The 265,865-nt window shown below is 40.7% G+C and overlaps 6 protein-coding genes across 25 annotated transcripts; 4 read left to right on the top strand and 2 right to left on the bottom strand.

Annotated features, from left to right (window-relative positions):
- The first annotated feature begins 26,276 nt into the window (after window positions 1–26,276).
- DLK2 (delta like non-canonical Notch ligand 2) lies at window positions 26,277–44,391 on the top strand. The gene is made up of 6 exons (XM_083349635.1): window positions 26,277–26,343; window positions 33,347–33,448; window positions 38,536–38,599; window positions 39,621–39,751; window positions 42,483–42,627; window positions 42,903–44,391. The coding sequence occupies exons 2-6, from the start codon at window positions 33,376–33,378 to the stop codon at window positions 43,666–43,668; spliced, it is 1,179 nt and encodes a 392-aa protein (XP_083205761.1). The 5' UTR covers window positions 26,277–26,343; window positions 33,347–33,375; the 3' UTR covers window positions 43,669–44,391.
- Window positions 44,392–52,316: 7,925 nt separating this feature from the next.
- On the top strand, window positions 52,317–115,480 carry LOC310632140 (zinc finger protein 318-like). Of its 7 annotated transcripts, XR_014490787.1 has the most exons (11): window positions 52,317–52,560; window positions 56,020–56,168; window positions 61,374–61,929; window positions 65,887–66,933; window positions 67,319–67,369; window positions 79,687–79,786; window positions 80,455–80,726; window positions 83,245–83,349; window positions 102,286–102,431; window positions 114,206–114,340; window positions 115,314–115,480. XR_014490787.1 is itself a non-coding variant. In XM_083349129.1 (8 exons), exons 1-8 carry the CDS (start codon window positions 52,369–52,371, stop codon window positions 83,248–83,250), a joined length of 2,373 nt encoding a protein of 790 aa, XP_083205255.1. In that variant the 5' UTR covers window positions 52,317–52,368; the 3' UTR covers window positions 83,251–83,560. The 7 variants fall into 7 exon arrangements, 2 of the variants coding, with proteins under 2 accessions (XP_083205255.1, XP_083205256.1); XR_014490788.1 differs by lacking the exon at window positions 115,314–115,480 and having other exon boundaries at window positions 114,206–114,743; XR_014490789.1 differs by lacking the exons at window positions 102,286–102,431; window positions 114,206–114,340; window positions 115,314–115,480 and adding an exon at window positions 90,807–91,722.
- ABCC10 (ATP binding cassette subfamily C member 10) lies at window positions 92,095–125,843 on the bottom strand. Of its 4 annotated transcripts, none has more exons than XM_083349124.1 (22): window positions 125,758–125,843; window positions 123,343–123,547; window positions 121,284–122,652; window positions 119,124–119,351; window positions 115,077–115,233; window positions 114,191–114,327; window positions 113,720–113,799; window positions 111,649–111,820; window positions 111,168–111,266; window positions 108,347–108,536; window positions 106,759–106,830; window positions 105,324–105,515; window positions 104,013–104,145; window positions 102,303–102,486; window positions 100,692–101,035; window positions 100,397–100,566; window positions 98,975–99,135; window positions 98,027–98,280; window positions 97,629–97,774; window positions 96,294–96,391; window positions 95,586–95,698; window positions 92,095–93,846 (listed from the first exon to the last, which is right to left on the bottom strand). In XM_083349124.1, the coding sequence occupies exons 1-22, from the start codon at window positions 125,792–125,794 to the stop codon at window positions 93,711–93,713; spliced, it is 4,677 nt and encodes a 1,558-aa protein (XP_083205250.1). In that variant the 5' UTR covers window positions 125,795–125,843; the 3' UTR covers window positions 92,095–93,710. The 4 variants fall into 4 exon arrangements, 3 of the variants coding, with proteins under 3 accessions (XP_083205250.1, XP_083205251.1, XP_083205252.1); XM_083349125.1 differs by having other exon boundaries at window positions 105,324–105,512; XM_083349126.1 differs by lacking the exon at window positions 125,758–125,843 and adding an exon at window positions 124,131–124,309.
- Window positions 125,844–131,222: 5,379 nt separating this feature from the next.
- LOC310643150 (zinc finger protein 318-like) lies at window positions 131,223–171,264 on the top strand. Of its 5 annotated transcripts, XM_083367244.1 has the most exons (12): window positions 131,223–131,517; window positions 136,839–137,068; window positions 142,626–143,229; window positions 153,936–155,366; window positions 157,685–157,784; window positions 158,050–158,318; window positions 159,084–159,275; window positions 160,375–160,471; window positions 160,921–161,039; window positions 161,483–164,752; window positions 164,940–165,430; window positions 165,547–171,263. In XM_083367244.1, exons 1-11 carry the CDS (start codon window positions 131,278–131,280, stop codon window positions 164,958–164,960), a joined length of 6,573 nt encoding a protein of 2,190 aa, XP_083223370.1. In that variant the 5' UTR covers window positions 131,223–131,277; the 3' UTR covers window positions 164,961–165,430; window positions 165,547–171,263. The 5 variants fall into 5 exon arrangements, with proteins under 5 accessions (XP_083223370.1, XP_083223371.1, XP_083223369.1 ...); XM_083367245.1 differs by having other exon boundaries at window positions 159,150–159,275; window positions 161,483–165,430; window positions 165,547–171,264; XM_083367243.1 differs by having other exon boundaries at window positions 161,483–165,430; window positions 165,550–171,264.
- A 3,158-nt stretch (window positions 171,265–174,422) lies between these two features.
- On the top strand, window positions 174,423–197,918 carry FAM98A (family with sequence similarity 98 member A). Of its 6 annotated transcripts, none has more exons than XM_083362262.1 (9): window positions 174,423–174,533; window positions 175,033–175,137; window positions 179,895–180,043; window positions 180,424–180,558; window positions 181,568–181,752; window positions 183,018–183,098; window positions 189,550–189,666; window positions 194,703–194,870; window positions 196,149–197,918. In XM_083362262.1, exons 2-9 carry the CDS (start codon window positions 175,085–175,087, stop codon window positions 196,929–196,931), a joined length of 1,671 nt encoding a protein of 556 aa, XP_083218388.1. In that variant the 5' UTR covers window positions 174,423–174,533; window positions 175,033–175,084; the 3' UTR covers window positions 196,932–197,918. The 6 variants fall into 6 exon arrangements, with proteins under 6 accessions (XP_083218388.1, XP_083218387.1, XP_083218390.1 ...); XM_083362261.1 differs by lacking the exon at window positions 174,423–174,533 and adding an exon at window positions 174,588–174,640; XM_083362263.1 differs by lacking the exon at window positions 174,423–174,533 and adding an exon at window positions 174,741–174,759.
- Window positions 197,919–201,915: 3,997 nt separating this feature from the next.
- RASGRP3 (RAS guanyl releasing protein 3) lies at window positions 201,916–243,864 on the bottom strand. 2 transcript variants are annotated; one of them, XM_083350130.1, is made up of 17 exons: window positions 243,451–243,864; window positions 234,520–234,700; window positions 233,295–233,397; window positions 232,175–232,237; window positions 231,177–231,308; window positions 225,282–225,429; window positions 223,953–224,126; window positions 222,050–222,166; window positions 221,299–221,574; window positions 215,698–215,775; window positions 212,061–212,174; window positions 209,884–209,999; window positions 208,227–208,374; window positions 207,915–207,951; window positions 206,470–206,595; window positions 204,199–204,551; window positions 201,916–202,775 (listed from the first exon to the last, which is right to left on the bottom strand). In XM_083350130.1, exons 2-17 carry the CDS (start codon window positions 234,587–234,589, stop codon window positions 202,767–202,769), a joined length of 2,064 nt encoding a protein of 687 aa, XP_083206256.1. In that variant the 5' UTR covers window positions 234,590–234,700; window positions 243,451–243,864; the 3' UTR covers window positions 201,916–202,766. The 2 variants fall into 2 exon arrangements, with proteins under 2 accessions (XP_083206256.1, XP_083206257.1); XM_083350131.1 differs by lacking the exon at window positions 234,520–234,700 and having other exon boundaries at window positions 243,451–243,491.
- Between the last annotated feature and the right edge of the window lie 22,001 nt (window positions 243,865–265,865).

The following is a 265,865-nucleotide window of genomic DNA, read 5'->3' as shown; positions in this document are numbered from 1 at the left end:
CTAGGGTGACATGATAGCAGTATCCCGGTATTTGAGGAGGTGCCACAAAGAAGAGGGAGTCAACTTATTTTCCAAAGCACCAGAAGGCAAGACAAAAAATAATGGATGGAAACTAATCAAGGAGAGAAGCAACCTGCAATTAAGGAAAAACTTCCTAACAGTGAGAACAATTAACCAGTGGAACACCTTGCTTTCAAGAGTTGTGAGTGCTTCATCACTGGAGGTTTTTAAGAAGAGACTGGATAGCCATTTGTCTGGAATCCTGTAGAGTGTCTTGCTTGAGCAGGGGGTTGGGCTAGAAGACCTCCAAGGTCCCTTCCAGCTCTATTCTGATTGATTGAAAACCCTGGCATCAGCATTAGACCTGCAGTTTGTCATGAATGGTGCAAATGTTCACACTGTAATGGGCCCAAACACTCGGGGTGCTTGTTCTTAGCTTCAAGAAGCTACGATGTCTGCGATTATTTAAAAATAATTCTGTAATTCCTTTACAATAAAAAGTAAATATAAGATAACAGCTTGTAGTACACAGACAGCAAGGAACAAGTGGATTCATTTGTCATGCTAAGCTATAATTTGGCTACACATGGCTTATTGAATAAACCACAGTTGATGCAATTAAAATAACATTAGGGTAGCAAATGTGTTTTGTTTAATTTTGACTTAGTGTACTGTACAGACATGGCTATTATTGGAAAAGTAACAACAGAAGGGGAGTTAAATTTTACAATGACAAATGCTTGTGTAGCAGACAATTATCTTCTGTTTTTGAATTGGTTGCTGTTACAACTTAACACCTCTTTAATGAGTTACAGGAAGGGAGGGCAAATTACCTCAACAACAGTCTTTTGAAATCTCTATTATGTTTTGTGCTATTCTGAGCATAATGGTGAATGTACAAAATGTTTTCAGGAACCCTGTCATGTTTTGTCTCTTCTGTAATTCTTCTAGTGAACAAATAAAAAAAGATGTAAATGTGGTAAACATGTACTGAATTTTGAGGCTAACATAGATATGCATTTCCATGGCTGAGAGAAAACTACAGCACTTATAGCAATAGAAGTGTCCTTTTTCTGTTATGCAACCAATTGCCCAGAATATCACCTCTGAGTGATATAAGTAATAAAAGACAGTGATCAACCTGTCTTATATCAACTTAGGCACTTGTAACCCAGTACTTTCAAAAGACTTAGTAGAGCAACAAACTGCAGGACATCAGGCTTTATGTTCTGGAGGCAATGCATAGCTAGTTACTATGGTAACAGGTATATTACAAAGGACTGTTCTAATTTATGATGGTGCAAAAGCAGAAAAGAAAACTATTGGTAAAACACAAAGAAATGCAGTAGAAAAAAACTGAAAGAAGGTTGTGTTTATAAAATAAGAGAACACAGACCAACGCATGATTGGCATCAAGGTTTGTTGAAGGTTTTTTTTGGCAGTTCTGTGGATTATTCTCAATATAATGCTCTCTACTGTTTGAATCTAGATCACATTACAGAACATACTCTTCATTATTAACTATTGCAGTTATGTTCAAATCTTTCTATTTTGAACAACATACAGTTATTTCATCAATCCCCCTATTATAATACTGAATGGTTTTGCATTACACTAATCATGGTTTGAACCATGTTTTATTTAACCTGCCATAGCACACAACATAGCCCAAGGAAAGTATACTATAGTTTATTGCAGCATATAAACCCAGGCAATGCTAGCCAAGTTAGGCTGAAATATAATTGGCTTTATGTCAATCAGTAAGCTTCACGAAGCAGGCAGGATTTGAACCAGCAAGGCTGACACTAAACAGCCATTGGCTTTCCAGGTATTACCAGTACAACTATGTTTGTAACATATTAATTGTATAAAGTTAAAATAATATAATGTACCGTATATATAAATTAGTACGGGGAAGGTGGTCTACATTGTAATACAAAACTAGAGAAGCATAAAATTGTTTGGATAGCACATAAAGTTAACCTTCTTCAATACATGCTCCTGAAGATTCAAAACCCAGTAACAAATTGTGATGCGATGTACAATGAAAAGAAAAAACAACAACAACTTGTCAACAGGATCCTATTTGTATGGCCTTGGAATTGTGCAATGGAAGAAACACTAGGGAATTTATACTCTTGCTGGAAAGCCAGTGCTGCATTGGATCATACATCAGCAGCAGATATTTCAAGAAAGGCCCTCAATACTTTGCCCTCCATAAATTCTCTGAATCTTCTCTCTGTGCTGGAGTCAGATAACAAACAGAAAGACAATGACTCCAAGAATCCAGGCTGTCCATCTGCTCTGCACTTCCAGATTCTTGCTTCTCTAGCGCCAGCTGATGAAATTTTCATAGCTGTAGTGAGGTTTCTCATTTCCAGCAGGCTGTGTTGCCTTGAAGCTTTCACAGTTGTGCCCTGTTCAGGTTTCCATGGGTGTCTGTCCTAGGTGACAATGATAGGAGCCATTTGCTCTCTTAACAGTCCTCTTAAAGCTCAGGATTTCAAAGCGAATGACACATTAACACGTTATAAGAGATTAAGAACCTCTTTTACAGACTTTCTGAATTGTGCTTCATGTAGTTAGGGGTCACACCTTTTAAATTCAACCTTATTATGTCCAAGGACAAACAGAAAATCTCCTTTCCACAGAAACTTTGGGCATACCACATCTGTTGTTTCTCTTTGTTGGTGACACGTTGTCATGTACTTGGATTTTGTAAACTATATGAAGATAAATATGGCCTAGCTAGGGATGGACAATTATTTGGTAATCAAAATTCCCACATATTTTGGAGGGGGCAGTCAAAATTATGATATATTGGACAATGATATTATGATGTCACCAAAGGTGGTATGGCAAGATTTTTATAGTGGACTTTTTAAAAAATAGGTTACAATTTTTTGTGATTTCAACCCAAAAGAAAACTTATTGAACTTTAAAAAAAACTATTTAAAATTGAAATCTCTTTCTTGAAATTTGTCATTAAAATTTAGTTGCCCCATTTCAGATTATTCATCTTCAATCTAAGATATGGAATATTCAGTTTTCTCCAGGCTTATGCCCTTCTAGATGTATTGGGTCTGTACCTCCCAGAATTCCCATTGGTGTGATCCTATTATAAGAATATTATGAGTTATAGTGCACCCTGATTTCAGTACTGCTTGGCTATACTATAGTTCATGTGCAATCCAGAGATTTAGACTAGGTGGCATTGCTATACTACTTAAGTCAAACAATATCATAGCAAAGGAGTGTAAATAGCTGACAATAGAATTCTCGAAGAATTTCAGTTCTTACCTCTGAGACAATTACCAGATAAACCCTCCTTTCTATTTTCAAATGAAAATCCAAGGCTATAATTCACTAGACTAGACTATGAATTTCTTGTCCTTGACTTTCTTTAAATGAAACAGATATAGTAAAAAGATGATGTACTGGATGCTGATGTTCATTATGCAACATTATATTTAGTAATATAAGCAATATTAATATAGTGTTGCTTCTTCCTAATATCAGTTGCTTATTAAATCCTCTCAGAATAACAGAATAGCAGAGTTGAAAGGGACCTTGGAGGTCTTCTAGTCCAAACCCTTACTCAAGAGGAAACCCTATACCATTTCAGACAAATGGTTGTCCAATCTCTTCTTAAAAACCTCCAGTACTGGAGCACCCACAACATCTGGAGGCAGGTTGTTCCACTGATTATTGTTCTCACTGTCAGGAAATTTCTCCTTAGTTCTATGTTGCTTCTCTTCTTGATTAGTTTCCATCCATTGCTTCTTGTCCTGCCTTCAGGTGCTTTGGAGAATAGCTTGACTCCCTCTTCCTTGTGGCAGCCCCTTAGATATTGGAATACTGCTATTATGTCAGCTCTAGACCTTCTTTTCATTAAATTAGACACGCCCAATTCTTGCAACCATTTTCCATATGGTTTAGCCTCCAGCCCCCTAATCATCTTTGTTGTTCTTCTCTGCACTCTTTCTAGAGTCTCAACATCTTTTTTATGTCATGGCAACTAAAACTGGATGCAGTATTCCAAGTGTGGTCTTACTAAGGCTTTATAAAATGCTATTAACACTTCATGTGCTCTTGATTCTATCTCTCTGGTGGTGCAACCTAGGACTGTGTTGGCTTTTTTGCCAGCTGCAGCACACTGCTGGCTCATATTTAAATAATTGTTCACTAGGATTCCAAGATCCTTCCTGCAATTACTACTATTGAGCAGGTGCTACCAATTCTCTACCTGTGCATTTGGTTTTTCTTGCCTAAATGTAGAACTTTACTTTCCTCACCACTGTGTTTCATTTTGTTAAAGAGGACCCAGTGTTCAAGTCTGCCAAGATCACGTTTAATGAACAAGCATAAAGTAAGTTAACAGTTTTTCATAAACTACTTTAAAAGGACTCTGGTAGATATTGAAATCTATGCTGAAGAACTCTGTAAATATATGATAGATGCTGTTAAATAGCTGAATTTACAATCCTTAAACCAGGGGTGTCAAACTGCCGGCCAGTGGGATGCCCACCCCATTGCCAACAATGGCAAAACTTCTCCCTATACGTTGTGTGATGTCACATGATATCGCGAGTTTGACATGTCTGCCTTAAAGAGTAGAATATTTTAAAAATAATTTTCACGAAGCACCATTTTCTATAGAAGGGTCCACTGAAAGGCCATGTACAAAAACATTAATCTTTCTGTTTCCACAGTCCTGATTACTGATTGACTGGCTTCCCTTGACCCAGTGTTAATTGACGGGAAGAAACTTGGGACAGGTTGCCTTTTGATCAGGAAGCGTTATCAGAACCCTTGTCAAAGTCACAACCATGCCATTCCTAATTGGAAACTGGATCTACATACAAAGGCCCAGGAAGATCAAACTGTTACCAGAGCAAGACAATCTATGTCAAAGGTTGCAGACTTTGGCCTTTACAGTATTATATTGCAACAAGTTGTTATTTATTTAATTGTTATAAGTTTCCATTAAAGAGTGGAATGCTGCTTATGTCGTTATGCCTTAGGCATAAAAAGTCTTGATGCGTTCCCAAGACAATTATAGAGAACTGATATATACAGTAAACTGAGAGTTAAGTCAAATTTCCAGTTTGAGACAGCATTGCCAGAAAATGAGACTTGAGACATATTTTGGTCTCAGGAAGAGCAGGAAACGTTTTAAAAATGTTCAGGAAAATATAAATGGAATTGTATCTCTTGGTGCAATGCTTCCAAGGCTGTACTGAGAAGCGAGATTGAAATGGCTAGTAAATGCAAAACCAAAATATTCACCATATGTTTTCCTGTCTCAGGAAGTGATATTGCATTCCAAAATATGAAATCCTATGCTAAAAACACCCCCTGCCCTGCAATTTGAAATCTTTCATAATCTAAATCAGGAATAGTCAATCTTTGATCTGATGTAGGCCAGTGTGATTTCTATGTAGCCTTCTAGCTTCTAACAATTTTGCCATTGAATTTGGCAGCAAAGTTAAAAATCTTCTCAAAATCAAGATTGGAGATCAGTGTGGGAGGCCTCTGGGGGGCAAATCATTTCAGCTAAGCAGCTTCTTCATTAAACTGGCCCAAAATCATACCCATGAATCTCAGCTAATTTACTACCTAATTTCAAAATGGCTTGATTTTGATGGGGGAAACGGGTTAAAATCCTTTAAAGAATAGAATCTTAGAAGTTTGCCTCACAGGTCCAGCTTGCTTCTGTTTCCATTTCTCGATTCCCCTAAAAAGTACAGGGTGGGTGTGTGTTTTTATCTTGTAGTGTTCAACTGGTCAGTGGAATCAGTTCAGGCTCCAGACTTTGGGAAAGTGTCTCACTTCTGATTTAAATTATTGTGCTAGAAAATGATAAAATTGTCACCTCTTGGAACATTATCTGGTCTGATTTTTTCCCCAAAAAATCTTTTATAGAAGACATAAAGTCACAGAGACAGATGCAATTGAGTGGCCATACCCTGTGTTTCTACCTTGACAATGACACCCTCAGTGCAACAGGTAGTAAATAAAAGTGAATTCCTTGAAAGGAAAGCACCCTCACATTGTGACTCCTGCTATACCGCTAGTTCAACATGTTGCATAAAGGGGGAGGGAAGGAATTTGTGAAAGGAATTGATTAAATCCCTCTACCTTAAATAAACCTTAAGTAAAGATTGGTTAAAACAAAGAAACAGGACCTATAAAGGTAGAATTTTACAAACCTAAGGTAGATCTGAAAGAGATATTTTTAAATTTTCCCCAAATATAACAGTGAATCCAGTCAACTTTCCATGGTTTTGCAGCAATGGATCCCTTTAGGAATGTCGCTATTTTTTGCACCATCTAGCCAGAAAACAAAATGATCTGAACAGCCAAGCTTTGATCCAAGCTGGTTTACAGTTTTAAAAGTAATGAACAATAACAACCTTTCCAGTTGGGAAAGAAACATTTGTATTATTGTGCCCCTGTTGTTTACTTCCTTTTTCCTATCTGTATACAGACCACTGTATTCTCTGCTAGCTGAAGCTTCCAATACCTCCTTGCCAGGGAATTGACTATACAGTATATTTGTGGAGAAAATGTAGTAACTCCATGTATATGCAAGTAGTTGCACAAACTGTTATCTCTGGTTCTCTGGCCAAATGTGAGATGAATGTCCCTCTATCTTGGATATATTGGGGAAATGACTTATCTGCATAAGGTAAAGCGAGAGCCAATACCTCCATAAAAGAATGGGAGAAAATTTGTCACTGTGTATGTTTACCTAGTCAATTTCAATAACTATGCTAAATAGTAATCCTGTGCCAGCTATCACTGTTGTACTACTCATCCATTTAAGTCTTTGCCTGTCAGAGAAAGAATTCTGCTGCATAGATTTCTCTAGAGCAATGAGCTTTTGGAGGATTATTGCTTCAGCTGAAGATATTCCTGCAGCATTAAGGGGAAATCTTGTGAAATCTGTAGTATTGTTTTCCCCATGGAAGCTTAGCTGTTTATAGGACAGGTTTGGGCAGGCAGAGAAAGAATTATTTTACCTTAGGACACCGTTGGTGCTTAGGTGAGTAGCTGAGTGTATTACTGCTGGCTCACAAAATAACACCATGGCCAAGGAGCCTGATAGTCTGAAAACAGTTTCTTTGAATCAGGCAGGCCATTAACCTCTGGCTAGGAAGATTCTACTCAGATAGGACCACTCAGAGTTCCTCAGCAACAAAACAATTGGTGCCTTGTGTTATCGAGACTTATTTTTATCTGCTTTATGATCATTAAGGTCCTTTTTATAGTTATTTACTTTAACTAAAATGTGCTGCCTCCATGGGTCCTTTTCACACTCCATGTGAAGTGCTTTAAACATCTGTAAATACATAACATTCCTTCTTTCTTTCTTTCTTTCTTTCTTTCTTTCTTTCTTTCTTTCTTTCTTTCTTTCTTTCTTTCTTTCTTTCTGGCAGTCAAAAAATAAACAAAAGTCCCAGGAAGACTTAAATTAGCTTAACTTAAGCTCCCACAAGAGAAGAACAAAGGATTCTGTGTTATTACCAAGTTAAATATATTACAGTAATGTGTAACATCACAGGTTTGCTTAGATTTGGTATTTCGGGGTACTGAAATTTTTAGGAAGTTCAGTTCCACAGTATATTCCAAAATGGATGAATATATAACATCTTACACCACTTTAAAAGAAAGAGTAAAAAGAAAAAAATGACAGCAGGCAAATGAATCGCCACTTTCTGTTTTATTTTGTTCCTTTGGACAACCTGTTATGTGAAATTAAAGCAATCATGTGTAACAAAAATGATAGTGTAACATAATTTAGAGATTCAAATGTACCTCTATAAAAACAGGGTTTATGGCTAACATAGACTTCTCTTTATTGCTATAGACCTCAATACTTCATTAGAGAAAATACTTTGCCTCAACTTTTCATTTGATTTCTTGCAGCCTGTTCAATCCATTTAAAGGGGGCAGGGCATGCTTCCAAGGGCAGTAGGGAGGGGCACTGGAGGAGCAAGCTGTATTTCACATTACATTCAAGCTATCCCACAGGTGCTTTTTCACTAGACAATTGGACTTCGTTTTTCTTTGAAGACATTTCGCTTCTCATCCAAGAAGCATCTTCAGCTCTGACTAGATGGTGGGTAATGGAAGAATGCAGCTGGTCATTTGCATTCTTTTAGAGAGTCGTTGAGGCCACCTGGAGATTTATCTGTGTCTTCAGGGTCACCTGAGTAGTGCAAATGGGTGTGGAGCCATCTTGGAACTATTGAAAAGACTGTGTTGTAGACTAGAGATAGAAGATGTCCTATCCCTCTCCCTCTGCTGAGAGAGGGCTGTTCAGTTTTGACACAGATGGCCTCTTTGACCCTTCTTTCAAACCAGTTCAAATTTGTCTTTTTAATACTGATGGATGGCTGAATCTTGTCCTGATGGGTTTGTTTGTCTATGCTGTACCATGTGTTTCTGAAGTGGTTTTGTTTCCCCAAAACAAAGTCTGAGCCATGTGCAGATCTGTACATTGGGGTGACAAAACAGCCACTTCTTAAACACATGGCACAACACAGAACAAACCAATCAGGACAAGATTCTACGAGGAGTATAAATCCTTCCATTCCCACACCATCTAGTCAGAGCTGAAGAAGCTTCTTGGACGAGAAGTGGAATGTCTTCAAAGAAAAGTCTAGTTGCCTCCTGAAAAAGCACCTTTGGGATAACTAGCACCTGGATGACTGAACCTCCATAGACATTACATTCAGGTCCCCTTTGTAAAAAGGGAAGGATGGTAGACTCCTGATAGGGTTGCTCTGGAACTACCCTCTCCACCCCACCCCAAGGTTAGGTTATAAAACAGACCTGCAAACCCTTCTTTGAGCTGATGATTACAGAAAAATCATATAAAGGCATTGCCTTTATTGGCATGGCCAATAAAATTGAATGCTGAAAGAATCAGGATGGACAAAAGATTTGTTGTTGTTGTTGCAGAACAAATATTTAAACTTTGGAATTTGTTATTAAAAGACATTGTGCTAGCATGTTGGACCAATTCGTAGAAGTCCTGGAGATCAAGGGCTATTAACCTTGATGAGAGTGTGACTGCCTTTGAAAGCCATCTGCAATGTTATCTTTTCTCTTCCATATTCCTTCCCCTTTAATTTATGTAAATTATTAATGCATTCAGGAAGGTTATTCCACCATATGTGCTTTGTAGTCCTTAACAATTATAAAGTTAAGGGGGAGGAGGAGATTCATACCTTTTGGTAGCTAATGGTTAAATACCCCTGGTGCATTTTTAAATTATGACTTGAGGTTGATCCACTAAAAGAGCTGGGTCATTAATTTTAACCTGCTAGTAAATGATTCCACGGACTTGTCCTGATTTGATAGTTTTATCATTTACCTTCATCTACTGTAGTTTTAAGGGTTGGTTTAAAAGTGGGAATAGAAGCTTCTTAGAATTATTACCCATGACATGCACTTAATTCACTAATAAAAGCAAGGCTGGGTACTGTGGAAGCAGGACATTTATCAAAAGCAAAGGTCAGAGGAGATGGCCAACTCTTTCCTTTGCTGGATTACTGATACAAATGGTTATTTCCTAGAGAGAACATGCTATTGGAATGTTTCTGCCAGAATTGCTGCTTAAACGAAGCATTTTCCATTTTCAAAGTCACTGAAGATTTCATTATGCAAGCTTTTCTATCCAAGTGTTATCCCTGAATTAATTCCTTTGTTTGCATGGCTGTGAAAATAGCAATATATATTACTGATTAGATGTATACCCCACCTTTCTTTTAGGAACTTAAACCAAGCATCCTTAGTGTACACTATTATTTTCCTCACAACAGTCATCCTATGAAGGTGGACTGGGAGAGACTTTTGGCCCAAAGTCACTAATTAAGTTCTGTGGCTGAGGGTGGTCTCTCTACTTCTAATCCAAAATCTTAACCACTACTCTCCCCCTCCACTCCACTGACTGTCTATTTTAAATTAAGCAAATTCCTGCTTAATCAATTAATTAGGTCTTGCTGGCAAGTTAGTCTGCTTAGGGATTCAGCATAAATACACTTTTGTGGAAAAGTTTATGAAGAGGCAATCCAGATCAATGACACATTCTGACACAATATAGTTTGCTTCAGGGTTATCCAGGTTCGTTTACAGAAGCAATTCAATGCTTCTGGACTTCCATTGGACATCACCAAGCCAGGTATATTTGTTTTGCCTTAAGGGTTGTTATAAGCATAACCACTAACTTAAGGGAATTCTGGGAACTGAAGTCCATACATATTAAAGTTGCCAAGGTTGAGAAATGCTATTATAAATTGTGGTTTCAGAGTTAGCATTGCGTGTGAACACAGCCATTGTGACTTATTAACAAACAAGAATTATAAGACATGTCTTGGCATTATCAATGAACCCAGCCATTGACTGTGTAGTTGTATGATTTGGTGCTTTGTTCTGGCACTGTAATTCTGACCAATGTATGTTCTGCACTCTGAATGGGATGGGTCTAAATTTTACCATTTAATTTGCAGCTAAGGGCTGAGTCTATTCTAACCTTCTGAGTCAGCACACTAATTGCAATATTTCTCTTCATTTGTAATAAAAGCACTATGAAATCCAACCAGCAACAAGCCTCTAAATCACTGTAGCCTCAGGATACATTTCTTTTAAGTAAGCTGGCATAACTCCCTTGCTGCTTCCTGGAAACAGTTCAGAAATCAGGAGCTGCTACTACTGATATTGCATAGGCAATTTTTCCCCTTGATTTACAATTTTCCTTTCTGCCAGCAAGTTCCATGTTATACTGTAGCAGCTGTTCCCAGCCTGATGCCCTCCAGTTGGAAAGAGATGATTGAGAATCCTGGAAATTGCAAGCCAAAGAGATCAGGCAGTACCAGGCTGGGAAAACTGACAATTAATTGAAGGATCATCAATACAATGAACAGAACTTTGGGGTCTTGGCCATGTATTTTGAGAGCATCAGCCTTCAGGACATATATGTTTTTCATTTGGATCAACATCACTAGAAAGCTCACAATATGGAAAATATTTATCTGGAATGCTGTTAATTCAGGAACACTTATTCAGGCGCTCAGTCATGCTTATGTCCACATACAGCAGCACAGATATGTACTTTTTAAATAGTTTTAAAAGTTAACAGGGGTGTCTGCAAAGCATACTCAAAAAAGTCAAGATGTGATGCACATAAAAACCAGAATTTTAACCACACCTTTGCAGTTGCCATCTTGACTTTTTTTTAAAACCAAACCCTGCATACACTCCTACATGGGAGATGATGTAAGGCTCAGGAAAAATTGAAAAGTGAGCTTGACTGTGGTTAAGTATATGGACACATCTGCACAGGTTTCTTGTTAGCAATATGGAAGCTGGTTTATTTCCTAGTCTATTATTTCCACCCTCAGCTTTCCTTGTGGTCTCCCATCCATGTCTTTGGTGTGTGTGGGGGGGTGGGGGGTTGTTTTTTGTTTGGAATCTGCCAAGATCAGCTCAATAGTGCCACCTGCTGTGACATTTTTAGGAAATTGAATTTATAGTATATTTGGAATGTAAATATATTATTTCCTTTTTAAATAGCCATTCTGTAAATCCTGAGTTTGCAATAGTGCAAAATTCTCTACCACTCAGTTATTTGTTCTGCTATTTTTCTTCCCTCTTTGCTGTTCCTATTTCCAAATCAGTTATTAGCTTCCCTATCACACTATGTGGTACTAGCTTCTTTGATTTTGGCTTCACAAGATGTGGCTCTGTGATTTATAAACCATAGCTTATAGTATATATTTAGTTACAAGCCAGCCCAATATAGATCTTTCAATAAACCTCTTCTTAGGACAGTATGTAATCCTAGTCAAAAATATATGTCATCAGGAATCAGGCTAATCGATCTAATCATAGTGGCTAATCCAGATTTGGAGTCTTCTTATTCTCTTCTGCAAAATTTCTGGAGATCAAAGAAGGCATGAACTCAGCATATATAAAAGCAGTAGATACTGTTATGTCGCGGGTTCTTCACGCAGGAAAGAAGACAAGGCAAGTGAGTTCAGGAAAGCTAATGGTTTACTGCTTGCAGAATCTGAACTGAGAATGGGGCTGCAACTAGCAGCAATTTATAGCCTAGCCCCTAGGCAGCAGCCAATAGGTTTAAAGCAACCATTGCCGCCTAGGGACAGCCAATAACAGCACTGGAGACTTGGAGTCTGGGCTGCTGGAGAGCCATTAGCTGCTCCAGCTAACCTTGTGGTATTACCATTGAGCCCAATACATAACACCCCTCCCCTCTTAGATCAGACAACATCATAGCAATAGTTGGCTTTAATACAATTAACAAGATTAAACATCATAGCAACCTTAAATAAAAACAATACAAGTTACAAGGGTTAACATTATAGCAACTGAATGAATAAGCTTTCATTGACAGCACACTAGACAGTTAAACATCATAGCATCTGAATGAATAGGCTTTCATTGACAGTACACTAGTCAGTTAACATCATAGCTTCAGTTTTTTCAGTACAGTGACACGTTACAGTACATACAACATTATAGTTCTTTATTTTACAACGTAATCAGCAAGATAAGAAGGAGGCTTGCATGTCCTTGTGGAACGCCTTGGAGTTCCAGTCACTTTGTGGTCTACCACCTTACCCAGCGAGCCAGGTAGACCATTGTCCTTTGATGCACCTGAGTCAAAGGAATTAGATGCTCTTTGGCTGGCCTCTCCAGGTTGACCCACCCCAGAGTCAGACTGATCAGCAGAGTAGGCACAGCAGCTGTTGAAGTCTAGTTGGCTTGTTCCTTCAGGGGATCCATGTTGCATTTCTGGACTCCCCTCTTCTACGCCCAGTTCCTCATTGGTTATGAAGGAAGAGTCTTGAGAGCCCATGTATGGGCTATCTTGACTGCAAGTTTGGGGACCTTGGAAGGGACTTATGATGCAGTCCTCGCTTAGTGGCCGTTCTGGAAACCGTTTTCTGAGTTGATCAATGTGGCGTCTGACAACTCGCCCTCCCTCCAGCCCCACTTCATAAGATAGGGGCCCAGATGACTTGGTAATTTTACCAGGAACCCACAGATTCCCATGTCCATAGTTCCTGGCCCATACCCAATCACCCATTTGCAGCCCCCTAGGGGGTTTTGGTTGAGAGGCTTCTGCTGCCACTCTATCTGGATGCAACCTGTCCAGTTTAGTGATTAGTCACCTCCCCCAACATAGTTCTGCAGGACTTTTGCCTGTAGCAGTGCAGGGCGTAGAATGCTGGCAAAGTAGAAAAATCTGCCAATCTGTGATGCCAGTCACCTGTTACAATGCGCTTGAGTGATTCCTTCGTTGTCCTCACCATACGTTCAGCTTGACCATTAGTGGATGGGTGAAAAGGGGCAGATGTTGCATGTCTGATAAGATTTGCTCTGAGAGAGGCCTGAAATTCAGCAGCAGTGAATTGGGCCCCATTGTCTGAAACTAAGACATCTGGCAACCTGTGTGTGGCAAAGAGTTTTCTCAGCACCTGGATGGTCCTAGCAGTAGTCATGTTAGGTACTGGAATTACTTCCAGCCATTTGGAGTGGCTGTCTACCACTATGAGGAAGAGCTGTCCCTGAAAGGGCCCAGCGTAGTCTATGTGAATTCTAGACCAGGGAGTGTACATCTCCTCCTACCTGTGAACTGGAGCCTGTGGCATTGGGCCTAGATTGCTGGCATGTATAACAACCATGGACTTGTGCCTCAATGTCCATGTCAAGGCCAGGCCACCAAAGGTAGCTTCTTGCTAAAGCTTTCATTCTGACAATGCCTGGATGACCTTCATGTAATGACTGTAAAACCTTGTCTCTCAGGGAAGAGGGAATTATGACTCTGTTTCCCCATAATATGCACCCTTTGCGGGCTGATAGCTCATGCCTTCTGACAAAGTAATTCTGAAACTCAGAACCTGGGCTTTTATCCAACCACCCTGTGTGTACCCATGAAAGCACTCTACTAAGTGTTCTATCTGTAGCTGTTTCTGCAGCAATGTCCCCAGCATGGAGGGGGAATTCAGGTAGGTCCTATATGGACAGAATTCTGGCTGTAGGGGCCAGGTCTGGTTCCATTAGTGGCAGTGGGAGTCTGCTGAGGCCATCAGCATGGCCCATTTCTTTACCAGGTTTGTGAACCAATTTAAAAGTGCATGCAGATAAGAAAATAGACCATCTCAGCATTCTTGGGGACAGTATGTTGGGGGTTTGTTTGTCTGTTGTGAAAAGTCCCAGTAGAGGTTTGTGGTCTGTAAAGACTGTGAAGTCCCTGCCATATAAATAGTCATGGAATTTTTTTATTCCAGCAACAATGACTAGGGCCTCTTTGTCAATTTGAGCATAGTTATGCTCAGCAGAGGACAGTGTCCTTGAATAAAATGCTATAGGGACCTGTGTTCCATTCTTTTCTAAATGACTTAAAACTGCCCCCACCCCGTAAGGAGATGCATCACATGCTAAACAGACTGGTTTAGACTCTCTGAAATGAGTTACAGTGGATTTTTCTGACAAAAATGCCTTTAAGTCCTGGAAGCTTTTTTCATGAATGCCGGTCCATTTCCATGGAGCTTTCTTATCTAAGAGCCTGTGAAGAGGCTCTGCCAATGCGGCCTTGTTAGGCAGAAAGGCATGGTAGAAATTGAGGAGGCCCAGGAATGCTTGTAGCTCTCCTTTGGATTTAGGACTAGGAGCCATTTTAATAGCCTTCACTTTGGATTCAGCAGGGTGAATACCGTTAGCATCAATTCGAAATCCCAGAAATTCTGTTGAAGGGACCCCAATACTACATTTGCTCTTTTTTAATTTGAGGCCTGCTTCGCAAAGCCTCTGTAAGACAGCCCTGGGCCTGCTGGCTAACACTTCTGTAGATTCCCCAGCAATAAGAACATCATCAAAATAAGGGCAGACGCCCTGAATGCCTTTAAGTGTGCGTTCCATGATCCCCTGGAAAATGCCTGGGGCAACGCTGAATCCAAACTGTAAACACTTTACTTTGAAGGCCCCTCTGTGAGTTATTATCGTCTGAGCTGCGGCAATTGCTGATAGGCCTGTGTTAAATCTAATTTAGCAAAAATAGTACCCCCTTGCAAGGAAGCTAAAATGTGGTTGACCACTGGGACAGGGTAAGCGTGTTGCTTAAGGGCCTTATTGATTGTACATTTATAGTCTGCACAAATGCGAATTTCCCAGTTGGCTTTAAGTGAGGTGACTATAGGAGTTTCCCACTCCCCACCATCAACTGGTTGTAAAACGCTCTGTTCTACAAGCTTTATGTTTGAGGGCAAAAGGGACCCTTCGTGGCTTAACCCTAATGGGAACTACGTTGGGGTCTAGCTTGAATGAGATGGGCAGGCCTGTGTATGTTCCTAGGGCTGAATCAAAAACGTCTGCAAAGTCCTCGCAAACTGATGAAAGGTTTGCAGCTTGTGTCCGGTTGATACCAGTAATCTGAATGCCTAAGGCATCAAACTAATTGAGTCCAATGAGACTTGTTCTCTGGCCCCCTACTACTATGACATCCAGGTGCCCATAAAACCCCTTAAATTTTACAGTCATGGTGGCTTCTCTCTTAACTTTAACTTGAGCATTTTGAAAGTCAGTTAAAATTGTCTGAGGGCCTCAGCTTGGCCCATTTGTTACTGCGCCTGCACACGAAATTGAAGTGTCCTGGGAAATAATAAAGACAGCAGAGCCAGAGTCCAACTCCACTTTACATGGGACTCCTTGCAGCTCTACCAGCAGTTTAAGTTTAGATTTGAGGGGGCGTCGGGCCCCAGTGCGGCACATGCTTCTACGGCTTCTGCAAAACCCCACACTAAATGGAACCTGGGCCCCAGTACCTTTCCTGGTCAGATCTTCTGACTGGTGTTTGGGTGGCCGGTCCCTCTGGTGGGCTCTGCAGACCGCTGCGATGTGGCCTGTCTTGCACGTGGCTGACCAGAATCTGCAATTGGCGTGAAAATGGTTGCCGCCGCACCCTTTACATCTCGGTAAGAGAACTGCCTTGTAAGTGTTCTCTTGCTGTTTGCTGCTGCGTTGCTGCGCCTCGGTTTGCTTGTGAAGCTTGTTGACTTCAGGATCTTCTTCCTCCGAAGATTTCTCTGAGCGTTTGGCGTCCTCATGGTGGACTGTTTCTTCATGCTTTGTCATTTTGGCGGGCTGGACTGTTTGAACTGCACCCCCGGCGGCTTCATCTGCCATTACTTCATCTTGAGCTTCTGAGAATGTTAAATTCAGCCTGGCAAAAAGTCTTTGTTGAAGTGTTCGGTTCCGCAGGCCACAGACGAGCCAGTCTCGCAGTTGCTCTTCTAGGTTTGAAAATTTACAAAGGCGTGTGGCCTGCATCAAGACCGCGATGAATTCCGATGCTGATTCACCGGGTTGCTGCACTCGCTGATCAAACGTGAAGCGCCAGGCTATTTCTGACATCTTGGGCTGAAAATGTTCAGCCAGCTTTTTCTTGAGATCTGCGTAGGAAATCGATTCTAGTGGTGTCGGAGCGAAGAGGTTTTCGGCCAAGTCGAAGGTGGCTGGGCCACACGTGCAGAGCAGCATTACAGCCTTCAGCCCATCTTCAGCAATTTGGTTTGCCCAGAGGTAGTTTTCTACCTGGGACAAGTAGGAAGGCCATCTCTCTGAGTGTTTGATGTCGAATTCACGAAGTCTTCCGACTTTCGCCATTCTGTCTTTGGCTGGTTCCTGTGGTTTTCGATCCTGCTTCCCAAGGCCCAGGAAGTGAATCCGCTGAGCATGAGGTCACTAGCGTGGCTTGCTAGCCGACCGTGTGTGGGGGGGAAATGCCTTTTCCCTCCAGGCATGAGCTGCCTCTCCCCTAGTGGACTTCAGCTCTTTTTGGGAAGCAGGATCCCACCTTCGTCACCAGTGTTATGTCGTGGGTTCTTCGCACAGGAAAGAAGACGAGGCAAGTGAGTTCAGGAAAGCTCATGGTTTATTGCTTGCAGAATGTGAACTGAGAATGGGGCTGTAACTAGCAGTAATTTATAGCCTAGCCCCTAGGTGGCAGCCAATAGGTTTAAAGCAACCATTGCCGCCTAGGGACAGCCAATAACAGCACTGGAGACCTGGAGTCTGGGCTGCTGGAGAGCCATTAGCTGCTCCAGCTAACCTCGTGGTATTACCATTGAGCCCAATACATAACAGATACCACACTACATATATTGAAGTAGCAGTGAGAAGTTTTCTGCAGCTTGATGAAGAAATATCAAATGCCCTAAATATTCCAGGGTCAACTTGATGAACAAGATGAATAAATTGATCTCAAAAATTTCAAGGCTGGATAATAGGGCTATAGGCTACAGACTTTTCTGTATAGATTCTTTTATACAGAAGGCCCCCGTGCCATGCTTCAGATAGCCCCGGTCAATGTATGTGAGAGCTGGCATGGGCAGTCTTGCCTTTGGGCAAGGAATTGGGCACAGTTACTCTTACACCTCAATTCACCTTGGATTATAACACAATCATCCATGCCCCAATCTAATGAAAGGTTATACAAACCCCAACCTCTTCCTCCTGCCTCGCCTCAATAATTAGCCTCAATAACCCTCGCCCACCCCATTGCACAGAGGACAAGTGCTTTTATACAATAGCAATCCCCTCTTCCTGTTTCAGAGGAAGCAGGTGGAAGCTTTTAGCAAGCAACCTTTATGTCCAGGGGTATGTGCTGATGAGCAGCAATTGGAGAGGGTGGCTACCTCTCCGTGCCACAACTTGCACAGATCTACATTTCAACAAAGCCAGCTTCCATGGGGAGATGAATAGGCTAAATAATAAATGATGAGCCACAGACTCTTTTACTCTTGCCCCATCAGCTCTTCCTCTCCTTCTTCTGTCTTTCTAACATACAGATATACGTGTGTGTGTGCATGCACGTGCACACACACACACACACACACACACACACACACACACAGAGAGAGAGAGAGAGAGAGAGAGAGAGAGAGAGAGAGAGAGAGAGAGAGAGAGAGAGAGACAGCTCCCATGGAAGCTATTTGTAAGCAATCCTGGGCATTTAGGGAATGAGGTGCTGAATACCAAGGCATATGCCTGCACACGCATACATGCACAAAGACACACACACACACACACACACATACACACTGCACACATTGTGGCTGCAGAGTCAAATATAGATGTTGGGGACGGGGAAACAATGGTAAGGCATTGGGTTACACTATTGCAGAGTGAACAGGCTGCTAATGGTGAGCCTGGCTGGGATGGGAAAAGAAAGAGGAAGGGCGCAGTATAGGAGAATGTTCGGCTCATAAAGTCTGATTTAGCCCTGACTTCTGCAGAGACATTTGTTTGCAATGGACCTGGCGTGAGCGCCCATTTATGAGATATTAATTTATTCTGGCATTGTAGTGGGGTCTACTGTTCTTCTGCAGCTGGTTTTCATAGCCCATGACTGCCTGCATCTCCTTTCAGCAACTAGAGGAGGTGGGGAGAACTGAGCCAGGTTCTTGAATGCCACTTTATTTCATTTTTCATTTTTTTGCATTGACTGTGTCAGTGTGTCTTAATGTTACAGCCTAAGGAGGTGCTTCTCTCCACACTGCACCTTTCTTGTGCTCAGCATGGCCTCCAAGAAGCAGGCTGCAAGCTACAAAAAAAATAGCAACACTGGTTGATTTTAGCACGTGAACTTTGTGTGTGATGGCAGGGAGGGCAGTTTGGGAGGGTAGCCTGCCAAGGATCCTTCTGATGCAAAGATGCCCAAACACTTTGCCATCTCAAGGCTTCACACTTATAAGGTTGTGTGAATGTGTGTATGCACATACACGTTCTTTGGTCTAGCCGGGCCAGCGGGGGGGGGGGGGGGAGATCTTCCTAACTCTGATCCAGCAGCTGATTAATTCAAGCCTCTGGGACTGTATGATAACAAGCAATACAAGATATGAAATGCCAGAGGATTTTATGCAAGCTCTCCTAAGGTTTCCTTTCCCCAAAGGAAAAATTAATAATTGGCCTAATAACATTGCACTGAACAAGGCCAGGCATTAGCATAGCAAAGCCGTCTGGTAAAAGTCTTCTTAAGCAAGGTATAGTATTTTGGTTGCTATGCCCATCCTTTTATTGTTTTCGGGGCTTCATTTAAGCTAGGATGTCTCTTTTCAATGTTGCTTCTGCAGCTGGCTTTCACTGAACTAAATTTCTCTAATCCTTCTGTTTGCATCCAATGAAAGATGAATTTTAGGCCCTGAACTTGGGAAGATGTATAATGATTGGGGGAAAAAACTTTATAAAGCTTAATAAAAGGTAAAGGTACAGGTTCCCTCGCACATGTGTGCTAGTCGTTTCCAGCTCTAGGGGCCGGTGCTCATCTCTGTTTCAAAGCCGAAGAGCCGGCGCTTGTCCGAGGACGTCTCCGTGGTCATGTGGCTGGCATGACTAGACGCCAAAGGCGCACGGAACGCTGTTACCATCCCACCGTAGTGGTCCCTATTTTTCTACTTGCATATTTCTTACGTGCTTTCGAACTGCTAGGTTGGCAGAAGCTGGGACGAGTAACAGGCGCTCACTCTGTTACGCGGCACTCGGGATTGGACCCGCCAAACTGCCGACCTTCTGATCGACAAGCTCAGCGTCCTAACCCACTGAGCCACCGCGTCCCTCAAAGCTTAATAAGTAGTAGAAATATTATTATTCCTGCAATTTCTGAGCAACTCTTTGAGGGAGATGGCAGCTACATATATTTGATAAATAAATAAATAAATAAAGTGCTGAAAATTTATCCCTATAATGGCAAACAAAATTACTATTATAAACAAAATGTGTGAACATATTCTGAAAGATCGGAGGGCCACGGTGAGCTTTTATTAACCAGGAGACAGTTGTGGGCCTCCCATAGGCATGAAAATCAGCTGAGTGTCTTTAGGCCAATAAGTCTCTCTTAGCCCAACCCACCTTACAGGGTTGTTACTGTGGGGGAAATGGGGCAGGCATACTAGGTATGCTCACTGCCTTGAATTTTAATAAATAAATTCCCTTCTTATCCCTGCGGATGGTGTACGTGTTTTCCTCAATCTCAGGTCCTCTAATAGAGGCCTGGGAGTTTGAGGGTTCTCTGCAGTATCTTAGCTGTTCCTACTGGTAGCACTGCATTCTTCCAGACAGAAAGCTCTGATGTTCCTGAGATCTGTTGGAGCCACTCCTCTGGCTTAGGAGTCACTGCCCCAAGTGTTCCTATCACCATTGAGACCACTTTAGTGTTTACTTTCCCATATTTAAAAATTCCCCTTTCAAGTATTTCTCCAGCTTCTCGTACTCCTTCTTCCTTATGTTTCTCTCACTTGGCACTGCTATGGTATCACCACCGCTGTCTTCTGGTCCTTGTCGAGTACCACAATGCTTGGTTGATTGGCTAGTACCTGCCTGTCTGCCAGAAGCAGGAAGTCTCACAGCATCTTAGCCATTATTATCCATGACCTTCTGACTTCTCCCACCTGGACAGGGAGACTCTAGCCCAGGGGTAGGCAACCTTGGCTCTTTTATGACTTGTGAACTTCAACTCCCAGAATTCCTGAGCCAGCCATGCTGGCTCAGGAATTCTGGGAGTTGAAGTCCACGAGTCATAAAAGAGCCAAGGTTGCCTACCCCTGGGCTAGCCCATACATTGTGTCTTTGTACACAATGCCAGCTTATTGGTTGTGTTGTTCAGCATATGCTGTTCCTGCTTGCATCTTACACTCTGCCACTATGTGTTGGACTTTCTCTGAGGCCTCTCTACATAATCTGCACCTTGGGTCCTATCTAGTATGGTGGACAATTCCTTCTATGGAACTGGTGTCTAAAGCCTGTTCTTGTGCTGCTGTGGACAGCTAATCATCTGTCTATTGGTTCAGCCTTTTCCAACAACTGGTAGGACTTCCCAATGTCTGTCACTTCAGATATCTATCCCATGCAGGATCTTATCTTGCCATGGCACCTCCTCTTTTTGATCTTGTTCCCAGGAATTATCTCAGCAGCTCATCTTTGGGAACTGTTGTATTGATGTACTCCTAGATGCTCTGGGTTTCGGCCAAGATAGTGTTGATACTCAATAGACCCTGCCTGCCCTCCTTCTAGCTGGTGTAGTCTCTGGGTGTCAGATTTGGGGTGAAAATCTCCATACATTGTGAGGAGCTTCTGGTCTTCACATTGGCAGCTTCCATGTTCTCCTTTAGCCAAGTCACTGTACCGGCATGGTATCTGATGACTGGCAGGTCATACATATTGATGGCATGGATTTTATTCTTTCCATTGAACTGGGTCTTCAAGACCTGACTTATCCTTTGGTGGAATTGGATGTTGCTGTCTTCCTTGCTACCTCATTGTAATTCATGGGTGACTGTGGGATACCACTGTGTCTGTATATCTGTATATCTGTATATCTGTTATGTGGCCCACTGGTAGTTCCACCCCATCAGTCATAACTACCTTCCTCTCTTGATTACCATCCAATCCCACTTCTCTAGTTCAAAGGACATTCCAGTGTTTACACTGCAAATCCATGTCAGGTGGATCAGCAAGTTGAAGTCTTGTTCAATCTTAGCATACAACTTGATGTCAAGCATGGAGAGGGGATGGCTGATGGTAATTCCACACTTAACTCATATCCATATTTGGTTTTTCTGATTATCTGGCTGAGGGACTGTAAACCTATGAAGAACAGCAGCAAGCACAGTGCATCACCTTGGTATGTGCCACATTCAATGGCCACTTGTGTGAGCTTTTTGAGTTGATTTCCAGTGTTGTCTTCCACAGTCCCATCGAGTTCTTAAGAAAGGAATGTCCTGTTGACTCTGTATGGTGCCAGGCCTTCACAGTTCCATGTGTGCAGCATTGAGCATAGGCTTTCCTGTAGTCAATTCAGGCTGTGCTCAGATTGGTCTGTCTAGATCCTGAATTTTGGGTGACTGCTCTGTCTATGAGCAACTGGTGCTTTGAGCCTCTGACGTTGTTCCCAATGCCTTATGTACTAGCCATATGGTCCTATAGCTTGGTGGCTATGATGCCTGATAGGAGTTTCCATATTACAGGGGGGCAGATTATTCCTTGATATTTCCTTGTGAAGGTCTTTCATGATTAGCACTGTCCTTCCTTGTGTTGACCAGTCTGGGTGAGAAGCTGTTGCTCGCAGCTGAGTCATCTGTGCTGCTAAGCATTCATGCATTGTTGTTAGTTTGTTTAGCCAGTAGGTGTGAATCATGTCCAGGCCAGGTGCTATCCAGCTCTTCATGTTCTTGACCCACTGTTGGTTGTGATGGTGATTGGTTTCTGTTCTGGGAGATTCCTGTGGTCTTCTACCAGGTCCTGCAACCACCTTGCACTGGTTTTACATGTATTTTCTCTCCCATATGTTCTTTCAAAACTGTTCAGTTTCTGCTGTTGGTGGCTTTGGTGTTACTGTATTGTTACACTGCAGTGTGGCATTGGGAAGGGCATTAGGAACAACTTCAGAGGCTCAAAGCACCAGTTGCTCATAGACGAGCAGTCACCCAAGATTCAGGATCTAAACCAGGGGTGTCAAATTTGCAACGTCAACATGATGCGTTGTGACGTATCGCGACTTTTTTCCCATTGCCGGAAATGGGGTGGGTGTGGTTTTGCCATGATGCACCTGGCCTGCAGGCCGGCAGTTGACACCCCAGATCTAAATAGACCAATCTGAGCCCAACCTGAATTGACTACAGTATAGCTTTGATGGTTTGTTTTTGTTCTTTTCAGAACAGATCATTTATTTTCTGGGCCACTGCTTCTCTAGTGGCCAGTGCTGTAAGCTTCTGTTTAGCAGTCTGTGGGCTTCAGATGGTGTGAGGCCCTTGTATTTTTTTCAGTAGCTGAGCATTATCCTTAATCTTCTCACCTATTTTAGTACTGCCAGCTGACTTTCTGAGTTGCCTTGATCTTAGCATACAACCTCACTTTTCTTTTCCTTTTTTTTGAGGGGGGGGGGGAACGGGCGGTATATTCTGCTGTTCTTCTTGACTGTGTAGCCAAGCATCTCCAGGATTATAAACCACTTCACTGATTTGAGTTATAGTGGTAGTAGAGATTGTGTGTGTGTTTCTGCATAAATAAATGTGAGATATAATAATTTTATTTACTAAAGTTTGTCTATTCGGGTCTTCGATTTTTTCCCCTCTTTTTGGATCTGTATGGTAAGGGCAATAGCATAGCTTTTATATATTCCCTGCTCCAAAATGATAGAAAGGTGTGACTTTAACAATTAGTAATTATGATTCAGAGGGAGGGCCACTCATCACCCAAGATAATAATAATAATAATAATAATAATAATAATAATAATAATAATAATAATAATAATAATAATAATTTAATTTCTATACCGCCCTTCTCCCGAAGGACTCAGGGCGGTGTACAGGGCAATAAATACAATAAAATACAATGTACAAACATTAAAAAAGAATTAAATAAGTAGCCCAATTACAATAAAAATTAATAAAATTAATATTAAAATACCTAATGAAGCTACCTGCAGTCTTGAGAATGAGGGCAGTCCACCTGTTTCTAGCTGGAAAAAATTAGCAATATATTTTTCGATTGATCACTGCTCCCTGTTTTAATGCAATAGCTTATCCCGCTGGTGCTGATCAGAATGTGTTTTTCTCTTTGGTACTTCTTCAATTAGGGTATTGTTTACTGCTTCATAGTTGTCTGGAGTTCATCCTTGGAGCATACCCCACATTCATTATTATTGATATTATCTAATCAGATAATGAAACATTTGAAAGCAAACAACCAAGCTCAAAGAATACCAAGGACTCCACAGTTCAGTTCTGAGCTACATACAGAATATATTCTCTTTTATAGGAGTATTGGATTCAGAAGGGGCTTCTGACATACATACATACATACATACATACATACATACATACGACCAAGAATTAGAATTAGGATTTAGAGCTTTGAGCTCTTTTTAATACTATCTGGAAGAATTTGCAACATAACTAGAGCAAATGATGTACCTAATCCCAATTCATACAAAGAAGTACAAAGATTGCTGGCAGGTGAGACGCAAAAATGGAGCAGGATGGCAAGTAATAAGCAGGGTAAGATAGCTGTGGAATAGCTATTACTATATACAAGGCAACTGTGAGTAGGCTTGACATAGCCCAATACAGTTGGGCTGCTAGATAGAAGAGGACTGGACAGATGTAAAAAGATCAGGCAGATGGTTAACAGGGACTGTGGACTTTAATTTTAAACTGCCTGTAACTAATCATCCAAAACATTTTCGATACACTATATGATGGAAAATCAGCTGCAAAATATTGTACAATTATTTTTATTGAGTTCCATGCATTGCCTAGTATAGTAAGAAACAAAGCATAGCAGTGTCATCTACAAAGGCTAAATATTGCTTGGCAGAACCAGCATGCAGAAAGCTAGATTTTAAATATTCTAAATAAAAGACCCAATCCAAACATTACTGAAGGACAACATGGCATATTTAAGAACTGCAGATACAAAGCAGTCCAGACACGATATGAAGCCTTCAGATGTTTATCTGCGCTATGAGGACATACATAAAATGGGCAAGATTGCTCAGTTGACAATATGGTGAAGATGCGCTTACCAAGCTACTGCCCAGAGATCACTTTCTCAGGTTCAGATACCCGTCACCATTATCATCAGTTCCTGAAACTATGGTGGATGGTGCTCAATTTGGGCACAGAGCCAATGAGAAGGGGAACATTGGATACATTATCCCAGTCTCACCAGATTCATGGTGCAGAACAGAGGCAGGATCACCTAGGATCTTCCTTTCTATGTCTGATCTGCTCCACTAGGTACATAAGATGGAATAAGCAAAGGACTTTAGGACTGTCCATAGTAATGACCCACAATGTTTTCCATACGTAGCTCTGGGCCTTTTGATATTATACCTATCAATAACGTAGATTCTTGATATTAAGCTTTCTATCCTTTTATCTCTGTTCATGCCTCTTACTTCCTAGAGTTTGCCTCCTTTTGACCCTTTCTGCCAGCTTTTGATGTTTGCTGAAGTTTAATAAATATCAAGCTATAATTTTTTTTTGCTAGCAAAACTGAATGGCATGTAACTTGCTCTGGAGTGGATCTATGGACTGACTGGGAGCGTGCTGGGTGCAATCCACAAATTACCCTCGAAAAAGTTTCCAATGAACATAGCAACAGCTTCGGTACATCCCAATCTACCTTCCTTAGGACTGTACCTTGCACATGTGCTGAGATGGGCCGCCAGCCACAAGCGCTTAAGCAAAAAAACGCAACCCAAAATACAGGAAGGCTTTGGAAAGGCCCAAGATTGTTGACCGGGGCGGAGTCTCGGGTCAATCCTGGAAGCCCTGAATTGGAATCGCAGGAGGAGGAACCCCCTCAGCGGGCTAGCTAGAGCAGCGTTTCCCAACCTTAGGAACTTGAAGATGCGTGGACTTCAACTCCCAGAATTCCCCAGCCAGCATAGCTGGCTGGGGAATTCTGGGAGTTGAAGTCCACGCATCTTCAAGTTCCTAAGGTTGGGAAACGCTGAGCTAGAGCGATGGGGCAATTTGCACGCTGGGAGGAGAACGCGGGAGAAGAGCTCCTGGTCTGGCCGGGAGGGGGGGAGGAGGAGGAGGAGGAGGAGGAGGAGCAGGCGCCAATCCTACTCCGGTTTGGAGAAAGGCGTCTCTCCTCCGCTCCCTCTTCCCCCCCTCCCTCCCTCCCTCCCCCAGCATAGGCTAAAGGAGTCGCAGGTGAGAGGTGATCGGGCTGGGCGGGAGAGGAAGGTCCGCCTGCACTTCGGGGGCTCCGGGTTTCCTGGCTCCCTCCTCTCGCAGCCGTCGAGCTGCGGGAGGCGGCATGTCCCAGGGAGGGAGCAGGGATGTGTAGCCACACGCAGCCCCTGGCAGCCGGCCTGAGCGCGCACGGCGACGGCGGCGGCGGCGGCAGCAACAGCAGCAACCGCAGCAGGAGCAACCGGAGGAGCCGGGAGGCTCGCAGGCAGCTTCGCCTCGCCTCCCGAACCCTCCGTGCCCGGGCAGGGCAGGGCATGGCGGCCCGCCTTCGCCGATCCCCGCGCTAGTCCCGAAGCAGGGAGGGAGGCCAAGCAGGCACGCCCCCGGCCCGGACGGGGTGGTGGTGGTGGTGGTGGTGGTGGTGGAAGAAAGCGAGGAGGAGCCGCCGCGATCGCCGAGGTGAGGAAAAGGGGAAGTTGTTTGTCTGCTTTGGGGCGGGGTTGGGGCATCCGAGAGAGGGGAGGGATGCGCGCCGAGAAAAGGGGAGCCAGGCTGGCCTGGAAGGGATCCGGGGCCAATTGGGGAAGAGCTGCCGGGAAAGCAAGGTAGGTCTTGCAATGGGAAGGGAGGATCTCTCGGCGCACGAGGAGGCTGGCACCGCGGGCTCTGCCCTTGCAAATGGAAGCTGGCGCGGTGGGAGAGGGCTCTTCGGGCCGAGGGAGGAGACGGGCGGATGGCGGCGGATGGCGGGCGAGCGTCCTCCGGCATGTGCGCTGCGGCGGCCGGGCAGGCGCGCTCTCCTCCCCTCCGCGCCTGGAAAGGAGCAGAGAAGCGGCTGTGGCTTTGGGGAAGGGTCCGCCGCCCTCCCTCGGGGTGGGGCTCTCGGGAAGAGGCTGTCAAAAGAGGCTCGTCTGCCAGGCAGCGGCGGGAGGAGCACGTGGGCCGGCTGGCCTGGGAAGGGCTGCGCAGCCGAGGCTCCCTTGCTGGGCCGGCGGGAATCCGCAGGCGAGCCGGGCGGAGGAAAAAAAAAAAAAAAGACGAGGCGATGCGGAGCCGCAGGATGATCGCGGAGGCATCAGGCAGAGGATGCGGCCAGCCTAGGCAGAGGGCCTTTTTTTGGGGGGGGGGGGAAGGACTCTCCGCCGTCTCTGAACGAGGTTATTTATTCATTTCTCTGGCGGCACTCAGAGGTCGAGGCAGAAGGGCGGTATGTTGCAGCCCGCCCTCCGAGAAACGGCAGGTTTGAAGAGAAGTCCCTCCGAGCTAACCAACTCTGCATATGCCGTGGGGATGGGGAGACCTAGAGCAGCGTTTCCCAACCTTAGGAACTTGAAGATGCGTGGACTTCAACTCCCAGAATTCCCCAGCCAGCATAGCTGGCTGGGGAATTCTAGGAGTTGAAGTCCACGCATCTTCAAGTTCCTAAAGTTGGGAAACGCTGACCTAGAGGCAGTTGGGGACCGGGATCCTGGTCAAGTTGCCTTTTTCTCCAGTTAAGTTGTAAGCTGCCCAGAGTTGCCTTATGGGCGTGGGCAGCCTAAAAAAAATAATAAATTAAGCCATGTTGCATTTTAGCAGTAGGCTTTAAACAGCAGAACTGGGCATAGGCATGCAGTGTGTAGAAGGACCACCAATTCTACCTAACACGGTGTGAAGGACACTCAGCTTTCCACGTAGGTTTTGTTACTTGGCCAATCTTGCCTTTGTAAAATTTGAATAATGCTTGTTCCTTTCCTGGGGCATGGAATTAGAAACTCAAGATCTAAAGCAGGAGAAATTTGCTTCCATATTTTAGGATAACATATAGATCTGTTTTTTTAAATACACTGGGTGCTAATTTCTTTGATCTATCCTCTTTAGGTTTGTCAGTGCATCAACTCTCAAGGATCAGTTGAAAATATTGGAAGCAGAGAAATCAGCATCTTATCTAGTTTCTTGATGAATTCTTGATTCAGTAACTCTGCTGTACATAGTGATGAGTGACCCCCACCATATGATTTCAAATGCTATTGCATAACCTAAAACTCAGAAATGTACATGAGTCTATTTTTCTTTTCGTCCTCCTAGGGGCCTCCAATTCAGCTAATTCGGGAAAGCCATCTAGTTAAATGAAAAGATTTGTTTGGAATCTTATTTGCTGCCTGTGGAAGGAATAGCTTCTTCCCAAATCATTAAACAGAGAGGGTGAAGAGGCAATATCTAGAACACGATATAATATTGAGAAAACTTTAACAATATTTTATTACTTAGAAAAGATGCTACCAGATTCCTTATGATTTTTGATGACCGTGGACTAACACAGCTCTCCTGCAATGAAAGTTGTGAAGATCCTTCAAAGTGGTTCAGGGTACTGAGCTTCTAATACATTTATGGGAGAAAACAATTAGAAAAAATAATAACTGATTTATGATTGCTGGTGACTTAGATCATATCTCTGCTTTGAAGACTTTATTGGGAGTGGAGGGGAGAAATGACCTTTTCAATGACATGTGGCATTCAGCTGGGGTCCTAATAGCTCAAGAGGAATTGGTTACCAACTGTTCATCCTTAATCCATAAATTATTTTATAAGATTCACAGGAATCATTTTGCCCTTCCCTGATATGCAGCAGCTGTTCAGCAGCACAAAACACTACACCACGGCATAATACTTCAGGATAAGAAATGAAAGCCAATCTGCTAGCCAATTGGAACAACAATAGAATTTTAGGGAAATGGTAGAGTTCGGTTACCCACAGCAGAACGTGACCAGAATTCTATGTAGGCTCATAAAAATAACATCCTTTAATAATCAAACATGCATGGAATCTTTATTGTAAACTCACCCCGAATATCTTTTCCACAAGAATACATACAGCTTCATGAGATCAACAATTCTGAGATGGGCGCAATACACTTGTAATTATATTCTTGTCTTTTCATATTTCCTTAAGCTCTATCACCACTACAAAGCAACAATAGTTTTACTTTGTTTCTGCACTATGGTGACTTGGGGATTGTAGTTTGGGGAAAGTGCTGAGAGAATGTGGCTGGGGGGGAAACTTTGTTTTCTACCCAAAACAAAGGCGCAGCTGGTACTTCCTCTGTTCTGTACACAAAAATTGGACTTGCTGTTGCATTTAATTAATAGCAGCAGTGGTTCAGCATCTTTAATCCCAATGACTGGTGGTTATTTTAAGGGTCACACTTCGGCACATTCTACTCTCTCCACTTCTCTTCCTAGTCCTCAGCATCTATTTCACATCCTTAATGAATAAAGCTATCCCTGCAGCCAGGGCGAATGACATGGCTGCAGGACCCCAGCTCCCCCTACTTCTTTGTGTCCTAAAAACTTATATATTTTTTCTTATATCTTTTTCATGAAATAAGGAGTAAAATTAGTTCACTAAATTACCAGGCTTAAAACACTCTTGACCTTGGTTCCCCCAATGCAAAAAATAAAAATCTACTTCTGCAACTCTATACTAATATATAATAATAATAATAAGTTGGAAGGGACCTTGGAGGTCATCTAGTCCAACCCCCTGCTCAGGCAGGAAACCCTATACCATTTGAGACAAATGGCTGGCCAGTCTCTTCTTAAAAACTTCCAGTGTTGGAGCATTCACCACCTCTGGAGGCAGGTTGTTCCACTGGTTAGTTGTTCTAACTGTCAGGAAGTTTCTCCTTAGTTCTAGGTTGCTTCTCTCCTTGACTAGTTTCCATTCGTTGCTTCTTGTCCTGCTTTCAGGTGCTTTGGAGAATAGCTTGACTCCCTCTTCTTTGTGGTAGCCCCTGAGATATTGGAACACTGCTATCATGTCACCCCTCACCCTTCTCTTCATTAAACTACACATACCCAATTCCAGCAACCGTTCCCTATATGTTTTAGCCTCCAGTCCCCCAATCATCTTTGTTGCTCTTCTCTGTACTCTTTCTAGAGTCTCAACATCTTTTTTACATCGTGGTGACCAAAACTGGATGTAGTATTCCAGGTGTGGCCTTACCAAGGCATTGTAAAGTGTTATTAGTACTTCACGTGATCTTTATTCTATCCCTCTGTTAATGCAGCCTAGCACTGTGTTGGCTTTTTTGGCAGCTGCAGCACACTTCTGGCTCATATTTAAGTGATTGTCCACTAGGACTCCGAGATCTCTCTCACAGTTGCTACTATTGAGCAAGGTACCACCTATACTATACCTGTGCATTTGATTTTTCCTGCCTAAATGTAGAACCTTACTTTTTTCACAATTTTATTTTGTTAGATAGTGCCCAGTGTTCGAGTCTGTCCAGATCTTCCTGTATCTTAAGCCTATCTTCTGGAGTATTGGCTATTCCTGCCAGCTTGGTGTCGTCTGCAAATTTGATGAGTTCCCCATCTATCCCCTCATCCAAATCGTTGATGAAGATGTTGAAGAGCACTGGGCCCAGAACAGAGCCCTGGGGCACCCCACTACACACTTCCTTCCATGTAGATGCAGTTCCATTGAGGACCACACGCTGAATACGGCCTGTCAGCCAGCTACGAATCCATGTGGTGGTGATGCTATCTAACCCGCATTTTTCTATCTTATCAAGTAGTAGGTTGTGATCTACTTTATCAAATGCCTTACTGAAGTCCAAGTAAATTATATCTACAGCATTCCTCTGGTCCACTAGTTTTGTCACTTGGTCAAAGAATGCAATAAGATTTGTCTGGCATGATCTGTTTTTGACAAACCCATGTTGGCTTTTAGTGATAACTTTGTTCGCATCAAGGTGTTCGCTGATTTGTTGTTTGATTATCTTTTCCCGAATCTTCCCAAGTATTGAGGTCAGGCTGATAGGTCTGTAGTTTCCTGGATCTATTTTTTTCCCTTTTTTGAATATGGGAACTACATCAGCTTTCTTCCAGTCCTCTGGTAGTTCCCCAGTGCTCCAGGATCTTTGAAAAATATAGTTCAGCGGTTCTGAGATCACGTCTGCCAGTTCCTTGAGAACTTTGGGGTGTAATCCATCTAGTCCTGGTGATTTGAACTCATCTAGGCTGGACAGGTGCTCACTTACCATTTTTTTGCCTATCTTAACTTGCGTTTCTATTCTGTTTTTTATGGCACTGGTTTTGGTAGGTTGGACTGTTTTTTCCCTTTGTGTAAAGACAGATGCAAAAAATGAGTTAAATAGTTCTGCTTTCTCCCTGTTGCTTGTCACCTTCTTGCCATTTCCCCCCACTAATGGACCAATCATTTCCTTAACTTTTTTCTTGTTTCTTATATGTTGAAAGAAGCTTTTTTTTTGTTATTTTTGACTTTGGTCGCAAGCCTTAGTTCATTTTGAGCCTTAGCTTGCCTCACTTCATCTTTGCAGGCACGGGCTGTTTGCTGATATTCTGCCTTAGTTATGTGCCCCTCTTTCCATTCCTTATACTTGTCCTTTTTATCTTTCAGTTTATGAGAGAGTTCTTTATGCAGCCATGCTGGTTTCTTGCTATTCTATCTGTAATTCTTAGCCACCAGACCTTTTATTTTTTAAAAAATTCAGCCTCTGGCTGCAAAAGCTTTGTCTGGCCAAATCTTCTGCCAAAAGGGGGAATAAATGTTAAACCAATAAGTGTATGTGCGTACGTGTGCACAGACGTGCATTATGCATGTGTAAGTGGGTGTGTGTACACATGCAATCTATGAGGTTAGCCTAGAATTTGAAGAAAGGTTAAAATGTTACAACGGGTTATATTGTATTCACTTGTGACCATTCTTTCAGTGATATAGTCTATACTTACTGTATATTGGGGGTGATGGGGGAGAAGAAGAAGGGGCAGGCCATGATGCAAAAAAGGTGTGTCTGTCATATGTAGGATGAGTTGTGATCTTGGTGGGAAGGGAGCGGAGGAAGTTGCCCACAGTCACCTTTGCTTTGTAAAAAAAATCCAAACCTAGGCTGAAGTATTTGGGGAGTTATTTGTACAGCTTTGGAGTTTTCCTTGACCCAAAGCAATGATGCAATGTGATCAGTGAGGACCCAGATTGTTGGGGGTCATATAGGGACACTGTAAACCGCTTAGAGAGAGGGCTGTAAATCACTATGAAGCGATATATAAGTCTAAGTGCTATTGCTATTCACACTGTCAAAGAGTAGCTCAGGTCATCTGTATTGCTGGCTCTTCAAGTTTCCCACTCTTGCTGGCATGAATAATGCTATAAAATAGTCACAAGTATGTTGATTGGAGATATTTGGAAGCAAGGGAAAGGCTGGCAGTTAGTAGGAACTTACAGGCATTCTAGAGGGAAGATCTTGGATTCAATTCCTGCCTCTCCAGATAGTGTATCAAAAGATTTATGCTTAATACCCTGGATGTTTGCAAGTTGGAACAGGCTAACATTGTTCATATTGACCAATGTCCCCTAATAAGAGGGATTTCCAATTTTTCACAATAAAAGGGATGCACGTGTAATAAGCAAATCTAATCTTTTTTTTTTTTTAAAAAAACACCATAATATTCCTTCAGATGGGTACACAGCAGTTGAAAACAACCATTGGTGGTTCTGCTGGAGACATGAAGCAGTGGGAATAGCCATGACTAAACAGCAACATGGTTAAATTCATTCTCCAATTTTAAACCATCCTCCCATTAACTGCCCTTGTGCTGCCGGAGATGGAGCATTGTCAGAATTGCTCAGCAAACAGTTGGAATTATTTCTGAGCAGGGACCAGAAGATTGCACTTTTAATCAGCCAAGTAACCCCATGACCTTTTTTGGGCTTCAGCTTTCCTTCAGCTCTAAATAGGGTAATCTGTTCAGGTAGAGTTTCACTTTGGAACACATGTATAGTGAACAACACCTTCAGAAAAATTGCCGTCTGATCTATACCCTTGATTTTAAAGAAGGGCTTAGTTTTTCATAGGTCTAGGGCAGTGGTAGGCAACCTCAGCTCTTTTATGACTATGCTGGCTCGGAAATTCTGGGAGTTGAAGTCCATGAGTCATAAAAGAGCCAGGGTTGCCTACCCCTGGTCTAGGGCAATGATGGCGAATCTTTTAGATACCGAGTGTCCAAAAACCGGCCCCCACCCCTCTGCCCCTGCCACCCCCTGCCCTGCCTGCCTGCCTGCAGGGCCACCCACCGTCACCACAGCCCGCCACAGCCGATTGCCCAAGGGGCCCTGCAGCGCCGTGGTGGCCACGCCCTCCGCCCGCACCCCGCAGTATCATCTGCACATGATGGTGTGTGAGGGCGGAGTCTTGTCCCTGCTGCCTGGCTGCAATGTCCTTGGCTGTGCTGCTCCATGCAGGCCATGCCTGGGGTCGACTCTCCTCCGGGGGGGGACTGCTGGTGAGGAGGGGGCTGCGGGAGAGGCGGGGCTGGGGCGACTGAGCGTGCCCACAGAGAGGGCTCTGCGTGCTGCCTCTGGCACACGTGCCATAGCTTCGCCACCACTGGTCTAGGGGAGTTAATCCCTTCCCAAGTAAATGGGGAGAAAAGCTTGAATGGGTAGTGGGAGGGGATGTGTTCTATTGCTTATGGAGCACAATATGCCAGCTGATTCTGAAGGTTTATCATTTTAACACGTTTAACTTTGTATCCATTCAAGTGTTTGGAATATAAGATAGCCTGATAGTGCTGCAAGGAAGATTTTGTCTTTTTTTCTTGTAGGTGACTATCTCGGTGGGGCCACCCTGATCATGCTCAGGAGTTTCTGTCTTCAGCTCATGTCCTTGCTTTGGATTCTTGCGGCCCATCACCACTTTACCCAAGGTGAGGATTAACTAAACATTCTCTTGAACTCTCTAAAGTGCCACCAAACAGGGAGAACATTTTATTTTGTCACTGCACATATGATCTTCCTTTATATACTGTAATTCTCTGTGAGTGGTGAGTCTCATTTGAAGAGGGTTCTTTAGGTGCCAAATAAGCACCTTTTCAGGATTTGATTGAGGTTGGGATTCCTTCCCAGCCTCAGAGAAGGCAGCCAAAGAAAAGAGTTTGGACCAGGAGGCAAAGAAGTTTTGAGGACAAGGCGATGGCAAAGAAAACATTATGTCTGTGGAGCTATTCAGATTTGCTTCCCAAATGATGGTATAATACAAAGCTATGCAGTGCATGAAGGTAGCAGGGCAAGTGATCCTCAATCTGATATTGGGCACTAGTGGCGTTTATGCGCACAGAGACCCCAGTATGAGTTAAGGAAGGAGACTATAATCCATCATAAAAATAATATAAATACAAATTAATCCCATCAGAGAAATCATTGAAAGATTTTAGAGTGGTAGATGGGCTGCAAGTGAAAATTGCCTTGTTGTTTCTCACGTAAGTCATAGTAATATTAATAACACATTGATGTGACACTTTTCCAATGGTAAGAAATGTTCACTGCAGAAAAATTACAATGGCGTTGGAAAACAAAAAGTTATTCCTGGGAGATTTTCCTAGGTCTCACAGGAGATGTTGTCTTCCCTTTGAATAAATCCATTACAGCCCTAATACACCGCAGGAAACTCTTTCTTCCCTCCAAAATTCTCCACCTGAATCTTTTCACATAAAGGGAGAAGATAGCTGGAGGGTGTTTTAGAGTGGAAATTCTTACTTACTTTAGCCTTGCACTGTGATGTATCCCTGCTTGCATCTGGAATGAGTTTGGATTGAAAATATGGAAGTAATGTTTAAATCGAATTGGCTGACATTCAGGATGTCTGTTCTGTACTGTGCCGGCTGTCCTGCATCTGAACTTTACCTCACTGCATTTTAAGTTTTTATGTAAGCAGTGACACCTACTGGACATTCGGTGGATGGCCTTACAATATTCCTGAGGACCAGAAATAATAATGAATGGAAAAACAGAGGCTACATTATTATTTAGTAAATATTCAGGCTGCTCATCTCATATACATGAACTCTGGATGTCATGTATTAAATTAACATAAAATAAAAGTTAAAAAGCCAACATAGTTAAAAACAACAAAAAATAACATGAAATACTTGAACTTTGCTATAAGAACAGGAAAAAAATCCTACCTGGACTGTGGTATTCTCATCTGAAAGTTTTGTTGTTCTTGTTTACCTTGTCCCCTGCAACATTTTCATACCTTAACTTATTCTTGTTAAAATTACATTTTGGTCTAGCAAGGAAGTTGCTATTTGCAACTGATATACCATCTTCAACCGGGAGAAAACCTCAGTTTTAATGCAGGAAATGACAATCAGAGGAAGGATTAATTAACTCTTTTCCTCCATCTCAATCTACTACTTCCCTGAACAGAATCAGATTTCCATATTAAAGTATCCTATTGTTATCATTACATCACACCTGATTTAGTTTTCCTTACATTGTCTTAGCTTCCTCCTTATGGAAACCATAGTATATCCAAGAGATACTGTCAGGACCCACCCCAAACCACGTCTTAGGAAGACAAAACTCTTGGAGCCAATTCTAGTCCAAAAAGAAATCTTTACTATGACATGCTTGCCTGTGGGAATACAAGACAGGATCTAATATTGTTCTACAAATTGAAACCTTATAAAGAGTTCCCTGTTCAAACCCCACCTCCCTAACCCCATTTGGTCAGCCCCCCCATCATTTACCTCGTGTCATCCCTTTCGTGGGAAAAGGAACTTTGGATTTTATGGTTATTGCTCTTTTCCTTCAAAAGGAGACACAAGCCAGATGCCTCCTATCCTAGCCCTCCCTTTTGTTCCCCCAGTTCAAAAGGCTTCTCTGAATCTTTGAAATGCCTAAGGCAGGCTGAATCCACATTCGTTCCTTCCTCCTCGGGAGATGGCAGAATCCATGGAATAATGTTTTAAGCATACATTTATGAATATGATATAAATGGATTCTGACAGATACATAACAATAAATGACCCCCCACACACACTGAAAGAGAAGCCAGAGTAGCTTTGTGCACAAGAAGCTAGGATGGGAAGAAGTAATGGTAGGAGATTGAAAGGTGGCACCAGTGGGTGGCTCAATTACAACCTTGGAGATACTTAGATAATTAAAAAGAAATCCAGACCTTAGAACACTTCTAATTCTCAAATGATGGGGCACAGAACTGGTAATATTAGTGGCCTCAGCATGAAGATGGAAGAATCCATTCCAGTTTCTAGTCTAGACTATTCCTCAGTTTTAGTCGATGTAGTTATACTGAGCAATAGCCATTCGTGCTAGATAGTGCTTCTTTTCTTTCTCTATTAGCACCTATTAGTGCTGAGGCCTCTAATAGGTTTTGAATCCTGGGTGCACACTTTACATTGAACCATAATGTGGTTTTCTTGTTTGATATGGGAACCCAACTGTTTGAAGTTATTCTGCAAATCATGATTAAACAAAGAGTGTGGGAACTTAGGTAAAGTCTCATAATCACTTTATTTTAAATATAGTAATAAGTCTTGTGTCATCTCTTGTACGTTGCAACTCCTAGACAGGTATCACCTCCACCACCAGCAGCTGCTATTGTGGACCCCAATCTTACTGGCTGCCTTTGGGTGACTGTTCTTATATTGGTACAGTCGTTCTGATTTTAACCAGAAATTGGTTGGATAAAATTATGGGACCTTGGAAGTCTTCTGATCCAACCACCTGCTCAGGCAGGAAACCCTATACCATTTTAGACACATGGTTGTCCAATATTTTCTTAAAAACTTCCATTGTTGGAGCACCTGCAACTTTTGGAGGCAGGTTGTTCAGAAAATTTCTCCTTGGTTCTAGATTGGTTCTCTCCTTGCTTCGTTTCCATCCCTTGCTTCTTGTCCTGCCTTCAGGTGCTTTGGAGAATAGGTTGAGCCTTTCTGTGTGAAGAGGGTATCCTGTCTCCGAAATGTGCCCTCCCAGGTTTCAGGTGTGTCACCCACTCTGGAATAGGAATGGGGATGGCTGTTGTTATCAGATAGTCTTTGGGGGCCTTTTATGGCTATGTCCTTTACATAATTGGATGCAACACCTTCTCTGTGAAATTACTTATGGGGAACAGCTGAAATTGCTCATTAACTATCTTCCTCTCTATACTGTAACAACATTCTTTCCTAAACCCCTGGATTCTGTTACGAAGTTGGCAATGGAGTTCCCCAGAATTATGGTTCTGGGAAACTTCATCTTGCCTTCATTGGGCCTGGAGTCTTAGGTAGTTCTAGAGTCATGCCCACCATGACAACCATGAGCCTGGTCCAACCTATTCAGGGCCTGACTCACATGGAGAATCACACATTGGATTTGTTTTTTTGTTTTAAGGCAGTGTAATTGTGATTTGGGGTTTGCAGGATGATAACACAAATCCCTTACGATGGCCCTAGAGTTATTCGCAGCAACCTTTCCATGCAGAGAGCTAGAGCCTCTTGATCAGCCCACCTTAATAACTGAGGGACCCAATACAATTTCAGAAGGAGTTTGCCGTTTTCCCCAAAGCACTGGCACACAATCCAGTGGAGGTCTTTGCTGCAGTTTGCAATGAGCACATGGCAGGGGCCTAGATTGGATTATTCTAATGAGGATTCTATAGTCACAGGGCTTGTAGAGTTTGTGGTTTTAGGGTTGTGAGTGAGGGAGTGGAACAAGCGTTGCCTTGTGCACTTTGGTGAAGGATGAAGAGCAAAGTCGACTGAATTCAGGGAAACCCCACTATGGAAGTTCTCTAGAGGGCTTGAGATAAAAATGGCAGAACCATGTTGGCCCACTTGGATCTTTTGGTAACACTGACTATGGTATCTTTCTAGACCAGCTTTGGGGAATGGGAGATGTTGTTCTGTAGTGGTTCTTCTTCCTATGCAGCTGGTTCCAGTCAGTATTGGTGATGGGGGAACAGAAGCTCAGTTCTAGGTTTCTGAAATGTGAAACTTGATCTTCTTTGTCATCTGCATTACACCAGTGAGTGAGGTCATTTGAAAGCATGAGATAAGGCATTATTGGTGTTGATGATACCCAGTTATATATTTCCACTTTGGCCCCAAAAGATGATGCTGTTGGAGTGCGGCCCCAGTCCTTGGAGACTGTGAATGTCTGGATGGGGGAAAAAGTTCAGATCTGTTCTCTATGAGCCAGAATGCAGGACAGAGAATAAGGAACAGAACAAGGAAAGTTACAGAAAGGCAGCCAAACAGTAAGAAAATACTTTATACTGTAAGAACAGTTCAATGGTGGAAGCAATTATCAAAGTGATAGTGGGCTCCGCCTCATTAGTTGAACAGCTGGACAAGCTGAATAATTTTTATTTGAATACCTAAATGTCCTTTCATGTATATGATTCTGCAGACTTAAACTTTCAGGGAAAATGTTTAGACTGATATGATAAATGCACAAGACCTACATAGTAAAAGAATAAATGAAGATGTTCTGATACAGTGGAAGATACAGAGAGAGATACACAGAATTTGAAAAGAATATACATGCCTGAGATGAAAATGAATTTTCACTATCTTAGTTCCAACTTAGTATTTCTAGGGAGAATAGGACTTTGTCAAAGCTTCGGTCTTTAAGTGAGAAAGAAAAAGAGAAGACCATATGTAAAAGAATAAATGTGTAGTTATTCCACAGAAGTGAGTGGAGAATCTCAAGTAAACTGGTGCTACTTTTATGGATTGTAATATTTTATTTATATTTTATTCATTTTATTTTTTTTACTATTAACTTCTATGCCACCCATCTCGCCGAGGTGACTCTAGGTGGCATAGAAGTTTAACATTCATGAAGAATCTAGGACTGGGATCCCAGGTTTTTTTTTCTGATTTGACCAATCTGTATTAAGAAGGATCCTTACTATTATGCCAGTCTTACACTTTCATCATAATGTAGTTAGCCATTGCATTCTTGGCTTTGTTGTACATAAAGTTCTATGCTCTTTTCTAAGTTGCAGGTGATGACTGCAGTGACCACTGTAATTTGGCCCACGGGAGCTGTGAAAAGGATGGCAAATGCAGGTAAACAATTATTTGATGCAAGTATAGCCTTTCGATACACAGCCTTCCATTCTGTCTGACGCTGCTTCTTTTATCAATATGATATATTGTAACAATGCATATGACAGTCACAAGAAGGCTTGTCTTTCTGTGATTCTGTCACAGAAGCCAAAGAGGCTCAGACACCCAAAGAAATGCTTTATTTCAGTAAAATGAGAAAGGTTTAGCTTAATTACTTATAGCAAGATATTCTTATATAAAGAAGGGCCTATGGAGCTGACATCCGCTGTGGGTTCTTGAAAAGGAGAACTCTGGACATAAGAAATATTTGCATTATATTTAATGTTGTACTATTTTGAAAGATGGTTTTTATGTGTTTTATGACATGCACTGTCAAGGGTCACTTGTTGAGATGGGTAGCTATAGAAATTAGATAGATGATAGATAGATAGATAGATAGATAGATAGATAGATAGATAGATAGATAGATAGATAGATAGATCTTTGATGAAAGTGTAATGATAAGCAACTATAACTGAATTAGACAGCAGTGGTTTTGAAGAGGTATGGTAAAAAGCATCAGTGGCTGGGTGATCCTGAGATGTACCAGACAATTTGATATACTATTGGGATATTGGTTTGATAACTCTTCAAATGGAATTGGGCATATTCTTGAGAAATAGGTTGAAGACAAATAGGAAGAGGCACTGGGAAAACGTTTTTGAATGAAAAGAGATTGCTTCTCTGAGACAGAAGTTAGATGGAAGATAAGAAGTTCTACTAACCAAAGCTAGAGAAAAAATCTGTGTCAGAGACAGAATGCCAGTTCAGTATCTTTAATCTTTATTTATCTCAAAGTAGATAGTAAGGTGAAGAAATAGCCGTTGTGCACACATATCAAATATACATTATGGATTACACACAGAATTGTGAAAGTTTTAGGTTGCAATGCTTAGTATGGAGGGGGGGGGAGAAATTCTTTGACTAATATAAGTTATACTGGAATTTTGTCTGCTCATCCAGACCTTGCATTCTTTTGCAGATGTGATCCCGGTTGGGAGGGAAAATATTGTGAACACTGTGTGAGAATGCCTGGCTGTGGCCATGGGACATGCCACCAGCCCTGGCAATGCATTTGCCAAAGTGGCTGGGCTGGCAAGTTCTGTGACAAAGGTAGGTTGCTCCAATTGAAGCAGGATGGAAAAATCTTAAATAAAATCTGGACAATGGAGATACACAGTATTAGAAGTAGATATTCTTACATAATGCTGCTTTACACTGAAATATACGTATACTTGTGATTTCCCTGGGTTCCTTATGGGATATTCTCAAATGTACTTGGAGATTCTAGAGATTAATTTGAAGAGTTCTGTGTGCAAAGCATGCTAGACTATGGAGTTACTTCTTCCAAGTTGCCAGGCTTCACATGAGATCTGGGAATAAATTTCTTTCCAGAAGCTTGACCCCACACTTGGTAGGCAAACTCCAAAAATTTCAAGGACATGGCACAGCAAGATATGTAGCTTTTACTGTGGTACAAAAGAAGTCGTATATACTGTAGGTAGTCCTCGACATACAAGAGTTCATTTAGTGACCATTTGAAGTTACAACAGCACTGGAAAAAGTGACTTATAAACTTTTTTTACACTTATGACTGTTGCAGCATCCACATGGTCATGTGATTTACATTTGGATGCCTGACAACTGGTTCATATTTATGACAATTGCTGTGTCCCGAGGTCATGAGATTGTCTTTTGCAACCTTCTGACAAGCAAAGTCAATGGGGAAGCCAGACTCACTTAACAACCGTGTTACTAACTTAACAGCTGCAGTGATTCACTTAACAAATGTGGCAAGAAAAGTTGTAAAATGGGGCAAAACTCACTTAACAAATTTCTTAGCAATATAAATTCTGGACTCAGTTGTGGTTGTAAATTGAGGACTACCTATACATGTGAGCCAATCCCAAGGCAAGCTGGCTGAGGAATTCTGGGAGTTGAAGTCCACAAGTCGTAAAAGGGCCAAGTTTGAAGACCCCTGGTGTAAGCCCTAGGCATTTTCTCCTGTATTTTAAACTTCAGGTTAGGATTTTTAGGCCATTTATTTCCCAGCCTTTTGTCTGGCTTTAGCTTTAAAACAACAATAGCAGTTCAGCCTAATCTCAGTAATCATATAGCCTGGTTGGCTGTGTTTTCTTGTCTTTGGAAGGGTGTTTTTAAAGAAGACAACAGTTGCTAGAGTTCTTGATCCTCTTCCTTTCAAACTGGACTTATCTATACAAGCCTCAGTAGGAGTAAGTGCCTCCTTGTCAGGCTGGGTAAAGACAATGATAATGTACTTCTGAAAAAAAGCCATTTTTAATTTTAGCAGTTTCAGTATAAGTGGGGTCATTCAACAAAAGTGGCTTTTGTTGAATATTGCTGCCACTTCATTCCATTCCTTGCAAGGTTTCCCTTTGACACACTGTTGGGTCAACAATCTTCACCCTTTGAACATTTCACCCTGTTTGGGAGGGACATTCTCACATTCTGAGAATGTGTAAAGCATGAATAAAGCATGTATCTAAACTCAGCTATATTAACATGTTACGTTAGTTTGTTGTTTTGTGAGTGGGTTTCAGGTATTTTAAGAGGAAAATCAAAAAGTAGCTTCTTGGTATGAAGAAGGAAGCGACAAATCCAAACAAATTATTTTAGAAAAATACGTTCTATGTTTTCCCTTTTGATTGGTCTAACTGCTCAGTTCTATACTTTCCTCCTCCTGGATTGTCACTTTGTTTCAAGTTTCAAGTTTCAAGTTTTATTTAATTTGTATACCGCCCTTCTCCTTGGTAGGGACTCAGGGCGGTTCACAGGGCATATATAAAAAAGACAATACAAAAATTAAAAAAGATTAAACCCATGCCCAGTTAAAAACAGTAATACAAATCTAAAACGACAAATTAAAACCCATAATCCCCCGTCAGGCCAGACCAGCCATTTCAAATAGGTGGGTCTTCAGGCCACGACGGAAAGTTCGGAGGTCTGATGCCGTCCGGAGCTCCACCGGCAGTTGGTTCCATAATGCCGGAGCGCCCACAGAGAAGGCCCTCCCCCTGGGGGCCACCAGTCGGCATTCCTTGACTGGCGGCACCCTGAGGAGGCCCTCACTGTGGGAACGCACAGATACTAAGTCTATGCTACTGAGTTATGGTGAGCTTGCTTTTTATCACTACTTAATGGCTGAGTTTACCATCTTTTTCTTGAGATCAAGTTGATTAAAAGGAAGCTTCCACCCATAGGTCAAGTCAAATTACAAGTAGTCCTCGACTTATCGACAACCGTTTGTTTAGTGACCATTCAAAGTTACAACAGCATTGAAAAATGTGACATGACTTTATAACCATTGCAGTATCCCCATGGTCACGTGATCAAAATTTGGATGCTTGGCTATTGGCTTACATTTATGAAAGTTGCAATGGCCTGGGATCATGTGAGTCCCTTTCATGATCTTCTGACAAGGAAAGTCAACAGGGAAGCCAGATTCATTTAACAACTGTATTACTAACTTAATAACTGCAGTAATTCACTTAACAGCTGTGGCAAGAAAGGTCATAAAATGGGGCAAAACTCACTTAACAACTGTCTCATTTAGCAACAGAAATTTTGGACTCAAGTATGGTCAAGGACTATCTGTAGACACCTCCTGGTCAAACAACTGTAACTGTTACGAAGTGCCTCCCTATAGACATCTATGGGATCTGCATCCTTTTTTTTGTATTTTTAAAAATTCTATTTCATGATTGTAACATAAAAAGTATATTAATGGGTTGTCGTTTTTTTAAGGTGGGACTTAAAACTGGCACGAGGAAATCAAGGCCAGAAATCTTTTAACCCGCCTTTTATTTTTATTTGATTATTTCAGATGTTCACGTCTGCGAGCATCAGTCGCCATGCAAAAATGGAGCTGAATGTGTTTATGATCGTGACGGAGAATATTCCTGTCAGTGCCTTGAAGGATTCCATGGAAAGGACTGCGAGCTGAAGTCAGGGCCATGTGAGAAAGCAGGGTGAGGAGTCCTTGTAAAAACAGATGGTAATAGCAGAAGGATAATATAAGGCCAGAACTCCTCTGCTTTGGTCACAATGAATTTTACATCTTAAGGAAAATCCCACGTAAATGAAAACAAGTGCATTGTAACCTTTGGGCAAAGATTGACTGAAGTTTTGGTTTTACAAAAACTTCAGTCAATCTTCCAGCTTTTGTAATGGACCTTATGGGGTTGTGGTTCTCTAATAAAAACAGCATGATGGGTCTTAATTTTCCCCTGGTTTGTCTTTTCAGATTTCCATGCAAAAATGGTGCATCGTGCCACGATAATAATGGCTTTGCTTCCAATTACACCTGCAAGTGCCTGGCTGGATTCACTGGTACACATTGCGAGACTGATGTCGATGACTGCCTCATGCGTCCCTGTGCCAATGGCGCCACCTGCCTCGATGGCATTAATCGCTTCTCCTGTCAGTGCCAGGATGGCTTTGAAGGACGTTTCTGCACTGTCAACATTGATGATTGTGTCAGCCAACCATGCAAGAATGGGGCTAAGTGTTATGATCGTATCAACGATTTTGATTGCTTGTGTCCTGAGGGCTTTGCTGGGAAAACATGTGAGCTCCTAGCTCCCGAGGCAACCTGGATCACTATATCCCAGCCTGATGCCAAGGACCACAACAGGGCTCTGGGAAGCACAACCAGCAGTTACTCTTGGATGACCCAGTCTGAGCCAGCCAAGGTTATAGTTACTGGAAAGCGGATCACTAACTACAGCGAGAAATCAAATGATGGCGGGCTGTTAATCTCTGTGAAAGAGGTGGTGACTCAGCAAGACTCAGGACTGAGTCAGTCACAGCTCATTTTAGTGCTTGTATTTGGGGGAATTACTATTGTGTTGGTCTTAGTGACCGTGTTGTTGCTGCTGAAGAATTGGCAGAGGGGGCGCCAGAGAAGTCAGAGCCCCTCCCAAACTGCAAGGAAACTTCAGGACCAAGAATGTCAAGTGGGGATGTTAAGTACAATCTTGATAGAACCCAGGAAAACAACAGAGCTGTAAGGAGCCAGAATCAGAGCCTGGTTGATCTAGAAACGCCCATCCTTCCAGCCATGTCTTGGGTCAGTTCTGGCTGCTTATCTTCAGAGTGCTGAGGGCTCTGATGGAACTGAAGGCTGTGAATTGGCATGAAGGAAAGTGTCCACAAGGCAGTAAATCCTGCTTTTAGAAAAGAATTCTTGAATGTGTGCAGTAAATCCATTGGCATGTTGACTTCAACTCATCAAGGCAGCCAAGGAAACACTGGGCTAGAATAACCCTCCTTTTGAAAACAGCAAGTGGATCAGAAGGTTGTTCTCCGACATGCTTTCTGCGTTGTATAATGGCGCCATAGGTGCCAAGAAAGTTTATAGGAGCTGTAACTTTGTTAGGCCTTCAGGCATCTGATAACTCTTGGTTAGAGTCTTTGCAGGTTTCATATGGCCTACTCTTGAGAGTTTAGAAACTGCTGTGGATATGCCCTGGCTCTAGAATGCTGGTACAAACAATATTGAATTTTTCTACCAGAGGCCATTCTGTGTTTCCAATGACAATATTTTCCCAAGGGCCTCATAATGCCATGAGACAATTTGCTGATCATTTTTATTACGTCTCCCTTCTCTTCTATCTCATTTTCTTTTTTGTTTGTTTGTTTGTTTAGTTGCAAATGAAAGACAGATTCTGTATTACACCAAATCATCTCAGGAGCTTTGTTAATGCTTAATTTTATATTACGTCATTCACCAATCCAGCAACACATTTCCTCACCTGTGGTGTCAAACGGGAGCAAAAACAGAAACCAGTGTCCATTCTTTGCCTTGGACATCTGGTTTGAGCCTTCACACTTGCCAGAAAGAAGATAGACATCTGTGAAATTGGAAGTAGAGCTCTATTCTAGTTCCAATTCCAAGGAACACGTTCTTGAGAGAAAGAACATAGGAGTGATATCAAAATAATTATATTGTTGGAGGATTCCACATAGTGTGCATGTATGTGGGTGAGAGGAAAAGAGATACATGCTGTAAATTTGGAGAAAAGAGTGCCTCAAGATTCATGTTGGATTATTTGGGGAAAAAAGGCAGTAGAACTGTCGAAATTTTAAAGCAAAAGTTTTAGGGTTGCAGATACAAACCCCAGTTTTCAGAACAGTTGTTTTTGTTGCTAAGTTTTGCGTGTTTTCAGGAACAGGTGTTCCTCTCCCATCTGCTGTCCCTTTTCTAAAGGAACATTGGAAGTTGTTTTACAGCAGGTCACTTCACTGATACATTCAGCTCAGAAGCTGCCATATTGATTGGCCATACTTCCCCAGGAATTTAGGTAGGAGAGTATCCAATCCTTACCTAGCAATGGCAGGATTTAAAAAGTGTACAATCAATTACTTTACCTTCTCTGTATGCTAGTGAAGGTAATGATGCAGTTAAATAGACAATATTGCATAATGTTCTTTGGGCAGAGTGGTAAAATCTGTTCCATTCAGTAGGACTTTCTGTATTCCATCATGATAAATGCTGAGTGTATAGAGTGTTCGTGTTGGCCTTGACCGCTCAACTCCCCTCATCTCACATCATAAATATGTCAACACTTTAGGATTGTGGCTAAGTTCCTAGGTTGTGTACATAGAAACACCTAAGCAAAAAAAACCTGAAGGAAAGATTATTTTTGTAATACACAATTGACAAATGTGTATTACTGCTCAGCTATCCTCATCTCACACCAGAAATATGTTAACACTTTAGGATTGTGGCTAAGTTGCTAGTTGTGTACATGGAAATACCTAAGTTAAACAAAAAAAAACTGAAGGAAAGATTATTTTTGTAATACACAATTGATAAATGTGTAACTTTATAAAATAAATACAATAATTAAAATACTAGCAACCAGTGCCTTCCTGCCCTCTCCACAGACTATCAGATTGTATCATCACAGCTCAGTCACATTTAACACAACATCTTTTTTTCTTACTGAGGAGTACCTGGAAAGGATGAAGTAGTAATAATGTTTCCCCAAGTATTGATACTCTTAGTAATTACTTTTCATCTTTTTAGGGATGGTAATTTTGATGTAGGCAGTGATCCCTATGGCTAGTAATCAGTGGTGTATGGAACAAGCTGTAGGCAAACATGTCATGTATAGTGGCATCACAAAAATGCTGCTATTAGGTACTTGTATTCTAAAGCCTGACACAAATAGACAAATGACATTTGTGTGATGACATGTATTTGTCTTCCTTTGCACCCAATAGGGGGGAAATGATGTGTGGGTCAACATAATTGCATAAATGCTGAAATTTATGTAGTTAGGACACAAGTACACAAAGGCATTATGTGATATTGCTGCACATGTCATTTTCATATTATCATGGCTTACTGGTAAAATCAGTAATAGCATGTGTTTGTGGGGGAAATGGAGATGATATTCTGAAATAAGAATTAACAAATACAAGTGATGCAATATTTTTATTAGGACCAACCAAAATTAACAAAACAATAGCTTTTGGCTTGATTTATTCCATGCACTATGATATATTCATTTTTTTCAGATCTGCATTTTGTATTAAATTTCTGAATCTAGATAACATGACTTATAAACCACAATTTACATTGTACAGTTTTGAGCCTCTATGAAAGCAGCAATTACATTGTTGGAGCAATATATCAATCAAGTCTTTGAGTGATCCAGAAGTATATTGGATTAGATGGTACAAAAATCAGGAAAACATGCTGCAATTGCCCAAAAAACCAACACAGTCCTAGGCTGCATTAACAGAGGGATAGAACCATGTGAAGTGTTAGTATCATGTGAAGTGTTTGTGCCTTGGTGATTTGGAAATTGCATCCAGTTGTGGTCGCCATATTATAAAAAAAGATTTAGACTAGAAAATGTGCAGAAAAGATCAACAAAGATAATTAGGGAACTGGAGGCTAAAACATAAGAGGAACAGTTGCAGGAATTGAGTATTTTTTTAATTTAATTTTATTTGTTGCTTTAATGCAAAAAAGGACTAGGGGTGACATGATAGCAGTATTCCAAAATCTAAGAGGATGACACAAAGAGGGGATCAACCTATTTTCCAAGAAGCAGAAGGCAGGACAAGAAGCAATGGGTGGAAACTAATCAAGGATAGAAGCAACCTAGAACTAAGGAGAAATTTCCTGACAGAATGATTTGCCTCCAGAAGCTGTGAATGCTCCAACATTGGAGGTTTTTAAGAAGAGACTGGACAACCATTTGTCTGAAATGGTATAGGATTTCCTGCCTGAGCAGGGGTTTGGACTAGAAGACCTCCAAGGTCCCTTCCATTTTTTTTATTATTAGTAGTAGTAGTATTACAATGTTAATACATACCGTGTTTCCCCAAAAGTAAGAACCGGTCTTACTTTGGCGCTCTAAAATAAGCACTAGGGCTTACTTTTGGGGTAGTGTTTATGATTTTCACGTACAGGAGGCGGAGAGTGCGGAGGTCGATGGGAGTAGGAGCGCTGCTAACGGCCCTTCCCTCTCCATCCCACCATCTGCCTGCCTGCAGCTGCAACAAACCAAACACGGTGAGCCCCGGCCTCTGCCTGCCCTGCCTGCTGTCCCTACTGCTGCTGGCACATTTCTTGGCCGCATCAGGTGCCGAGTGGCTGCCCGTGCTGCTTCTGGCCTCACGGGGGCTTTTTGCCCTCCTGGCCACGCTGCTTTGGGTTGCTCCTGCCTGGTGCGGGGCGAGTTGGCCCAGATCTTTCGTTTGACCACCGGAGTGCCCCCCCCCGCTGCCAGCAGCCTGCCAGGGCCCTTCGCTAGCAGCCAATGGTGGAACTGCGCTACCTACACCTCCGCCTTTGGGCTGCTGAATGCCAGCCTGCATGCGTACTTGGTGCTGCAGGTGCCGGGCTATGGGATGAACTTGGCGCTCTTCTGGCCTTGGCTGCAGCTCTCATGCCAACTGTGTGGTTTTGGCTTCTACCAGCTGCTGCCACCAGCTCGCCTTCCGCCTAGCTGGCTGCTGCTGCCGCCATGAGGTGAGGCAAGGCAGGTGGTGGGGGGTAAAGCTGCTTCCCTTCACCTGCCAGACACCTGCCAAAGCCACGCAGGTAAGATTGCCTCACCCACTGCCGAGATGCCCTCACCTCCCCCAAGTTTTTTTCACTAACTTGCCTTTCAGCTGCATTGAGTTTTTCCATTTCTCAGTCTTCACCGCATGTTTGTGGGACTATAAAAAAACAGCTCAATCAGACTTTCCAACTTCTCGCAAAAAAAAAAGATCTCGCGGAGTTGGAAGATCTGATTGAACTTACTTTCGGGGTAGGGCTTATATTAGTCCCACCCCCGAAAAAGCAAGCTAGAACTTACTTTGGGGGGAGGGCTTACTTTGGAGAAACACGGTAGGAGTAATTTGCCTGCTGAATAGCGCTAGTCCATTTAGTTTGCACTCATGCAATTATCCAAAGTGCACCACAGGGAGCAAACTAGCTTTGCACCAGAAATATGAGTGGCATCTTGCTGCATCATCTGGGTCTTTCCCTCATCACCAATGTTGCCTCATAGTCGGGCATCGCATCTGAGTAGGTCCAGCACTGGCAGGAGTCTGACTGTCCACACAAAATGCTACCATGTTTTCCAGCAAAGTGGAACCTATTTATCTATTCCCATGTATAGCAGCTTTCAAATTGCTAGGTGGGCAGAAGCTGAGGCAAGTGAAAGGTGTTCACTCTGCCACATGGTGCTAGGACTCAGATCACCTGAAGAAAGACCACATCCAGCATCTCTGCAGTTTTGACACAAAGCATACATAAAGAGAGATGAAAAGGTGTTTCATATGTAACAAGTGGCTTCACAAAACTGAGAAGAGAAAGCAGCCATATGTTTATTGCTTCTATATTATAAGCCTTGCCATTTAAGACATGTATGTCAGCTTGGTACTATATATACTGTGTTTCCCAGAAAATAAGACCCAGTATTTTTTTTTTTGCCTCCAAAAGAGGTACCAGGTATTTTTTGGGGTGTGTCTGTATGTGTGTGTGTTTTCCACTCACCTCCGGCACTGACAGCCGGCCCACTTCTGCAGCTGAAACAGCAGCTTCATTTTGCAGCTGAGAATGGAGCTCAGGCCTGAATTTCCAGTCAGGCCTTTCTGGAAGGCCTCTGCAGCCGAGAACCAAGCTATGGATTCAATCCATAGCTCAGTTCTCGACTGCAGAGGCCTTCCAGAGAGGTCTGACTGTGAAAGGCCTGACTAAGGTTCCGCAGAAGAAGTGGGCCGGCAAAGTGGGTGCGGGGTGCGTGGGGCAGCTCCACCCTCCCACCCCTGCCCTAGCTTGATTTTTAGGTGTGGGCCTCGCCCCAAAACTAGGGCTTCCATTAGGCCCACCCCCCAAAATCAAGCTGGGGCTTAGTTTGGGGGTAGGTCTTACTTTTCGGGGAAACACAGTAGTGCTATCAGTATTTTTAAAAAGTACGGTGGTTTGTGTGGTTAGGACACTGGGTTGGAGGTTAGCAAGCCCACGTTTGAGACCCAAGTGCTGCTGTTTGGTGAGGTGAGCTCCTGTCCTTCACTCCCACTCTAGTTCCAGCAGGGGATATGAAAAGAACCCCCAACTGGGCAACAGTGATGTCACTGGCTAATCCTTTCAACCTGGAATCATCTCAGTGCTTTTGACACTAGTACAATGCGATGGTATTTTTAGAATCAAATGCTTTAAGGTGATACCTTTCATTAATGCTGATACAAAAAATTTCATTGTAGAGAACAAGGCAATTTGATTGTTCTTAGGGAAAAATTCCTTTCTTAGGGAATCAAAGTTTGTAAAGCAAAACTATTCAAAAGAGGAGCTCAATGTCTATGGAGATTCTCAGTCATCCAGGTCACAGTTACCCCATAGTCAAAGTTCAAGAAACTTCTTGGATTAGAAGTGAAACATCTTCAAAGAAAAACAAGAAAGTCCAGTTGCCCTTGGGATAAAGGAGCTCCAAAAAGTTCTTAGAGAAGATATAAAAGGAAAAATGTGAAATAGGGGTAGGGCAGGGCAACTTTAAATGTAATTTTGTATTGTGTATTTATATACTACCCAAAATATAAATGTGTTTATCGTCTGTTTATACCCTCATATTAGTCCAAATAGTGCATTGTATCACAATTTTTGAATCAGGGTACCTGAAAATTTTAAATTTAAAAAATGCATAAAAATTCAGGACCCATTACTCCTGTGGAATTTACATTTCCATGATATTCAGATCAGTTTTATTCACAAAACTGGGGACAGGATCCTTGCCATGTGATTGCAATTTTTGACACGCCCTGCCGGCTTCCCATAAACAAAATCAATGGAGGGGGGAAATCAATGGGGAAGCCAGCAGGAAGTTGGAAGACATTCCTACTCCCGTGCTTTTTGGTTCATGAAATATATGGTAAACCTAAAATTTAATGTTCATTTTGGTCACATCAGATTGCACTACCTTTCTCAAAGGATGATCCAATGAATCACAAGTTGCCTAGTATTTTCTCTAAATTGTGAAACGTACAAAAGGAAGACAAAACTGGAATCTAGCATTTGCAATGATTCACTGAGAAGATGAGTAAAAAGAAGAGAATCTGGGAGCAAGTAATGATGGGCAATTATACTATTTACTGGTCTTGACAGCTGTTTTTTCCCTCCAAAATAATGGCACAACTCAACCTTAGAATGCCTCTTTTCATGTCCCTGAATTTTTTTAACATTGGCATGGCATTTGTCTCCTCCTACCTCCCCTCAGAGTCTGCTGGAAAATGTATTATTGTTCTGAAAATGGATATTCAGGCTGATAAAGAGATTTCATTCTGGTGCATAGAAAGAAGAACGCTAGGCAATTGCAAGGCCTTTCCTCACTTCACTTAATAACTGTGTTTTATTACTCCATCCTACAGCTGGCAGGAAAGTATGTCAGTATAACATTTGCTCTCCTCATTATCAATCCTTATTCTGCTACTACTGCCTATGTTTCAAATCATAGCAAGTGCCTGATTTAACTGCAAGTAGTGGTATAACAATAGAGATTGTATAGTGCCTGTCCTTGAAAGCTATCAGAAAAAGGAGGCAAATACTGCTCTAACATGGATACAGCTAAAAATAACTCAAATCTCCCTCGTGAACAAGGGGCAAGATGAAGGCAACATGCAGAAAAAATAGTTGGACTGAGGATTAGATACAAGTATACTAGCAACCAAGCTCAGAGAGCACCAAACACGCCACAACTAAACTATAAATTTTATTGGCATTTAAGTATACACTGGATGATGAACAAGACATAATTTTCCCTGATGATAGTTTCATTATGAGATAGGTTTAAAAAGATGTCTACATCTGGTGTAACCTTCCAGTCACTTAGGTGACATGGGTATTGTAGAAATTTAATAAATAAAATAAACATAATTGGTCAGAACATATCAGATCACGAACGCCCAGCGTTCCTGTGTTGAAGGAAAAGTCTTCATCATGCTTCAGTCCAAGCCGGGGATAAACAACACGGCGACTGCTTTAGGAAGGTTACAGTTTATTGCAAAGAACTGGACAGAAAGATGGTTCTAGCAGAAAAAAGACTAAGCACATGTAGGGAGTAGGTTTTTATACCCTCTGGAGCCTTTTGTTTGGAGTTATTTCCTGTTTCAGGCTTTGTATTACCTGTATCACGTATTCTGGGCTGAGTCTGCCTTTCTGGTATTCTTGATGGTGGTGCGTCAATCCTATTATGTCCAAAGGTCATATCCTGCTTCCCTGGGGCTGGGGTATGTAGATTTTAGGTCTTTGTCTACCTAAGCTTCTAGCTCCAACCTTCCTGATGGTTTACATTTGCATTTCTATAGAACTGGTTTCTGCTTGGGGGAAGGATTCCTGTGCTTTTTTTTGTAAAAGAAAAAGGTGCAGGAACTCACAGTCATACAACCTGCCTTGCCTACCCTACAAGGTTTCATCCAAAAAAGGTGCCAGAACTCTGTTCTGGGCATTCTATGACAAAAAAAGCCCTGCCTGGGACTATTAAGAAAACTGGGCATGCTTTTCTGGTTCTTCAATATCTTTTTAGGAAATATATTTTTCTGCCCTTTTAATATTTCCTTTTCTGGGGAGCTGACTTCCCACATCTGGGACAACAGTTTCATGAGACCAAATTAGGACAGACCTTTTCTCCTACTAGTGGTATGCGCAAGCCAGGTTTTATGTATTTGTCATACACCCCCCCCCCATATTCCTTGCACTAAAATGAACAGGTAGGCGTTTTGATTCGTTTCTCCTCTTCTGGCTATAACTATAGCAAGCGATCATTTGGAATCCTCCTTTTTGTAGCGCTACGATGCGGGGCAGAATCACTTACACAACCTGCCTCTCCTCCTTTTAGGTTTTGATTGGGATTCTTAACATGGACGATCCGTATAAAAGCAGAGGATTGATAATTGCTGGATTAATAACTAAAAGATAACTATAGAATAACTGACAACTACGCTTCACATCCTCCGGCGCTCTTTTTTCTACCGCTTTTAACCACGCCCCTTCCTGCCACGTGACTCTGATTCTGTCACCGCCATTTTGTAAAGGCCGAAAGCTCTGGCTAGCTAGCTAGCAGCTTCAACCGCACATCCGGCGTTTGTGTTCGGTGCGCATGCGTCTCGGCGAAGGGGACGATCATAAGCCACTTAAAACAGGAGCGAGGAGCGGCGAGCGAGGGTTGGGGACGGCTCCGTGGACGCTTAAAGCTGTTGAGGCCGTCGTCATGTATCGTCCCGGGAGCAGCCCCCCGGCCACGAGAATTCAACGGTCCTGGCTCGGCCCCATCGACTCCTCTCGCGGGTTTGGCTCCCGCTCCCGCTCCCCCTCTCCGTGGGGTCGCCACCACCGCTCCCCGCCTAGCCGTCGCTCTTCCCATCGTTCTCATCGCTCGCCTTCCCCGCGCCGTTTCAGTAGGGTACGCTCGGTTGGAGCTTCCTCCTTTTAATCTACCCTCCGTTTCCGGTCCCGTGTGTCTGGGCTTTCGCTGTTAGCAAAGGGGGAGCCTTCTTCCCACCCCTACCCCGGTTCCTGTGCCTTTCTGAAAATCGTCCGCCGCCGCCTTCCCCCATTTTGTGCAAGGGCCGAACGGTCTCTTGACCTTCCCCCAGCTACATAGTAACATTTGGAAATAGTTTTCTCCCCCTGACGGTAACAGAGAACCTGTTTGTTTAATACAGGGGTCTTCAAACTTGGCCCTTTTATGACTTGTGGACTTCAACTCCCAGAATTCCTCAGCCAGCAAAGCTGGCTGAGGAATTCTGGGAGTTGAAGTCCACAAGTCATAAAAGGGCCAAGTTTGAAGACCCCTGTGTCTAATAAGTGGAAGGTTCTGACTTGATGGCAGTGGGGCAAGGAAAGGAAAAGTTGCAAAGTAAACTCTTGATATGACTTCTACCCCAGGCATACTTGGCCACGGCAAAGTAAGCTCTGGTTGAATTAAGTAGGAGCTGCTTCTGAGTAAGCATTGATGTATGGAAAAATTCCTATTTACATAAAGGGATCGATTTTTATTTTTATTTTTTTTTATTTTTTTGCTTTCGGTTCTACCCAGACATTGGAAAGGCTCGCTACTTTGCAGAACTTGTGAACGAGTTTGCTTCTTTTGCAGCAGATTAGTAAGCAGTTGAATGAGTTAGATTGGATTTGTAATAAGATTGAAATGTGAACCATATAATACGGTTGTTTCAATAATATTCTGAAATCAAAAGATCTAAGCATTTTTAAAAGATCATGCTGAGCATGCTACTTTAAAGCCAATTCCATGAACATGTATTCCTCTGTAATGATAATGTTTTTGTTTACGTGTTTGGCATTATGCACTTAGTTGGGTTTATTTTGTAGAAATGATTTTCATAAATTCATCTCTTCTGAAGCCTCAGAACTAGGGTTATATATTTTCAAGTAACTGACCTACATTACTTTGATTTCCTGTTTCTTTAGTAGAGCTATTTTTTTTTCTTCATGTATCCCTACAAAGAATTGTACATTTTGTCATTTTTTCCATTTTGGAAGCGAAAGATATTTTGAAAATAGAATAATTATTCTATCATTGTTTGTTAATAAGATTCTTAGTATATGAAAGGAAGAAAGATATATTTGTCAGATGATAAAAGATACAATTACTGTATCATACATCAACAGAATAGCAGTTTATGAATATAGGTTGGATTAATGTTTAATTAGGACACTTAGTTTACATTCAATTACATCTATAAATTTTAAATTTCCCCTTTCTGTTCTATTAAATATTACCATTTGATGAAAATTGTATGACAAATACTAATGCCCCCACTTAGGTTTTCTGGAGACACCAGCTGTTTTAGGTCTTGGATTGTGTACCCCTGCCTTAAGTGAAAGAAATACAGCTAATCTAAGCAATCTGACCACTAGATTGCACAATTGTCTTTTTATTATACAATTAAAGGGTATTTTTTAAATACATGTTGGTATACTATAGTAATTGTGTTAATATTTTTTATTTTTATTTAGAGAATTTATATGGCCACCCACTCACTCTCAGTGATTCTTGGTGGCTTATAAAAAAATAGAAAACAATACCCCCTACCCCCTGTCACCCTCCTGGTGTCAACAATCAATCACACAAGCCACTTGATGGACTCCATCCCACTCCCCAGGCCTGTTGGCAAAACCAGGCCTTCAGGGCCTTGCGAATGAGTGTCAAAGTGGGGGCCATAGGCACATACAACTAAAGACTCAGTAAAAATCCCTAGTCCCCAATGTTTATTATAATAAAGTACATTAAAGGAAAGGGTATAGAAAGAAAAAGAAAAGAATCCCTGCAGGTTTACTCCGCTGGTCATAAGGGCTATTCAGGCAGTGCAGTTCGAAGATATTTCTCTGGTAATGTGGCCAGCATGATGTTGCTGAGCACTGTTTCCTCCCCATCAAAGTGGTACCTATTTATTTATATTTGTATGCGTTCAAACTGCTAGATGGACAGGAGCTAGGCGAAGACGGGAGCCCACCCCATCACATGACGCTCAGTCTCGAACCTGTGCTGTTGGCTTTCCAGCTGACAAGCCCAGCATCTTAACGGCTGAGCCATTGCGCCATCCCTATAATTGATACTCTTTTCATCTGTTACATCAGAGTGAGAAATCTGTGTTCCCCAATAAACCATTTTCTTCCAGGAAGAATTGGGGACTGATCACTATCTCAGTACTTCATAACAGTATATTAATGTAAAAGATAAAATATTCTTCCATTCTGTACTATGATAGATACTATTTTTTCAGTGCAAAGGAAGAAAAAAAAATCATTTTTATGCACCATAACTAAGACAGAAGAATCTCAATTGCTTCTTCTTTATCTCATTAGAAAATATATATAGCCCTATCCCTCAAATTCATGTAATTGTAACTATAATTCCAAACATTAAATAAACTCCAAAACAATATTAGAAACACCATGCAATATAAAGTTGGGAATCTCAATCATGCATCCATTCCCCAAAAGATAAGTTCATCTATCATTCTGGTCCAATGCTTTAGAGAAATTCCAAGTTTTTAAAAACTTAGTTGAAGTCTGACAAGATCAGAGCCATCTGAACATTGGGAGGAAGTTTGTTCCAAAGGGCAGCCACCACAGAACAAAAAGTATGCCTCTTAAGATCCCATCAAGCGACATTGTCTTGAAGACAAAATTGGGAGTGTACCTATCCTATGAGAGTAGGTGAATTGGGCAAAAACAGTCTTGCAAATAATATGATTCTGTGCCATGTAGGCCATTGTAAGTGACAACTAACATTTTGGATTGTGCCCGGAAGCCTATGGGGAGCCAATGTAATTTGCGAAATAGTGATGTTACGTGTGCATACCACAATGCACCCATAGTCATTCATGTGGCATTCTGGGTCAATTGCACATTTTATGTATATTGTGTTGCAATAATCCGAATGGGAGGTGACTAAGGCATGAGTGATTGATTGTAAGCAGGGCCTACTGTTTTAGGTATAGGTTAATTTGGCACACCAGATGGAGTTGTATAAAGATTTTCTTGGCCACAGTTGAGATTTGAGCAGGAGCTATGAGGTCAGAAGGATCCCAAATTTGCACACATGTTCTGAATGGAGGAGTAAACTGCCCCTGAGGAAGGTAGAAATCCCAGCAATGCTGTGTCTGTCACTCCCAACTCCCTGAGCTGGTCCAGAAGGATTCGTGTGTCATGCTACAAAAAACCACTGACAGATCAAGGAGTTTCAGGATTCATCCTGTCATAAACTTACTATAAGCTATCAGCAACTGCAGGTGTTCCCTAAAAAGGAAATATTGGAGATGGGATAGAACTTCTCTAACTCTGTTTTACCAAATGGATAGCATATTGTAACTGTTCCCTGTCCCTTCCCCCATTGCAGACATATTCGCTGGATCAGCCCTCATATTCTCCAAGGCAGCGCTCATGTTCTCCAGCCCAACGTTCAGAATCTTCAGTGGAAAAATACTTGCGGGCCTTAATTGAAAATGGCAGAAGCTCACCAGCTGATAATCTAAGCAATGTGAACAGGTATGGTTCTTTGAAAGCTAGCCTCAAAAATTGTGATTTTTTTTGTTGTTGTTCATATCCTATAGTATCCAATAAAACGATGTCTTGCTAGGAGACAGTTTGGGAAATATATTACATTTATTTATTTATTTATTGATTGATGGGATTTATATCCCGCCCTATCTCCCGAAGGACTCAGGGCGGCTAACAACAAAACATATAATAAGTACAGAAATTAAGATAAAAATGAAATTAAGATCATCATGGATTACATTAGACGTCCCTCATCTTAGGACACATTCAAATTTGTTTGTTTATGAGATTTATAGGCCACTCAATCTGTTGCAACCCACAGTAACTTAAAAATACAATAAAACACTCTAAAAATAAAGAATTGTCTCATTAAAGGAGAAAGGGGGGATTGTTAAAGATAAAATGTATTTTAAAACTTTTCAATAAAAAAAATTATTCACTTTTTTGCATGAGGCATATGATATAATCAGGTGTGCTCTGGATCATTTTGAAGAACCAAATAAGCTATTCCAGTCCCACTATATTGGGTAAGAACCCACATAGTGAGTGAGTAAAAATAGTAGTACATCTTTATGAGAAATTAAATTACAATTGCTTCTTGAGGGAATCTATTTCTGATTTTTTTTAAAAAAAGTGGAACCTAAAGCAGAATGTGAAGTGGAATCTTTCTGATGGCTAGCATGCATTAGGATATCACAGTCCATTCTCACACCATTTGCCAATTTTACCATGTCTGTCTTCAGTCACTCAATGTTTATATCCTCTGGTCACACTCAATCTTCATTGAGTTGTTCCAGTTTTCTGGAAAAAAAATTTGAATTTTGCAAACTTTGAGATTTTCTACTGCTTACTAACACTTTACTTTTGTGCAGTATATTTTCAGAATACTGCAGTTGTTAACTAGGATGCTTAAAGTGTTGATTCTTTATAGTTATGTCTATAGTAATAATGTGGTTTTGTTAATGAAAAAGGATTAAAACTAGAATTGATTTTATTGATTAGCTGATGCTTAAATAACTTAAGCGCTAGAAGGTATACTGGTGGTTTGAATATCTAGAGCTAAATTAACAACACTGGACGGCGCGCGGCACACAAAACTAAACAACCTCCCACCCCAAAGAATCAGAATAAAAATCTATAAATTTGTATAGCAGCTTATGGCACCTCTAGCAATATCCATATATACATTTACCATCTCACCAGCTCCGGCCTTGTCGTGCCTCAATATTTTAAGACCTTCTAGAAGGGAAGGAGCGTGGGGGCCTGCTGAATCTCTGGGAAAAGGTTGTTACGCTGGGCGGGGCCAACTATAGAGAAGGTGCAGTTCCTTGGTTCTGTTAGATGACAACGTTTAAAAGAAAACATGGAGTGCTCCCACTGTATCTGATCTAGTGGAATGGCCAAATCTTCAGGGAGAAGCAGTCCTGTAAGCAGCCTGGTCCTATGCCATTTAACATTTTAAAAGTAATAAGCAGCACTTTGAATTGCAATGGGAAGAAATTGGAAACCATTCCACCTCACTATCAGTCCGTCAAGGAAGACCAGACGAGGAACCAAGTTTGTGTATGTTAATGCTGCCTTAATTATAAGGTTATGGTACAGAACTGGTCTGAATGCACTTCCCCCTTCCCTTCCTTTATCTTTGACCCTAGGGAGGGTCAAGCCTGAGATCCTTTTCAAATTACATTTCAGCCTCAGGATAAAACTTTTTTTTCCCTGATCAATATCTTGGTTGTGTCTCTTCCTCCTATTCCTCAAAGAGGACAAACTGTGGGGCAGTCAGAATGGTGCATGCTGTCACATTTTGAATCAATCGTAATTTCCAGTTAGTCTTCAAGGGCAGCCTCATGTAGAATGTGTTGCAGTAATCCAACCAGGAAATGACAAGATTAATCAATGTGACAAGACCTCCCAGTCCAGGAATGGCTGCATTTGGCAAAAAAGATGTCTATGTGAGGTTGCTGCAAAGTACAAGATCCCTGAAGTTCCCATGTGAGGCTCCTTGCGAGAAAAAGCAGCAGGAACAACTTATGTGAGCAACTTGCAACCATCCCTGCCAACTTCCCTATTGACTTTGGTTCCAGCAGGGAAGATCACAAATGGTGATCATATGGCTGCAGCTTGCTGCAATATCTTAATAATGAGGTGGGCACCCAGGTACCCAGATTGCTATAATGTGATGTTGCGATTACCACAACTTTGTGGACAGGTCGTATGTTGCCCTTATTCAGGGTTATTGTAATCGTAAATGGACCCTGAAAGAGTAGTCATAACTTGAGGATTACCTCTATCCTAATGCAGGTGGCCCCCAAATTTTTGAGCACCAGGGACCAGTTCTGTGGAGAGAGATTTTTTTCACGGATCTGAGGGGGTGTGATTTTGCATGCTGCCTGCATCCCACCCGTGCATGGATGGGGCTTCACTCACTTGGGCGGCCCAATTTCTGGCATGTTGTAAACCGGTGCCGGTCCACGGCCCAGGGTTTGGGGACCACCATCCTAATGTAATTACTTTACTGCTCAAGGCTACGCATATGTGTTGCCATTGAGATTCTCCTATCTGAGGTGTAAGAAATTTCTTTGATGCATATTGTGTTTTTATTGGACCAGAATAAAGCACTATGATTTGTAATTGTGAATTGTATACTTTCAAAATTAGGAACATCTTTGAAATGAAAACATACCGGTAACAGTTTTTATGTGGATATACAGTGGGGAAAAATGATTTGATTCCCTGCTGATTTTGTACGTTTGCCCACTGACAAAGAAATGATCAGTCTATAATTTTAATGGTAGGTTTATTTTAACAGTGAGAGACAGAATAACAGCAATAAAAAAAATCCAGAGAAACATATTTAAAAAAAGTTATAAATTGATTTTGATTTTAATGAGTGGAATAAGTATCAGTCAGCCAAATTTCTGGCTCCCAGGTTTCTTTTATACAGGTAACGAGTTGAGATTAGGAGCACTCTCTTAAAGGGAGTGCTCCTAATCTCAGCTTGTTATCTGAATAAAAGAGTCCTGTCCATAGAAGCAATCAGATTCCAAACTCTCCACCATGGTCAAGACCAAAGAGCTGTCCAAGGATGTCAGGAACAGATTGTAGATGTACACAAGGCTGGAACGGACTACAAGACTATCGCCAAGCAGCTTGGAGAAAAGGTGGCAACAGTTGGTGCGATTATTTGCACAAAATAACTGTCAATCTCCCTTAGTTTGGGGCTCCATGCAAGATCTCATCTTGTGGAGTTTCAGTGATCATGAAAACGGTGAGGAATCAGCCCAGAACTACACGGGAGGATCTTGTCAATGATCTCAAGGCAGTTGGGACCATAGTCACCAAGAAAACAATTGGTAACACACTACACCATGAAAGACTGCAATCCTGTAGCACCCTCATGGTCCGCCTACTCAAGAGAGCATATGTACAGGCCCATCTGAAGTTTGCCAATAAACATCTGAATGATTCAGAGAAGTGGGTGAAAGAGTTGTGGTCGGATGAGATCAAAATTGAGCTCTTTGGCATCAATTCAACTCGCCGTGTTAGGAGGAGGAGGAATGCTGCCTGTGACCCCAAGAACACCATCCCCACTGTCAAACATGGAGGTGGAAATATTATCCTTTGGGGGTGCTTTTCTGCTAAGGGGACAGGACAACTTCACTGCATCAAAGGGACGAAGGATGGGGCCATGTACTGTCAAATCTTGGGTAAGAACCTTCTTCCCTCAGCCAGGGCATTGAAAATGGGTCATGGATAGGTATTCCAGCCTGACAACCCAAAACACACGGCCACAGCAACAAAGGAGTGGCTCAAGAAGAAGCACAGTAAGGTCCTGGAGTGGCCTAGCCAGTCTCCAGACCTTAATCCCATAGAAAATCTATGAAGGAATCTGAAGGTTCCAACTGCCAAACATCCGTCTCGAAACCTTAATGACGTGGAGAGAATCTGCAAAGAGGAGAGGGACAAAATCCCTCCTGAGATGTGTGCAAACCTGGTGACCAACTACAAGAAACGTCTGACCTCTGTGATTGCCAACAAGGGTTTTGCCATCAAGTCATGTTTTGCGAAGGGGTCAAATACTTCACTCATTAAAATGCAAGTCAATTTATAAAATGCAAGTCAGTTTTTTGAAATGCGTTTCTCTGGATTTTTTTGTTGTTATTCTGTCTCTGACTGTTAAAATAAACCTACCATTAAAATTATAGACTGATCATTTCTTTGTCACTAGACAAATGTACAAAATCAGCAGAGGATCAAATAATTTTTCCCCTCACTATATTGCTTACTGCTGTCAAAAATGAACTGTATCAAAGTACCACAGAAATTAGTTTTAAAAAAACCCAAGTATGGCCAGGGCAGCCAATAAGCACAAGCCGGTCTTTCTTCACCTGTAGCAGCACCAGAATCTTTGGTCTTCCCCTATTTTCTTATGAGATTATTATTTTTTTAAAGATTCAGTAGGATAAACAAGTATTCATCTTCATCAGGCCTTATTAGAAAAACGTTTGTGATAGATTTTAGTAGCAAGTTGCACATGTTTCTCCATTGATTTAATATAGGAAAATAGAAACATTTTAAAGATGTATAGGATAAGTACTGTTGCTGTTAATTGATTTAAATGTTAGAATATTGCTTTAAAAATGGACTAAAATGCTTTATTGTCCAAATTGGTTAGTCATGTTGTTGAGGTTGTGTTTACACGTCACACAAAACTAGCAATCAAATTTTATAACTGCTGTCTCACAAAAACAATACTCTGTGCAGTTTACAATGATAAATTAAACATTAAATACATGAAAACTGTCATTATTAAACATTTAAACACAAACATTTTAAAAAATAAAAACTATGGTTTATATGCATAGTTGAGACAACTTTGTCACATGAAAATGATTTAGTACAGGATAAATTATACATATTTTGTTGATATCTGGAGCTGGAGCACATTTCCATCTCTGTGACACTGCACTCTTGCCTGTTTTTGTTTCATGTCGCTTATGCTCACAAATAACAAATTTAAAAAATGTCATTTCTGGAAATGGAAGGTGAAGCTGTTGATGAAAGACGCAGAACTAGCCATATTGGGATCAGTGTAAACCGGTATTGGCTATTCAAAGTCAGGCAACTATGCTAACCTGAGTTCCAGAGATATATATGATGTTGATGTTGTAATTTATGTGCCTCTCTCATCAGGGATGACTCGTCTGATGGTCCAATATTTAGCAGAGCCCTTTCACATCCTTGGAATTTTGAGAGAGGTTTCTTTCATGAGGAGAATTCTTCAAGACCGTTCAGCATGGGACATGATAAGGACTATTACAATAGAGATATTTTCAGAGCTCAACTGGACCGAAGCATAAACAGTGAACTTCTACAGGATCAATCAAGAGAAAATAATAGGGGTGGGGGGCAAGAATCAAAATACTTTCAATATGACAGAAAAGATAGACTCTTTGATGAAAGCATAAAATCTCAAGCTTTATTGGCAGAAACAGAGAAGTATCGTAAACAAAGCCTTAATAGAAGCCCAAGCCTGATGTATGTGGATGAAGATTTTCATAAACTTGAAAGAATTAGGAGAAAAAGAGAAGATTTCCAAAGGAGAAACATTATTACTGACTACCCAATTCCTGATTCAGCTAATCAAGAACAGTCTTCTGAATCTCGACACCATTATAGATATGAGAAAACACCTGCAGTCCCCTTAAAATCTATACTGAAGAAACGTTCAGATGATTCTTCTACACAGGTTTGAACTGAATTCTTCACTCTCTTTGTTAATCTGTCATGTTTTACTAGTTTTTTTTCTTATTTTAAATATAAATATTTAACTTTTTTATGAAGTTCTTTAGAATAAATGCTTTGAACAATGTCTTACTCTTTCTTCCCGGTCATGGAGTTGATTTAGTATGCCAGCATCTTGGGCCTCATTTGGATCAGAAAGTTTGCACTTTATTGGTTTTAAATTTGAAACCAGTAACTTTCTGTTAAGATGTGCTGTCCTTAAGCAAGTATTTTAACATCTGTTTGAGGATAACATGAAGAAGCTGCATTTGATATAGTAATTTTAGGTCACTCATGGGGATTTCTGTTTTCCAACTTTGAAGCCTCATCAGTAATACTTTTCCTCATGCAAGATGAAGTAAGGAGCAATTGCTCCTTATTTTGCTTTGCAAGGAGTCTGAGATGGCTTGTCATGCAGAGAGGAGTCTGTTCTGAAAGGTGAGATTATGGGGGAAATGGAAGGGTGCTGAAGATTTTATGGTTTAGATCATGGGTCGGCAACCCACGGCTCTGGAGCTGCATGTGGCTCTTTCAGCCTTCTCCTGCGGCTCCCAGTTTGCAGAGACAGAGACAGGCACTTGCGCTTCCCTCCCCTTCCCTCCCCTCCCCTCCCCTCCCCTCCCCTTCCCTTCCCTTCCCTCTCTCTCTCTCTGTCTCTCTCTCTCTCTCTCTCTCTCTCACACACACACACACACACACACACACACCACAAACACACTGAGTGGGGGAACAGGACTGGCAGACCAAGGGCAGAAAAAGGGAGGGAGAGAGAGAAAGAGAGGAAGCGCAAGTGCCTCTCTCTCTCTCTCTCTCTCTCTCTCTCTCTCTCTCTCTCTCTCTCTCTCTCTCACACACACACACACACACACACACACACACACACAACACAGACACAAAAACACACTGAGTGGGGGAACAGGACTGGCAGACCAAGGGCAGAAAAAGGGAGGGAGAGAGAGAAAGAGAGGAAGCGCAAGTGGTTCTCTCTCTCTCTCTCTCTCTCTCTCTCTCACACACACACACACACACACACACACACACACACACACACAAAAACCCTGAGTGGGGGAAGAGGACGGGCAGAAAGAGGGAGAGGGAGGGAGGGAGGGAGAGGGACAGAGAGAGGGAGGGAGGGAGGGAGGGAGGGAGGGAGGGAGAGAGAGAGAAAAAAATGAATATATGTGATTGTCCTTACTGGACTTTTAGTAAAGAACGTTTAATGAAATATTTTGATGTTTTTTTTTTAATTAAGAGGTGAGGTATGGGGATAATTATGCTATATTTAAAGATGGTAGATAAGCTACTAAAATTGTTTTTACCTGTTGAGATGAAGGAGAAAGGTTTTTTCTCCCTCTTTCTCCTGTCCTTTTCTTCCCCCCCCACATTTTTTTTTCTTTTCTGTTTTTCTGTTTGTACTTTTTATAGTTTGCACTGGCTTTTTATTTCATAAATACGAGGAGGGCTCAAATAAACATTTGAGTATTTTATTTGAAAGTAACCTTCGCCCCAACATCTTTTTTGGGGGGAGTTCAAAATGCTTTTGTTGCGTGCAGAAATAAAAATTTGTTTTCTTTGTAGCGGTTCATTGATTTCATAAATGCAGCACACTATAGTGTTTTTATACATAGCATAAAGGTAAAAAACAATATATGCAGTGTTATCTTCATTTTAGATGCCAAAAGGGTTTTGCGGCTCCCAGTGTTTTCTTTTCGGTGGGAAACGGGTCCAAGTGGCTCTTTGAGTGTTTTAGGTTGCCTACCCCTGGTTTAGATGAAAACTTTTACCATTAGGCATGTAAGTTGGAGGTTTCCTAAATTGTTTTTAGAAAACTTAGTGCAGAATTGTTCAGTGTTTGTAATTGAAGAAATCTCTATAAATATAAATATTAATTTTTAAAAACTTATTTGAAACTGATTTATCAAGTCACCTCACTTTCCTAACATAGTTTCAAAACAGAGATTAACTGTTCATTTCTGAAAGAAGAAGCGCTATGCTTCTGTGAATTTGCATCATGCAGCTGTTATAAATAATGTTGCCTATTGACCTAGGAGCATTTGGCTACTTTTTTGGATTTGTGAGATGCTCCCTTCAGAAAAGTACCTTTCAAATTCTGTTACTGTTCATACCCATTTTGTGCTTCCTCTGCTGCTCATTTGACGTGCTGTTTTTCTTTCTCCTTCACGCTTGCTGAATGATTCAAAGTAATCAAGGATCATGGCATGATTATGTTGATGACGCATAGCAAATTATAACTCGACTTTACAAGCATATCATGGAGGGAGAACAAAGTCATTTCATGGCTAACACTGAACAAGGCTGGGTAGTGACATGGTATGTGCAGCTTATACCGTGTTACTGTATTGGCAATTTTATTGCTGATTAGTACAATATAGTGACATCATCTTGTATCAGTGTGGCCTGCTTAGCAAGGGAAGCATGTTATTTGTCTTCCTCTGATAACTTTTGTAGCACCTTTGCAACCTGCCTCAGCCCTAATGAAATACCCTCAATGTGTCAAATTAAATGATATTTTAGAACTTATGTCTCTGCCTCAGTTTCATTTTTATTCTGTTACAGTTCTCCAATACAGTTGCAAGAAAAAGTATGTGAACCCTTTGGTATTACGTGGTTTTTTGCATGAATTGGCCATAAAATGCGCTCTAAACGTCATGTAAGTCACAACAATAGAAAAACACAGTCTGCTTAAAATAATACTATACAAACATTAGCTGTTGTCATGTTTGAATTGAACATAAATTGAACACATTTGAAGTTTGCAAAAGAGCACCTGGATGTTCCACAGCACTACTGGCAAAATATACTGTGGACAGATGAAACCAAAATTGAGTTGTTTGGGAAAAACACACAACACTATGTGTGGAGAAAAAAAGGCATAACACACCAACATCAAAACCTCATCCCCACTGTAAAACACGGCAGAGGGAGCATCATGGTTTGGGGCTGCTTTGCTGCCTCAGGGCCTGGACGGATTGTTGTCATTGATGGGAAAATGAATTCCAGAGTTCATCAGGACATTTTGCAGGAAAACATACGACCATCTGTCCGCCAACTGAAGCTCCGCAGAGGATGGGTGATGCAACAGGACAATGACCCAAAGCATACAAGTAATTCAACACAACAATGGCTTCAACAGAACAGAATACGCCTTCTGGAGTGGCCCAGTCTGAGTCCTGACCTCAACCCGATTGAAATGCTGTGGCATGACCTTAAGAGAGCGATTCACACCAGACATCCCAAGAATATTGCTACACTGAAACAGTTTTGTGAAGAGGAGTGGTCAAAATTACTCCAGATCGTTGTGCAGGTCTGATCTGCAACTACAGGAAACGTTTGGTTGAGGTTATTGCTGCCAAAGGAGGGTCAACCAGTTATTAAGTCCAAAGGTTCACATACTTTTTCCACCCTGCACTGTGAATGTTTCCATCTTATGTTCAATTCAAACATGACAACAGCTAATGTTTGTGTAGTATAATTTTAAGCAGACTGTGTTTTTCTATTGTTGTGACTTACATGACGTTTAGAGCGCATTTTATGGCCAATTCATGCAAAAAACCACGTAATCCCAAAGGGTTCACATACTTTTTCTTGCAACTGTATATTAGCTGTAGTCTGTTTATATAAAAGAAGGATCTGTTTTATAGATTGAAATACTGATTAATTTTATAAACTAACATCACAATATCTTTTTTAAAGTCTGGATTCTTTTCTAACTTCTTTATCAATGAACTCCTTTCTTTCAGATACTTTTTATTTGTACCAGTCTAACCCAATTGGCTTCTTTTCATCAGTTTTTCTTCTTCAGAATTTCTTCAGTTCAGCAATAGTTTGTCTGTAGGCTCTGCTGGTAAGTTATCTCAGTGCAAAATATTCTACCCACAAAAATGCTTTTCCTTTTGAACAGGATTCTGGGAATTTTTCAAAGGAAAAGAAGCCTCCTGAGTCAACATTAGAGTCTGTCAACCAACATGGTGACTTCCTGCTGCCTCATGAAAAAGCCAGTCAAGATGGGAGTGGTTTTTTGGTGATTGATTCTACTTATCCTCCAGATAAAAGACTGGATCCCTTCCCTGATAATATAGAAGATGAAGAGAAATTTCTTTATGGTGATGATGATGGTGATTCAAACAACTGTCTCCACTCTCAAAAGCTAACGCTGAGTGAAAAGAAAGAACCTGTAAGAGAGAAAGTAAATTCTCCACCTCCTACAAGTCTATCTGTAAAACCAGAGACTTTGGAACAGTCCAGCCCGGAATATGACAAGATCCGTGACTTGCTTAAAACTATTGGTTTGGACATTGGAGTGGCTGAAATAGGTAAGCTTGCTGCTCGCACGGAAGAAAGACTCTATGGGAAAAAAACAACCTGTTCTCCACATCATCATACAGTGGCAAATCATAAAGAAGAGTTGTGGAAGAGGCAGAAACCTTCTCTATCGCCATTTGATTCTTTTCCATCAGCTAAACCTGTGTACAATAACACTGCTAAATTAGGGCAAAATAATCCTACTGGCATATGTAAGCAATCTGGTGTTCCAGGATTTTTAATCCCATCAGCTCCACCTTCTTTTCTTGATATTCCTCCTGGGCCCCCCTCTGGTTCCTGTCAGAATGTTCCATATGTCTCTACGTTTACTCCAAATCGGTTCTTCCCAAACTGTGCTTCTCTCCCAGTAGTCTTACCTAACTATGATGTATACCAGCGCCACATGGGTTATGCAACTCCTGGCTGGTGTGCTCAGCAAGTGAACTCTGTACATCCAAATAAACCTGAGGTTGCCAAACTAAAAGGCAAATGTACAAATCCCAATCTAAGAATTATTAATACAATTGCCATTGGCAAAAAGCCATCTCAAGCTGCTTCTACCATGGTTCACTCGCAAACCAAGAGTAAAAAAAAGGCCAAGCGAAGAAAATGTGATGAAAAAAATCAAACTACTCCGATGCAAAAGGTGAGTATCTTTTCTTCTTGATTTCATAATTACCATAGAATCATAAAAATTAAGATTTAGAATGGACTTTAGAAATCAACTGATCCAAATACTTGCCCAGTGCAGGTCTCTGTTTATCATTTATAACAGGGGTCCCCAACCCCCGGTCCGTGGACCAGTACTGGTCCGCAGCATGCCAGCAACTGGTCCACACAAACAAGCAAAGTCCCATCTGCAGGATGCAGGCAGTATACAAAACCAGGCCCTCTTTGGTCCACAGAAAAACCTCTCTCAATGGAATTGGTCCTGGTGCCCAAAAGGTTGGGGATTTCTGATTTATAATTTAAAAACATAAAAACACTGTTATTTTTTTCTGGTTAACGAGCTTTAACTTCCTTCTTTTCAGCACAGAAATGTCTACTTACAATATATAAGCAGTCCTCCGCAAAATTCTAAGGTAGATGGATAGATACATAAACGTCTGTATCTACATAGTTTATTTTAATTTCATATATACAATTCCTAAACTGCCTAACTCCAAAAATGACTCTGGTCAGCTTCACAATACTAAAAAGCAAGAAAAACGCAACAAAATCTACAAAAAAACAAACAAACCCACCCACGCAGTAGTCCTGGAGAAACAGAAAAATCTACATTCCATCGCCCCAAAAGTGGAGGGGTCAGCCAACTATGCTAAACAAAGACCTGGGGGAAGAACTGAATTTTAGGGCTCTTTTGAAGAGAGAGAGAGTAGCTGTGAACGAATCTCCAAGCAGATGCTGGGAGGGCAGGTGCTACAACAAAGAAATCCTGCTTTCTGGTTTCTGCTAAGTGATACTGCTTCCTCAATTGGAACCCTAAGGAAATTGACCCTAGTTACTTGGGATGGGCAGATATTACAAGAAATAGTCCTTCAGACAGCTAGGTGCTATGCTGAATAGGACTTCGTAGATAATAAACAGCACTTCGAATTGGAGTCAGAAGCATATTAGTAACTAATACAGCTCATGAGGCAGAGGTGTTACACGGATGTTGTTAGACCTGCCTATTGCAGCTTATGCTGCTACATTCTGAACTGGCTGTAGCTTTTAAGTGGTCTTCAAGGGCAGCCTCATGGAGACTATGCTGCCATAGTTCATCTCCCAAGATATAAGTGAGTGTAAACAGGGCTTGGTCTAGAGATGAGTGCAATTGGCATGTTGGATCTTTGAGAAGGAGTTGAGAATCTAGGAAGACTTCCCCTTGTGCCCCCCCCCATTTAGGACTAAGTTTGGGGATCTCTAGACCCAGGTGGCCCAAGCCATTTGACTTGGTAGAATTGAACTTAAACCTGTTTCTCCCCATCCAGACTCCAGCTGCTTCCAAGCATTGGGAGGAAACCTTGACAACATTGCTTTTTTATTCATGGATTGAGATTCAGAGTTGAGTGACATCCATATGTTCATGATACCTAACACTGAACTGAGGTCAACTGATTGATGACCTCTCCCTTATGCAACTTCATATTAAGCAGGAGGAGCAAGAGCATCAAATTTGTGGTACTCCACAAATCAGAGGATTTGAATTTGCATTTACTCTCCCCCTGAAATACTGCCTTGAACTGGCTGAGGAGAGTTCTCCAGTTATATTCTCCTCAACTGGTCCACAAGGATGTGAAAATCAATCATATCAAAAATTGCTGAGAAATAAAGAAGGGCCAGGTTGGTTGCAACTACCTGCATCCTGGCATCACCAGAGATCATCAACAGGCATGATCAGTGCCATCTCCATACTGAGTGTAGGCCGGAAACCCAACTAACATGGGACCCAGACAATCCATTTCTTTCACTCTGAAAATGCAGCTGGCCTCTTCTTAATAATTTTTACCAGAAAGGGGATGCTGGAGACTGGATAAAATGTCCAGGACATTTAGCTCCAATGACAGCTCTTTACATTTCTTAAAATTTTATTTCCAAAGTTAAAATACAAAATAAAGAAAAGGAGAAGAAACTAACAACCATTAAATGCTAATAATAAAAATCAATGTGTACAAAAATAAAGGACATACGAAATTTTCTACATCATTAGTGTCTGCTCAGTAGTAAGCTGACAGAGATGTGACTATTATAACTCTTTAAGGTTTGGTGATACTGCAACTTAATGGATGGACAGTTTATCTCTACCAACAGTGAGGGGAAAAATTATTTGATCCCCTGTTGATTCTGTCCATTTGTCCACTGACAAACACATGATCAATCTATAATTGTAATGGTAGGTTTGTTTTAACAGGGAGAGACAGAACAACAACAACAAAAATCCAGAAAAACATTTCAAAAAAGTTATAAATTGATTTGCATTTTAATGAGTGAAGTAAGTATTTGACCCCTTTGCAAAAGATGACTTAGTACTTGATGACTTAGTACTTGATGGCAAAATCCTTGTTGGCAATCACAGAGGTCAGATGTTTCTTGTAGTTGGTCACCAGGTTTGCACACATCTCAGGAGGGATTTTGTCCCTCTCCTCTTTGCAGATTCTCTCCAAGTCATTAAGGTTTCAAGGCTGATGTTTGGCAGTTGGAACCTTCAGGTCATTCCACAGATTTTTCTATGGGATTAAGGTCTGGAGACTAGCTAGGCCACTCCAGGACCTTACTGTGCTTTTTCTTGAGCCACTTCTTTGTTGCCTTGGCTGTGTGTTTTGGGTCATTGTCATGTTGGAATACCTATCCATGACCCATTTTCAATGCCCTGGCTGAGGGAAGGAGGTTCTTACCCAAGATTTGATGGTACATGGCCCCGTCCATCGTCCCTTTGATGCGGTGAAGTTGTTCTGTCCCCTTAGCAGAAAAACACCCCTAAAGCATAATATTTCCACCTCCATGTTTGACAGTGGGGATGGTGTTCTTGGGGTCACAGGCAGCAATCCTCCTCCTAACACTGCAAGTTGAGTTGATGCCCAAGAGCTCGATTTTGGTCCCATCTGACCATAACCCTTTCACCCAGTTCTCTGAATCATTCAGATGTTCATTGGCAAACTTCAGATGGGCCTGTACATGTGCTTTCTTGAGGAGGAGGGCCTTGCATGTGCTGCAGGATTTCAGTCCTTCATGGCATAATGCCCCCACCTGCCTCCATTGCTCACAACTCGGCAGATGCCTTAGTGGAAGCCTGGGAAAGGGCAGCCACTGAGGCACTTGACCGGGTTGTACCCTTGCGGCCCCTGACCCGGTGCAGATCCCAGCGAGCTCCATGGTTCTCCGCGGAGCTCCGGGAGATGAAGCGTCGGAAATGGGGCCTAGAGAGCTGCTGGAGGTCCAGCTGATCCGAATCCGACCGATTGCGGTTAAGAACCTATATTAGGTCTTATCTCACAGCGATGAGGGCGGCGAGGTGTAATTACTTCTCTACCCTCATCGCGTCCACAGATAATCGCCCGGCCGCCCTGTTTAGGGTGACTTGCTCCCTTAATCAGGAGGTGAGGGAGGATCCCTTGCAGGGTCGTGCCGAGGAATTTAGTCAACATCTGTCGGATAAAATCGCTCGGATCCGGACCGGTTTGGACTCCAGCTGGGCAGAGTCTGACGACCAGGACACGGGCGGTCTTGTCAATGTTTTCTGGGAGGAGTTTGATTCTGTGACCCCTGATGAAGTGGACAGGATTATGGGGAGGCTGAGCTCCACCACATGTTTATTGGATCCGTGCCCTTCTTGGCTGGTTTATGCAGCTAGGGAGAGGACACGAGGCTGGCTCCAGGCGGTTATATCAGCTTCCTTGAGTGAGGGTAATTTCCCCACCGTCTTGAAGGAGGCGGTGGTGAGACCTCTCCTCAAGAAGCCTGCCTTGGACCCAGCTGTATTGAACAACTTTCGTCCAGTCTCCAACCTTCGCTTTCTTGCGAAGGTTGTTGAGAGTGTGGTGGCGCATCAGCTCCCTCTGGTCCTGGATGAAGCGGATTATTTGGACCCGTACCAATCGGGTTTCAGGCCCGGGTACAGCACGGAGACGGCATTGGTCGCTCTGGTGAATGATCTCTGGAGGGCTCGGGATAGGGGATATTCCTCTGTCCTAGTCCTATTAGACCTCTTGGCGGCTTTCGATACCATCGACCATGGTATCTTGCTGCGGCGTCTCAGGGGATTGGGAGTGGGAGGCACAGTTCTTCAGTGGTTCTCCTCCTATCTCCTGGGATGCTCGCAGTCGGTGTTGGCAGGGGGGCAGAGATCGGCCCCTAGGTCTCTCGTTTGTGGAGTTCCTCAGGGGTCGGTTCTCTCGCCTCTCCTGTTCAACATCTATATGAAACCGCTGGGTGAGATCATTCGTGGTTTTGGAGTTGGGTATCATCAATACGCCGATGATACCCAACTTTTCATTTTGACCCCAAACCACCCCAGTGATGCCCTCGCTGTGATGTCCCGTTGCCTGGAGGCGGTTCGGGTCTGGATGGGGAGGAACAGACTTCAACTCAACCCTGACAAGACTGAGTGGCTGTACATTCCGGCATCCCGGGACATTCAAAATGTTCCATCGCTGTCTATGGGGGGGTGAGCTCTTACCCCCCGTGGATAGGGCTCACAACTTGGGAGTCCTCCTAGATTCACGGCTTACCTTGGAAGATCATATAGTGGCCGTGACTAGGGGGGCTTTCGCCCAGGTTCGCCTGGTGCGCCAGTTGCGGCCCTATCTGGACCGGGATGCCCTGTGTACGGTCACTCATGCGCTCGTGACCTCTTGCCTTGACTACTGTAATGCTCTCTACATGGGGCTTCCCTTGAAGACCACTCGGAGGCTCCAACTGGTACAGAATGCGGCCGCGAGAGTTGTCTTGGGAGTTTCCCGGTACTCCCATGTTACACCTTTGCTCCGCGAGCTGCATTGGCTACCAGTTGACTTCCGGGTGAGGTTCAAGGTCCTGGTCATGATCTTTAAGTCCTTACATGGCATGGGTCCGGGTTACCTCGAGGACCACCTGCTGCCGGCGTCAACCTCCCTCCGCCCAGTGCGTGCCCACAGAGGGCCTCCTCAGGGTGCCTCCGGTCAGGGAATGTCGACTGGTGGCCCCCAGGGGGAGGGCCTCTGTGGGTGCTCTGGCATTATGGAACCAACTGCCGGTTGAGCTCCGGATGGCATCAGACCTCCGATCCTTCCGTCGCGGGCTGAAGACCCACTTGTTTGAATTGGCTGGTCTGGCCTGATGGGGGGAATATGGGTTTTTAATTGGTTTTTTAGTATTTTATTATTGTTGTATTTTAATTGGGCATTGGTTTAATTTCCTTTTAACTTTTGTATCGTTATTTATATATGCCCTGTGAACCGCCCTGAGTCCCTTGGGAGAAGGGCGGTATAGAAATCGAATAAAATATAAATATAAATATATATATAATATGTTACCAATTGTTTTCTTGGTGACTATGGTCCCAACTGCCTTGAGATCATTGACAAGATCCTCCTGTGTAGTTCTGGGCTGATTCCTCACCGTTCTCATGGTCATTGAAATTCCACAAGATGAGATCTTGCATGGAGCCCCAGACTAAGGGAGATTGACAGTTACTTTGTGTTTCTTCCATTTGTGAATAATCGCACCAACTGTTGTCACTTTTCACCAAGCTGCTTGGCGATAGTCTTGTAGCCCATTCCAGCCTTGTGTAGGTCTACAATCTTGTCCCTGACATCCTTGGACAGCTCTTTGGTCTTGGCCATTGTGGAGAGTTTGGAATCTTATTGCTTCTTTGGACAGGACTCTTTTATACAGATAACAAGCTGAGATTAGGAGCACTCCCTTTAAGAGAGTGCTCCTAATTTCAGCTTGTTATCTGTATAAAAGACAGCTGGGAGCCAGAAATCTGGCTGACTGATAGGAGATCAAATACTCATTAAAATACAAATCAATTTATACCTTTTTTGAAATGTGTTTTAAAGACTGATCCTTTTTTGGAAATATTTTATTAATTTCAAGTTTTACAATCATAAGTACTTAACAAACAGTGTGGTGTCCGGGTGCATTTGTCATTCAGTGGTATATATTAACTTTCACTCAAAACATCCAATACTGCGCTATCCAGTGTTTCCCTGGTCCTCTCTACTTCTAGTAACAATCATTTTTCCACATTAGGCAAATACAATTCTTACTGCTATTAATACCTATACAATTAAATATAAGCAACTTCATCACATTTTTCTAGTGTTAATGTTGTTGTTGTTGTTAGCTGCGAAGTCGTGTCCGACCCATCGCGACCCTATGGACAACATTCCTCCAGGCCTTCCTGTCCTCTACCATCTTCTGGAGTCCATTTAAGCTCACGCCTACTGCTTCAGTGACTCCATCCAGCCACCTCATTCTCTGTTGTCCCCTTCTTCTATTGCCCTCGATCTTCCCCAGCATTAGGCTCTTCTCCAGGGAGTCCTTCCTTCTCATTAGGTGGCCAAAGTACTTGAGTTTTAGCTTCAGGATCTGGCCTTCTAAAGAGCAGTCAGGATTGATCTCCTCTAGGACTGACCGGTTTGATCGCCTTGCAGTCCAAGGGACTCGCAGGAGTCTTCTCCAGCACCACAGTTCAAAGGCCTCAATTCTTTGGCGCTCAGCCTTTCTTATGGTCCAACTTTCACTACCATACATTGCAACTGGAAAGACCATAGCCTTGACTATACGCACTTTTGTTGACAGGGTGATGTCTCTGCTTTTTAGTGTGCTGTCTAGATTTGCCATGGCTTTCCTCCCCAGGAGCAAGCGTCTTTTAATTTCTTGGCTACAGTCCCCATCTGCAGTGATCTTGGAGCCCAGGAAAATAAAATCTGTCACTACCTCCATTTCTTCCCCATCTATTTGCCAGGAATTGAGAGGGCCAGATGCCATGATCTTGGTTTTCTTAATGTTAAGTTTCAACCCAAGTTTTGCACTCTCCTTCTTCACCTGCAACAAGAGGCTCTTTAGTTCTTCTTCACTTTCTGCCATTAGAGTGGTATCATCTGCGTATCTTAGGTTGTTGATATTTCTTCCGGCAATCTTAATTCCAACTTTTGATTCATCTAGCCCTGCCTTTCTCATGATGTGCTCTGCATATAAGTTAAATAGGCAGGGCGACAGTATACAGCCTTGCCGGACTCCTTTCCCAATTTTGAACCAATCAGTGGTTCCGTGTCCAGTTCTCACTGTTGCTTCTTGACCCGCATATAGGTTTCTCAAGAGACCAATAAGATGGTCTGGTACTCCCATCTCTTTAAGAACTTGCCACAGTTTGTTATGATCCACACAATCAAAGGCTTTAGCATAGTCAATGAAGCAGAAGTAGATGTTTTTCTGGAACTCCCTAGCTTTCTCCATGATCCAGCGTATGTTGGCAATTTGATCTCTAGTTCCTCTGCCTCTTCGAAATCCTGCCTGCACTTCTGGTAGTTCTCGATCCACATACTGCTGAAGTCTAGCTTGTAGGATTTTAAGCATGACTTTACTAGCATGAGAAATGAGTGCAATGGTGCGATAGTTTGAACATTCTTTGGCACTGCCTTTCTTAGGAATTGGAATGTAAACTGATCTTTTCCAATCCTGTGGCCACTGTTGAGTTTTCCAAATTTGCTGGCAAATTGAGTGTAGCACTTTTACTGCATTGTCTTTTAAGATTTTGAATAGCTCAGCTGGAATACTGTCACCTCCACTAGCTTTGTTGTTGCTCAGCTTTTCTAAGGCCCACTTCACTTCACATTCTAGGATGTCTGGCTCGAGGTCAGTGACCACCTCATTGTGATTATCAGGGACGTTAAGCTCATTCTTGTATAGTTCTTCTGTGTAATTTTGCCACCTCTTCTTAATCTCTTCTGCCTCTGTTAGGTCCCTGCCATTTTGGTCCTTTATCATGCCCATTTTTGCATTAAACGTTCCCTTCATTTCTCCAATTTTCTTGAAAAGATCTCTGGTCCTCCCTATTCTATTGTTTTCTTCTATTTCTTTGCACTGTTCATTTAAGAAGGCATTCTTATCTCTTCTAGCTATTCTCTGGAATTCTGCATTCAATTGGGTGTATCTTTCTTTTTCTCCCTTGCCTTTCGCTTCCCTCCTTTCCTCAGCTATTTGCAAAGCTTCCTCAGACAGCCATTTTGCTTTCTTGCATTTCTTTTTCTTTGGGATGGTTTTGGTTGCTACCTGTTGTACAATGTCACGAACCTCTGTCCATAGTTCTTCAGGCACTCTGTCTATCAGATCTAATTCCTTAAATCTATTTGTCACCTCTACTGTATATTCAACAGGGATATGATTTAATTCATACCTGACTGGCCTAGTGCTTTTCCCTACTTTCTTCAGTTTAAGCCTAAACTTTGCAAGGAGAAGCTCATGGTCTGAGCCACAGTCAGCTCCTGGTCTTGTTTTTACTGACTGTATAGAGCTTCTGCATCTTTGGCTGCAGAGCATATAGTCAATCTGATTTCTGTGTTGACCATCTGGTGATGTCCATGTGTAGAGCCGTCTCTTGGGTTGTTGGAAAAGAGTGTTTGCTATGACCATCGTATTCTCTTGACAGAATTCTATCAGCCTGTGCCCTGCTTCATTTTGCACTCCAAGGCCAAACTTGCCTGTTATTCCAGTTATCTTTTGGCTTCCTACTTTAGCATTCCAATCCCCCATGATGATAAGAACATCATTTTTTGGTGTTAGTTCTATAAGGTGCTGTAGTGCTTCATAGAACTGGTCAATTTCATCCTCTTCAGCACTGGTGGTTGGGGCATAGACTTGGACTACTGTGATATTGAATGGTTGGCCTTGGATTCGAACTGAGATCATTCTGTCATTTTGAGGATTGTATCCCAGTATTGCTTTTCCTACTCTTTTATTGACTATGAAGGCTACTCCATTTCTTCTGAAGGATTCTTGCCCACAGTAGTATACCTGATGGTCATCTGAATTAAATTCACCCATTCCTGTCCATTTTAGTTCGCTGATACCTAAGATGTCAATGTTCAGTCTTGTCATCTCTTGTTTGACCACGTCCAGTTTTCCTTGATTCATGGATCTTACATTCCAGGTTCCTATGGAGAAAAAATCTTTACAGCATCGGACTTTCCTTTCACCACCAGACACATCCACAGCTGAGCGTCCTTTCGGCTTTGGCCCAGTCGCTTCATTCTTTCTGGCGCTACTAGTACTAGCCCTCTGCTCTTCCCCAGTAGCATATTGGACGCCTTCCGACCTGAGGGGCTCATCTTCCAGCGTCATATCGTTTTGCCTTTTGGTACTGTCCATAGGGTTTTCATGGCAAAGATACTGGAGTGGGTTGCCATTTCCTTCTCCAGTGGATCACGTTTTGTCAGAACTCTCTGCTATGACCTGTCCGTCTTGGGTGGCCCTGCACGGCATAGCTCATAGCTTCATTGAATTACGCAAGCCCCTTCGCCACGACAAGGCAGTAATCCATGAAGGGGAGTGTTAATACATAATATCAATAATATCAGTTTATAATATCTTCTCTAACCAAAATGTATCTCAGATGTATTTGCAATCAAAGTTCCCTTATTCAATCCGTATCCTGTTTTTTCTTTTTTTTCAATTTTAATTTTCCATCAATATTCAAAATAACTATCAATTATCATTTTTCTCATAGTTACATTTGGGTAACTAACAGCTTCCCTTATACCGACCCTCTTAGTATTTTCATATTTCTATCTTATGGAAAATTATGTTATCCTAGTTACAAATCATATCCTTCTAATTTATAATGGTCTTTTTATTTCTAACAATTGTCTATTCTTTTATTCATATTCAAACATCAATTAGATAGTATAATACCTCATCTAATTAGTCAGGACCTCTATTTTCTTCAGTCTTACTTGAACTTTCTTCCTTTGGCAAATAACTTTCCAAGTCAGTGCATTTAGATCACCAAGTGTTTCTTCCTCTGTTTCTGTATATATAGTTTGGAATAAAAAAGACAATTTAATTAAGGTATTTTTGTAAAAAAACTGCTTAATCCATTTATATTCATTAAACAGCCTCCATTTTCTTTCTCTTTCAGTTTCTCTCTTAATTTCTTGTTCCCCAGTTTTCAGCATTTCTCTTAACAGCTCTATCATCCATTCTATCAATTCTTCTTCCTTGTCCTCAAGTATGTTTTGAAATCTTGAAAAGTAAAATGTCTCTTCCATTTCCGGTATTATATCTGAGTCTTCCAAATTTTTGTTTATCTGTACCTGTTGGTTTTTTCTTTCAAATCCTCCGTTTTTGTATCAGTTTCCTCTATTTTTTTTTCTGTTTTCTGAATTGCTAGTTCATTCTTTGTAGTCATTTTCTGAATGTTTTCTGCTTGTAAGTTTAAGTTAGAAAGTTGTTCATTTATGTTATTTAAATTATTTTAGTCTCGTCCCATAATTTAAAACAATTGTCTCTTGAATTGATTTCAACGTGGAGAGGATTTCTTTCTGAAGTTCATTTACATTTTCTTGTTGATTATCCATGTTTCTTCCAAAGAGAAATAGCCCAGAAGCAACTGTTCCACTGTTTCTTAATATTTCTTGATAATTCTTGAAACTAAGAGTGAGTCAATATTTGTAATCCAGGCAGGCCAATTCAAAATGGTTTGTTGTCTCCTTCATACAGATAAACAGCCTAAGGATTTTTTTTTCCTTTTTCCCAGCTGCAGTCTGCAAAAGTGAAAGTTTCCAGGAACAACAAAGAACCTTATCTATGTCCGGGCTTCATGCCAAATTTCCTTTAAGAATAATAAATTGTAATGCCAAAGCTCACCACTAGATGTTGATAATATCCATTTTCCAGCTTTTAAGTCCAAACGTATTTCACCAACTTTCCAAATATCTTTTCAAAAAGAAAGTCTTAAAAGTACTTTTACTTCCCAAATTTGTCAAAGCTATATCTCTGTATTAATTCCAAATTAATCTTATAGTTTTCTCTATTTCCCCCTCAAGGAAAGTTATTTGCCACTTCTCTTTTCCTGAGGGAACAGGGCAGAAACTCCCCTTCTCTCTATCATCTGGAGGCATTCTTTGCTTTGGGAATTCTTTTTTCCAGGAAGAGGTTTAAAATTGTAAAGAGAGGATTAAGTTGTCATCCAGTTCCATCCACGTTGTTCAGAAGTTGCTAATTAGTTGCTAATTAACTAATCTTTGGTTGTCAGTAGCTTCTGACTGGCTGCATAAATGCTACCAGTTTTTCCCCTGCCGGTTTGGAGGGCTTCCTCGGCTCAAACAGAAGGGCCACAGCTCCTCCGCGATTGACAAGGTCCCCTCCTTCGTCGCCTCTCTGTGGCGACTTTAGACCCTTTTTAGGGTCCCTAGTAGGGCGAAATCGGACATGGAAAATGGAGCCCCATTTTCCTGCGCCCATGACACCATGATGTCTAACCTGAAATCTAGACTGATCCATTTCTTTGTCAGTGGGCAAACATACAAAATCAGCAGGAGATCAAATAATTTTTCCCTCACTGAACCATTTGATCTAACACTTATTTCTGCCTGCATTGATTTCCTCATCCAAGTAATTAAGTCTTTTAATATATACCAAATAAAATAATATTCTGCAGGAGCCTTTGGCAACAGAAGTCAGGGGCTTATGCAAAATTTATAGATAGATTTGGAATGTTGCTATTGTTCTCCAGTTCAAATTTTTTAATGAGTTTACTGATCTTTGGACTTGATATTTTATAGTCTGTTTAAATCTCATTATAGCCTTAGTTCCATTTCAGTTCATTTCATTTCAGTTCCATTTTAGGATTCTGGACCTGAAATCTATCAATCTTGTGAAATAAACTAAATGAATAAGCTTGAAGTGAAAATCTGTACATTTGCTCTGAATTTGTTCTGCTTTTTTTGGCATGAATGTTCATTTGCAAATGAAGACAGACATTTGAGACAGAAATATTACTAGAAGAAACAGGGAAAGAATTATCGAATTTAGAAGAAAATATTAGGAAGGATATTCTTGCCAATCCACTATAGCAGGAGTAGGCAACCTTGGCTCTTTTACGACTTGTGGACTGGCTCAGGAATTCTGGGAGTTGAAGTCCACATGTCGTAAAAGAGTGGTTGTCTACCCCTGCACTATAGTGTACTGATAATCCCATTTGTGAGCAGAAGTATTTGGTACTCTGTCTGGAATATTTTTGACAATGTGAAATAATAAATTTAGATCTCCTCCTTAGTCAGCCTAAATGTTGCAAGTACTTGAAGGATGGCAAAAATTTATGTCATTGTTTACTGATTTGAGAAGAGTTGGATTCTTCAAATGCCTATCTCCTTTCATCATCTTTCTGTACAACCTCTGCCCTGCCCCTTTGTTGATGTCAAGGATTTACAGCACAAATTCAACACCACAGATTTGTCATCTAGCGGTAGATTTCAGACTCTAGCTTCCAAAGGAAAATTCACTGTCCTGAGTGTCTAAAATTGTGTCCTAAAGAAATTGCAAATTAAGAATATAGTCCAGGCTTGTGACATGTGCTTCAGTATAATGACTCCAGTACAATTACGTACACTTCCATTTTGTAAGCTTGTTTGTCTCCTCTTTCCTTGTTATGTATTAAAGAATTTCGGGAAATTTCCAAAGTTAATAATCCTTTCAGGTGAATTTAATAAAGTAAGAAGACAAGATATTTTAATGGAAAAATGAACATACCATATAAGAATTACATAAGAATAAATTGCATTAAATATCAATTGGCATATATAAAATAATGTAAAAATACTGTGGATTCAGGGACGCATTGGAAATTTACCATAACGATCCTTATAGAGTTGCTTTTACTTTGGTCAATTAAATGGCATGCTTTAACGTGCTTATTCCTTTTCAATTTTTCCAGGTAATAAACGAAAGAGAAGCGTTGACAAGTGCAAAACTATCACAACAGAAGAAACTCTTTTATCAGAGGATTGAATTAGATAGGCTTTCCGAACAGCAAGGTATCACTTCCTCTTATTTTGTATTTTTTTTTTTGTCCTGAAGTACTCAGTAGTGGTGCTGAATATTACATAATCCCTTGGAAAGTGTAATTATATTTATATCATTCTGAAGACATCTCATAGTACTACAGAAAGTCTTCAGATTAGAATAGCAATTAGGACCAGGAACTCTATTGCCACAAGACTGTCGTAGAACACAAAGTTACATGACTGCATCACTTAGCAATGGCAATTTCAGTAGTTTGGGCTGCCATCATACAAGGACTATGTGTGTCATCATGTGATTGCAATTTTCTCATTGGCTTCACTTGCGGGAAGCTGGCAGGGAATGGGGGAAATCACAGTCACATGACTGTGACTTGCTGTGATGTTGTAATTGTGAGCTGGGTGCTGAGCACCCAGATTGCAGTCAAGTGGCCATTGGAATGCTGTGACAGCCACAACTCTGAGGAGCTATCGTAGCTTTGAACAGTTGCTGAGCAACAGTCATAAACTTAGGACTTTCTGTATCCTAAAGAGTGGATTATATATGCCTGCATCACTGTAGACAACATTACTGTTAATACGTACCCAGCATCTTGGACCTAAGAAAATTAAAACTTAATTACCTTAATAATGCATGTATTAAAATGATTTTCTTTTGCAACTTGCTCCACACTTCAATTTAGTGATGATGCTGTTAAAGAAACGAGAAAAGGAAGACCCTTTGCTTGTGGAACTGAGCAGATTGAAAGAAAACATTGAAACAGAGGTTGCTCAACTGGAAATGAATATTAAAGCTATAAAGGAGAAACAGGACGAACTTAATACAGTAGCTGATATCCGGGAGACAGATGCTTCTGAAAAATCCCAGAAATTATCTTCAGAAAATGAAGATTCATCAGAAAACAACCTACAAAATAATCCCCAAAGTGAAGAGAAAACTTTTGACTCAATCAAGGTATGTTTCTCGATGTTGATACAGTTAACAATCTCAGAGGAAAAGCTTTGGTGTCATAAACTGAATAAGCTTGAAGTGAAAATCTGTACATTTGCTCTGAATTTGTTCTGCTTTTTTTGGCATGAATGTTCATTTGCAAATGATTTGAGACAGAAATATTACTAGAAGAAACAGGGAAAGAATTATCGAATTTAAAAGAAAATAGTAGGAAGGATATTCTTGTCAATCCACTATAGCAGGGGTAGGCAACCTTGGCTCTTTTACGACTTGTGGACTTCAACTCCCAGAATTCCTGAGCCAGCCACCGGACCTTCGCTCCTTCCGACGCGGTCTGAAGACCCACTTATTCGAACAAGCTGGCCTGGCCTGATGGGGGGATTTTAGGGTTTTTAATGGGTTTTTATACTGTATTGTTTTATTGGGCGATTATTTAATTCTCTTTTTAATTTTTGTATTTGTTATTTATATGTGCCCTGTTCACCGCCCTGAGTCCCTTGGGAGAAGGGCGGTATATAAATTTAATAAATAATAATAATAATAATAATAATTATGGCTTAGTAAGTTGAAATACGAAAAAGAGATTTCCTTTCACTTGTGATCTTTTATTCTCCCTTCACACATTTCTGCAAATAAATTAGCATGCCTGCAATTCCCTTGATAGCTTTCCTTATGTCTCAAATGTGTGAAAGCCCTAATAAGCAGGCATATACATAGAACGAAGGCTACTGCTAAGCTTGTAAGCCGCCCTGAGTCTTCGGAGAAGGGCGGGATATAAATGGAATTAAAAAAAAACTAGCTCACAACTTCAAAATAAACAAAAACCTGAAACTGTAAGTTTCAGATTCATTTGATACCTGTGCTTATTTCGAAGGGGGTGAAATTGAATTTTACTTGGGAATGAAGATCACAATGGAAATGATGAACCCTTGCACACTTGCCAAAATTTGCTTCATTTGGCAGGAGGAATTCAGTGAACTACAGAAGAAGGAGGTAGACAGGGCAAAATCTCTAATACAAATAGATGATGGAGGTTGCCCATAGTTTCCCATTTTGGATTAAATGTCCATCTAAGGTAAAGGTTCCCCCGCACATGCGTGCTAGTCGTTTCCAACTCTAGGGGCCGGTGCTCATCTCCATTTCAAAGCCGAAGAGCCAGTGCTTGTCCGAGGACGTCTCTGTGGTCATGTGGCCGGCATGACTAGACGCCAAAGGCACACATTTTGTGTTATGAGTTTGCTTACATGAAGAACGTGCATACCAAAGACTTGTTCATATCTGAGCTTATTAATCAAAAATACAATTATCCAGAGAGCAATTATATATATAGGTTTTGGTTTTCCTTGTCCTAATTTTATTATATATATAAAATCCCATAGCAAGCAGATGAACCATGCAGCCTGCGGGCCAGATCTGGCCCCGTCTGTCCACGCCCACACGGCCCCCTAAGGGCAAAGCAAATCCCTATATGTCACAATATGGCCTACAATGCAATTGGGTTTGACACCCTTGTCCCATAGGTAATCACTCAAGAGATAAGCACCAAATAGAATTATTAGATAGCAGTGCTAGCCTATTTCTCTTTTCTCCTAGCTTTGTTAAAAGTGGTCTCGTCAGTTTTCATCAGAACTTCACTGATATCGAAAGAAAGAACAGTTCTTTAGATAAGATGAAACTTTTTAATAATGTCCTTTCTCTAGAACACGAGTGTCAAACTCGCAACGTCACGTGACGTGGCGTGATGTATCGTGACTTTTTTTCCATTGCCGGCAATGGGGTGGGCACAGTTTCACCATGGCGCATCCGGCCCGCGGGCCAGCAGTTTAACACCCCTGCTCTAGAAGAAAACAAACAGTGTGTCAGGACCCACCCCAATCCACGTCTTAGGAAAACAAAAACTCTTGGAGTCAGTTCTAGTTCAAAAGGAATTTTTACTAGGACATTTTTGGTTGTGGAAATACAAGACAGGACCTGGTATTGTTTTACAGATTGAAACTTTATAATGAGTTCGCAGTTCAACCCCCCTTCCCTCAACCCCATTTGGTCAGCCCCCCATCATTACTTCATGTCATCCCTTTGTGGGAAAAAGGGAACTTCGGATCTTTTACAGTTATTGCCTTCTTCCTTTACAGATTCAAATGGAGACACAGGCCAGATGCCTTCTTCCCTAAAGCTCCCTTTTGTTTCCCCCAGTTCAAAAGGTTTCCCTTGGTCTTTGAAATAACCTAAGGCAGGCTGAATCCACATCCGCTCCTCCTTCCTCAGGAGATGGCAGAATGGGGGGGGGGAGATAATGTTTTAAACATACATTTATGAATGTGATATAAATGGATTCTGACACAGTGATGCTTGAAAAGGATTCTGTTGGAACAAATAGGGATAAACAAAACTTTAGAAAATTATTGATGAAAACAAAAACATTTATTTTTGTGGTCATTAATTTGTGATACATAATTGTTAAGATATTTTGTAATAAAATTTTATAGAGGATTTTCTCTTACATAAATATCTTTTTGTTTAGTCATAAGGAAGTGATTGTTTACCTGGAGTAAGGACAGAATACAGCAGAAGGAAAAACCTAAAGACTGTTCCATACCTGACCTGACTCTAGCTTTTAGAAGCTGTGGTAAGATTTTGAGATGAAGACTACAATTCTTGAGAATTTTTTTATTCTGTCATGATTTCAAGCACTATATTTTATTCAGATTTGTTTTGTTTCAAGAAAAGTAAAAAAAAAAGTTAAGAAATTTTGTCTCTTGGCTCATTAAATATCAGTATAATATATATTATCAATGGCATTTCCTCAAAGGAGGTAATAAAGTTCTATGTTTTCTGAATAGCTGAAAGTTTCCTTAAATTGGAGATAATTGAAAGGTTATTGCAATCTAATTTTCAGGTTGCAGTTTTGAGGACACTTGATTAATTTTTGTTAATGGGTTGCCACAGCCCTCAAAACTTCAGGAGAGGGTTTATGTGCATACAAAATGATAACAGTACACTTAATGTGTTTGTTATGAGAAAGTAACAGCATCACTCAGATTTTTTCCCCTAGATAATGTCACCCTATGATGCTTCCTATTATCTATGTTATTTCACTTTAAAAGAATGGATTTTTAAAGAATATTTTAAAAGAATATTCTGATGTCACATGCTTCTGTGAGTACATTATATGGCTTGATAGCCTAAGAAAGAAGTCATGGCGCCATATTTATTCCTTCCTGGTCAGAAAAAAGTTTTTTTTTAAAAAAGTTTTTCCTCCTGACATTTACAAACATAGGTCTCCACCACTGGATGCCTTCAGAAAAGTTTAGTAAATGAAACAGATCTTCTCTGTATTTTAGCATTTTATTAGTTATGGCTTTGCTGAAATGTACCTCACAATTTTAAGTTCAACTAAATATTTAATCTTCCTGTAGACATTTGGGTATTTGGGCATTTGGAAAACAAAACGTCACAGAGCTTATGTTTTCCTTGAATGTAATGTAAAGACTACAGTGAACATTTTAAGAAATAAAAAGGATTTTAAAAAGGAAGATAGGAAAATAGCCACATACATAATCTGAACAGAGGAGTGATAAGGTGGGTTAAGATCTACTATTAAGTATGGTAAACACATATTGAAAATAATTACTGCTTGTTAGCAAATGCCTCAAACGTATCAGTTTCTTTTGACGAATATAATGTACTTTTACATTCCTATGTACCGTCTGTTATTGACCATTCCGATACTGACTTGGCAAAGTATAGTAGTGGAATGTTTCTTTGTCAGAAAAAACAGGCCATCATCTGAACTGAACATAAAAGTGAAGCTATCCTTATTCACTTTAGAAACAATTTAAAATGAGAAATAAAAAATAATGATATGGGAGAAGAAAATAACATTAAAATAAAACTAAAGAATATCTTAAGGATTCAGATGGGAACAAGTGAGCACTATGATCTTCATTGAAGAATCAAGAAACTCAACAGAACTAATCTCTTTTCATTTTTTTAAAGATTATGTGGTTCCTGCATTCCATGGATTAGAATGTACTTGAGAAGTACTTACAATATAGGAACTGCAGTAGGGGGATATAGTTCTAATTAAATAGCTTTTCATGTTTGTTCATCTCAACTAAACTGAAAATGTCCAAGCAAGGGGTAAAAAAAATCCCTGCTGGCAAAATTATATAAGTGCAGCAAACTTTCATTTCAAAAAAATAAAAATAAAAATCCTGATTATTTTAGTGAGATTTCCTGGCAATAACTTATAACACTGTGGTGAGATTGGAGGCCGGATTGTGAATTCTAGTCAGTGAAGTCTCTCTGGAAAAAAATAATTGTGAAATCACTCATTTGCACTTTGGACAGCTGTTCTTTTTAAGTAAACTGCAGGAACTGGGATTTCTTTAGTTGGTTTATGAGCTGAGCAGCAGAGGGTTGAGGGATTTCCATCAAGCTTACAACCATCAATATTTCCTTTATGGACACACATTCTGCTGAACCTCATGTCTTAATTATTTTTGGTTTCAGTAAACTTAGAGCTAAAGACAAATTTTCTAGGTGACGGGATAAGATTTCACTTAGTGAGTTACTACTTTTTCTGGATTATAACAAAATAAAATGGTTCTTAAAAACTCAAAAACCTGACAGAAAGCTTAACAAGTCAATGTAAGAAGTTTTAAAAGTGATAAAGGGAATGGTTATTTTGAAAGATCATTTTTTTGGCAAAAGTGCTTTTAAATAAACTAGAATTAAATTAGCCAAAACAACTAGTGGGAATATTTTTTTTTATTATTAAAGAATGCATACAACTTGTGGACTAAACAAAACAAAAGATAAGATAATAAGCCAGACTATGACACTGACTGTAAATATGGAGATGTTGACTGTGATGTTGAATATAATTAGTGCTATTAGGGACAAAAGCACAGAAAGACAAAAAATAGGGAAGCTTGCCTTTAATTTTCCCTTGTTTTGAGACACTTTCATTTTTGGATTGTAATATAATGACAACCACAAGAAAAAGCAACAAGAATGGAGGAGAAGAGATGAGATCACTAGAACAACCTGCAGAAAAAGGAATTTCATCAGGTTTGCTTCAGAAATAGTGTCAGCAAATGGGCAAATAAGATACAATCATTTGATACTAAATTGAAAGCTCTTAAGAAAAAAATGGATGAAAAACTTGTAAAGAGGAAAGAGGAGATGAAAGAAGAAGCCAAGATGATGGAAAGTGCTGTAACAAGCCTCTGGAGAGATAAAAACAAATTGATGACAAAGTAGAAATTTTAGAGAGAGGGAGAGAAGTTCCTGACAGTTAGAAAGAGTTGGAAAGAGAATTAGATAATCTGGCTATATTTGATTGAGAGGATAAGAATTTTTTTATGACTTGGAGTAGACATGTCAAACTTGCGATGTAACGTGACGTTGCACAACTTATCGGGATGGTTTTGCCATTGCCGGCAATGTGGGCGCGGCTTCCGGATGATGCGTCCAGCCCGCAGGCTGGCAGTTTGACACCCCTGACTTAGAGCAAGGTCATATGATTCTAGTGAGGATATCAGAGAAAAGATTATTAAAGTCCTGGCAATTTTTTTGTATTGGGCAGAGGCGTATACAGAGGCATAAATTGATAAAAGTGTATAGAATAAATTCTATATTTGCAAGAACAAATGTTAGCAGGGGTGTCAAACTGCCAGCCCACAGGCCGGATGAATCATAGCGAAACCGCACTCACCCCATTGCTGGCAATGGAAGAAAAGTCACGCTACATCACGACACATCAGGTGATGTTGCAAATTTGACACCCCTGTTGTACGGGATGCTTTCATGCACTTTGTCAGGAAGAAAAAAATGATTAGGTTTTGCATTAAGTATTGGCAATATAGATATAATTGCTCTTAAATTACTATCATAAGAGAAAGGAGTATTTTTTTTGACGGAGATTAAAGCAGGATCCCATTTTGATGGAACAAATTGGAAGATATGCTTTTTTTTACTTTTAAAAAGCAGTTTTCAGTTGAATTCTGTTCTGGTGGTGTGGAAATTTATAGAAAAATTCAGAGAAGAATTGGAAGATTCACATGAAAGTGTCAGAGGAGACCACACTCTTGAAAGAAACATCTCTTGCTGTTTGGTTTGGATCAAAGAGTAGATGTTCTTGAGAAATAGAAGGCTTTTGAGTTAAAAGGATATGGCATGAGATCAAGGTGGCAGGGATATTTGTGGTACAATGAAGTTGAAGATAATTAATTTTTTAAAATAACTGTTATTTGTGCTATATTGAGCATGGAAGAGATATAAATTCAGGTTGTGCTTGAAAACATCTTTCTGGCTCTTATAACAAGCATTTTATAGACAAGAAATAATAGGCGAACAAATTTGGCTAACTTATTGTGAGATGTTAGTATTGTGTTAGGAAGAATGTAAAATAAAAAAAACTAGTGGCAGAGGGACAGTGGTTTTCTTATTTACAATTACCAGAAAGTTTTAAAGTAGATAAAAGAAATTGTAGTTTTGAACATCGTAAGGCTGAATTTGAAATAGAATTATGCACAAATGATGAACATGTTAATTGCTAAAATGAATAAACATTTATTGAAATGTGAATTTAAAAACAATTTCTGAAATGTTTGATAAAGTGGACTAAAATTTTGGTTACAATAAACAGATGAAACAATGGGTAAATGTGTGGTTGAAAGGACTGAAATTTACACTATGTTATAATCTTAAAGACAATTTTTATACAATCATGTTTCGTAAGTATATGTCACTGGAGAAATTGTCTGGAATGTATGAAAGCACTTCCAATTCAAATACTGGACATGTGAACAAGAAGAATTGTATCATGCTTGGTGGATATGTAAAAGCTAGAAAATTAAGACTTTTCTTTTGGAATTGCAAAAAAGTCTCAGAAATTTGTTTTTGTACTTGATAACTGCAGCAAGGTTATTGCACGCACAAAAATAGAAAGATTCTGCATTACCCACACTGGAGGAATATTTGATAAAGATGATGGAACTTTCTGAGAGGGCAGAAATCAACTGGGAAGGTCGGAAACCACAATCATGTGATCATAGGATGCTGCCCTTGGTCATAAAGGTGAGCCAGTTGCTAAGCGTCTGAATTGTGGTCACATGATTGTGTGGGTGGTACAAAGCTTGCAAGTGTAAGGACTGGTAGTAAATCATTCTTTTTTCAAGGCTGTCATAACTAAATTGTTAAAGGAATGTGATAAGTCATGGACATCAATGTCATCTGTAACTGCTGTAAAAAAGATCAGAAGCTACTTTGTATCTTTTTCCTTTCTATTTTTCCTTTCCCCGCCTTTCTTGCACTTTCACTTTTCTCTTTGATTTCTTTCTCTTCTTTTTTACATTTACATTACTTTTATTTTCCTTCTTAAAATTTTTAATAAAATTACTCCAAAATCTTGATTAAATTATTTTTTTCAAACTCCAGATGTAACTCATTTATTAAAAATGTTTAAAGTGTTCAGACTCTGAATCAGTTGGAAACAGAAAAAAGTTAATTTTCCGACTAAGCGAAATATGTTTTATAGCTGGATAAGCCTACCACATCCTCTACCATCTTGTGAAAACACAAAGTTGGAGCTCTGTATTTGAAATTGGTAGTATTTTTTCTTGCCAACTGAATGACACTGCGATTTCACACTGAAATGTCATGTAATACAGTTTGCAGATCAAGACAAAAATATGTACATTTACATGTGGATAAAAAGTATTAGTAACTAATTCCTATCTGTTCATTAATCCAATGTATGTTCTTGGATTTTTTAATGGAAGTTAATAAATGGAAGTGTATTTTGTTGAAAGAAACCAGACTGAACCTTTGTAGTATACAAATACAGAAATTATGTTTTTAACTAATATTTGGACATCTCACTGCATTCCTAAAAATAATCTTTGATCTTTTTTAACATGAAGTAAACACCACCACTAAGTCATGCTGTAAACCAATCTGAAAGCATCAAGCAACATCTGATCATCAAGTGTCACCATTCTCCACTGAGAAGGATCTTTGGACGGAAATGCAAGTCATACAGCATTGTTATGAAACAGGTTGCCTAGGCAGAGACATGCTTCAATAGAGTTAACTGCCACAACAAATGGCCCTACAACAACCCATAAGGCTCCACCTCACATTTCCCTGAAGGACACCATCCTCAGTCCCATAAATACAAGCCAGTAAACATCCTAAACCATTTTGCAAAGGCAGAGAGGAAGTCCAAAGAGAAGACACAAGCTCACGAGGCAAGATCAAGAGTCAAGGCCCAAATGGCAAGGCAGTTCCACAGGGTCAGACAAGTCCATGAGGCCAAAGGCAAGTCCACGAGGCCAAAGGCAAGGCAAGGCACAGGCAGAAACAAGAGTCAAGGCTGAGTTTTTCCAAAACAGGGAGTGTAAGACAAAGCAAACAATTGTTCCTGACAAAGATAGATTCCCCGAGCTGTTCCTTAAGTCAACCCATGCCAGGTGTTCCTTGGGAGGAGGGCAGGGTGACATTCTCCTGAGCAGCCTCTCATGCTCTACTTGCCTCTCCTCTACTCTGTGCCTTTGGATTGAGTGGTGGAGGCAGCTGTTCCTCATCAAAGGGGATCTGCTGTCTGTAGCTGATCCTCCCCCATGTCTGTGAGGACAGGCAGCCCTCTGGTCAATCACTTCCCCCAATGCCTGAGGGGGCTGGGACAGCATCGTTCTCAGCCCTTGGCCTCTCCAAACATTTCAAGGGAGACATGCCATCCCTGTCAGACAGTCCTGATTCCAACTCCTCCTCCTGTGAACTGGAATCCGATAGGGCCATGACACATTATCCAGGAAAGCTATATGACATCAAAGGAAATCAATGGCAGGGAAAGAGATGCAGGAGTGAAGTCATGAGCAAACAAGCAGCTGATTGGTGATGAAGATTGGAAGATGGCTGAGATAGTAAGGAGGCTCCTGAAGGCTAAGGTAGTAATTGGGCTGTGGTCAGCCAAAGCTATAGAATACCTGGTGGATCTCTATGGACCATAGTTTGAGAATCATGGCCTTTAGTAACCTCTGCAGGAGCGAGTGCTGCCGGAAAATGAATTACGAAAAGAATTATTTACAGATTTTGGATTTCATGTATCTTTGTATTCTTGAAATTAGTCAGCTGATTCAGATGGCTGTACATCTAAGCCTTAAATATATAAATGAACTACTTCAACTAGTTGTCAAATTATATTCCTTTGTACTTTAAAGATAAAGGATCTGATGGGAAATAATGTCTGATGATGAATATGAGCACACCTAAAATGATCAAAGCTAGGATATGGTTTCTTGATGTCCCTGAAATTTACATAGATTCAATTCACATTCAGTTGAGAAGAAGCAGAAATTATTTTAACAAATATAATTCTGTTTGCTAATATAAAAGGTAAAGGTAAAGGTTCCCCCGCACATGCGTGCTAGTCGTTTCCAACTCTAGGGGGTGGTGCTCATCTCCGTTTCAAAGCCAAAGAGCCAGCGCTTGTCCGAGGATGTCTCCATGGTCATGTTGGCGGCATGACTAGACGCCAAAGGCGCACGGAACGCTGTTACCTTCCCACCATAGTGGTCCCTATTTTTCTACTTGCGTTTTTACGTGCTTTCGAACTGCTAGGTTGGCAGAAGCTGGGACGAGTAACAGGCACTCACTCTGTTACACGGCACTCGGGATTCGACCCGCCGAACTGCTGACCTTCTGATCAACAAGTTCAGCGTCCTAACCCACTAAGCCACTGCGTCCCATTTGCTACTATAGATATTACCAAATAGGTTCCTGTAATATATTTTGTAGCATTACCAATTCTCTTATGAAAGGCAGCAGTTCAAATTCTTTTTTTTTTACTTCTATTAGATCAGGGGTCCCCAACTCCCGGTCCGTGGACCAGTACTGGTCTGTGGCATGCCAATAACCGGTCCACACAAACAAGCAAAGCCCCGTCCGTGGGATGCAGGCATCACACAAAACCATGAACTCTCCGGTCCATGGAAAAACCTTTCTCCACGGAACCAGTCCATGGTATCCAAAGGTTTGGGGACCTCTGTGTTAAATCAATTGTACTTTTAACCCTAGCTGCTACTTCAACTGAAGAAGCTTCTTGGATGAGAAATGAAACATCTTCAAGGAAGAAACCAAGAAAGTCCGGCTGCTCTTTTGAAAAGCACGTTTGGGACAACGGTGACCTGGATGATTGAGAATTTCCACAGACATTCTTCAACTGAATGCTTCATTGGGCCTGAGAAGAAGTTTTACATAGCAATTTTTGTAGATTACTGCATCTTGTAAAAAACAAATAGATTAGAGCTATGTTTGGGTTTGCATGTTAACATGAGCCAGATTGTTAGGGTGCCTATAATCTTTTTCTGAGGCAAGTATGCATAGAATAGTAACTTTGGGCATTAGTCCAATCTTAATGTAATAGTGTTTAATATCTCTAGAGATCTCTGCAGAATTGTTAAGAATTGAACATGAGTTATATGCTCTAAAGCTCTCATAAATTTGTCTAGAAACAACCATTTCCAAACTTCAGTTTGCAAGTGTAAATATTTCAGTGAATTACACATTAATATTGATTTTTTTTTAAGCTTTACACTAAATAATTTGGTTAAAACAGGAATTCTTTTGGATTGAGACAGGCAATTAAAACTACAATAAAATCTTAGATTTATCTATCAGTTTCTTATAATCCTGGGAATATGTAAAATCGATTCTTAACCTACAAGTGACATGTCAAAATGAGAGATTATATTTCATCTGCCTGTTTTGTCTCATTTTAATCTCCTTCAGTAGCAATAAATCAGCATTTGGTGACTCACAGCAACCTCAGTCTATACTGGGCTGTATTTAAATATTTCTCCTTATTTTACTTATAAATAAAAAAATTGTATTTATAACAATGTTGACAAAAACAGGAATGTATCTTCTACAGAAGTTGTGAACTAGTGATTTAACTGCAGTGTAAACAAATGTCTCTTGAGCTTGACATGATACGAACCCCCTAGAACAGACACGTCAAACACAAGGCCCGGGGGCCAGATCCGGCCCGCGAAGTGGTTTCATGCGGCCCGTGAAGCCATCCTGGAAACAGTGAGGGAACGGCCCCCACTACCTTGGCCCTGGCCCAGAGACCCTCCTCCTGCCACAGACCCTCAGATCTGTCCCACTCCTGCCCAGGCCCCCATAGGCACCCTTGATGCGAACGATGTAGAGCTGGCCATGCCCACCCAGTAGGCCATACACACTTTAGCCATGCCCACCCAATAGGCCACACCCACCCAGGCCACACCCACCTGGCCCCCTGAGGGTAACGGCAATGCTGATGCAGCCCTCAATGAAATTGAGTTTGACACCCCTGCCCTAGAACATAAGCAATTTATTGCAGAAATAGTGTACGTTAGGGCTATATGGCACTTTGGATTTGAAAGCAAAAATGTACTTAAAGCACATTATGATAGAAAGCATATATTGCACCTATAGAATAATCCTCATTTACTGACTGCCTCCCTTAGCCACTATTTGATATAACGACCGTGCTGAAAAAAATAAGTTTACAATCAGTCCTTGAATCTGTGGCCATTGCTGCATCGCTATTGTCATGTGAACAATACTCAGACCCTTCATAACTGGCATGCATTTACAATGGTCACAACATCTCATGGTCAAGTGATCGCCATTTGTGAACGCATGGCTGGCTTCCAACAAGCAAAGTCAATGGGGAAGTAGGCAAGAAGTCACAAGTTGCAATCATATGACATTTCATCAATCTGCAGCAATTCACTTAATGATTGCACTGGAACTGATATAAGTCCAGGACAGCCACATAACATTTCACTTCATGATCACGATGCTTAGCGATGGAGTTAGTCCCAACTATACTTGGCAAATGAAGACTACCTGCAGTTACTAGGTGCTGTACCTGACCTTAAATTTTTGTTATTCTGCCAACAAACTCACAACAGATAATTTTTAAATTGGTCAATCTACAGGTTAAAGAAGCCAATCATGAAAAATTTTGTTCAGATCACAATCAAAAGCTATCAAACCACTTTACTTAAAATGATATATGGACCATCAGATTGCTTGTAAGTTTGTCATAAGTCAAGCATGAATGCCATTTCTGTTTTGTGCAAGAATGACCATCTTTGATCATCCAGATTAGTTTAATCTTTCTCCAGAAATAACTAAATGTAGTACACAGGAAGTTAGCTTTAATTTTGTAGTTTAGGTTACCTATAATTTTCTTCTGTTTTTATCAGACTGTAACAGTGGCATGCTTGATTCTAATTACTCTTTCTTATCTGCATCTTAATGTGTATTTCCAGAGACCAAAGTCCCTTTTTCCTAAAAGACAAATATATAGGATTAACAGTGCACATCCCAATATTATCTTCTGGATGACCCCACTGGATTCCTAGAAAAGACAGTCGGTCTTCTAGAGATTGAATCACAGCATATCTATTATGTGAATGTCTTGAGAATCTTGTCAGTACAAACACGTCATGTGCTATTAGTGAAATTTAAAAATAAAAGCAAGCTTTACTAGTAAAAAAAATGAGAATTGTTTATTTTTTTAATTATAAGAAAAGGTTATCTGTATGTGTGTGTGTGTGTGTATGTATATGTATTTATATGTGTGTGTGTGTGTATTCCCAGAGGTGAAATGCAGGATAGCAGAAGAAAAGTTGTAAAAGTTGTGCATCTGACCTAATTTGAGTATGAAGCAGCATACAGTACCTGGGATAGGAAAACTTAAATTGCTTAGAATCATTTTTGCTGATTGCATTAGGGTAGTTGGACAATACCCAACTTTCAAAGAAAAATCTTGCTGAGTGGGACTTACTGTCATGACAACTGAGTGGAAATGAAATGAGCAAAAAGGAAGTGAGATTGACCTGTGGATGAGGCCCATATTGCAGATGAGATAGCTTGCATTCATGAGATGCAATCAATTCAAGTCTGAGAATGTCCACAGGAAGGTTATTGGTATCCACAGTGTAGAAGGTGCTGGAACAAAGAGTCCTGTTTCTGACTGAGTACAGCAGGCGAATCGAGCTCTGCCACCCGCCCAGCATGCATCACCAACACTCGATCTGAGTCCAAGATAGTGTTCAACCTAGTGGAAATAAACACAATAGCATAGGCATAGCGTAAGAATACCTTAGATAAGCATTTGGTGCTCGCTTAATAGATTTTCCAGACACTGGATGAGGTGACCACATTTTTTTAAAAAAATAAGGTCATTATAAGGCTCAAATGATATATTCTGGAAATAGGCTTAACCAGTGGGTTGTTTTTTTTGTTTTTTTTTGCTGTTCATGTGAAATACAGTTTTTGCCTATGTTTTTATTTGTTAAAGATGACATTATTGAAAAGATTTTAAAGACAAAGAAGAGCCCTCCTATATTAAAGCAATGGCTTCTACAGGCCAGTTCTATTCCCATGTAGCCACCAAATCTGCATAAAAGCATTACATTATTGGCAGTAACTGGAGCGCGTGACTCCGGGGCATGTCACTAGAAGGCGAAATCATGAAACTGCGTCTCACTTAACTTTGGCTATGTCATGGGGAATTCATTGGAGAAAGCAATTCTGTTTGGAAGAGTTGGTGGCAAAAGGAAACCCAGCCGTCAAAGAACGTGGTGACTGGACACCATCAAAGCTGACATCAGCCAGAGCTTAGAAAAAAAACTCAAAATAGTACAAGATTGGAGAGACCTGGCCCATAGAATCGCCAAGAGTCGGATTTGACTGAATGGAAAACATCATCATCATCATTGGCAGTAAAATGATCCTCAGTGTGAAATCTTTTTCACATGTGTACTCTGGAGCAGGATCTGCACTAGTACCGTTTTCAGGTATGAAGCAGGAGGTAGTATTTATTTAAAACACAACTGCTGCTCATTGGGCATATGCTGAGCCTTGGTGGAGCAGTGGGCTAATGCCTCCTTAATTAACATCAGCTGCCTGCAATTAGTGCAGGTTCGAGTCCCACCAGGCTCAAGGTTGACTCAGCCTTCCATCCTTCCGAGGTAGGTAAAATGAGGACCCAGATTGTTGGGGGCAATTAAGCTGATTTTGTAATAATGCCGCTTGGGGTGTGTGTGAAAGCCCTAACAAGCAGGCATATACATAGAATGAAGGCTACTGCTAAGCTTGTAAGCCGCCCTGAGTCTTCGGAGAAGGGCGGGATATAAATGGAATTAAAATAAATAAATAAATAAATAAATAAATAAATAAATCGCACTGTTCGTGTTTTTCAAATGTGAGCACTTATTCAATAGAATGTGAGGGGAAAAAATGAGGTGGTTTTAGGGAGATTACTCGTGTTTTAAGAAAACATAATAGCGCTGTAACCGATGGTTATAAACTATTGCTGTGTGTATTGCTTTGAGTCTTATCTGCAGATGCAGATATGTGAAGACCCAGTTTAAAACGTTTGAAAAATGTGAAAATGTTCACATGTGCCAATTTCAAACAGCTTTAAAAACAGAAAACTAAATTTCCTCTTAGTATCTGTGGCTGCCCAAATCCATCCTAAGACAAGCTTTAGTGCAGCTTGATTTGGAAATCACTTTCCCCAATCAAGAGATATTAGGATCGGGTAGAAGCACTCAAAAGAAATGCTGGCAAGGAAAAACTTGAATGTTGAGGGAAAGCAGCATCAAGCAGTTGGCCTGGGTGTGTCAATGTCATGGTGAATAGTTGAAATATTTGTGTAGAAACATCTTTCAAGATACTCGGCATAACCCATGATTTTTGGTCCGTCGCTAGCAGCAATGTATAAGAAGTTAGATTTTTTTTTTCAGTCATAGAAACTGAAGAGCAGAGGCTAAACAAGAAACACAACATTACCTGTGGGCAATAGTTAAAACAGTTTTATCTGCAAATCGCTGGTGAATGGTCTGCTGGATGAGTCTGTCTGTTTTCTGATCAATACTTGCTGTGGCTTCATCAATGCACAGAATCTATTATTGAGACAAAGTAGAAAGCATCCTTCCAAAACAAGAAAAAACAGTTATGCCATTTCTGGGGAATAAAAACCTTTTGGCATACAAAGCAAAGATCCACAAAGTCCAAATGTGGACAGTAAGGTGCTTCTGGAAAATCTCAAACCATGAAGACTAATAGTCCTCTTGGTTTTGCTCTTGATTTCAACCCAGGCCACTTCTCTCTGTGGAAATTCCATTTAGGTATCATGGATTTGCTACCCGTGAAGAGGATTTACATTTTGTAGCAACAAATTACATTAATTACAGAGTAAAGAAAGTTATGTTCTGTATCTTGAATCTTGTAGGTAGCTAATCTTGAGTTACAAGAAAACAATACATTCTTTTCTACCCAGTTCTCTCTCTATATATATAGTTTTGTAAGCCTACATAATGCCCTTAATTATGATTTTTCCTAATTAAAAGCCCAGAACAACCTAGCCTTTCTCCTCTGTAGGACAGATGCTCCAAACTTGCTTTAGCTTTTCCAGCTCCTAGATAATGGTTCTGACATCTTCCAAGTATGGCAGGATGTATAAAAAAAACAAAGAATAAAAACCCAACCACGACTCACCTTGGCCTTAGTCAAGAGGGCCCTTGCTAAACAAACCAGCTGTCTCTGTCCTACTGAGAGGCTTTTTCCTCTCTCGCTCAGCTCACAATTCAGCCCACCTGCATGAAGAAACAAATGTGAGATTAATTTTTTTTGTACTAGTTCATTTGCACCAGACGTTCGAGAGAGAGAGAAAACTTGATTTGCAGCAACTAGTGCTGACAATGTGTGCTCAGTGAAAAGATTCTTTTACTACAACCTCCCTTTTAGAACATCTCTTCTGAATTGGAGTTGTGATGCAGGCCACTCTTCTATCTACCTATCTGGTTACCCCCCCCCCCCATAGCTCTCTAACGTAAATGAAGCTCAATTATTTCATGGGGGAGGGGAGTTGGATTCTCCCCCCAGTTGATAAGGAAAATTGTTCACCCCTTCAGGCACGAAATAGGGAGAAAGGAAAACCATGCCCTACAGTACAGAGAAAATACCTAAAAATAGGAAAAAATACAGTAACCAGAGAGTCTGCATGCATTTTCACTAAGCAAACACAAGCTTACAGAGAACACACATACACAAATGCAAATAAATCATATATACAAAGGGAAAAAATACTAAAGAGTATTAGGTACACACACAGAAAGCATCCAAACATTTTGCAGTCAGCCATATCGTATTGCAGTCATGTTGGGTTTTTATCTATTGCTTTTTAAACATTTCAAAAATACCCACCCCCACCCCCACCCCCAAAGTAGGAGTCTCCTGTCAAGATTCTTGGCATCTTTTGTTAAATCTTTTACCAGCAGACTGTAGTACCAAGTCTTTTATGCAAAGGTGAGAGAGATCCGGAGAGAAAAAAAATGATAAAACAAAAGTGGAGATAGTTGAACAAGTAGCTCTTCCCGAATGATCAGTTTTCTGGACATGAGGGGCAAAAGAAAATAGTCCCCATTTGTGACACGATAACAAGTTTGTGAAGAACAACCTGTCCCTCTGCTTGCCTACTATGGAAAGTGAGGGAGCAAGAGGAAAAGAGGGAAGGGTGAAGAAGTAGGAAGATCTGGCCTCGGACCTGAGTCCTTCGGGAGAAGGGCGGTATAGAAATATTATTAAATTAAATTAAATTAAATTTTGGCTCCATCCAACACCATCTTGATACATTTTTCTGAAGAAAATTAACCTTCTTAAGCCCCAAATGTATCATTCTATGGCAGCCTGAGAATCTCCAACCCTGTGGGTATTAGTATTTTCTTTTTTACTTACTCTGATCAGTTTTCCAACACCTCAAATTATGAAGGATGGTTTATTACGCTTTTGATGCCCTTTGCTCCAGGGCATTCTCTCCCAAGCACGACTCACCCATCTCTGCAAGTAATGTGTGCAAGTGGCATTGCTCCAAAACTTGGTGCAAGTCATCATCTGTGTGATGCTGCTGTGGATCTAGATTCTCACGGAGTGTCCCACTGAACAAAAAAGGGTCCTGGGGAATTATGGCCAATCTAGATCTAAAAAGAAGACAGCAGGAAATAATAGCAAGCACACAACTGATACATTAAATAATGCTTTTGCTATCTCATTTAAATTGACTTCTCAAATGGATGCAAAAGAGTTTGAGGAACACTGGCATCACCATTCACACACTGAGGCAGATTTAAATGGTTTAATCTGTCACAGCAAAGTTTACGCATGATTAAGCTTGAGAATCACGGTACCAACAGCTGAAGGACCTTGAGCCACTGTTGTTGAAAATGACTCACCTTAGCTCCTTTAAGCTTACAGAGCAGTGGTCAATACTGTCTAGGAGGATGTGTCCATCTCTCAGCTCCACCATGCGGAAAAGGGCCAGGAAGAGAGTGGATTTTCCAGAGCCCGTACGTCCAACTATCCCTATTTTTTCCCCAGGATAGATAGTGAAGGTAACACCATCCAGGGCATTGGGTAATTCTGGCCGATAGGCTAATATTACTTGTTGGAATTCAATTTGCCCTTTAACTGGCCAGTTTGGGGCAACCTTGAAGGAAGAAAAAACAATGTTAGAAATGAGCAACCATGGTGCATTTTTTTCTGATCAATTACTTAATATGTAATTATATTATACAGAAATGCAGCAAATCAAATCATGGAATACCATGTAGTAATGAATTACTGCAAATGTTATTTTGAGCTCTTCCCACTCTAGATGTGATAATCTGATGGGAGATGACTGGGCTCCCCAGCCCTCTTGGCACCAACTACTTTTCTACTGAGCTTCTGCTCTTGTTGCAGTCTTCAAGATGATGGCATTGGCTTCATTCCTAGTGTGAGCTTCATTCCTAGAATGGAACTTTTCTGGGCTGTTCAGCAATTTGCCAAGACTCATCCTTCATGCAAGATACTCGGCAGAACCTAGGAAATCTGTATGAAGAGATTAATTGAAATCCTTCTCTCTTCAGTGTGGCTGTTTTAACCCTCCCTTGCCCCTCCTGTGACTTCAAATTATGCTTATTAAACCAAAGTGACTTTGGAAGAATGGAAAAGATACTGGAGATTTGAGTTCACCTTCACCTTGTCTTTATGGTCCTTCAAGAATACCAGCTGCTTTTTCAAGGACACCATAAAAGCAAAGACAGACCAAAGCAATCACTACATTTGAATTATATGAAATCAAATATTCTACACCTACATAAACAAATCACTCTTAGAGCTGCAAAACAAAGCAACCTTACCGGAAGCAGTTCCTCCTGAGATTCTATGGGAATTTCTGTTGCATATTCTTCAGTCCGTTCCACGCTCACCATCATGGTCTCTGTCTGAGTGAAGCTGGTGATGAGTCCTGACAGCAAGTTTATAACAGATAGAGCATAGGAAAGAGCCAAACCCACAAGACCTGGAGAGGCAAAAAAGGCAAAATAAAACAAAACAGAAAGCTACCATCTCAGATAAAGAACCAGAGAACTAGTTGTGGTGAGAGGTAGTAAGTAATTCATCTCCCAAGGTGAGGTGAAGGACAGAAAGATGCCAACGTGTATAGAAAAGTTTTCCTTGGAACTGCTGAAGTGGTTCTGACACTAGTATCACAATTATTATTATTATTATTTAGAAATAGTGATCCAGAATCTGATCTTTCCTTTTGGATACATGCTCACTGCTTGAAAAAGCATCCTGATTCATCTACCTTAAATGCCTTTTAAAGTATCTTCAGAGAGGAGTATTTCCAGACAGGGTTCCTAATATTCTAAATCAAAAACGCTGATCATTATTCTGTTTGTAAGGGACGTGGTGGCTCAGTGGGTTAGGACGCTGAGCTTGTCGATCAGAAGGTCGGCAGTTTGGTGGGTCGAATCCCGAGTGCCGCATAACAGAGTGAGCGCCTGTTACTCGTCCCACCTTCCGCCAACCTAGCAGTTTGAAAGCACGTAAAAATGCAAGTAGAAAAATAGGGACCACTATGGTGGGAAGGTAACAGCGTTCCGTGCGCCTTTGGCGTCTAGTCATGCCGGCCACATGACCACGGAGACGTCCTTGGGCAAGCGCTGGCTCTTCGGCTTTGAAACGGAGATGAGCACCGGCCTCTAGAGTCAGAAACGGCTAGCACGCATGTGTGGGGGAACCTTTACCTTAAGGTCATAAAAATGGGTCTGGTCATATGGTGACCCACTTGATGACTGTCATGACTTACAGCTCCATTACGGTTGTAATATGGGATTTCCTTATTGGAGGCTGCACATCTGAAAAGTACCCTGGGCATCAGACAATCGGTCTAACTTTATAGAGATGATTAGAAAGAGAAGCCTGTCACGTTGAAAAAAAGGTTCCAGTATTTCACTGCACTTCACCTGTTCTCACCTGGACTTCATTTGGCTGCAGTATTATTTTTCTCTTCCTTTAAGTGAAAAGGAACAGAAAAGCCACCTGCCTGCCCACACATAAAGTGCATGCTGATTGTACGAGCAAAAGATGCTTTTCATTTCTTTTTCAGCATTCTTGGTACTATTATTCTTTCTTCAGAGAAAGGAGAAAAATCCAGAATCCATATCTAATACCAATGAAAGGAACAATATTCTGAGCTAAAGAAAGAAGACTCAGTGGGCAAGGATGGCATAGACGATGGTGCATTCTGCAGAGTCCATAATAATTCCATAGCTCACCTGGATTACCCAGTTTCCTCTGATGTTGGATGATGGCAATTCCTGCAATGGCAGTAACCACAGCAACGCCAATCATCTGCAGCCGAATATCTAGCCATTGCATTGCCGTGTTGCTGGCAAAACGGCAGCGCTGGTTCAATTCCAGTCGTTCTAGATTCTCTGTTTCAAACCTAGACTGGGTTCAGCCCAAAGATTAACATTAGGAAGAATTTCTCATGTGGTTCTTACCAATTGTTAAAACAGCTCTCAGTGAGCTCTCAATTTACACTTCTACCAGCTGAAGAGAACAGCTCACCTGCCAGTCACCCTGGTTGCCCGGATAGTGCTGAGGCCTGTCAAGGTCTCTGAAAAATGAGTATAAATAGGCGACAAGGTGAGACTGTAAAGACGCTTGAGTTCACGAGAGGTACGTCGATAATAAAGCTGGATGGAGTAGTAGATGGCCACCAAGGGCAATAGGACTAGCCCAATCCAAGGCAACCCATAGGTTATCATCACCAGTATGCCCAGCAGTCCAAAGATGTTGGCCAGGAAGATGTTGAGAATGAAAGGAAGACTATCATCCACACAGTACAGATCTGAAGAGAAGCGATTAAGAATACGGCCTGTCGGCGTGGTATCAAAGAAGGTCATGGTAGCCTGACAATAGAAAAGAAAATACTGTAAGAAGGCTAAGGGCTTTTGGAGAATTAGAATGTATTGTTGTTGTTAGTTGCGAAGTCGTGTCCGACCCATCGCGACCCTATGGACAATGTTCCTCCAGGCTTTCCTGTCCTCTGCCATCTTCTGGGCTCCATTTAAGCTCACGCCTACTGCTTCAGTGACTCCATCCAGCCACCTCATTCTCTGTCGTCCCCTTCTTCTATTGCCCTCAATCTTTCCCAGCATTAGGCTCTTTAGAATGTATTAGAAGTATCCTAATGTATTACAATTCTATTCTTTCTAGTCTCTCTGCAATCCCATACAGGACATTCATGTTATATTTTTTTTAAAAAGGAGCAACGACATTCCCATGAAATAGGACTATAACTGTGGTGGCGAACCTATGGCACACATGCCACAGGTGGCACACAGAGCCCTCTCTGTGGGCACGTGCGCCGTCGCCCCAGTCCTAGGCCTTCAGCTGGGTGTTATAAAACCTTTTTGCTTTAGACCTCCACCGCCATGTGCCAAAAAAAAGGTTCAATCAATCAATCAATTTCAACTTCTCGTGGGGAAAAAAAAGATCTCACAAAGTTGGAATTGATTTGATTGACCTTTTTAGTCTCACCCAGTCTGCCGTTACCACCACAGCCACGCCCAGCCAATGGGCCACGCCCAGCCAATGGGCCACACCCACCCGACACCTGGCAATACATAAGTGGGTTTTGGGTTGCAGTTTGGGTACTCGGTCTCTAAAAGGTTCGCCATCACAGGACTATCAGGTCCCCTTTTATACTTGTATTTATTAAACAACGTTTGCTGTCCAATGGTCAAATAATTAGTCTGAGGGATCATGTGAAAGCAGACTGCGATTCAAAGGGGGAATCGTCATTAAACTCATCTAAAAACAAAATATCTAAAGTTAAGGTCTATTTCTAAAAGTCTTGCTGACTACCAAAATCAATTATTTCAATTATTTATTTCTTATATAGCACAAGGAGCTGCAGGGAGCTCTGACAAGATTCTGAGATAAGCGAACATTTAGAAAATTCCCAAAAGGGCAAATACTTTTTCTCGGAACCGTAGAGCTAATAATTATAACGCAATGATCCTATTATTTAATGTTTTCCTACCATATGTAAAATAACAGGACAATTAATTTTCAAAAATCTAAATATTTGAAAAAAATCCATTTTTCTAAGTCTCAATTTTTATCCTCCACCCTCGTTCCTCCTTTTCCCAAACAGGCCTCCCGGGACATTACCTTCATCACCCGTCTAAGCAGTCGGTTGTGAATGACAGTTGCGGCATGGATGGTGCCACAGGCAAAGAGAAAGGCCCGCAGGATGGTGAAGACTGAATTCACCCCAGCAATGCAACCGTACACAGTCAGGTAAAAGTTCACGTTCAAAGTGCCGTTTGAAGAGATGGAGCTTAAGACTGGGGAACTGAAGAGACAGGTAAAATCAGTTTTGGAAAGTGGAGTCCTCCTCCAGGTCAGCTTCCCTCCCTCTGTTTTGATCAGGAGGGCAGGAAGGGTGCTTCCTCTCTCCAACAGCACTAAGCCCCTCCTACTTTCAGTCACTGTGAGAAGGAAGGGTTGCTCCACCTGTGCCTTTCTATCAGTCTGGCATTCAGGTTCAGGCCTAGACGTTTTTGGAAATTCTACATTCACCTTAGTATATTCACTTCAGGGACTGAGGATGAGCTCACGTTTTAGCCAATCGAACTCTCTAATCTTTTCTACCTTTGAAGGCTTCCAAAAGCTTCAGCCATCTGTTTGTAGGGGAAACTTGCAACAAATCAAAGAATTCAATGGAAGCATGATTACTTGATTCCTATAGAGCAGGGCTTTTCAACCTTTTCACCCATTGTACCACTTTTAGGATATGGCAACATCCGAGTACCACCAGTCGCCTAGCAAGGTGTCAAAAACTTGATGACCAAATGAACAAAAAAAAAAAAAAGGAAAAAAGTGATGAAGTACAGGTAGTCCTCGACTTACAACAGTTCGCTTAGGGACTGTTCAAATTTACAGTGGCACTGAAAAAAGTGCCCCCGAAGCCACAGCCGAGCAAGACACCTGCCTGGCCACCCGGTGGCGCTCTTCCTCCTGCCCGAGGTTTTCATTGTTGTGAGCATTTCTGTTGAGGATTGGCAGTGGGGGTGGGGTGGGGGGTGTTTGCTTTTTATTCCCCGTCTGCTGGGTAGTTGCAGCAGGTTTTGGTCACTTCACATGACCCTGGAATACTGTGACGTCATAAATATGAATCAGTTTCCAAGCATCTGAATGTAAATCACAAGACACTGGAGATGCTGCAACATTCCAGCTGATGGGCGCTTCCAGCGCTGAGCTCCAGCTGGATCCTGGCGCTGATCCTGGCGCTTCCGCTGAGCCCTGACAGCCCTGCAGCTCCAGCCATCTCTCGCTCAGGCTTGTGCGGTGCTGCCACCGGTTCAGCTCATTCCCCTCCCCTGCTACTACTTTTCTAGGATGGTCGCATACCACCTGCCAGGTGCTAATGTACCACAGGTGGTACCCGTACCACTGGTTGAAAAGCCCTGATATATAGTAATTGATGATTCTGATCCCCTCCACTGAAAACATGCTGATCCCCATCAGGTTTCAGCAAACTTTCTTGCACCCTTCCCCAGCAAGTTAGTCTGTCTATGCACAGCTCAGCAGCTATTTAGTAATATTCAGCTTCTTAATCATAGCAAGCAATGCCTACAGAAGGTATTTGCTAAAAAAAATGCATGGGTCCTTCCATATTCTGTGCAATAGGGGCTCCTGTGACTGAGGTTTTCCCTGTTCCTACATCTTCTGCATTCCCCAGTTCACTCCTACTTTCCAGAGGCAGTTTGAGAGGACCGAAAAGATGTCCCAAAACAGAGAAAAATATCTGATTCAATAGCAGGTATGTTTGGGCAGTGAGCAGATGCAAATAAAATGTAGCCAAGTTCTTTGACATACATGAGTCCCTCATGAGAGAAGAGCAGCAGTGTTGAAGAAGGAAGAGCAGCCAAGCTGTTGATGGAGTTATTTTCAGTATGAGGTAGGCTGGATATCCAGTTTGAAAGCCACCAATCGGAAATATTCCTAGAAGCTGCAGAGACGGGTAACTGTCAGTGAGTGAGACTTTTATTTATTTAAACAAAAGTTAAGCCTATCCACATGTCTTTTGAGGTAGAGAACTTACCACAAAGCAACTCCTTCTGTCAATTTTAATATAATGAAAGCACTTTCAGTGTGGCTTTACAAACTGAATAAGTGCTGAGTAGACCCTACTAGAAAATGATTACTGTTATTTTTAGTTGTATTATAAGACTCTGCAAGTGGCTTTGAGATGTTTGATTAAATAGCATAGAAGCAACAGTAATAAATATATGGGCATGCCATAAATAAATTGCCTTATATGAAAATTAAATTTTCCTAAATTACGTGGAACTTTGTGGAAACCTGTGGCTTATTCAAACTTCCTCAGATAACAGGCAATCATTCATGGGTTCCCTGTAAAGTGGCTGGAGAATCAAAATTTTCCTACACTGTAGATCAGAGGTCCCCAACCTTTTGGGCCCTGGGCCCTGGTTCTGTGGTGAAATGTTTTTCCACGGACTGGAGGCGGTATGATTTTGTGTGCTGCCTGCATCCCGCAGATGGGGCTTTGCTTGTTTGTGCGGACTGGTTGCTGGCATGCCACGGCCCAGTACCGGTCCACGGACCTGGGGTTGGGGACCTCTGCTGTAGAGTATAAAACTCACTGTTAAATACAAAAACTGCCAGTAAATCACTAGCACAAAGACTTAATATTTGTTCTTGATCTTTAAAACAAGAAACTTCAAAACTTGAGAATTGCAAGTTTTTTGTCTATTTGATATGTGGCTTATCTATTTGTTGCATTTAATTTATAGTCTATTCAACTCCCAGACAACTAGGTGGCTTACAATTAAAGACCAATTTAATTTAATTTGTAAATTAAAATAAAATTACAACCGACTAGAAAAGCAAAGTACAAAAAACCCCAGAAACCAAGCAAAATACATGCTCTCTCTCTCTCTCTCTCTCTCTCTCAAAAAGGGGGGGGGGATTCCAAAATCATTCTGTCCTCAGTGTCTGGAAGAACGATGAGGTCTTCAACGATTCTCATAAATTGATGCAAAATGCTAAAATTTTTATAAAGATGTCTTTTTTTTTTGAACTAAAGATTCCGAATTGCTGAGAAATAGCCAGCAATCAAGAGCAGAGAGAAACCTGAACAGGGAAGGAGCAATGTTATAAGCTTACCCTGCATGAGCAGCAGTGAAAGGAGTATGGACAAAGCTAGGCAGCTGCCAACAGCCAGCCAGTATGCCCTGTAGACCTTGAAAGCCACTGCCCCCTTTTTTTTCTCTTCCTCCTGCTTAAGAAAATGGTTTAGTTGAATTGGCTCTTCTTCCTCATGCTCCACTTCCTCCGCTTCATTGCATTCAGTGACTACTTTGGAAACAGGAATAACAATAACAGGAAACAGGAATAAAAATAACAGGTCATTGTAGGTTCTTGATTGGAAGCACCCGTTCCCCAAACCTGAGGACTTCTTATGACTTCTGCAGAGCTTTTTATCCTATTTTATTACTCAGAGGCAAACCACCATCCGGCCTTTAATGTAGACAGCAGTGTCCAGGTGGATAGATCTTGATACAACTGCCTGAATTCTATTCCTTTGCCAGTCATTTTTTCTTGAAATATATAGCCTGTCTTTCTCTAAGGGCAATCATAGCTGGTTATTCATAACCAAAAGTTATTGCAGATAATGGTCAATTCAATATCTATTATTATTACACAGGATCCAGATGTCTTTGGTGTTCTGTTGTGCTACTAGTGCAGACATACTGTATTTCCCTAGTTTATAACCCATATTACTTTCTTCCTGAGACTTTACTCAAATGCACATCAATTCAGTAATAAGCACTAATGGAACATGGCTTTTGAAAAATCATTAGTTATCTACTGGCATTACTAATTATATTTTACCTGAAGCATTTTTGTAATATATTTTCATCTAATTTACAAAGTTAACAAAACTTGTAGGGTACAGGACTCTATTTTCATCAATGGTATTGCTTCAGTTTGTGAAATTGAACATTTCTGAAAGTTTTTAGTTCTTGGGAGGCCATGCATACTTACTTCCTATCCATCACATAGTTCTCCTAAATTTGTATGAAGCAGAAGATATGGCTGAAGGAGAGGGCACCCTCATTCCCCACGTGATTTCAAGAGGACAAAATATCTGAAACTCTTTGTTTCCTCAACAAAGAAATCTTCAAGTATCTTATATGCACGTAGGTATTTATTTTTCTTATTTGGGAAATCCCCAAGACTTATTAGCTCAGCTTTCTCCATCTATGCCAGGAAGATTCTTAAGATGGCTACACTGGTTTGCAATTCTGGCAGTAGTACTGCAATCTCAACACATGTGGAGGGCACCAGGTCAGAGGAAGGGTGGGCTAACGCTTCTTGTCTCCACTGTTATGTTTGAAAGAAGACAATTAAATAAGAAACCCTGTATGCTTACACCTATCTTGTGGACCCAATTGTGTTCCATTATTTTAAAAAAAAATTCTAAACTACGGTAGCTTTATTCTCTGTTCCCCTGCCCCAGGCTTATATTGTTTTCACCAACTGATTTCAACAAACTCACTCGTGTACGATAATGAAAACACCTACTGGTAGTACTTACTTTTGTCCTTCCTTCTCATTGCTCCAAGATTAGGGACAGCTTCTACCAATGGCAGAATGTTCACTGGAGTTCCTAGAAAAATAGGAAGATTTTGCTACTTTGCACGTGTTCTGCAGAGAATGAAACATTGCAATGCTTGATCCTCTGCTTGAGGTTCTAGAGTAGACTCTCATTTGGAACTTGATTTTCTTCTCTGCAAACAGAAAGTCTCCTTCTGTCGAAAAAAGAATCTGTTTTGGCAGATTTTTTTATTGATGGAAATATGAAAATTTTCAGCAGTCTTACCCAGTACCAATAGTAATAGGCATCTTGGGGGCAATTCCTGAACAGCTGGAGCACCACTTGAGTGCCTTCAGCACTGACAAAATCATTATCAATAAAATTGCGAAAGGGAACTTTGCTTGGAATAGATTACATTCTGTGCCAATACCTCTTAACACCATCAAACAACATCTGCCTATCCCAGGTGCTTGGGAATGTTTTGATAGGTGGATAAAAATGCCAAATCTAGTTTAAACATTTGGATGACTGTGCAACCAACAATAATAGTACATTCAAAAAAGAAACTGAAGGCTTGATTTTGGCTGCTCAGCAGCAAATTATTCTTCATGCTTCAGAAGCTCTGCTTTATACTAATTCATCTTTAATTGCGAATAATTTTTTAAAACCTCAGCTGCTTTATTAGCACATTTTTACATGCATACATGATTATTTTGTTTCATAAGTACCTTTATTAATATTTTAAAAAACTCTTAATTTTTGTTTATAGTCCTCCACTTTTGCTTCTTTCTTAATAGCATTTCGTTATCTTGCATCTATTGAAAAACAAAACTCATTGGATTATGATCTGTTTTAATTTTTATAAATTAATAAGTTTTTTTATCTTTTGAAGAACATTTGTTCATTAAGCATTTTAAATCCATAATCAGGCCAAAAATTTAGAAAAGTCATTACCTGTAGCACCTAATTCAGTAAAATACAGTCATAACCTGTAGTTTTATTTAATTTTATTGTGATTTGGTACATTTGTATATATATTTATGGCTTTATTTTGATGTTGTTTTTTGCCCAGAGTCGCCTTGCAGCGACATGAGTGGCAAACAAATTTAATAAATAAAAATAAATAAACATCTATCTCAAGTTTCCTGTTGCACCTATTAAGTTTTTTGTGCAGTGCTTGATTAGCATTTCTTACTTTTATTGGCTCCCCAGCACCATTTTTGTCCCTTTCTCTACTATACTGGGTATGTTTGCTATGAATATGAAAGCAAATTCACTATTATTTAGAGCAATTAATTCAACAGTTTCTCTTAATCCAATATTTTTTACTAAATATCTGTGTATTTTGTTAATTGTACTTGTTGATGATGAGCTTTTTGTTGGAATTTACAACGCGGCAAAACTTGAAAAGCCCTCCAAGCAATTTAAGAGCCATTGCAATTGAGAAAGAACCACTGTTCTTTCTCGATAAGCATGCAAGCATGCTCCCAGCTTGAATCAGGAGTCTGCTTCACATTCTGAATGCCTTTCCTGAGGTGAGTATTTCAAGTCCTAGGCAAAGAGAACAGGAAAAGGCATCAGGCTTTACCTGTCCTGAGGATTCTGCCGTTATCCATCAGTACTATCAGGTCAGCATTTCCCAAAACCTCAATTCTGTGGGTGCAAAGAATCCGAGTCTTGTGTCTGAGAATTCCTAGGATACACTTCTGCATAAGGTGATTAGCTACATCTGCGTCAACAGCTGCTAGTGGATCATCCAGAAGGTATAATTCTTTCTCCTGCAATAAACAGTGATAACGTCTGAGCCCTTTCCCGCCCAGAATTGTAAAATATCTACCTGTCCAATTTGATCCAACAGGCTGAGCATAATGCAAATCCTGTCAGCTAAATGGTGTTGACCCATTGGGAACTCGAAGATAGCCTTTCTCTATTGTAGCCCCTTCTTTGTGGAATACGCTTCCTAGCAGATTAGAATTGCCCCAACCCTATTGGCCTTTCGTAAGGCTTTAAAAACTTGGCAGGGTAGGAGGCCTGGGGCTCTGAATGTGTTAAGAGCCACCTTTCTTGGCTTTACTATTGGTTAACTATTTTGGCTACTGTATGCATTAATTGTAACAATAAAACCATCCAAATAATAGTTTCTCTTAAGTGTTCTATAGTTTGATAATTATAAGCTGCCCAGAGTCACTTCATTGAGATGGCTATAGAAACTGAATAAATACATAGATAGAAATCTATAATAATCCTAAAGATGTGAGTCTTGGGTATATATTATATTTATGCCCTGTGAACCGCCCTGAGTCCCTTTGGGAGAAGGGCGGTATAGAAATCTCAATAAATTAAAAATTAAATTAAAATTAAATTAAATATTCATATTTAAAACTAGAAACCCGGATGACCAAGACTAAAAATTTATTAAAACTGAGCTTTTGTCAGCTCCTGGCGATGAGTGACTACAAGCCCAAATTTTGGGCCAGGTATGTTTCATGGAAAAGTTGAATTCCATCTCCCCTGATATCCAGTTCATGGCAGAGGAAGAAGTGAATGACACCCTACCCTTCCTAGACATACTGATCCGTCGTGAGCATAATGGCATGCTTACCAGCAGTGTTTATCGCAAAGCCACACATACCGACAGAATCCTCCATAATGACAGCAACCACCCCGCCCACAAAATCAGCTGCATCTGCACGCTCTAGAATCAACACACATTGCAGCACAGCAATGGAAAAATCTAAGCAGCAGGCATACCTTTATCAGGTGTGCACACAAAATGGATATCCCATTGATTTCATCCAACGTTCCCGCCAACAACGAGCACCACGGGCTGCGGACAACAGAACAACTACTGTCACCTGAGCCACACTCCCCTACATCCATGGTGTCTCAGAAACAGCGGCATGAATATTATCAGCACATAACATCAGAGTGGCGCACAGTCCCAATCAGATCCTTCGCACAGGAATAATGCGCCCCAAAGAACCTCTGTGCATGGGCAAAATGTCATCAGTGGTCTACCGAATTAACTGCAATGATTGTTCATGCAACTACGTTGGGGAGGCCACGGAACGTCTCCAGACAAGGCTTCATGAGCGTGAACTGGCCGTCAAACGTAAAGAAAAACAATCTCAGGTATGGGCTCATGCCACTGAGCACAACCACACTTTCAATTTCACAGAGGCCAGGGTCATCGCTCATGATGCAACCAAGGGCGGCCGCTTGTTAAAAGAGGATTGGTTATCCAATCAATATTCTGTCAATTGGCACATTGAGTTATTGCCAGATTATCAGATGCTGCGCCGGCACGGAACATCAGGGAGGAAGACTGAAAGGATGAACCAACAATCACCTCAACCCCCCCCCCGCACGAACAGGGGAGTATAGGATCGTAACCTCTTGCCAACTGACACATTGTTACAGCAAGCGACGACGATGAGGCTGACCGGACCCATGGACATTAGGAGAGGGTATCTGACCAACGCGGACAGCGATGCCAGCATTAGAGGAGCACGATCAACAGAGACGGCAGCATCGCCTATAGAAGCATCAGACGAGCGAGAGGATCGTGCACGGCAAGACGAACACTCCCAACTGGCGGGGCGAGTAGAGAGAGGCAGAGCGCCAAAACTTAAAACAGGCGTCAATGAGTCCAACGGAAATAGGAATGATGCAATTGATTACGGGAGGGCGTAACACGCTCATTAGCTAAACTGCTGGCTTTGCAGAGACTATAAGAATGTGCCTCCCAATCCTGGCTTACACTCTGATGATGTCAACAGGTGCTGACGTATTAATAACTTTTTAGTCTTGGTGATCTGGGTTTCTACTTTTTAAGATAGATAGATAGATAGATAGATAGATAGATAGATAGATAGATAGATAGATAGATAGATAAAGAGAGAGGAGAGAGAGAGAGAGAGAGAGAGAGAGAGAGAGAGAGAGAGAGAGAGAGAGAGAATAGCATTCATCTAGTCCAGACATGTTAAACACAAGGCCCGGGGGCCAGATCCGGCCCGCGAAGTGGTTTCATGCGGCCCGCGAAGCCATCCTGGAAACAGTGAGGGAACGGCCCCCACTGCCTTGGCCCTGGCCCAGAGACCCTCCTTCTGCCAGAGACCCTCAGATCTGTCCCACTCCTGCCCAGGCCCCCATAGGCACCCTTGATGCAAACGATGTAGAGCTGGCCACGCCCACCCAGTAGGCCATACCCACTCCAGCCATGCCCACCCAGTAGGCCATATGCACTCTAGCCATGCCCACCCAGTAAGCCATATGCACTCTAGCCACGCCCACCCAGTAGACCACGCCCACCCTGGCCATACCCACCCGGCCCCCTGAGGGCAACCGCAATGCTGCTGCGGCCCTCAATGAAATTGAGTTTGACACCCCTGATCTAGTCCTTTATATACCTGGTAAATGGCTCTAGCAAGTGCAATACGAGCTTTCTGTCCCCCACTGAGGGTGACTCCATTCTCACCCACTTCTGTCTGATCACCTGCTGGCAAAATCTAGAAGTTAAATAAATTATAATTAACATAACAGCTACTAAATAGATACATTGAAATGAAGACAACTATTCAAAATTCCTGGTTCCTTAATTCATAACTCCATCATTATGAATATGCAACACATAGGCCAAAGGTCACATATGTCACGTCTTCCTCTTCTGCTATCCTCAACTCGTAACAGAACATGAATGAAAGTCCAGCAGCAAATTGCCACAGGCTAATGCTACAATTTCTTGCCATTATGGGGTGGGGAGAGGGAACACAGGAAATGAATTAAACCTTGGAGACACTTAAAGTAGCAACTCCTACCCTTTGGAACAATCTTTCCCCTGCTAGGTGATTGCTCCTGAGCACCGAGTTGTTTACATTATAGAATACTCACACTCAAGTCATCAGAAAGAGCACAGGCGCTTATTACTTCCTCATAAAATTGAGCATCGTATTCCTTCCCAAAGAGGATGTTTTCACGGATGCTGGTGAACTGGATCCAGGGCTCTTGAGCAGCCAAGCCAAATCCTTTCTCCAAATCCCAAACGTAGACCTGTTCACCTTGACTACAAGCATATCAGCAATGAGGAAAGGGCACATAAACTAGCTGTCAAAATGATTATGGACAATGGGGCTGGTTAATCTTTACATTCTGCAATATATGCACAAGTCAACTGCCTGGATAAAAAAAAATCCCTTCATTCAATTATGGAAATACTGGGTACCATTGTGCCAAGTCACATGATTTTGATGAAGAAGCTTTAATCTACCAGAGTCCTATTGTGATTATGCAGACCAAGTGCAAACTTGATCAGTTGCTGATGAAAGACTATTAGGAAAGAGAGCAATAGTTCAGTAGAGCAATTAAGATGCTGGGCGTAGAAAGCCATAGAGTCTAGACTATAAGTTCTAAGTGTTCCTTAGTCATGAACGTCAGCTGGGTTTCTTCGGGCAGTCACTTTCTTTCAGCCCAACCCACCTCACAAGTTGTTGTGAGGAAAAATAGGAGGCAGGTTTACTGGGTATATACACCACCTTGAGTTAGGCCAGAGGTAGGCAACCCCAGCTCTTTTATGACTCATGGACTTCAACTCCCAGAAATCCTGAGCCAGCTGGCTCAGGAATTCTGGGAGTTGAAGTCGCATGAGTCATAAGAGAACTGAGGTTGCCTACCCCTGAGTTAGGCATATACATATACAATACATTGGGATGAAAGGAATGTGTATGTATATGTGTGTGTGTGTGTGTGTGTGTGTGTGTGTATGTGTATATGTATATATGTATATATGTGTATGTGTATGTGTATATGTATATATGTATATATGTATAGAGAGAGAGAGAGAGGGAGAGAGGGGGAGAGGGAGAGAGAGACCCCTTGGAGATTAAATGATATTGTGATAATCGGTACAACTAGAAGCAATTCCAACCTATTCCTGCATTATTCACAGACAGCAGAGTTGTGCATCACAATCATTTAACAAGCTGACTCTTTTAAGGCAGTGGCATCTTTTGAAGTGTAATGTCAATTGCCACATCCTTTTGGAGGCTTTTTCATAATTCTGAAAACATGCTGGTGCTTTAAGGAGTCTGCCCATTAAAGTAATTCTTAAAAGAGCAGCATCTTTTTTTCAGGCTCACCGTTTTAAAATTTGACTGCTATTATGTCTGCAAAAAGAAGTGGCTGCTTTAATAATTATAGAGAGATGCTGTGGTTTTGAATTCCAAATGAGACATCTGCAGAATAAGATTTTGTAAAAACGAATAAAGATTGGGGTGGTGCAATGCAAATTCCATCCCTTTCTTGGTATGTGTACGAGACCTCACAATGCCAATCTAAAAGGGGCGGGGCTTGTGTTGGGATGGCAGGTTACATTTTATCATTCCTCTCCCCCCTCCCTCCAAAGCACTTCTTCTGAATGATTTTAGAAGTGTACAACAGCCAGATTAGGTGCTCAAATTAGAAAAGTTAAGAAAGCTGAAAAACATTTATGGAAGCAAAAATTCTGAATTTAATACAGGTAGTCCTCAACTTATTACCACAACTGAGCCCAAAATTTCTGTTGCCAAGCAAGTTAGTTGTTAAGTGAGTTTTGCCTCATTTTATGGTCTTTCTTGCCACAGCTGTTAAGTGAATCACTGCAGTTGTTAAGTTACTAACATGGTTAAGTGAATCTGGCTTCCCCATTGACTGTTTGTCAGAAGGTCACAAAAGTGACCCCGGGACACTGCAACTGTCATAAATATGAGTCAGTTGCCAAGCGTCTGAATTTTGATCAGGTGACCAATGGGGACACTGCAATGGTCATGTGAAAAGCAGTCATGTCACTTTTTTCAGTGCCGTTGTAACTTCAAATGGTCACTAAATGAACTGTTGTAAGTTGAGGACCACCTATATTGAATCATAACAAGTGAAATATTGCAAGGAGTTCAAAGATACAAGAAGCAGAGAAGGATTGACTATTTACCTACTAAGTTCTCCAGTGATAGCTGCAAGCAGTGTGCTCTTCCCACATCCAACCTTCCCAATGACCCCTACTAATGCACCCTAGAAAGAAACAAACATCAAGACTTTCACAGATTACCTCCAGTCTTGCTCTGTTATATTGCAAACTTTCATTCACTCATTCATTCATTCAGAGCATGTCCTTTCTCTTTCCATAAAAGGAAGTAGCAAGGCACCCCTCCTGAGTGGCCTAGAGTAGTGGTTCTCAATCTTTTCTTCACCACGGACCCCCCCCTTTAAATACCTTTTGTGGCCACAGGCCATGGACCCCCAAGACTTAACACAAGACTTAAATCATAACATTTTTCAAGCTTTTGCGGACCCCCTGTGATGACATTGTGGACCCCCAGGTGTCCACAGACCATAGGTTGAGAACTACTGGCCTAGCCCTAGACAGTGCTGTTTGCCTTTATAATTCCCCCTAATTACTGACTTTTGTCACGAACAGATCCTGTATGAAAAGTTGGCCTCCTCTTGGTACGTGGGATTCAGAGTTTTCTTTACTTTCTGGGGACCATGAAAAGATAGAATTGTGCATTTCCAAGGCAGAAGATGGATTTGAAGGACAAGCTGAAACAGAAAAGTACAGCTGTTATAAAATCTCCAGTTAATAGTACAACTACAGATATACTAACTGGATTCACAACTTATATTCAGCTACACTTTGTTTAATCACAGTTTATGAAAACCTATTGACTCAAAAACAAACAAATAAATAAAATAAATATGCTATGATTTACAAATCACAACAGCTGGGTTGATGGAACATGCTAAATTCAAATCAGACCACTAGTTTGAATCATCAGCTCAGAAAGAAAGCTATTTACTGTAGATTGATTAAAAAAACCCTACCTTAAATGTCATCCTTCACCTAATTATTGATTTCACACATAGATACACATACCTTATCCAAGATTAAGGTGTTCTTTTTCCAGAGCTACCCATGGAAGCTCCCTGCCTTGAATAAGGAACATGTATGTTCAATCATACAATGCAAACTAGGTTCAGTTACACAAATTTTATTTTGCTTGCCCTGATTAATACATTCTTATATAAGAGATGGATTTTCAGAAAATTTGGGCTCTGGTTTTTAAAAACACAGGTTAAAAGAAAAGAGAAAAAGGGGGAACCCTGGATTTTTGGAACATTGGAAGTAGGAAGCGTAGGCATGAACGATTATAGAAAACTGCATTGGGCTCCCAAGTTGCTAATCACACTAGTATCATTTTTTTTCAGCAAACAGAACCTCAAGCATCTATTCTCTCTTTTCACTTCTCGGTCTCATCCCACCAATTGTCTATTTTTCTTTATTGCTGTACCTCTGCTATAGTAAGCATGCAGATCTTGGTCTGTGAGCTCTAGGAAGTTCTGGATTCGATCTAGGGATACTTTGGCTTCCAAGATCCCATTCAGCACCCAAGGAAAAGTATTGAGGGGAAGAATGAGCATCCCAACAAGGGCCAAAGCTGTAAAAACCTACAGTGGAGAGAAAAGATTAAATGAGAGTTAATCCTAACATTTGATCGAATTAATACTATGCCACCTTGACTCAGCAGAAAATGAAGCAGAGGAAGCAAATGCAGATATCTGTCTGAAACCTGAAGGAATTCTTGTTCTTGGGTGGCAATAACATGCAAGTTAAATGAAGAAGAAAATATTATAATGTAGCCAAATGGCATCACAACAACAATTGCAACTCACCAGCTACAGTACATAAAGCACTAAATCTAAGCCTTTGGAAGTTGTGACTTGTTTACGTGTATATATTAAGTGACTCAAGAGGTCTGAGCTACTCTTCATAACATTTAGAGCTAGAAACGTAACCTCAGATTGGAAGGGAGAGTCGAGATTTGCAGAATTAGAACATAAGAGCAGAACAGATAGAATTCAGTCTTGCGTGTCAAATTCCATACATTGGCAGTGTCTCCGGGAGATGATCAATTTGGATCACTATTGCCTGGTCTCCGCCAATCTGAACCATTTTAGGAAAGTTTATTGAGTGTGGTAGACTACAACAACTCTAGATTATATGGATCCACTCTAATCAGCATTCAGATACAGGCATGGGACAGAAACTGGATAGTTTTGGTGACTTTCAATACCATCAATTGTGGTATCTTGCAAAAGCTGACAGTACCAAAGGGACTGTTTTGCAGTTTTTCTGCTCGGTCCTGAGGTAGTACCAAATGGTGGGTTGGAGAGAGGTTGAACAAGTAACTATTCACTTGTGGGATGCTTCAAGGTTCATTAGTCTCTGCTCTGTCTTTAATATTTATAGGAAGCTACTGGGAGAGGTTGTTAACAGTTTGGAGTAGTGATAGATTTCCACCTCACCAAACTCAAAATGTAAGGGACTAGATCAAAAGAAACAAACTGAGATTAAGGTGTCGCCTGTATAGAAAGCAAAGCATTCATCCTGAAAGAATAGGCATGATTTGGAGGCCCTGCTAGACAAATGACTCGGTTTTTTATTGAAAAGTTTTACAATACATTTTGAATACAACCCCCCTCCTCCCCCTCCCCCCTCCCCAACCCCCCCCTACAAATGACTCTTGTTAACTGGAAGGAGGAGGGGGAGAATAAGGCCTTGACAACAGTCACCTGGGCCCTTACTATCTCTAGAATTGACTTTTGCAATGTGGTTTGCATGGGGCTGCCTTCGTAGGTTATCCAGAAATTGAATTTGGAACAGAATGCAACAGCTCTTCTGCTGGCAGGAGACAGCCCCTGAAGCCTTATATTATAACATTGGTTTTGCACTGTCCAGTAAGCTGTAACAACCACCTGCTTCCAGAACGTGTGAATGCTCGACAACACTGGAAGTTTTTAAGAACAGACTGGACAACCATTTGTCTGAAATGGTACAGGGTTTCCTGCCTGAGCAGGAGGTTGGACTAGAAGACCTCGAAGGTCCCTTCCAACTCTGTTATTGTTATTAATACAATTCAAAATGATGAATTTAGTATATCTGGCTTGGCAGATCAGCTCCTTCAGATAGACCACACCCATCTGGTATGTTTGTGGCAAAGTTGGTGGTTGACAGTCCCTCTACTCAACTGAAAGTAGTGGGACAGGAGCTTTATGTTTTTCAGCTTATACTCCATCCCTAAAGCATAGCTGAATCCTAGAGCCAGATGGTGACCTCCCTTGATGATATTCCAGGACGCTATAAAACTGAGTTTTATCACAAAGCTTTTAATTAGTGTTGGGATATTTATGATTTTTTAAACTGGGTATGGTTGGGTCATACAAACACCAGAGTATTTGTGTATATTAGTTAGTTTAGTTTATTAGTTTTATTTGATTTCTATACCGCCCTTCTCCCTAGGGACTCAGGGCGGTTCACAGGGCATATATAAATAACAATACAAAAGTTAAAAGGAAATTAAACCAGTGCCCAGTTAAAACAACAATAATAAATACTAAAAATCAATTTAAAAACCCATATTCCCCCATCAGGCCAGACCAGCTAATTCAAATAAGTGGGTCTTCAACCCGCGACGGAAGGATCGGAGGTCAGATGCCATCCGGAGCTCAACCGGCAGTTGGTTCCATAATGCTGGAGCACCCACAGAGAAGGCCCTCCCCCTGGGGGCCACCAGTCGACATTCCCTGACCGGAGGCACCCTGAGGAGGCCCTCTCTGTGGGCACGTACTGGGCGGAGGGAAGTTGACGCCGGCAGCAGGTGGTCCCCGAGGTAACCCGGACCCATGCCATGTAAGGACTTAAAGATCATAACTAGGACCTTGAACCTCACCCGGAAGACAACTGGTAGCCAATGCAGCTCACGGAGCAAAGGTGTAACATGGGAGTACCGGGAAACTCCCAGGACAACTCTCGCGGTCGCATTCTGTACCAGTTGGAGCCTTCGAGTGGTCTTCAAGGGAAGCCCCATGTAGAGAGCATTACAGTAGTCAAGGCGAGAGGTCACGAGCGCATGAGTGACCGTACACAGAGCATCCCGGTCCAGATAGGGCCGCAACTGGCGCACCAGGCGAACCTGGGCGAAAGCCCCCCTAGTCACGGCCACTATATGATCTTCCAGAGTAAGCCGTGAATCTAGGAGGACTCCCAAGTTGCGAGCCCTATCCACGGGGGGTAAAAGCTCACCCCCCATAGAAAGAGATGGAACATTTTGAATGTCCCGGGATGCCGGAATGCACAGCCACTCAGTCTTGTCAGGGTTGAGTTGAAGTCTGTTCCTCCCCATCCAGACCCGAACCGCCTCCAGGCAACGGGACATCACAGCGAGGGCATCACTGGGGTGGTTTGGGGTCGAAAAGAAAAGTTGGGTATCATCGGCATATTGATGATACCCAACTCCAAAACCACGAATTATCTCACCCAGCGGTTTCATGTAGATGTTGAACAGGAGAGGCGAGAGAACCGACCCCTGAGGAACTCCACAAACGAGAGACCTAGGGGCCGATCTCTGCCCCCCTGCCAACACCGACTGCGAGCGTCCCAGGAGATAGGAGGAGAACCACTGAAGGACTGTGCCTCCCACTCCCAATCCCCTGAGACGCCGCAGCAAGATACCATGGTCGATGGTATCGAAAGCCGCTGAGAGGTCTAATAGGACTAGGACAGAGGAATATCCCCTATCCCGAGCCCTCCAGAGATCATTCACCAGAGCGACCAAAGCCGTCTCCGTGCTGTACCCGGGCCTGAAACCCGATTGGTAGGGGTCCAAATAATCCGCTTCATCCAGGACCAGAGGGAGCTGATGCGCCACCACACTCTCAACAACCTTCGCAAGAAAGCGAAGGTTGGAGACTGGACGAAAGTTGTTCAATACAGCTGGGTCCAAGGCAGGCTTCTTGAGGAGAGGTCTCACCACCGCCTCCTTCAAGACGGTGGGGAAATAACCCTCACTCAAAGAAGCAGATATAACCGCCTGGAGCCAGCCTCGTGTCCTCTCCCTAGCTGCATAAACCAGCCAGGAAGGGCACGGGTCCAATAAACATGTGGTGGAGCTCAGCCTCCCCATAATCCTGTCCACTTCATCAGGGGTCACAGCATCAAACTCTTCCCAGATAACATTGACAAGACCGTCCGTGTCCTGATCGCCAGACTCTGCGATCTGTATATGTATTTTGGATTAATGTTTTATATTCAGCAGTACCTAGAGTCACAAGTTGATGAATAAGATAAACCACTGGCAGTCCTTGTGTTGTTAGTGATATATAAACACTGCAGTCAAGCACACAAATAAGGTATTCTATTGGTTTTAGCTTTCTTAAATAGTATTTGTGTGTTCTTCTGTTGTATGCAAAGGTATGTAAGATTTTAGACAAACTAATCACCAAAAAATGAACAAGAATAAGAAAGAGAAGGATTGGCTCAGAACAGCAAGACTTCTTACCTTGGTGGCAGACAGCTGGTGTCCTAATAAAACATAGGTAATGAAAACGACAATGGAGACAACCACAGGCAATGCTGCCCAGAGGTAGACACACACAGCATCGAGGTATTTAATTGCTCGCAGGCTTTTCAGTTCCTTGGCTCGGCATGCCTTCACTCTAGCATCAAAATATGGTTCCCAGGCATAGAACTTGATCACTCGCATGCCACACAAGAGCTCTGTCATGAGCTGAAAAAAATAAAAAGAAAGCTGGTTAGTCAAAGCTGGTATGTTTATTTAGTGAAGGTCGGCAGTTTGGCGGGTCAAATCCCAAGTGCCGCGTAACAGAGTGAGCGCCTGTTACTCGTCCCAGCTTCTGCCAACCTAGCAGTTTGAAAGCACGTAAAAATGCAAGTAGAAAAATAGGGACCACTATGGTGGGAAGGTAACAGCGTTCCGTGCGCCTTTGGCATCTAGTCATGCCGGCCACATGACCATGGAGGCGTCCTCGGACAAGCGCTGGCTCTTCGGCTTTGAAACAGAGATGAGCACCGGCCCCTAGAGTCGGAAACGACTAGCACGCATGTGCGGGGGAACCTTTACCTTTATGTACTCAGAATCTTCTACTGCAAGTAGTCCTCAACTTATGGCTGTAATTGAGCCTGACAATTATCTTTGTTAAGTCGTTAAGTCATGATGGTTGGAAAGGTTATTATGTGACTGATTTGATTTTACAACTTTTTTTGTGGTAATCGTTAAGCAAAAGTGGCAGTCATTAAACAAACCTATTATTTGCTATAGGTGGTTTCTGCTGGAAACTGAGTAGATGCCGGTTTTCAACAAAAATATCATAAGTCATGTGACTGTGGGATGCCACAAACATCTGTAAATTCTGGCTGGTTGCCGAGCACCTAAAATGTGGTCATATGTCTGCATGCCCATTGTAACTTTGAAACTGTGTCATAAGCAGCTTTGGGGAGGGGGTTTCTCATGATTTTGAAGAGTGATCAATTGTAAGCTGACTACACCATCTGTATAGTGCAGCTTTCAGCTGATTGGATCAGGCACAAGGGAACAGAAAACATTTTCCTTTCTGGTGCTGGTAGAACAACAACAACAAAAAAAAAGAGCTTATCTATCTGAGAAGCTTTAAGATGGAGGGATTAGTAACCAAAATAACCAAAAGATTTTGTGCAGCTGTTCTTTATTTCTACAAAGAAATATAATGGAATAAATATTTCAAAAGGGTGGGAGGTTGCAAACAGAACAATTTCCTTCCATTAATAGGTCAGAGCCATTCCACAGGAGAAATCTAATTAGGAAATAGCCTACATTATTATAACCAAAATCCCCAATCCTTTCAATGTACATATGAAAGCCTTTGGGCAGGACTGACCCTTTGGGACGACTACTTCGTAGAGCACACGCTTCACATACAATCAATTAACTTCTGTAATTATCTCCAGAACCACGATCTACTACAGATGCCGTAGCTCTGGATTTCCTGAATGAAGTAGAGGTCTCCACTGATGTGAAGTTGGCATTTCCCAATTCTATGAGTAAATGTGTTTCACGTGTTGAACCTGGAAGGCCAGTAGAAACATGCATATTGCAAGCTTTTTCTGTAGAGTCCACATTTTTCTTTATGTAGGAGCTCAGTGTTAACTGGAGCTAGTTCAGTGACCTATAGCAGAAAACCTGAATAGCGCTTCTTCTGATTAACATGAACCACATGCTACTCTTAGAAAATTCTCCAGTGAAAGCTTTACCTAAAGCCTTGTCCTCAGGAATAAAACTGGGTTCTGCTGTGCGCCTGTGGATCTTATGATTTCAATATCCCTTTCTCTTGGAAACCTGAATTTCTATCTGAACCAAATGTAGAACTTTATCACTGGCTAGGACAGTCTTTGAGTCACATTATCTGTTGAGATACTGTCTCCTGGCTTATATTACTAGATCATTGCAACTTGATGCAACATATAGACCTAGTTATTATTTCTACTACCTAACATACTTTTATTAATACTTAATGAATTTAAAGCCAATCTTACTTTTTTTTGCCCACTATTTCTCATTCTTTTTCGGCACTCTGTATAATGTTCTTTACCCCAAAAGGGAATAGTGTGATGAGCATATATGCATGCACCAGAAGAATTACAAAGTCATAAATTCTCACCTTACCTTGACCCGTACATCTTTGTGCTTTAGCATCTCCTTGTTTTTCTCCATGATGCAATTAGCAATAACTTTATTAATGGGCACAAGTAGCACAGCCAGAGCCAGTCCACCCAGGAAGGCTATGCCTACCTGCTGATATAAAAGGTAGAGAGTGACAGCAAACTGAAAAGGAAGACTCCACAGCTCATGGAAACTAAAGCAGAAGTTGACTAGCCTATCAGTGTCCGTGCTCATAAAGTTGACAATTTCACCTGTGGTGAAGCTAGCCAGGCTACTTCCATTTACCCGGAGAGCTTTCTGGTAGATGGCTGAAATAACTGCAGTACGTACAGTAAGTGTAATTTTGTTTATCTCATAATAAAACTGATTACGTAAAATGGCACCAAGGAAGGAACTTGCAAAAAGTCCCAGTGCATACAACACTCCATGGCTAAGAGGTTCTTGATGTGACTCCATAAAACTGACCAAGAGATTTAAAAGCAGAGGCCCAGAAAATCCCAAGAGACTACCAGCCAATTTCAGAAAGCCGAGTCCATAATAACGTAGGCCAAAAGCTGCATGTAGCACTGACAGGAGATGTACAGGTTTGGGAGCATTTTGAAGACCTGCTGGAAGTCCATTTTCTCTTACATTGCGTTTGGCAAAGAAATGGTTTGTGGAAGACATCCTTTCATTTTCTGAACCAAGAGCTGTCTTTTTCAGCCAACAGGAGTAAAAGCGGTCACACACTTTGCTGGCCTGCAATTGTTGAGGGAGTTGATAGACATCTTGTGGCTTATTCAGCTTCCACTGGTAGCCACGCTTTATAAGAGGGTTCATCCAAGCATATGAAAAGCGTGAAAGCCAGCTCTCTCCATCCTCTGCCACTGCCTCCCAAGTGGATTCAGAGATCTGTGAAGTGATCAAGGGTTCGTGCTGCGTGGGGTCATTGACTGAGAAAATGTCTTGCCGACTGCCTACAGGGATGATATACCCAATGAGACAGAGAAGTAGGAAAGCTAACTGGAGGCAGAGAACAGTGAGTCTGAGGGCTGTGGCAAGTTGAACAGGCTGCTCACCCAACTCAGTCTGGCAGCGCCATACCACTGTGATAATAAGGGATGGGACTGGAAAGAAGGCAAAAATCGGTAGGACTGCAGGACCACGGCTGAAACTGTATGGAGATCTGTAGAGAGCAAGAAGTGCCAGGCTGTGAGTAAGCCATGCCAGTGCAGCTGTGCCACTTGTTAGAACTTTCAGGCAGAAAGGATCCAATTTCTGTGGCCAAAAGATTGCTGGGATTACATCAAGGATGGACAAACCAGCAAGGATAAAAGATGCAGCAATTCTGCATCTCCACCCCAGTCTGTATGCACATTGTGAGCCGAAAGACCTAATAAAGGGAAAAAAATTAAAGCATTAAGTCGGTATTAGTATTCTTCTAATATTCTTTCCCCCCTTATTCTTGAAATGGTATATTTCTCCAGTTTCTGAAGTGAATGATGATTTAGACAAAAAGCTGCTCTTTCTGGTGTGTTTTTTGAGAACATTATTCAATGAAAAAAGAATGATTAATCTCTTAAACTGTATTTGTGTAGATATATACTTGGGTACACTGAGGGTGATGTGGTGGGGTGACAGGTAAGTATGTCACACATTTTCTAATCCATACAAATGATCGTTTAGCTAACATAAAATGTTAGTTAATCTTGTTTGTGGCCAAATTAATTACTCCCTGAGAGTAATTAACACGCATAAACAATCTGGAGTCTGAGACAACTTCCCTGAGAGTCCTGTGAAAATGAGCACTTTTAAAGAATATCTGTCTCTGTCTCCTTGGTAGTTTTGTTCTGTTTCTAGTGACAGAGGGATAAAAATTCAGGAAAATGATTGGTATGGATTAGATTCCCCAAAGGGGAGGCTAAATGGCATCATCTCTGTCATTCTAACCTATAGGAATGAATGAATGAAGACAAGAAACGGAGAGGGAAGCAGAAGCATAGAAGATAGCAGCATGCAATTATGTAAAATTAAATAAGAGATGTTTTATGAGAGAGGAGTTAATTTAGAGACCCCAAGGTACCTTGGTGTTCCTATGTAGCAGGCACTTATTACAGCAAGGATGACATGAGGAGCCACATTTAAAAGCAGCTGGTTAAAACAGTGTCCAACATTGCTTTCAACCCAGAGAGGAAGTGGATGTATGGAACTAGTCCCACACAGATCAGCCAGAACCTCTTCCATCTTACTTCCAAGAAAAAAAATGTAACAGTCAAGGAAAACAATTCCTAAAGGAAAAAAAAGACCAAATAAACAAATCAATATTAAGCAAGTATTACATTGTTTTAACTGTTGTTGGTTTTACACAGTCCAGAGTCACATTCTGATGACGCGAGACGGACGAACTTGCTAAAACAAATAAAATATAAACAAATGTAAACTTTGGGAGAAATGAAGGCTCTCACAAACCCTAAGGATTGATGGCTAGTTTGGTTTGACGCTATATCCTTTAAGGAGTACAGTGACATGTTTGTAGGGTTTGTAAGACAGATCAGAGAGCTGGGGAAAAAAAATATTTAGGAAGAAAACGGTAGCAAGCCATATTGCTGTCAAGGGACCTTCGGAGACTACTACTACTAGGATCAAGGCTTCCCATCCAGTAACTACCAGCTCCATGATAGCCTCCCCTGCATAGCTTTCCGGCATCAGCCAAGGTCGTTCCTACGGGAGACATAAAAACGCTCTGCCGGGGTCTCATAAAACTGCCTTGATCAGAATGCTTTTTGTACGTTACAAATGCTGCTGCTTCGCCCCGAAGCAAATAGGGGGGTCGCCAGGGAGACTTTGAGCACCCACATGCAAAACTCTCACCAGCCAAGAAATCGAAACCACCCGTATATGCCCGGCACAGACACTTCACACGCACACCTTCCGTGTTTATGGATCGGAGGATTCACTTCCCTTTATATCGCCCGCTTCATTCATAAGGGGGGGGGGGGAGAGAAAAAAAGCTGAGCCGGAATTCGAAAGCCGGACTTGTTTCCTAAACCTTAACACTGATCTTATCAAAGTTTCCTTTTAGGAACGCAACTTCCGGATTTCTTTTGTTGCCGGTTTTTTTTTTTGCGCGCTAGAAGCAGGGGTAGGCAACCTCGGCTCTTTTATGACTCATGGACTTCAACTCCCAGAATTCCTGAGCCAGCTTGGCTGGCTCAGGAATTCTGGGAGTTGAAGTCCATGAGTCATAAAAGAGCCGAGGTTGCCTACCGCTGCGCTAGAGGATCGAAAGAACCAGCTGGTGACCGAGGCGAGGGGAAAAATCTAAGATTTCCGCCGCTTCTGGGAAATCCTAATATGGTTTTTAGAAAACAAGATTCGACAAGGGAGGCCAGTTACAATTCGATGTAGAATTGACTGGTTCACATAAAAATACGAGGTTACGCCTGGTTTCCTTGTGAAGAGATGTTCGGAGAGCGAATAAGTTTTGTGCGCTCGGCTGTTTATCGTCAAAGCCAATTTTTCCCATGCTGTATAATTGTGTCTTAATTTATACTGCTATGCGGAATACAGAAAAAAAGGTAGACTATGATTGCTTGTATTCTTATACCCTGTATTGAGCTCTGGGAAGTCGGGGAGGGGGGAGGGGGAAGGGAGGGAGGGGTTGGGGAGGGTTAGGGAGAGGGGAGGGGGTTGGGAGGGGTTTTGTTTTTTAAAAAAAAATGTAAAACTTTTCAATAAAAAAAAGAAAAAAAAGTTAACCCATAGAAGTGGACCTCATGTTACAGCGTATCTTATGTCATCATTCTCATAACAGTGAATTTCTTGAATAACTTTCCACTGAACTGGAAATGACAGTTGTGTTATTCTACATTTTTTTTATCTCTATGAATGTTTTGTGCTCCAGATACTGTGGTATTTATTTTCCAGTTGAGCAGCCTCTGCTGTTTAGAATGATGCACTTTATATCAGCATGAGAGCAGACTGCATCAAATTGTGGGAAGTCAGCTCCCCAGAGAAGGAAATATTTAAAGGGCAGAAAAATATATTTCCTAAAAGATATTGAAGAATCAGGAAAGCATGCCCAGATTTCTTAATAGCCCCAGGTCTCCTTTCCCCAAGCAGAAAAACCAGTTCTAAAGGTAAAGGTAAAGGTTCCCCCGCACATGCGTGCTAGTCGTTTCCGACTCTAGGGGCCGGTGCTCATCTCCGTTTCAAAACCGAAGAGCCAGCGTTTGTCCGAGGACGTCTTCCGTGGTCATGTGGCCGGCATGACTAGACGCCAAAGACGCACGGAACGCTGTTACCTTCCCACCGTAGTGGTCCCTATTTTTCTACTTGCATTTTTACCTGCTTTTCGAAAGCATGCCCAGATTTCTTAATAGTCTCAGGTCTCCTTTCCCCAAGCAGAAAAACCAGTTCTATAGATATGCAAATGTGAACCATCAGGAAGGTTGGAGCTAGAACATTAAGAAGCCAAAGACACCTAAAATCTACATACCCCAGCCCCAGGGAAGCAGGACATGACCTTTGGACATAATAGGATCAACCCATCACCATCAGAATGCCAGAAGAGCACACTCAGACTCAGCTCCAAAGTTCATGACACAGGAAATAGCTTCAAACAGGAACAGGAAGCAACTTTATATCCTGAGGGTATAAAAACTTACTCCTTACATGTGGTCAGTCCTTCTTTTCTGCTGGAACCATCTTTCTGTCTGGCTTTCCTCTCCAATATACTACAACCTTCTTCCCAAAGCAGTTGCCATGTTTATTCCCAGCTTGGATGAACCATAATGAAGACTTTTCTTCCAACAAAATGTTCATTTACAGTACTGCACTTTATGGATAGAGAAAGATTGAAAAATACTTAGCATACCTTTTTTTTATTAAGATTGAAGAAGTTGCAACCAAATAATAAATTTAGGCCCCTGAAGGGATCTTAATATTTAATTCCGAGTTATATTTCAATGTGATATAGTGTGGAATTTTCTGAGTTACTAACAATGTTGCTTACAAATTAGCACTTGTAGGGGCAAATTTAAATTAAATTGTTTTAAATTAATTTTAATTTAAATTAATTTTTAAAAATCTAATGCTTGGAAAGATAACTTGTGGACTCCAGGCAGTTATATAAAACCCTTTGTCATTTGCCAGGAAAGATTATTGTGATGTAATGTAAAATTACCTCACTGAATTTTGGTAGAAACTATATGTATGCAATATAGTATAATAAATATTAGGGATTATGAAGACAATTTATAGTTACACTTTCCTAATCAAAACTCCAAAGCACTTCCATGATGAAAGCAGGGCTTTTTTTCTGATAGAACGCTCAGAATGGCATTCCGGCACCTTTTTTTTTGCAAAAAAAAAAAGCTCCCTCTATTGGCTTTCGAAAGCCTATTGCGGGGATAGGCAATCTTGGCTCTTTTTTATAACTCGTGGACTTCAACTCCCAGAAATCCTGAGCCAGCCACGCTGAGGGGAAAGAAAGAGGTTTCCAAGCTGAGCCATGCTGGCTCAGGGATTCTGGGAGTTGAAGTCCTTGAGTCATAAAAGAGCCTGCACTAGAGGAGGACATTAAAATTATTTACAGGGTTACTTCTTTAGGAACTAAACTTTTAGAATCTAAAACAGCTAATTCAAAAAAGCCAACAGGAAAGAACCTCACATTTTTCATCTGCTTCTGTCTTTTGGAAGGTAAAATTAGATAACAAAATAATGTATTTCCTATGTTAACATCTGCAATGAAATCAATAAAGGTAACAGGAAAGAAATGAGAAACATTTTTCTCAGTGTAATATATCTAATTTAGCTGATGCTAGAAAAAATAGTATCTTTTGTAAATACTCTTGAAAACTATTTTGAATCTATAACCATCTATTACAACTAAACCACTTTAAATTAAACAATTCTTAAGAATGAAATATTCTTAATTTGGACTTTACTTTTACTGTTTGGACTGTTGTGTGTTTTGAAAAATAGATTATTCAGAATAGTTATGTTGCACTTCAGTCTTTAAATAATTAACCTAGTAGATACATAACAATATATGATGTTTTCCATGGTGAGCTTAACATCAATAACAACATTTATTAAAAAAGGCTAAAATAATTTCTGGTGGTATTATCTGTACATTAAAATTTTGTTTAGTCACAATCTTTCACTTTTCACATTCTGGAAAAGCAGTGGTCATGTATCCTAGCAAAAGATGTTACATATGTGCATAAGCGTAGTCAGTAGCATATCCCTTTTTAAAAATATCAAACATGCAAAGAAACAAAAATAAGTCCAAAATATCTGTATTACATCCAGAAATGCCAGCTTTGTTACCAATATTTCTCATCCATAACTATGGCACCCTAAGGATACCTGCATACATGCAAATGCTTCTCTGGGATCAGTAATGCAGCAGGGATTGCTTTTTCCTTCCAGTAACAGATTGCTGGGAAATACCAAACATGGCATTGAGAATTCCAATGTTTGTTACAAATTTTTCTGGATGTGGTTGGAAGGAGGCCTAGAAATGCCAGCACAAATATATCACACTTGCTGAACATGCACATGCAACTAATTACAATATTCAAATATATGTGATATATCTAAAATGAGATGGGCTGTCTCAACTGCAACTTGTAAACCGTTCTGTTTTGCGGCAAAACAATCCAGGACAAGCTGATCAGCAGAGCTTAGAGAGGACTCATTAACACAATTTTTGGGAAGAAAAGAAACAGGACAGTTTAACATCTTCCAGTTGATGTTATGTAACATCTTCTGGGAGTTGAAGTCCATGAGTCATAAAAGAGCCAAGGTTGCCTATGCCTGGCCTATTGGCTTTCGAAAGCCAATACGAATTGCTGCTGAGCACGCCAAAAGACCTGGCCGGCAAACGTTGCACAGGCAAGTAGTCTGCAGCGAAGGCAGGAACTTTGCACCCCTCCCTGCTGCCCAACTACACCATCTCAACTAGGTAAGTAAGATATTTGCAAATAGGATGGCAATAAACAATTTAGGCTGCATTTACATCAGGGCTTTTCAACCTTTTCAGAATTGTACCACTTTTAGGACATGACAATATTCAAGCACCACCAGTGCTTAACAAAGTGTCAAAAACTTGATGACTAAAAAAAAGGGGGGGGGGATTTTGGGTTTCATTGGTTAGATTCATTTATTGTTATAGAAATGGCTAGTTTATAATATTATAGAAAAGCAAAAAGTTGAGGTTCAATGTTAATGCTTCCTTTTACTCCTGTAAGAGAGAAAGTCAGAAGTCAGTGCCTTTTCATTTTCCCTTCTCCCCCTCACTTTTCCCTTTTTCTCTCACCCTTCGCTCACAAAAGCCCCCCCCTCACTCACACTTTGCTCACAAATGCCTCGTCGCTCTCATTCACTCCTGTCTCTTTCAAAGGCACCTCGTTCAGTCTCTCCCCCACTCACTCCATCTCTTTCAAATGCCTCTTGCTCACTCACTCACTTACTGCCCTGTCGCTTCCAAATGCCATTTGCGCATTCACTCACTCACTTACTGCCCTGTCGCTTCCAAACTCTTCCAAACGCCACTTGCTCGCTCACTCACTTACTGCATTTGGAAGTGACGGGGCAGTAAGTGAACGAGTGCCGGTGCTGGAGGCCATCAGCTGTTTGGCGCCGGAGACCACTGCCACGAGGAACACAGCTCTGGGTGGGGGCTCAGCACGGGCCGTGGCGTGGCAACTGTGGGGAGGGGAATCCCCCCGGCGGCTATGGTGAGGGAAATTCCCACGGCATGTGGCTCTGAGCCGCAGGGGTGGGGGTGCAAAGGATGGGCGGCGACACCGTAGCAAGACACCCGCATCGCTCCCAGTGACAGCACCTCTGATTTCTGGCCCTTTAAAAAAAAAAAAGCACTGGGTGAAAGTATTAGCCAGTAACATCATCACTGCCTGGGGCACATTCAGCTGGGGGCTCCCTTTGTGTCCCGTTAAGTGGTACCCATCTATCTACTTGCAGTTGCCCCCTTTCAAACTGCTAAGTTGTCAGAAGCTGGAATGTGTGACAGCTCACCCGTCCTGCGGCAGCAATTGGGTCTTGAAAGTGAGCCTGCTGATTGTCAGCCCAGCATCCTAACCTTGTGAGCCACCATGAATGAATGAACTTTTATTATCAAAGTACAACATGTGTACAGTGAGATTGGCTGAGCCTCCCTTCATGCCCTCTCAACTCACAGTGACAACAAACTTATAGTAATAGTGCTCCTAACTTACCATAATACGTGTATTGAAATTGGTCACTTTTTAAAAAACATACTTTTAGAGTTTGTATTTCTAATATTTAATGTTTAATAACTCAAGGCAGTGAACATACCTAATATTCCTTCCTTCTTCCTCCTGTAAGGGCTGAGCTGAATGAAAGTGACTGGCCCAAAGTCCACAAGTCATAAAAGAGCCAAAGTTCCCTATCCTTGCTCTAGCAGAAGAATGGATGGTAATCTGGACAGCAATGTCTCAATTCAACTTCAGCTCCAGCTATTATAGCAATAGGGAAAGCAATTTAAGGCACCTGTGCAAAATAGCCCTTTGTATACCACATAGAGGAGGGGCCTTGATAAATAGATTGCCCACTCAAGGTTTTCAATTGCTAGTGGGAAATGTTGTTTAAAGGAAAAATATAGGAAAGTGTTGTCAAATCTTAGTCTATCATATGTATTACAGTAAATATACATTTTCTACTGCAGGCCAACAGAATTCACATTCCTTTATGCTGTTGAATTCTGCAAAACTGTTTCGGAGGATACTTGCATAGAGTTGAGAGACCCATTTGCAGGTGACAACATCGAGAAAACAAACGTGGAAAATCTGCTTGCCTGCAGAATTTAATTTAAGTGCATCTCTGTCCTCAGGAGTGTGAGATTTAAAAACCCAAAATTTTATACTCATAACTCGAAGACAAGTCTGTTTAACAAAAACAAAGATTTATTGAAAAGAAATTGAAAATAATAAAGCAAGCGTTTGCAAACGCAGCCTCTTAGATCCTTCCCAAATTGGATTGGGTTCAAAGAGCGCACTGAGCAAGTTTCAAACCAGGCATTTATACTTTCTTTTCTCAATACATGCCCCCCTAAGAAACTTAAGTTAGTCTTTGAAGTCATTTACATTTCTAAAAGATCTTCTTTGAAGCTTTTTTACACTCAAAAGACTTATTGTAACAACTTCCTTACATCGGTCACTATCTTCTCTTGTTTACTTGCAACCTTGGGACCTATCTTATCTTGTTTACTTGCAACCTTGGGACGGTCCTATCTTCTTTGAAGCTTTTTAACATTTCAAAAAAACTTTGTTGATTACCATTTGTGAGTCCTCTGTCTGAGCAGGAAATAGCCCCACATCTTAGTGTTACATTTGATGCAATTCATTGGTGTTACATTTTATACAATTTATAAAAGAATAAGCTTTATTTATTTTCCTTTAGGAGCATCGTTTGCGATACGGTTCTGACGTCGGAAATACCACTTGAATAAATGTGTTGGCCTTTAAGGTAGCACGAGATTCTACGATCTTCTACACCAGGGGTCGGCAACCTCGGCTCTTTTATGACTCATGGACTTCAACTCCCAGAATTCCTGAGCCAGCTTGGCTGGCTCAGGAATTCTGGGAGTTGAAGTCCATAAGTCATAAAAAAGCCGAGGTTGCTTACCCCTGTTCTACACCTACAGAATGACGGAGATGCTCTCTTTCAGAGGAACCAAATGGCGAACGTCTCTCTCTCTCTTTGCCCAAACCAGGTGAGCGCCATCCTTCCTCTTCAACCCCACGGCACATTCGGTTTGCAGATCTCGCGGCGCCTTCTTCCCGCGACGCGCGCTTTCCCTTCCCCCCCCCCCCGCCATCTTGAAAGGACGCACGCAGAAAGCTTCCGGAACTTGGCACCCGGCGCGCCTGCGCGTTCCGCGCGGGGTGGTCAAGCGAGAAAAGGGAGAGAGAGAGAGAGAGAGAGGGGGGCGAGAGGCCTCGGGGGCCTTTCATGCCGCCGCTGCCTGTGCATGATGTACCGTCCCGGTGGCGGCCGCTCGAGCATGATCTCCTCCAGCCGGCCCAAAGACAACAGTAGTCCAGGCTCCCGATGTCCCCGGTCCGGTGCTTCCATCGCCCCCACCCCCGGGTCAGCTCGAGGCCGTAGCCCGCGCCGCTCCCGTTCTCCATCTCCGCGGGGCCGCCGCCACCGCTCGCCGTCCGGCGGTCGCTCTTCTCGTCGCTCGCCATCCCCTCGTCGCAGTAGTAGGGTACGCTCTCCGTTAGTCGAGGAAGTCCGAGGGGTTATTGCCCGAATAGCGGCCATTTGGGGATTCGGCCTCGGAATACGCGCCCCGCGTTCCCCCCGCGGCTCCCCACGTCTATGGTAACGGTTCTCTACCCGCCCGCCGCGAGGCTGTCAAGCGTTCGCGTCCAGAGAGCATCCTTGCTTTCGTTTATGTCCCGCTTCCCGCCTGCCAAGACTTATCTTAATATCCCGGGTCTTTGGTTTGGGCCAGGGGTCTTCAAACTTGGCCCTTTTATGACTTGTGGACTTCAACTCCCAGAATTCCTCAGCCAGCAAAGCTGGCTGAGGAATTCTGGGAGTTGAAGTCCACAAGTCATAAAAGGGCCAAGTTTGAAGACCCCTGGTTTGGGCTGAGCAATGACTGCAAGCTTGCGTGTAGCAAACTTGTTTCGGCCCGGCAACAGCTTTAAAGCAAAATCTGAAGGGGTTCTATATGGAAAGCAGGAAAAAGCGTTCGCGTGTTGCCAAGGAGGAAAAACCAATCACACGTTCCCGAAGTTCGCGCGGGCTGCTGCTGAGTCAAAATGTGCCCGGCTTCATTTGTTGTGCCTTGTCGCCTTTGTGTTTGATCAAGCCGTTGTGGTTTGTGCGGATGTGTTCTGCGAATTCAGGCAATTGATAAAACTTGGCGATGCAAGCCATGACTTAAGTGTGTTGTGTGAAGGCAGCTAAAAGTGTTCTTTTCACCTCTAAATTGCTACTTTAGCTCAGTAAGGTTTACACAGTACTGCCAGACACACGGGATTCCGAAGTAATTTCTACAAAACTGATTATGTAATTTTTATTTCCCTTTGGGCTACTTTGCCTGCTCTGTTCAGTATTGTTGCTGTTCTAGACTCTCAAAATCTTTAGTCTTCGGTATTTTATCTTTTTCTGTAAAGAAAACGACATATAGTGCAGTCCTAAATGTTAATGAAAAGCAATTTCTTGTGTTAAATAGGACTCATTTTCTAGTAAGAATTTTCTGGTTTCATTATGTGATATGTCTAGGTTCAGTGCAATATGTGAACTCATTATTCAGTACACCTTGCTTAAAACAAGTCAGTGTTTAACTTGATTATGTAAGCATTGGCATATACTTTATTCTTCTATTTTTAATTTAACTTAAAATATGTCATTAGCAAAATGCTTAATAAGGACTGCTTAGAGGTTAGGTATCAGTGTTTTGTAAATCACAGTTACAGAAAATGTTAGATAGGAAAATCTTTGATTCTTTTATGGAAAAGAATATCTTCACAACTGTTTGCACAGACAGCTGTGAGGGTAGACACTGAAATTAGGGACAGCCATGTGTGCATGATATTTACTATAAAATCACAGGTTCTGCAATTGTGTGCCACTTATGCACCACTAACGTGTGTGGCTCTTTACTGAGATTTTAGAGTCAGTGTTTTGTAGGGTTTGAAATAGTAATAATTTACTTTAGTTTGGATGTTCTACTGAGATTGTACATTATAAATACTTCTATGGTTTTATAAATCATATTTTGTAATATGATTTGATGCGTTGTTTAAATCCATATTGTAGTTCAGATTGTGGGAAGAAAGGAATGCCTTATCCACAAGTTGTAATGTAAACATGATTTGTTTTTAATTGCACAAAACAAGGAAGGAAGGAGAGGACAAAATGTTCTGATATTCAAAATGTAAGCGAGAGGAAGTGATAAGTTGAGCATACTTTGTTATGACATCTGAAGTGACACCATAAATAGACTATGATATTATGTAAAAGTAGTTAGGGTTAAAGTAGTTGTACAATATTTTTTACCCTATTCACATGTCTGATTTCAGAGTCTGCTTGAACCAGTCCCTGCAGTTTTTTTGCAAGCTTTTTCAAAAGTAGTTTGCCATTGCCTTCTTCTTAGGGTTGAGAGAAAATAACTGACTCAACTGGCTTTGTGCCTAAGGCAGGGCTAGATAGAACTCAGTCTCCCAATTTCTAATGAGATGCCATAACCACTACACCAAGCTGGCTCTCACTTTTATGATATATAGATCTGAATTACAAATCTACTGTAATAAAATATTTGTTGGGATCTTACAAAAAAGAACCCAGAGAATAATGAATCTCATACTTCCTTTTGGGATCTATTGAGTGTTATGATTCTTTCAACCAAATGAAAGATTCTTGCTTAAAGTCCAAAGTGTCAGATGAATTCAATGGAATTTCTTTTTGTATATCTAGTTGAAAATCAGTGATCCAAGTTAAAGGTTTAATCATTGTACCACCCATCCAAACTGAAACAGTAATTTAAATCACAATTGGTTTCAGGTGAAACAGTACACTAAGGCATCAAATGTCATTTATAACAGGGGTGTCAAACTGCTGGCCCGCAGGCTGGATGCATCATAGCAAAACCATGTCCTCCCCATTGCAGGCAGTGGCAAAAAGTTGCAATACTTCGGGACAGTTTGACACCCCTGATTTACAACTACAGTGGTTGAATTTACACCACATGCTAAACCACCCATATAACTCAGCATAATACAAGAATCCAGATAAGATTTTACTTATTTACAGTATTTCTGTATAGCCATGTTCCAGAAAAAATGGAATATTTTAAAAGCAGGACTGAAAAATCCAGTGTCAACTAGCATTCCATCTAACTCAAAAGTTAAAAATACCCTCTAGCTACAAGAGAAGGGGCATAAATCTATTTTCAGTAATATTAAGGAGTTAAAACAGCTAGGTTTGTAATCCTGACTATGATAGTGCATTACACAAATATATTGAATTGGTGATATTTATGAATTCGTACTCGGATTAATGATAAGCTTATGTAGATTAATGAATATTTCTGAAGCAATGTGCACTTTTTTCTTGTTACAACCTTGTTAATTGTCCACCTGCCTTCAACTACATCCATTGCAGTTTTTCCATTTGGGGTTTTGCTATATACTTCTGCTCAATTTACCTTTAGATTTTGCCTCTATCACTAAATTATAATACTGAGGCTGTACAACTCAACTTATAAATTAGGATCTCAGGAAGATAAAGGTTTCCCCTGTCCAGTCATTTCCGAGACTAGGAGATAGTGCACATCTCTGTTTCTTAACTGAGGAGCCAGCGTTGTCTGAAGACACTCTCCATGATCATGTGCCCAACATGACTATATGCTGAGGTGCACAAAATGCTGTTACCTTGTCACCAAAGTAGTACCTATTTATCTACTCGCATTTGCATGCTTTTGAATTGTTGTAGGTAGGAGGTGCGGCAAGTAACAGGTGCTTTGCACATCACACAACACTCAGGTCTCAAACTGGGCTTTAACCGTTGAGTCAGTATACCCCTAGGACAGTGATGGCGAACTTTTTAGAGACCGAGTGCCCAAACTACAACCCAAAACCCACTTACGTATTGTCGGGTGCCAGGTGGGCATGGCCCATTGGGTGGGTGTGGCCAATTGAGTGGGCATGGCCCATTGGGTGTGCATGGCTGTGATGGTAATGCCAGAGTAGGTGGGACTAAAAAGTTGAATCAATCAATTCCAACTTTGTGAGATCTTTTTTTCCCCGCAAGAAGTTGAAATTGATTGATTGATTGAACACTTTTTTTTTTGCACACGGCGGTGGAGCCCTAAACCAAAAAGGTTTTATAAAACCCAACTGAAGGCCTAGGACAGGGGTGATGGCGCATGTGCCCACAGAGAGGGCTCTGCGTGCCACCTGTGGCACACATGCCATAGGTTCACCACCACGGCCCTAGGATCTCAGTACATAAGACTAATCAAGCTTCCTTGAAAATAGTTTAAAAGATTTACATTATGCAGATATAGTTACAGAATCAGAATTACTGGAATAATGTTTTACTATATTTCTTAGTTCTTTTATACTGTCCCCATTCTTCCTACAGTATTTACAGTTTTCTTTTCTCCTTCAATGGCCTTATTATAGTGATTCACTACACTATTTTCCCACAAAAGGCATTATTATGACTCAGAAGGTATCAAAATACACTAAAACATCTAAAACATCTACAACTTTCCCTGTTGTAAAGAGAAGAAAGTTAACACTGCTCTCAGGTATTTGCTGAAAATGAAATAATCATAATTTTGCTTTTATTTTTACTTTGTTTTTACTCTGTTTGAGAGAGGGAGAGAAATAGAGAGATAATCAAGGGCCAAATTTGCTTAACTCTATTTATAATGGCATCTATGTATTGCAAAAAAATTATGAAATATATGTATTTTCTGCATATAACTACGGTAAGTAATTTTCTGTGGAAAAATTTCCAACCTATATAATTGACTCTATTATGTATCTGAAGTTGAAATATTGAATGTAGTTATTGCTTGGGTTGTGGCTTTTGTGCGTCTTTTGTATGCATTTAGTACTGTATTGATTTTAGTATGCATGGAATCTACTTAGGGAATAGGAACATAAAACTATTGATACAATAATGCCTTCATACAGGTAGTTTCAATTTACTTCAACTCATTTAGTGATTATTAGAAATTACAATAGCAGTGAAAAAAGAGACTTATGACTGCTTTTCACACTTATGACCTTTGCAGTATCTCCATGCTCATGTGATCAAAATTCGGGTGCTTGATAATCATCATATATTTATGACAGTTGCAGTGTCCTGGTGTCATATGTTTACCTTTTGTAAGCTTCCTAGCCAGCTTCTGATAAGAAAGTCAATGGGTGTAGACAGATGTACACGATTCACTTAACAACTTCAGTGATTCGTTTAATAACTCTGGGAAAAAAGGTCATAAAATGGAATAAATCTTACTTAACACTTGCCTAATGGAAATTTTGGGTTCAGTTGTGGTCGTAAGTTGAGTACAAGTATGTGGTGATTACTGTGTACAGTTCCTGTATGTTAAGGATATTCAAGAACAGGGGTAGGCAACCTTAGCTCTTTTATGACTCGTGGACTTCAACTCCCAGAATTCCTGAATTCACACTTATAACAACTGCAGTATCCCCAAGGTCGCACGATGATCAAAATTCAGACACTTGGCAATTGACTCATATTTATGACGATTGCAGTGTACCAAGGTCAGGTGATCACCTTTTGCGACCTTTGAGTCCGTATTGACTTCTAGCAACTGCCTGGACAAATCTCTGCAGTTTTCTTGACAGGGTTTCTTGGAAGTGGTTTGCTACTGCTTCATTCCTAGGGTTAAGAAAGACTGGCTTAAAACTTATGGTTTCCATCTTGGTCCCTTAATCACTACACCAAACTGAATCGCAATAATATTATATACTCTGGTTATATTTTGTTTTTTTTAAATAACAGCCTATATGATAGAATCATACTTTTCTCCAATTACAGAGACATTCCCCAGGCCAACGCTCACGTTCCCCAGGTCAGCGCTCACGTTCCCCAGGTCAACGCTCACGTTCCCCAGGTCGGCGTTCTAGAAGTCGACACTCTGAATCTTCAGTGGAACAGAATTTGCGGATCACTGTTGGCAATGATCGTTATGGTATTGATACACCTGAGAGAAAGAGGTTATGTGATAGGCTGGGCTCACCGGTTGATAGCCTGAGTGACGTGGATAGGTAGGTTTATAACAGTTATGTTTCTTCATGCTTTTCCATGCTTGATATAAAATACCACAATCTTATAAGATGTAATAAAAAATAACATTTGCCAAGCAATATTGAGAATTCCAGATCTAGGAGACAGTATTTAGTGTACTTTTTCAGACTGATTCCAAAATGAATAGGACAACTCATTCATATAACAAAAATGGTATAAGTAGTAGTAGTACTATTAATAATACAGCCATGTAGTATTTCAATAAATTTCAATAAATTTAAAAAGAATTTAATAAAAGAATACATGTGTTACTATTATAATCAGTTGTTTGACAAAGTCCAAACGAAAATAACATTTTCAGCATAATATCAATATTGAGATTGTCATTAAAGATAGATTTTTCCCTTTTTTGTACATTAATCAAATGATGAAATCAAATGTTCTGTGTTATGAGTACAATAGTATATATTCACATTAATGTTATTTGTGTAGTACCAGTCCTATTAAATATATGAAATAGGTTATCAATTACGTATAATGCACATTTTTGGGTTGATGGGTATATTTGGAAGTTTGATAGTTTATTAAGAATGCTCATGTCAACGCTGCAAACATTGGATGATTTTGCTCTGACAATATAAGAGGCAGCCTTTTTCTTCAAACTGTTTGCTCTGAAAATAATGAAGCTGCGGGGAGAAGTATGCTAACCCGGATGTATAAATTAGATAAGAATGGTGCCTTTTGGGCTAATTGGAGAATGTGATTAATGATGTGTAATTAGGAGAGGGAGTTGTGCGTGATATGATGGGTTTGGGGGTGGAGAATTCAGATTCTGGCATGCATCCATGAGTGCCGATGCTTCGTTCTCATTATTATAGACTTTTTAGAAAAACAATGCCTGAATGTTGTTTGAACTGTCTCATTAAACAGAACCATGACAGCTCAGTGGGAGATGGTGCTTGACTGTTCACAATATAATGGTTTAAATCTATCCTGGATAGATTTGCATGTTGCTCTTCATTTTGGGGAGAAATTCCCTGCAGTCTTGTCTGGCAAGAGTTGGTACATTCCAATGACTCTTTGGCTCTCTGCCTACCCAGATTTTTATTTTGACTGAAGAAGTTACTTGGATGAGTAATGAAACATCTCAGTTTTAATAAACTTTGGTCCAGTTGCCATGATTTAACCTTTTTGGATAATTACTAAAAAGCAAATGGCGAAGAGGGTCCCTACCATTACCAGCTAATGGTTGTCTTTTATGTGGCAGATGTGCAAACAAAGCACTGGGCTGCTGTTGGGTTCTATTTTTATTTTCCAAAACTGAAAATAAAGTTTCATTTAATAAATAAATTTTCATTATAATATTTTATTTTATTTTTTATTTCATTTCATAATTTTCCAAGTGGAAAGCAATAGATTGTAAAGAGCATTTACTTGAATAGCATCTATGTAAATAGTTAAAATGCATTGAAAATATTTCTGTATTTTGACGAATGAGCAAAATTATTTGTTGGTGGAACTCGTTCTTCGTCTTTAATCAACAGTAATATTATAAAATGTGTTGTTTTTATCAAGTGGATCCTTCTCTAAGAAATAAGCAGTAAGAGCAGATGTGGAACTGAAACCATTTTTTTTTTAACTTGACAAGATGGGGAGAAAAATGAAGAAGTGCTCTTAATGAATTTCCTGTTCCTAGTGAAAGTTTAGTAATTAAAGTTTACTAAATTTACAGGTGCAAAATCCTATGTAGAAAATAGATTACAGTTCAACAGAATTCAAACATCCTGTTTTTGTAAACCAATATATGGGCTGTGTGTCATCTGCAGATGGTTTTTACTTTTAGCAATTTTCTATTTGCAATAAGATTATAGATAAAGGCATGTGTAAATTATATTCAGAAAAAAATCTTTTGAATAGTATGAATCTGTGATATAATGGTAAAATGTTTCCTTTTGAACACTGAATAACATGATGCGTTTGCAATGAAAGTTGCTTGGTGATCTCTGGTCAAATGTACGTTCAAATAGAATGGTCATTTAACATATTTCAGTGCTGAAAATGAAAATCCCTTATTCTTGGGGAAGGTTTTATTTCTAATCAAAAGTGTTGATTTTCTGTTTTTTTTAAACATGCAGGTAGTCCTTAACCTATGACCACAATTGAGCCACAAATTTATGTTGCTATGCAAGACAGTTGTTAAATGAGTTTTGCTCCATCTTATGACCTTTCTAGCCAGAGATGTAAAGTGAATCACTGCAGTTGTTAAGTTAGTAACACGGTTGTTAAGTGAATTTGATTTTCCCGTTGACTTTGTTTGTCAAAAGGTAGCAAAAGGTGATTACATGACCTCAGGACGCTGCAAAACTGTCATAAATATGAACCAGTTGCCAAACATCCAAATTCTGACCACATAATCATGGGGATGCTGCAGTGGTCATAAATCACAAGCAGTGTTGTAACTTTGAAAGGTCACTAAACAAATTCTTGCAAGTTGAGGACTACCTGTACAGTACAGGTAGTCCTTGGCTTACAACCACAATTGGAATGGAATTTCTATTGTAAGTCATGGTCATAAGTCGAGTCAATATATGACAATTTTTATGGTGGCTGTTAAGTGAATCACCGCAGTTGCTAACTGAATCACATAGTTAATAAATGAACCTAGCAGATAACCCAGGTTTTTTGCCATAAATTGCCAAAAAAGTTGCAACCAGTTGTAAATATAAATGCCAGTTGCCAGACACCTGAATTGTGATCATATGGCCATGGGGCTGGTGTGACAATTGTAAGTGCGAATACAGGTCATAAAGTCAGTTTTTCTGAGCCCATTGTAAAATTGAACATTGTTAAATCATTGGTCATAAGTCAAGGACTGTAAAAGTATAAAGTGATAAAATACAGTATGAGATACAAAAATTAAGCAAAACTTAGAAAAACTAGATTAAAAATAAGCTATAACTGAGAATTCAGCACAATGTTACAATATTATAGGTTCCTATTCAAGGCATGAATGAATTAGTCGTATTTTTGCTTGTTTTTTTCAAAATGGTCAGCATATGAATTAGTCATATTTTTGCTTGTTTTTTTCAAAATGGTCAGCATATTGCATCCAGTGAGCATGTTTTGCACCATTGTGGTATTCAATGGAGTATTTTTTTCTTTTTTTATACTGAGACAATCTTGATTTTCTTAAACCCACTGATATTAACACATCTTCATACTGTAATGATCCATGTGAGAAAAATATTTTTACTAAGTAGCATATTTCTATTGGATGCCACTTGAATTATATTATTCTAAAGGAATTTTAATGTTGTTAACGATAAGGGATACAAATTGCAAATGTTTTCCAACTGTAATCCTAAAAGGCTGTTTTTTTTAAAAAAAAATTATTGTGGCTTCAGTGGAGACTATTAAGAGTTGGAGTTGCTCCAGCTAAAAGAAAATGTATTCATTAAACTTGTGATGAGCGGTGTAGAAATTTATAAATAAATACAAATAATGAACAAGTATAAAAAATCAGTTAAAAAGAATATAATACAAATGTAATACAAATAAAAATAAAACAGAGAGTCTGGAAAAGAAAAAAAATCCATAGAATTAGAGATCTGGTAACAAAATATTTCCCCTCTAATTGAGATAGGAGCTAATTAAGAGCCACTGTATTCATAACGTTTGAATTTTGTTCCTGCAGCATCTACCTGTAGGTCAGGGGTTTCAAACTGCCGGCCCGTGGGCCGGACGCATCATTCAGAAGCCACACCCATCCCATTGCCGGCAATGGCAAAACCCGTCCCGATACGTTGCGCGACGTCATGTGGCGTTGCGAGTTTGACATGTCTGCTGTAGGTAAACAGCATCTACCTGTAGGTGGGATTAAATTCTATTATGTTAAAATGAAAGCGTGTATGCTATCACAACAGAGGCAATGGAAGAAAATGCGGGCAAGATTTCTACAAAACTGATTTACTGATACATCTGAATATTGCTGTGGGAAAGATGTCAAAGCAGTATGGTAGCTCTGTAGTGTGTAGAAAGGTGAGATTAAATAGCTACGTAGCAGTTACGATTGGATTTTGATTAAAAACTGTCAGTAAGAATTCCCAATAGCTCCCAAATCCGTCTGCTGTATTATATCAAAAGGTAGCTGGCAAATTTCTCTCTCGGCTCCCTTTGAACTTAAAAAGCACATATACTAGGGAGAGAGATCAAATATAGGTTGATAGAATTTTTTTTTCTTTCATTGTGAAGGGGAGTTGTTGGAAAGAAATAATGTAGCCAGTGAACAGTTGGTAGAAGAAGAACCTAAGTCAGTAAGGCAGGCAACCAATGCAGGCTCAAAAGTCTTTATGTTTGATAAATCAACGCAGAGCGAATAATAGAATGCCATTGCTATTTTCATCCATATTCTCTGACTTCTAGCATGTGATGATAAAACCTCCATGGCATAGGATGGACTAATTTAAATGAAAGGTGATTCTAAATCAACAAGAGAAAAAACAGATTAGATGAATTTTTCCATTAATTAGGAAACAATGCTACAGGTCAAACAAGTACACTGCTATATCATTCTTCAAGTGAAAGTATGTAAAATGTGTCGCGGAACAATTAACATTCCGACCAGAGGAGGATGGACCGTGGTTCATCTGCATGGTGAATATCAAAGAAAAGGAAATCCAAGGCATATTCTATTGTAAAACCTTTAATGAGAAAACAAAAGACCTAAACTGACTACATTCTCTCATCAGGCAGAAGAGAAAAAGTAAGGAAGTAACTGTGAGAAACTTTTTCTCGGCATGGGCACAAAACAGTCTAAAACCAAAACATAGCTGGACATATGAGAGTCACTATGGTTACATGATAAGATAGTAACACAGGTGCAGAGAGCAGGGGAAAATATACAGATAGAAATGAGCGAAGTTGGCAAAACTAAAAAAACACGCAGTGACAAAATGGCTTTAAGAGGTAGACATGATGAAGTGTGGCTGTTCAGCATAAACTGAAATTGCGGTATTATAGCTGGCAAAAGGACAATATAATTTTTTTATTTTTCTGCTAATAACTTTTTCTGCTATCTTTGAAAATCAAGATATTGTGGTGCACACTTTATGTAAGGCCTAACCCCCACCTTGAAATGTTAGTTATGTCTAGTGGATGGAATAACACCCCCCCCCCATGAATTTCCTTCTCTCCTTCTCTTGACAAATCTGCTTTAATGGCTGATGGACACTCCGGAATAGATTAAGAGAAAACAAAAGGTATCGATGGGAGGAGAGCAATAAAATAACCTGAGTTGAATACAAAATTTAGTGAATAGATTTGCAGGTTACGCCTATGTTTTACCATTCCCTCTGTTCATTAATAACTTAGTTCAGAAGTTATTTAATTGAGAACAAAATATTTTGGTTTGTGATAGGAAATGAATCTGTTGCGAAAGTATAACTTTTGGATTAGCTGCATTAGGTTGAAAGGAAAAATAATGATTATGCGCAAGCAGGCTGCTTTTCAACATCTCTGTTCAACTGCCACTATTCAAATTTGTGAATGATGTTATAATTTGTGTATCTCTCTAATCAGGGATGATTTGGCTGATGGACCAATATTTAGCAGAAGCCTTTTACATCGTCGGAGCCTTGAGAGATATCCTTCTCGTGAGGAAAATCAGTCTAGTTCTTTCAGTAGGAGACATGAGGAGGACTATCACAATAGGGATGTTTTCCTCCATCAAGCAGACTATAGAATGAACTATGATGATAAACCAAGAGAAACTGACAGGGAAGGTGAACTACTTAGAAAATCCTTATATGCATTGGACGAGAGAGGGCGGGAGCCAAAACGACCTCGATATGACAGAGATGACAGATTACTTGATATGAACACGGAACCACAGGGTTTCTTGTCAAGAACACGAAAGTACCGTAAACGAAGTTTTAGTAGAAGTCCAAGTCCAACATATATCAATGAAGATTTTCGCGAACTTGAAAGTGCTAGAAGGAAAAGAAAAGAAGAGGAACTGAGCAGAAATCTAAGTCGGGAACTGTCTGGCAATAGCTACGTAATGACTGGTTCAACTAATCCAACGAAATCTTCAGAACCTCAGTACCTTTATAGACCTGATGAGGCACCAGCAATGCCCAAAAAATCGATCTTGAAGAAACGTGTGGATGATCATTCTGTGCAGGTTTGACACCACTCCACTCCATTTTTGTTACTGTTTTTTTTTAAACCGCTTAATTTCAACTGTTAGTTTATGGACATATTTCTCTAAAATGCCATTGAAGATTGTTGATTTAGTGTGAATCCTTTATAATTATCAACTTGATTTTATTTGATCGAAATAAGGACCCTTGTGCTAAAATTTAGGGCATCAACAGTCTGTAAGTCTTTAAGCAATTATGGTCATCCTAGAGAAGTATTTCTAAATTTTAGAACTTAAAGAATATATTATTTTTTAATGGCTACAAGTTCAGTTTCAATATGCTTGGGGATATTGGGGAAATGTCTTTGTTAGCCTTACAAAATTCCCAGAAAAAAATATGCAAGCTTTTAAGATTCCTTGTTTACAAAAAAGTTGAATGGAGAAAAATACCCATCTAAATTTTTACTGAACTCCTACAAGATGAAAAGTGGGAGCTCTAGCCACACATACTCTCCAAACATATGTTTAAAAATACACATTCACTAAACACAAAAAGGTTTTTAATGATGATAGAAGTATTGCTAGATTTATCAAACAATATATATATGCAAAGTATATATTTCAAAGGTTTATTGTTGACTTAATTTGTATAATTCAAGATGTACAATTGATTACTTTTGAAATTCATAAAACTATCATAAGGAATTGATAAGCTGGTGTGCAGTAAACCAGGTTGTGCAGCCTTTTCCAGACTAATAGTCTCGTGTAATCGTTAAGTGGCATGTCAAAAGCAGCATTCCAAAACGTTGGTGGGCCAGGCTGAAGATGTATGCAGGACTAGAACAAATTCTGGACATCATTTGTGTGTTAGGTTATTTTCCTAAATGGATGGCATAGTGGATTGGTCTCAGAGTCAAGAGTTTTTGGTTCTTGCAACAAAACAAAACAAAACAAAAAGCAGTCCTTTATTCTAGCTACAGCAACACTGGAACTGTCAAGTTTCTGAATGCTGTATCTGTGTTCGGAAGTGATATTTTTGAGGGCTATCGTCTTCAAGGAACTCTCAGACTTAGCACTTTGTCTTCAAAGAAAAACCTTTCTGTAATAACTTCTGTTCTTTGCCCAGATCCAGTGTTCATTCTAAAAATCAGTTAACATCTTTCACCAAAGTCAGGAGCTGTGACTAATCATTTTTTTGACCCAAAGCTCCTGAAGGAGCCTTCCGGGAGGAGGAATGACTTTTTGAACATATGAGGAACTACTAACTACTATTTCCCAACAGCATTGGATTACTGCTTTGGGTCATTTTAAGAGTCTGTATTAAGTTGCAAGATTTCTATTGCAACCATATCCAGAAAGGTCTCTGTACATGACTTTGGCTTAGGAATGTTAGTGGGTTGCTCTTTGGAGGAGCTAATAGCACACTCAACTATGAATGCAGTGGTTTCATCTTTATTTTCTACTGATGGCCACCAAGGAGAGACATGCACATAGCTCTGTTTCCTGATTTTTGAGACACTGCAAACTGAATATTCAAATTTCTGTTTCCTTTGGCAAATGTACCTTCCAGAGGATGATCTCTTATCTGATTGCATTCTGCATATTCCTGCATAGTAAGATTGTTTTGGTATGTCCCACTATAGGTGCCTTTCTTCACTGTTGGAAATGTAGCACTGGATTTACTGTGAAGGTACATTTTCTACAGTGGAGAGAGGGGAACTGGCCTTCCTGTATTTATGTTTCCTTGGGTAAGGATTTGTTTTCTGTTCTTCTTCCATTTTTCCTTTTTCACTTTATCCTTGGATTTTTTTTAACTAACTGGATGTTGGAGCTTTCTTCTTTGGATATTCTGAGAATACAGAGATGGGCTTTCTATCAATAAAGGAGAATATTTATAACTCCAGGTTGAAATGAGGGGTCCTTAGTGCTCTCTGAGCTTGCTTGTTTTCTTGCAGACATTTTATTACCCAAACTAGGTAACATCGTCAGGGCTAGTGACTACCACTAATGATGTTAACCTAATCTAGTTTGGATAATGAAATGTCTGCAGGAAAACAAGCAAGCTCAGAAAGCACCAAGGACCCTCATGAGCTTTTATGTAACTCCCCACTTCCAATTTGTTGCTATCTGCTACAGAATGAGGGAGGAGCTACACATTTTAGGGTTCTCTATTTCCATCATAGACCTTCATGGGATGCCCCATATTACATTTTCTTATTCTGTCACATTAAGTATTATATCCAGATGTGCAACTTTGCAGAGGCTGAATTAACCTAGGATTCAGATTATATATTCTGCAAAAAATAGTAATAATTATGCAAAAATGAAAAGAAAGATGAAGGCTATTGTCCTATATTAAAATGAACATTATCTATAGATTCATGTAATATTATATAATTAATGTACTAACATGTACATCAGTCCACTTAACAATAAAACATAGAAAACTAAACATATTAATATGTGCAGTCCAGAATTTTGATTGGTTTGCCACGTGGTTCTCTGCAATAAACAAACCTTAGATTATTAAACATACAAAGAGCAAATTGTCTATACACAGAGATACTCAAATGTTAGCTTGTAACAAAGTTGTGGTTAATCAGGCTTAAGTGTTAAACTGATTAGTGATTTATATTGGCCTTCAGATCAGAGTGTCAAGGCTATGGAAGCAGAAGGAGAAAATTGGGGAAGATGATCTTGTATTGATTTGCTTTAGTCTTACAGGATACACTAAAATAGGTCATGGTGAAGAAAAGGAAGAAAATACTGTATATACTTGAGTATAAGCCGAATTTTTCAGCCCACTTTTTGGGCTGAAAAATTCCACTTCGGCTTATACTCCAGTCAACAAAAAAAACTTACCGAGGACTTGTGCGCGGCCGAGGCTTTGGTGCTTCCGGGATCGCCCGCACCTCTCCCAAGCCACCGCCGTCCGAGACCTGCCGAAGTTTGGGGAGGTTTGGGGAGGTGCGCGCGCACCTCCCCAAACTCCGCGCCTTGCCTGCCTGCTTCTTTCCGCAGCGGAAAGAAGCAGGCAGGCAGGGCGCGGAGGAACGGAGACTTGCCGACGTTTGGGGAGGTTTGGGCGTCTCCCCAAACCTCGGCAGGTCTCCGTTCCTCCGCGCAGACCTGCCGACGTTTGGGGAGGTTTGGGCGCCTCCCCAAACCTCCCCAAACCTCGGCAGGTCTCCGTTCCTCCTGCCGACCTTTGGGGAGGTTTGGGCGCCTCCCCAAACCTCCCCAAACCTCGGCAGGTCTCCGTTCCTCCTGCCGACCTTTGGGGAGGTTTGGGCGCCTCCCCAAACCTCCCCAAACCTCGGCAGGTCTCCGTTCCTCCTGCCGACCTTTGGGGAGGTTTGGGCGCCTCCCCAAACCTCGGCAGGTCTCCGTTCCTCCGCGCAGACCTGCCGACGTTTGGGAAGGTTTGGGCGCCTCCCCAAACCTCCCCAGGTCTCCGTTCCTGTTTGGGGAGGTTTGGGCGCCTCCCCAAACCTCCCCAAACCTCGGCAGGTCTCCGTTCCTGTTTGGGGAGGTTTGGGCGCCTCCCCAAACCTCCCCAAACCTCGGCAGGTCTCCGTTCCTCCGCGCAGACCTGCCGACCTTTGGGGAGGTTTGGGCGCCTCCCCAAACGTCCCCAAACCTCGGCAGGTCTCCGTTCCTGTTTGGGGAGGTTTGGGCGCCTCCCCAAACCTCCCCAAACCTCGGCAGGTCTCCGTTCCTCCGCGCAGACCTGCCGACGTTTGGGGAGGTTTGGGCGCCTCCCCAAACGTCCCCAAACCTCGGCAGGTCTCCGTTCCTGTTTGGGGAGGTTTGGGCGCCTCCCCAAACGTCCCCAAACCTCGGCAGGTCTCCGTTCCTCCGCGCAGACCTGCCGACCTTTGGGGAGGTTTGGGCGCCTCCCCAAACGTCCCCAAACCTCGGCAGGTCTCCGTTCCTGTTTGGGGAGGTTTGGGCGCCTCCCCAAACCTCCCCAAACCTCGGCAGGTCTCCGTTCCTCCGCGCAGACCTGCCGACCTTTGGGGAGGTTTGGGCGCCTCCCCAAACGTCCCCAAACCTCGGCAGGTCTCCGTTCCTGTTTGGGGAGGTTTGGGCGCCTCCCCAAACCTCGGCAGGTCTCCGTTCCTCCGCGCAGACCTGCCGACCTTTGGGGAGGTTTGGGCGCCTCCCCAAACGTCCCCAAACCTCGGCAGGTCTCCGTTCCTGTTTGGGGAGGTTTGGGCGCCTCCCCAAACGTCCCCAAACCTCGGCAGGTCTCCGTTCCTCCGCGCAGACCTGCCGACCTTTGGGGAGGTTTGGGCGCCTCCCCAAACGTCCCCAAACCTCGGCAGGTCTCCGTTCCTCCGCGCAGACCTGCCGACCTTTGGGGAGGTTTGGGCGCCTCCCCAAACGTCCCCAAACCTCGGCAGGTCTCCGTTCCTGTTTGGGGAGGTTTGGGCGCCTCCCCAAACCTCCCCAAAAATCGGCAGGTCTCCGTTCCTCCGCGCAGACCTGCCGACCTTTGGGGAGGTTTGGGCGCCTCCCCAAACCTCCCCAAACCTCGGCAGGTCTCCGTTCTTCCTGCCGACCTTTGGGGAGGTTTGGGCGCCTCCCCAAACCTCCCCAAACCTCGGCAGGTCTGCGCGGAGGAACGGAGACCTGCCGAGGTTTGGGGAGGTTTGGGGAGGTTTGGGGAGGCGCCCAAACCTCCCCAAACAGGAACGGAGACCTGCCGAGGTTTGGGGACGTTTGGGGAGGCGCCCAAACCTCCCCAAAGGTCGGCAGGTCTGCGCGGAGGAACGGAGACCTGCCGAGGTTTGGGGACGTTTGGGGAGGCGCCCAAACCTCCCCAAACAGGAACGGAGACCTGCCGAGGTTTGGGGACGTTTGGGGAGGCGCCCAAACCTCCCCAAAGGTCGGCAGGTCTGCGCGGAGGAACGGAGACCTGCCGAGGTTTGGGGACGTTTGGGGAGGCGCCCAAACCTCCCCAAACAGGAACGGAGACCTGCCGAGGTTTGGGGACGTTTGGGGAGGCGCCCAAACCTCCCCAAAGGTCGGCAGGTCTGCGCGGAGGAACGGAGACCTGCCGAGGTTTGGGGAGGTTTGGGGAGGCGCCCAAACCTCCCCAAACAGGAACGGAGACCTGCCGAGGTTTGGGGAGGTTTGGGGAGGCGCCCAAACCTCCCCAAACAGGAACGGAGACCTGCCGAGGTTTGGGGACGTTTGGGGAGGCGCCCAAACCTCCCCAAAGGTCGGCAGGTCTGCACGGAGGAACGGAGACCTGCCGAGGTTTGGGGACGTTTGGGGAGGCGCCCAAACCTCCCCAAACAGGAACGGAGACCTGCCGAGGTTTGGGGACGTTTGGGGAGGCGCCCAAACCTCCCCAAAGGTCGGCAGGTCTGCGCGGAGGAACGGAGACCTGCCGAGGTTTGGGGAGGCGCCCAAACCTCCCCAAACAGGAACGGAGACCTGCCGAGGTTTGGGGACGTTTGGGGAGGCGCCCAAACCTCCCCAAAGGTCGGCAGGTCTGCGCGGAGGAACGGAGACCTGCCGAGGTTTGGGGACGTTTGGGGAGGCGCCCAAACCTCCCCAAACAGGAACGGAGACCTGCCGAGGTTTGGGGACGTTTGGGGAGGCGCCCAAACCTCCCCAAAGGTCGGCAGGTCTGCGCGGAGGAACGGAGACCTGCCGAGGTTTGGGGACGTTTGGGGAGGCGCCCAAACCTCCCCAAACAGGAACGGAGACCTGCCGAGGTTTGGGGACGTTTGGGGAGGCGCCCAAACCTCCCCAAAGGTCGGCAGGTCTGCGCGGAGGAACGGAGACCTGCCGAGGTTTGGGGACGTTTGGGGAGGCGCCCAAACCTCCCCAAACAGGAACGGAGACCTGCCGAGGTTTGGGGACGTTTGGAGAGGCGCCCAAACCTCCCCAAAGGTCGGCAGGTCTGCGCGGAGGAACGGAGACCTGCCGAGGTTTGGGGAGGTTTGGGGAGGCGCCCAAACCTCCCCAAACAGGAACGGAGACCTGCCGAGGTTTGGGGAGGTTTGGGGAGGCGCCCAAACCTCCCCAAACAGGAACGGAGACCTGCCGAGGTTTGGGGACGTTTGGGGAGGCGCCCAAACCTCCCCAAAGGTCGGCAGGTCTGCACGGAGGAACGGAGACCTGCCGAGGTTTGGGGACGTTTGGGGAGGCGCCCAAACCTCCCCAAACAGGAACGGAGACCTGCCGAGGTTTGGGGACGTTTGGGGAGGCGCCCAAACCTCCCCAAAGGTCGGCAGGTCTGCGCGGAGGAACGGAGACCTGCCGAGGTTTGGGGAGGTTTGGGGAGGCGCCCAAACCTCCCCAAACAGGAACGGAGACCTGCCGAGGTTTGGGGACGTTTGGGGAGGCGCCCAGACCTCCCCAAAGGTCGGCAGGTCTGCGCGGAGGAACGGAGACCTGCCGAGGTTTGGGGACGTTTGGGGAGGCGCCCAAACCTCCCCAAACAGGAACGGAGACCTGCCGAGGTTTGGGGACGTTTGGGGAGGCGCCCAAACCTCCCCAAAGGTCGGCAGGTCTGCGCGGAGGAACGGAGACCTGCCGAGGCTTGGGGAGGTTTGGGGAGGCGCCCAAACCTCCCCAAACAGGAACGGAGACCTGCCGAGGTTTGGGGAGGTTTGGGGAGGCGCCCAAACCTCCCCAAACAGGAACGGAGACCTGCCGAGGTTTGGGGACGTTTGGGGAGGCGCCCAAACCTCCCCAAAGGTCGGCAGGTCTGCGCGGAGGAACGGAGACCTGCCGAGGTTTGGGGACGTTTGGGGAGGCACCCAAACCTCCCCAAACAGGAACGGAGACCTGCCGAGGTTTGGGGACGTTTGGGGAGGCGCCCAAACCTCCCCAAAGGTCGGCAGGTCTGCACGGAGGAACGGAGACCTGCCGAGGTTTGGGGACGTTTGGGGAGGCGCCCAAACCTCCCCAAACAGGAACGGAGACCTGCCGAGGTTTGGGGACGTTTGGGGAGGCGCCCAAACCTCCCCAAAGGTCGGCAGGTCTGCGCGGAGGAACGGAGACCTGCCGAGGTTTGGGGACGTTTGGGGAGGCGCCCAAACCTCCCCAAACAGGAACGGAGACCTGCCGAGGTTTGGGGACGTTTGGGGAGGCGCCCAAACCTCCCCAAAGGTCGGCAGGTCTGCGCGGAGGAACGGAGACCTGCCGAGGTTTGGGGACGTTTGGGGAGGCGCCCAAACCTCCCCAAACAGGAACGGAGACCTGCCGAGGTTTGGGGACGTTTGGGGAGGCGCCCAAACCTCCCCAAAGGTCGGCAGGTCTGCGCGGAGGAACGGAGACCTGCCGAGGCTTGGGGAGGTTTGGGGAGGCGCCCAAACCTCCCCAAACAGGAACGGAGACCTGCCGAGGTTTGGGGAGGTTTGGGGAGGCGCCCAAACCTCCCCAAACAGGAACGGAGACCTGCCGAGGTTTGGGGACGTTTGGGGAGGCGCCCAAACCTCCCCAAAGGTCGGCAGGTCTGCGCGGAGGAACGGAGACCTGCCGAGGTTTGGGGACGTTTGGGGAGGCGCCCAAACCTCCCCAAACAGGAACGGAGACCTGCCGAGGTTTGGGGACGTTTGGGGAGGCGCCCAAACCTCCCCAAAGGTCGGCAGGTCTGCGCGGAGGAACGGAGACCTGCCGAGGTTTGGGGAGGTTTGGGGAGGCGCCCAAACCTCCCCAAAGGTCGGCAGGAGGAATGGAGACCTGCCAACGAGCCGCGGCTACACAGGGTATTCCTGTGTATTCAGGCTTGCAAAATGGCGGATCGAGCCTCTGCTGGCGGCAGAGGCTTGCAGAACGGCGGATCGGCTTATACTCGAGTCAATAACTTTTTCCAGTTTTTGGGGGTGAAATTGGGGGTCTCGGCTTATACTCGAGTCGGCTTATACTCAAGTATATACGGTACTTATTGGGAGGCAGTCACTATTGAGCTCTAAATGCTTTATGTATAAGTTTTCTATTTCCTTAGGTCTTCTTCCAGACCTGTATTGTCATCCAGAAATTATCCAGAAACTGAGTATGAATTTATGGATATAATAGAATGGCAACCAAGAAAGCTATGTTCTTTCTATTAGCTTAGCAGAGAGATTGCACTTAAAAGGCTGGGCTTTGTTGAAAAAGCTGCTTTAAAAGGTAGTCTTTTCAACATGGTCTGATAGGTTTTAAAGAAGTGGAAGTTATACCTTGTAGAGACCAAATTACCAGAAGCTAAGACAGATTTAGAAAGATATTTTTTTTTAAATATCCAATCTGGTTCTTCTATATGGTGGAATCCTCCTACAGTCACCTGTTGCCATGATCATTCATTCATTCATTCATTCATTCATTCATTCATTCATTTATTCATTCATTCATACTATATGGCTGCCCATCTCAAAATATGTCCAACAAAAAACAAAATAAAAATATATAAATGTAACACATTTTAAACTAACATCTATCTCAGTGTGTCATAATTTGTTCTAGATTGATCAGATTGATTCATGACTCTACATTAGATATATTGCAAGTGGTTAATTTCTTGGAAGTTTTCTTCCTCATTGTAATAAAATGTATGGAAGTATGAAGACATTTCCCCTTGAATTCACTTGTTCAGTTATTCACTTTCATAAAGAATGCCCTGAGAATCACAGCTGTTCCCAACCTTTCTTCTGGTCTTTCTCAGTTGGTCTCCATTACCTAGAATATACAAGTATCTAAACAAATTCTAATTCAAGGATTGTGATTGTGGGACAAACATTTTCTATCCTCTACAGTGAAGAAGATTATAGATCAGGGGTGTCAAACTTGCAGCGTCACATGATGCGATGTATCACGACTTTTTTCCATTGCTGGCAATGGGATGGGCGCGGTTTCAGTATGACGCATGTGGCCCGTGGGCTGGCAGTTTGACACCCCTGTTATAGATATTCAGTATAGGCTGTTCAAGAACACCTGCTGTTGTGTTGGTTTCAGGTTGATTTTATGTCTTAAAATGATAAAATATTTAAATTTATTTTTAGGCAAAATCCACAGACCCCTTGATAAAGTTCAACAGAGAAAGAAAGATTAAATCTGGTCTTAATTTTACATGGCAGGAAAAAATCATGTAGTCCTTGATTTACGACCACAATTGGGACTGGAATTTCCATTGTAACTCCTGGTTTGTAGGTCAAGTTGGACCTGATTTTATGACAATTTTTATGGTAGTTGTTAAGCAAATCAAAGCACTTCCTAAACAAATCATAGTCATAAATCATATGGTCATAAGCAAATCACATAGATATTAAGTGAATACAGCTTCACAATGGATGTTTTTTGCCCAAAACTGACAAAAAAATGTAGCAAATGGCAATCGTGACCACTTGCCAAGAACTTGAATTGTGATCATGTGACCCTGGGGATGGTCCAACAGTCACAAGTGTGAGTACAGGTAGCAAGTCACTTTTTTCCCCAAGGTTGTAATTTTGAACAATCATTAAATGAACAGTTTTAAGTCAAGGACTACCTGTGTAACCAAATTAAATAATGTTAATTATTAAACTGAGCGTCTGTTTATTCTACAAACAGACATAAAACTCTGCCAAAAAAAATCTACGTTACTGATAATAATGAACATTTGGTAAAAACTAAATATTGCCTCTTAATGTTTAGAGAACAAAATAAAAATAGTAGATATTAATTTTTATTTGATTATGAAAATTTATACGTCTGGCCAATTCATTCTCAGTGACTCAGTGGCTTACAAGGATAAAATCCCAATACAAAAACAATACAAAAAGCAATAACCCCCTCCCCCTGGCAACAGCAATCAAATGTGCCCCTTAATGCACCCCATATCTTTCTGGGATTCCCAGGCCAATGGCAGAACCATGTCTTCAGAGCCTTGTGAAAGAGTGTCAAAGTGGGGCCAATCTTATCTTAGCAGGTATATTACTATATTGAGGTCTTTTTTTGCAACTGTATGTTTGGTTTTGATTTTGAAATGCAAATTTATCATTAGTATTAGTACTCTTCTGCTATTCCCCTGACATAAGCTTTTCTCCTTTTTAAAAAAAAATATTGTAAGGGGATCCCAAATAATTGAGGATGAAGGTATAAGCATGAGGATCACTAAGTCAATTAAAATAGGCTTTGTGTAAGTGTTATTGAGGGCAACTCGACCCTTTCACTTGTCCTATATGGGAGAGAGATGATTATTACCAAGATTATTATCAGTTTTATTTCTCAGCAGCACAACATTGAAAATTGATTGGACTGCATTGGAGCATGTTACATTATTCATCTGATACTTACCATTTTTTGCAGCTCTCTGAGCATCTTTATCAAATAGATAATGTTGTGACTTTAGATATAGACTCAGATATAATTGTGCAATATCTATAGTTTACTGTGACAAAAATAACCACATAATATTTTGAAACATGGTGAAACAGTTTCAACTTTTTCCAATTTTCTGTTTGGGCTTTAAACCAGAGGTCCTCAACTTTTGGGCACTAGGGACGGGTTCCATGGAGAAAGGTTTTTCCACGGACCGGAGAGTGTGTGATTTTGTGTGCTGCTTGCATCCTTATGGATGAGGGTTTGCTTGTTTGTGTGGACCGGTTGCTGGCATGTGGACCCGGTACCGGTCAATGGACTGGGGGCTGGGGACCCCTGTTTTAAACTATTGGCTATAATCCACTATAAGAAGGTGTTGTCTAATGAAATGGACTATTGATTACATTAATTATAGAATGTAGTAACAAATGATTCTTTTTCTTTTTTAGCCAGAAGTCTTTTCTAGCAGCTCTTCCTCTATTAAAGAGCCCCCACTTCTTTCAAATCATTCTTCTTTGCCCCAGCGTAGTAGTGTTGCTCCTTTTTCATTGGAAGTAGAGAATTTTCTCAAACAATTCAACAAAAGTGCAGTTGCAGAGTCTACCAGTAAGGAAACGCAAGGCACTGAGCGTGACTGGAGACCATTTCCTGGTCTACATCAAAATACACTTCCTTCTGAACAAAACTCTGAAAATTTTTTAAAACAGAAAGAGCCTCATGAGTCAACATCAGAATGTGTTGACCAGCCTGGTGATTTCCTGCTTCCTCATGAAAGAGCCAGCCAGGATGGAAGTGGCTTTTCACGCATTCTGGGCATTTTGGGAGTCATGGCAGACTCTAATAATACGGAAGAAAAGAGAAGAAACAGTTTTCCTGATGACCTTGAGGATGAAGAGAAATTTCTTTATGGTGATGATGATGATGATGATGATGACTGTAATATCAGCTCTCCCTCTACTCAAACACTAACACTGAGTGATGGGAAGGAATCTGTAAGCCAAAAAGTAGGTTCTCCACCTCCGTCATCTGTAAAACCAGAAACATTAGAGGAATCCAGACCAGAGTATGAGAAGATTCATAATTTGCTTAAAACGATTGGTCTTGACATTGGGGTGGCTGAAATAGGGAAACTTGCTGCTCGTACTCAGGAACGTCTTCATGGAAAAAAGTCATCTCGTTCACCTGATCATTATTCAGTAGCTTCTTCCAAACCAGAAATGTGGGAGAGGCACCACAATCGCAGTGAAACTCATTCTCCAGAATCAAACCAGAAGCACTCTCTCTCACCTACTGCTTCTTATCCATTATCCAAAGTTATACCCTCTGTTACAAAATCTGAGCACAACGCAAACAAAATGTTAGGACAAGACAACCCTGTTGACCCAGTTGAGCAATCTGTTCCTCCGCTATCTTTAATTCCATCAGCTCCACCATCTCTTCCTAATTTGTCACCTACACCCACCTCTGTTTCCCAGTATAGACTTTCACGCTTTTCACCTTTTCCTACACCACAATTACCACAAAACTATCCTCCTCCCACAATGGCCCCTCCTGGCTATGATGCATATGGACACTACATGGCTTATGCAGCTTCTGGCTGGCCCATGTATGCTCAGCAGACTGATCCTGGGCTTACAGATATGCATGGGCTTGTCACACTAACGGTGCCACCAAATCCAACACGACCCAATCTTAGAGTTATTGAGACAGTTTCCACAGCAAAAGGGACTCCTGATATCAAAAGGGATGACTCTGTGCTTGTGCAAATCCCCACAGTAGCTCCTTATTCAAAATTACATCCTCAGTTCTCTCAACCTTCACTAAGAGGTTCCAAGGAAAGAATATCTGATGAAAAAAACCGAGCTTCTAGGAAACAAAAGGTGGGTACTTTTATTATATATCTTTTATATAAATATTTTAAATATAAAATTTAAAGGCCTAAATGTTGAGCATCTGTGTATATTTTTCAATTTCACTAAATTTTCTTTTTTTGAATTTTGCTTACATTATGGCTATTTTAAGACCATTCGAAAACCTAAGCTGCTGAACACAGTATAAGGCATATTGGATGGTTAGTCATGATGCTGCCATATTTCATCTCTGCTGTGGGAGCTGCACTGGCTGTCAGCAGGTTTCTGAATAGAACGTTGGCCTCTTCCAGTATATTGCTTAGTATCTTGGTGTTTTAGGGAATTCCTTTCCTCTATAGTTCTAGCTGTCCTACACAAACAACTAGGAAGGCCTGCTAAGGTTTTCCACCTACCAGGAGGTATGGTGGAAAGGGGTGCAACAATAGACATTCTCTGTAAAAGTCCCACTTATTTGGAATATCGTAGCCCTTGAAATAAAGATGGTTCCCAAACACCTGGCATTCTGGAAGCAAGTGAATTTTTGACTTCCAGAAAATCTCTGGGGATTAATTATAACCAGCAGTGCCAAACTCGGTAAAATGTAGGGGCTTATGCTGGAATTTAAATTAAATTGATTAGATTGCATTTCATATTTTAATTATATTAAATTTCATATATAAGCTCTGTAAACTTGGTTTGGTAAACAAACCTCATAAATGAGGACCCAGATTGTTGGGGGCAATTAAGCTGACTTTGTAATAATGCCGCTTGGGGGTGTGTGTGAAAGCCCTAATAAGCAGGCATATACATAGAATGAAGGCTACTGCTAAGCTTGTAAGCCACCCTGAGTCTTCGGAGAAGGGCGGGATATAAATGGAATTAAAATAAATAAAAAAATAAATAAATGTGTTTCCATAATATGAGAAATACTGTTCTGAACCTGGAGCAAAATAGCTTCACTTGAAATGTTCCATTGGAATAGTCAGGTTGGTTGTGTTTTCTGAGAAAAAACTCAACAGGTTTTGAGTTGTTTTATTCCAACTTTATAAAAATATGTGCTGTTTTGAGCTTGATTTCATGAACAAACAGTTCATTTAAAGATTGTTTTTTGTGACCAGAAACTTGAATATTTTTTTATTGTAGGGACAAAATAGAATATTTTGCTGTGGTGTCAAAAAAAAGTTCGTTTTATTTCAACCTTGAAATATTTTGAGCTAAAAATGTTTTAAACCCTGATTTAAGGGATAATTAATATTTTAAAATCAAACAGACTAGATCAGGGTACCCAAACCACAGGTCATGCCCCACTACTGGGCTGTGGCCTATTTGGAACTGAGCTGTGCAAGTGCAGAGCCAGTGCGCAGACATGTATGCTGCTCAACTTCTGCAAGTCGAGCTGTGGGCATGTACGCACCAGCCTACTGTTCACACTGTCCTATTCTCCCCCCCACAACCAGGCTGCCAAGCTGGAAAGGTTGGGGATTGCTGGACTAGATCATAATCTTGGAAATATGCTGATTTATTTATTAAATTTATACCCTGCCCATTTTGTTACCAAATGACTGGGCAGCTTACAAGATGATGAAAATAACAATGTAAGATATTGAAAGATTAAAATGATAAATATTAACATTAAAATTATCAAATATTAGCTAAGGAAGAAATCAAACACCCTGGAGGTGGGTTTTAAGTGAATTAAGTTCATTGTGAAAAATTATTCTGTACTTTTAATTTCCTTATATTGTTGCTTGTTTTCATTCAGTAGTGAAGAAAACCATTTAAAAATTGTAAAATTATAATGCTTAACTTGAACATAATACATTTGGGTTATTTAATACACATTTACAAATGCTTAAAATATTTGTATTATGTTGGAATTGATTGATTCCAAACATGATTGCAGATACTTCAGTCCATTAATTTAAATAGGTTTAAATACACTTTATCCTGCATTGTTTGTGATTTATTTATATTTTACTTATTTTTTATTTTTATTTATTTATTTTAATCCCATTTATATCCCGCCCTTCTCCGAAGACTCAGGGCGGCTTACAATTTAAGCACAAACCAATGTGCTTAGCAATAGACCATAGTGCTTCCCAGCAGAACATAGGTAATGCTACAAAACTTTAATGTGATCCTTCACTGAAAAATAAACACAGATGCAACATATAACAAAAGAGATGCTGTCTCTGATAAAATCTAAATTTACATTATTATTCAAATGATTACTCAAAAGTGATTATTAAAATCACTTGAATTCAAGGTGCAATGGACATTGCCACATTGATTTTTGCAATGTTGCTTTACCTTTTGCTAAGGAAGATGGTGGTTTATGCCTTTTCCAGGTAATAGAGGAAATTGAGAAGTTGAAAGCTGAACAAGAAGCACGGCAAAAAAAACTACATTATCTCAGAGCTGAGTTAAACAGACTTTCGAAACAACAAGGTATCGTTTCTTCTCATGCCCCATCTTCCCTGGGATGTTTTTAAATAAGAGTTTGATATTGTATAGTCAGCTGGATTAAATGGGTTATGTTTGCTTCCTTTCTATTACATGCATTCCAGGCAACATTAGCTTGTTTTACACTCAGTGGTGCGCCCCTTGTATTTGGGTGGGCCACGATATTTAATAACCTTAATGATTACAATCATTTTACATTTGTGAACATAATTTTCTTGCCTTTTGTACTCAACCACTTTGTTTGATTCAGGGGAATTGCTGAGGAAGAAACGGAGGGAGAAGGATGGACACAAAGACCCCTTGCTAATAGAAGTCAACCGACTGCAAGATAACATTGTGAAGGAAATAACTCAGCTGAAGATGAATGCTGATGCTGCAGAGAAGAAACAGTCTGAACTTGACAAGGTAGCCCAGATCTTGGGGATTAATATTTTTGAGAAATCCCGGAAACTGTCTTCAGAAAGTAAAGACTCTTCAGAAAATGCAAGAATTCAGGAGAAAACTTCTGATCTAGTCAAGGTAAATTCTGAGTCCTGATGCCATAGTTTATATGAAAGAAAGGGCATTTTTTTGCCATCTGTGTCTAAGTAAGTGCGAATGTGTGTGTGTGTGCGCGTGTGTACACATGCACTGTACCTTTGAGTCTGTTGATTCTTGATTATTTCCTGGATAATTCCCTGCAGATTTATTTGTAAGATTTCAGAAATGGTTTTGCCATTGCCTCTTTCCTAGATTTGAGAAAGAGGGACTGGTCCAACTAATATAATAGACACTTTGTACAAGCCTTGAAATATCATCCAGAATTCTAAATACAAATGGAGGGGCAAGTGTTACAAATCTATTATTCTATCTATTTTGAGATTGTGCAGAGTACAACATAGAATCTTTCAACTATTCCTTGTTTGGTTGGAATTACACATATTACATTCCTACACATACATTGCATGCAACTCCCCCCCTCCAATGTATAAACAATTCACTGATTGCTTATATACTAATCATTTAGACAACATATCTGCACCTCAATGGAAGTTCTTTCCTGTTGACTGAACAGCATCTGAATCAGTAATTCCAGCTCACTGAAACAATGACATTTTCATTGGTTTGACCAGTATATGATCTATACTGCAATTAGTCTCTGTTTATCTCACACACATAGACACAGTGTGTGTGTGTGTGTGTGTGTGTGTGTGTGTGGTGTGGTTTGTATGTGTGATATTTACTAAAAGCTGATTTTAAGGAACTGTCTTACTGTATATCTTATAGATTTTTTTTTAAATGTAGGAATCAAAAACTAATAGTGACAGATTGAAGGGAAAGAGTCCTAAGCCTATGGAATCTTCTTCACAGCCATTGCAAAGGACCAGTATTTATGACTACTATGATACAGGGAACCATTGGTGTAAAGATTGCAATACTACCTGTGGAACTATGTTTGATTTCTTTACACATATGCATAATAAGAAACATAGACAGGTAAGTGTTCAGTCATCAATTTGTCATTAATGTATGTAAGCTATAAAATACATTTTAATTAATTAATTAATTTTATTTGTATACCGCCCTTCTCCCGAAGGACTCAGGGCGGTGAACAGGGCAATACATGTTAAAAAACAGAATACAAAAATCAAAAAAATTAAACAAGTGCCCAGAACTCTTAGATAGATTAAAATGCATTTAAAAGTAATAAAAACCCAACCCCCTCCCATCAGGCCAGGCCAGCTTGTTCAAAAAGATACGTATGCCTTTAAATATGCCTTTAAAAAGTTCATTTGTTTATTTAGCATGGTCACCAAATTTGTTATATTTATTTAAAATTGACCGCATAGCAACCAGTATTATTCAGTCTATATTTAATTTAATAATATTTGTATACCGCCCTTCTCCCTGAGGACTCAGGGCGGTTCACAGGGCAGTGTATTTATCAATACACTGTGCCACTAAAGCCTAAAGTCTTATGGAAAATGAAGTTTTGTGGCATCTGATGTGATATGTGAAATCTCTTGTTTTTTGACCGATGCACTTGGGAATAAATTCGCTTGTATATATTCTATGGTGTCTGTACCATAAGCAAATTCAGTTGCCATTTATTCTAGATTTTTTTCCCAATGTAGGAATCAAAAATTATTAATAAGAAATCTGGAAGAAAAGGCTGAAGCTAATAGAACTATGTTTTTTGGGATTTATAATCAGCTCTTTAAACCATAGCATCAGTTTGATTTGACTGCAGCCTATGAGATGATAAAGTACATACATACTGATATGTTTTAACTTTTCATACTTTATTTGTAGTAAGTCAGGCATGTCAAACTCACAATGTCATGTGACGTCGCGCGACGTATTGCGCCTTTTTCCCCATTGCCAGCAATGGAGTGGGTGCGGTTTTGGCATGACGCATCCGGCCCATGGGCCAGCAGTTTAACATGCCTGTAGTAAGTTATAGTGGAGAGAGGGTTTGCAAGTCTTCCACATATGCTGCTGATATCAATTTCTTTTTGACTAATCTTGACTTTGACCAAAAGCCAAGCCCCTTTTTCATGTATCAGTCTATATGTTTTTGTCATTGTGCAAATAGACCCTGGATCCATATAACAGACCTTGGGCAAAGACTCAAATTGAAACAAAGCAGGAAGTCACAAAACGAATTGACAAAATACCTGTGCCAGCCAAAGGTATGCTGTCTGTCTTAACTTTAGTTCTTCAAAGCACACTGTCACAGGGCATTATAATGTTAAGCAGTGCACAACTTTGTTTGCTTATTTATTATTTATTTATCAAATTTACTTATTGCCCATCTCATGGTTCTGGCAACTCTGTTTACATTTTTTCTAATTTTTAAGCATTTTTTTTCCATATATTAATGCTTTACTTCAGAAGTAAGTAGGAGTGGAAAATGCAATTTATATTTGATCTGTATGCTGGGTTGAAATAACTATAATAAGGAATGATGGACAAAAGTTGCTTTATTATTTAAAATTTCAGATCAGATTATTCTAGTAAGAATTGGGTTTAGGATCTAGAGTATAGTTTGCTGATATTTTAATAGTTGCTTTGTGCCTGTTAAATATTAGTTTTTTAAACTATTTTTGTGACTGAATCTTCGGGTGTGGGGGCATTTTAGGTTCTGAATTTCTTATCCCAGTCACTGGATATTACTGCCAGCTCTGCAGTGAATTCTTTGGAGACCAGATATCAGCAGAACAACATGTGAAAAGTCACCTACATAATGAGAAATATAAGGTTAGTGTCCAGAATACTAGTTTTGAATAATTCATTGGAGCATATCATAATTATTCCCATGCCCTTTAAAAACCATTTTGTTCATCTTGACTTCTGTTAATGGCAAGGCAGGACAAAGCCATCTTTGGCATCTCTAGGTATAGCTGGGATATGACATTATCTGACCTTAGGGAGTTGCCTGCAAGTGCAAACTGTGCTGAAGAATCAGAAGTGTGATTTCTCAATATCACCTCAATATTCTTAACTTAGTAGAAATTCAGGAAGCTTGTCTTGTGCTACTTAAAAGGAATAAATTTTGTTATCCCCCCAGCCTCTTTCCCAGTAAATACAATTAATTCGTCAGATAGTAAAATAAATAGAATAGATTAAGAATCCAGACTTATTCCAACGGAAAATTGATACCTTAACTAACAGTGCTGAAATGTTTCCTTCCACCCCCATAGAAACATGTGGATGAGAATCCTCTCTATGAAGAAAGGCGAAATCTGGATCATCAGGCAGGATTATCTGTGATTCAGGAAACGGAGCGCAGGCTGAGACGGAAACTGTGTGAAAAACAAAAAGAGGAAAAAGATGAGAAGACAACAAATGTAGCGAAGAAAGAAGAAACAAAGAATATTAAAGAACTAGGAGATGGGAATAATGAATATGAAATTAGTAAAAGGAAAGAAATCCCGAATGGTGAAAAATGTGGGATTAAACTTAAGCTGAAGAAAGAGGACAAAGAAATGGAAAAGAAGGAAGAGGGAAAAGAGGACTCTGAAAAGGAGTCGAAACTAACAACTTTTGGAAAATTCAGTTGGAGAAAGAGTGAGAGAGATGAAAAAAATCAGGGGAAAGATACAGCTGTTTCTAAAGAAGAGAGCCCCGAGGAAGGTAAAGATAAAGAAAGTAAGTCCCAAAGCGGAAAGCCAAATTCAAAGCCCATTGCAATTAAGTTATCTGGAAAAACCGTTATTCCACATACAAGCCCCTGGACACCAGTTGTTTCAACTTCATCGCAAGCCAAAATCCGCCCCAATTTACCAATCCCAGTGATGGTTCTAAGGAAGACTCCAGTTACAACAGTAAGCAAGCCAGCACCCCTAAATACTTTTTTGTCTATAAAATCTTCTGGTACCACTGCCAAACCTTTGCCGGTTGTCAAAGAGGGAAATCCAGACCTTGTTTTGCCACCAGATATTATATCAAAAGCATTTGGGGGAGAAGTAGTAGTTTTAAAGGGATCACAGGAGGATATAAAGGTACCTGAAGAAGCAGAGGAAGGGGATCACGAAAGTGAGACAAAGGCGGTGGAACAAGCAAATGCAACAAAGGCCCAGGAGCATGCAGAGGTAGTGGCGAAAGCTCAGGCTAAGGCACGGGAGCTTGCAGCAATGGTGAAAAAGCAAGATGTCTCACAAGTGACAAAAGCAAATGAACAATCTCTGACTTTTGAGAGGCCGCATAGGCGCCCTCCTCTACTGCCACTACCTCCAGGACCACCACTGTCACTATCTGTACCACAGCCACCACCAATAGTATTTGCCCCTCCACCCCCTCTGCCACCAAAACAACTGGTTATTCTGGCAGATGATATGGCACCCGGTGTATCTGAGGATGATAAGAACATACTGGAGATGCCCATGTGTCCTCGCCCCTTGCCACCTCCATCTGTTTTTGGAGAGCATGTTAAAAAATTGAAGAAAAATAACTCTTCTCTGGCTGCAGGTAATGCTAAAGATCTGTATGACATTTTTTACAATAGTAGTGGGGTGAGTCCAGCCGAGAGCAAGCTAGTGAATTCTGCAATTTCAGATAAGGGAAAATGGAATCCTACTGAGAGGGAGAAAAATGCAAACCTACAGGTAAAGTCCAAGTCAGAGGAATCCCTTTGCAGTGTGTACACTTCCTCAGCTAGGAACCTAGAAACAGAGGAAGTAAAAGATGAGAAAATGGTGACAACCGATGAGGAAATTACTGAGATCAAAACCAGCGTTGAGAGGGACCTAGATAAAGTCTCCTTTCCAGATATACAGTCTACACTGTCAGAAGCAGATGACTTAGCAAGTGGTACTTCCTATCCATTCCATAATGAGGAAGAAATGGGAAATCCTGTTCCATCTGAATTTAATAAGAAATCATCCGAACCTGAGAAAACTGAGTTAGCTGTGCAGATAGAAGAAATGAGCCCTCTTCCTTTGGATGGCTTTAATGAGCCATCTGTTAGCCTTGAGACAACAGAACATGACTTTTCTGACGGTCAATCCGTCACACAATTCTCAGAAATCTCTAACAATCTTCTAGAAACTGTCTCTGATTCTGGGCAAAATGTCAGTTACTTTAAAGAACAATCAATTGATCTAAAACTAGACACTGAGGAACGCATTAGTGGTAAAAGTCCTCAGCCTTCAGATTCAGAGCTAAACAGAGGTGAATTAGACTCTTTCCTTACCAACAGTGAACAAGAGGATGTGAATGGTTCTCGGTTAAAGGATGGTGAGGATTTCAGTGTAGTTAATGTTCTAGAACCTGAAGAGATTACAGACGAGAACTTTGTTAATGTAGCAACAATAAGCACCACAGTAGAGAAACGTGAACAAATCAATCAATTCCCATTAAGCTGTGAAACCAAGGAACTCCAAGTGGGAAAAACAGAAGTGCTGGATAGTATTTCTTCTACAAATGAAATTAAATCTAGTTATGTGGAATTCATGTTTATAAAACATGATACACAAAAATCTTCTGTCTCTGACTTGGAATTAAGTGGCACTGAAGAGAGAAGAACTGTAGAAACAGAAAGTGCCAGTTTTTCAACTATAGAGCCAGAAATGGGCCAAGAAACACTAGATCCTCTTCCAACAGAAATCGGTATTGGGCATCTTGGAGAGGTGACTCTCTCCTTCACAGATCTGAATAATGAAGTATTGAATACCTCACCAGCTGATAATTTTGACTTAAACAATACATATCCAGAACTTAGTTTTGAACAGTCTACTACTTTTTCTCTGGATTTAGAAAATGAAGGAGTCTCTCCAAAATCGGATGAAACAAAGACTATAGATTCTCCCAGGCTGAAACCGAATTTGGAATTAGAAACCATTGATTTCACTCTGGGAAATATTACAGTGGAACCTGAAGTGGTAGACGTTCTGCCAACTGAAATTTTAAATGAGGACAATGAAGACAGTCCAAAGTTAGAAATGGTTGTACCTATTTGTTTAGAGTCTAGCAAAATGACTGAATTGGACACTGACCAACCAGTGATTGAATCTGAAATAATTAATTTTGTTGCATTTACCCCTGATGATCAAGAGGAGAAATTGCGCTCAGTGGTTTCAGATGCAGTTATTCCACATGTGGTGTCTTCTGCATCAGAGAATGACGTGGCAGAAGTAAACATGCCCCTTGTTCAATTGCAGGATATGTCTTCTGTTTCCATGCCCCAACCCCCACATAGTAGCAAAGGAGGCACGCCTGGTAAACTCTTGTGGAGCTGTGATGGGGAAAATGTACAAAACCAAGCTGTGACATGCATGGAATCCATCCTTCCAAAGCTAAAGGGATCTGTAGAAGTGGGGGGTTCAGGTGACAGTGAGTTGTATAGTTTCAAAAATCAGATGCAGACATCCGTAGATGAACTAAAAAAGACAGAGGAAGAAAAGAATGATGATAAATGTGAAGTTAAAAATAAGTTGGCTTCAGAAGTAACTGACATACCTGCAGAGCACCTGGTAAGTACAGACAAAATTCTTCCAAATCTCTAAGTAGCAATTGTTGACATTTTATAAATATTATCTTTTAGCTTAATAAGTTGAAAATATAGCTTGCAATAGTCTTTCTCAAAAAAAACCCTAAAATTCTGCCTAAAATTTTAGCTGTATTGTATATATCTGATTGTGTAAAATATTTGTTTTTCAGTCTCGGACTTCCAGCCATTAAAAATGGATTTCTCGTCCGTAGTATGTGTTTCAGCTATGGTTTGGCTTTTACTATTATTATTATTATTTCTGTTAAACTGTGACTGTATTTTTTTACATTTTCCTTTGACTTTTTATGGTTTCTGATTTATACAGCGTTTGTAAATAACATTCCAAGTGCAACACTGACAAGCGCAAGGACATGTGTTCAGGACTTGAGAAAAAAGAAGGCTCTTGCTGAACCATTTAAGCAGAAAGTTTCTTTTGAAACGTTTTGCATGTTTCATTGCACAAAATGTAAAATGCATGAAAAGTGTTCTGCATTTTTCATCATGCAGAAGATTGTTCTGCATTTTTTACTTGTTATTATCTTGTTGAACTACACCTGTAATCAAGACTGATGCCATATTGTATAAAATCCTGTGTGGATGCCATCTCACTGAGCAAAGGAGAAATATCTATCAACTCACTTTTGGAGAAAGAAAATCTTTGGTAAGGCTATGGCCCATCAATTGGACTCTGCATATTGAGGTCACTTGCATGATTTAAAAATCACATTTTATTTTACTACATTGTGGTACAGTAACTGTTTGTGTTAAATTGTTTAGCAGCTGCCTAACTCAGAAGAAATGGAAGATCTGAACTTTGCTCTCTGGATTGGATTCCCATCATATAACCAGACATTACATGCCTGAATGAATCCCTGAGCTACAAAAATACTGTTGTGTGAAGTTTTTCAGTTATACAACTTGTCAAGAAACGTAGTAATGCTTGCGTGGATTTATCTAAAAGGTTTTATCTGTAATCTAAAATAAACCCATGATGATCTGCGACATGATAAATATTTTTTCTGTGTCTTTTTTCTGTCTACTTCTATAGCGTTTGGATTCTGTGGTTGAGATAAAGCTGATGAAAATCTTCCTTAAGTTTTTCATCTTTCAAATTCATCTGATCAGCTTCTTAAGAGAGAACACTGCTTAAACATTGCAAAGAATTGTACACTTTCCATTTTAAAAGTAAATTTGTTTTGAATTTTAAATATATTGGTTTATCATACAAGATCAGTGCGGATAGGAGATGTGAAATACCTTGCAAAAACAAGAAAAAATATACTTCAGTGGAAATAAATGGCAATATTAGAAATCATTTCTAGTGAATGTATGATCCCCTAAATTATGAAATGTTACTAAACCTACTTCAGTGCTTTACTAACCACTTTCTTTTTGTGCTTTGACTCCTGGCATGTACATGGATAAGTCTGCAGTTTTCATAGCAGTGTTTTTGAAAAATCATTTGCCATGGACCTATTCCTAGGGCTAAGAGAGAATGACTGGCCTAAAGTCTCCTAGCTGGCTTTATGCATAACTCAGTACTAGAATTCATAGTCTCCTAATTTCAAGACCAATCAGAATTTAGGTTCCCAGCTAGCAACCTGAGGTGATCACGATAGCACATGGTAACCAATGATAGAGATTATCAGATGTAGGATAGCATAAATTACATATTAGTTTATAACTAAGAAATATAACTTAGAAATATAAGTTGTAATTTGTTTGCATCAAGGTAACTAGGAATTACATGGTTCAATTGTACAGTTGTCTTACTTATGTCTGTATAAAATATATTAATATTTACATCCTGCTCAATCCAGCAAAATTCAAAATAACTTACAAATTATAATAATATAGCAGTAATGATAGCAAAACAAAATTACAACATCATGAGATGCTGTGGCTTGCACCCCACATACTAAGTCAACTTGTTAAGCATGGAATGCCAGTAAATAAATGGAGGTAAATCTGTCCATCCTTCACTTGTTTTGTTGCATACTGCTGATGATTTAAGGGGTTGATTAAGGAAGCAAGTTTAATATACAATATTATTCTAGTAAAATTAACCATTGCATTCCCTAGCACTATCTTACTAAGGTACTAAATGTACAACCTTTTCTTCTGCCTTCAATAATTTTTTATAACTTTTACAATAAGGCTCTGAAGCATATTAGATTAAGAGACAGCAACTGGCCCAAGGCCAGATATTGAGCTTTACAGGGTCTCCCCAGTCTAAGTCCAGGACTATATTCATTATACAACACAGGGTCTCATAATTTCTTTCATTCTGGATCAGATTATTATAGCAACCTCTTCCTTGATATACATCGGGCCCCACTCATTAACCTTTATGAAAATCATTTAAGATTTTGTTCTCCCACCATGCATTCAAGGACAGTTGAGTGGGAATCCTCCTATGATTGTTTTGTTGTATAGCCATTTTATGTTTGTATTTATACATTGTCTAGGTTTTGTTTTATGGGTGTTTTTTATTCAGTGCTTTTACTAGTTATGAGTTGAGAGGCATTATACATCTTACAAATAAATAATCTGGACTAAGGTCTTAAGATTCTGAATAGAATTCCTACTCATTCTGTTATATATGAAGTAGAATATTCTACTTCATATGTAAGCAAGCAAGCTTCAAATCATTATCATTTAGCCCATAATAAGCCAGGAAGGAGTATAGTTACAAAGAAACAAGTATGGATAATAAGCAGTAGCTGCAGATGGGTCAGTGAGAAAAAAAACTAGAAAAACCCATAAATATAAAATACCTTGAAATGGACAAACGTGGAAAAAAGAGTAGTGATGGCAGAGTGGTTGGTGTGCTTGGTGTTATATCAAATTGAGAAAGTGATCGAATACAATATGAACGGACAGGATCAGCTCATCAATTACACAAAAAAAGTAGCATTACTTGGAACGGTAGCTTCTATTGAACAATATCCTAGATCCTTGGGAAGTATCAAAAGTATCAAGTCTAGTCAGAACCATTGACTTAGGTTACTTGTAAACATTTAAACTACAATTCTGTTGACATCTGTTGACATTCACAATCAACATTGTTATTTTTACACACACTACATTGTTGATTGTGATGTCAACAGAATTGTAGTTCAAATGTTTACAAGTAACCTAAGTCAATTAGTATTGAAAACATGACTTAGATTTAGACAGATCTTAGAGCCGTGATGGCGCAGTGGTTACAATGCAGTATTGCAGGCTACTTCTGCTGCCTGCCAGCTGCCTGCAGTTTGGCAGTTTTATTCTCGCTGGCTCCAGGTTGACTCAGCCTTCCATCCTTCCGAGGTGGTAAAATGACCCAGATTGTTGGGGGTAATATGCTGACTCTAAACCACTTAGGAGAGGGCTGTAAAGCACCGTGAAGCAGTATACTGTATAAGTTTAAGTGCTATTGCTAGATTTGATTCTGCATTTAATGGAGAACCTTATATTTAATAATTGGAAGAGATTAGCTTTGCATGCAGATTAAGAATGTATGAAATTGTATAACCAACGATAATCTTTAGAAATTGTTCGAACTACCATATTTTAGAAACTTCAAGAACAATGCAAAAGAGAAATTATTGCTGTCTATTGCGGTAAGAAGTGTGATTTTATTGTTAAATTCTTGCTCTTAACCTTTTCTTCTGAATGTTGAAAATTTGCAGGAACTCTTCAAATATCTTACAGAAATGAATGTTACGGCTTAAAAAAAATTTAGCCCCCCTTTTTTTTCCAAAGAGTTCCGCCAGTGGTTGATTTGAAACTGATGTATATTTAGAGTTCAAGATCACATTTTATTATTCTCACATGGAATCTGGATTATAGTTTTGTGTAGATTCAGCCTTATATGGCTTTAAGTTTCAAAATAACTAAACATGAGATGAAGAAATCCTTTCCTCTTTCATTCATCTTGCACACATCCAGCTTGAGCCCCTGAAAGTAAAATGTTGATCCCCTGACAGCCAGCTTCAGCTGCTTATAACTTTCTCCTTTAACTGAAGTGACTGCAGGTGCTAATTCCCCGAGTCCTGGCTTAAGGCACATCTTAAAAAACTGCAGGAAGGCTTGACTTTCAGATTTTAATAGCTGAAAGAGAAGGGGGGAAAGGCTCATCATCCACATTCTGGAGGGATTATAATGTTGCTATTTTAAGTGGCCAGGTTGCAAATACATTTAAAATGTGTAAACACGATTATGGAGATCTGCCGTAAATGACAATTTACACATAGGCAGTGTTGCTAATGCCACACAGTTTCAAGCAACAGATATATCAATAGTTACAACTCCTTTGGAACATTGCACAAGGCTTTATTTGAGGCATGTCACATTGAGCTCTTGCTCACTTATTCTTTCTGGACCACTATTGTTTTCTTGCATTGAGCCTCCTGCACTAGAGTGTTATGGAAAATCCTGTTATGGAAAATAAGTTCTTTTACAGTGGTATCATTCATCCTGTATAATGTTTTGAGATAGAGGGAGAACTTTACAAAACTGGTAGTTGGTACTAAATTTCTGCATGCTGTATGACACGCTGGAAAAAAAATATTAAACTATATGCATATCACTTTCCATGTTTACAATGTCATTGCTGTTCAGCAGGATATATATCTATGCTGGAAAACGTGAGAAACTCTTATAAGTGCATAGCAAATCACTTGAAAAATAATAGCTGGAGAAATGCACATCAGAAGTTGTATACTACCCACTGAAGTAATGAATTTCTAAACATACATTTTTCCCCAAACATTAATTTTTAAGTTTTTACAGCAATAGTTCAAAATATAAGCAGCTCAGGTTTCCAAGACCGTTGGACAGAAATCTGGATTCTAACAAATCTGAGCATAAGTATATAATTTTTTTACAAGTCTTTTGTACTGAAACTATACTGAGAATTTGTTTTCTTCATTAATTTGTATTTAAATATATTTCTACATTTTATACACAATTAGATATTGAAAGGATTTTAGAAGTAGGAAAAATCTTTACCTTGATTGAAGCAATTATGGACTGTCGTGCTCTGATTGTTCATTTTTATCATAGTATGTATATTTAAATGCATTTAAACTTCCATCAATCTCAGTAATTTAGATTCATATTTTTAATTCAGAACTAGATTGATTAAGAAATCATCCTTTTCTATTGGTTCCAATAATGTTTCATAATATTAAGGTACATCAGTTTTGGTTTTGGTTGAAATTTTCCTCTCAGTCTCAGACATCAATATAGCAGTTTTAGTATTTATTATTTTTACTTAAACTTTTATTCTGCCCAGCTCACTGAGCTAATGATAATTTATAAATAGTAACATAACTGTGTCTGTGTATGTAAAAACTTATTAGAAAGTCATTGCAATGAAACACATTGATCTTGCTAATTCTAAGTAATTTAGCAGTAACTCATGAGACTGAAAATACTTTATCAGATTCATAATCTAAAAATAATTCTGTGTGGAGCAGCTAATTCAGATTGAACCTTCAGACACAATCATTTATAGGGATAGACGATGGGACTTCAGTCTAATTGGAGGTAAGTTCTATTAAGCTCAATTGAATACATGCTTTAGTTAATAAAAACATTCATACCACAATATCTGCTTTTCTTTTACTGTTGATCACTGAGGTGATATTTGGTAAAATTCTGCTTCTAGTTAAGATATAGCTACGATGAAAGCAACACATTAGTTTTTCAGGAACTTTTATAGGACTAGTGAACTGAAAGGATTGTACAAGCATGAGAAACCTTTATCTTGCCTGGCACTGTCTGACATAAAAGGTAGGTGGGTGGGTGGATGATCAGGCTAATATCTGTGTTTGTGTGTGCACACGTAAGCTATAAAAAGTTCAGGACCCATTCCAGGCCCCTCCCTCTTGCTGGCTACCATGATATATACAATGATGGAGAATAAACAAAAACATAATTTATTTTTATATTTGCTCAATGTAACATCTCAATTCATTTTCAAAAAATCTTAGTGCTAAATGTTAATAGCTTCAACTATTTCTAAAAATGCAGGAAAGATCTTGAAGAATGCAGTGTGCAACTAATAATTTATGTAAGATTCAAGGTTTAATTCATTTCTGTTTTTACTGAGGCAGTTTTTAATTTTCTATGATTACTTGAACTGATGGATTTTAATGGTATTAAGGTTAGTATTCATTTGTTTTGCTTTTATAACTTAATTTGATGCCGATATCCCCATCACTTATAGAGAATACTTTTATTAAGAGAAACAACTGTAGATATTGCAGAAAATGTTTTATTGCTTGTTGCTAGAATCTTCAAAATGATTATAGAAATGTTTTTTTGCTATGTCTTAAGTTCATTAAAATTATTATAAAACTACTTTGGTATCTGGCTGTTGTGTCAACTGTTCTGTTTATTATTGTCAGTAGTTCTCTGATAGTTCAATAATTCCTCAAGATATCATTTATAAAATATGTATGCTTCCCAACTCTGAAGCAATGATATTTATATGGAGTGTGGAAAGGAGGCTAGTAAGACATTACCTAAGTAATATTTTATGTATTGGAAACATGAAATACTTTATCTCTCATTTGCCTATGTGAAAATGTAGATGAAACAGAAAGTAGGTCTAGAAATGTATTTCCTTCAGTTTCCATCTTTGAGATTCATAAAGATAACCCAGCAGAAATAATGGATGGGTATCATTCTTGAGGGTGTCATTCTGTGTCCTGAGATAGAAACAGCTATGCCTGAAGTGAAGAATGTGATTTGGAGCCCTGTTCAGGTTGCACATCAATTAGGTTGCTTGCACAGATGTGCCTACAATTGCTTTGGGTGGGATGGGTGGTGGACGATTGAAAGCAACGTAGGTACTTCTGTGGTAGAACCAGCTTCCCTCTGATGTATCCACGGAGCACTTCACCTATATTAATAAAGACTCAAGCTTTTCAGTCAAGAAGAGCAAAGCCTGACAAAATTTGTATCTCGTGTAAAGCCTTGGAAGTGGTGCAGGCTTTTTTTTTAGGATAGTTTTCCCTTTCTTGGATTTAGTTTAAAATTAGAAGTTTCTTTGTTAGATTTATATTGCTATCACTCAGTCTCAGTGACTATGCGACTTAACAAACAATAAAAAACTCAATATAAAATAAAAAACAGTAACCCTCTAACCCTACCTGGCAACAACGCACAATCAAATGAACCACTTATGTATTTATAAAATTTATTTGTTACCCATCTTGTATCCAATGACTGGGTGGATGGGCTCCATCCCACACTTAGTTCCCCAAGCCTGTTGGCAGAACCAGATCTTCAGGGCCTTGTGAAAGAGTGTCCAAGTGGAGGCCAGTTTAATCTCTGGAGATGATGATGGAAAAGGCCCTTCTGGGTCCCACTAGATCAAGGGTGTCAAACTCAATTTCATTGAGGGCCGCATCAGCATTGCGGTTGCCCTCAGGGGGCCGGGTGGGTATGGCCTGGGTGGGCGTGGCCTACTGGGTGGGCATGGCTAGAGTGCGTATGGCCTACTGGGTGGGCGTGGCCAGCTCTACATCATTTGCAACAAGGGTGTCTATGGGGGCCTGGGCAGGAGTGGGACAGATCTGAGGGTCTCTGGCAGAAGGAGGGTCTCTGGGCCAGGACCAAGGCAGTGGGGGCCGTTCCCTCACTGTTTCCAGGATGGCTTCGCGGGCCACATGAAACCACTTCGCGGGCCGGATCCGGCCCCCGGGCCTTGTGTTTGACATGTTTGCACTAGATATACCTCCTTAGGAGATGGGACCTGCAACATTCCTTGCCTCTCTACTCTTAAGTATCAGCAACGGCATCTTGATGTTTGATCCAACATTCAGGAACTATGTAAGACAAATTCCAAAGACTTCCCTCTCCAATTTATGCCTGATCGCAGGTGAAGGCAGTGAAATGCAGGCTGGGTGTCATTCCTGCTCCAGATGGTATACCAGATCTGTAATTACTAACTTTTTTTATGTAACCAAGATTCACTTGGTTACAAATACATATTTTATTCTAGTAAACTGCTTTTTAACAATAAAATGATCCTTATTCTCAATTCATTTTATGTACAGCTAGGCAGCTTCCACCACACATGGCATTTCCACTTTTATCTCTTAAAATATTTTGAAGATGATCCTTCAGTGGAGAAATCCTGAAAACAAAACTTATTTACAGCTCATCAGTGGGAGAGCACAAAACATGGCAATACACGAGGCTTGTCAAGATAAGCTACCTTATTCCTTCTACCCATTGCTTACAAAATACCTTTTGTAATAGCATTTCTCTGTATTGACATGGTGGCTAAAAGTCTCTGGAAAACAGGAAACAACTAGCAAGATAGGTGAGCCAAAAGTTCCAGCCATTAAAAAAATGGATCACTCACAAGCCCTATAAGGTGATAATACTGTATTGAAAAGAAAATACCATTCAGATCTTCATTTTGGTCAATGACCAGCTTAAAACAGGCAACAGTCTGTTTCGCAAGAAAGGATTTTTTTTTATCATCCAGAACACAATGACTATAAAAAGACAGGTTGAAATAGAAAGTTACAGGTGGGCTTTCTTTAACTAGATGTTTAAATAGAAGCTAGCCAATCATCTCCCCCAAATACTTTAATTTTAGATTCCTGCACTGAGCAGATAATAAAGTTGGAAGGGACTTTGGAGGTCATCTAGTCCAACCCCCTGCTCAGGCAGGAAACCCTGCCTATACCATCATTTCAAACAAATGGTTGTCTAGTCTCTTCCTAAAAACTTCCAGTCTTCTAGCATTCACAGCTTCTGGAGGCAGGTTGTTCCACTGATTAATTGTTCTGTCAGCATTTTTTTCCTTAGTTCTAGGTTGCTTCTGTTTTGGGTTACTTTCCATCCATTGCTTCTCGTCCTGCCCTCAGGTGCTTTGGAGAATAGCTTGATTCCTTCTTCTATGTGGCAACCCCAGATAGTTGAACTCAGTGGCTTAGATGTCCTCTTCCAACTCAATTCATTCTTTTTTTTTTTGCAGTTAATCTTGGCATTGATCTATATTCAATTTTTGCTTTTCTATCAAAAGAGTGGCTAACGTAATAAGTTCAAAACGTCCCACCTAGTGGTAATAAAGAAGCTAAACTGAAATATAACGTCGAGATAGTCCTCTGATCCTGCTGCTAGACCAGGGGTAGGCAACCTCGGCTCTTTTATGACTCATGGACTTCAACTCCCAGAATTCCTGAGTCAGCATAGCTGACTCAGGAATTCTGGGAGTTGAAGTCCATGAGTCATAAAAGAGCCGAGGTTGCCTACCCCTGTGCTAGACGCTTACGTTCACAAAAGTCCTCAATCGCACGAGGGAGCCAAAAGGTGCTTTCGACTCGAAAGGTTCATCGAGCATAACCACCTCCCGTAGGTTACAGAAACACCTGATAGCATGCTGGGATTTGTAGTTTGATCAAGAGAACGGCTGTCGCCTGAAGTACTTTCGTCCCTTTACCCCTCTACGTCATTCTTTCCTTTTTAGGCCTAACGCTTTCCAACGTGGTCTCCTCAGAGATGCAGAAAAAAAAAAAACAGAAAGGGATTCTTTGTATAGCTGTCCTCTGCTATGCCTGCCAGAATAGGCTTAGTGCGCTTCGAAGCCGACCTTTTTTTTTTTTTTTTACCCTCAGAGACAAAGGCGGAATTTTCTCAAACTGACCCGTTCGAATGAAGCGAGAGGGGGAAAAGCCGGCGAGTTTAGAAACACGCAGACCGCAACCTATTTAACCAGGCGTTTGCTTGGGCGACCTTTCGAAGGCGGGTGAGAGGTCAGTCATGCTGGGGGGGGGGGCTTTCCTTGTCTCCGCCCTTTCCCCCCGCCTCCTTCTGACATGCCAACCCAGCAGCATTCGGCGGCGTAGCAGCTGCGCAGGAGGTGGGTGAGGACGCTGGGAGTTTGGGGGTGCAGCTGAGAGAGGGGTGATGGAACCCCCCCTCCGCCCACGCGCCTTTGCAGCGAAGAGGGACAAGGAAGATGTTGTGTTTCTGAATACAGTACTGTATAAATAGCGAGGTTACGAAGTGCTGGGGGGGGGGCGGGCGGGCGGGCGGCGCGGCTTAATTTGGGGTCACCCTAGATGGGAAGGGGAGCAGGAATTTAGTGGGTCTCTCCTAACGCAAGGCGCCTAGAGTTCAGGTGAGGCAGATTCGCCCCTTAATGATTGAAGGGAGGGAAGGAGGGGAGGGAGGAGGAAAACGGCTCGTTCCACTCGGAGTCGGTTAGATTCATTGAATCTTTTTTTTTTCCTTCCTCCCAATCGTTTGCAGGCTCCAGAGTTTAGTTTTTGTTTTCCTTTTGTGTTCATTCTGAAGCCCCAGAATGGAGCTGGAACTCATGGAGAATGACATTTTAGAGTCACTTGAAGACCTTGGGTGAGTATGAGAAAATTATATATATATATATATATATATATATATATATATATATATATATATATATATATATATATATATATGCGGGGAAAAACCCGAATAACCAAAGATCCACATACAAACACCCGCGAAAACCTCAGAAAACAAATATACAAAAAAAGATCCATATATATATATATATATATATATATATATATATATATATATATATATATATATATATATATATATATATGGATCTTTTTTGTTGCTCCGTTTTTTTATGCTCTCTTTGTCTCTTGGGGTGATCACAATGCTTTTCTGAATATGTTCCCTTTCCCATAATAATAATTATAATAACAATAATAATAATAATTGGAAGGGAACTTGGAGGTCCAACCCCCTGCTCAGGCAGGAAACCCTATACCAGGGGTCTTCAAACTTGGCCCTTTTATGACTTGTGGACTTCAACTCCCAGAATTCCTCAGCCAGGCATGCTGTCTGAGGAATTCTGGGAGTTGAAGTCTACAAGTCATAAAAGAGCCAAGTTTGAAGACCCCTGCCCTATACCATTTCAGACCAATGGCTGTCCAGTCTCTTCTTAAAAACTTCCAGTGTTGGAGCATTCGCAACTTCTGCAGGCAGGTGGTTCCACTGATTAATTGTTCTAACTGCAGGAAATTTCTCCTTGGTTCTAGGTTGCTTCTCTCCTTGATTAGTTTCCATCCGTTGCTTCTTGTCCTGCCTTCAGGTCCTTTGGAAAATAGCTTGACTTTCTTCTCCTTTGTGGCAGCCCCTGAGATATTGGAACATTGCTATCATGTCACCCCTAGCCCTTCTCTTCGTTAAACTAGACATACTCAATTTGAACTAAAATCTAGTTTACCTAATGTCTAGTTTAATTTAATTCCTATTACTGTTCCGTTATGCGGGGGGGGGGGGAAATGGGAGATTTGTCAGCTGATCTTCAGTTGACTTTTAACAGGATAAGATTTGTACCATATTAAAATTCATTTCCTTCACTCCAGTTAATGATCTTGGAATACCTGATGGTAACTGAAGTCAAGTAGATTGGAACTAGTCTAGATGAAAGACAACTGGAAACTCCTCCTAAGGAAGGGCAAAATGAGTATATTTATGATGGTGAAGGAGGATCTCAGAATATGTAGTTGCTGCCCAATACAGATAGTTCTCGACTTACGACCACAATTGAGCCAAAATGTATGTTAAGTGAGACAAGAGTTTTGCCCCATTTTACAACATTTCTTACCACAGTTAAGTGAATCACTGAAATTGTTAGTAACCTGGTTGTTAAGAGAATCTGGCTTTCCCATTGACTTTGCTTGTCAGAAGATCATAAAAGGTGATCAAATGATCTCGGGACACTGCAATCATCCTAAATATGAACAAGTTGCCTAGCATCTGAAATTTGTTCACATGGCCATGGGGATGTTGCAAAGGTTGTAACTGTGAAAAATGGTCATAAGCCACTTTATTTAGTGCTGTTGTAACTTTGAAAGGTCACTAAATGAACTGTTGTAAGTTGAGGACTACCTGTGTTATGCCTCATGGGAGAGTAGTGTAGATATGTTTAATCTGTCTAGTATTACAATATTAGAAATCTTTGCAAAGAAAATTCAGAAACTGAAATAACTGGGATTGATTTCTTGTGATCACAGCATCTATGCTTTAGTAATATTTATAGTCAATATTTCTCAAGGCTTTAATTTTAGAATATTGAGAACAGTAGATTGGTGGTCTGTGATGTGAATGCAATACTATTGAGTCCCGTAGAAAATATGATGTGTGCATTTTTCTGCAGAAGGTAGATACTTTAGAACTTGTAAGTAAACAAATATCTATGCAAGATTCAACAAAGTGCAGCGGATTATTATATGCAGGATATTGAGGATGGGCATCTGCAGCATCAGAATGGTAGGCAGAACTAGGTGATTGAAGCTTCACCTCCTATCATGTGCATCCAATGTGTACAATACAAGAAGTTGAAAAGAGTGAGACTTCAATCAGTCACACTCACCAATTTGGAATTGTTGACTCCATGAAAATGCTTCTGAGAGTGAGCTGATGTGAGCAACATGTTGCAAAAATGACCAGATCAGCTTTCCTAGCATAATGTCTTCCAAATGTGTTTATGAGTACTACATCTAAGCAGTAATAAAAATGATGAAGGTTGGGCTGGCAGACTCTTTCAGTGGTGAATAGCAGGAGCTGAACAATCTTATAGTAACTTTTAAAAATGCCACTTAATACTATAGGAGTTAGCATTCACCATATTTGTGAGGCATCCAGTGGAAATCTGTGATGTTCATATAGCCACTACGGTAGGAATTATATATACATAGTAATAATTGAGTTCTCCAAATTTAAAATACAGCATGCTCTGCTAACTATTCAGAACATCTAAAGAAGTCTTATGAGTAGATAAGATATCATGGTTATACCAGTAGTTCTTGCTTGACAGTAATAATTGGGACTGGATTTTCCATTGCTGAACAATGTCATAAAGCATGAGGTTATGAGACTGCACCATGTAGCGACAGCAAATTGTGATTTCTGACTTCCTGCTGGCTTCCTCATTGACTTTGTTGTGGAAGCCAGCAGAGAAGGTTGCAGATTGTGATCTCGTGAGCATAGGATGGTCAGAAATCCAGGCTGGTTGCCAACTACCCAGATCACAATCGTGTGACCGTGGGAGCCCTGCAACAGCTGGAACTTTGAGAACATATTGTAAGTACCACTTGTTAGGTGCAGCCACTGTTCAAATGATCACTGAAGGAGTGGTTGTTAAATGTGCACCATCTGTACTACAACATCACCATCTAGTGATGTTTTATTGCACTTGCATTGTTCCTTTTCTCTGGGAACTGAAAGTTGCATATATGGACCTCTCCTTTAATTTTATCCTCACAGCAACATCCTTATGAAATAAGCTAAGCTGAGAAAATGACAATCTCCCAAACTCTGAGTTATGTTGATGAAAGGAGAGTTGAACTTTGATTGTTGTGATTTTAGTCCAGTACTCTTAATTACACTACAGTGTACTAGTTTTGTTGAAATGATCTTTTTCTAGCTGTTGTAAACTGATACAATCAGCAGTTTTGTATGATCACCAGAGACAAAAAATGCCTAACACTTTTTTAAAGAACCAATGGCCATCTATTTTGCTCTACAAATCTTCAATCATTGTAACTGGAAATAGGAAGTAATGTTATAATCATTGAGAATTGTCACATGTGTTTCAGCTTGGAATCTCAAGAACATATTTTTAAAAATCTGTAGTTAACCTATATAGAGACTTGGCTAAGAGATTACTGTGGATGCGTAAAAAAACCCAGTAATTTGGGTGAGAGATGCTTTTTAAAAAAATATTTTTTGCCTTCCTTAAATTCCAACCTTAAAATTTAATTACATTTTCATTAATAAAATTTCTATGACTTTATATCATATCTTGTTCTTATTTAAGTATTACATAAAACTCTGTATGGAACTTGACAGAATTTAATAAGCACATAAAAAGTATAAACATTTGCTTAAGATTTAGTAATATTTAGTAGCAACTTGAAAAGAGAAATCCATTGTTAACATCTTTTCATTGTGTTGAAATTATTTTCCAGAAGTGTGAGCTTTACAGTACTGCTACCAAAAATAAAAAATAATCCAACGATTGATACATTTCCAAAAATTTATAGAGAATGAATTGTCTATTTTTAAACACTAAAGTACCATCAATAAAATATCCATCACCAATTCTCCCCACATATGACATTGACCACAAATTTGGTATTTTTTCCATTGATTCTCCCATTGTTGCATAGTACAGGTCCTTGATACAAGGAGCTCAAAAAAGAAATAAGGGTAAAACATCATTGGAATGAGGAAAAAAATAAATATACATGTAATAAAACTTTGAATTTCATGGAGATGATACAAGATTTCTAAGCTCATTTATTGGGCAGGAAGTTTCCTTAAAATCAGTAATGATTATTTCTAATTACATGTAGGTTCTCAAGTTATGATCACTTGTTCAGCAACTGTTTAAAATTATAACAGCTCTGAATGAAGGGGACTTAAAGCTGGTCTGCGAAGTCGCAACCATCACAACATCTCCACAATTGCAGTCTGCATGCTTGGTGCCCAGCTTGCAATTATGACATTGTAGTGAGACATGGTAAAGTGATCACTGTTTGCAAATTTCATTGTCTGCTTCCCACAAGCAAATCAATGTGGAAATGGGCAAAGAAAATTGCAAATTGCCCCCATAAGTCTCTCCTGCCGCTTTTTCTCCCGAGGGCTCCCACTATAGAGCATGAGATTGCAGAGGTCTCGTACTCTGTGGCACTCCCGCCCCCACATCTGCTCATGCTCCTTAGCACCCCCACCCACTACCCTGCAGCTTTCACTCTCCCACCTGTGCTTCTCAGTGCCTGCCCACAGCCATCACCTTCTCCTCCCAGCAACACTGGCCCCCAGACCCCCATGCTCCTTACCTTTGACTCCTGCTTTTTCCTGCTTAACAGTCTGCACATCCTGGACTTAGGATGGCAACTGTGACTCCTGGGATTACCTAGCTAAACTATGGAGTCATGTAATGGCATACTTTGTGGCTGCATCCCTAATTACCACAGTCCTGGTCGCAAATGCCGGTGTAATCCAAGGACTTGCCTGTCCTGTAATTTCTCTTGTTATATATACATTCAGTTGAGTATCCTGTGCATCGCACAATGTATTTGAAATAGATTTATTTGTTTGTTTATTAGTTACAAAGGTCCATTGTTGGAAGATGGAGCTCTGGCCCTGGCAGCTTCTGGTGGAGCCACTTCTCCCGAATACACCAAGCTCTGTGCTTGGTTGGTTTCAGAGTTAAGAGTGTTTTGCAAGCTAGAGGAAAATGTACAAGCAACTAACAGTGAGTAATCAGGATCCTAGCATCATTTATACAGTTGTATAATTCTTACTAATCTCGGCATTATGTATCTCCTTTGGTATGAATGTAACGGTTTTTTGTACTTTGTGATAAAATAACTATGGAGGGCTGCAGCTAATAAGAATAATTGCATTTATGTGTTTATATTTATTAAGAATAAGCAAAAAAGGTTAGTTTACTATGGAATCATTCATTTTTCTCTCCTTGTTCTCAGTGCTTTCTAGTTTTTAATTTTATTGGAAAAATTTATTTGTGTTTACAAGGAAAATAATGCAATTTAAACTTCATTAATCAACTTTGACTATTTGTTTGGACATTTAATCAGTGAACCTTTATAACCTAAAAATATCTCTTGTCTTAAGGTCCAAGTGAAGCAGATGAGTTCCAGCTTGAAATTAGTGGGTTACTAGGTGAAATGAACTGTCCTTATACAACACTAACATCAGGAGACGTCACCAAGCGCCTTCTCAATCAAAAAAACTGCCTCCTGCTCCTCAGTAAGTTAAATGAAACTTCAGAAAACAATAAAAAATGAAGAAAATAATTATATAGTAAGTATAGTATTCGTCAAATGGTGGTACTATTAAGCCACTTTTGATTTTTAGAATTACAGAAAGGGATTAATAGTAATTGGAGAGAGACTGAAATTGGATCTACTGAAGCACCAGTTTCAAGTCCTATGGGTATAACAGAATAGTAAATTGAAATTTTTGAATTTTTGTTCAATTAGGAACGGGCAGTGTCCTGCTTGTTAATTGAGCTTGATTCTTGGTTTGTAGACACAATACATTTTCATCAAACTTTTGCTCTTTGTACCATGGGAACCCAGATTTATACCTTGCTGGAAAAGAAATAATTTAACACTGAGCTCTTGTACTATCCTGATTTGTTAGTTGCTCTTATTCATAGGATGGAATAACATCAAAAATATTTGAGTAGCACTGTGCTGTGTCCCAAGTAAATCAGAAGCCTAAAGAATAATTTCTAACCATTGCACAGAATGTAGCCACAGTATTGGTTGTTGAGTCAAAATCAAAATCAGCACATTTTCCCTTGCTTGTTAAGAATAAAATTTGCTGGCAAGATGATCTGCATTGACAGTTAAAAGAAATTCACAGGTGATGTTATGAAACAGAAGGTTCCTCTGTAAGGCTGTTGGTCATTAGATTATAAACTGTTCTTGAATGCACATTTTTATGGCTGGTTTATGAAAAACACATGAAAATAAAATTCCATTTTAGCTAGGCGATCTCCACCTTGTTTAATTTTCCTTAATATCCTGTGAATACCGTGTTCTGACTCAGTAATTAATTTTTCTCTGGTCTCTAGCAGATTTGTTGCTGGCTACAGAGTTACCTTTGGGTCATCCTATTTAAGGCTGTTCTTTGATTTAATCATTTCTCACAATGTAGTTGTGAAATTATATTTTTGGCTTAAAATCAGTACTCCTCTTCGACTTTTGAAAATGATCTCTGCTGTACTGAATGGTAACTTTTCATCTTTCAGCATACCTCGTCTCAGAATTAGAAGCTGCTAGAATGCTGTATGTAAATGCTCCCCCCAAAAAAGCTCAGGAAGGTGCTGGTAGTGAAGTATTTCAGGAATTAAAAGGCATATGCATTGCTTTAGGCATGTCAAAGCCCCCAGCCAACATAACAATGTTCCAGTTCTTCAGTGGAATAGAAAAAAAGGTAAGAATCAAAGGTTGAATATACAGTAACTTTCTAGTGCACAGCTAGTGATTACTATGGCATATTATTCTGGAAAGATAATTAAAATAGGCACAAAGTAAGCCACCTTGGCGGAATGGGAATAGCTACACCCAAGTGTAGCAATACTACAAAAAAAAATCATTACTTTAGAAGGCTCATTTTAACTGGCAGGGATATCAAAAAAAGTTGCTTTAGAGATTATCACAGTTTATGTCCGATTTGGCTTGTAGAACATGGTGTTCAGGTGCTTTGAATAAACTGTTATTTCTTCATAATTATCACCAACATGACAATCTGAAAAAGAAAAATCCCTAGTTTTAAGGCTGTTCAGTTATTTCTTGCTAAGCTAATATGCAGGAGTCTCCCACATTTTTTCTCCAGAGTTACATGAAATGAAGATTTTAAAATATATTATTGATGTAAAAAACAAACATGTGATCCCTTGGTCCCTCTACAACTTCCAAAACCCATGGGAGAGACTTATTTTTATAATGCCAACCAAAAAGGTACAAACATTGAAGTCTTCAGAATCATCCAGTTCGGTACCGATCCATGTGAGAAAATGTTGTAGCTACCATATTAGTATTAATTTTATAATAGAAAATGAATAAAGGTAGTAAACAATTATATTAGGCTCCGTTAGGTGCTCAGCAGATTTCATATTGTACTTAAGATTGCTGGAATAAAGAAGCTATTACCCATTTTTGAATACTATAGGTAAAATCCATTTATTTCGTAGTTCTGTTCTTTGAAAACTTTTCCCTTAAATTTGAATTTTTGCTGTGCTACATAATGTGTTAACGATATTGACATGCTATGGATTTTATATCATTCTTTTATTTTGATTTCATACATTTTATTTTTTTTTAAAACATTGCAACAGATTCCTGTTCTTTTATCAAGACAATTCCTGTATTGTACCATGCAATTGATATAAAAAATATAATGTCTCATGGAATTCTTTAAAATATAATAGCAGTTCCATTTGAAAGCAGAGTGAGAGGGGTAATTCCTCCTCTGTTCCTGCAGCCCACCATTCTTAAAAAAATTTTTTCTGGAAGATTAGGTGATCATATGGAACAACTGTTGGGAGAAGAAAGGTAGATGAAAAGATAAGACATCCTTGAGCACATCTTGTCCTGCCTTATGTTAATTATACGTAGATCTGACAGAGAAATTTGAGTATCTGTATATTTATGCTTTTCGTTTAGATAATCCACTAATACAATTTTATTTTGTTGCAGTTAAAAGAAACATTAGCAAAGGTTCCTTCAAATCACGTAGGAAAACCTTTATTGTCGAAACCATTGGGTCCAGTCCATTGGGTAAGGATTTGATTACAAATCTCACTACTGGTATTTATTTAGTAGCACTTGCCATGCATTTGTATTAAAACAACAAAGCATGTGATATGCTTTTTTTAAAAAATTGAAAATCCATCATGTTATTGTTAGTATTTGTTGAACACTGGGATGTGGAGGAGGTTGGGATATACCTGCTAGTAAGGGTATACTACATGTTATGGAATTTTTCCCAGTATGGCCATTGGAATATTATTTAGCTGCTCTATTGTTTAAATTCTGGTTAACTTCCTAGAATTGTGTACATGTGGGTGGCTATAAAAACTGAAATTATAGAATACATCAGATGATTTTCTGAAAATATTTATGGATATTCTTCATAGGATTGAAAATTGAACTAGAAACTATTCAGATTGTAATGCTTTGCAAAGAAAAGGATAGGAAACAAACATGCTTCAGACTAACACTATTTCATTTGGAACAATAAATGGTTGGTTCAGGGAAATGGGTTAAGTCATTCAAAATAGAAAAAATAAAATTCTGTATCAGAATATAACTATTCTAATTTTGACGATAAGATGAAATTCCAAACATAATTCTAAATTTTAGAGAGAATAATGAAACAAAATACATGTAAGGACATTGATTCTTTGCTGTCCCACATTTTCAAGCCATGTTATGATTATGAATACTTAATACCTCTGAATAAAGGAGAATTGGACATTTTATGTTCCAAGATAATCCTGTCTAAAGACTGTCATTACTAGTGGACTTTGGGAGACATTCAATATGCTAGTTGTTACCTACAAAGCCCTTTACAGCACAGATTACCTGTGTGACTGTAATCTTGAGTTATGTCTGCTTCTCAGGTAAAATCTGACAAGGTTGGCATGCTTTTATTTTTATTTATTTTTATTTTTATTCCATTTATATCCCGCCCTTCTCCGAAGACTCAGGGCGGCTTACAAGCTTAGCAGTAGCCTTCATTCTATGTATATGCCTGCTTATTAGGGCTTTCACACACCCCCAAGCGGCATTATTACAAAGTCAGCTTAATTGCCCCCAACAATCTGGGTCCTCATTTTACCTACCTCGGAAGGATGGAAGGCTGAGTCAACCTTGAGCCTGGTGGGATGCGAACCTGCACTAATTGCAGGCAGCTGGTGTTACTTAAGGAGGCATTAGCCCACTGCTCCACCAAGGCTCTATTGGGTCCTATTACTTAAGCAGTGTTATCTATCGGAACCCAGGAAGCCTGCCTTCTCTGTAGTCACTCCCACCCTTTGGAATACCCTTCCTGAGATTTGACTGGCCCTGTTTGGTAGGTGTTGGAACATCTATTTTCCTTACAGATTGGGTCCGAGATGGTCTGATGTATTGAATGAGTCCCCCCCCCCCAGCACTTGTTTTGAATTATGTTTTTATACTTTGTTTTGTTAGGTAGCTCTTATTGACTTCTTATTGTTCATTGATTATGTATGTGGTTCTGAGTCATATGCCAAGTAGGGCAGCTGGATAAATTGATCAAAACCAAAATTTTACGATATAATGTCATAATCACATTTATTTAATGTTGCCTTAGATGAAGTAGCATTGAAAATTGCCTTAGTAAGATCACACTTAGAATACTGCATCCAGTTTTGGTCATCATATTATAAAAAGATGCTGAGACTGTGGAAAGAATGCCGCAAAGAGGAACAAAGATGATTAGGAGGCTGGAGGCCAAAACATATGAAAAACAGTTGCAGGAACTGGGTATTCTAGTCTAGTAAAAAGAAGGACATTATAGCAGTGTTCCAATATTTGAGGGGCTACCACAAAGGGGCTGCCACAAAGAAGAGGGGGTCAACCTATTTTCCAAAGCATCAAAGGCAAGACAAAGAATGGATGGAAACTAATCCAAGGAGAGAAGCAATCTAGAACTAAGGAGAAATTTCCTAACAGTGAGAACAATCACTGGAGGATTAAGAAGAGACTGGACAACTGCTTGCCTGGAATGGTATAGGGCAGTGATGGCGAACTCAGGGCCCTCTCTGTGGGCATGTGCACTGTCGCCCCAGAGTTTGCCAGAGTAGCGAGCAAGTGGCGTTTGGAAGCATTTGGAAGCAACGGGGCACTGAGTGAGCAAGCGAGCGAGCAAGCAGTGTTTGGAAGCATTTTGAAGTGACGGGGCAGTAAGTGAATGAGTGAGTGAACAAGCAGCATTTGGAGGCATTTGGAAGCAACGGGGCAGTAAGTGAGCGAGTGAGCGAGCAAGTGGCATTTGGAAGCTACAGGGCAGTGAGTGAGCAAGTGGCGTTTGGAAGCGATGGGGCACTGAGCAAGTGAGCGAGCGAGCAAGTGGCATTTGGAAGTGACTGAGCACTGAGCAAGCGAGCAAGTGGTGTTTGGAAGTGTTTGGAAGCGATGGGGTACTGAGTAAGTGAGAGAGCAAGTGGCATTTGGAAGCGTTTGGAAGCAACAGGGCACTGAGGGAGCAAGCAAGTGGCGTTTGGAAGCATTTGGAAGCTACAGGGCAGTGAGTGAGCGAGCGAGCAAATGGCATTTGGAAGTGTTTGGAAGAGGCGGGGCACTGATGGAGTGAGCAAGCAGTGCTTGGAAGTGTTTGCAAGTGATGGGGCACTGAGTGAGTGAACGAATGAGCAAGCAGCGTCTGGAAGCGACGGGGCAATGAGTGAGCGAGCGAGCATGAGGCGTTTGGAAGCGATGGGGCATTAGTGAGCGAGCGAGGAAGTGTGGAAGCTACAGGGCAGTGAGCAAGTGGCATTTGGAAGCGTTTGGAAACGACGGGGCACTGAGTGAGCGGGGCACTGAGTGAGCAAGCAAGCAAGCGGCATTTGGAAGCATTGGAAGCTACAAGGCAGTGAGTGAGCAAGTGGCCTTTGGAAGCTATGGGGCAGTGAGCGAACGAGTGAGCAAGTGGTGTTTGGAAGAGATGGAGGAGTGAGTGGGGGAGAGACTGGGCGAGAAGTCTTTGAAAGAGACAGGGGAGTGAGTGAGAGCGAGTGGAGGCTTTTGCGAGCTGAGTGAGTGAGGTGGCTTTTGCAAGTCAAGGGGGAGAGAAAAAGGGAAAAGTGAGGGGGAGAAGGGAAAAAGAAAAGACATTGACTTTTTAAATTTTATGTTTTCGTAGATTCCAAGTCTTGAACACCCAAAAATGAGTACAGCAAAAAAAGCAAAAACAGATAGTGAAAGATCATTCCAAGAGGCCTGGACAGAGTCATTTGGAGTGATTGAACGCAATAGGAAAGTGTTATGTATTCTATGTAATGAAAGTGTTGTGTGTTGCACATCAGGTGTCAGACGGCACTTTGACACCAACCACAAAAGTGTTGCTAAAATTGGTGAAACTGAAAAAAGGAGTTTATTGAAGGGAAATTAAGGAAATATCATTCCTGGAATCTTAGTTTTTGCAACTATCTTTCTAGAACAAATTATCTGACAGCTGCCAGTTTTCAAATTTCACTGTGCATAGCAAAACATGGTGAGCCCCTCTCTGATGGGGATATTATCAAAACGGCCATGTTGTCTGGGAGTAATTCCCTTTTTCATGGTTTCCCAAACAAGGATAAAATTATTCAACGCATCTCTGAGATGCCACTTAGAGTCCAGTGCACAGCAAATGATGTTAGTCAGCAGCTCACCACTGACTGGCAGCCTGTTACTCCATGTGCTTGGATGAAAGCACAGATATAAATAATCATGCAAGGCTAGCAGTAATTTTGCGTTATGCTGTTGGTGACATGAGAGAAGAGCTGGTGAAACTTATGTCTTTGCCTGAAAGAACACAAGGGATAGATATCTACAATGCTGTGATGGAGGCTTTTTTGTCACAAGACATAAGACCAGAAAAAGTGGTTTCAATTACTAGTGAAGGGGCACCTTCTATGGTGGGGGCAACATCTGCTTTCATATAGTTCTTTGTTAAAGAAACAAAACATCAAGTCATTCAGTTCCATTGTACTATATGTCAAGAAGCAAAGATGTCATAAAAATGGTGAATTACATCATGGCTCATGCTCTGAATTTTCAACCATTTCAAGCACTTCTTAAGGAGGTTCACGCACAGTCTAATTGTTTACTTATGTACAATAATGTCTGGTGGCTGAGCAGAGGACGAGTCCTGGAGAGATTTGTAGCCTGCTTGGATGAAATTAGGCTGTTTATGAATGAAAAAGGGCAGGAATATCCACATCTCACTGATATGGCCTGGCTTACCAACCTCATGTTATTTACAGATTTTACACTACACTTCAGTGTACTGAACAAACAACTACAAGATGTAGGGAAAACAGCAGAAAGGATGTTTTGAGATATCAAAACATTTGAGAGAAAACTGCATGTTTTTAAAAGAGACCTTGAAAGTGGGCAGCTGAAATATTTTCCAAATCTAAAAATACATTTAGAGAATTCTACAACATTTGCAGACAATCATACAAGCCATCAGAAAATCTACAAGGAATTTTCTAGCATTGTAGCAGCTGCAAAGGTGAATTTTAGTAACAGATTTTTATAGTTCCATAAGATAGAGACAACCCTGTGTTTTCTTACTTCTCCAGATAAAGCCAAATTTGAAGAACTTGATCTTTCCTGCTTACACTGGTTACATTTAGGAAATCTGGAAATGGAGCTATTGGAATTTCAAGAAAGCTCTATCTGGAAAAATAAATTCTATGACCTGCGTGAAACACTTGCGAAGATAGAAGGGATGATAAAGCACAGCACAGTTAGTTCTGAAAATGAAATTCTTAAAGTGTGGAATTCTCTGCCAAATAATTTTAAGTCAATGAAAGCACTTAAGATTGCTTTCCTTACTTTGTTTGGATCATCTTATGCTTGTGAGCAGCTGTTTTCAGCTTTGAATTATATCAAATCTGACACCAGAAACAGACTAACCGATGACCTGAGTGCTGCATGTGTTGATCTCAAACTTACAAAGTATGAGCCAAGGTTAGACAAATTATCAGCATGCATACAACAGCAAAAATCACATTAATTGTTCAAAAGCATGCCATATGCAAACTTTTACCTTTCAATAAAAAGTTGCTTGTATCATTGAAAGCTCTGTTATTGTGTTTTTCTTTTAAGACAAAAGATGTTAATGTATGAGTTGTTTTTTTTTCTAATCTAAAACCTCAGTATTCAGGTTAAATTGCCGTGTTGGCACTTTGCAATAAATAAATGGGTTTTGGTTGCAGTTTGGGCATTCGGTCTTTAAAAGGTTTGCCATCACTGGTATAGGGTCTCCTCCTTGAACAGGGTTGGACTAGAAGACCTCCAAGATCCTTTCCAACTCAGTTATTCTGAAAATGCAAGTGTAAAGCAGATAGAACATTTCTAATGGAAAGTTTAATCTAGTCATTGAAATTTGCTGGAAATCATTTTAAGGGATACTAACAATGATAAACTTTTATTTCTATGTTGCTATGAAACCGGGAACTTTTCCTGAGTGCCATGACATTGCAATTTAAGTTAAGTAGGGAATTTTAAGCGCTATCGAGAAGCAAGACATATTTAAATTAAAAATTTAAAAGGTAAACTGAGGCATTCTAATGTAGCTGTTTTACCCTGCTGATTTTCAGTCAGCTGTTCAACTATTGTCAGCTGTTCAATGAGTAGTAGCAATTGCAATTATGTTAAATGAATTTAGTATAGTTCTCCAGAGGATCAGTCCCACTGTGTTTTCCATAATAATAAATTGAATCAAACATCAGACTAAATTCAGTTCCTGGCAGTTCTTGATATTTTTATAAGGTGCATTATTATTCAAATAATTTTTACATTTTTTTTGTAAAACACATTACAAAATAAGCTAAATGTTAAAAAAAATAGAGCTTAGAAAAATAATACTGATTGTTGTTTGATTTTAAAAACATAGTTTAGAAAAGGGGTATCCAAACTTTAAGACTTACGGATTTCAACTCCCAGAATTCCCCAACCAGTTCACAACTCTTAATTGCCAAGGTTGGGCACCCCTGGTTTAGAACCTCTAGAGGTTCTCCAGAGTTTGTGTCCTAGTGACTCTGATTCTGTTCATTGTCTATCAAAGAAAAATATGAATTGTAACAGAGAGAGAGAGAATCTGTTTCATTAAACGCTACTTCCAAAGTAATAATCTTGGCTTCCTGTATGTTATTTCTTAAGCCTGGGTGTGTGTTGGAATCATGTTCTATTTCCATTTCAGCTTTCCTAGGTGTCTCCTTGTGGATAAACCAGATTTTGAATCCGGTTTTCTAAAGCACAGTTTAATATTATTTTTCTAATCAGGATTTTATATAGGGTAGCCTTGTTATAATTATTATTGAATTACAGTTCCTCCCATATGCAAAATAGGGGATTTTAATTAGAACTGGGTGAGTGCACTTGATACTTTTGCCTGAGTGATCCAATATATTTGTTTGAGATGACATTTGAACTGAATCCTGTAATAAAAGGTTTGGAGAGATTTGACCATATGTGTGAATTTTCATTTCAGGAAAAAATCGAAGCTATTAATCAAGCCATAGCCAATGAATATGAGGTTCGGAGAAAATTGTTAGTAAAACGTCTGGATGTAACTGTGCAGTCGTTTGGCTGGTCAGATCGAGCAAAGGTATAGTTTGCTTTCTCTAACCAATTTTTTAAAAATGTATTATCTGCCTGTAGTTAGATAACTGTCTTTTGTGGTTAACCCCTTCCAGTCAGGATTCAGGCCTGGTTATGGGACGGAAATGGCATTGGTCTTGCTTGCCGATGATCTCTGGCGAGAGTGAGATAGGGCTAGTGCAACCATCCTTGCTCTCCTTGACCTCTCGGTGGCTTTTAATACCATCGACCGTGATGGTATCTTTTTGGGTCGGTTGCGCGGGGTAGGGTTGGGTGGCCCAGTTCTGTGCTGGTTTGTCTCCTTTCTTCGTGGCTGGTCCCAATTGGTATTGATAGGGAGTTGAGGGGTCCAGCCCTTTGCTGCTATTTTGCCGCTATTTTCTCTGCCAGTTGGCTTTGGGCGAACAGCACAGTGGCTGATCGAGTACCAACAGATCCCACCTCCTCCCATTCTTCCCCGCCCTCCCCACGTGATCTTAGATTTTAATGTTTGATTTTAGAGATAGACATATTTTTATGACTGTAAGCTACCCAGAATTACCCTATGGTAAGATGGGCAGCCAATAAATTTTATAAATATAATTAATTAATTAATTAATTAATTAATTAATGGGAAGAGAAATGGCTAACCTTTTAAATAAACTAGTCATTTTTGGCACTAATAGTAAAGTATGAGTTTAACAAATGTTACAGAGTAGAGTCCTCCAATTATTGCGGAGAAAATACATACACTGTGCTCTCTTTTGGCTGCATCTTCAGATTACCGTGCTTTGCAGCATTTGCAGCATTTTGCTCTTCTAGTAGAAGGATCTATGAACAGCATCCATTTACAAGCCTCTTCTACTAATGACAGTAGAACCCCGTGCCTTTTTCTTCCCTTTCCCTGTGAATAGGAGAAGAAAAGCAGAGAGTGAAAGGTACTATTTGGAGTAGTAAAAAGTGGGGAAAGCAAGTGGAAAGACAGGAAGAGGGAGAGAAGGGACAGAGGGAAATGCAGTAGCAGGACAGAGGAAAGTCTGGGGTGACGGGCTATCCTCAACCCTCCTTCCATTCCACTTCTTATTTTTTTTACTATATTTGGAAGGCACCAATTCGAAAAGGACATGTTGAAACTGATACTTGTTTTCTGTTCTGGTCCTTTCCCTAGTCCTACCTATAGAGTTTAAGAGTTTGAGCTAGGACAGGGGTAGGCAACCTCGGCTCTTTTATGACTCATGGACTTCAACTCCCAGAATTCCTGAGCCAGCTTGGCTGGCTCAGGAATTCTGGGAGTTGAAGTCCATGAGTCATAAAAGAGCCGAGGTTGCCTACCCCTGAGCTAGGAGCTCTTGCATACCATTGAGCTATGGCTGTTCCATTTTCTTGTCCAATTTTTAACTTCCCTTTCTTCTGCTTGTATCCCATTCATTGTAGAACTCTTTCTCCTGAATTCCTTATTCTTGTGGAAAATCCATGTATTCAGCATAAAATAATTATTGATGTGCTATAGATTCAATTTTAAGCCATATGCACAGAAGCACTTCCGTAAATGGCCCCTCAAAGCCTTAGACTAGGCATGTCCAGCCCATCAGTTGCATGCAGTCCTGGACAGTTAGTAATGCAATTGTAAGCTTTTTAACATTATTATGTGATTTATATACGTTAATTATATATTTTATATGTGGCCCAAGACAATTCCTCTTCACTCAGTGTGGCCTAGGCCACAGGTCTGCAACCCACGGCTCCGGAGCTGCATGCGGCTCTTTCAACCGTCTCCTGTCATGTGCAATCAAAAAAAATAAAGTGGGACTAAAAAAGTTCAACCAATCAATTCAAATATGCAGGGTAGGTGCATATCTCGCCTTGGCTCCACTCTTCAGTCAAACCCTGTTCTGTGCATGCGCGCATGTACGCAAATGCGCACACGTTTTTTGCGGCTCCCAGTTTTTCCTTTTGTGAGGGAACCGGTTCCGAGTGGCTCTTTCACTGTTTCAGGTTGCTGACCCCTGGCCTAGGCAAACTAAAAGATTGGACACCCATGCCTTAGACCATCAGACCATCAAATAAAGTCCATATCATCTGACATGTTCTTTGAATGTTTTTCACGGATATAGATCTGGAACTGAAAGGTCAAGCAGCTATAGTTAAGTAGGGTATAAGGTATGGAAAGTTGGAGGAGAAAGGACAAGAACATTTATTTATGTCTACGTCTTTAGAATCTTATGCTTCTTTATTTGCTGTGGGATAGTTTTTTGCAAGACAGATTTTTCATAGCTTTTAGTGAATATACCTCTGCTAAAAGCAGGGATGTAGGAACTACTAGTTGTCATGGAAATGAGATTTTAAACTAAAATGGCTATCAAGAGCTATTGACAAAAGTGGGGGGAATTCTATTCCAAATTTAAAATACTTGTTTGTACAGTGTCCCAACAAGGAGGTAGGGTAAGTCTTACTTTAGCCTTATCTGATTGAATGTATTAATTCAGGGGTGTCCAAACTTTTTTCAAAGAGGGCCAGATTGGATGAAGTGAACATGCTGGAGGGCCGAACATTTTTCCGAACATTCTTTGAACAATTACAATTAAATGCAAATGAATTATTTTATGCCAAGTTAATTGCAAATGGCATACTTTTCATTTTATAACATAACATCAACTGACAGCTGAGTTTTCACAATGTATTTTAAATAAATTTAAAACTTACTGTGTGAGCTGTTACCAGAGAGTCTGACCTTGTCAAACTTACTTTGACAAGGTCAGACTCTCTGGTAACAGCTCACACACTTCCACCACTTCACAAATTCTGCTAGGCCAGGGCCCTACCTACCCCTGTCCAGCTCCCCACATCCCAGCCCATAAAATGGCTGTGAAACACAGAATGCGCGCACGTGCACACACACACACACACACACACACACACACACACGCCCTTCCCTGGACGTCGCCTTCGCCCAGGGGAGCCAGAGGGCTTCGAAGCCGGGGCAGCTCTGGCGGCAAAGAAGGCGCGCCCTCGCTGCACCGGCACAGACGCCGCGCCAAGCCCGCGGCGGGGGGAGGAGCGTGGCGGTTCAGCCAGACAGGAAAAGGTGCGGGAAGCGGCCGCCGCCTGGTAACGGCGCCCGGGCTCACAACGTGGAGGCGGCGAGCAAGCACGCGCTCAGGGCGAGGCGGCCGCGGTCCGGTGAGGGAAGACCGCCGAGGGAGTGGCTGGCTGGGCTGCGCTGCTGCCAAGCGAAGCTCAGCCCGGGTGCCCACTCTGCTCTGCCTGGCGCCAGCTCAGAGACTCCGCCCGTCAGGCCCTTCTCCCGCTCAGCCAGGCCAGGCGCGCACCGTCAGCCTCGCTGCACCGGCACAGATGCTGCGCCAAGCCCGGGGTTGGGGGGGGAGGAGCGCGGCGGTTCGGCCAGGCAGCCGGCCCTTCAACCCACCGGAGGAGTGGCAGATCGGCGCAGCCGGAGTCGGGAAAGCCACTAGAAGGGGGAGGGGAGTCACCTCTCCCCGCCGGGGGGTCGCCCAGCCCGTCCCGGGAGGCTGACATTTCTGCAGCCGAAAAAGTCGTCTCGGATTCCATGGCGGAAGGTCACCCCCGGGACTCCAGCGCCAGGCAGGGCTGAGAGGGGGAGGGGGGAGAAAGGGAGGGAAGGAGACAGGGAGGAGAAAGGATGAATGGGGGGAGGGAGGGAAGGAGAAAGAGAGAAGGAAGGAAGGAAGAAGAGAGAATGGAGGCAGGAGAGAGGAAGAAGAAAGAGAGAGAGAGAGAGAGAGAAAGAAAGAAAGAAAGAGAAAGAAAGAAAGAAAGAAAGAAAGAAAGAAATCAGAGGCTTGGACAGACCCCGCTCCAGGCTCCGGGGCCGCCGCCACGGAATGCCCAGCCTCGGGGGGGAGTCTTCTGCAGGTGCGTCCTGGCCCCCTCCCCTCCCTCCCTCCCGCGGCCCATCCCCAAGGCGGCGCCCGCGGGTCCCCGGACTCACAGCACGCAGAGGGCGAAGGCGCCGGCCACGCTCTCGCTGTCGCGCACCAGGAAGCTGCCGGCCCGCCCGGCCCACACCAGCAGCTCCTCGGCCGCCGCCCGGCTCAGGTCCTTGTGGTACCAGAGCGGCCAGTCCGGCACCGCCGGAGCCCCCGGGCCCGGGAGCCCCAGTGCCGCGGGAGCCGCCGCCATGGGCAGCCGCGGCGCGCAGGGAAGGTGCTCAGTGGGACGGGCGGGCAGGCCGAGACCCCTGCCGGCCGCCCCCGCCTTGCCCACAGCGCCGCATGGCCCGACCGGAGACCCCCGGCCGCTCAGGGCATGCCCGGCCCAGCGGCTCCTCCTCTGGGCTGCGCTCTGGCCGGGATGAGGGCGCGATCCACTCTCTGCGCGCTTCCCCTGCGCACTGGAGCCGCCCCGGGCCCTGAGCAGGCCTGGCGGAGGAGGAGGAGGAGGCGGAGGAAGCCGCGTGGAGCCCCGGAGCCTGGCTGGCGGGGTGGGGGCGGCAGCTGGGCCGGCCTGCGCTTCCTGGGGCGGCCCCTCGGCGGGGGAGGTGGGAGCAGCTCCCGAAGGGGCGGCCCTCAATCAGAAGGGAGGGCCGTGGGAGGGCCGCATTTACATACAGCAGGGAGGGCTGTTGAGGGCCGTATTAAACCGCCCCGCGGGCCGCAAATGGCCCGCGGGCCGGACTTTGGACATGCCTGTATTAATTGAATGTGGTTTGATAGAATTCTAGTTCAACATATCTAAAAGCACCAGGTAGGAGATGGCTTTGTTAAACAATGTATACCTTACACATCGTTGTTTACACTGTTCACATAATATATAACAGAACACTACTAAGTATGGTTGGTGAAACAAAGAAGAAATAGGGAAGGTTTCAGCATCAGATAACCCAATGTGGCCAGAAAGATTTCATTTTATACTACTTCATGAGTAAATACAGCCATTGTTATGAAAACCTTCCACATGTTGTTTCAACATATGCCTACATGCTTAATAATTATTTAACTGAATGTTTTATACAATTGACTCCCTTCACTTTCTCTCTCTCTCTCTCTCTCTCTCTTCCCCTCCCTCCCTCCCTCTCTGTAATAGAGCCAAACAGAGAAATTGGCTAAAGTCTATCAGCCAAAGCGTGCCATCTTATCTTCTAAATGTGCTATATCTGTTGCACACCTCTTGGCAGCTCGACAAGATTTATCAAAGATAATGAGGACTAGCAGTGGCTCTATCAGAGAAAAGACTGCGTGTGCCATTAATAAGGTATCTGGGTTGTTCTGATGATGTTTTTTAATTTGTACATATCTGTGTTTGTTAAGGAATTGAATTGGGAAAAATGTATTTGTGCAAAATTTCAATCTTTTCTGTGCATATATGCACATTAAGCTTCCATCTTTTACCTAATTCCTTTGCCAAAATCCTTCCTTCCTTCCTTCCTTCCTTCCTTCCTTCCTTCCTTCCTTCCTTCCTTCCTTCCTTCCTTCCTTCCTTCCTTCCTTCCTTCCTTCTCTGAGCTGGAAACGACCGGTCCTTAAGGGCAATTTAGTTACTTGGTTTATATTTTGATACTTGCTTGTAAAAGCAAGGTTTGAGTTTGTAAGCAAAACAATCATGCTTGTACTGATGTACCGGCTAGCAAGCTACTTCATAAAAAAGTAATGTAATGCTTTATTACAGATGTAGTCAGGGATGTAAAGATGCTTGCAGTAAATCATCTGTAAGAGATACTCTAGATTACATCTGACATTAGAAAGGAATGAATGCCAGGTTTGTTCCACTGAAGGATTTATTTGATACCTTTGGAAGATGTATATATAACCCAGTCTATTTTTATACTATATCGATCAGTTTAAGGCTATTTTTTTCTTCAGATATAAAAAACCCCATATTGAATATTATTTAGAGTTTCAGATTTAGAACTTTGTATAACAAAATCTGTTTGACTTGAGCTGTATTGTAAATCCATGATTGTGATTATGGTATTCTTTAAATCTCAATTTTCCCCCAAACTAATTACTGTTCCGTGCAACCACATGGTGGCTTGACAGTTTGGTTGGATTGTTTGAAGAGAGTCACAATGTGGCCAAGCCAAAATTGGAATGTTTTTGGTTTTCAGCCAAGACGAAATCTGGAAAGACATTATAGGGTGTTCATAGAGTGAGTAGAGCAAGACTGATGAACCTCTCCTCTCCTCTCCTCCATGCCTATATCCTAACAGACCTGATGATATTCCCAGTTTGTACCTTTCCTTGTCTCCCCTTTACTCTGCTGCACTTTAATTGAAGCGTAGTGTGTTTGGAACAGTCTGATTATAGAATATTTTCCACACCTGTAAATGCTTCTAATGTTTATCTTTGGAAGCTTCTGTTCCCTCGTTAAATCATCATTGTGTATTTTCATTGTAGCTTATGATGTTTTTGTTTCCTTCCATGGACTCAAATTTATACAGGTTTTTTTTTAAAAAAACAAACAAACACAAAATGATATATTGACATATTTTTGCATTTACTTTTCCACCATGTTGGTTTTGTTTCCTTTTAGGTGCTTATGGGCCGAGTGCCTGACAGAGGTGGGAGACCCAATGAAATTGAGCCACCTCCACCTGAGATGCCACCATGGCAGAAAAGGCAAGATGGTCCTCAGCAGCAAAGTGGTGGAGGCAGAGGCGGAAGAGGTGGCTATGAGTCATCATATGGAGGACGTGGAGGCTATGAACAAGGGAGTCATGACCGAGGAGGCCGAGGCGGATATGACCAAGGAGGTTATGAAAGAGGAAGTCGAGGAGGGTATGACTCATCATACAGCAACCGAGGAAGTCATGAACACGGGGGTCATGAACGAGGCCGTGGACGTGGTGGCTATGACCATGGTGGCAGAGGGGGAGGAAGAGGAGGCAAACCTCAAGGTGGCTGGACCGATGGTGGAGGAAGTGGCTATCAAGATCTCTATAGGGATAATAATTACAGAGATTCAGGATTTCAAACTGGTGGCTACCATGGTGGTGGCAGTGGAGGTGGCTACCAAGGAGGTGGATATGGTGGTTACCAATCATCATATTCAGGAAGTGGATATCAAGGTGGAAGTGGCACTTATCAACAAGACAACAGATATCAAGATGGGCACACCAGTGATCGAGGTGGAGGTCGTGGAGGAGGGCGAGGTGGTCGTGGAGGCCGTGGCAACCGTGGTGGGCAAGGAGGTGGCTGGGGAGGAAGAGGTGCACAAAACATTAATCAGGGGGGGCAGTTTGAGCAGCATTTCCAGCAAGGGGGATATCAGTACAATCAATCTGGATTTGGACAAGGAAGACACTTCACAAGCTGAGGCTATAAAAGTTTCTCAATTGGCAGAGCTCATGTAATAGTAGTCTGCTTATTTTTTCTTTTTGACTTAATACCGGTCGACACATCAGGCTGACTTTTCAAACTATTTGTGCTTTTGAGCATACGTGAAAATATGGATACACTGCCCAAGTCTAAGTGCAGTTTTCTTCTCCAGGACTCAGAACTTTAATAGAGCAGCCGAGGTTCTATATCTTACAGTAAACTGGAGATTCAGAATGCATGTGTGTTCATGCAAGTAATATGAGAACCAGTATGCCTATCTTTTTACATGGACTTGTTTTTCCCATGTAAATCCTTCTCTTATTTATATACCATATTGGATTGCTGACTTCAGATCTATACTGTTACGCTGCACATATGTGTAGTTAGCTGTGCATAAGTCCAGTTAAGTCAGATGGATTTAAGCATTTTAACTATGCAAAGAATTGCAGCCTTCTTTGCTAGGTTCTGGATTTATTATATGAGCTCTACTGCTGGTAACTTGTTCAAGTAGCCTTATTGCTGCGACTGAAAACACACGTGAAATCAACTGTCCTGACACTCATGCCATGCAAAATCATAGTTAGTCAAGCTAAGTTGTAAAGAGAGACTAGAAATAGCCCCATGCTTCCCCATAAGTCCACCTTGCTCTCATCGATTACAAAACAGTTGCCCCCCACCCCACCCCCGATCAGCCTAACTTTTACTTGAAACTAGCTAGCAGTAATGGCAGCCTGGAACCATTTTTTATGCACTAATTAAAACCACTCAACCTAAAATGCAGAATGGTTTCCTCTTGTCGTTTTAACTCAAGTTGAAATGCCTTTCTGCTCAGTTTGTTACATTTTTCTTCACTAAGAGTTGCATTAGTGCGCCTTGCCTTTATTTTTTGGGTTTATTTGCAAATAGAAATATTGTCAAGCTGTGAAAGAAAATGGCTGAAGGTGTGCTCTTGTAAAAAGTGAGCAATAAAAAATATCTGTTCTCCCTTTGGTTTATTGGTCCTTAACATTACAAAAATAGTTTTGTTTCTTTAGCATGAGGTGGAAGAAGCGTCTTCAAGTTGAAAGCATGCTTTTAAGACTGTAAAAAATGATTGGATTGGTGGGCAGAGTTCTGCAGTAAACTGGAGATGAAAACAAAATGTATCTATCAAGGAGAAGCACTCCCTTCAATCAGGAACTGATTGTGCTTTATCACTTCTGGCAGAGCAATTTTAGAAAGCTCTGAGGATGGGAATGGCAGAAGAAACACATTTAACCCACTCTTAAATAACATTGGTTCAATTTACAGGGCCACCAACTAATTTTTCATCCAGGTTTGTATTGCAGTCTTTGATTCATCAAACCCATTTGTTCCAGTTTGTAGTTACCAAGTAGGCACAGTTTGAAGTCAGTGTGCTAAAACTGTATTGAGAATTCTGGTCACCAGGTTCTGAAAATAAGATATTTATAGCTCAGTAAAAATAGTTCCTAAACGCTCTGATATTTGCAGCATAAAACAGTTCACGGTTTTAAAAATCTCCACTAGGTGTTGCTCCTGGTTCAAAACTAAAAATATTTAATTCTTGTTAATCACTGGATTAGAAATCTATATATATGTTGAATCAAAGAAATATAAGAAATTATAACAGTGAATTAACAGCTTGTATATTGCATTGTGGATATTAATATGTCAGCATATAATAAGAATTACAGAGCAGCTAGCACAAGCGGGCAATGCCTGTGTAAGATGGCATGAAATCTTTATGGGGAAAAGTCTGCTATGTGGAAGTAACAAAATTATTTTTGGCTGTGGAGCTCAGCAGTTTTCTAACTTTGTTTTGTATGTACTAAAATCGGCAGGTTCAAAAAAAAAACCCATGTTGAGTTCGTCTCTCATCGACTGCACTTTCTTGATAACATCATGGAAAGTCTCTATTGGGGGCTTTCTTTGACTTCCTGGTCTAGCCAACAGAAAACACCCAATATTTTAGGTCCAACATAATTTGTTAAAATACATTAAAATAAGATATAGTAATTGAGGAAGTCCTTGGCACAAGGCCAATTAAAATGATCAATTATTTTTTGTATCCTACGGAATTTCCAGAGATACGGAAAGTGAATGTTAATTAGTAACTCACTAGTAGAAAGGAGATAGATACGTCTATAAAAAGCCTGCTCCATAAGCAGAACTGACCATTTTATGTGCTTCTCTTTCTAACTGCCTCTGGTGTGAATTATGTAGTAATACATACCGGCTCTTATCTGGATCTAAAATAAATCACTGAATTGTCGGAAAGGGTACTTATTCTGCCTGCAATAAATGGATTTCTTTTTCAGGGATGGTATAATTTCCAAGAAAATAATAATCTGTCAGCTAGGAGATGGTTAAAAAAGGAAGTTGAAAACTATTTATCTAAACACAAAGGCTAAAATAATCAAAAGATACAAAACATCTAATTTTTAAATCTTAGTACTGTTGAGTAAGCACCAGAATTTCTTACTGTACAGTGAGAGAAAAAATTATTTGATCTCTTGCTGATTTTGTACATTTGCCCACTGACAAAGAAATAATCAGTCTATAATTGTAATGGTAGGTTTATTTTGGGACACGGTAGCTCAGTGGGTTAGGACGCTGAGCTTGTCGATCAGGAGGTTGGCAGTTTGGCGGGTCGAATCCCGAGTGCCGTGTAACAGAGTGAGCCCGTTACTCATCCTAGCTTCTGCCAACCTAGCAGTTCGAAAGCATGTAAAAATGCAAGTAGAAAAATAGGGACCACTACGGTGGGAAGGTAACAGCATTCCATGCGCCTTTGGCGTCTAGTCATGCTGGCCACATGACCACGGAGACGTCTTCGGACAAGCGCTGGCTCTTCGGCTTTGAAACAGAGGTGAGCACCGGCCCCTAGAGTTGGAAACGACTAGTACGCATGTGCGGGGGAACCTTTACCTTTACCTTACCTAGGTTTATTTTAACAGTGAGAGACTGAATAACAACAACAAAAAATCCAGAAAAATGCATTTCAAAAAAGTATAAATTGATTTGCATTTTAATGACCCCTTCGCAAAACATGACTTAATACTTGGTGACAAAACCCTTGTTGGCAATGACAGAGGTCAGATGTTTCTTGTAGTTGGTCACCAGGTTTCCACACATCTCAGGAGGGATTTTTGCCCCCTCCTCTTTGCAGATCCTCTTCAAGTCATTAAAGTTTTAAGGCTGACGTTTCGCAACTCAGAACCTTCAGCTCCCTCCACAGATTTTCTATGGGATTAAGGTTTGGAGACTGGCTACGCCACTCTAGGACCTTATTGTGCTTCTTGAGCCACTCCTTTGTTGCCTTGGCCGTGAGTTTTGGGTCATTGTCATGCTGGAATGTCCATCCATGACCCATTTTCAATGCCCTGGCTGAGGGAAGGAGGTTCTCACCCAAGATTTGATGGTACATGGCCCTGTCTATTATCCCTTTGATGCGGTGAAGTTGTCCTGTCCCCTTAGCAGGAAAACACCCCAAAAGCATAATGTATCAAGTTTGAAGGTAGGGATGGTGTTTTTTGGGTCATATGCAGCATTCCTCCTCCAAACACAGGAAGTTGAGTTGATGCCAAAGAGCTCGATTTTGGTTTCATCTGACCACAACACTTCCATCTAGTTCTCCTCTGCATCATTCAGATGTTCACTGGCAAACTTCAGATGGGCCTGTACATGTGTTTTCTTGAGCAGGGGAACCTTGCAGGTGCTGCAGGATTTCAGTCTTTCACAGCGTAGTGTGTTACCAATTGTTTTCTTGCTGACTATGGTCCTAGCTGCCTTGATACTGGTATCATTGACAAGATCCTCCTATGTAGTTCTGGGCTGATTCCTCACTGTTCACATGATCATTGAAACTCCATGAGGTAAGATCTTGCATGGAGCCCCAGACTGAGGGAGATTGACAGTTATTTCGTGTTTCTTCCATTTGCAAATAATTGCACCAACTGTTATACCTCATCAAGCTGCTTGTTGATAGTCTTGTAGCCCATTCCAGCCTTGTGTAGGTCTACAATCTTGTCTCTGACATCCTTGGACAGCTCTTTAGTCTTGGCGATGGTGGAGAGTTTGGTATCTGATTGATTGCTTCTGTGGACAGATATCTTTTATACAGGTAACAAGCTGATATTAGGAGCACTCCCTTTAAGAGAGTGCTCCTAATCTCAGCTCATTACCTGTATAAAGGACACCTGGGAGCCAGAAATCTTGCTGATTGATAGGGGATCAAATATTTATTTCACTCATTAAAATGCAAATCAATTTGTAACTTTTTTGAAATGTGCTTTTCTGGATTTTGTGTTATTCTCCTGTTAAAATAAACCCACCATTACAATTATAGACTGATCATTTCTTTGTCAGTACAAAGAAATTTTGTACAAATTGTACAAAATCAGCAGAGGATCAATTATTTTTCCCCTCACTGTAGTTGCTTGCAAACAATGCAAAAATGTTTAATTTTTAAAAAATGGATAAATCTTATGGATGATTTTAAGGCTAGCAATTCGGTTTACAAATTAAAGCCTTTTCTGGCAATTTGGTTGTAGTAGTGCCATATTACAGAGAAATAGAATCTGCTAAATATTAATTTTTTTAAAAGGCCTCTTATATCTTGCAACATAGAATAAGTTATGAATTGAAGTCACTCCAGTTATTTGGATTTAAATAGGCAGATTTCCATATTTTCAAGACAATGCTAATTTTATGATTTCAGAAGAGAAATAAATAGCTTTGTGGCCATATCACAGATTAATACTTGTATTCTACATCTGTTGTGGAAAGAGTCTATGCAACTTACAAGTTAGTTTACAGGATAATGAATGTTTCAAGCAGATGGGTGATTGCAAATAGCCTCTTTCAAAGGTACAAAATGAGATATCAGAATATTACTGAATCTCTAGGTAAGAATATTGATTCTGTTGACAGATTTTCATTTTCTATATATCATAAAGCATTTGCTATTTATAAAATCCAGTGTTTATTTCCAGTTTGCTAAAAGGTGTGAAAACAACAAAATGGCTCCAACAGCCATGAGATGAAACATAATACACATTTACATCATTCTAGGAAACAATGAAAGACAGATTTTTATTCTTCTTCAGCTTGGTGTTTTCCAGGTGCAGGCTCTTAGCCATGCTGGGGATGATGGGAATTGTAAACTGCACTTGGCAGATATTAAGATTGAAGAAAGCTAGGCTAAATTATGCCGCCTAAATTCCACAATCTTTCAAGTATATAATCTTATTTCATCCAGTTCTGTGAATTAAGTAGCAAGCACACATTGTGGATTATCACAAACTGAATATAAAAATTTAGGTAGCTTCATACTTGTGGTGAGAAATAATACTTCTTTAGGAAAACCCTCAACCTAATAAATCTAATATGTGAATGCAGCCACAGGGGAACCTGAGCTTTTAGTTCCAGATTAAAAAAAATCAGCTTTCAGTTGTTTATGGGGGATGCCTCAGAATGTGGTAGATTGACAAAATTGGGATCCAGGAATTTTGGTACGGTAACTAATACTTCTATAAGCCAATATGATTTTGGTATTGATGATTTAAATAGTGATAGCAGGATTTCTGTTGCTGGCAACAGAATTGCAGATGTCCTGCAGTTATAATGTTTCTTTGTGTTGCATCAGTGCAAGATAGATCAAATTACTTGAGTGAGAAAATAAATAGTGTACTCTTGTCATTAAGCAACTGTCACCAGTGATAAAATCTGATGAATGTAACGTCGGTATGAAGTTCAGCCATATCCAGGCAATTTATAAAATATCACACAGTTTTCTTGAACTATCGTCTGACAGCAGATTTTCTGCAGCAGATCAGCAAGCCTATAATAAATCAAAGGAAACAATTCTCAGTTTTTTGTTTAGACAAGATTGACATACGTATTTCAAGAGGAAAAAAACAAAATCAATGGTACCACCAGGCTAGACTGTATCAGTTCAACATGCAGGGATTCTGTGTTTAAGCTGCCTATGTTGTATGCTAACATTCATTTGCTGTTAGAGATAAGAATATGACTATCTATTCACCTTGGCATGCTGTTTTTCTATCAGCAGGAAGCTTAACCTATGCACCCACTTGGTCTGAAATGGTAAACTGCATTAGGTAGCTAATATTGTACTATTTATGTACAATTTATAAGGTTGCTTAACTCTATAGTGATTGTTGGCAGCATATGACACTGAAAACAGCATGAAAACAATATAATAGGAAAAATATATTTGGACAAAGTAACGAAACATCCCCAGACATTTTCAGTGGCCTCATTTTGATGTTAAAACAGGTGGGGTAAGAATGTTGAGCCCTGTGGCATCCCACATTTCAGAAGCTTTAGGCACAAACTCTCCCTCCCACCAACATCAATAGCAACCAACCACAGGCAAAGGAGAACTACCACAATATGGTACCTGCTGTCAGTTCCCACAGGCAGTCAGGTATTAATTATCCCCTCTTGGCTTCACCAGTGATCAACAATTATCACCACTGCTATCCCAGTATGAAAAGTGATTGAGAAGGGTTTAGATCAAGAGGTCTTCAAACTTGGCCCTTTTATGACTTGTGGACTTCAACTCTCAGAATTCCTCAGCCAGTGTACCTGGGAGTTGAAGTCCACAAGTCATAAAAGGGCCAAGTTTGAAGACCCCCTGGTTTAGATAATCTGATCCCTCCAGGATCATGTGAAGCCCAGCCTGACTGCCTACAGTATTCAACATTTTTTTCTACAAAGAAATGGTTAGAAACTGTTCTGGACTGTTGAATCCAGCAGTGGTTTTCTGAGGAGAGGGCACACACTGCCTCTTTCAAAGACAGGCTCAACCATCACCTCCTCATGGAGGCTGACACTATCACATTAGATAACCTTCAAACTGATCATTTTTATCTCAATTATTGAGTTCTGAATGTAAAATTTCTGCTCCGCATATGTAATACAGTGGCCAATCTCAAATACATTGTCATAATAAAGAGGATATATACAGTAAACATATAATTCCATATATACATTACTTTAGCTAATGGAAAAAAGTTCCTGAAGATAAGCAATAGTCTTTGTTGGTGACTATTTTACCTACTTAGTTATTAAGTTTATATGCTGCATGGATGTATATTCCATTCCTACTGTACATATATATGTCACCAAGGCATAATTTGTCCTATAGTTTACAGTTGCAAAAACAGTATGTTAAAATTTATAGTATATTGAGAAGAAAGAATAGGGTTTTAAACCCCTAAGAATGTTATAGCACAAACCTTGACTTTCTGTCTGTCTAGGAGAGTTTCTGTTCCATTTTGATCCATCACATGTACTGTTGTGTCCCTGTTGACTGGAATGTTAGATTTTTCATTCTCCCATTTTGCAAAGCCTTTATTCTTTCCAGATTTACCATGGAACCTGGATTTCATTTTGGGGAAAGTGTGTGATCCTGAATCACCCCAACCTGATTCATTCCACAGTGGTTCTGTCTGAGTTGCTTGACTAGTGGTTACCCGCTGGAGATGAACTGAAATCTTCTGAGAACAGCCGGTTACAAGCGTGATTGCTCTGCTATCAAGATCCTGATTTTGTGGGTTTACAGTGGGGAATTTAAATACTTCATCTTGTACTGTAATATAACAAAGTGCAAATCAGTTAAGTTAAAGTACAAATATGGAAGAAATGCTGGCTAGATAGCAAATTAGTTTCAGCTAGGGAAAATGACAACATCTCTATAATTTTAAGTCTTCTTTCAGCACTGGAAAGTGTATATCGCATGTGTAATTTAAATAATTTTCCCTTAAGGAATACATACATATTTCACATCCCACAATTTTGATAGAATTAAACACTGTTTTACTTCTGTCCATCATATTGGTAAATTAGAAAAGCTTTAATTACTTCCACTATCTGGTTTATTCTTGAAGTGTGAGACTACAACTTTCAATATGACAAAACTTACAGTAAATACTGTACTTCTAGAGTACAGAGCATAGACTTGGAGAAAGCTGATCTGCAATAACCAATAATTAAATGTGTAACATTTGATACATAATTCAAGAAACCTCCAAATTGTCAGCTTAAAAATCAAACACTTAAACTCCTAGTAAGCAAATAATCCTACAAATTTCTTCCAAGACCAACTAATCTCAGTTAATAATTTTACAAAGAATATCTTTCTTTCATAACTGTAAATAGGTCAATGTAGTCAATAGCATTAAATATCTTATGTTCAACCATGATTTGCACTTTCAATCTATTTTGAAGCTCCAGGTCTGCATCCATCTAATAGAAAAAACAAACCTGTTTTTTCAAACCCATGAAATGTTTTGCTATCTTTTGTTCTTTTCATTAAATTGGAAGATCACGTTTATTTCCTAACTAAAGCAGAGTTGCACAAGTAGATTTGTATTTCATACTTTTTCAAATTGTCTTTTCACATCTGATAAAATCACATAATCAAAATCCAAGGCTGTAAAAGGTTTAATTACTAGGAAATTATCCTTAACATATCCTTTTAGGCTTCTTGAAGTATTTATAAGCTATCTTTCTGGCCATCCACGGAGATAGGGTTTCCAGAAAAAGGAAGGAGTGGGAACTGAACTTGCTTTGGTTTCTCTTCTTCCTTGAAAACATTTTGCTTCTCATCTAAGAAGCTTCTTCAGTTCTGAATGAGACGTGAAACATTTTCAAGGATGACACCCCCCCCCCCACCAAAAAAAGTCCAGTTGCCTTTTGAAAAGCACCTTTGGGACAACCATGATCTGGATAATTGAGAATCTCCGTAGACATTTTCCAAGGAAGTGCATTCTACAGCAATGTTACCTGTCTCTTATGTAAGACATTTTTAAGAGACTCTTCTGCTGACCTTAAGGTCTGAACAATTACATGTTAAGATGGCTTGACTCTCTCAGGGACTTCCTAACAATTTAAACTTTTCAAAGTTAAAGCCAGTATTTTAAACCACCATTTCCTTGACCTTTTCAAAAGAGATCTCTTCACACATCAGATAACTATGTTGGAAACTATTTGGGTGAACACAAGAAACACAAATAGTCAGTTACTGTTGTGGCACAATTGACCCTCAACAAAAATTGAACTCTTTGTTTCAGGTATTGGGCTTCATTTCAGCATACTTGCAAGCAACAGCTACACAAATCTTCTTATGCCCACAGCAAGAGTTCCATATGACGTGCAACAGTGATGATGAAACTTGTATAGCACCTCTAAAAGACTCTTGAGTTGCTGTCAAGTATAGATGAGTGCTCTGGTATGGTGATGTATCCCTAGCCAGAAGTGGGAGAATTGGAATAATCAACTATGCAGATTGAGCCATGTGAATCTCATTGGGAGGGGATTCCCCATTAAAATCATTTCAGGCTTTCTTAAGCAATTGTGAAAATAATAGGGTCACTTAAATCGTAACAAAAGCTGTTTATTTCACAAGGACAATAATTAGTGCATTCAAGGCACTCATTCCTAATACTGTTGGAACATGAAAAGCATGGGTTAAACAATCAGCCATGAGACATGGTGTTGTCTCTTACCTGCAGGCAGCGATGGACTATTGGGCAAAGAACCGTGACTGCTGTTCAGTGAAGTCCCCCTGGCAAATTTCCTACAAGCTAGAACTAGCAGATCTCTGCACTGTTTATGACAGTTGGCACCACAATCTGGAGTAAACCACCAGCAAGGAAATAAAGAATAGTTTTGGTGAACTGCTATGTCCAAAATGAGGTAGGCCAGCATAAACTTTGCATTTGTAAAACATTTTTAAAAATCAGAAGTAAAAACCCTAGATAACTAATATTATGTGCATGGCAATAGAACATGCAGTGTGGCCCTCGAAGGGGTGTAGGGCATATTCCTATGCTTATGAAATAATGGCAGACCTATTTGTTCTTTCCAACTTTTTGGCACTTATAATGCAGCTTCAATAGATTGCCAAAATGGTACAAATATTGCTGTGGAGAAAGTATGTATGGAATCTCATGGGGAAATACTGGGGCAGCATGTAATATGGACTGAAGAAGAAGCTGGTAGAAAAAAGATTAAAAACTCATATATCTACTACCTCTTCATTCCAACTCTCACAGTCCAAAAGTATTTTTTCTACAAAAAATAAGACTTATAGATTTATTCATTACTTTAAAATCTCTTTCTCACATTCCCACCGGTCTCAGAATATTAATTGCTTTCAAACAACCAGTTTCTCAATTGGATAAGATCAGTTCATTTTCTGTATAAAAATAAAAGCAAAATAGACAGCATTGCAAGGCAGCTAAAGTAAAGCATATTTAAATCCCAGTTAATTTAATGGGAATTTAAATGTTAGTAAGAGGAACCTGTAAAAATGGTAGACCAACATAGGTAGTCTATCCTGTCAGTATTTTGAGTGCCTCAACTATTAGACCATGTGACACCCTGCATGCTATTTCCCCTCTCAAATGCATTTTTCCAATCCTGACTACCAGCTATTTCTGTCTGCCATGGCTCCTTTATACTGCCAGATGTAATGTATTCAAGCATTATTAGTCTCAGCTTCAGGCTGTTAGGGGAAGCAGCATACTATTTATATATGTTGAGAAAATTAAGTCAGGAAGTATTCTGCATGGACTCTAAAGCTGAGCAGAAAGGATTATGCTCCACTTTCTTAATAAGATTTATGGACGAATGGATAGAAAATTGCCAAGAGTCAGCCAGGCAGGTGAAAATGCCCCATTTTTCTGCTTCCCTCAAAGAACTAGTGGTCAGGAGTGGAATACTGGTTAAAAGTTATATGTTTGCAGCATAAAAATTGGAGCAAGACTAAACAAGGCTGTAATTCAGAAGCGTAGCAGTAGAGTAAGCATGCATAGGGATGGCATTTACTCAGATTAACCTGAATGCAAAAATGTATAGAATGGCATTTTACCAACAATCAAAAGGCCGAATATTTTTTTTTTTTTAAAAAAGACCTAGAAACTAAATGGCCATGCATGATTTACGGTACCTTTGCATCTGTAGCCTTGCTTGATTATACCCCAGAGCTGTAATTAAAGACAAAAGAAATAAAAAAGCAAGCCGGAAGGAACACAACCTCCTTATGAACATAGTAACAATGGCTACAAAAGCACAAACAGGAAATTACTCCACTCAACACCCTTCCTGTTAGAAAGAACTATCCATTCAACTGTGAGACTTTGCCCTCACATTCCATTGCCTCCAAATGAAACAGCACCGAACTGATTCAACAGGTCACAACTGTACTATTACTTATCCCTTAACCCGTCTTAATCCCCACATTCCATCGCTGTATACTTACAAATCCAGCACAATGTTCACAGAAAGTTGGCTTAAGATAGGTCATCTCTTGGAAGTTATGTATAAAACCTGGTCCCATTTTACACTGTAGCTGTGATTTAGCCCTTAGAAAATATGCCATCATTTCTCCTTTGCTGATAAGACCATCCCTGTTTTAAAAAAAAAATCAGGAAGGGAAGGGGAAATCAGTCATCACCGTGCTATAGAAAACAACAGAATTTTGGCTCTTTTCCCAGGGGGTTGATTTCTCCAATTTCTGAAAGGCAGTACTTCAACAGATATGATTTGAAAACCTTCTGATACTTTTTTGGTAAAAAAAAAAAATCTAAGCAGAATTTTGCGCAGGAACACTCCTGCTGGCAGAGCTTTGGATCCAACCTTTCACATATTTCCCCCCAAACACACTGATATTGGCAATGCTGACCATACATTACTTATCCATATATTTTTCTTGGGAGCTAGGGGATCAGTGTTGAGACTGTGATTCATTCATCCATTTGCATTAAACGGTCTAAGAAAAAGTACTGTAAATGCAAAATGGGGATACAGGTAGTGTTGTGTTCAGTGCCGCGACAGATGACTCGGAGACTGGTATGGGGTTATTCTGTTTATTCTGATACACGTGGTAGGACTGACCTTGCATGCCCTGGTAACCCTTATATGTCCGGCAACTGCCAGACGCTAGCCAACCCCCTGGCTGCAATCTCCCGCCTTGCCTCAGACACCCAACCCGGTGTCCAGGAATTCCCGCCGGCCGGATTAGCCAATCAGGAGGCTGGACAGGTACATACAGAACAGATAGTCCTTGACTTACATCCATCCATTTAGCAAATGTTCAAAGTTACAGTGAAAAAAGTGACTTATGACCAATCCTCACACTTACAACCATCGCAGAATTCCTATTGTCATGTGGTCATAATTTGGGCCGCTTGGCATGCAGCATGTATTTACAACAGATGCAGCATCCCGGGGTCATGTGATCCCCATTTGCAACGTTCCGCCAGCCTCTGACAAAGTCAATGGAGGAAGCTAGATTCACTTAATGACTGTGTGATTCATTTAATAACTGCAGTGATTTGCTTAACAAATGTGGCAAAAAAGGTCGTAAAATGGGGCACAAGTCACTTAGAAACTGCCTTGCTTAGCATCACAAATTCTGATCTCAATTGTAATCATAAGTCGAGGACTACCTGTATAAGTCATCTGTCCCTTGGAGCAGGGGTCAACAATCCCTGGTCCGTGGACCAGCACTGGTCCATGGCATGCCAGAAACCGGGGCATGCAAATATATATATTCAGAAATTAGGATTGCAAATCTGTACACACGTAACTCAGAATATGCATGATTGAGAAAATTAGGATTTACACTTGATAAATGTATATGTAAGTGGCAGGGCCTAGCTGGCTTGGCTGAGTTCCAAGTAAACTAAGCTAGGCATAGCAGGTTAGTAGTTGGAAAGGAGATCACCAGGAAATACCAAGGGTGAAAGTTACAATGGGAAATAAAAAGAGCATCTTGGAGGAAGAAAGTATAAACTCCACCAATCCTTAGAAAGCCAGAAACTGAAGTGTGTGTGTGTGTGTAAATTCAAGAATATCATTGCTTTTAAATGCGAATAAGGTTGCGTTGAAAATAATACCAAGAGGAGGACACTTACTGATCTTTGTCTAATACACAGAATGAGTCCAGAAAAGGAAAATTTGCTGCTATACTTTCAAAGTCTTCTTGTGAAATATAGCCATCATGGTCATGGTCATAATTCTTAAAAACAGACTGAAGATGCAAGGAAATAAGAAAAAGAGAAGAAAATGGCAAATGTTTATAGACAACAAAGCAGTGGGGTGCATCCTAAAATCAAAGCTCGGTACAGGTATAAATGCATTTAAGAGCTGAATAAAAGAAGGTGCTAATCATGGCTAGTATTCCTTAATATTCCATCTTTATTATTTTTATAAGCAACTCACTTCTGTGAGCATATCTAATACTCTTTCCTCCCCCTATTTTCCCCACAACAGCAATTCTGTGAGGTGAGTTGGGGTGACTGACTGGTGCAAAGTCATCCAGCAGGTTTTCATGACTAAGGCAAGACTAGAACTCACAGTCTCCTGGTTTCTAGCCTGGTGCCTTAACCACTAGAGCAAACTAGTTCTTTTATGCCTACCATAATTCAGACTGAAGTATCACAAAGACATCATAGGAGGCGAAATTAGATCCTTTTAGATCCTGGTCTAAAGAACCTTGAACATCATCCCTACCTACATTGTGCCATGAGATAAAAAGCAAGAGATCAAAGCAGGAGAACCCATATTTTCTAATATAGGATTCATTCATTTGTTGTTGTTACAACAACAAATATAGGATTCATTTATACTATTAATTAATTTTATTTATCAGATTTACATGGCCTCCCTTCACACACAAGGTGACTAGCAGCGTACAATATAAATATACAAATATAAAAGAAAACAAAATATTAAAGCCAATTAAAACAATTAAATTATTAAACAAAAACAAGATTGTAAGAGGGTTAATTACATTAAATATGGGGCAATATTATTTATTTATTTATTTATTCAATTGATTTTATATACTGCCCTATTCCCGAAGGGCTCAGGGCGGTTTACAGGGCAAGTTAAAACAATACAAATAAGTACACTTTAAAATAGAATTAAATAAGACTAGCCCACAATTAAACAAATTAAAATTAAAATTAAATTAAAACCCCCTCAGTCCAGGCCAGCAAGATCAAACAACCAAGTTTTAAGGTCCCGGCGAAACGAGCGAAGGTCTGGGGCAGTCTGAAGTTCTACCAGCAGTTCATTCCATAGGGCAGGCGAATTTAGGCAAATTCTTCCTAAATATGAGGCAAGCTCATCTAGCCTTCTCCGCAGCAGGCTCATCTATGCAACTTGCCCCAATTCAAGATCAAGTTCCTAATTTGATTCCTTTAAGACTGAAACTGGGCAGGAATCTTCCAGGAGTAGAGTTTTTTCAGGATGGCCTGGAATCTGTGAAAGTCACTTTCCAGAAAAATACTATCTAGATTCAACACTGCACTCTTTAGGCACTAACAAACATTAACTTCCATTAGGTTATGCTACAATGCTACAGTGCTACATAGAGAAGCTACATGCAAATATTTTGTCACCTGGAAATATGGGAAGGTAATGCGGTCAAAGTTGGGATAGTCAGTCTTCTGTCTGGGGAGCTGATTCTGAGTTCCATTGTTGTTAATTGATGGGACAGGAGCTTGGCAAATGCATAAACCAAATATCACATGTTTCAGCAGGCAAATTATGTGCATCTATAATAGCTAGCAGCCAGTTTGGTGCAGTGGTTAAAGGCACCAGACTAGAAAACACATGTCTGTGAGTTTTAGTCTTGCCTTAGGCATGAAGTCACCTGGGTGACCTTGGGCCAGTCACTCTCTTTCAGCTAGGAAGGAAATAATAGCAAAGCAGTTCTGAGATCTTGCCTAGAATACTGCAGGGACTTGTCCAGGAAATCGCCAATAGTCCATCCTGACTTGAAGGTGCACATGCACACATAGACATTGTGTGTAATGACATAAACACTGGTTTTGCATATGAGGTTTCAGATTTGGAAACGCTACTGAAGGCCAGGCTTGCTTGTGCATGGCCTAACACTTTTATTTAATTAAGTGCTATTCCACAGGTCCGCATGTAAAATTTAATTTTACACCACAACTACTGTACAGTCAATTAAAAATCATTGAATAGGGTGCAGTGAATTGGAGAATACAGAACATTCATGCATTCATGAGATAGGTGAGAAGGAAGGAAAATAAATTGGAATTGTACTGCGAATACTCACATCAACTAGCTTTTGGATATGTTTATTGATAACACTTGGATCAGGTTTTGGTATTACACCAGATGCCCACTCGAGGGGTACTCCTGGCTTAGTAGGGGTTGTTGGCGAGGTAGGCTGCGGTGAAAGAAAGCAGAGAAGCATTTTTTAGTTTTCAGTATGAATGACATGCAGCAACAACTGATTTTCTGGAAGATTTCTGAAGAGCTTTTTTTTTTAAAGTACACACACACACACACACACACACACACACAGAGAGAGAGAGAGAGAGAGAGAGAGAGAGAGAGAGAGAGAGAGAAACTAAATTTTGCATAATAGTTCTTTCTTATTCAGTCTCTACAATGGGGATGGGGCCACAAGGATGATCTAGTTCAATCTTCTGCAATATGAAGTGTTAATACCACTTTACAATGCCTTGGTAAGGCCACACTTGGAATACTGCATCCAGTTTTGGTCACCATGATGTAAAAAAGATGTTGAGACTCTACAGAGAAGAGCAACAAAGATGACTAGGGGACTGGAGGCTAAAACATATAAAGAATGGTTGTTGGAATTGGGTATGTCTAGTTTAATGAAGAGAAGGACTCGGGGTGACATGATAGCAGTGTTCCAATATCTCAGGGGCTGCCATAAAGAAGAAGGAATTAAGCTATTCTCCAAAGCACCTGAAGGCAGGACAAGAAGTAACGGATGGAAACTAACCAAAGAGAGAAGCAACCTAGAACTAAGGAGAAATTTCCTGACAGTTAGAACAATTAACCAGTGGAACAACCTGCCTCCAGAAACTGTGAATGATCCAACACTGGAAGTTTTTAAGAAAAGACTGGACAGCCATTTGTCTGAAATGGTATACTGTAGGGTTTCCTGTCTGAGCAGGGGATTGGACTAGATGACCTCCAAGGTCCTTTCCAACTTTATTATTATGTAGCATTGCTGGAGTTATTGCAGGAAGCTACAATTTCTTGATGTATTTTGCAAAGTTTTTGCAAAAGTATTATTATTATTATTATTATTATTATTATTATTATTATTATTATTCACAATAAAGCCAATTAAACCATCCTTAAGGTGGTATCCCACCTCTTGAAAATCTCCAGAGGTATACAACTTGTAACATCTGCAGGTAGGTAGTTCCACTGTTGTACAGAGTCTACTGTCAGGGAGTTTTTCTTTATTATTAAATGAAATCAAGGCACCTGCTACTTGTATCTATTATTTCTGTTTCTAGATTCTATGACCATGGACATTTCATATCTTCTTTTATATACAGGCTTTTATAGGCTCCAACAGTGACATAATGCTTATAATGCTTTTAAAAAGCGTCCTTTTTATTAAGATGTGTCATAAGAAATTACATTTCTGAGATGTAACAGCAATCACCAAGATGTAAGACAGATGTGGGAAGGTTGTGTGGGAGAATCCTTGCTCTAGAGCAGGGGTGTCAAATTGCTGGCCCGTGGGCTGGATGCATCATGCCAAAATCATGCCCACCACATTGCCGACAATGGGAAAAAATCGTGATACATTGCGATACATCACATGATGTCACGAGTTTGACACCTGTGCTCTAGAGAATTAATGAAATGGAAGGTGAATTCTCTTGTTGAGGGCTTTTAGAATTAGCAATCTGTATTAAATGCAATAGAAGGGGCATACTGAGCCTCTAAAAATGCAAAAATAGAATGAAAAAAATAAAAATAAAATAGTAGGTTATGGTTGTATGGAGATAGCCTAGTTACTGTTGGTTTTAATGGTAACCCATAATAGCAAATGTTCATAATGAGTTTAAATCCACTTATCACTGCCTTAATTACAATGAACATCATCCATAGGGGAAAACCCAAAATTTTCCATTTATAACTGGCAGGGCTCCTCATGAGAAATCATGAGAAATAGAAGACTCCTGCTGGTGAAGTGGACAACCTGGTAACTTTGTTGATTGCCTATCTCATCTTATGCCTCATTTCCATTGCTCCAGTGAAACTGGAAACTTTCTGGAACAATGAAGAAAGAGGTAGCAGCAGGACATAAGGGATGTGGCAAATGTTATCTTTCCCCACTTTGAGTTGGAGAAGGATGTCAAGCGGAATTCCACCAAAAGAATGATTTCAGCACTGGGAAAAAAGCTAGATCCTCTCTGATGCATGATTTTACTGCAACGTGTAACTGATTTCTCTTCTGCCAATCGAATGGCAAAACCAATAGAAGAGAAAGTGAGAAGGTCACTTTTTAATTACTAGGAGGTGAGCAAAATTCCAGAAAAAAATAGCTGTTTTAAAAAACTGCAAACAGATATTAAGATCATACTTCTGCCTTAGAGAAGCATTTTTCTGAAACTAAATCCAAACCGTTGCATTGCAAATACAATTAGCAATGCATCTTCCATGCTTTGTTCCCAATAGAGCCTTAAAATTTTAGCAACTCTGAGACTATCATGCAAACTTTTTGATTTAGGCTATGTGCCAACAGAGTCTAGATTCTATAATGAAAGGAAAGTCATGGATGAAATACATGGTCAACTTGACTTCTTGTAAAATTCCTTGAATAAGGCAGGTTGATCAAACAATAAAACTCTAGTTTGGAAATGCTATACAGTACATTGTTCAGAAGAGCCTTGGTGGAGCAGTGGGCTAATGCCTCCTTAAGTAACACCAGCTGCCTGCAATTAGTGCAGGTTCGCATCCCACCAGGCTCAAGGTTGACTCAGCCTTCCATCCTTCTGAGGTAGGTAAAATGAGGACCCAGATTGTTGGGGGCAATAAGCTGACTTTGTAAAAATGCCGCTTGGTGTGTGTGTGAAAGCCCTAATAACCAGGCATATACATAGAATGAAGGCTACTGCTAAGCTTGTAAGCCGCCCTGAGTCTTCGGAGAAGGGCGGGATATAAATGGAATTAAAATAAAATTAAAAAAAAATAAAATTTTTATGTGAATATGACACTTTATTTGCTGGGGCCCCAGGCTTTTTACAGCTAGAAAGAAGAAACAACTTCAGTAATCACTTTTTCTTATTTAATCATTGTTATATTCTGAGATCTTTGAAGCATTGATGAGGCGAAGGAGTAAGTAACAACACATTTATTAAGTTAACACAGAAGCAGCGGTAACTGCCCCTTGGCTTCTATTTATACGGACCGCCGATAGGTGGCAGCCAATGGAATTCAAGCAGTTATTCCCGCCCAAACAACAAAATAACAATTCTGTAGACAGGCAGTCTGGAGTTTAAATGGACACAGCAGTTACCCATTTATAACTGTCTCCAAGTAATTTACAACAATACATAACAATCATTTCGTGTTCACACCAATCAAAAAGCTGTCTGAGATAGATCAGCCCAGGCTGAAACAAATGAAACTTTATATACTACCAATGTAGGCTGCCTTTGACAAGTCACAAGCTATACAAATGCATGGAGTCACAAGTAGGTTTACTGTAAAGCACACTGTTGTGGTTTTCAGCCATGGGATCTCCCAATCCAGAAATGATCTTTGAAAGGTAAGAGCACTCTTTCACATTTTTATCAAGGAAAAGCAAAGTATGATTCTTAAAATGAATGTTAACACAAAAAAGTAGATTATGACTCACTGCTCCATAATGTTATATTTACTCTTACACTAGAAAAGAAAATGACCAAACTTACTGATTTAGATGTTCTAGGTTCTAGCACCAGTGAAAGCTTATAAATATCATCTTCTGTGTGGTAGAGATCCAGTGAAAGCTGAAAGTCAAATAAAAATGAACGTAGCATATATTAATCACTGCAACTAATCTAATACATTTGAAATAAATAAATAAATAAACTTTAATAGTTGTTTCAGTTACAGGAACACCACTCTTAAAAGAAGCAGTTGGGGGCAGCTCATCTCTTTTCACTCATGATGCATTTGCCGTAGTTCGATGCATGAAACCCCTTCCTCCACGCAAAGTATGTTTGTAAATTTGAAGTACGCTAATACTCCAGGAGGGAAGCATGACAAGAAACTGGGAGCTGTTTTGTGTAGAAACTGGGGTGTGTATATGTGATATCTACTTAATAGTTGATAGTGTTATAATCACATGGTACTTCACATCAGGCTTCTTCACTTTTGCAGGGGAGGAGGGTGTTGCTGCAAAACAAAAGCTGCTTTGTTGGCCAATCTCAGTAGTCATAAACAAGCTTTCCTTGTCAGGATCCCACAAGCAAAGTCAATGGGGAAGCCTGCAGGAAATCAGAAGTCTTAATCATGTGAGTCCTTACTTAATGACCCCTATAGTCTTCACTTAACAACACAACCAAGACTGCTGGAATTGTCGGTCATGTGATGTCTTGCTTTACAACCACTTTACTTAACAATGGCAACTCTGGTCCCAATTGCTGTCGCAAGCTGAGAACTACCCGTACAGCATTTACTCCTCTTCATGCCTCCCTAATTTTGTCTAATCTGAAAATTATCCTTGGCATTTTGATTGGGGGGAAAGGAAGGAAGGCCTTCAAATGTCAGCTTATTAGGTGCAGTTGTTTCTATCTCTCTGGGAGGGAAGTATAGCCTGCTAATGTATTGGACTTATGACTTTCGTGACATTTACTGCATCATTTTCAGTGTGCCTTCCTTTTTTTCTTTCTTTATATGTTTACTTTTGCCAATAACTCTATGTCATTTATTTTATACTATACCAAGTCCCATCTCTGCCAATTTCAAGGTAAGGGATTTATTTATTAGATAAGGGATACCTTGTCTTCTCACAGAATTTATAGAGGTAACCCCATTTTCTGTTTGTAATGTTCAAATGTTTTCTACTACTACTTTCATTTTTTTTCCTCAATGCCCCCCTCCCCTGGAGACGGAAATTTGTTCAGTGACAGCCATGATGGCTACCGTTCTGTATCCTAACAGAACATTAATGAATAAATCATGGAGGCCAGACTTGAAAAGCCATAGATGTCTCAGCAGAAAATGAATGGCACATAATTATCTTAAACATCTAAAGAAAGAAACTAAGGAAAGACATGTTGGGAACTGTAAATGTCAGAAAGGACCTGGAGTCTAATAAACTAGCAGGGTATATATAGTTTCTGCTCAGAAACACGGAAACAATTCCACATAATAAAATAGCACTTGGGGCCTTTAAACCTCTGAGCAGATACCCTTGAGATGATTTTACATTATTATAAAGTAATAAAGGCAGGACAAAAATCCAATAAGTAAAAAATAAACAAGATCCAGAAGGCCCCTGCTGTAAAACTGTAGATTATAGCAAATTCACCTCTCATCTAATTTTAAAATCCATCTTTAAAAACACATTTCCTGAGTTAGTTTCAATCTGAAATTTTCTAAAATATTCATTCAACTGTGAAAACAACTGGGGCTTTCCAGGTACATTTGCATACTTTCAGAACAGTTTAATTAAGAGGTAGGCATAGTAAGACAACTCTAAAAGCAATTTGTTCCTTCTGGTCTTTCTGTCTTTGATAGCAGCTTGAACACCTTTAGCTGAGAATTGGCAAAGTCATAAATAAAATACTGTTTATTTGACCTTTGGACTTTTTTTTGCCAGTTTCTGGTGTTTACTACCATTTTCCAGCAAAAAAATGCCCACTTGGGAAATGATTTGTTTAAAAACCACTGCAAAAAAAGGTGCCTGGAGTTTGTGGAGAACTGGATGGAGGACAGGCTTCATCTTAATCCTGGAAAATCTGAGCGGCTGTAGATTTTAAAGCCCCCAGTCCTGGAGATTTTCCATCTTTAATTCTGAAGGAGGATAAATTTCCCCATTCAGAATGGTTATGCAACTTGGGCGGTCTTCCTAGTTTCACAGATTTTATTCAAAAGCAGATTCACTGTTGTAAGATAGGATGGCTATATAAATCATTTAAATAATCAATAAAGCAAATAACCAATTTATCAGATGGGCTTATGCAATCTTAAATACCATGTGCAGTGCTAATGATCAACCCTGTTTATTTCCTTTCATTTCCAGTAGCTTCCTTAGCAGGTCTTGTGCAAAACAATTGCAGCTTTAATAGATTTACTAGGATAAAGTTCTACAGTAGCACATGATCAAATTATAACGAATTATAGCAAATAGCATTCGAAGAGAAATTTCATAAAATCATGGAAGCAATTGTTATCACCAGAAGCCTAAAACAAATAAAAAAATAATAGTGCTGCAGATAAAATGACTCAAATTTCAGAGGATACCTAAAAATATCAAAGGGGGCAGGTCACTGCGAATATGAAACCCACAGCCAAGAAGATTCTTCCTCCATTGTCTTCCTAATTTCAAATGGAAATAGATTTGGAGAAGACCTGTCAATCATGCTTGAAAGTTTGGCAGATTCATACAGCAGACAGCAGTAATTCATCTAGCAGATCCCAAGTTCTTTGAGTGACCAGTAATTGAATGGAACAAAAATGAAGTATTCTATTTAAAAATGTCACTGCAGCCATTCCAGTCTAGCAATGGCCATTGGCGGTATCAGAAGTGACAAATATTTAATGATGCCAATTACAATGGCCTCATTAAACAATTATATTTTAGTCTTCTTGTTCAAAAATTATCAGACCATAAATAATTAACAGGTTTTCTCTGACCAGTAGAAGATTTCACTGGTAAAATATCTGGATGTCACAAGGGCAGCTAAATTGTCCAATCCTCCAAGCTGGGACTTTCTCCTTTATGCATGGAATCCTTGAACTCTGACTACTCCTACAATCGGACCAAATGAAATCAAACAGCCAAACTGAACACTGGACTGGGATAGGCAGCGAATTGGGACCAAACACCTCAGCTTCAATGCTTCAGAAATTGATTTCTAAACTGCTCTCCAAAGCACGATTGCCTTGCTGGTTGCCCTCTAGGAATCAGTCTGGGGAGGTGAGTTGTAAATTGGCTGCCATGATCACCCATTACTAAGACACTGCTTAATGGCACAGGGAAAACATCTAAGGGAGCAGTGGCGTAGCGTGGCTTGTCAGCACCCGGGGCAAGGCAAGTAATTTGCGCCCCCTAACCCGTGGATTTTAGCACTCGAGTCACCTGCCGCCGCTGCCAGCTTCTTCTTGCTGCTGCCTGGGCTGGTCTGGTGTGGTTCTCTCCCGCGCTCAGCGCTGCACTGGGTGGCCACTGCACTGTCCCTCCCCCAGATAGTCCCTCGCTCTCTCTCCGCACCGCACGCCTGGCACCCCCCCTCCTCAGTGGGCGGCGACCCGGCGGCTCGGATCGGATTTGCACAGCCAGCACTGCAGTGAGAGAGAGTGAGTGAGCCAGGCAGGGGCAGAGAGCTGCGAGTGCGAGCGCGCCCCCCCAGATGTTGCGCCCGGTGCGGCCGGCCCCCCCCTGCACCCCCCACGCTACGCCACTGTAAGGGAGGGATTGAACAGTGTGATAGGGAGCATTGGAGCCACAGGTGTATGGACAGAGTATTATTCCTCCACTTAACTTAGATGGTTGCCTCTAACAAGAGCACATGATAAATACCCTATTTTTATTATTTTATTTTCACAAAGGATCTTATTTTTTTAGTCATGCTTCTATAAGTATGTGTATATGTGTGTATTTGGGTATTTTTATCTTTTATGCTAAAATAAAGTTCTGGAGATATTAGCAATAACTCCAGTTGCAAAAAAGAAGATGGTTACAGCTGCTCTGTTTAAACAAATCCGAAAGATGCTCTCAACCCATTGCATAATAAATTATATTACAAAATTGGGAGAGAGCCCAACAATATTAAGAATCATTGCCAACATTCAAACTGCTGTAGTAAGTGCAACTGCTGGCAGTCTTCTTTCACTCTACTTTCCCTTAAATACACTTGTTAGTTATTTCACTTTGGCTAAACCTACAGTGAAGAAAAAATGCCCATTAATTTAATTTAATAATTTAATAATTTAATTTGTATACCGCCCTTCTCCCGAAGGACTCATGGCGGTCCATTAAAGTGCAACAATATGCTCAACAGAAAATCAGAATGACAATTCAGCGCAGAGGCTTCACTGAAACAGTTTTGGGGCTGTTTAGTATCTTACAGTGTTTAAAACAGAATTAATGTTTATCATCTGTGTACTAATTCCTCATCATCAGAACTTGAAGGAAAATAATTTTCTTAAAAAACAGTATAACTACACTGAAGAATTCAGCATCATGGTTTCTGGATACCATACCCCCAAATGGAACATTTATACCATTTATATTAATTCAGGAGTGAATGTTTACCTGCCGCCTCCCCAACATTCTAAAGAGAAAACAGAGAGAGGACCCTGATACACATTCCTTTTTCCCCCCAATTTTTTTGGGGGTGTCTATTCATAAAAGAAGCATTTGTTATAACAACAGTAACAACCCACTGCAGAAGCTTGACTGATCAAGTTTGTGTCCTGATATTAGCCACAGGGAGTTTTAATTTAAGGAGCTTCTCTCTATGCATCTCTTGTGATAATAAAAACTTTGCTAACAATATAATTCCAAGAGGATTTCCCCCTTCATCTGGAAAGCATTCTGCATTTTAGCTGTGCTTTAAAATTTCAGAGGAGATATAGCAAGCTTCTAATCTTTGAACATATTAGAATAAAAAGTGGCAATCACATTATCTTTTTCCAAGATACAATTGTTCCAATCAAGTTTATATGTGACCTGGACTGGTCTCTCAGCCCAATATTTTTCTGTTGGTTAATCTGACATCATAAAAACAAAACAAGGTATATTGCTTGCACAACACAACTTCTATAAAAATATATGACTGTATAAAACTATTTCAGCATAAATCAAACAATAATCAAACCAAACCAAAGGCCAGAAGGATTTGCTAAAGATCTTCCAGAGGCATTTCAGATCAGCAACACCAAAACATTATTAGGAAAAAGCTGCTGTGAAAATGTTTTTTTTTAAAAAAAATACTTGTTTGAAGGTCTATACATAAAGCAGTTAAAAGGGAACTTCATAATTGAGAAGGCCCAATCTATAATGACTATCAGTCTATTTGATTTTGCTGGTCGATCTATGGATAGGACCACTGAGACTGTCTTGAATATAGAAGACGAAGGAAGTCCTTAAAGCAAAGTCTGGCTACACTTTTTAAAGCTTAAACTTGTTTACCAGCCATCAAACTGAGCAAAAAAATACATAACTGATCGACCCAGGTTAACCGTACAGTACTGTGTTACATGTCCATACTACCCAAATATTACAAACAACTCCATTAGTATATCAGCAGAAATTTTTGAACAATCTTCAAGTAGCACCACATAAGGCATATTAATCTTACCGTCAGCAGATTAATTAAATCCATATTTGGCTCAAGATGGTGGGATGCTGTCTGCAGGGCTACCAGCTCACTCAGAGTGACTGAAAGCTGCTGCATTTTCACAAGGTTAACTTTGTCCTCATTGATCCAGTCTGGAAAAACTACATGAACTGCTATTAGATCCTTCAAGTGGACTCCTAAAATGGGGATTTTGAAGTTAACACAGTCTGCAAATGTTTTGCGGTAGTTGCAGTAGTTTCCATTGGAAGAGACCAGTTCAGTCATTTCATCCCAGTCCTACAAAGAAGGCCAAGAAAAAACAAGACTCAGCAAGAACATTCTCGGTTTTGTTTGAATTAAGAGAGAGCTTAGAACAATTACACTGGCGGACTAGAAACCTAAGTTTTTAGTAAAGGGAATCATTATTGAATTGCAAAAATAAACCAGATGATTGATTCCTGTATATATTTGATGAAGAGCCATAGTTTTGTTTATGAATACATAAACTTCTTTTTTAAAAATCCAAGTTTAGATCTTAGAACCTAATTTATTTATTTATTTATTTTAAAAGACCTCCCCTGTGATCATGGTAAAATGCTGCTCGTAATTAAATCAGATGGACCAATGGTTGATTCATATGATTCAGGATAAGAAACATCCATGCTTTCAATCTCCCTTACTTCAGTGGGAAAAAAGTATATGATATTTAAATATGCAGTGGTAAGGGTATATTTTCTCTATGTAGAATTGCAATGTGAGTTTACTCTCATACCTTGGTAACTTCTGAAGAAAGATAAGAATGAGTTTCTTTGAGACGTGAAATAGAACTGTGACTTAAGCCTCCTACAACAGCCATCAGTGTGTTGAAATTTTGAAGGTGAAGAAGTTTCTATGAAGAAATTCAAACATTTTTGTTAAAAGGTTCACTATTCATCTAAACCAAACTTGGGAACTTCAACTGAAAATGTGTGGACTTCAATTCCCAGAATTCCCCAGCCAGTATTAAAGTTTTCAACATTGGGAAACCCTGATCTAGACCAAATGTATGGTTTCAGAAAAGAAGGATATTCTCCAGATAGTGAAATCACACAATTTTATAGTAATTTAGACCAATGGGATTGTGACTGAGGAGTGTTATTTCACAACAAAACCTCAAAAGGTATGTGTTAAAATAAGATTCAGCAGTTCAGATTTGAAATTCAAGTCCTGATAGAGCTATCAATAAATCCATAAATTCAAAATATTTTGGAACAAAGTTAATGATTTAAAAAGAAGGAAAAATTTCATTACAAGCTTAAATTCCAAGCTAGTTTGGAATTTATTTATTACAATAGGTTTATTATTTCCATGACTGTAACATTTTATAGAGAGACAGATGAAGTTAGATATTGATCTACTGATCATGTTTTTCACACTGAATCAATGTTAGTGTCCTGTCACATTATATATATATTCATAGGAATTTGCTTATTCATGGTGATAAAAAAGAAGAAATGAAAAATGTATGTGGCAACATCATGATGCACTCTTCACCTTTTAGTACTTGTGTCCTGATATTGAACAGAAGTGTAGAAGTACCTTTGTTTTCTTTGTTGCAGAGATTTGTGTGCACAATCTATTAGAAAGTTTGGTTTTGATGTCTTTACGCTTTTCATTTGGAACGTGATTGATAGGCACAATGATTTATACCCCATACTTTGTGATATTCTGCTACATGACACCCTATGCCTCTGTGACATTCTGCTGCATGATTTACAAAGGTCTATTAGCAGGGTCATCCATTAAATGTACAAAAAGGAATTGCAAGATGACGATCGATTCTAGAGTAAACCCCCATCATCAAAAAGATTCCAGGTAGATCCTCAGATTCTACCCTTTCTCATTCTAGAACATGATATGGTCAGTCAGGAGTAAGGGAAATATCTTGTACGATACACATAAAAGTACACTCAGCACATTTCTAAAAAATGGTTTACCCTTTTTATGTAGCCCTTTTCTTTAAATCAGCAGGTAATATAGTTAGGATCATCAAGAGGATCAAGACCAGAAGAAATGTATGCTCTGCTTTTTATTGATTTTTCCCAATGGCATCCAACAATATTCTTCTGCTCTTACTATACTATTATTTTTACTATTAGTTTTAGAGAAACTGGCATGCCACAAAGCAAAGCATCAGTATATGACTTCATCCTCTAGAAAATGATGGACAGTAGTTGCCTAGTGCTTTGCTTGAAAATTTGCCAATCTCCCTCAAAAAAATAAAAATAAACAGAGATAATGGGAACATCCTGTTGGATACAAGCCTAGAAAAGTATCAGATAGCTTTCTGAAAATTGATGTTTTATTTATAAAAATGTATATGCCACCCATCTCATTATTGAAGCAACTCTAGGCCGCTTACAAAATGAACCTGACTATGGATTTTGTGTCTGTCATTTTGCAATGGGGCAAATCCTCTCTAGCAGCCATTTTTTGACAGTGCCTACAATGTGTTCTTGAAATTCCACATACAGTATATGCCCAGCAGCCTCCAAGTGTTAGGGATTTCTCTTCTAGGAGAATCAATTAAATATGAAACTGTTTAAAGCATCAAATTCACATAAATCTTTTTAACCTACAATTCATTCAAATTTTATTCCACGGGATTAAATCAGGCTCCAACAGCTTAAAATTACCTGTGCAACATTGATGAATTTTGTGATAACTTCTGCTCTTTGTTGAGGAGTTGGTTTGTTCAGAACCATCAGTTGGACCCACTTTGAGATGCCATTAAATAAAGCAATTGATCTTTCCAGAGTTGGATTGTTCTCCAGGCAACCGTGGATCACATAGCTCTGATAATCTGTAAACTAGTCAAAGGGAGGAGTTTCACTCTTATCTGCTTATCTCAGATCATATTAATGCATCCCCAAAAGAGTGCCCCCCCAGATTTGCTGGGAAAGCAAATCCAAGAATTCCTACATTTGCTACAAAAGCCCTACTCCTTAGATGTTCTCTACAAAGGAAAATATTTTGAGTATGTGCAGTTTAATTATTATTATTAATGTAATAATTATCATCATAACCACAATTAAATCTAGAATTTCCTTCACTTATACCTTTTCCAGCAGTCTTCAGAACATACATTGCTGTGCTGACTTTGGATTTCAGAAGCAGTTCTATATAGTGGGATAATTAGCAAGCTAAAATTATTTGCATATATTTGCATGCAATCTGGTGACTGCAAAGATTATTCCAAACATACTGACCCATACTTAGATGTATGAAATAAACACCCAGTGTTAAACATTCTCTGTTTCAGCTGCTAATAAGAAATTGATGGAGGATATATTGTTAATGAGTATACATTCTTTCGATGGGAAAGTTTTGGATTTTTGGAATATCTTTATAATATTGGCTTTACTTAAAAACTTAGAGACAAAGTGTAAGCAGAATCAGGTTGATATTTTGCCAGATGTAAGATCTTATAGATTACATTACTAGTTATTCAACTTCTGCTAGAATCTTCTGTTTGTGTCTCTTTCTACGTATTCTTCCCCCGCCCTCCAAAATATTTCCTCCATCCCATGGTTGTTGTTTTGCACACAGAAGCTGCTAAATACTTATCAGCCCACCCCCATAACCATTTATTATTTAGGCAAATAACCATTCACAGAGCAAATGTGGATGTCTATTAATAAATATACTCCTAGAAAGGCAAATCCACACTATCTTAAATGGACAGGAACTTAAAATAGTGTTTCTGGCATCCTAATTGATGATTCTACAAAATTTAATTTGCTCTGGTTAAAAAGATTGTTTGATTTGGTTAATAATTTACCATTGCTACTTCATACAAGCAATAAACAAATTATCCCTTGATGCCACAGTCAACAGGTAGTGAGAATGCACGCACAAATCAGCATTGGGACTTGATATAATGTTTAATGGAGCCTTCAGATTCATAGTTATAGGCACTATTGGCCATGAATTCAAAGTAGTATAAGAAATTGTAAAATTCTTACAGAGATTCTTCTGAAAGACTTATACTCCAAAAAAGTGAGATGCTCTGCTAGTTCAATGGGTTCCAGGTGATCAAACAATAGGCAAGCTTTTCCTTTCTTAAATGTTTTTTTCCTTTGTGTGATTCTTCTCATCCAATCATAAGAGGGTCTGTTAAAAAGAAAAGAAAAGAAAGAATGTAGAGCCGGGTTGACCTGATGCCCTAGAAGAAAACAATGGCCATCACCAAGGCATATAAAGAAGAAGACTTGCATGTTCTTTTTTGGTGTAAAGTCAGAGAGAAGACATTACAAGGAGAGTGAGAGAGTTGTCCTACGTCAGTGTGCAGAGACAAGTACTGGTAGTCCTCAACTTACAACAATTCATTATTGACCGTTCAAAGTTAGAAGGGCACTGAAAAAAGTGATTTATGACCATTTTTCACACTTACAATCATTGCAGCATCCCCATGGCCACATGATCAAAATTCAGATGCTTGGCAACTAATTCATCTTTATGACATTTGCAGTGTTTTGGGGTTACGTGATCAGCTTCTGCAACCTTCTGACAAGCAAAGTCAATGCAGAAACCAGATTCACTTAACAATTGTGTTGCTAACTTAACAACTGCAGTGATTTACTTAACAACTGTGGCAAAACAAGTGTTTCATTTAGCAACAGAAATTTTGGGCTGAATTGTGGTTGTAAGTCAAGGACTACCTGTACAGTATAAGGAGATAAGCAGAAGTACATCTGATCCAGCAATGGCCACCCAGCCAAATGTTTCTAGTATTATACTGTACAGTATAAGAATAAACTATTAATGTAACAGTCCTTTTTTTGTTTCCAGAAGCAATTATTTAGATTGCTATTATTTCTGGAATAGGAGAGTCCCTCTGCTCACCGTTGTTAGCCTTGATTGGTTTTTATTTCTTTCTTACAAAGTGTTATGTATGGGGATAAATGATCACAAGCAGCGGCTCACTGACACCATCAGGTGGCGCTGTACTGTGATGGGATTGTCTGGCTAGCGCGCGGCGGGAAAACCAAATAAAGGGATTGGCTGCGTGTATACCTGGCCAGGTATATAAGGGGCACCGGTAACCCCTATTGTTCCATTCAGTACTTCCACTAATAAAGAGCTGCCATGCTGAAACCTTTGTCCGTCCTATTGCCATGCGGTCAAGAACCCACTACACAATAGTGGTGATGAAGGTGGGATCCTGTTTCTCCTGAGGAGCTGAAGTCACAAAGATTGGAGGAAAGAGGCATTTTTCCCCGAACCAATTACGGCCGGCCAAGCAAACACTTGTGGTCAAAGCGGAGAAACAGGACACACTATGGCACAATTTGGACAGGTTCCGCTGTTCGACACCCGTCACCCGGAGAGATGGGCTTCACACCTGAGCCAGGTAGAAGCGTTCCTGCGGGCCAACTGGATCACTGACAACACTCAAAAAGCAGCCGCCTTGACTTGTTTGAGTGGCCCAGCAATCCACGATCTGGCCGTTAATCTGTGTGAACCGATGGAGATTGAGGACGTGTCATACAAGGACATCGTAGAGAAGCTGAACAACCACTTTAAGCCACGAATGTCTGAACTAGCGTGGCGAGGTCAGTTCGACCAGCGGTGCCAACGGCCGGGTGAGTCAGCTTCCAAATTTATTGCAGCCCTGCGGGAAGCCGCTCACCTGTGCATATTTAGCAACCTAGAAGAAAGGTTGCGTGATCGCATGGTGTGTGGACTCTGGGACAAACAGCTGCAGCAGCAATGTATGCTCGGCCGACCATCACACTCCAAGATGCTCAGGATGAGATCTTGGCCAGCGAAGCCGTCGGTGGAGCAGTCAACGCAATCCATCAAACCCGACGCAGCAGCCCAGGTGGTTCCATTCATTTTGGAGAGGCTGCGAACGGCGGAAGCAGGGACACGTTGGAGGAGGCTGAGGTTGATGCTTTACACCAAAAGCAAGGAAGACACTAAACGCGGCACGACAACAACGGAAGCCAGAGGAAGCCCACAACAACCAATAAATGTACCAAATGCACCGGTTGCAGCTGCAAAGAAATCGTCCAAAAGTGTGCCAGTTGCGGTGGAAGTCATCAGAGAGCAACCTGCAAATTCCAAACCATGAAGTATAGGTCCTGCGGCAAGATGGGGCACATTGCAGCCATCTGCCAGAATCACATGCGGGACAGCCTGTATGAACTTCAATTGATGGACGTGTGGCCAAAAGGTACTGAGTCCCCTGAGCCCACCTCTACCAATTTTTTTTTTTAGTAGGAGCACCGTGTCCCACACAGGGATCCACCAGTTGCTCACACCAAAAATCAAGCTAGAGGTCTGTTTGCAAGGTGTACCTTGCAAGATGGAACTCGACTCCAGGTCCGCAGTCTCCATAATCTCTTATGAGATATTTAAAGCAGTTTGTGGCCGAAGCAATCGGTGGGTTCAATTGAAGCCCACCAGCATCCAGTTATCTGATTTCCAGCATGCCCCTATTAAGGTTAGGGGAAAGGCCACCATGTTAGTGGGGTTCAAGAACTTCCAGGGTCCCTTGGATGTCCTGGTAGCCAAGGGCCGGAGGACCAGTTTAGTGGGGCTGAATTGGTTTGGGGCTCTGGGAATAGGGATCTCTGGGATCCATAACACCTCCCTGCCCAAAAGCCTTGAATCTGTCTGCAAAACGTTTGCAGACATATTCAATGGCAAGCTTGGCAGATACACAGGCCCCCCCATCAAATTTAAGTTGAACCCTAATGTTCTTCCCGTGAGAATTAAGGTGCGAAGAGTTCCCTTCACTCTCAAGCACAAGATTGAGAGCGAATTGGACAAATTAGTGGACCAGGGGGTTTTGGAACCAGTAGAAGGGGGAGAGTGGGAGACCCCAGTAGTCACCCCACACAAAGCTAACGGGGAGGTAAGAATTTGTGCGGATTATAAGGCCACGGTGAACCGGACCCTGAATCTGCACGCTTACCCAGTTCCGATGGTAAGACATGTCCTCTCCTCACTCCAGGGCGGTGCCATCTTTGCCAAGCTCGATTTGGCGCAGGCGTATCAGCAGCTCCCTGTTACCAGGGAAACGGCAGACACGCAGACAATTGTTACACACAGAGGAGCTTTCAGAGTTAACCGTTTGCAGTTCGGTGTCTCTGTAGCTCCTGGAATATTTCAGGAGGTGATGGAGAGGACTCTGAAGGGCATACCTGGAGTATGCCCTTACTTTGATGATGTCCTTATCGCTGGAGAGTCTGAAGAGGTCCTGGCTGACAGGCTGCAGGCTGTTTTAAGCAATTCACCCTACTGTTTCCAAGGTAAGGAATTCACCCTACTGTTTCCAAGGTAAGAGCAATTAAGATGGCTCCAACCCCTAAAAACAAAGCTGAATTGCAAGCTTTTCCTGGGGTTACTTAATTTTTATCATGGTTTCTTGCCCCACAAAGCAGAAATTGCTGAGCCATTACATAGGCTCTTAGATAAGAAAACTCCATGGAATTGGACCAAAGTCCACAAGCATAGCTTCCGAAAACTAAAGGACCTATTGCCCTGTAACTCAACTGTCACACACTTTATAGAAAACAAACCCATTTGCATTGCATGTGATGCATCTCCCTATGGAGTGGGTGCTGTCCTAAGTCACATGGAGGACAACGGGGAGCAGAGACCCATTGCTTATTACTCCCGAACACTGTCAAGGGCAGAGAGGAAATATGCCCTGGCCAATAGTGATGGGAGTCAAAAAATTTCATGACTATTTATATGGCAGGGAATTCACTATTTTCACGGATCATAAGGTGCTGCTGGGGTTATTCACGACTGACAAACCCCACAAATTCTATCCCCCAGGATGCTGAGGTGGTCCATATTCCTTTCTGCATACACGTGTAAACTGGTACACAAACCTCCAGCATGCTGGTTTGGATTGATGGAAGTTAATATCCAAAGCATTGAAAGAAAATCATCTTAGAGAAGGATCACTTACTCTTATTGGACTAGATGATTTCTTTAGATATTTTTCAACTTTTTTCCAGAAACATTTTTCAAGACTGTGAAATCAGGCTGGAATTGGAGATAATTATATTGCTCTGGTGTGTGCTACCTAAAAATACTATCAATTTTGAAATGCTGAGTCAACATTAACAATATGTATAAAAATTAAATAAACAGAGGGACACTGAGAAGCATTTGAGTGTAGTCAGTACTTAGGTTTTAGAACTGTGGACACCAACATTTGACAATAGAGTCATGATCTACTTAAGAATACCTAAGACACTTGATTTTTTAAAAAATGGGAATTGTTTCCAGACTGGGAAATGTGAACCTCACATTCTGAGGTTGTACCCCAATGCCTTCTGCACATCTAGGGATATGTTGCCTGAAAGGGACCCTTTTTTCTTTTCATGACTTTAATGCTGGCTATAGATAGGGACGCAGTGGTTCAGTGGGTTAGGATGCTGAGCTTGTCGACCAGATGGTCGGCAGTTTGGCGGGTCGAATCCCGAGTGCCGTGTAACAGAGTGAATGCCTGTTACTTGTCCCAGCTTCTGCCAACCTTGCAGTTCGAAAGCACATAAAAATGCAAGTAGAAAAATAGGGACCACTACGGTGGGAAGGTAACAGCGTTCCATGTGCCTTTGGCGTCTAGTCATGCTGGCCACATGACCACGGAGACGTCCTCGGACAAACGCTGGCTCTTTGGCTTTGAAACGGAGATGAGCACCGGCCCTTAGAGTTGGAAACGACTAGCATGCATGTGCGGGGGAAACTTTACCTTTATCTTTACCATAGAAAGCTAGCCAGATGCACTTTATTATCAGGATTGATCATTGCCAATTGAATCAACTATTATAAAAAGTGCTACTTCTGCAGTATATAGTGACAGTTCCTAAAATCTAATTGCATCACTCTAATTGCATCAATTGGGAATAAAACCTACCTACAGCCATAATGCCAATTCATTCTTTAAAGTAGCATTTCAATCTTGTTATATCTATATAGCATAAACTATTTTGTTTGTTTGGAAAATTATATACAGTATACTATATATAACTTTATATATACATACATACATACATAAATTTTTCCAAATTTTTATATCTATAAATTATATACTATATATAGTTTTCCAAACAAACGAAATAGTTTATGCTATATAAATATGACAGTAAGAAATCCACTCTTTTTCCAATTACCTAAAGAGGCAGCTATTACATAATTCTTCATCATGACTGACATTATTAGTTCGGTAGTTAACAATTGATGTGAAGATTATCAAAACCTTTTATATAGTATGTATCCGGTTGCCCTCCAGGTGAGATTCAAGGTGCTGGTGATGACCTATAAAGCCCTAAATGGCATGGGCCCGGATTATCTAAGGGAACACCTGCTGCCAGCGTCAATTTCCCATCGCCCTGTGTGCTCCCACAGGGAGGGCCTCCTCAGGGTACCGCCGGTCAAGGATTGCCGACGGGCGATCCACAGGGGGAGGGTGTTCTCTGTGGGCACTCGTGCCCTATGGAATCAACTGCCAACGGAACTCCGGACTGCCCCCGACCTTCGTTCATTTCACCGGGACCTAAAAACCTGGCTCTTTGAGCTATCTGGTCTCGACTGAGGGGTTTAATGTTTTTAAATTGTGATTTAATTTTTGCGGCTAGACTTAATTTAATTTAATTTTAATTTTATATTGGATTGTTTTTAAATTTTGCCTTGTAAATCGCCCTGAGTCCTTTGGGAATAGGGCGGTATATAAACCGAATAAATAAATAAATAAATAAATAAATAAATAAATAAATAAATAAATAAATAAATAAATAAATATAATTTCAAATATGTCACACCAATTCATTTTTGCCTGCTTATAATGCTGTTGAGATGCTGTTTAATAATGGTACCTCACAGGTGATAATCCTTACATGCTAGAAATGTCGATGAGGTGTATATGTTCTTCATAACCTAGATGGCAAGCTAATTCTTGAAACTCCTCAGTCAGATGAACCAAACCAAGATCCAGATTAAATTCTGCAGGAAATTCCAATATCCAGTACCTGAAATTGTTAACCCAAGAATTATTCATATATCAGTCCATGGATCTCATTGCATTACTATGTGATCTCTCAATCACGGAATGTTATCTACTCCATGAACAGTAGCTCCATGACTATTAAATATTCAGCCTGACATTTACCTTGTCTAAAAGAGAAGGATTCCCTCACAAATAAATTCTGCTCTCTTGTTCTCAACTCTGGGACAGTATTTAATCACCCTTTAGCGGTGATGGTGAACCTATGGCAGACGTGTCACAGGTGACATGCCATGACATTTTTAGTGATACCCCAGGCCTCTCGACCCTCTGCAAGACACATGAGAGGCCCCTCTGAGGTCTCTAAAAATCATGGAGCCTCTGAGGTCTCTAAAAATCATACCAGAATGTGATGTGATTTTCGGCTCTTTTTGGAGGATTGCAAGGCCATGCAAGAACATTCTCCAAAGTATCCAGGTTTTGTGCAGTCTAGAATTGCATCAAACAGGCATTTTGAAAAATATGTTCATATTTATCTATTAATAATAAATTTAGATAATTTATTGCTCTTCATTATAAATTGTTTCTCTTTTGTCCAGGGAGTAGGGAGGTGACATGTCTGCAGAGTCAAGGTTGGTATTTTCTGAATTTTTGCCACACTGAGTCCAAAAGGTTTGCCTAACTCTAACCCCTGGCTTAGACTCTAAGCCAAGGGTTAGAGAGGTATGAGGGGATTTGATTCTGGAGTCTTCCATCATCACTATTCAGAATCACTTTGCACTTAATATAGCTCCCCCAATAGTTTCAATTTAAATGGGGGGGGGGTTTCATTCCCTTAAGCCTTGAAAATGATAAAAGTACATTTCTAGTTAAATTTAACATTCCATTTACCTCATAAAGTAACAGATTTTTAAGCGGATTTCACTGCAGTTTCCTCCATTGGCATTTCTATATGTAAATTAGTTAAAGAGATTTTTTAAAAATTTCATCAAAATTTGATTTGATTAATTTGATTAAGCTACTACAGTAGTATAGTTTAATTGTAATTGAATCTGATACATTTCTTTATGCTTCTCTCCTTAAATATAATATCCAAACAATATTAGAAAGGTAGGATATAAATATGTTTAACTAAAAAAATTCAATGCATTATTATAATATTATTACAAAGATTATAATAGAAACTTAAAGCTATATTCAATGTAGTACAGTATGAATAGAGATATATTTCTGTATATTTTGCAATTCACAAGATATACATAACTTATACAATGCCTATTTTTCCACCACAATCACTTTGAAGAAATTGAACACAATCTCAGGTTATTCATTTCTTAAAACAATCTACAGTACATGGTTAATAATCTGCTGCAGTTTAGTGCCTGCTTGGGAGTGTTGTCCCAGTTTTTTTTTTAATTTCAACAAATAGGAACTCCTAAAGAAGTTCACTGAAGTTCTATAAGAAATGAAGTTTTATACCATATGCAATTGTTCCATCTTTGTTCCACGAATTAACCATTGTTATGTTTTTTCAATAATATAGAGGGACTTTTAATGAGATTTATAACTGACTTGAAATGCCAGCTGCCTGCAAAACAGAAGTCTGCAGCCACAAGTACATTTATAGTTCATTTATTTTCCTCCAAATAAAAATAATTGCTTCTAGATTTTAGTTATACTTGTCAAATGGCTTCACTCTCATCAAGTTCTACCTTAAAATGTCTATGGAGATTCTCAGTCATCCAGCTCACAGTTATCCCAAAGGTGCTTTTTCACGAGGCACCTGGACTTTCGTGTTTTTCTTTGAAGACGTTTTGCTTCTCAACCAAGAAGTTTCTTCAGAGCTGAAGAGGCTTCTTGGATGAGAAACAAAACGTCTTCAAAGAAAAATTAAAAAGTCCAGTTGCCTCATGAAAAAGCACCCTTGGGATTCTACCTTGAAAGCATTTTGATTACTATTACTGGATAAACTGATTCTTGGAATCATCAACATAACTCTCTGAAAGGATATATATAAAGAAGTTTATTTGCCAGTTCTGTGGATGACAGATACCATCGATGCATTAAAAGAAAAGTTCTCGGCAAATTATTGCCATTCAGCTCCCCTTTGTCGTCTGTAAAAAAAATAAAATAGATAAATTAAAAACAGAACAGTGAATATGACTGAATGAGAAAAGGCATCCAAATGTTAAATTCCTGCACAAATATTACTAAATAGTTTGTTTCTAAATGGAAACAAAATAAAAAATAAAGTTTTTTTGTGAAATGAAATAAATTTATCGGAAAAATCCATTCATTTGGCATATAGTATTAGAGTAAAAATGGGGGTACACAAGGCAATTCTCTAGGATACATTTCCCCAATCTGGTACCTGCTAGATGCATTGGACTTCAACTTCCTTAAACATTCTTTCCAATATATGGTCAGTTGGTATCAAGTTAGCAAAATTATTTTAGAGATGTTGTCTTAGTGAGGCAATAGCAATAGCAGCAATGCTTTGACTGATATACCATCCCATAGTGTTTTACAGTGCTTACTGGGTAGTTTACAACATCAGCATATTGCTCCAACAAACTGGGGTCCTGATTCTACTGACCTCGGAAGGATGGAAGGTACATCAACCCTGAGTTTTGTGGATAGAGTTTGCTTGTAGTACTGCATTCTAACCACTGCATCACCAGGGCCATTTTGTCCTACATCCCATCCTATTTATGTACTATTTCTTAGAGCTGGCTGATGAACTAGAAGGTATATCAATACAAATCTTTGCATTAAAAATTCATCTGAAGTTATGATGAACGTAGTTTTTCACTGAGTGTACTTGGCTAATGATATTATGGTTATTAGCTTAGCCATTCTTTTTTGTTGTCATAACCTTTTCCCATGACAGACTGATTTTTCACATTTGACTGTATTCAGCCAGGCACAAGTAGCATTTTATTAAATCCTTCCACTAATTTTAATTTTGGTCATTATTTCAATGGAATACTTTAATTTGGCCAGCCTCAACTAGTTCATAATTTCAGTTTATGGGGAAAGTTCTAACAACTTTGAAACTAACAATTCTGAAATAAAATTAAGATAAAATATAACTATACTAAATGAATTAATCAAAATACTATGAATCCAAGCCACTATGAATGCAATGATATGCAACAAGTAGGGTTAATACACTGCATTTGGTAAATTAAGAGGAAAGTATTTAGATGAGTTAAAAATATATTTAAGATTTGTACCAAACATTTTAATGCAGGTATTTAATAGTTCATCCAGTGTTGCAGCTTTTCCAAGTGTGTTGGACTCCATTGTCCTTTGATCCTTGTCAAAAAAATGACCACACTTTCACCACAGCAACGAAAAACAAGAAGGACCCCATTCAATGAATGTAGGTTGCATTCTCCGTGACACTTCAAAAAACTGTGAAAAGATGATGAGAAAAGAGATGTTTACATCAGGGTTTATAATTCAGTTCATCTCTGCAGAACTGTCCAAAGCTTTGGAGTTGATTCCAAAAGATGTTGCAGAGCACATGAATGTAGTTCATCTCTCCAAGTCTAAGCAGTTGTCTCTTTTCTTGTTGCTATCTCATGAGCCCAGGGTAAGATGCAGCTATTTTAAAGAGTAACAGACAGCTGCTATATTTATTTTCCTAGCACCTTTTGGGAATTAAACCTGAACACTGCATAGCTGCACCTTAGAAACAGTTTATGCAGAACTTTCATAACTGACAAGAGTGAGAAAAAGATGGGCAATAACTGCAAAAGAAGACAGCTCTGATGGATGATTTGCAACAACTCTAGTACTATCATTATTCACAATTGTTAATAAAAGTACAATAAATGTTATGTATCTTAATGGTGAGCTGCTTTGTGGAGATAGTTGGGACTCAGAAAGACATAAATAACTGATGTAAATAAATAATAATTGTTCCTCCAGTTTGTTCAGACAAAGAAACTGCTGAAATACAAGTACTAACAAGAAAAAAATAGTTATCCTGCCCATAGCACAGTTTAATTTGAGAGTGCAATCAATGTACTTGTTCATCTGAAATATTTATATTCTATTGAAAAAAGTTGGCAAACAGTTTAATCAGTATAAACAGAAATCAAGTGAAGTATTGTAAATAGTAGCAAACCCATCAGTAGATGAAATAAAATGAAAGAACAGGTACGAATAAGGCACAAAGTACAGCTGTTGTATTTGCCAATCCCACTGTTGCTATTAGAACCTCAGAATCTCTTTAGAAAAGCAATGGGGAGAGACAAAAAGAACCTATCAGTTAAAACAGCAAAAAACTAAGATAACCATGTTTATGAAGAATAGAGCTATTACACTGATATAGGTTTATTGTTTCCATTCAGTACATGAATGATGTGCAAAGTTTCAAACCAAGCCCCTCCTCCAAAAGAGATAATGCTAGGAAACAGGTATCAAGCAACTCTATGCTATATTTAGTGTTTGATCAGCAATGTCAATAAATGACATAAATCATAATTAATTTACCCAAGCCATTTTTGGGGGGAATATTCACCATGGACCTAGTTCTTTCATTATGGAGTGGTCCCATAAAGGCACTGGTATATGATGATGATGACACTAATTATGCTTTTTCCATAAGTGAGACTTAAATTATAAAGATTGTTCTGCAAATTTGTATTTTGCTGCTATTTGTATATGCTTAATATGCCAGATCTGGATAACTCATGTAGTATATTACAGGATCTTTCCTCATTTTATCTGCATAGCAACAATCTTCCTTTCCAGTGAATTCCATGTGTTATGTATGGGGTTTAATAACACCGCAAGCATCGGCTCATCGATACACCAGGTGGCGCTGGGCCGAAACTGCTGCGGCAGGAAGCAGCATTTCAGCCGGAAAGCCAGGTTTAAATCTATTGGCTGGAAATGTACCTGGACTCATGGCGGGAAAGCCAGGTTTAAATCTATTGGCTGGAAAGTGTACCTGGACAGGTATAAATAGGGCACAGGTAACCCTATCCTCTCAGTACAGTTTCTACCACCAAATAAAGAGCTGCTATGATGTATTCCTCTGCCTGGCATCCTCCATGCGTTCCAGAACCCACTACACAATAGTGGCGATGAAGGTGGGATCCTGCTTCACCTGAGAGCTGAAGTCACGGGGGAATGGCATCGTTGCTGGAGGAAGAGGCATCTTCCTCCCCCCCATTAACAGCCCTAGCCATTGTTGCTGGAATAAAAAAATTCCATGACTATTTATATGGCAGGGACTTCACGGTCTTTACAGACCACAAACCTCTGTTGGGACTTTTCACAACAGACAAACAAACCCCCCACATACTTTCCCCAAGAATGCTGAGATGGTCTATATTTCTATCTGCATACACTTTTAAATTGATTCACAAACAGGGTAAAGAAATGGGCCATGCTATGGCCTCAGCAGACTACCACTGCTACTAATGGAACCAGATCTGGCTCCAGCTGCTAGAATTCTGTCCATACAGGACCTACCTGAATTCCCCCTCCGTGTGGGGGACATTACTGCTGAAACTGCCACAGATAGAACACTTAGTAGAGTATTGACATGGGTATACATGGGCTGGTTGGATAAAAGCCCAGGTTCTGAATTTCAGAACTATTTTGTCAGAAGGCATGAGTTATCTGCCCACAAGGGGTGCATTTTATGGGGGAACAGAGTCATAATTCCCACTTCCCTAAGAGACAGGGTTTTACAGTCATTACATGAAGGCCATCCAGGCATTGTCAGAATGAAAGCTTTAGCTAGAAGCTACTTTTGGTGGCCTGGCCTTGATAAGGACATTGAGGCACAAGTCCATGGTTGTTATACATGCCAGCAATCAAGGCCTGAAATGCCACAGGCTCCAGTTGACAAGTGAGAGGAAATGCACACTCCCTGGTCTAGGATTCACATAGACTATGCTGGGCCCTTTCAGGAACAGCTCTTCCTTATAGTAGTGAATAGCCACTCCAAATGGCTGGAAGTAATTCCAGTTCCTAACATTACTGATAGGACCATCCAGGTGCTGAGAAAACTCTTTGCCACACATGGGCTGCCAGATGTCTTAGTTTCAGACAATGGGGCCCAATTCACTGCTGCTGAATTTCAGGCCTTCCTTAGAGCTAATCTCATCAGACATGCAACGTCTGCACATTTTCATCTGTCTTCTAATGGTCAAGCTGAACGCATGGTGAGGACAATGAAGGAATCACTTAAGCGCATTGTAACAGGTGACTGGCATCACAGATTGGCAGATTTTCGACTCTGACATCATTCTACGCCCTGCACTGCTACAGGCAAAAGTCCTGCAGAACTATGTTGGGGGAGGTGTTTGATCACTAAACTGGACAGGTTGCATCCAGATAGAGTGGCAGCAGAAGCCTCTCGTCCAAAACCCCCTAGGGGGCTGCAAATGGGCAATTGGGTATGGGCCAGGAACTATGGTCATGGGAATCTGTGGGTTCCTGGTCAAATTACCAAAGCATCCGGGCCCGTCTTTTGAAGTGGGGTTGGAGGGAGGGCGAGTTGTCAGACGACACATTGATCAACTCAGAAAACGGTTTCCAGAATGGCTACTAAGTGAGGACTGCGTCATAAGTCCCTCCCAATGTCCTCAAACCTGTGGCCAAGCCAGTCCTCACATGGACTCTCAAAACTTTTCCTTCATAACAGAGGAGGAACCAGAGGGAGAAGTGGGGAGTCCAGGAATGCAACATGGATCCCCTGAAGGAGCAAGCCAACCAGACTTCAGCAACTCCTGTGCCTACTCTGCTGATCAGTCTGACACGGGTGGGCCAACCTGGAGAGGCCAGCCAGAGAGCATCTAATCCCCTTGACTCAGGTGCACCAAGGGACACAGGTCTACTCAGCCCACTGGGTAAGCTGGTAGACCACAAAGTGACTGGAAGATGTTTCACTAGGGCACACAAGCCTCCTTCATATCTTGTTGATTATGTTGTAAAATAAAGAGCTATAATATTGTTGCATTGTAGCTTGCCACTGTACTACTGAAACTAGCGTTATGATGTTAACTGTTTGGCGTACTGTCAATGAAGGCATATTCATTCAGGTGCTATGATGTAACTGTCTAGTATGCTGTCAATGAAGCCTATTCATTCAGACGTTGTTTAATAACATTGTAACCTATATGTTTTTCCCCCTATTACTATTATTTTGATAATGAGTCTTGATAATTGCATTAAGACTAACTTGTGTTAATATTGTCTGATCTAAGAGGGGAGGGGTGTTATGTACAGGGCTCATTAGTAATACCACGTGGGTTGCTGGAGCAGCTAACGGCTCTCCAGCAACCTGGACCACAAGTCTCCAGTGCTGCTATTGGCTATCCCTAGGCGGCAATGGTTGCTTCAAACCTATTGGCTGCCACCTAGGGGCTAGACTATATATTGTGGCTAGTTGCAGCCATTTTCCCAGTTCAGATTCAGCATGAAATAAACCATGAGTTTTCCTGTACTCATTTACCTCGTCTTCATTCCTGCGCCAAAGAACCCGCTACACAACAATTGTCATAATACAAAATCAGAACTAATTCACATTAGAATTCAAACAAGGCTCTCTTCGAATCACATATTTGAAGAGATAAAGACAACTTCTTTCCTGTACCAACTTTAAACAACTATACCATCTAATTAGAATTCCCTACTTTTTCTTCTGACGAAGATGCTTTTTAGAATTTCTACATTTCCCTATGCCAGGCCATAGTTACTGTCTCTCAGCCAGGCCATAGTTACTGTCTCTCAGCCAGTAAGATTCAGGATGAGGCTGAATACCTGAACATTAGAATTTGGAAGTTTTGGGCTACTTTTGTTGTTGTTGTTGTTAGCTGCGAAGTCATGTCCGACCCATCGCGACCCTATGGACAACATTCCTCCAGGCCTTCCTGTCCTCTACCATCTTCTGGAGTCCATTTAAGCTCACGCCTACTGCTTCAGTGACTCCATCCAGCCACCTCATTCTCTGTCGTCCCCTTCTTCTATTGCCCTCGATCTTTCCCAGCATTAGGCTCTTCTCCAGTGAGTCCTTCCTTCTCGTTAGGTGGCCAAAGTATTTGAGTTTTAGCTTCAGGATCTGGCCTTCTAAAGAGCAGTCAGGGTTGATCTCCTCTAGGACTGACCGGTTTGATCGCCTTGCAGTCCAAGGGACTCGCAGGAGTCTTCTCCAGCACCATAGTTCAAAGGCTTCAATTCTTTGGCGCTCAGCCTTTCTTATGGTCCAGCTTTCACTGCCATACATTGCAACTGGGAAGACCATAGCCTTGACTATACGCACTTTTGTTGACAGGGTGATGTCTCTGCTTTTTAGTGTGCTGTCTAGATTTGCCATGGCTTTCCTCCCGAGGAGTAAGCGTCTTTTAATTTCTTGGCTACAGTCCCCATCTGTGGTGATCTTGGAGCCCAGGAAAATAAAATCTGTCACTACCTCCATTTCTTTCCCATCTATTTGCCAGGAATTGAGAGGGCCGGATGCCATGATCTTGGTTTTCTTAATGTTTAGTTTCAACCCAAGTTTTGCACTCTCCTTCTTCACTCGCAACAAGAGGCTCTTTAGTTCCTCTTCACTCCCAAATCCTTGTGCATACTGGGTCTTTCTTGGAGGCATAACCTGGGCTCAACATCTTTACATTCAATGCTTTGCTTGTATTCTAAACTGTATTTTAGAAACACCATGCCCTTTCACTTTTATTTGACCTCCCTGGTAGTATTTTGTTTCTAGTGTTCTCTTCCCACTAAAATTCACCTGTCCATTTACAGCAATTACATTAGCACCTTCCATGTGAATGGAAAATCCATTAATTTCTCTGGGAATTCCTAAATGTGAGTTCACACATTCCTGACCCCTGCTGCTATCTGTTGTTCACACACCGTCTCTCTCATACAATTCCACGTCAATTAACTCACAAGGTTACTAAGGGGAGTATACTGTATGCTAAAAACAATTTTTTCATTGGCATGAACAGAGAAAATAAGAAGCAATATAGAATCCCATATTTTCTGCTAAAGACAAAGGTCTTCTCCTGAGTCTTGTGTGTGTTTCAACTCTCATTGGTGAAAGGAAGAGAGATCAATGATCAGGGTACTGACTTTGAATTAGAAATAAAAAAAATGCCATTGTTTTTCTCTGGGAAAATCCACTAAACTCTGTTCTTTATTTACCTTCCATAATACCGTGTTTCCCCGAAAGTTAGACCCAGCCCAATAGTAAGCTCTAGCTTGATTTTTGGGGGTGGGCCTAATATAAGCCCCACTCCAAAACTAAGCCCTAGTTTTGGGGCGAGGCACACCCGTAAAAATCAAGCTAGGGTGGGGGTAGAGGAGGTGAAGCTGCCCCACGCACCCTGCACTACTTACCTTACCAGTAGGACCACCACAGCCAGGCCATCTGTTGCGCCACTACTTTTGTGCAGCACTTCGGGCCACTTCTCTTGCTTGCATGTTTTGTGCTGCTTCTATTGCTCATGGCAGGAAGCCATGTGGCACTTTGGGCCATTTTTGCTGTGGAAATGTCCCAAAGAGCCACGCAGCATCTTGCCAGGAGAAGCAGAAATTGCACAAAGCACCATGCGGTGTCCTGCCAGGAGGAGCAGCAATGGCGCAATGTGCCACATGGTGTCCAGCCGCAATTGTTGGCAAGCGGTCGCAAAAGAAGTCAAGCAGCGGCACGACCGTGTCGGGATATGGGAGACCTGGGTATGGTGGTCCTAAGCTAAGACATTCTCCGAATTAAGACCAAGTGCCTCTTTTGGTGGCAAAAAAGTATAAAACTGGGTCTTAATTTCGGGGAAACATGGTAGTTTAGAAGAGGGCTATCTATATGGTATTGAATTTTTTCCCCCCAAACCACAACAAAGGTCCTGTGAAAGATCTGCTTTGGGCATCTCTTTAGCTAAAAGGATTGTAAAATACATGATTGCTTTTCTGTTCACTTTAAAATTAATCTGGATTAAGATCCTGGTACAAGGAGGGAAGATTAACCCTTTTCATTTTCCCCAATTTTCTAGTGAAAACTATTCCCTTGAAGTATGTTTTTGTGTATACACACACACACACACACACACACACACAGAGACACACACACACACATTTCCCCTAATCCGTACTTCTGAGGGCCAATTTTCATGACAAAAGGGAGAAAGGATTCAAAGCCTTCTTCATCTAGAGCAAGGATCATCTTAATTCAGAATACCCAATTATGGGTGGGCAGGCAGAAAGTTTTAAAACTTACTGGTGGATTGCTAGTTCTAGACATTGCTGTTTTGCTACTATTGCAATAGAGAAAGATTAGCTGCTGAAAATAAGAAAAATAAATATTTTTTGAAATTATTTTGATTAATGAAGGAAAATTGTGAGAATATATCACTTATCTCATGGAAAGAAACAGAATGCAATCAGGTTTCCATACAGCAATGAAAATTCTCACTTGCATAAAATCAAGTACTAGAATTTAGGTGATGGGCAATGTAATTCCTCCAATTCTGGGAGATCTGGATTATTTATTTTATTTGTATCCAGCCTTTATTACTTTTACAAATAACTCAAGGCAGCAAACATATTTAACGCATCTTCCTGCTCCTATTTTGCCCACAGCAAGAACCCTCCAGGTAAGTTCAGTTGAGAGATAACTGGCCTAAGGCCACTCAACTGGCTTTCATGGCTAAAGCAGGACTAGAACTCGCAGTCTCTCACTTTTAAGCTGGTGCCTAAACCACTAATCCAAACTACACCTATCAATCTTAGCCACTATACTTAATAACCATAACTGTGGATTCCTTTAGGTTGCCATGACTTCTGTTGTACAATCAAAACAATCATCATTCCTGTTCTTCCCTTTTCCAAAGTGACATTTCATGCTTTACTTTCACTTTTGAAATCCTGAAATAATAGTCCAATCAAAATTGTCAACTTGGACAAGACAGGAAATCTTCTGAGCCTCTACGGTTTGCAGCATCATTATGACCTCAGAAATTTAAAGTACTTTGCATCTACTCTTCTGCTATTTGTAGAAAAGGATTATACTTATTTTAAAGCAAAAATGTAACCATGGAGATAAGTTCAAATGCCATCTGTGATCATAAAACACAGGTAGGAATTAAATTTTCTGTGTTAACCAGCAGTAATCCTAGTAAGGGTGGCTTATTTGCCAAATCACCTTCAACTGATCATTTCAGCCCCCATAATTCTGGCTCCTTTAAGTTGTTTCATTGAGTTAAAAGAACATCAAGACCCAAAGTCCACCCAGGAAACATCCTATTTTTCATAGCGGCCAATCAGAGGCTCCTAGAAGCTGACAGCAGCCCCAAAGACAATCAGCTTTCCTCCTCCCCCTCAGACTTTTAAGTAATTCATGCATGTAGCAAGACAATTCAACAGAGTCCTTATCAAGAACTTAAGCAAATTCTAACAGCTAGTAGCCATTAAGGGACTCCTTGTCTGCTACAAGTAGTTCTCTCCTGGCAATCCCAATAACTATGCAGACAGGAACAATATTTTTGGAAGTCGTGTCTGGCACCACGATACATGATAGCATTTGTCGGCTGCATTTTTATTATCCCAAAGTCAGCAATGTGTTTTCCCCAGATAGCCGCCGCCACTGAAATTGCCAAGCTGCTTTAAATGGGTCTCTTCTAAATTGCCATAGAATAGCCTCAAGTGTTATACGAGGCGCTTGACATCGTGAGCCTCTTCCTGACATTGCAAGGAAACAAAGCCGGCACGCCATAAGAAGGACTGCATTCTTGTACCTTGTTTTGTGGAACGAAGAATTGTACAAAGTACAGCTTCTCCAGCAACAGCAGCACTACAACGACAGCAGCTGTAGCTGTGAGTATTCCCTCTTTAAAGACACAGCATCCCCATTTCTAAACCGAACAGGACAAGCCAAACCAAATACCCTTGAAAAGCAACTACACTGTAGTTTACCTAGCTTTATTTTTTCTTTCTTTCACTGAAGCAAAATAAGCTGGGTCCGTGTATTAGTTGAAGAAAAAGATTGTTTGTGAAACTAGATCTATGAGATAGCAAACTAGACCTCAACTTTTACGAGAGAAGCTGGAAGAGAAAAAGTAGTATTCCTGGCTTCTTCTTCTTCTTCTTCTTCTTTTTTAAAATGCAAACACATTCCCAACCCAAGGACAACAGGGAAAATCACTTACTGTACTCAGTTTTGCAGAGGTATTCAACACAAACATCTCCCTTCTTTGTCCAGCTGCCAAGTGTGAAAGCAAAAATGAGCAGCTGTTTCCTTCAAGCTGGGGCTGTGTCTCTTACTTAACTTAGTCACATGCACCCTTTGATAAATCTCTTGGTTGTGCCAAGAGGTCAGACTCCAACAATCACTCTTCTACCCCCATTTAGACAACAAACAACTTTCTTTTCTTAACATCAATCTTAGCAAAACCCAAGACAACAAAACCCCGTGCTACAACTCAGAATTATAATTCCAACTCAGCCCTTTACAAATCATAAATATAAAACATAAATATAAAATAGATAAGCCTCCTCATCTAAAGGTAGGCACTAACTATGATGGAAAATTAAAACACTCTATCGTAGCTTAACCTGCACATTTTGTTTTTCCATCTGGTATTGCAGTAATCCTGCATCATTGGCTCAGTTTGTTGACAGATTTCAGCAAGACCTTAACTAATTATTATATGATCTCTGCCTTTTCTGGGGGAGGGGGAAAATCCTTTTAATCAAGACTCCTTTTATGACCCAGGGAACACCTTCATTATAATACATTTTACTTTAGTTTGTTTTTAATAGCTAAAATACAAACATATATCAGGTCATTTAGCACAAAAATAATATACTTAAATACACTAAAAAAACAGTCTCCCATAATTCCTCCAAAGTTTCTACCCCAGCAAAACGTAAATCTTGGACTAACCCATTTTTGGTGGCATCACAGTCAAATGTCCTGGCAGGAGATTTTAAAAACTTTTTTTTTAGTCAGTGTGGCCTTTGCTGTAAAAATGCCCCCCTCCTCTGAATAACCATTGTTCAGTTCTCTGAGGCATTAGAAATTGAGCTCGGCAGGATTTTATATAGTTGTGCACTTGAACTGGAATTTTAATTACTTTTAATTCTGGGTGGTGTACTTTAGATATTCACTGAAATGTTCTTCCATGGAACATGCAAATTCTGATATGAACTCTGTACAGGTTGACTTTCCTCTAATTAAAGTTAGTTTTCCATTAATACTGGAACAGTTATTTTTGCATGCATAATATAGTAAGATGTCTTATCCTTTCCACTGGGTCTTAAAAAGGAAGTGGAGTCCGGGAAAAAGCCAGTTAACTTCACTGATTCAATTCATAGATTAAATGGCAGGTGATTAGTTAAGTAAATATTCATAAATCCAATGAGGATTAAAAAGGTTCTCTCTCCCCCCACCTGTTAGAGAATCTGTATGAAAGGAGGTCAAAATGAAAGAAAGAATGATAGCAATGAGGACTAATCAGTCTTTATGCGATGATTTTGCACATTCTCTACCTCTTATAGAAGGTGATGGGCAATCAGCTACAAATGATGCTAGAGGAAATGGATTATCTGGACCCACTTCTTCAGAGCTGGTCATGGGGTATAAATAGCATTGATTGCTCTGGTACATGACTTTTGATGGGACCTAGATGAGGGAAAGGGACGCGGTGGCTCAGTGGGTTAGGACGCTGAGCTTGTCGATCAAATGGTCGGCAGTTTGTCAGGTCGAATCCCGAGTGCCGCGTAGCAGAGTGAGCGCCTGTTACTCGTCCCAGCTTCTGCCAACCTAGCAGTTCGAAAGCACGTAAAAATGCAAGTAGAAAAAAAATAGGGATCACTGCGGTGGGAAGGTAACAGCGTTCCGTGCGCCTTTGGCGTCTAGTCATGCTGGCCACATGACCACAGAGACGTTCTCGGACAAGCGCTGGCTCTTCGGCTTTGAAACGGAGATGACCACTGGCCCCTAGAGTCGGAAACGACTAGCACGCATGTGTGGGGGAAACTTTACCTCTACCTAGATGAGGGAATGCCGCCTTTATGGTCCTTATAGACTTTCCAGTGGTCCTTTCAATCCTTTTAGATTTCTCAGTGGTGTTCAGTACCATCAACTATGATATCCTACTACAGAATATAATAGACAAAATTATTATGGGTCAATAAATAACATGGCTCTCTTGTTGTTTCTTCCCCTTCTCCCCTTCACTTAGGCATATACGGATGAAATGTTCAGGGTTTTTTTAAAAAAACTAATAGATCACGGAAACAGAGTTCTCAGAGTAAAAGCTTTCAAAATTTGCACTGGTACAGAAAGAGATAAAATATTGGAAGCTCTATTCTGCCCCAACTATTTATTTGGCCACAGCCCACCCCCATAGACCTTTCTGTCTCATCACTTCAGTCTCCTTGGAAGCCAGCCAAGTTACCCTCTCTTACTGACTTCAAAGCCAGAAGAGTAGGGGTTACCATGCCTGAGCTACAATAATCCAAGGGACACCCTGTGACAGCTAAGGGCTTCAGAAAACCTGACCCTTTGCTGCCATCCAATGGTTGATTGGAGTTTTGCAGTCCAGGATGGAGCCCTGCATAAGAGTTAATAAAAGTAGGTCAAGAAGTGAATCCTAGAGACGGGAGGAAATGGAGGACAAATGATAAAATATCCAGGCTATCCAGCATATTTCTGGACATCTGAGCACTGTAAGTGTTTGATAACTGAGTAGTGTTGTATGATACCCATCATAGACTGGCCTCACTTCATCTATTGTAAAATAAAAAAGGAAAACTGTTGGCTTGGAGTCTGTTGAATGAAAAGTGGAGCTTAGGAATAGATGATGACAACGACACATAAGCTTCCCCTGTATTTATCATGTCAAAAATTGACACTTTCCTCAATACCGGGTGAATAAGGCTTCTCCAACACACAGGTAAGAAAAAATGGAATATTTCTTCTAAATTAAATTGTGTAAAAAAATTAGAGGAAAAAAGGAACAAAGATTGCAAGTGTATCTACATGTCAGAAAAGCTAAAGGAGCTCAGAGGCTATAAAAGGACAGTGATGTCCCTTTGCACAGAAAATATGGTAGATGTTTATTTAATTTCTATACCCAATGGGCTCTTGTAGATAACAATCTCCCTAACACCTATGTAGATCTATCCAAACACAAGGAGTTCATACTGTATTTAAAATGTACTGTATTATGAGCCCTGGGGAAATGCCATTTTTAATGGTTTCACTTCCTGGTTAGGAATGAGAAAAGATAGCCTTTTTCCACAGTGCTCAGAGAAAAATCTGCATTTTGAATTTGGAGCCTTTACAAATCTGATATTCAGAGGAAAAAAGAGTCTTCAGCATTTTGGTTTCCATTTCCTTTTTCCTTTCTGAAATCTGCTTTTATGTATTGCGGTTTCAAAATGTGCTATTATTTCATTATGTTTGTTAGATTTGCTTACTTTCTGCCAGAAGTATGGAAACCCAGGTTACTTTTGTTAAATAAACATATACCTAAAATAAGAAGATTGTTTTCCCAATTACTTTGATGTGAGAAATTTGTGTTCATATTTTGCATCTATATATCTGTGGTGGCGAACCTATGGCATGTGTGCCACAGATGGCACACAGAGCCCTCTCTGTGGCCACGTGCGCCATCGCCCCAGCCCTATAAAACCTTTTCACTTTAGGCCTCCGCCACCGTGTGCAAAAAAAAAGGTTCAATCAATCAATCAATTTCAACTACTCACAGGAAAAAAAAGATTCGCAAAGTTGGAATTGATTGATTGAACGTTTTAGTCCCACCCAGTCTGCTGTTACCACCACAGCCACACCCACCCAATGGGCCACGCCCATCCAATGGGCCACGCCCACCTGGCACCCAATGATACATAAGTGGGTTTTGGGTTGCAGTTTGGTCACTTGGTTTCTAAAAGGTTCACCATCACTTCTATATATGGTATCTATATTAAAGTTTGCAAACAGAATAGATGAGAAGCTAGTTGGCATCATAATGCACTATAGCAACTGCCACCACTATTGCCTTGTGATTCAGTCTGAAATCCTAGTGAAAACCTGGACAAATCCATGAAGTTTTCTTGGTCACATTATCAGAAGTGGCTCGCCATTGCTTTCTTCCTAGGGCTGAGAGAGAGTGACTGTCCCATGGTCACCCAACTATCTTTGTGCCTAAGGTAGGACCAGAACTTACAGCTTCTCGCTTTCTAGCCTACTATATGAAATGGATGTTCTATATAATAATACCATCACATAATTTAACAATAAATTTTTTTTGGCTGAGGTCCCCACAAATGCCCCCCCTCTTAATCTGGTCTTGCCCAAATCAAGATTGTAGTAGTATTTGGCACTTTGAGTTTATACTTCCAAATCTAGAAAATTTCAGGACACTTCAGAAAGCATATCCTCAGGCTAATGACAAAAATAAATGGAATTTTAATTCTTTACTAGTAGTTGTCTTCTTCAGAAGTAAATGTGCACTTGGCTTTGTTTAATATACAAATTTCTTCATGAAAAATATCTGTGCTTGGTAAATTGCACCCACCTATCTCTCCTATCGAATTCAAGGGACGCGGTGGCTCAGTGGGTTAGGACGCTGAGCTTGTCGATCAGAAGGTCGGCAGTTTGGTGGGTCGAATCCCGAGTGCCGCGTAGCAGAGTTGAGCGTCTGTTACATGTCCCAGCTTCTGCCAACCTAGCAGTTCGAAAGCATGTAAAAATGCAAGTAGAAAAATAGGGACCACTACGGTGGGAAGGTAACAGCGTTCCGTGTGCCTTTGGCGTCTAGTCATGCCGGCCACATGACCACGGAGACGTCCTCGGACAAGCGCTGGCTCTTCGGCTTTGAAACGGAGATGAGCACCGGTCCCTAGAGTCAGAAACGACTAGCATGCGTGTGCGGGGGAACCTTTACCTTTACCTTTATCTCTCCTATCTAGCTGAACATTTACCATGATGACTTCTTAGGACATTTCATTTTATTCCCCTTCAAAAAATGCAGATGACACATAGATGCTAACAGATAGCACCTGAAAACCATCAGTTGGACAATGCCTTTATCAAGATCAACATGAATGCCACAAAATAGACTATAGACTTTCAAGTTTTCTCTCAGGCGAGAAGATAAAAAAATCAAGAAGAAAAAGAAAGAAAGAAAGAAAGAAGGAAAGAAAGAAAGAAGAAAAGGAAAACAATATGCAAGTAGAAAATTAGTTATAAATTCAACAATTAAGCTGAACTGAGAAAATGCTAGATGCCATAAGAATCAGATTTACCCTGAAATTCTTTTTTCTTCTTCCATGATGAAGACTATATTTGCATTTTTGGCAAAACGAACATCTACAGACACACAAATTCTGCTTTTGTCCATTGTTAGCCTGAGTCTCACTGAAGATGTTAAGAACTCTCAGATGGATTGGTGAAAAAAATGCCCCATCCATCATTTCCTGAAGGTGAGAAGAACTGGAGAAGCAAAGCAACAATGTGGGATGAAGGCAGAAAAGTATACCTTTATAGAGGGTTGTCTTCTACATGGAAGACTTTGAAGGGCTACGTAACTTTTTACACATTACATTCCACCAGTAGGAAGAACAGCAGAGGTCACAGTTTTCATTGCTGTAGTAAGGTGTATTGCATTTCTATTTACAGACATTACTGCCAAGGACAAGACTACCAGAACTGGGCTACAAAGATAGCAGCAAATAGCTACCATTTCCTGGTGGTCATCCAAATGTTTGCAGCTTAGCTTTATACACATGAATGAATACATACACATATGATATATGCCTGTATCATTTTTGTTTCCCTGTTTTAGACACAACTGCCTTGATTCAAAATGACAACAGAAAAAGGCAAAAGAAGGCGAGAGCCAAGCAACCCATTTCCTTGAAAATGGAGATTGCAGGTAGAAGTAGAAATCCTTTACAGTAGCTGGGCATATTCAGGGATATATTGAGAAATTAAGTATAAGCAGAGGGTGGGAGGAAAAATACTTTTTTGTGGTGCAAAAGGAGTAAGGAACCATTACAAAATTGGACCTTTTATGAACTGAAGGGGGAAGTCCTGGAAACATTTTGGCTATGGACCTTCATGGACAGAAGTCATAATACTTCTCCCTATAGAGCCTACTGTAACTTCCATTAGGCCCATGTGTGTGGACCTGCCATCTGGAAATGATACAAGTTGGATCCAGCAAATGTGGAAAGTCCTCAGTTAGGGAAGGCTGATATATGGGGGGAAAGTATCGTATCTTGATGAATGAATACACGGAACGAATGAAATCTCAAAACCTTCAGGACCTGCAGTTAAATAGCAGGAAAATGACTGAGATGAAGAAGCTTTTGGAAGAAACATAGCAAGTTTAGTGCGGACCAGTGTTTATATTTATCTCAAATATTTCATAATCTCAAATACAGCTGACCTATTTATTTTTCAGTTATTTCTTCCACTAGCTGAGGCACTGTCCACTGCAAGTTCTTAAGTCAATAACAAAGGCAGCTTTAGTTGTGTATCCTACTAACAGTTACTGAAGAAAACATAAAAAGGCTCATTGATAGGAGGCTTAAAAGTATTTGCAAAAAAACATGAGGGGGAAAAGAAGAAAATAGCCAAAAAAATGTTTATCACATTTGTTTATCACATCTTCTACCTAAGGGCTCAGCACAGCAAAATCAAGTTATCACCCATTATCTTCAACAATAACACCTTTTGAAGTGTGTTAAAGCAGAAGTGACATGGGCTTTGTGAGTAAAATAGCAATTTGGTCCTGAGTTTCCTTCTTTCCAGGGCTTTTTTTCTCATTGAACGCTCAGAACGGAGTTCCGGCACCTTTTTGGGATGGAACCTTGTAGGGTAGGCAAGGCGGGTTGTATGACACGTGTGAGTTCCGGCACCTTTTTCTTTTACAAAAAAAGCACTGCTTCTTTCTAAGCCAGTATTTTCACCTCAACTTCCCCAACCATTTGCCTTCCAGATCCAGAAATGTTGGATTCCAGCTCCCATCATTATAATAGCTAGCAGTGCTCACCGGGATGATGGCACTTATTTAGACAATAATTATATTGGCTGAGGTAATGGATATTATAATGCAACATATCAGAATTCTTTTAACTACTATTTGGGTAGACTAGCTGGACAAGTCAACTGTGAAAACTGCAGCATTATCTCTTAGTTCATCTGAGGTGCAGAAACAGCAACAATTTATAGAAACTTCCATATATACTGGCTGTTTTGAAAGCACACAGGCAGAAACTAGTGCCAAGCTTGGGTCAAGGTTGAAGAGTCCTACAATGTATTCTGATCATTCTTCTTTGGGAAGGACATTCCCACCCTTTAATTTCCCATTCAAATATCAAAAATCACTCCCAGCATTTCAGTTTGACCTTAACTGTGTTAGTTCTTCCATCTGTTCTAACTGGGGAAGAATGTAATAATATACAGTAGAGATGGAATATTTATTTTGAAATTTAATACTTAAATTTAATTCCACATTATTACATGGCTTACTTCAACATCACACACCAATCTGCAATAAGGTTTAACAAACACCCCAGAATAGTTTAGCATTGGCATATGCATTATGTCTGTTCCAGACCACTATGAATTATTCAACAAACTATTGCAAAATGTTGTTCTGGCACCATTTTCACAGTAGTGTCATTCACACTCCTGAGTGCACAAATTATCCCCAAAGAGCACAGAGCATCGCAATTGGAATCTCACTTCTCCCTGTTCTTATCACCTCTGATGTCAATATCGTCTTCTGTAGTTGCCTGTCCCTTTGAAGATATTTGCTTGGGTGAGAGGTCAGCTGATAAAAGATTAGAGATAAACATTCCCTTGTAAGGATATACAGTATCTTTGTCCAAGGAGGAGAAGCAGAGCACAGCAGAGCTGAAAAAAACTTCCTCCAAATGTCCAAATGAGAGAGAGAGAGAGAGAGAGAGAGAGAGAGAGAGAGAGAGAGAGAGAGAGAGAGAGAGAGAGAGAGAGAGAGAGAGAGAGAGAATATTCAGATGCTAGAACAACTTTTGTAAGAGTGACCTTGAATGTGCTTCCTTTGATCCCACCGTTTGCTGTGACAATCAGATTCTTTGATCTCTGTTAGCACCTTGATGACATCTTGCTACACAGACTTGCCACTGAGAGTGGACCTTGGTGATCTGAATTTCAAATTGACTCTGCTTTTACCTACATTTATTATATGCACCTAATGCTAATTTGTATAGCTGCCCATCTCACATACAGTAGTAACTTAATAAAGGCACTGAGTTGACTTTCTCTATGGTTAGATTCAGGAAGATAGTCATAAGCCATAGCTTAAAGCTGGTCTGTTAGGGTTCAGATGTGGTTGTAAAAAATAAATAAATCCAAGGAGATGGATTGAATATATTCAGAATAAATATGGGACTAAAAAGTTTCATTTAGCATTTGAATAAGTACTGGGTATATATGATGTATAACTAGTTAGTAGTTATTTTATTAATATTTTGACGATGGAGAGTTAAAGTGCGACAGAATTTAATGTCTTATTATTGTTAGCATATTGTAGATTATGCTTGTTTGTATTTTTATACCCTGTATTCAGCTCTGGGAAGTCGGGGAGGGGGGAGGGGAGGGGAGGGAGGGGTTGGGGAGGGGAGGGGGAGGAGGGGGTTTTGCATTTAAAAATGTATTGTAAAACTTTTCAATAAAAATAAATAAATAAATCAAACTCATTCTGTTGTCCACATTAAAGGAGAAATGGAGATCTCAATGGGGAAAAAGTGTATTACATAATTTATTAATGTTATTCTAAGGGAAATAAAGGCAACGTGTGCAACATTGTGAAATTTAATCTGACAGTGATGAGGAATCAATGAAAGACTATAATATAAGCCCTGAAAGAATTCTAACATAGTTTTAACATAGAACTCTCCCTCTTTGACTAACTTTAAATACACTAGATAATGTGGAAAAGAGTGAATGCAATGGGTGGACAAGTTAGAAGAAAACAGAAAGAAAGAAAGAAAGAAAGAAAAGCCTATGGCTACATCTATTTCTGCTTTAAGTTGCTCCCTCATCCTCCAAAATAGTTCATCTAGAACGACATTCCAGCTTGGCGATCCAGCATGGGGCGGGAGAGGGGGAGAAGAGGGGATGGTTTTGTGTAAGGGTCAGGCACGCGCACAGCTTCATTTGTGCGAGTGGTGGGTGTGTGCGCTGGTGCTGTCCGTGCAAGTGGGGCTGTGAGCGCTGACACCACTCACGTGAGTGCTGGCGTCCACTGCTTCCATGAGTGGGGCTGCACGTGCACACCGGCCCACCACTCATGCTGCCCGGTTGCGAATAGGCCATGGCCTGTTACTGGACCCCAGGTTACTGTCTGAATAGAGAGAGTAACTGCTGACTGTAAAAAAATTAGCATAATTTTAATTGGGGATATAACTGGCTGACGGAACATAGTGATAAAGAGCTGAGCTTCATGTCCTTTAAAATGGCCTGAAAATGCCTCCCAAACTATTGACAGAATGTCAGGTCAAGTTTTACATGAGCTTCTTATATACACAGGTTTAATGGTCTTTTGAAAGACTGCTGGAAAATTTAGTGTTTTTATTGCTGAATTTAGCAATAGCACTTACCACCAGACATGTCAAAGTCATGATGTCATGTGACGTCATGCAATGTATTGGAGCTTTTTCGCCATTGCTGGCAATAGGGTGGGCGTGGTTTCCTGATGACGTGTCTGGCCTGCAGGCCGGCAGTTTGACACCCTTGCCCTAGCACTCTATAGCCCTCTCTAAACGGTTTACAGAGTCAGCATATCGCCCCCAGCAATCTGAGTCCTCATTTTACTGACCTTGGAAGGATGGAAAGCTGAGTCAACCTTTAACCTCATCAGTGCTGAACTCCAGACTGTGGGCAGAGTTTGCCTGCAATACTGCATTCTAACCACTGCACCACCAGAACTCAGGGCAAATATGCGTTATAAAGCTAGATTACTATTCTCAAGTACTGCTGGTGTTACTGATTGTGTCATCAATGAGTGCACTGCAAGTCTTGGCCCATTGCTGGTAGTTGTCACTCACTACCAGCAATGTCAGTTTTGTGGTAGGATCAGTCACGATCAGTCATCTCACCCTGTGTATCTTGTGAACTGAGCTATTTTTGAACTCTGGTTTAGCATGCTTTCAGAAGAGCACTCCAATCTACAACTGCATGTACAGCTCTTGGATAGGCAAAGTAACAGGCAGCTAATCAAGTTATTTTCACCCACCTGCACTTGCCAACCCCTGCCTTATCACACATTAAGGATAGCAGTTGCTGCTTGTTTTCCCCACCATCAGGGTGTGCTCAGTAGGAAGGGAAGCCAGGAGACTTTACTAATCATTTTTCTTAACTTGCTCTGCATTAAAACAATAAGGACATCATCACTAGCTGACAAGATCGCTGAGGCAGAATAAGGAACAGCAATGAGGGCAGCATAATTTATGCCAACATATTTTTATGCCACCTCACAGATTGGAAACTGGCATTCCAATGCTGTCTGACTGCACCCAAAGAAAAAAGAAATGCAAACAAATATTTGGTGGGCATTCTGTTTCTTTGATGTTTAACCTTGATAGGATCTAATTCATTGCTTGGTCTTTGCTTAACCTTACGTTTCCCAAAATAACCCCCACCCCAGCCTCCTTTTCCCTAGATAATCCAAAGTGACGTCCTTTTCAAAGTGTGTGAAGCAGCTTCACTGACCTTTTCAACACTTCTAGTTGAAGTCTTTTATGCTAGAATGACTTAGGACATTTCTGAGTAAGTTGTTTCTGTATCTGTCCCTCGATTTCACTTGAAAAGCCTTCTAAAATGCTTCATCTGGATCCAAAGACAGAAACCTAAGGAAGTTTTCAGAATAAACCTTTAGACCTCGTTCTTTCTTTTGAAGCAGCATGTGGATGTCCACTCCAAATGTTTCTCCAGGGCAAAATGAAGTGGTGTGAGAGAGGGACCTATTTTAAGTTTAATAAATTTAAATTTAATTGAAAAACTTACACTTAACTGATGATGGTGGTGGTGGTGCCAAGACTTATTTATAGTCATTCTCTTCTCCCCAGTAGCCCCTCTCCCATTTCATTCCTCTCTGTTCAGGAGAGGCAGATGGGGAGAAAGGATGTTGCAAGAGACAGTGGGACCAAAAACATCCATTAGTTGAATTCTTCATTTAACCCATTACTCTCAACTTACCATTTATGAATTCTACAACTACAGCTCCTTTCTTCTGACATGGCTAGTAGTCCTTTAATGCACATTGCCTCTGATTCATGCACCTGCCTCAGTGCAATGAGGCTGTGCAAAAGCCCAACATCAGCCTGATTTGAACAGTGGAATGTCTGTGTTGATTATTCTCATCCACTCTGATACCCTTTCAAAGTTGGACTACAATGTCCATGTTACCAGATAGCACATCAGTAATCATGCTGGCTAAGGGTGATGGCATTTACAGTCTTACACAGCCCAAGGGCACTGAGTTGAGGAAAAATGTGGCATGAATTTTTCAAAGAACATTCCTGCACTCTAATCTTATCCCGTAGGTTATTATTATTTATCTTTAGGATTTTCTCCTAAGTGGCCTTCCAGAAGAAAGTGGCTACTGGATTTACTGCTATACCTTTTTGGTTCTGCTATTGCTGGACAAACAATGAGATTTAAGCAAATATATGAATGGAAGCCACTCCAATATTGCCAGGCAAGACATTTTAAAAATATCCAAGTGTGATTAAAAGCTGGCTATAAATAAACAAGCAGCTCTCGTGTGAAGTGGTTGAGCTTAAAGGCATCTGGAGGACTTGATGGAAAGAAAAACTTTCTCTAGATATGGCAGCAGAAAAATATCTTGCAGGGCCCACACTGTAAGCAGAGATAACGTGTGGACTCTACAAAAACAAAGGCATGAATTTGAAGATGTGGAACACTTGATATTATCAATGATGTGTGTGCATGCATGGAACTAAAGCCATGGCACTAAGTGTAGAGACACAATAAAATATTTATTTGATAATCTTATTAGATGATTAGGAATTCAAGTTAGTGTAAAATAATACTTTTTTCCCCAAAGAAACCTCAAGTAGAGATATGCTGACATCAGCCCCACTAGGTAGATCAGAAAGGAATTCAGTTCCACAAGAAGGCTGTAACTGAGATTAAACTTGCAAGCCACCCTCCTCCTCCTCCTCCTCCCCCATTAGGGAGTCATCTGACTGAGCTGCTTCCAAATGTTAACTGGCTGTTCTGGGCTTCAGAAATATTTTAGCCGCTTTTGCTGATCTAATGCTTCCTGCATACTTCCTTCAAGCTCACCTTGTTTACTCTCTACATCACAGGATCGGCACTTTTATCAAAACCATAAGAACAGTGTTAAAACATAGCAACTCAAACTTTTATACATGCATGCAATGTCACAACTTAGGGGCACAGCGTGCATCACAATGACAAATCTTGCTTTCATTATTTTCCCTGAAGATTTTCTCTGCAAATGACGCTGCCCTCGAGGAAGACTGAGTGAGAGGCAGAGACTCACTCAAGAGGACTCATTGAGGTTCCATAGCTGAAGGTGGTTTTCATAGCTTGTCTCCACATCATATTGTTTCTCAACTTCAATTCCTCATGAAACAATTTGACACCAATCATTATCACTGTAATTTATGTAGGGCAATCATCTTAATTCCATATAGGAAGCCAAGAAATATGTAGCTGTAGTTGACAAAGAGAAAGTGCAACAGTTGTCATCTTGTCAGCATCCTGCCCCCCCTGCAAACAAGTCTTGGAGGAACAAAAACTCCCTTATCAGTTCTCCAAACAAATGGGAGATAAAATCGTTTCTAGTAAACCCCCATTCCTACATCTATTGTAGTGTTTGAATTATTTTATCTTGTTTATATGCAGTTGTAGATTAAAAACACTGTTAAAATACAAAGTAGAGAGCATATAAACCCTGCTTAAAAAAGAATTGGATTATGACCAGATCCAGGAACTTCTAACAGCAAACTGAGAATTCAGCAGTTTTTCTGGGAATGTTGGAATATTGAGGATTGCACATTTGAGTGCAACTTGAGTGCATTTGTTTAAATGATTTACAAAACAACTCATATCTCTGAGCAGTTTCTATGAAGGAAATGTCTTGCCTCCAAACACATTCTTCCCTTGTTACATTTAAGGGTCTTTCAATAACCATAATGGTGAAATAATCACATATCGATATATTTTTTTACTACCATATTCTCCGGACTTTAAAGTAAGGCTCTCTGGAATCCAAGGCAAACTTCTCAGATGTGTCCCACAATGGTAAGGCACTTCTGCCAGGCCTCCCTTGCAGATAGCAGAGATTGAGGACAGAGGGAAGGCCACATGGATGCGGTTATGTACTGGGCTCTTGTGTAACACTAAGTGGGTTGCTGGAGCAGCTAACAGCTCTCCAGCAACCCAGACTTTTAGTCTCCTGTGCTGCAATTGGCTATCTCCAGGCAGCAATGGTTGTTTCAAACCTATTGGCTGCCACCTAGGGGCTAGACTATATATTGCGGCTAGTTGCAGACAATTCCCCAGTACAGTTCCAGCACAAAACAAGTGACTTCATTCCTAGGAGGGATATATTTTTTTTTTGCAGAAGGCATTTCAAACTTGTAAGACATTATGATAAGTGCCTCAATTTGAATGGCGATTATGTCAAAAAGTAATCTAATGTTGTAGTTTTCTAATGTGTATAATACAAGTTCTGTATCTGCGAGTGTCTGTCATGGATAACCAAATGGAGGTTTATTTTCAAATTGTCCTCGTAGTGAGCTTGCCATTTGTTTTTTCTATCATTTGAGATCTATTGCAAATGAAGGAGAGATACATCAGTTCAGCAGCAGTACATCTGTAGAAGACAACTTAGGGGCACAGCTATTACTGGAGTAGGGAACAGAGCCTATATGGCTGGTTCCTCAGAGCAACATCCTAACTACCATGCTTTTCACTTAATAAAGAGGCTGCTCTGTGCAAAATCTTGGCAGGAGTCAGCTTTAAAGGAGGAGGTGTAGGAAAGAATGGGGCTGATTTAACACTTTAAAGAGAACAGCTTTGTTTGCACTAACATGTTCCCTGAAGCTCTTTCAATACTTTGGATATCCCCATGGAGGCAGAATTCCTTTCAATGTGCATGGCTTATATGCACAATAATACCACTCAACAGGATTGGTATAGGTGCATATTGTGATCACATTGTTTTCTTTCTTCATGTGCCCAGAGTGGCCACCAGCTTTGGTAGCCAAGCTACTTAGCTTGCTCACCACCAGTAAAATATATCCATAGTGAGGTCATTTCTGAAGGCTCTGCTATTGATCTTCTTCCTCTCTGTTATGTCTAATTCAGCCTTCCTCAAACTATTGTCATACTTTCAGGAACATGGCCTTTGCTGACAAGGACAGCAAACATCAATGCCTATGTGAACCACTACCCATGCCATCTCTATGTCTTGTGACATGTATGGAACTCATGTAATCATCATGTTGAGGGATTTTCTTAAACAGACCACAGGATATAAATCCTTGGCTTTGAGGAATAAAAAAGTTTGGCATGTTTCTAGCCTGTACAATTAAGATAGAAAAAGAGCTCATGTTGTTCCCTCAGTCAGGTGAGGCCCACAGTTCATGAAGTACAGCCTGATTAAAATTCCACATTGACCATTATCAGAGCCATAAAAGAAAAGACTCTTTATCTTCACATAGCTCCTGCTTCATGGCAGCACACAACCCTTCATCATAAGACACCGATGTAATACTGATGCAACTGGGAAATCTTTTTTCCCATTCTTTGAGATGCACACATTATTAAGAAAATGTGTGAAATGTTTTAATTTTTATTTTTTTATTTTAATTCCATTTATATCCCGCCCTTCTCTGAAGACTCAGGGCGGCTTACAAGCTTAGCAGTAGCCTTCATTCAATGTATATGCCTACTTATTAGGGCTTTCACACACCCCCAAGCGGCATTATTACAAAGTCAGCTTATAATTGCCCCCAACAATCTGGGTCCTCATTTTACCTACCTCGGAAGGATGGAAGGCTGAGTCAACCTTGAGCCTGGTGGGATGCGAACCTGCACTAATTGCAGGCAGCTGGTGTTACTTAAGGAAGCATTAGCCCACTGCTCCACCAAGGCTTTGCACCGCTGTTGCTAATAACTACATAAATACAACACTGATATCCCAAGAGGATTCAGTTCTTTGAGGAAGAGTCCATTGAGAACACCCCATAGCACAGACCTTTCTCTGCCCATCTCTGCTTTTCTTACAGTAGACTCCAAATCCAATCTCAGAAAATAAGACACGACTGGGACACAGTTAGCATTCCTCCTTCCAGTCACATAAACTGGCCAAGAGAATTTGGCATATGAGTAGGAGACTGTTTCTCCCCTCAGCATTACTCAGGTGGCATCATCTACCAGCATTGCTGTTTAGGGTCTGAGCTTGGTTGTTTGGTTCTCAGGATTAGCACCGATGATGTTACCTAATCTGGGTAATGAAATGTCTGCAAAAAAACAAGCAAGCTCAGAGAGCACCAACCTGAGTTACAAATATTCTCCTTTATTGCTGTGCAGGGCCAGTCAAAGAAAGAGCTCTGGAAATCTATGATGCTGCAGCACAGGGCATTTTGAGCAGGCCTTCCCTGAGCAGTTATGTGAGTGAGGCATTGCCAATAAAGATCGAGACAAAGAAAATTCTAACTGAGTTAGAAAGCTTTTGTACTTCAGCCACACAAAGATGGATCCCAAATGTAATAACAAGTAAGAAATGCTGATGGGGAATCACTATTAGATGGATCTATAGTTGGAGGCTGTTCACCAACAGAATTTGAAACAAAGAGCAAAGCTTTCCTAAAAGTCTCTGAGTAAATAAACTAAGGGAGAAAAAAAAACAACTAGCCTGGGCAGAGGCAAAGGGACTGAGGAAGCTGGAGCTAGACAGAAAGAGAATGATGCTCACTAGTGGACACTTTGTTTTTCCTTGAAGACATTTTGCTTCTCATCCAAGAAGCTTCTTCAGTTCTTCAAGCCATGAACAGAACTGTTTTAGCCACATGATTCAGCCAAGAAGGGCAATAACATTAGCTATGGTTTGAGGATTGCCCTGAATCTTTGTTATTGTTCTACTGCCTATGCAATCTTACATTTAATGTCATGAGTCAGACACAAGACAAGAAGCACATCGCAAGTGAACAAACCCAGCAGTTCTTCTCTTCTATCAGCTGAAACTCATCAGCAGGGATCCAAGGAAGAAAGCAGCCAAAGACTGAGGGTTTTTTTGTTTTGTTTTTTAGAAAATCTGTTCTGCTTTCACTGACCAAACTCCTGCAATATAATCTTTCATATGGCCTTAAAAACCCTCTAACTTTCCAAAACCAATTAGCTCTTCAGCTCAGAGAACTGTCTTTGAGGAATGCTGCACTATTTGTGTAATGCAAGCTGACCACATTCTTGGAACAAACAGCATCATTGTGCTTGTGTAGTTCTTTTGCAATACTATACTGTATGTCTGTGAGGGTTTACATTAGAAAGTTGTTTTTGTTTTTCTCTATTCACACCTGCATCAGGAGGTAATGGACAAATCCATATGAGGACCCAGACGGTTGGGGGCAATTAAGCTGACTTTGTAATAATGCCGCTTGGGGTGTGTGTGAAAGCCCTAATAAGCAGGCATATACATAGAATGAAGGCTACTGCTAAGCTTGTAAGCCGCCCTGAGTCTTCGGAGAAGGGCGGGATATAAATGGAATTTAAAAAAAAAATCAGCTTTCTACAACCTGATAGCTTCACTTTATGGGAAAGAACAATTGGCTGCAAATTTTGGAAGCTGTAAACCATTTCATCCAGAAGACATCTAGAACAGGGGTCCCCAAACCCCAATCTGTGGACCGGTACTGGGCCACGGCATGCCAGCAACCGGTCCGCACAAACAAGCAAAGCCCCATCTGCAAGATGCAGGCAGCACACAAAACTACATCCTCTCTGGTCCCTTTCTCCACGGAACCGGTCCCTGGTGCTCAAAAGGCTGGGGACCTCTGATTTAGAAGGAATCCCCAAGCTCTCTTCTATTCTATGATAAGAGTGTAATATTTGAATCCCAAAATATGACGATAATGTTTGAGCGCTTTCAAAAAATGATTGCAGGAAATATAATCAGAGCCCAAAATACCACTTGCCAGAACTAAAACTGGTGAGGCCACTTCCTGCTACCTGCTCTCTTACTAATCCCAGATGCTACTTTCCACCACTAATTTTTTTTAAAAAAAAAATCTTTCAGGGTTTATGTTCTAGTTTTTTTTGTGTTTTCGGATCAATTTTACATCTGTATTCACAAGAGAAAGGCATTTGTTGCAATTAGTGCAGGTTCGCATCCCACCAGGCTCAAGGTTGACTCAGCCTTCCATCCTTCCAAGGTAGGTAAAATGAGGACCCAGATTGTTGGGGGCAATTAAGCTGACTTTGTAATAATGCCGCTTGGGGTGTGTGTGAAAGCCCTAATAAGCAGGCATATACATAGAATGAAGGCTACTGCTAAGCTTGTAAGCTGCCCTGAGTCTTCGGAGAAGGGCGGGATATAAATGTAATAAAAATAAAAAAATAAAATAAAATAAATAAATAAATATTAAAATAGTGTAATAAAAAATGTAAAGTAGGGAGCCCATCATGGAGGCACAAGAATGCCCCCTGTTGCACGTATATGCTTGCCGAGTTTCAAATATTCCCATGTTCTCATCATATTAACTTATACTGCTTCTTATTTACACGTTTTTATTTTTTATTAGGTGGACAGGCAACTCTCATGTTGCTCTACGTAATTTTGTACATAACTCTAACTTTTAAAAATATCTGCTGAACAATACATTACCTCTTCCACTTTTAACTCCCAGAGATGCCTTCAAATTTGTTTTTCTTAGAGGCAAAGCAAAACTTCTCCAAAAATGTATTTCATTAAGCAGAATGGAAATATGCACAATTCTTCCATCATGACTTTACCTTCATCTGACACCCAGCCCCATGAAGTAGGTTGACTTATATAGGACACCTCTAGTTGTACTGGAATCCCTTCCTTCTCTTGATATGTCCAAAGGGAGCCTTATGGTTTTATAAATGCATTAGACTAGGCTTCGTCATCTTCCCATTAACTGGAGGAGGGAAGTCAGATGACTGGCAGTGACTGGGAACAGGAGCAATAAAAGAAATATAAGGATTGATAAGGTGGCAAGCACGTTTGTGGCGGAGTGAAGCTCAACAGGGGTAAATGAACTAAAGGATGGAGTTTCATTGTACAGTTGTGACTGCCATTACATCCCCTCAAGACACAAGAGACTGAAAAGAAGTCTTTAAGTTAGGCACTGAAATTAGAGTGCTAGTTGAGAATGAAGAGAGCACCTGGTACTTTTCAGATTTCAGACCAGAGGCAACTTACACCACTGGTGTTTTCTACCAATACAAAGATTAAAGTACCCCTGTAAACTAAGCATATTTGCCATTGTTTCAATCCCACTTCTTCAAACAAATACAGATATCCTACCTTGATAGTATTAATCACCATCAGTTTATTTATAGTTCCTTTTCTACCAAATTATGTTCTAAATAGTTCAGAATAGCAAACAAATTATAGCAAGTTCCAGAGCAACAACAACAACAACAACAACAACAGCAACAACAAAGTTTTGGGCCATTGTAAATTCTAACACATTTATTGAGGCATAGAATGCTATGGATCGCAGCCCACACTCACAGTCAGCAGTATTTCTTAATGAAAGTTCTGAATCCATGAAAGCCAACAAAATTTGTACAATTACAAAGTTTCCCCAGACCAAAGTGAGAACACATAAAGAGATCTTGCAGATGCGTCACTAAATGCTCTCTAGCTGCTTTTAGGTTCAGGAGCAGCCTTTGTAAGAGCAGACATTTAGATCATGTCCCACTCTTACAATTACTGAAATATTTGCCACAAACTAAACACAATAAATGTTTAACAGTGTACTTTTTTTTGTAATGTAAACATGAGTTATTCAAGACCACGGGCTTTAGATATTGTCAAACTTCATCTTTCTTCAATTTATTACAATCTCCTTTTCTCTCTACATAAATTCTGACAGAGCACCTGTACAGTATTGGCATCACAGTTTCTTCCACCTGAGATTCAATGACCACAGCAGATTAGCTTTCAGATGCCAAGGTACAATTCTCATTGATCCCAGCCAATTAAAGTAATAGACACAGAGCTGGAGCAGTGAGCTTAGAGAAGCAGAACTCTGAGGGGAACCGATTAGGAAAGACGACCTTATTTGCATTTCTGAGAAACCTAGAAATAAAAATGTAGAGTGAATACTTTACCTCTGTGTGTGCATTACCTACCTGCACACCCCTTTTTTCTGCTCCAATTTTATTCTGCTCTGCTACTTAGAACACTGATTAAATTAGGATTTCTTTATTCCGTTATCCTTCTTGTTCAAGCTGCCCTTTGGAATACTTCTGGAGGACAAAGGAATTGTGCTCAGTTCATATTCTTAGCAACAATGACAACACTTGTGAGTTTCGAAGCTCAATGCTTTCCAAATTGTTTGGTAAAATGGCAGCCGCACTTCCTCTGATTCTTTCTTTGGTTGGTTTTCCTGAATCCAGAAGTGCTTTTTCCTTTCCTTGTACTATAAATAGAACTCCCACAACACAACTTATAATAGCAAAGACAGCAGGAAATACAGGAAAGCAAAGGAGAGACCTCATGTGTGTTGGCTGTGATGAGAAATGAAACAAGCAAACAATTCATATTACGCATATTTCCAGGATCCACCACACAATAAGGTCAATATTAATCGACGATCACATTAAACTGTTCTATCAGTGGTTTCCAAGCAATGTTATTAATGCCAGAGGTTACAAAACTAACTCATTTTAAAGTTTTCTGCTATTGCTATTTTTGTTGTTTTCTTAGCTAGGTTTTGAAAGTGGTACGGGAAGTCCACTGTTTTTTCAACAATTGCAAATCAGGTAATATACCTTCTAGTTTAAAGTTGGGTGCAATGGAAAAGACTTTGGGCATTTTTTTTTTTTGCAGTGTGACTATTTGTCTCCCAGTGCTTGATTTTTCTTTGGATATTGTGGCAGGAGAATAAATCTTTGGGCCTGTCACCAATTCCAGTATGAATTTTGATATTACAGGAACAGAGGAAGCTGTGACCAAGTACATTGTCATATCTAAACAAAACTTCCAGAAAATAGTTCCAATCATTCATTTTGAAATTGAGAACTCGATATATAGTTCATACATACATTCAATATCTTTTGGAATGTAGGCTTAGATTTTTTTAAAGAACAAGCTTATCTATTTTCACATAATTTCTTAATATGTTTGTACACACCAGAGATCTGTCCAAGAAACTAACTTCTTATGAATTCATCATTCAGATTTGTTTGGGGTAAAGCTATGCCTTAGTTTCTTTGTGGGATTTTAATTGTTTAATTGCAGCCTGCATCTGTTTTAGGCCTATGTTACTAAGTATTGATCAACAATAGAACAGGAGGTCAATTTCTTTTGCAGTCATAGGCTATGAAAGTCTTCCTCTAAGTTGAAGTTCCAGTGTCTTCTGAAGGAAGAGAAAAGCAAAAGAGGAGGAACAGGATGAGTAACAATGATATATGGAAAAGGCTAGAAAAGCAATTATTTCCCAGACTGAGCATAACTTTTATTAATGCAAGAATGCTAAGTAGATAGTTCAGTGAGAAGCAATAGAAGAGTGGCTGAGGTATTTTTCTCCTCAGTCTGCTTCCAGTGGTTAGGTTCTCTGATTAACCAATTTTCTGGATTTGCACAGTAATTTATTTATTTATTTATTCATTTATTTATTTATTTATTTATTTATTTATTTATTTATTTATTTATTTATTTATTTATTTATTTATTATCCCATTTATATCCCGCCTTTCTCTGAAGACTCAGGGCAGCTTATAATCTAAATCAATGTGCTTAGCAATAGCCTTCATTCTATGTATATGCCTGCTTATTAGGGCTTTCGCCCCCCCCCCCAAAGCAGCATTATTACAAAGTCAGCTTATTGCCCCCAACAATCTGGGTCCTCATTTTACCTACCTCGGAAGGATGGAAGGCTGAGTCAACCTTGAGTCTGATGGGACTCGAACCTGCACTAATTGCAGGCAGTTGGTGTTACTTAAGGAGGCATTAGCCCACTGCTCCACCAAGGCTCTTTATTTACATACAGTGACTGGGTCTGTACACAAAACTCTATCACTGATTAAAGCTAATTTAGTATGTTGTATGAATACAGCACTTAGTATGTTTTCTCATACGTTATTCTCATATATTGCTGGAAAATACATTATACAAGAATGTCAAGCCTCTGCTACAGGCCTTCAGGATTCTGATTGCAGTGGAGCTCTTGTGCAACTTCAGGCAGTTTGCTATCTGGCATCCAGATTGGCAGAATGGTGATTGGAGATAAGAGAGTTGTAGACTGAGTCAAAGCCTCCATCCTTTTAGATCAGCATGGCCTCCACTTACTGGTCTTCCCACTGAGATACTCTGGACTGAATCTGGAACTTTTAGCCTACAAAGCCTGTGTTCTATTAGTATTGTGTTCTATTACTACTATAAATTGAGCCTTGGTGGACCAGTGGGCTAATGCCTCCTTAAGTAACACCAGCTGCCTGCAATTAGTGCAGGTTCGCATCCCACCAGGCTCAAGGTTGACTCAGCCTTCCATCCTTCCCAGGTAGGTAAAATGAGGACCCAGATTGTTGGGGGCAATTAAGCTGACTTTGTAATAATGCCGCTTGGTGTGTGTGTGAAAGCCCTAATAAGCAGGCATATACATAGAATGAAGGCTACTGCTAAGCTTGTAAGCCGCCCTGTGTCTTCGGAGAAGGGCGGGATATAAATGGAATTAAAATTAAATTAAAAAAAATTAAATTGTAGTGTCTCTCCAAACTGGTACTTCAGATTGCATAAATATAGAAGGATCAATCTGAGCCTGCAACTGCAATCAGATAATGTATTTTCCAGCAATATCAACTTATATGAGAATAACATGAGAAAATTCAGATGCTTTCCAGCAAGGAGGAAAGGAATCCCCATATGTGGTACTGATAAAGGAAAAATCAAGATCAATAAATCAGGAAATCAAGAAGTAAAGAATACCCCAGCCAAGGACCTGTCAAACAAGCTAACAGCAAGCTGTCCAATCAAAAATACTCCAAGACCACCCCCACCGACGCTGACAGGGCAAGCCACTAGAATATAAAGTGAGAGCAAACCCCACTCCCTACTAGCCCTGATGATGTTACCTAGTTTGGTTAATGAAATGTCTGCAAGAAAACGGCCAAGCTCAGAGAAAACCAAGACCAGTGAAATCTATGTAAGCTTCATATACATGCTATTTGAGAGCTGCTGATATATTTCAGTCTTCCTCAGGCTCCTGTTGTTTCTTTCCTCGAATTCCTCGCTCATGCCTGACTCACTAAGGCCCTGATTATAGTCCATTTGCTCCCTTTGTAAGATGATTCACCTTTGTGGATGAAAGATAAGGA

Source organism: Vipera ursinii, assembly GCF_947247035.1.
Source record: "Vipera ursinii genome assembly, chromosome: 1".
Taxonomy (NCBI): Eukaryota; Metazoa; Chordata; class Lepidosauria; order Squamata; family Viperidae; genus Vipera; species Vipera ursinii.
Note: the sequence above shows the minus strand (reverse complement) of the source record. Positions and strands in the feature narration are given on the sequence as shown.

Bases quoted from the DNA above. Each gene is read 5' to 3' on its own strand.
- DLK2 (XM_083349635.1), top strand. From the start codon at position 33,376: ATGCTCAGGAGTTTCTGTCTTCAGCTCATGTCCTTGCTTTGGATTCTT. The intron at 33,449-38,535 runs GTGAGGATTAAC...TCTAAGTTGCAG, and splicing joins CCATCACCACTTTACCCAAG to GTGATGACTGCAGTGACCAC. The intron at 39,752-42,482 runs GTAGGTTGCTCC...TGATTATTTCAG, and splicing joins TGGCAAGTTCTGTGACAAAG to ATGTTCACGTCTGCGAGCAT.
- LOC310632140 (XM_083349129.1), top strand. From the start codon at position 52,369: ATGTATCGTCCCGGGAGCAGCCCCCCGGCCACGAGAATTCAACGGTCC. The intron at 56,169-61,373 runs GTATGGTTCTTT...CTCTCTCATCAG, and splicing joins AATCTAAGCAATGTGAACAG to GGATGACTCGTCTGATGGTC. The intron at 61,930-65,886 runs GTTTGAACTGAA...CCTTTTGAACAG, and splicing joins CAGATGATTCTTCTACACAG to GATTCTGGGAATTTTTCAAA.
- ABCC10 (XM_083349124.1), bottom strand. From the start codon at position 125,794: ATGTCCAAAGGTCATGTCCTGCTTCCCTGGGGCTGGG. The intron at 114,328-115,076 runs GTACAGCAATAA...TTTCTGTTTCAG, and splicing joins GCATGCTTACTATAGCAGAG to CTTGTCCTTCAAATCCATCT. The intron at 113,800-114,190 runs GTCAGTAATTAG...GTTTCTTTCTAG, and splicing joins AGGATCTGTTCGTGACAAAA to GGTGCATTAGTAGGGGTCAT.
- LOC310643150 (XM_083367243.1), top strand. From the start codon at position 131,278: ATGATGTACCGTCCCGGTGGCGGCCGCTCGAGCATGATCTCCTCCAGC. The intron at 143,230-153,935 runs GTTTGACACCAC...TTTCTTTTTTAG, and splicing joins TGGATGATCATTCTGTGCAG to CCAGAAGTCTTTTCTAGCAG. The intron at 160,472-160,920 runs GTATGCTGTCTG...GGGGCATTTTAG, and splicing joins AATACCTGTGCCAGCCAAAG to GTTCTGAATTTCTTATCCCA.
- FAM98A (XM_083362262.1), top strand. From the start codon at position 175,085: ATGGAGCTGGAACTCATGGAGAATGACATTTTAGAGTCACTTGAAGAC. The intron at 175,138-179,894 runs GTGAGTATGAGA...TTTGTTTATTAG, and splicing joins GAGTCACTTGAAGACCTTGG to TTACAAAGGTCCATTGTTGG. The intron at 183,099-189,549 runs GTAAGGATTTGA...TTTTCATTTCAG, and splicing joins CATTGGGTCCAGTCCATTGG to GAAAAAATCGAAGCTATTAA.
- RASGRP3 (XM_083350130.1), bottom strand. From the start codon at position 234,589: ATGGAGTCCAACACACTTGGAAAAGCTGCAACACTGGATGAACTATTA. The intron at 224,127-225,281 runs GTAAGAATTTTA...CCCTTTGACTAG, and splicing joins AGTCTTTCAGAAGAATCTCT to TTTACAGATTATCAGAGCTA. The intron at 208,375-209,883 runs GTAAGTGTCCTC...TTTTTAAAACAG, and splicing joins TGTGTATTAGACAAAGATCA to GGATGGTCTTATCAGCAAAG.